Here is a 281,629-nt window from a genome sequence, read left to right as displayed (position 1 = left end):
GTAGCTTAAGGCTAACATTGCAGGGAGAAAGCTATCAGATCATTCATGAAACATTTCCATGGTGTGCGCAGTCATTTTTAAACATATCGACTCCGTTTCAACGAGGTGTTGTAGTGTTTGACACCACACATGATCCCAAAAATAAACCCACGAGTGGATTGTAGGCGTGTGTCCACCATTAGATGTTACTTTATGGATGTTTACCTCACCGTTATGAGTGAACACATATTAAATCACTGTCGGTGGGTTATAGTCCTTTGAACACGCAAGCCTCCACACTTTTAACCACATTGATTCAAAAATCATAATTCATATTAAATGTGTCTGATGTAAGTGGGGGTAAAATCTAAGCAGCCACCAGTGGCTTGTTTTTGCTTTGGCTGCCATGTGTTGGTGTTGATGAAATACAATAAAAACACAAAATGATCTCCAGCTTGTTTGACAAAAAAGAGGCAGCGCACAATTGATTAATGGCTGTCACACAGGCAGGAGTCTGTAGAACTTCTCAGTCAAAGGATTTGCCCTGATTCCTTAAGTTTGACCATTATGTCCACTTACTGTCCTGATTATGGGTTAGAACTCCTATCCAACTAATTTGGACACATCCATGTCCTTATTTGAATTTGACCAAATCTTTTTTTTATTTATCAACCTAAAATCTATTTTATTATCAGTTCTATAATTATATGTGTTGTCTCTCCAATTAAAGGTGCACACACTTGAGGTGCAGAGACCAGGATTTGTTTTTTGTTTAAAAATTACTGAATTCTGGGTCCATACTGACACAGGTATTAGAAATAACTAATCATTTGGCTGATACTAATGTTATTGTTTGTTAGTGTTGTGTGTTTGTGGCTGCAACACAAATACATTTTTCATGAGAGCTTTTCTATAAGTATTTCACTGCTTCACATCATAAAACTACCGTCCATGAGAAAACACCACATCAACAACAACAACAACAAATGATTCACTTAGTTGACAAATTGACGTTGACAACAAAAAATGTGAACAGCGATGATTCAGTGCGTCTCTGAATTTATTATGATCAGAGGTTAGATTTGACTTGAGCTGTACTCTGAGAAAAAAGTGCTCCATGTTTCACAGTTTCTTATGATTTTGTAAAGCATCTGCCAGGAAAAGTGTGATAATGCTCCAGAGCCCTGGCAGTTCTTTTGTTTGCCACACATGCAAATTTGTTAAGAAAATATTCACTGCTAATACACATCATCAGAAGAAAATGTATTTATCTTTGAAATATTTTTTTTTACGTTTTTTTTCTTTTGTGGACAGTACATAATGTATATGAATGAATACATACATTGAAAATGTATGTATTCATGCAGTCTGACAAAAGATTCAGCAAACATCTCAGGCAGGTATAAAAAAAAAAAAAACTCAGATTCCTAAATACATTTACGTGTACATCACATAATTGAAGCAGTGTTCAGTGTCTGAAGTTGCCATGTTTATTTGTCAGTATATCCTTTCCCTAATGGCTATTAAAATGAAAGTAATGATTGATTATGTATGATAAAGGATTGCACCATGCAGAGTGATGGGTGCTGTTTGTACATTTGTGGCCTAAAATGATCATGCGGAGAGTACAATGTGATTTTTGACTGACAAACTTGTGTGTCTCCAAATTTTTCCATAGAGAATACATTATCCTGACCAAAGTTTCACTCTACTTTTGTTTTATGTAATTATCTCACTGTTAACAGGTCCAGTCAAAGAAAAAGACAGTTAAGGATGCAGGAGCCCAACAATGGATTTCTCCTTCTCTTTCATGCAAGGGATCATGGGAAATACAATTCAGCAACCCCCTCAGCTCATTGACTCAGCCAATATCAGACAGGAAGGCACCTGCGACACCGGTAGTGACCCGGGCGAGGATGGTGGTCCCTCCTACGATGCTGCACTGGATGAGTTCTACCCGCCGTCAGCCTCGGAGGACATGCAGCAGGTCTCCAATGGCTTCCCGCCAGGTCTGGGCATATACGAGCCGCAGGCCAAGTTCTCCATGTACTCGCAGTTTCCCAACGGCTCAGCTAACGGCTACGGGGCAATACGCAGCTACAGTGAGCATGTTCTCATGCCGGGAGAAGGGACGGTCCTGAGAGGCCCAGGTCTGCAGGAGAGACCTTTGTCTCCTGTGTCTCCCCCGTTGCCAACACATCACCCACACCTCCACCACCTCCACCATCACCCCCATCATCATCACCACGTGCAACACTTCCACTCAAACCCACCTCACATACAAACCCACCCGCACCCACAGAGCTCCCCGCCGCCACTGGCCTCCCAGCACCACCTCTCCCAGACCCCTCACATCATGACCCACACTCTTCCCCCTCCTCCTCCTTTACACCTGCCTTCCTCCACTCCACCCCCGTCACTTGTGGACAGTACCCCCTCTTCTCAGCCCTCCCACGAATCGTCCAACACCCCAGGTGGGGTGCTGAAGAAAACCAGCTCTCCAGAGATCAAGTTAAAGATCATAAAGACGTACCAGAACGGAAAAGAGCTGTTTGAATCTGCGCTGTGTGGAGACCTACTGCAAGAGCTGCAGGTAATGTGTGTGTGTGTGTGTGTGTGCATGTGGTGATAATCCAGATTTGGTCAAAACCATGTATTCATACTGGGAAATTGTGATGGGCATTTTCTGCTAGTTTCTCATAAGGCCTGCATGTACTGGCATTTCTGCTTTCACACAAGAATAATTTTAATGATCTATCATAAATCTCTCAAGATAAATATATTGACTCAATTAAATAGATGTTTAATCTGTCTTATTAAAATGTAGATTTGTTGCACTGTATGGTTTGCACTTAAACCTCTTTCTAACTGCACTTAACTGAATATAAGAGGAAAGTCATATTTCAGCAGAGGGCTGTTGACGTTAAAGAAACAAACAAAAAAACTGATCCTCAGTATAGTATTCAATTGTAATTTTCTTATCTCAAGAAGGAATCTCAGAAAAAGGAGGCAGCTCAGATGCAGCGCAGACATGAGAGGAAGAAGGAGAAAAGGAAAAAGAGTGCAAGGCTGCTGCCGCAAGTCCAGGAAGAGAGCCTGGACAAGAGCCAAACACAAGCAGGTACAGGCGAGACAGAGGACACCCACATCCAGCCCCAGCTAAGAGAAACACCCCCAGTCAAGACAGAGAAGCCTCAGAAGACAGTTACCAAGACTGAACCAAAGACGCCAAAGGTAAGAGTACAAAATTTTTTAGTTTTACTTCTGTAGAAAACATACTGTACTTGACATTAGGTGGGTTTCTATTAGCCTGTTTTTATGCCCCTTTTTTAAATTTCAACACCTTAATGGAAATATAAAAACCTGGTCTTGAAATGTTGCATTCAAGTTTTTCCACTTTAGCGAGGAGGATGCAACAGTAGACGCGAATGAGTGTAACATGAGCGGACAAAAGAAGACATTTTGAAATCACAGAACTGAAACACCCCTCCTGCTTTCAAATTTCGCTGTTCACAGCAGGCGATTTTGGCCCTCTTTATTTACAACATCAAGTTGCACCTTGGTTTTTCCTTTACTGATCATCATGGTGAATTAATTCAGTATTTGCATTTAAACAGCTGATGGAACCACAAACATTTTATTTGACAGAATCTTTGAAAATTTGGTTAAAAAAGGGAAGCCAAGCTGTTATTAGGATTTTGGAAACAAACAAGTGATTTGTTAACGTCAAAATTTAGGTTCCGAAGGTCCATCATCAATCAGTAATCCAAGAGACGGGCTTCTGCAAGGAGTTTGTGATTGGAGATCTGGTTTGGTCCAAGGTGGGCACCTATCCCTGGTGGCCCTGCATGATCTCCTCTGACCCACAGATGAAGGTCCACACTCGCATCAACACCAGGGGTAATGCAACATCTATTACTCCTTGACCATTCTATAGGTTTGTTAGAGCTTAAACACTAAAGCTTGTTTGGCTAACTTTCTCTGTTCCTGTGCAGGTCACAGGGAGTATCATGTCCAATTTTTTGGCAGCGTCGCTGAGCGAGCATGGATCCACGAGAAGAGGATTGTTAATTACCAAGGGAGGCAACAATTTGATGATCTTCAGGCTGAAACTCTGCGCAAGGCCACAAACCCTGTAGAGAAAAGTAAAGTATGTACACGTGAACCCGAGATATCTATATCTATCTTTATCATTAAATTTAAATTATCTTTCAGTAAAACAATAAAAATGTTTAAAATGTAAGCAGAGAAATACAGAGTATAGAGAGAATAGATGCAACATTTTTTAAACTGGTATAGAAAAATATCTGATCTGTCCCTGATGCAGATCTTAAAGGTGCCATATGTAAGAATGTGGCCAAAAACGGTTACTAAAATCAAATTCAAAATACCGAGGCCTTTTAGGTTTCGTTTTCTGGCGTAACTGGCAACCCGTGGTTGCTCGGCAGCTGAGACTCTACTGACTGCAATGATTGGTAGATGGTGGTAGGTGGCACCACATGCCAAAAACATGATTTCAAAACATAAACATGATTTGCAGTCTGCAAAAGATTTTTTTTAATGCAAATATTTTGGCTGTACTGTTGTTGTTGTTGAGTTCAGTTTGTTATATGAACATTATTCCTGAGTCTCTGTGACATATTAGGAGGATTTTATGGCCCGTTGCTTTAGATTTATTACATAATGCACCTTTAAGGAATAATAACCATATTAGCTCCTTTTCCTGTACATGTATTTTTATACATAATCGTTTCAGAAATAAGATTTGACATGATATTCTGCTAACTTAAAGCATTCTATGACTTTTGGCTTGTGTCTTAATTTGTTATTTAAAACATTTTCTTATTCATAAATGTGCATCAGAGATTCAGGATACAGCATTATAAAAACATAATTTATAGTGCTGCTTCTTGGTTTTCATCTTTAGGATTACGATCCCAAAATCTTAAAATCTTGACTCTGTGGCAGTTTCTAAGCATTTTTATTTTTTATATTTCTTCAGGAACTCTTTTCAGTTTTTATTGTCATTGATGTATCTTCCAATATTTTCTTCTCAAGCTTCTGAAGCCCATCCCTCAGCGGGAGCGGACTCAGTGGGAGGTGGGTGTGGGCCACGCTGAGGATGCCTTGGCTATGACGCGACAGGAGCGAATTGACAACTACACCTTCATCTACGTCGACCCAGACCCCGTCGAAGGCCCGTCCATCAAGAAACCCAACATCAGACCTGAGAAACGAAACCGACGCTCCAGTGGCTCAGTCGGTAAGAAAGAAGATGGAGAAGTGAAGTCACCAGAGAGAGAGCAGCCACCGCGAAGACAGCTACCACGCAGGCAGTGTAGTATTTCAAACACAGATGACAACACAAACTCCAATGCCACAAATGAGGAGAAGAACTCGAGGGAGGACCAGCGTAAGACCGGCTCACCTAAACAAAACTCTGGTCATGACGCACAGCAGGACTCTCCACCACCAGTTAGGGCCTGGAAAACAGCAGCTGCCAGAAAGCTGCTGCCTCTCTCCATTACCATGAAGAGGCTGAATGTGGAGATAACAAAATGTGACTGGCCGCTCTTACAGAAAAAAGCACTTCCATCACCTAAAAAAGAAGAAGAGAAGGAGGAGAGAGTGGAGAGAGAGGCCAGACAGCCCGACCTGGGATACTGCTCTCCTGAGGTTGGTGTCACAAATGAACGTGCATGAGACACATTTTTCCAGTAAGGTGAGGTTCACATGTTAATGCTCTCAGCAGGACAACAGAGCTAAACCTGAGCCCAGTCCAGAGGAGGAGGAAGAAGAAGATGGAGATGGAGATGGAGATGGAGACGGAGACGGAGACGGAGACGGAGAAGGAGACGGCGACGGCGACGGAGACGTAGACGGAGATGGAGATGAAGGGGAGGAAGAGGGGGAAGAGAGGGAAGAGCAGAGAGGCTCACCCGCTAGCCGTAGGAGTGAGGAGGGTGGAACGCAGCAGCCGTCGTCTCCTGGGTCACCCCACAGTAGTCCACAAGGTTGGTAAAGTACAGAAATGATAACTATATGACTAGTAGAAGGACACTGCAAAATTCATGAGAAATCTCTGCATTTTCATGTGATTCAGGTTCTCAGGAGAGGAAGCTGCAGCGGCGGTCAGTCAGGAGCAGGTCTGAGTCAGAGAGAGGCAGTGATCCTGTCCCTAAGAAGAAAACCAAAAAGGAACAGGTAACGGTCCTCCAGAAGTAGCACTGCATTAAAACATACACCTAGGGCTGGGCGGTATGACCAAAAATATATATCACGGTATTTTTCAAAATTCTAACGGTTTCACAGTATATGACAGTATTTTTTTTTTTTTCATGCATAATCAGGTGTTACTGCAGTAGATTAACTTAGGATGGTCTATTTTACTGACATAAATACTGTAGAATAACTCCACACTAGTACAGGTTCACATGACCCCAGAAAATGATGCTGTTTACAAAGAAGAGCTCATGATTCTAATGAAGTGAGGAATCAGAATGCAAAGACAATTTACAGAACTTTGACTGTGCAAATCAACATCTTTTATAAAAAATCCCTGTGTTACCTGCTGATGTGAACGGTGCTGACCTTAACTTCATGCATTCTCGATATTCCAAGACATGCTTACTTGGGCTGTCAAAATTGCTCAAAAATTATATTTGAATATTCCCTATAAAAAACAGACATTAAAATATATTCTCATGGTATTTGCATCGCGCATCTGGGGTGCGTTGCATCCGCTGCATCTGGGGGCTTTCAATCAGCCAGACTGTCAGGTGATGACAGCATGACATCAATAACAGGACAAACTAATACAACGACACATAACTAACTGTAGTTGACGTTTATTTAAGTTTAAACATATTTCACAACATATTACCTACACAAAAATAAGTAAATGAACTAATGACCAAGAGCGCACTCGCTCGCTCTTTCTCTCTCTCTCCCGCCCCGTGCCAAAAATGCCTCTCTCTCTCTGCTCACACTGGTTTAAATGACAAACAAACAAATGCAGAGTGCTGATCAAACGCTTTGTGCAAGTGATTTAAGGTCCTGACTCTTGTCCCAAATATGACAGGCTTCATACAGTGATTGAAACAAATCTATAAACATTAATGAAACGTTTACACGCAGAGCGCGCTCACTCGCAAAGCAGACAGCAGCGCCCGCAGCTGTGCGGATGTTGTGTAATCAAATACACCGGTATGGCGGTATATTAAAAATTAATATCGTGACGGGAAAAAAAACGGTATTCGGTATGAACCGATATACCGCCCAGCCCTACATACACCTCTACGCCTCGAGTTAAGGTTGGTGCAGCTGCAATCTCTCCACAATCCTTCTACTCTTTTTTTTTTTTTTCATCTACCAAATGTATACCACAATATCAGAATGAGATGTGGGAACAGGTTTGTGAATGTAACTGATGTGAGAGAAGATTTACAGGATCATTAGGTCAGTGAAACAGTGAAATTGCTCTATTTGTTTATCCACTCTTTTCAAAAAAATGTGCACTTGAGCCTTGAGGTGGCTTTGTTATTTCATGAAATAATATGGCCAAAGTATGGTCAGCTAACCTGTTAACCAGAATGACCACAGCCCACTGTAACTGAAACGTCCATGTTTAATCTCCTTACAGGCAGAGTTGGCTCCTGAAACTACACCGAGGACCGGCTCACAGAAAGGTGGGTGGCCCTACCTCTCCTCTTTTCATGCCTGTAAATCTCAATGGTGGGACTCCTGTACACTTCTAAAATATACCGTCATGATTTTTGACAGTATTTGGTCATTTTCTAGGTGCCAGTGAGATCTCGGATGCCTGCAAGCCTCTGAAGAAGCGAAGCAGGGCGTCAACAGATGTGGAAATGGCTTCATCTCAATACAGAGACACTTCTGATTCTGACTCCAGAGGTCTTAATGATCCACAGGTAGAGGACATGTACAGAAACATGCATGCACTTTCATTCTTTTTATTTATATTATATTTATTTGCCTGGCTTTTATTTTGTATTTGGGTACATTATCATCAATATGCAGAAACGGTGCAACTTGATCTGAAAATGATCAGCTGGTGAAGTAAATCTACAGTTGGCTATTTGCTATTGACATCTGAAAATGTCACCATAGGTCACCGTGACCAGTGCTAATCTTTATAAATCATTAAATAATGGCAAATATCAGCCTACAGGCGTATTGGTTTACCTCTACCTACCATTGCTGACGATGTCTAATCTGGATTTCTTCACACCAACCACTAAAATGTGCTCTTTTTTGACTTCACAGGGTTTGTTCGGGAAGAGTCTCGACAGTCCTGCGGCAGCAGATGCAGATGCTTCAGATACTCAGTCTGTGGATTCTGGCTTGTCTCGTCAGGATAGCACCACTGACAAGAGAGACACCGTCTGCCAGGTCAGAGCTCAATATAAATATATTAATCTGTCTACTTGCTCCACTTGTTTTTCAAAGCTATTGTTGTTGAATTCTATTATTTTTCTATTTCTCTGTTTGTGAGTAGATCTGTGAGGTCTATGGAGAAGGTTTGGTGGTTTGTGAAGGTGATTGCAACAGACAGTTTCACCTTGAGTGTCTTGGTCTGACGTCCCAACCTGAAGGCAAATTCACATGTTTGGAATGTAGGAATGGTGAGTGAATCAAAGCAGATCGTCCACCGCTTCATCGTTAAGTATTAAATTAGCTTTAGATTGTAATGATTTTTTTCATCCTCTATTTTTGGAAAAAAAAATAAAAAAAATGTTTAAGTTTCTATTTTGACAAAAACACCAGTTTGTGTTATTTGTGTACAGTTTATTTTTGTAACTTCTGTGAGAAAAAGGCAGTTGGCCTAAACTTTTATTTATGCAAGTTATTTTTTTGTACAGTAAGTACATTTTTATTTGTTTTGAATGAATAAATAAATGTTACCTTTTTCTTAAGTTTGCCTTTGTGTGATCACATTATCACATTATCTTATACAAACTGTGTTGTTTTGATGCCATAATTTGTCTTAACACACTATCGGTTGAATCGAGAATCGATTTTGAATCGAATCGTGGCCCTAAGAATCGAAATTAAATTGTGAGCCACCCAAAGATTCACATCCCTAATATATCCCTAATATAGCTAATATATTATATTAGCTATTGAAAATTCACTGAAAATAATAAATATTAATTAATCAGTCAATCAACGTTGTCTCTGCCATTGTTTTTCTAGGCGATCATCAATGTTTTAGCTGTAAAACAGTAGGCCAGGAGGTGACACGCTGCTCTGTGTTGGGATGTGGTTGCTACTATCATGAGGATTGTGTCCAAAATCTCCCCGGCACCACCAGCAGTCCTGGCGGAGGCTTCTGCTGCCCTCAACATAGCTGTGCTACCTGCTGCTTGGAGAGAGACCTGCAACGAGCCAGTAAAGGTACAATCGTGTTTGCATTAGAAGCTGTAGGGCAGTGAGCCAGTGCTACATCAGCAGTGTGTGTAGAATCTGTTTGGAATACTCTTTTTTTTTTTAGCTATTAGGTGATGTTATTGATGAAAAGCATCGGGAAAGAGACTAAAATGATAAGTTCAGGGGCTGTAAGAATATCTAAGAAGATGTTTTTTTCGAGAGAACCAAGATTAAAGAAGACTTTGTGTAATTACAGCTGGGCCTCTTAAAGGAATTCGACCTAATTCACTTCAGTGATCCTTTTCTATGTGTGCTGCAAGGTATCACAGCTACATGAGCACTGGGAAGAAAAAAACTTTTTTTCTCTGCTTCATGTCAAGGTCGCCTGATGCGTTGCATCCGCTGTCCGTCGGCCTACCACACTGGAGACAGCTGCGTGGCGGCGGGTAGTGTCGCCCTCACCCATCACATCATGATCTGCAGCAGCCACGGCAGCACCAAGAAGAACGGCCTCCTCACCTCTCCTGTCAATGTGGGCTGGTGCTTCCTGTGTGCTAGAGGTAAGCTCTCACAACTGTGCACACTAACCTCCTTTCTCTGTGACAGCTGAGGTCCAGTTCAGCAGTGGCCCTGACCAAACGCAGCAGGCTAATGCTCAAGTGCTCAATGTCACCACATAAGGCTGTCATAATCAAGTTATTAGCAGTACTGCTAGGATTAGAGTATTTATAACATGCAGCACTCAGTAGAATAGAATGGACCCACTGAGTTTTGATCTAAAATGTAATAATGTTACATAGGTAGTCAAGGCAAGCGGCCTGTCAGTCCGATCAGGATTGAATGCAGCTCTCTTTTTATTTACAATATTACCCACGGATGACATTGTGATGACATCTGTGTGTGCCAGATGTCCCTGGCACACACAGATGTTTCGGCGCCAAATTAAAGCAGCTTACTGTCTACAGAGAGGAGTCTCCCTCATGTAGGCTTGCATCTCCAGTGCGCTGTGGCCGCTGCGGCCGCCTTTGCCAAACAAAGTCACTCGGTTTGCTCAGGTCCCTCTTGTGCACATCATATGATGTGGTAGGAAACCGAATGCCATCTGCTGGATCCTAAGGGGTGCATACAATTGGAAAAGGTCATTAGACCTCGACGTAAAATTTTACACCCCACATCCAAAACAATTAAATGAAAAGTGACAGCCTTATGACCACACTAACTGGCATCCAACTCCTGTATTATAACTAATAACACTAGGTTTTTCTTACTCAGTACATTTGATTATCACAATTTTTTCATCTTTTTTGGAGTATAACCTTTTTTGAAACCTTACCATTTGTTTCTCAAGAGTGCAGCATTCACATGCACATTTAGAAGGTTTCATGTGTGGATTTTTTTTTTTACCTTTTTAATATTACATGTTTCGTGTTTGCATTGATGTTCATGAATGGCAGTGCTGTGAAATGTAATGTTTGTTTTCAATCACAATACTAATACTGAATGATCCAGGCTGTTACACTGCACTCCACTTAAAAAGCCCTGGATGGTGATGAGTGAGAAAAACACATAATTTATCCTTTATTTTAAAGGCTTTCGGCCATTTTTGATTTGCTGTTTGTCACTTACACACTGAGTTGAGTGCACTGTTTGGCCTCTTTGTGTTGGCACAACCTTTTTACTTGTTACTTTCTTGTGTGGTAATTGTGTGTGTTTGTGTGTGTGTGTGTGTGTGTGTGAGAGAGAGAGAGGCCGTGTGTTTATTTCTCCTGTTTCACTTGTGAATTTTGGGTAATTTCGAGTTTGACTGCGGCTCACCCCCGTCTCTTCCTGTGTGTCTTGTGTAGGGCTGTTAGTGCAAGACCTTACTGACACCATATTAAGTTCATATGCCTATAAGTCCCACTACCTTCTGACTGAGTCAAATCGTGCTGAGTTGAAATTACCTATGATTCCCTCTCCTTCGTCAGCTACCAAAAAGAATGTTGGGAAAGGTAACTGAACAGTTTTTCTTTTTCTCCATTGTCCCACTGGTTTGTGTTTGTGTTGTGCCTGCTCCCGTTCTAATTCAGTTTCCCTTTTGTGCGCTTCTTTCATTTCAAAGCCTTGAGGTGCAATGTTAATTAACTTGTTAAACCTGCAGTTTAGCGTGGCGCACAGTAACCTCAGCTAAGTTCCCTAACACAATAACAAACAACAACAGTGCGCCTCATGCAAGAACATGTGTTTCCACCCCAAACCTCTCATTTTTGGGCATTTGTCAAACTGGAAAATTCTATTTTGATTATGTCACAGCAGGAAAAATCACAGGTGTCGGTAGTAACAGGGATTCATTTAAGCAGCTTCAGTTTCATGGTCCTTTTAATTGTGCATGTTGACATACTGTCACACTGCCATCGATTACATGGACCCTTGAAATGAAGGTATGGTACATTTCGACTCTCTTATTTGGTTGTTCCTTAATCCTCACTTGACCTGGATCCTCCTTTAATGGCATCCCAAAACTCAGATTTCTCTGAGCAGCCATGAGTGAGAACGCATGAGCCCTTCCTGTTTCCATCAAGCTAAACACCAGGACTCTGTTGTGCTGATAGGAATTTTCAGAAAAAAGCAATGCCTCATTTCACTAAACTTAGCTCCAAGTGTAATCTGTCTGTCTAGAGAGATGAAAACTTGAGGAAAAGACACAAGTGAAGGAAACATTGACGCAGTAAAGGGAACTGAAATGTACCTAGAGCAATTTTTTGTTATTAAAAACACCCATGCTTTTCCTACGATGACGAGCTAAAAATGTGTGATGTGGAAAAAAAAAAAAACTTGAATTTGACCTGGTCACTGCATCATTGTCGACGCAAATGTCAATCGTCGGAGTGAATTGGAAACTCGAGGATTACATCCTAAGATATTCCAGAACTGTCAGCAGCCATGGCCTTTATAGTTCAAACCATGTTCAAACAGAGAGTCTTGGACACAGACAACTTTGCTTGTATTTTATTAAATGAATCTAACTATTAAGTGAGAGGCTTTGATGTCACTGAAAACCATATTATACTGGTAACGTCCCATTTATAAAATCCCAGGCCTTGTTCTTAGTAGTAAATGAATGATGTTTTAATTAATGTATGATTATATTAACTAATCAAAGGAAAGCAAGTTCCCTTACATCATTTGTTTGTTAAATTACTTTTATGTGCCACTTTAGACAAGATCTGTTCATGTGAGTGGTTCTTGCACGAGGCCCATTGTGAGATTGTTTTGTGCTTTGCATGAACAGTCAATCTGGGTATATACGAATATCTTTCCCAAAAAAAACAAACTCTTATAAACAAGACAAAACAAGCATTCATTTAATGTTTTCATTTTAAATGAGTGAAACGTCTCTGTTGGAAAAAAAAAATTGGTCATTCAGCTTCTGATGCTCTAGCTGATGTCTGATACCCTGATGCTGATGCTGTGGATTAGTTGAGGTTCAGTCCGTGGTTTGTGGAGCTCATTGCTGCTGGAGGTGCACTGTTTCTCTGCTTCCGCACACTGAGCTAGTTCTTGATTTAAAAAGCCTTTTTTAACCCTTTTTTTAACCCTTTTTTTTTTTTTTTTTTATACGTTTACTTTCACTTAGTTTTATTTTTGATTGAAATGTTCAGCTTGAAACAAGTGTTGGCTTTCTTCATTGTTTTGAGCTTTGACCTGCCTTGGATGGAATGTAATCCCAATCAGCGTTAGATTTCCTACATTTATCACTATTCCATTTCATTTAAGGAAAAAGAAAAACCTTTTCTGAATTTCAATATCTTAAAAGTATATGATTCCATGCAAGCTGGTCTGTGTGGGATGTATGATGGGGAAATATTTGCTTTCCAGGCATGCCTGCTTTTTGCCAATATTTTTACCTGAATATAACCATGATTTGATGTTAACTTGCTGGCTCAGTTTGTTCCTGTGCTGCCGCATGTATTTCCCGTAGACTGGTCTTGGTACAGTGCTCTGAATCTGATTGCCAGACATGCTGTAGCTGCTGCAGTGAAAATTACGAGCCTGATAATAATCACGTTTCCCCAAGAATTGGATTCACGTTTTGCTCCCCATACTCCAAAGAAAAATATCTTCATATCACTCTTCATTTTGAAGAACCCTGACTTGATGCTGCATCGTACGATTCCCTCTTCAGCCTCACTTTAGTCTTTATTCGTTTCTCAGGCTTGTCTGCAAATAAGATTCAGAGTTTGTCCAGGGATTAAGGTGCATCACCTAATCATACACTCCTCCTCCTCTCTCTGCATACCCATTTCCCACAACGCATGCACACACACACATTTATATACATACACAAACACACACACACATACACACACACACACACATTCTCCACACACACATGTACATGTGTACATCTATACAAATGTAGGAGGCAAGTTGCTGTGCTGCGACTCATGCCCAGCTTCCTTCCACCCGGAGTGTTTGGAGATGGAGATGCCGGACGGCGCATGGTCCTGCAGTGATTGCAGGGCAGGAAAGAAACCTCACTACAAACAAATTGTCTGGGTCAAACTGGGCAACTACAGGTACGCCGTGTGAACCGATCACAGACAGACCGCTGAGGGTTGTGCAGCTGTGCTGTGTGCGTCATTGGTATGATTACATTTAAAGGAGTCTGACGATAGTCTTCACGCTGCCCGTTTGCAAAAAATGTCCTAGGAAAATTCCCCCTTCATTTCCCTTCATTACAATTAACTCAGGCACTGAGGAGTAAATGTCACACTATCCATCTGATGGATTAATGCTAGAAGGGACAAGGTGGGCTGTTTTATTGAATTAGCTCTTCTAAATGTTGAACCACATATTTGTGACCTATTTAAATGTCAGAAGAAACTAGAAGAAATTAGCATGCTGGGGATTAACTGGGATTAATGTGTTAGTTTTTTTTATTGACAAAATATCAAATATTTGTCTTACCCTTGAATTACAACAAATGTGCCTTTTCGTTAAAATGAACCATGATCCAAATGTTACCCCATAGATGCAGATATTCAGAAAATATCAAACGATGTTGGTGTCTGCCAACCATGCACTCCATGTACGCCGCAGTTTATAATTAACCGACATGTGGTCGTGTGGACAAAAGTGCAAACCTGCAAACATGCAGGTCTTTAAAGGTCACAGTTCGATAAGCATGAACTCTGACTTTGACCGAGCTTTGTTGCCGTAGACAAACTCTGAACTTGTTAGTCAAACATTTTGAAAAAGATAAGATAGTCATTATTTGCCGGACACTCCTGTACATTGAATCTCACTTCATCTCATCTTCCCTTTCTTTATGAACACACTCCTGGTGTCTTGCAGGTGGTGGCCAGCAGAAATCTGCAATCCCCGCTTGGTGCCATCAAACATCCAGAGCCTTCGCCATGATATCGGTGACTTCCCTGTCTTCTTCTTTGGCTCCCACGATTACTACTGGATCAACCAGGGCCGTGTCTTCCCTTACGTGGAGAATGATAAGAATTTTGTCACTGGTCAGATCAACATCAACAAAACCTTCAAGAAAGGTGACTTTCTTCAAAGTTTTCTCTTTCTTTAGATTTTACCCTCTTGAAGCAGTCGGAAGGATACATTGCTGAAATATTTATGTTGTGCTTTAGCTCTGGAAGAAGCAGCCCGGCGATTTCAGGAGCTCAAGGCACAGAGGGAAAGCAGAGAGGCTCTAGAGCAAGAACGCAACTCTCGCAAACCTCCACCGTACAAATGTATAAAGGTAACATAATTTTGATGTCTTGCCAAACACGAGCCAAACACTTCATAAGCTGAAACTGTGTGCGTCTTTTACTGACTGTGATTTCTTTTGCCAGTCCAACAAGCCAGTGGGGAAAGTGCAGGTTCACGTTGCTGACTTGTCAGAAATCCCACGATGCAACTGCAGACCAACAGATGAGCATCCTTGCAGCCTCGACTCCCAGTGTCTCAACCGTATGCTGCAGTATGAGTGTCATCCACAGGTCTGTATGCTTATTATTGTTTTTCTGTGTTATTTTTTTTTTTGAATGAAGTTGCATGTAACGACACCCTGTTTTCATGTTGTTGTTGTTGTTGTTGTCAGGTGTGTCCAGCGGGAGAAAGCTGTGAGAACCAGTGTTTCTCCAAGCGTCAGTACGCAGAGACAGAAGTGGTGAGGACAGATGGCCGCGGCTGGGGCCTCAGAACTAACCAGACTCTCAGGAAGGTGAGTTCCAACCTGAGGCGAAGTTTAAAACTTTCACCAAAATCAGTGTCAACATGTGATTGTAAAGCTGGATTTTGAGTTCACCATTAAGGGGCTGCTGTATACTTTCATGTTTGTAGTTTGTGTTGTTGCTGTGTGTGGCCTGAGGTTCAATGCCTACTAAATTACTGATTTCTCAGACTCTGTAGCAGATAGGAACACAATTCAAAAAGTTTATTTAGATACACAGTCACAAAATTTTTTTAAAAGTAAAGTGAATAACTATTTTCAATTAAAAAACAGTAAGAAAATAAAGTAATATCAAATTGTGTCAGTGCTTGATTTAGTCCTGATGGAACAGCATGTAATGACTGTAACAGTCTGCTTCACATGTGACGGTGATAGTGCTTACAACGCTGTGGCATCTGCAGGTAAATCCACTTTCACCCCTGGTGTGCGGGTGAAAACACTCCGTCGATTACGGTGGTAATTTTCCGTCTTCCGTCACTTTCAAAACATTCAAACTCATCGTCGTTATCGCCGACCTCGTCGTCTTCAAACATAATTATGTCTTAACCATAAATCCCCAATGATGTCATTGAGGCCAAGAAACTCCTCAAAATCACTGCCTTCAGAAATCTCTCTGCTATCAAAGTCCTCCATGTTTGCTCGCAGAAATTTCAAAACAATGTCACGAGGAATCCTGATACCCCCCCCCCCCCGAAAATTGACATATCCGCTTTCCCGGCGTCAATGGTAGAATTGCACAGCCGCACTCCCGGCTCTAATGGTAGAAATGCGTCAATGGGTTAACAATGCATTGGTTTTATTTTCCTTTATGTTTACGTTCAGGTTGCCAGGCTGAAGTAACTCATATCTGATTTGTTTTTACAGTTGATGTGACTCATATTTGACTTTTTCTGATTGTGTCACTTGATGTGCACTGTTTAAGGGCAGTTGAGTTCACATTGATAATAATCTGATCGGTACTGAGGTGGAATTTAATCTGATTTGAACAAAGGGGGGCATAATCTGGACACAGCCCACAAACTCTTGGCCATTTTGCTTTTTTGATGTTGTTTTTTTTTCTCTCTTAAAAGAACATGACCACACAGTGAACATGATTATTACAGAGTGCCAGACACAGCATGTTGTGTGTGCTTAGTAAAGCTTTTAGATTATCTTTATGGATGATATATCTTCTGTATTTTTCCTGATGTACTGACTATAAATTGGTGTGTGTGTGTGGTGCCTGTAACCATGTACAAACGAGGTGGTATGTTTTATGTTTTCTCCAGGGTGACTTTGTGACAGAGTATGTGGGAGAGGTGATAGACTCAGAGGAATGCCAGCAGCGAATCAAACGTGCCCATGAAAACCACGTGACCAACTTTTACATGCTCACGCTCACCAAGGTAACATCAGTGAGTCTGACCAACACTGTTTTGAGGGGAGACCTCCTCCAAGCATGTGTAAAATCCTGTTCCGTATCGCCTCGCAGGATCGTGTGATAGACGCTGGCCCAAAAGGAAACTCGTCACGGTTCATGAATCACAGCTGCAGCCCAAACTGTGAAACCCAGAAGTGGACGGTAAACGGAGATGTTCGCATTGGACTCTTTACCCTGTGTGATGTTGAGGCTGGTAAGTTCTCATCATATTGACATTTCTTTTTTTGGGCTCAAAGCAAGCTAGATGATCCATATGGACTTTGTCTGTGGTGCTCCTGCAGGCACAGAGCTGACGTTCAACTATAACCTGCACTGCGTGGGCAACAGGAGAACGTCCTGTCACTGTGGATCAGACAACTGCTCTGGATTCCTCGGGGTGCAGCCAGTGGTGAGGATTTGTTATTGCCATTACCCTGAATCCATGCCTACTTCCAACCCAAGAGCCATCCTGGCTTTTGCAAGCTCTGTATTATTAAGAACCCTTTTGGCTTTTGTATGTATTTCTGCAGAGTGCCGTCGTGCTGGAGAAAGAGGAGAAGGCCCGTAACGCCAAGCTGAAGCCAAAGAAGCGGAAGCTGAGGCTGGAGGGTAAACACACACACGAGTACTTCTGTTTTTGCTGTGGAGAAGGAGGAGAGCTGGTGATGTGCGACAGGAAGGACTGCCCGAAAGCGTACCACCTGCTGTGTCTCAACCTTACAAAGCCGCCATACGGTAGAGAAAAAAATATGAGTTTGTGTGTATGTTTGTGTGTATAGATGCAGGTCAGAATCTTGCTGATAATGTTTTTCTTGCTCTGAGTTGATGCACTTTAACCACACTGTTCCTAAATGATGAAAGGTGTGAACAGTTAATTGTGAAAAATATATATATATATATATACATGTATATATTGTGTATATATATACATATATACACATGTATGTATATGTATATATATACACATGTATATATGTATATATTTATATATGTGTATGTATATATTTATATATGTATATATTTATTTTTTGATTGATTTTCCTGTTTTTGATTGATCTATATTCTATACCAGTTAAAATGATTACATTCATACATGTCAGAAACTATTTATCTTATCTTTAAGGCCTGGACTTTTTGCATTAGAATACATTATGAAATGGTGTGTCATGTTATAAAGAAAATTTTCAGTGAATATTGAACTGAAACATAATTTAAAAAATCTGAAAAATCAGCCCTACTTATTACTGTACTGTACTTGACGTACCCTCAGCAGGGAATCACTGATTTGCTCCACCTAATGTCTCCATAATCGCCTCTCTTCCTGTCTGCAGGACGTTGGGAATGTCCGTGGCATGACTGCAGTGTATGCAGCACCCCCGCCGCGTCACTCTGTGATTTCTGCCCTCGCTCATTCTGCCAGGATCACCAGGCCGGTGCGCTCACTGCATCCTCCCTGGAGGGCCGTCCCTGTTGCTCCAGTCACAACCCCCTCAGTCCCCTGGACTCCAACTCCAGCTCGACTCAGGGACGACACTCTGCTCTGAGCCCGGTCAGGGTCAAGGAGGAGCCGGAGCTGGAAACTGGTCAGCAGGTCGCAGAGTGACTCCGCAGCTCCCTCAATACCTCATTCCCTGTAAAGTGCGCTGGTGTTGGCCTCCCTGCCTCCAGTCCACCTTTGATCAAAAGCAGTGCACTACTAAAGGGAATACAGTGCTTTTACAGTGTGATGGCTGCTAGTTGGCGCTGAGACACACCGACGAACACTGCAGAGCGACTGGAGTGTTGGCACGGGAAGTGACCGGGCATCATTATGCACCAATTTCCCTTTTCTCTTGCCACCACTAATGCTCTTTACAGCTCCACTGCGTCCATCCGAGGGCCCAGACCACCAACTCATTACACTTCTTTGTTTCACTTTTACAGCTGTCAACATTTTTTTGGTGTTTTTTTTTCACAACATCGGTTACCGGCACTTTGAAAAACTCACTGAGTGAGGTGGAGGGAGACGTAAAGGCTGACCCTCTCCTCCACCACGTTGCTCCTCTCGTTGTTTACCTGCTGTAAGCGCTGGTCGGCATCTCAACTAGCAGATGGCTTAATGGAAGCCCCTGTCTCCCTTTTTCTCTCTCTCCATCACTCCCCGATGTGGTCTGTCATTGTATTTTTCTCCTCTCCCTGCAGAAAAGGCGGAGAGGGGAGCGACTGATTTTGTGCAATTTTTTTTTTCAGGACCACACTACATTCCAAACTTCCTTAAACACGATTTTAATATACTTATGGGTATAGATGAATATAATTATATACAGTATCTATGTTTGTTAATGTTTACAGACAGATTCTCTCACTTCATCTCAGTGAGTGGTGTATTATGTTTGTTTGTTTGTTTGTTTGTTTAGGTGTTAAGCATTACGCAGACCTCTTTGTGAAAATAGTCCTATTAAGGTGAATTATAATGGTATATAGTGTAATGGTATGACATTACAGAAGTACTTGTGATTTTCATATTGCCAGTCTCACTCGCCATTGTGTACATAATTGGCTCATAATATTGTAAAGTACTTATAGATCAGAAAGGCCGCAGCCTCGCCTCTCTGGTTGTGCCTGGAAGAAGGAAATGCTTCTTTTTTTTAAAACAAAAAAAACAACACAGATCTTTTTATTTTCTTTCTTTTTCTTTTTGATAAAGGTTCTGTTCTCACGTTTCCTCCTAACACTTTTGGTTATTTGTTTTTTTTGTAGATGGAGGAGCCCAGCTTGTGATCACTGGTGCTGTCTTAAAAGTATTGTTAACTGGCCTTAAGTTTGACTCTGGCTGTAGCAGCTACTGCCCAGACGCAGTTCCATTTCGGTAAAGCTGTGTACTGCAACGGCTTTAATGCTTTCTTCTTTTTAATTCCTTCCTTTTTTTTGTTTTAGTTTGCCAAACTTTTCTGAAAAGCACTTTCACGCGGCTTGTCGCTATACAATTTAGCTAGGTCATATACAGAAATGTATATTATAAGAACATATGACAAGTGTTTAAAAATGGATACCTCTTCTTGTAGTAATGTCGGAATTTAAACTGTGTTTCAACTTTTTTTCCTCTTGATCGGAAACGTGGTGAGTGCTGGGCGTCTAATTTCTTTTACATGTAGAAATGGCTGCCAGTCTGGCTTCATACAAAAAAAAGTCCTCCGTGTCCTCAAGAGACACTTCTTTCCACCAGGAGGACGTCCTCAAGGCTGGACTTTATATAAAGACATGGTATTGCAACAGTCCAGTCCAGTATAATGTACAAAACGTATGTACAGTGTTTTTAATCACTCATCTGTCAAATTGTTTTGTATTTATTGCACCACATTTTATACAGATTTCTTTTTCCAAACACCAGTACAGTGATTTGTGTCCCTCTCGCCACCGTGTAAGTGAAACAGACTCTTTAAAAAAAACATTATATCTGCAGCAAGTCATTGCACATGTAAGTTGTTTTTTATTCTTTTTTTGGTGTAAGGATTCCACATTTGGTGACAGCTGCTGCTCATCAGCCTGTGTCATCGTTCGCTGTAAATGGTGTTTAAAAAGCAGCGTGAAGCGGCTCAATATTGGAATGTAAAGTTTTTGTTTCAGTGCAGTTTGTGTGTTGTGTTAACCTGGACTCAATGGTCATCATAGGGAGAAGCGTCCCTGTAATCACGACTCAGCATTTTTGACTCTGACACTTCCCTGATTAGTGCTTTTTTTTTCTGTTCACTTTTTTCCTTTCCTTAAAAAAAAAAGTGTGGTTTTTATTTTTTTAAGCCTTCCAGTGTTGAAGGTGTTTAAAGCCCGAGCCACAGGGTGAAACGTTGCCAAGGTTTCTGGTCTCTTTGAATCCATGAATTAGACAAACTATGCTGCCAGTTTATTAGGTACATGTCGCCAATCTTACTGCTATGATACCAGTCCTGCGATTAATCCTCCTTTATGCATGTTACAATGTTCATTTTTTCTGTTACCTTAATGATTATTTTAAAGACTGTAGTTAATGGTAGGTCATAAATGTACTGTTATTTTGACAAGTATTATTCCTGTTAATACACAAATCATGCGTTTGAAAGCAGCACCTCAACACTTCTCAACATTTTGGACAAAAACTGAACATCATTTACTTAAATCACAGTACTGTTATATTACCCTGCAGTTTAAGAGAGAATAATAATGGATAAATTAAACAAAAGTATTAGAAATATTATATTCATCGTAGAATCCAGACTAATTCAATATTCTTCAAGTCTCAACACGTCACAAATACACATTTGACCTCAAAACTGGTCATGCTGTCATAAATAAATCATGTTAAAGTAAAGTAACAATTAGCCAAACCTGGGCTTCTTAAAGGAAAATATAAGCAGAAATACATACAGGCATATAATTGGACAAAGAAGTCAGGAAAAAGTGTTAAAACCACACCATAACCTCACCCTTTTCTGTGTTTCTAATGAAATAACATGTCTGTAAATGTGCAAACAGTTAACACGTTACATTTTCTCACTTCTTTTATCATTAACCCCTCTAGGAAATGGTCAAACCTTTTTTAATCCATGAAAATACTAAGCTAAAATTTGCATACACAACATGGTCTGCGAGTTGAAACTTGAATTTTCTACATTCTTATTTATTAGTGCTTTTGTTTGTTTGTTTGTTTGTTTTCCATAGGATTCATACAGTATGTGATAATCAGGCATCTTTGACTCCTGTGTATGTGTCTTCAGAAAGAAAAAAAAATGCCTGATTGGTTGTCATGACAAACTGGTCTTAAAGCATTTTTTTTTGTGTGTGACTTGTTCAGTTAAAAAAAATGCATGATTCTAACACCACACACTGGTTTAATCTACTTTGTGTCTTCAGAATGCTTTTTTGTTTGTTTTTTTATTGTTACTATATTGCACAGAGATTTTGTAAAACCAAAAAGCCTTTTTTCTTTTCTTACACCCACTGATCACTGATCATCTTACCTTGTGCCAATTGGTCATTTCCTGTCCCTTTTCAGCTGACACAGCAGCAGTATTACAGCTCATACAAATGTCCCAGCATGCATCATTTCATTCACTGAACATACTTTTTGATGTATGTGTTTTGTTGGTAGTGCCCACATGTGTTACTTTGAGAAGACGGCATGTTTGTTCTCATTTAAGTGACCCTTAAAGACATATGAAGAGTTCGGTTTTCTGTTTTGTTTTTTCAAAGTGTCCAGGAATTACTATAATTTTTTTTTCTATAAAATATTTAGTATGTCAAAGGGTATGTTTCTGTTCATTGTGATGTCTTTTGGTTTTTGTGCAATGTTGCCTCACGTCGATAAGTTTTTAAATGACATGCTCTCAGAGGAGAAATAGTGTTGGACTAAATAAATTCACCGTCATAAGCACTCATCATCTTTTTCTTGTGGTAAAATTGCTTACAGTAACTCTAACTGGGGTCATATCTATCTCGTGGTGTTGCTTCAAGTAAAACGTGGATGAACACAAAAATACCATGTTGATTACTGTTCAACCTGTGTTACTGCATAATGCATATTGTTGAGGAATTTGTAAATAGTTTACATTGAACTTGCATAGAATCATGTTACTGTGGCGTGCTCTTTTTGCTTGTACAATTCTGCTTCTAAATGTGTGTGACTGTTGAGACGACTCTCTCTTTTTGTACATGACTGTCTTTTTATTTGAAAATATTGATTCTGTCCTTTTTCATTCAGAAGTTGAGTTTGAAGAGTTCAGACATGCCTGAAGTTTGACTTTAATAAAGCTGTACTCTGTCTCAGTGAAACATGTTTGCTCTATGTGATTTCTTTTTTTAAAAACACAAATCCAGATGGAGATTTTCCTTCTTGTTTAAGAGCCAGATTTTTTGCAAATGACACCTGAATAAAACTAAATCCAGTTTTGCTGCAGCTATTAGTCGACTGAGAAATCCAAACCTCCTCTGATGTGATGATTTTAGAATTAGTAGTTTGTGCGCACTCACCAATAAGTGATTGTGAATTTGTCCTACACACCAGTAGTGTCAGGCATAGGAGCAGTGGGCAGCACTTATCTCTGTGCTCAGGGAGCAATGGGAGAGTGGGTGCCTTGCTCAGGGGCACCGCAGCCCTTGGCAAAAATTCCCAGGGGGCCCTTCCAACCAGTGTTCATCACCATTATGTTATAAATAATCTGACCCCAACGAAAAAATGTATGAGTTCAAAATATATATTTATTTCAAAATGAATGAAATAACATGGAAAAACCTTGTAATTAAAAAGTATAAAATATAAATGTAAAGAACAATAAAATACTGTAAATAGCTTTTAAAAACCTATATAAACTTAGTAAAAAACACATTACACTGTAAAGAACGCACATTATAAAACGATACAAATATATAGAACAATAAAATACTGTAAATAACTGGAAAAAAAACATATAAACTGACTAAAAAAGATATGCATTACACTGCAAATAATCCTCTTCATTTGATAACTTCACACAGGTTTAAGTGAGGTGAGGCCTCTTTAGGGAGGTTTCCTACTGAGGTGTCATTGCAAATCGCCCATTGTTTTTTAAGGGGGACGGGGATGTGGCTATTCATTGCACATTTCAGTAAAAACAGCCCTCAGGCTCCGAGTGTCGGGGGCCCCCTATCAGTTGCCTGCCCTGCCTGTTCACAAGCTGCGCCTCTGCCTTTGGCCTGCCCCAAGATTGAACCAACAACCTAGTTACAAGCCCAATTCCTTTTCTCTTGGCCTTTGGGCTAGATGTGATTCACTTTATCCATTTATCAGTATGGAGTTGTTTTTGAGTGTGAATACTTAGACATACGAGCGTGGCTTTAACTTAGGGGAAATAGAGAGCAGCTGTGTCTACTTTAATGGACAGCAGCAAATAAAATGATAATCACTGTTGTTGTACCTGTTTACCCTTTTATTTATTTTACCAGATTAGCAGGAATCGCCTCACTTTTGCAGTTAAGATTTCCTCATGTTTAAGACAAGTCAAAGCTAACACTAATCTCTTGTTTTTAGTCCCAGTGAACATAAAAGGAGGAGGGGTGATGTTTGCTGTTGACTGAAGTCCACTTCAAGAAACAAAATGGGTTAGAGAGGCTGCTTCGTGGTTTCCTCTCAGAATGGTTTTTATTGTCAAATATTGTCCAAAAAAAAAAAGGAGAAAAAAAAGAATAATTTTCTGAAATTTCACAGATAAAACTTTGAATGAATTAACCAAGTGTTTCAGTGTGGCGAGCGGATTAATCTAATTAAACATAAATACCAAGGGGCTACTCCATAAAAACACTGATTCACAGTACCTAAGGACGTTAACGTGAGAGGTAGTTGCTTTACCTCTAGGTGGCTCCTCTTTGTAACGTGACGTGGCTTCTCTCATCTATTTGTCAAGGTTGATAAAATGTATAATGATCTGGACGATCATATCCGGTTTATAAATGACTGCAGTATTTATATGTCGATAGATAAAATGTGAGTATACAAGTAGAGGTTTAATGACATTAGTTCCTAAGATTGTTGTTTTGTAGCGCGGACTTTGAGAGCATTTCGTCTTTTTCCACTCAGAGGTTAAACTACCTCAGCTTTATTTTGAAAGTCCCACACCAGAAGTAGCTCTCGTGCCTAATCGTTAACTTGACGCGTAGCTAGGCTCTTCCGTGGCATCCTCCTCGTCACTAGTCCCTGATATGTTCCGCTTCTCTCATCTGCCGCAGGAGCTGAGGATGTACAGAGGCCTGCTTTGTGTTCGAGATTCACGTTGACATGATGAGAAAGAGATAGAAAAACCGACGGACGTTATAAGGTCAGTGACGTTTTTCTTTTGTACATGGCTAAAATGAGCCAGATGTTTGTTTGACAGATGTCGCTAACTAGCTTAGCTCAGCCCGCTAACATGTTTCAGCAAGAGATGAGACTAATTGTATTTAGCTCGTTTTCTCTTGTTTTTTTTTGTTGTTGTTTGTTTTTAAATGTATTTTTGTGGGCTGACAAAGGAGGACGGGCTGCTGCATTCAGTCTTATTATCATTATTAATTGATTAAATGTTATTATTGTGTATCAGCTGGAAGTGGAGGGTACAGGTGCAGCAGCATTTTGGCCTTTGTGTCAGGTTTCAGTCAGGACAACTGAAAGCTCCACAATATCACAGGATTACAGGAATTTACATACGTTTAGTAATGGTCTCAAAAGCAAAATCCCTAAATAGGTTTATTATAGGTTGTTGGAAATATAACTAATTTTATTTATTTCTTTTTTTAGTTTGCTTTTTATTTCTTTTTCCTGAATAATTGACGAGTCATTTCAGCTCAAGTGGTCTCTTGAGGTCTGCGGAAAGGAAGATATTAGGGGTCAAGAGGAGCTCAAAAACTACTTTGTGGTGGGCTTTTTGTCAAGAGCAGGAAAAGCAAGTTCTCCTCAGATGATTTGTGGTAATATTTGTTTATTAAATAGCAAACTTACAAGTCTAGGTCTTAAAATAGATGATTGCGTGGACAGTTTATTTTTCAAGTGGTAAGGGGGTGGACGTTATCAAAAAAGTGGGCACTTTGACATGTCATGGTGGCACAGTGACAGAGTTGACATGCATCCTGAACCTGAGGCAGCTAAATGGAACTCAGCCTTCATTTTTTTACAACAGTTAGTTCTGACCAAGACGAGAGGCATTCTAAGTGCTGATCCATCCATCTTTTTCCTCCTCATGAGGGACTTAGGGTGAAAGGCGGGGCACACCCTGTACTCCCCAATTACAGGGCCTCAAACAACCATCCGCTCTCACACCTATGGTCAATTTAGAGTGTCCCAATTTGAAAGTTTACGGACTGTGGGAGGAAACCGGAGAAAATCTGTGCATACACAGATAGAGAAAGGGCACGCACAAAGGGCCTTGTTCTGACCGGGTCACAAACCCAGATCTTCATGCTGCTGATGTTGAGTAGAATAGTACTGGGACAGTGTTGTATCACTCCACTTCACAGGTGTTATAATAACCAATGAGTACACTGACTGTCAGTCTTTTTAAATACACTATTATGCGTGCGGCGTGCAATCTTGATACTGACATTACATGACACCTACAGCAGCACTAGTGTATATAGACTGAACCTGAATACAGGAAAAAAAATTTTTAGTAAAACGCACAAATGAATGACACGCAGCAGTCCCAGTGTGTTGTAAGTAATATCAGTGAAGGGTTTCATGGCAGTGATTGAGCACTGGTACACACCACAAAACAGCTCTGGTTGCACAATTAATAAATGTGCATGAATAAAAGTAATGGACAGAACCCTATTTACCTAATTTGTGTTTTCTAGGCAACAGTCAAGTCTGTCCAGAACTACTTTTGTAGTCATTTAATGTCTTCTCAGTCTCAGTGGGAGCCGAGTTAAATTTTAACAGTCATAGCAAATGGTCTTAATACTAAAATTATTATTCACTTTATCCATTTATCAGTATGGAGTTGTTTTTGAGTGTGAATACTTAGACATACAAGCGTGGCTTTAACTTAGGGGAAATAGAGAGCAGCTGTGTCTACTTTAATGGACAGCAGCAAATAAAATGATAATCACTGTTGTCGTACCTGTTTACCCTTTTATTTATTTTACCAGATTAGCAGGAATCGCCTCACTTTTGCAGTTAAGATTTCCTCATGTTTAAGACAAGTCAAAGCTAACACTAATCTCTTGTTTTTAGTCCCAGTGAACATAAAAGGAGGAGGGGTGATGTTTGCTGTTGACTGAAGTCCACTTCAAGAAACAAAATGAAGGAGAGGCTGCTTCGTGGTTTCCTCTCGGAAGTTTCCATCCGAATGGCGTTGTTGGTGGTGTTTCTGTGAGTACATTCAAGAGATCTGTCATAATTGCATCTGCTAAATTGCTTAATGGATCCATTAACCTGAGATGCACTACTGTTCAAAAGTTTGGGGTCACTGATAATTTTTTGTGTGTTTTTTCCATTAAAACTATGGAAAACACCATTAGGAAATGTACAATGTACCATTAGAACACTGGAGAGATGGTTGCTGGAAATGGGCCTCTATACACCTATGTACATATTCCATTAAAAATCAGATGTTTGCAGCTAGAATAGTCGTCCACATTAGCAATGTATAGAGTGTATTTCTGATTCATTTAATGTTTAAAAAAAAGAGAGAAGTGCTTTTCCTTAAAAAATGAGGACATTTCTAAGTGTACCCAAACTTTTGAATGGTAGTGTACCTGAAAATCAGGGATTTTTTTTTAAATTCTCAATTAATACACATCAGCGTAACCCAATGTTTGTACGACACAGTGTGACGGAACAGCTTCCTCCTTTCTACCGTGAGATCCAGCCAGAGGAGATGTGGTTGTATAAATTCCATCGTGTGGAGAGAGACCATGTACCTACCTCTCTCATGTTTGTAAGTTATATATCGCCCATGTTTTTGAGTTAAAATTGAACATTGATATTTTTTTTTTCCCTTCAACATACAATGACAGAACCAAACAAGTTTGCATTTGCGGTTCCATGCTACTGTAGACTGAGATTTTTTAGGAATAAACTATACTGCTTTCTGCCATCTTGTTCGTCTCTGGGGGGATGGCCTGCAGTGCTGCACAACTATAAACTACAGAATAATTGAATCGCCCTGCTCTGTTTGAAATCCACTTTTTTCTTTAAAAGTGTTTCATAAAGTACCACAGAATTTTTGTCTTGAAAATAATCCTTTATTTCAAATGAAGTACTGCTCAGCAGGAACATATGATTTCTGGTTGAATATAAGCAAAGATTTACGCTACAGTAACACACATTATTTATTGGTCGGGAGTTAATTTCACTCTAAGTATACATTTTCATTTGGACTCCTTGGTGAACTGATCACATTTTGGTGGTCAAAGGCCATAGTCACTGTGACCTCACACAACATTTTTATTCAGAATATTTTGTAGAAATCCTTTCACAATTTGCACAAATACTTACTTGCTCCTCTATTTTTTGTTTTTTTTGTATTAGAGTACGGCAGTTTTCACGCCCCTGATTGTAATCCTGGCTTTTGCCTTCATGAAGAAGTCAGAGCCAGGAGATCTTAAAGAAGCCTCGCTGGGTAAGGAACCGACTGCTGCATATGAATAATAAAAATGCATCATCTAGCTTTTTGAGGTGACTTTTCTTCATGGTTCTCTTCTGTTTCCCTCTGTCATCCAGCTGTGTCTCTGACTCTGGTGCTAAATGGAGTTTTCACCAATGTCATCAAACTCGTTGTAGGCAGGTAAGTCCTGCATTCAACATGGCAGCATGGCCATAATGTGTTTTGGTGTTAAACTGGAAGAAATCCTCTGTGCTTCCTCCATCTCTTCCTCAGGCCACGACCAGATTTTTTCTACCGCTGCTTCCCAGATGGCCAGATGAACCTGGAGCTGCGCTGCACCGGTGACCCAGATACTGTTATAGAGGGCAGGAAGAGCTTTCCCAGTGGGCATTCTTCCTGTAAGAGCAGCTCTTGTTTGCCATTATGTCTTTAAAGCTGGTACATTATCATCAGTAGGTACCAACAAAAGCACACACATTTCAAGGGAGGTCACCTTGAGGCTCTTTGACCTCCAGGCTCTTATGTTATTGTAGAAGAAAGATGACATTGCACATTAACGTCAAAAGCGTCTCCATCTTTACTTCCTGCTCCATCTCTTTTGTTGTTTTCCGTTTGCTTCTGAATTAATCTTATTAAACCTTATTGTTCGCCCCTTTGTTCCTCTCTCTCTCTCTTTGATCCCAGTTGCTTTTGCAGGTCTGGGTTTCACAGCTATGTACATCGCAGGAAAGCTGCGCTGCTTCAATTCAGTGGGCCAAGGCAAAGCATGGCGGCTATGTGCCTTCCTTCTCCCTTTGCTTATCGCCGCTGTGATCGCCCTCTCCAGAACCTGCGACTACAAACACCACTGGCAAGGTATGAACTGAAGCTGATGCAGCGCGACATGCTGTCAACGTTTTGTTTATATTAGATTATCTTGTTGACCAATAGAAAATGTGAGTTGAAATGGTTGGTTTACATTTTCAAAACACATGGGCTCAGCCATCCTCACCAGTGCCATCACAGATGTGAATAACTGTGTCATCGTTTTCACTGGTCTCTGTTTCTGCCTGTTCAGACAAAATCACATCCCTGGAGTTTTAGGATTATAACGAAGCCAGCAGCATTTTCAAACGTACCTGTTTAATTGGCTCCAATACGCCAGGGTAGTGATGGTTTAAATGTAATTTTTGCCATAGTTTTTCCCAGTAAGTATAAGCCCAGACTAAAAAGTAGCTATACTTTTGGGCTTCTATCATCCCACATTATCTACTATCCAGCATCTAAGTTTTAAGTTTCATAGTTCTGCTTTTGTGACATTAGCTTGGAATATCATAAAAGTAGAATATGCTCACACAACAATATTCTATCTTTACGCATGAGCAGAATATGATGGACGCTGTGGAATGAAAAGCGCCATAACTGCAGCTCCTGTCTTCTCTCTCTCGCTCTCCTTGATCTAGATGTTTTGGTGGGTTCTCTGCTGGGCTTCGTCTTTGCCTGGTTGTGTTACAGACAACACTACCCTCCCCTGCAGGACCCTGACTGCTACAGACCGCTGCGTCACAGAAAGACTGTTCCTGCTGCACAGGAACGCAAGTTGGCCAACTCCAACTACATCCTTCCCCTGTAATAGAATTGTAACTGGGAAATACTCTTTACCTGTGTGATTTATACTGGATTACATGGTAGTCATTCTAAATCTGGTTTTAACACTCCTACGGCTGGGCACTATATCACTATTTATTGTTTATCATGGGTCATTGTAAAGGTGTAATGTAAGGTGTTCTCTGATATGAAATTACAAACTTTTGTCTCTCAGGTGGTTTCTGAAACACTTCAGTTGCAGGATGTAATAACTCCTCTGTGTGATGGACGTCACCTGACCACCTGAAAGTGTGTATTTCAAAACCCTGAAATGATGTCATTATGTTTCTGGACGTCTCCTGATTGTCCTGACATTGTTTTTTTTCCCCATTTGGCCCAGCCCCACATTCGCTGTTAATTGTGCCTGTGGTTGACATGACTTTTAATACTCGCAACAGCTGAGCAGCTCGACTGCATAACTACCGACTGCACACTAATATTTGACTGCCCATCAAGCTCAGGCTCAGCTGCTGTGACACTGTTTCTCCTCTAGGGACACTATTTTGTGGTTGTTTTGTACTTTTTAACTAAGCAGGGTTAAAGTTTATGAGAAAATGCCTGCATACAGTATTTTACTTTCTGTGAATGGAATTTCTCTTTCTTCTTTACTATATGGTGAAAAAAATATATATATATCAGGAGGAAAGATCAGAAGATTAGTAATATCAGATATTAACTTGCTGCACTTATGATCTTGGCTCAGGCACAGTAAAACAGTTCAAATTAGTTGACATTGATCAGTATATCTGAAATGTCTTAATGGGCAGAAAACAAACAATTGATAAACATAGAGGCAATTTTCGAATATGAGAAAAAACATTCAAAATGTGTTCACGCAATGCATAAACATATTGTATATATTTAACTGTTTTCTAATGCTATTGAATTTTTTTCCTCTCTTGAGTCTCCCAGCCTTATATCATTTGATCTTTAAAAAGAAACAATAAAAACGGACAGTGACAGGTCTCTGTAAACATCAGACCAGCCACATGAGTCTGCGGTTAACTATAGAAAAGCTAAGCTGAGAGATGACGGCGCGCACACGCAGATTTATTCTGCCATTACAGTTCACATCTCAGTGTTACACAACATATCAGCCAGCTATGGTTTTTGAAGAGGACAATGTGATGTGATCAAAAGCACCAGATTAACCTCATGTCATCGCCTTATGGTTAGTCGATTATTCAGAAAGGAAGTTCACATCTGTGGTTTATCATGAAAAAATTTATCTTGTCACCATATTGTCACTTCACCTGTCTGGAACGTGAATGAAAAATAGCTTTGTCAGCACTGCATCTGTAGTCTCTCTTTTTAATGCTTTAAATCTCTGTCTTCCTACAGTATATATTGATGATTTCTGTTCTCGGAACACACCACATTTTTTTTTTTGCTGACGTCTGAAAAAGCTCTCAGTACAATACCCTGCTCATCTTGCAGTATCTGTAGCGCTGCAGTACTTAAATTCACCCTTCTGTTTCTCTGTCAGCTCGTCTGAAGTAAGATCATTCTCCAGTGATGGAGAGAGAATGCGCACAAGTGTTATTATTATTTTATTTCCATCATCACGGATCATTTCAGGTGAACCTGAGTTGAGTCAGACTGTGACTTTTCCAGGTGATGGTGCTCGTCTCCCAGTGCTTTTGCTGGTTTGGATTTCTATGCCGTTTAATATGGGATGTTTTGGTGATTTATTATTTTATTTCTTTGATATTTTCCCTAAATTTTCACTTAATATATTTTGTCTCTGTTTAAATCATGTAAGAAAAATGTACTTTTTTTATGCAGTTCCATTTATAAAAGAACCAAACCTTGTGTTTTTGTTTTTGTTACAGTTTTGCCACATCAAAGCACATTTTGCTCATCGCTGTGAATCCCAGTCATTTCAGACCAAACGTGGCAGAAAGTTACATGAATTTGTGCCTTTAATTATTTGCTTTATGGCTCTTTGTTGATGAATGATGCATAAACTGCATGTAACGATGTAAGATCTCTGTCACTTTTACCTTTTATTTGGGGCTTTCGTTTTTGAATTGTTTTACAGTGTATAGGATTCACATGTAAAGTCATTGTCATTGTAAATGTGAAGAATTGTGTGTGTTTAATTTACAATTGAGGGACTAAATAGTAGGAGTCACTTTTTACTGACTAATTTACTTGGATGGTCGAACAGGCATTTATGGAATGATGTACACATGCTGGGTGTTATTTGGGGGCATGTTGGAGTTTACTGGAATTTTTGAAATGTGTTTATGGTAAATGTGATTATCATTCCATGAGAATGGTAAACATGCATGGGCACATGGGACTCCAGAGGTAATTTCAGACAAAAAACATCTTGCATGTTTCACAGCCACATATTTTCCAACGCATACGATCTGTATGCCTGTATTTCCACCTACTTCTATAATTTATTGTATATTTTTTTATCATGTGTGATCTTCAGATCTGCTGTTGTGACAAGGGATTATATGAAAATGTACCTGTTTGTGTTTTAATGACACACCAGTGATATTTTCTGGGCCCATACAGCAGCCGCTCATGCTGATCCTGATTGTACTGTACATGTGTTGCTTTAAATCGCGTGTCAAACTCAAGGCCCGGAGGCCAGATGTGACCCGCCACATCAATGATGTGGCTCGCGAGTGATTAATTGGTCTTAAAAATCTGTGTTTAAATAGGTCTATGCTGCATTAAGGCGTGTGTTGACCGTAAACTACATCTCCCACAATGCATGGCGATTGCGTGACACGCAAAGTGACGGCACTGCCACTAGATCGCAGTGTATCATTGTATATGCGTCATGTGACGAGTGAAATTGAATAAGTAATAAATACAGAAAGTTATTTAGCAATTATGTTACGGAGTAGTTCCCTTTATTTCACATTATATTTATTTACATTTAGTTACATTTATGTTACTGAAGGTAACCATTATGCTGATGTGGCCCTCAGTGATGATGAGTTAGACACCCCTGCTTTAAATGGATATTTTGGTGGCACAAAAAGGATGTTTTGTAAATAATCTTGCACCCTGTTTATGGCAGTCACCTGTTCTGAAAACACATTTTGTAGTGTAGGAGGTTACAATTAAAAGTGAGCAAAGAAAGCCATGATACAACAAGTAAAATGTTTGTATTGGTCAAATCTTGAAGTGTCTTGGTTTGCAGAAATGTAATTTGTGCAGGAAAGTTGCTTTTTCAAATGTATTTGTAATGCTGTGTATTTGAACTGTCTCTTTATTCGTGTATGATCTTGAAATTGTTTTAGTAAGGATACTAGGTCATTTTTAATAAGCGGAATGTTAAACCTTAGATCAAAAGCATCTCTATTTCCCATGCACACCTGCACCCAGTTAACCCATATTGAATCTCCTTACAATGATTAAACTGGACACGTTGAAGGAAATATTTGTGTCGTAATCAAAATGAAATCCCGAATGCAACATCAACATATGTATCCTTTTTTTTCTTTTTCTAATGTACACTTTTGTATTTAATCTATGCCTCTGCATTGTCAGGAATGCAATACTTTTGGAGAAATATAAAATCCTTTTCAGTTCAAGGTTATTAAATGCAATTATTCCAATTACCATTGATTTTTTATTATCATTCATATAATTTACATTTCACTTTCTTTACCTAAAAGCTATAGAATTACATGATGTATCTGTAAGATATAAGTGGCAAATTACATCTCAAAAAACAAATTTCCATTAACAACACCAAAAACATGTTATGTTTAAATTTAAATTTATTTATGTACATTTATCTTTGATTTAAGTATTTTCTTAATATTTCACACTGTGTATAAGCTAAGGCCAACACTTGGTTGTTGTGGAGATTTTTAAATAAAGTTATTTTAAAATTTGTTTTCAACGTGATGACGTAAGATTAGACGTGTGACGTGAGGTGCTTTCCTCCCCGGTGATTGGCTGGGTGTGACGTATAGCTTTTGGCGCCACATTTTCAGCAGCAGAAGGCGCTCCGCTCCTGACAACAAACAAAAATAAGTCCCATTTCATGTCGCTGTAGTGTTTTGTAAGCGGGTCTGTCACTTTAAACACGTTTTTAATATGTTCGTCACGGATATTAAAAAGGAGTTTTATGAAGTCGTTGCCAACCAGGTAAGTTTGCCCTACTCGTAATGTTATGTTAGCTAACTTAAACCGTCACTGTTGTTAACTCAGAACTCTGAAGAGACCGATTTTCGTTTTCTGCTCCTTTTATTTTTGTGGACTGCTTTAGTCAAAGTATCCGTGCTGTCTTGAAGACGGTAATTACTGCTTGTTATGTCACATGTAGACCAGGCCCAGATTAAAATCCAGGTCTGGGTTACATAAACCAAGATAGTGTTCGATTAATTGGGCCGATTTATAATTTGTAATAATAGTTTTTTATTAAAGGGACAGACTTAAACAACAACAGGTGTCAGTATCTCCTCTTTTTAAGTCTGTTCTCAGAAACAATCTGAAGAAGTAGTTCAGTCTCTTCTAAAGCCATCACGGTGACAGGGGTCAGGAATGACCAAGCTGTCATGGCTTGTATTATACTGTTTTCCTAACATTTTAAATTATTTATGGACTTGTCTTTAATGGTATTTTTATCTTGCTAAAAAATAATGATGCAATATTAAAAAAATAAAAAAATAGGGATGTACTATTATTATCGGGACAATATCAGTATCAGCAGATATTGGCTTTACAATGTATTAGTATGGATTGATATGATATGAAGAAGCTGCTGAAGTATGGCACTCCACATTTTATTTTCATACAGGGTTTTGATTAATCTTTGACTTTGTTTTCAGAGAGTTGCACTCCTGGTTGCATCAGACATCGACGCACTGTGTGCCTGTAAGATATTACAGGTAAGATACAGTATGTTCTGTCCACAAATATACAAATATACAAATATAATATAGCTCCTGTTTCCTTGTTTTAGTTTGGGAAATTTAGTTTTTTGGTGACTTGCAGATTTCACTAAACACATTGCAAGTGAGCATCTGAAGCCACTGTGTGGGTCATTGGTTGCACTAACAATCAGCTCACTGGTTTCAGATTCACTCTTTGTGTATTTACTTGTCAGTGAGAGTCTAATGGTCTAATGCTGAATCGTATTGTCTTTTTCCAGGCGCTCTTTCACTGTGACCAGGTCCAGTACACACTTGTTCCAGTTTCAGGCTGGCAGGACCTTGGCACTGCCTTTCTTGAACACAAAGAACAGGTATGGTCATATCACACCTCAGGTGAGGTCACAGTAGACCTGATGAGCTTTTCCATGTTGCCTTGCTGAACTAAATTGTACTGTGTTGTGTTTTAGTTCCAATACTTTGTTCTTCTCAACTGTGGGGCAAATGTCGACCTTCTTGAGATGCTGCAGCCAGATGATGACTCCGTCTTCTTCATCTGTGACACTCACCGGCCTGTAGATGTGGTCAATGTCTACAATGACACCCAGGTGATGGATAATGATCAGAACGCACAGAAATGTTGCCTTTCAAATCAATTAGGGCTGTTTCTCTGCAAGACTTTGGCAATGCAAAACATGATGTCAAAAGAATTACACAATACATACGATATTGTAGAATACAATTAGCAAGGCGATATTTCTCACCCACAGATAAAGCTACTCATCAAACAAGATGATGACCTTGGCGTGCCTACCTACGATGATATTTTCCGAGATGATGAAGACAATGAAGAAGGAGGCGACTCTGGAAATGAGAGTGATGGAGGCTCAGAGCCCTCTGGTAAAAGGAGGAGATTCGATGAGGTGCGCAGTAAACATGATTCGTAAATGCTACTAAACTAAATTAATCTGTTTAGACTTCACTGTGATGTCTGTGTCATGTTGTCATGTTGCTACAGGGGGCAGTTGAGAGGAGAATTGAAAGACAGCGAGCAAGGAGGGAGTGGGAAGCAAGAAGGTAAAGTGTTTTTAAAGTGATGTAGAAATGTTTCTGTATTGCAGTTCCTTAACTGATACTAATGTCTGGCTCATTTCTCAGGAGGGAGATTTTATTTGATTATGAGCAGTATGAATATCACGGGACTTCTGTGAGTAGAATTTATTTATTTATTATTTTTTTGGAATAGTAATCAAAATCACTATGATAATCTTCACAGAAATATCAGCATTTGAGACTATGCAGAGATGCATGTTCTCCATCTTCTATTATTCCTAAACTATAAATGTTTTTTATGTCCTTTTCAGGCTGCAATGATGTTTTTTGAGCTTGCGTGGGTTTTGACTAAAGACACCAAGGACATGCTCTGGTAAGATAATGAATACAATTTTATTTTTTCTTAATGGAACCAGCATGGTTGTGAAGCAAAGTGCACCATACAGACTTTTACATGTATTGTCTTCTTTTTGCAGGTGGGCAATCATTGGGTTGACGGACCAGTGGGTTCATGATAAAATCACACAGTAAGAACAACCTCTGTACTTTAAAATGTAACTTGAATTGGTTTCCTTAAACAGGGGAACTCTGGCCACAGTCATTCATTCATTCATTCATTATTATTATTTACAAGATAAACTCACACTTTATTTAAGTAGAGAGGATTAAGTGGAAGTAGAACCAGTTTGGGCATTCTCCTCCTCTACTCTGTGACATCAGCAAGGCATTTTCTCTCAGAGAACTGTTGCTCACTGGATGACTTCTATTTTTATACACATATTCTCTGTAAACCCTACAGATAGTTGTGTGTGGAGTAGATTAACAGTTTATAAAACACTCAGACTGTCCAACAACCATACCACATTCAAAGTCACCTTTGCTGCCATGTGATTGGCTGAATAGATAGAGTTAACAATTTCAAAGTCACTTGAACACTTGTGCCTCATTAACTGGCCAGTAAATGTTTGCATCAAGATGTTTACCTGTACTGAATTGGTCTTGTTTGCCTTTTTTTTTGTTAGTATGAAGTACATCACAGACATCGCCACAATGCAGCGTCATGTTTCCCGGCATAACCACCGAAATGAGGACGAGGAGAACTCGCTGTCCATTGACTGCATGAGGATTTCCTTTGAATATGAGTATCCTTAATTCACTTGGCATACTGTTTATTCTGGGACCCCACTTGTTTTTCCATGTTTAAGCAAAGTCACTGCAGTCATCCTGCAATAATTAGTTGATTAATTATTGAGGAATTTATTTTTTAAAAAACATTTTTATTATTTAAAAACAAATTCAGTCTCTGAAATGTGAATATTTTCTCGTTATGTCAAAGAAATTATGAAAACTCAATCATTTTGGGAAACGACAAACATCAGGCTATTCAACATCTTCTGATATTTTAACAACAATGTCAGCAACGAATCCATTCATCCAGAAAATAAACAGATTCATCAATTGTGAAAATAATCTTTCCTCTCTAGTGCAGATTTCACTCGCAGCTCGTAGCTCCGTTTTGTTTTCTTGTTATTTTTCCTCTCCGTTTTCCTTGACCTGCATCTTCAGCCTGCGTCTGAGCCTCTACCAACACTGGACTCTGTACGACAGCATTTGTAATTCATGTTACACGTCATGCAATTTCAAACTTTGGACATTGAATGGACAAAAGAAACTCCAGGAGTTCCTAGCTGACATGGGGTAAGTTCCAAGAAATCTGTGTGACCATTAAAAGTTTATCAACAGACCTACTTCTTGCTAAGACTTGCTGACGTTGCATGTGACAGGCTGCCCCTGAAACAAGTGCGACAGAAATTCAATTCCATGGACATGTCAATCAAAGAGAACCTCAAGGACGTCATTGAAGAGTCTTCTAATAAATATGGGTAGGAATTTAGAAAATTGTTGGATATGCATGCTGATATTATTCCTTTCTGGGATTCATATAAATCAACAAGTTTTGACAAACAAACCATAATTGATTTGTCTTTGCTTCCCCTCTTTTATCAGCATGAAAGATATTCGTGTCCAGACATTTGGTGTTCACTTTGGCTTCAAGAATCGTTTCCTGGCCAGTGACATGGTACATGCGTGCGCTGCTTTGCTGGAGAGCGCAGAGAAGGATGACAGCGACAACTTCATCACTGCTCTTGACTCACTTTCCAGGTTTGTAGAAGAAACTCACACTGGGAAGCAGATTTGGGCTGACGAGGACAAAAGTTTATATAATGACTCGTAATTTATTAAATTAATTTAAACCCCCTACCACCTCCGTCAAATATAATAATGTTACATCCAGTAATTACATCTTAATTTCTGTTATTATTTGATAGAAACACAAGTCGATCCATGTTTACTCTGCACGGCTGCCCTGAGTGGCAGGGAAAGCACTTGTGACTTGAGTCTCCTCGTGGTCATGTGACACTGAATCCTGCTGCTCAGTGCTCACTGTGTGGTGTTTACATGTGTGTTTCAGCAGCTTTTGCAAAGTCATTTACATACTCAATATTATAAAATGTGCACATCGTTAAATAACGATAATATCACAAATGATGTATGTCGGCCTCCTCCACTGATAACATGATATGACATGAAGCTAAATACAGCGGACAGTTAAAGTGTATGGATCAAACACTTAGACAAGCCAAAAACAGAAAAATGGAAATCAAGGAATGGAAAAAGTTTGTGTGACTGGCAGAAAAGAAACCACACACAAGGCTACACTTTTAGTGTTGATTCAACATGTCTGCTCTTGTATACACACATGCTGACTGTAATACTCCAAATTTACAAACAAAAAGATTAAATAAAGTACGTCTCTCACTGCAGGAGTAACCTCGATCGTCTACACTCTGGCATTGACCTGGCTAAGAAGAAGCTGATGGCTGTCCAGCAGACTGTGGCCAGCTGCATCTGCACCAACCTCATCCTGTCACAGGGACCCTTCCTCTACTGCTACCTCATGGAGGTATGAGTGTTTGTCTGACTCAATCTGGTCATACCTGATATTGACATAAGCCCTGATTGATCCAATCACACATGGACTGATTTAAAGGTCTTGTATGTAACATGTAAGGAGGATTTTACCTGCTGAAATGTAATATACTACACAATTATGCTTGTATAAGTGTACAATTGCATGGAAATAAAAAAAAAAATTAGTTTTTTGTAGCCTTGGAATTAGGGCTGAACAATTAATCTAAATGTTATCGAAATTGCAAAACAAGGAGGTGTAATATTTATTGTCAAAATATAATTTTAGATGAATTATTATCTTGATCTATACACATCTTATCGGACAGACTGAAGAGAAAATCTTTGTTTCTCACAGAGCTGCACAAATATCACACATTAATCCTTTTAAATATGTTTTTTGAATGAAAATGAGAATAATGATTTCCCATCATCATCATTACCTCTGATATCATGCAATTGTGATATCACATTCCAATCACATTTCCTGTCAAAGTCAAAATCAAAATTGTTCAGACCTACTTGGAATCAACCTTTTATATGGACTTTAGGCAAGGCTCTTGCTTTATCGAGGACGCCAACTTGCACCTTCATAACTACAATGCGTTTAGTGTTATGAAACTAAAGTTTATGACTATATATAATATAGCATCATCTCTTGTGTGCACAGGCCACTGTAGTTTAGTCCATTAAATGTTACTAATTCTATTGCACTTGACAGGTTTGCGCACAGGAACATTCGGGACATATTTTATCACCAGTTATGAACAGATGTAATTAGAGTTGCCCTCCTGTGATTAATTCTGTCAGGATAGATGCTAAAACCAGGTCTGAACAAGGTCATTGACACGCATGTCTGGCAGTTCATTAGCAGGACGTCCTGCTTACATTAATTATCTTCTGTTCTTTCACATGTAGGGAACTCCTGACGTGAGACTCTTTTCTAAACCCGTGGCCTTGACTCTGCTCTGCAAATACCTCCTGAAGGCTTTCGTCCAATCTGTGAGTTTCCGATGGCAATTCAAACATTCAATTATCTCATTGCAGTCTGTCCGCTCCATCACTCTTGATGTGTGTTTTGTTGTTGTTGTTGTTTCTTTAAGACAAGGAATAAACGCTGCAAACTGCTTCCGCTCATCATGGCTGCTCCCAAGGATGTGGAGAAGGGCACCGTCATTGTTGTGGGAATCCCCCCAGATTCTGAGACATCTGACAAAAAGAAGTAAGACTGTTATGTTATGAAAAATGTTTCATTACACATCTTTCATCGTTGAGTTACCTGCATGAAGCTCAGAAACATTGTTCGTGCCCTGTAGTTACATGTTTCTAGCAGGATAATTAAAATATTTTAATGTTCATCACTGCAGTCGTTCCACAGAGTATTCCACAGTACCGGTTCACTACAGTGGTTAATCAATCGTCTTTAATTTGACAAACATCAAATGTTGATCATTCAGTCGCTTGCCTTCGTTCTCCTCTTCACAACCCTGCTCGTTTTCTTCGTTAGTTTCTTCGGCCGAGCGTTCGAGAAAGCAGCAGAGAGCACCAGCTCCCGAACTCTTCATGACCACTTTGACACATCAAGTAAGTCACTTCATTTATTTCTTTGTCAGATAGACAGTGACTGCTGATCTTAGAAAGTCTACAAGGATTTAATTCAGTTCTCTTTGCAAAAGTTTTCTTTTTTTTTTCTGTATTTCCTCACTTATTAGAAGCTTTCAGTTGACTTCAGTTATTTAACCGATTTATCCTCCATATGAGGGTCAGCTGGGAGGTTGAAATGTGACATGCAGGTCGCCAGTCCATCACAGGGCCACAGAAAGACAAACGACCATCCATTCTCACACTTTAGAGTGTCAACTCACTTCATCCCCAAATCTGCATTTCAGCTGTGGGAGGAAACCGGAGAGACAACATTCAAACTAGAACCTGATAAACCCGATTTACACAGATTATTGATGTTTTGTTGAGCTGCATCACACTTGTAGCAGGCACTGCCACCGTGACCGTTTGCCACAGCTGTGGTGGCAACGAGACATTACTTTTATTTTATTTATTTATTATTTTTCATCAGTTGCTGCGTTTGTGAAACATTTAAAATAGTTTTAAAATGTCTGTTTTGAATTCATTTTATTTGTTTATTTTTTTGCAATTGAGTGAAAGTATTTCCATATGTGAAACAATGAAATGCTAAAAAAAATTTTTACTTACTAAAACGACATGCGATTGATAATGAAAAAGTCACTAATTGATTTTGAGTCGATTGATCAGCTAATAGGTTGTTGTTGAGGTAGCATTGTAGCTAAGGAGCTGATCTGTTTTTCTATCTATATAAAGAATTGTGTTTTAGTGAAGCATGAAAGTACAAACAAAGTCTATTGACATAAATGTACACTACCGTTCAAATCAAAAATTTGGGGTCACCTATACAATTTTTAAAATGAATAGAAAATAATATTCAAGACATTGACAAGATTGACATGAAGAATGATTTTTATTCGAAAATAATAATTTTGCCCTTCAAACTTAGCTTTTGTCAAAGAACCAGCTAAACTGTTTTCAGCTGTGCTAAAATAATTTCAAAAGGGTATTCACAAGTTTTCGAATCATCCAATAGTCTTCTAACTTCTATACACCTATTTATATATTCCATTAAAACCAGACGTTTGCAGCTAGAATAGTCGTTTACCACATTAACAATGTATAGAGTGTATTTCTGATTCATTTAATGTTATATTCATTTCAAAAATGTCAAATGTAAGGACATTTCTAAGTGACCCCAAACTTTTGAACGGTAATGTAAATCGACTGTATTATTGTAGTAGTTCACTGGAGTGGACACTAGGTGGCAGCCTTGTGTTTGTAATTTATTGAGGCAGTCAGGCGTGACACTGTACAGCAAGTACACAGCACATCAGTAATGCTTCATATGTGGTAAAATAAGATATGAGCATGTACACTTTTCCACCTCAAAGATTTGCCTTTTGCTCTTTGGATTTCCAGATTTGTGACATTGGTTTAGAGAAAATGTCCCCATTCAAAGCTTTTTGCTGGTCGGGAGGTTTGCTCACATTATCTTAATGTGCTTTCCTTTTGCTTGTTGTTTTTCCCGCTGCAGTAATTGAATTAAAGACGGAGGATAGAAGCAAGTTCCTGGACGCTCTCATCACCCTGCTGTCATGAGGAACTCTGAGGAACGTGAGTCGAGCGACTGAGTCCAAGTTCTGTGTCGCTGTTCTGAAATGAACTGATACGAACATGTGCAGCAATTCAAGAACCGCTCCTGTTTTTGTTTTTAATTGTTTTAATCAGTTCCTGTAAATTGTACAGTCTCTTTTTTTTATTGTGTTTTAGTGTAAATCCATGTTTTATTCATGTCTGTTCATTTAATCCACACCCAACTCGATTTTAAATATTTTAATAAATCATAATAAATTACTTAAAATTACAGATTTGTTTATTATTGGAAATACGGAGCCTGCGGATCATTTGTATTATACAGATTCATTTCACTTCAAGTTTTTAATTTGACATTCCTCATATGCACTTAAAAAGTGAGTTTATGGAAAAGTCAGTTTAAATCATAATTATTGTTAGGTGTTGCATGTTTGTTAAAATATTTCAAACGCATGAACGGTGGTTTGTTCTCACTTAGTATTTAGAAACAATGAGACTGCATTGTAATTTAATCATTATCAAATAATGGCGTGTTTTCCTACAAATTTGCTATTGCGAGTACAAGTCATGTGTTGATGTTTCTGAGAATTCTTAAATGACAATTTTGTTATGTTTAATTTCAGCAGGACTTTAAGGTTTAAGACGTTGAGTTCCTGTTATGCAACGTTTCATTTTCACATCGTTACGATTCCCTCCTTTGATTTGCTTACCGTTCATGCTAAGTGCTGCACGTACATCAAACACAAATTTCTACCGTTTACAAAGTGGGATTGAACATGCTGTGGGAAGACCGGGCTGATTCCTTCCTTCCTTCATTTGAGTTTCATATCAAAAGAAAAAATGTAATATATAAATTGAATTGTCATTTATTAGCTTTGATCTATGGGTTGAGCCACTATTGTTATGGGCTGAAAAACTACAGAGGCCTTCATTTAGTGCCAGATCTTTGTTTGAAAGATCTGGCAGTGTATTTACTGTTGGCAGCCATCGTACCCAACGGGAGCAAAGAAAGTACTCCAAACTTATTAGTCTTTTTATCTTGATCCAATCTTTTGTTTGACTCCACTCGTAAGCATCTGCCTCATAGTGATTTGCTGCTGAGGTGCGTCTATCTGCTAAAAACATTTCCATTTAATGAGACAAGCATCTCCTGAGGTCAGGCTGCTCATGTGGGACGAAGGTAAGCGCCGCGAACCTGGAACCATATTAAAAAAAAGTATGCCTGGCCTACTGGTGGTGATTTGCTCCTGGCTTAAAGACTTAAAGAGTGGATAGGTGGTGGCTGCTGAGCAGGTCTCTGAGGGCTACTTCAGATCCTTATCACTCCTGGACCAGGATGAGATCATGACCTTCAGAGTGAAGGGTGTTTTTTACAGGAAATTGGACTGGTGTGGGATTGAACGTGCCATGATCTGCGTCATTCTCTAGCTGGGATTTTTCCTTTCCTTTTTTTGCTGTTGTCAGGGAGGGAGTGCATATCACTGCCACTTATTTTCGTGTCGTTTTTTGTGAGAAAAATCTACATCCATTCAGAATATACAGCACTAACAATCCTGCAGTTTTCACAAGGGAACAAAGAGCCTATTTTGTCTGGAAACATTTATCATGTGCTCATTAACAAATCTTCAGCCTCAGTTTATTCTTTTATCATCTTCTCTTGGGGGTTTTCCTTTTCAGTGGGTTGAACATATTTAGTGTGCACTTAACCATCGGAAGCTCCTCCGAAGCATTTGATCTTCATCACCACATCCAATTTTCTTGGTGGTACAGTAGCGCAGTGGTTAGCCCTAGTGTCTTATAGCAAGAAAGATTCGATTTGACTACCTGTTAAGTGTTAAAGTGTTATGCTGTCATATATAACATGTATCCACTGGACAGACAAATCCTCTGAGGCTGGAAGTTTGTGTAGCACTCTGTGCTGCACTGTGAAGCCAAGAATGGAACTTTTCGCGGACTTCCGGTTTTCGGATACCGTTGCTCTCGCGTGTTTTACGGACAAGGTGGAGCTCTGCGAGACAACAATTCCAGGAATTTAGCGTCTTGTGACGTCCTAAGGAGAGCGCAGAAGTCAACATCGCGTGTTTTATCTCCTGTACTTAGACTGAGGAGGACCACAAAAACATGAGTGAGTCACCTTTTTTTTTCACACTTTGCTGACTGATAGGGCCTCCAGAGTCCCAAATATAAGGATTTAAATTATTAAACAGTTGATTTTGCATAATATGTCCATGTTAAGCTTACCGAGGCCATTTAGGCTGGGGGAAAAACAGTAAATGAGAGAGTCCGAAGACTGCTGATTGGCTGTAGTTAATTTTTTTTAAATGAATTGTGTGTATGACGTGTCCAAGGTTTACCCTGCATCTTGTCCAATGTCAGTTGAGATCAGCTCCCTCTCCTCCTGACTGTGAGCCTCAAAGCATGAGCAGTATTGAAAATGGCAGGTGTTCTCAATATACTGTATAACATATTGAGACTATAGCCGAACCACAACTTGAAAACTATACAAGACTCTGTTTTAGGATGAACAAATAAATCCATGAACAGGAATAACATACGGATAAAAAAAAAAAACTGACTGAATTTCCCAAATTGTTTTTGTTCTATTCATTGTACCATTAATACTTGTGAGACAACAAAAGAAAAGCCATAAATGTTGAATGTATGCAGCACAAATACAATCAGTAAATGAACTGATGAGGTTACACATGCAGTATATTAAGATATGTAAGCTACTGCTCGCACTAGAACAGATAGCAGAAGTAACCAAGGACAGTTTTTGTACTTGAGAAACTGATCTTTGAATTTGAAAATTAAATTGATTTATTTTTTTTCTCCAACAAAAGCATCATTTTTATCTGAGGAAACACAGAGAGAGCATCAGTCGCTCCGCTGCTGCTGTTCAGGACATCACTTGGCCTCTTCCCCTTGTCCATCAATCATTTTTGCTCTCCATCCCCCATCTTGCACCTCTGGTGAAATGGGGCCACTGCCCTTTCCATTGCTCTGCATCTGAGGAATGTACCATGCAAAACACACACAGAGGGAGCCATGCCCTCGGAGGCAAAGCCCGTGTGCAGAGCTGAAATTTGAAGGCCTCACACTCCAGCAGTCATGTTGTCTCAGCAGTGGCCAAATGCTCAGTGAAGTATTATGAGATGGTGGTGTTGATGTGGAGCTCAGAGAGTATGATTTTAATTTTTGTGGAAACAAGAACAAAATCCTTTCATATTTCTATTTTACATTGTTTTCATTTATGTTTTCATTTTGATTGAGATAGAATCACAATATGTTTTTTTTAACTGCTTTTATATGATGTGCAGGCTGTTTGTATGTGTTTGCTGATATACATCCACACATACCTGTGATACATTTCTATACTATATCCCTTTAAGGTACTACTCAACCATTTGGTCGACCGCACTTTAAGTCACTATATCTCACTGAAAAATGCATCAAGCTGAACTCACTAACACTAAATTAATGTGACTTGTTCTGAATGTTGTACTTTATGAATTATGCAAACCAGGTTTATTATGAACAGACATCTCAACCGTTTGGTAGAGGCCTGTATCTGTAATACTGTAGGGTCTAATAAAAATTAAAAAAAATAATATATATATATGTATACATAAAAAATTATAATAATAAAGTGAAGATGCTTAATTGGTTTTATTTACTGGTTGAAGAACTTTATTTGTCCCTCAGAGGCAATTTAAGGCACGTAGGGCAGTTGTGCACATGTACAGGAGACGAACAGAACATTTTTGTAAGAATAATAATAAAAAAAACTATAAATATAAGGACCACAAAGTGTACATAGGTGCAAGCTGCAATGGGAAGTAAATGGAGCCAATACAGCTGTGAAGTCAGTGTAATGACCAGTCAGACTGGAAATAGTTAAATAAAAATCAAATAGTGAAAAAAAAAAAGATTTATTAAATTGCCTGACATTCCCATTGTTCTCAGCGTCTTGTAGAACATGCCTCGGTTCCTCGTGGGCTTTTCTTCCTCACCGCGGACGTTTTGACCGGTCACAGCAGGGAGAGCATCAGTGTAAATAATCAAATGAATAATGGCTGAATTCCATTCACCTTGCTCAGTTAAAGCGTGTGCGTGTTTTTGCTCTCTGCCCCGACATGAACTTCACAGAGCCATTGTTAATGTTATCAGTAACACCTGCCGCCATGAGAAAGGCCAAGTTCTGTCCCTCCATGTGATCTCACGCTGACTCCTCACTCCTCTCGCCTCAGATGCTTCGAATACTCATTTATGGGCCGATGCAAACAGTTACAGTGTGTGAACAGCCAGAGATCAGCAGATAATACGTCAGCTGCAGCCTAATTATCTGAGGCTGTACTTACATTTTGTTTACTTGGTGCAGACAGCAGAGTATTTATCTTAATGTTCCTTTAGGGGCCAATTTAAGCACAAGTGGGTCTGTGCATAAACAACGTTTCCATTAAAATATGTCTAGGATGGGTAAGGTTAAAAAGTGCATTCTTTAAATGTTACGGCCTCCAGTGCTGATGGTAGCAGCTAAAACTCTTCAGAGAACATTAATGATCTTTAGGTGAAAGATATTTTTTTTAATAAAAAATGATGTTTGTGCTAAGGTTAAAATACCTCACAGTCATTTTTTTTTTCATTCATGTGTTCCACCTTACAGGAGTTTAATGACCGAGTCTTGATTTTTCACATTTTGGGGTCTGGTATGTCCTCCAGAGTCCCATATATAAGTATTAAAATGATTAAAAAGTTGATTTTGCATAATATGGGCCCTTTAACATACAGTAGTTTTTCCCCCCCAGAATAACATCTGTATTTTCTTTTCTAATATTTTTTTATCTAATCTCCACAGGGACAAGTCAAACACAATATCTTAGTATCTTGTTAGTATCTTGTCCAATGACTTTAACTGTCCTGTTCAGTTAGTAGTGTCCTCTTTTATTTTGATAAAGTAAGTCCATTTCCTGTGAAAGTTGCCTCCTTTACAGTTATCTTTTTCACCCTGTCCATCCACAGATTTTTTTTTTTATTTACAGGCCATTAGTAAGATTTTACACAAATACCATCCTTCAAAACACATAAATATAGGACCATAACGTCATTAGGAATCTTGTCTCCCAAAATATTTCCAATAGTAAGACGTACATATGTCACCCCAGAACGTTTGGAAGACCAGAAGATATGGGAATGGTCTGCACTCAAATTGTTCCTATGATTTTAATCATTTTAATATGTGGTGTAATGAAGAATCATATCAAATATTTCCAACCAAAATACTCTCCACTTAGTTAGTTAGTTAGTTACTTTATTGTCCCTGTGGGGAAATACATTTTCACAGCTGTACAGGCAGGGAGACACCATAGCACACACCCATCCATATAACACATTACAGTAATGTGTGGCAAAGTACAGATATCTATTTCAGACCCTAATCACATATTGTTCAGAGTATCGATGGCTGTGGGGATTAAACTGTTTTTAAAACGTACTCTGTTGTATCTGAGGGACCTGTATCGTCCACCAGAGGGGTAACGGGGAGAAACAATGGTGCAGTGGGTGAGTGTGGTCCTGTGTTATTGCCTGTGCGATGCGTGTAATGGCCTTAGTGTTTAACTGTGTAAAGTTGGGTGTGGGGAGACCAATGGTTTTAGCTGCGATGGAGGCTATTTTAGTGAACATGTTCCGGTTCGAACAGCTCCATTATTCAAGATATCAATAGAATATTCAAATAATCAACAATATAATCAATAAAGTAATGAGAGTATTTGAGTTACAGACCTGATTAAGACACACACTAATATCTAAAAGTCTTCCCCTGACCTAATAAGGCATGTATTTATACATATAAATTATGATTAAGTGTTGATTTGCAGTTAAGTACATCAGTATGTGTGCATGTGCAAAAGCTGGTGTAAGTGTGTGTGTGGACCAATTGTCCAGCAAACCTGTCTTTGTGAGGACATTTTAACTGGTCCACACAACTTTAACAGGCTTCTTGAGGATTGTTAAGGTTAGGGTAAGGGTTAGGCATTTAATTGTGATGGTTAAGGTTAGGGTAAGGGCCTAGGGAATGCATTATGTCTATGAGTGTCCACACAAAGACTGCAAAACCAGCGGGTGTGTGTGGGTGCATGCGCGCTTATTAGATATTCTGTTTTCTCAGCCCCTGATTGCTCCAACATCCAATCCAACATTATAGTATGGGAGTCTAAATGACCACGAGAGGCCAAAGCTAGAAGCAGCAGCACCTGTAAAAACACACGTGCAGAGCACTGATTACAAATATGGAGAATAAATGCTGCTGTGGTTTACAGCTGCAACCCTCCATGTTGGAGAAGTTGGGGTTTCTTTGTCCGTTGTTCATTCTAACCATGCCAAATCAGAAATGTCTCTTGATCCCACCAAAACATTCCTCTCACGCTGTTCGGCTTTTCCCCTTCATCTCAGCAGAAGGTTATCATCCACTGATTTGTTTGCTCCACGTATAACCTCTGTGTTCTTGTATTTATGGCTCTGTGGGGAACAAAAATGGTACACACCATACGGAGTGAGGACATTTTGGATGGTCCTCACATTTTTAAAATACTTTTCAAGGGTTAATACCTGGTTTTAGGGTTAGGCATTGAGTTGTGATGGTTAAAGTTACCCGCGACCCTCCTGTGGAGGATAAAGCAGTAGAAAATGGATGGATGGTTAAAGGTAGGATAAGGGGCTAGGGAATGCATTATGTCTATGAGGCTCTTCACTATGGTAGGTGTGGCACCCGCTGTGATCTTGTAGTCTTCTGCATAACTTGTTTTTAAGAGTGGTTTAAGAACTGTTTCTATAATTTCAACGTCTGACAACAACAAAGCACTTTTGTCCTGGATACTGCTGCTCATAGAACATTCTCTGTAAAGATAAGGATATTTTTTTGGGTGAAAATCAATGTCGATCAACTGTCTTTCTTCATCTTTCTAATGTCCAGTTTGAACCTCAGCAGGTTGTCTTGACCATGTCTACATGCTTACATGCATGTGATTGGCTTATTTACAGTAAATATTTTCCCTAACAAACTGTTGAACCTAATGTGCTCAGCGTGTACACTCTTAGAAATAAAAGTGGAACCATATAAGGTTCTTCGGCTTGTCCTCATAGGAGAACCCTTTTTGGTTCCACCTGGAACCCTTAGTGTTACCAAGAACCCTTTTAAACCCCTTTATTCAGGAAAGGGATTTTAAAAGGTTCTCTGGATCAAAGTGGTTCTTACTGGAACCATTAGTGTTAAACCCTTTCCCGAAGAAAGGTTTTTTCAGAAGCAAATGGTTCCAGGTAGAACCTCAGCCCTTGTAGAAGAACCCTTTTGGAACCCTTATTTCTAAGAGTGTATACATGCTCATGCTGCATATACAGCATGAACGCTTGATCTCGTGCTACCCTGAGAAAGCAAAGGAATTGGGCTTGTAACCTGAAGGTTCATTGGTTCGATCCAGGCACAGAAGACCAAGGGCCGGGTGCCCCTGAGCAAGGCCTGATTGCTCACAGGGCAACAGATAAGTTCTGTCCACTGCTCCTGCACCCACCTTGTGTGTGTGTGTGTGTTCACCACTGGTGTGTAAACAGGATGGCATGTGGAGGACAAATTCACTCTCACTAATTGGTGTGTGCACAAAAATAACTAAATCTACTCTGTCAGGCATGAGAAGAGTCGAGGCTCCTGCTTCAGCTTCTACTCTCTCATATTTGGAGATGGAGCCGTCACAGAGAGAGAGACTCTCTGTTCATCAATTGAATCTCTGGCAGCTCTTTCAGAATTATTTTATGTTGGATGATGTGTTTAAGGTCACAAATCACATGTTTTTGATCCTACCATCAGTATAATTGTGTTTATAATCTTGTAATAATTCATTCCCCAATGTGAATTAGTCACATTTGTGAGTGGACCGTGCACTTAAAGGTCAAGTGTGTAAGACGTAGTGACTCCACTGCTGTTAGTAACAAACAGGGGACTCAATGGCTATCACTATTAAACAAGACCATGGTATAAGATTTATCAGCATGTGTGAACTCACTTGACAATGATTTGAATGTAACGGACATTTTCCTATATTGGAAAAATCACACAGTACAGCTTTAAATCATCAATGTAATGCAGAGCGTAACGATAAATGCTCTAGGGTATAATTGACATGCTGTGTGTAGACGTATAAAATACCTAGTAGTTTTGTATATCTTAGGGAGGGATTTAACTCAATATCAAGCTCTCTCTCTCATTATCTCCTGATACGCACACACCCTCCTCCTCCACACCCTTCATGTTCCTTCCTGCTTCCTGTTCTGCTGTCTGCTGCACAGGATGCCTGGTCGTGTTACTGGGCCGTGAAAAAAGCCACGAGTCACCAAGCCCTAAATGTTGCCAACCTCCAGGAGAAAAGAAACATGTTTTTTTTCTGATCTCCATCTCTAAACACTCGAGCTCGCACATTGTTTCTCAGACAAATGGCTCATGGGGTCTTTAACTCCCCATACAAAGCCATGTTTGTCCTCCACTTTTAACCACCTGCTGACTCTTGGCTTAGCTATCTATGTGCTCGGCCCTGCTGTGGAGTCTGGGAAGTATACGCACCTGCTGACTCAGTTCTACGTCTGAGGGAAATAGTCTTCTTTGTTTCATGAATCATCAACGGTGGTGGATGAAGATTCTAGATCCTAAAGCTGTAGTGTGCGTAACTTAAATATAAACAAATGCTCGTTACACAATGACTCTGGTCTAAATATCCACATGCTAACAGAACTTTCCCAATGATATCTTTTTCTTTTTTTCATTTTAAAAACTATTTCTGTAAACACAGCAAATCCACTTACAAAACAACGCTGTAGTACATATGCCAGGCCTATAAGTGGCGCTGTATAGCTGCCAGTGAAATACACCAAAAACAGAGAAGGAGACGTTGAGCATGCATAGAGTTTTATTTGAAGAAAAGTATACATTAAAATGTAAAAAATCTCAGAAACGGAGACAAATATTTTTTTTTTTAATAAAGCGAATAAACCAGGGTTTCTCACTCCTGGTCCTGGGGAGCCATTGTCCTGCATGTTTTAGGTGTTTCCCTGCTCCAACATACCTGATAAAATATTATCAGGCTCCAGCAGAGCTTACTGACAAGCTGACCATTTGAATCAGGTGTGTTCTAAAACACATCTGAAATATGCAGGACAGTGTCTCCCCAGGACCAGGAGTGAGAAACCCTGGAATAAACCCATCTCCAAATAGAAGAATAAGAAAATGATACTGACGAAGACAGAATCAGCAAATGCAAGAGCAAGACAGAGCGGTGGGACTCATCTTTTTCTAATATCTGAGATTATCCCACCTGGGAGCCGTTTTTCCAATTCAGTTCTCCAAAAAAAAACAAAAAAACACTGGTTCTGTGTGGATAAATAGCCCAAACAATGGCATTGCTCTAGTGAAGCTAGAAGGCCTCAAACCAGCTGGAGTATGACTGGAAACACAAAGACGTGGCGACGAAAAGATTCAGATGTGAATTCTTCATCAGATGAAGGACGCGGCAAAAAAAAAAAAAAAGTTAGTTACATTGTTTCTCTGAACAAAGAGAGGCAGAACAAAAACAACAAGTCAGCAAACGTTTGAAGTTGATGTAATAATTCAATTTTGTAATGATCGTCTGATTTATGTGCACATTTTTAATCTGTAAATGACGTTTGTTGTGTAAGAAGTGGAATGTGTCCCATGGAATTAAATGGGCAGATGTTGACTAAATAAACTTTATAGGCTTTTTCAGAATGCGTATTGTTGTTAAAACGTTATTCGTCATTGTACAAGGGGAACACAACAAAGTAGGTGTGCCACTTGCAATAAGAGCAGAAGGGGGAGGTTGAGGGCTGTGACCCTGATCAAATCCAGCTGATTCTGATTCGATGAGATCATGACTGATCAGGCGAGGAAAGTGACTGAACCGAGGCCAGCGTCAGAGTTCAGAGTTCATGTGGTGAGAAACGTCACACACATCTCTCCCTGGCGGCTGCACAGACGATCAGTGCGCAGGCATCTGACATGACCTTCACCGCAAGGGCCCCGCTCCTTCAGGCTCAGGGAGGTCAAGTGTAGAGGTCAGAAAGAGTCTCCCTGTGTCGACATCACATTCTCTTGCAACTCATTTTGTTAACGTTCGTGTTTTATGTTCCCTCTGGAGTTTGTTGTTGTTGCCAGTGTGCAACATTTGCAGCATCGTGTGGCATTTGCTCTTAAAAAGAAACACAATGAGAGAAGTGTGTTTCTGCTGGCACAGCTCGTTCCGCACTGACCATTAAAGGCTTTGAGTGAATTCCCACTGTGTGTGTGTGTGTGTGTGTGTGTGTGTGTGTGTGTGTGTGTGTGTGTGTGTGTGTGTGTGTGTGTGTGTGTGTGTGTGTGTGTGTGTGTGTGTGTGTGTGTGTGTGTGTGTGTGTGTGTGTGTGTGTGTGTGTGTGTGTGTGTGTGTGTGTGTGTGTCCATGCTTGCAAGAATGTCTGCTGGACAACCCTTTTATAGGCTCATCCATACCACCACATTATAGGAACCCGTTACCAGGCAACTGCAGGTTCTGGCTGGTTACCATGGCGAGTGTCCATTGAGTGATGTCCCTGGCCCTATTTGCCGCCCTCCTTATTGGAATGGGGGTCTTTTTAAAGGGACCCCCCCCCTCTCTCTCTCTCTCTCTCTCAAACTCACCCCACTGCCCCACCCCACTCACTGTCTACACTCACACACACACACACACTTGCTCATACAACTCCCCCTTCTCTGCCACACACACACACCCCACACTTCGTCACCCTCTGTGCGGTGACTAGAGAAGTGGAATTAACAATCCAACAAAAACATCTCACTGAGGCAGACCAGACTGGACCTTCTAGGGAGTGGCTCTGTGGAGGAAAACCCACACGAAGTCCTGGTTTAGGACGTCCACTGTAAGCTACTGAACTGCAGGTGTGACTCAAAACAAAGTCAGGTTTTATCAAATAATTTGTCAACAATGTACTAAAAACCTAACAATAATTGGGCCATAAGAAGTAAAACACCTCCTCCTGTTGTGTAGGAAGTCCTAAAACGCACGAATGCGTCACACACACTGCTGCACACTGGTCATGTTCCTTCATAGGGATGAATGTGCTTTTGACAGCACTAAATGTGATCCTCCAGTGAAAGAAGTTTCAAACCAAAAATTGTTTTCAAAAATGACACTCCATTGTTGTTCCCCTTTCACAATGACTGGGTTTTAAGGCTGAGACGATCTGGAAAATACAGAAACTCCATCTCCCACAACTCTAGTTAAAGGTGCATTATGTAATAAATCTAAAGCAACTGGCCATAAAATCCTCCTAATATGTCACAGAGACTCAGGAATAATGTTCATATAATAAACTGAACAACAACAACAGTGCAGCCAAAATATTTGCATTAAAAAATATATTTTACAGACTGCATATCATGTTTGTGTTTTTAAATCATGTTTTGGCATGTGGCGCCACCTACCGCCGTCTACCAATCATTGCAGTCAGTAGAGTCTCAGCTGCCGAGCAACCACGGGTTGCCAGTTACGTCAGAAAACGAAACCTAAAAGACCTCAGTATTTTGAATTTGAATGTAGTAACCGTTTTTGGACACATTCTTACATATGGCACCTTTAACTAGTGTGAAGTTTTTGGGGCATTTTTTTTCAAATGTTAGAAAGCGTTCTTCTATAATCGTACTACCAGGGTCCTCCAAATAAAATCTAGGACTTTTTAAACTCAAGAAAATTCAACTCTTATCGTACTGTATTAACAATCTATTTTACAGGATCATTAAAAGTCTATGATGTGAATTTAAAGGGCAGGTTCGGATATTTTAGATTTCAGATAAGTTTACTGATGTGGTTAATGTTCTCTGGTGACATTGTTTGAAACAATTTATATGGGGGGCACTGTCCACATTCCTCTAACTGTATGTCATATGGCCATATTTTTGACTTATAAGAGGCCATATGACCCACTAAGATCCTTACATCTGCAGCTAAACAAGTATGGCTAAGCTTGTGTAATCCAGCCACAGTTTCAAACAAAAGGGCCGTGACTCATACACGCAAAGTTCTTGTGTAATTGGATTTTTCTACAGTTGTCACGAGTTAAACAAAGTTTAATCCACTGAGTTTGGGTGAATGTGGCCCAGGAGCAGCTCTGCATTTAAACTAATTGCTTTAGAAGGATGACGTGTCCTGATGGCGTTAGATGGGTCTGTGATGACGAATGGAGTCACAATTCCAGCTTCTCTAATTTGGACGCCTTCCATTGAGTGTGGATGAGCAGGGTGGGGGTGTTCTGAAAAGGGGTGCGGGTGGGGGCTGTGCAGTATTGTGAGTTGAACAGCAGAGCCCCACTCTCGCTGAATGGGCATTGTCATCTGGATTTCTATGGCTCACCAAAAATACTTTCTCCCGCCGTGGGGGTTTATGGATCCACGGTGGGAACGGTGAGCGTTATTACGCACAGCCGTGACGCACACTCCTGCCTCTGCAGACCAATAACTGTATGATCTAGAACACTAGCAATAACTTTGTTTCAGAACACAGTTTAACTGGACATTGTATTCGGTTTAATCTTGATAAAAATGAGAAGATGTTGCATCTTTATATGAATGAACATTACATCAAATGTCAACAAACCAGCAGAAAACGTTTATTCCTTTTTTTTCTCTTTTTTTTTTTTTACACTTTGCAGGTTCTCAATGTAGTCGGGGAAAAAAGGACTGTAACATGTCATGCTGTGGCCTATATAGATCCCAGGATTTCCGGAATAGGCCTACATGGGTCCCAAGAATAGACCCCAGAGTCAGCGACACCAGCTTCTGGACAACACAAAAGCCCCTCCGGGATTTTGTTAGGGCTTCGCCATCACGTGTATTTTTCTCTTGGACAGCACGTCGGTGTGAGAACGAAGAAGTATTCTCAGATACAACACGTTTGTGCTGACAATGCACAGAGAAGGCAAACGAATAATGTATTTACATTTAATGGCAAGAGTTCCTCTAGAAATGAACAGCAACTTTATAATTACAAGAGTAAACAGTTTGAAAAATACTAATCATTTCGAAAACTTACAAAAAAAGCAGGTACCTAACAAAGATACTCCTTTTTGTTGCGAGCTACCTCTTGTGGTTCTCATTGTCTTTCTTTAAAAAACATCTCCTGTGGATACAAATGTGGAGTTGAATGTAAAACAACAGAGGTGCTTCCATTGATTTTCAATGTTCAAATTTCAGATAATAATAATAAAAAAATACAGGTGCAAAGATAACGTCTGTTAAAAAAAAGCTGCAGGTCACTTTTACGCACCGTCTGCGCCGCAAAGCGCCGCGCCACACGGCTACACATAATTCCTCTTGTCATAGTCCCCGTTCTGAGTGCCTCTCTGAGTCGGTGCGTATTTTACCGAGTATCCCGTATTCCCGCTGGCAGGACATGAGCAGCACAGCAGCGATCCTCCGATCAGCAGCAGCGCTGTGGCTGCCCAGCCGATGTAGAGCGCAGCGCCGATCTCCCTCTTCTTGGATGGGGGCACCTGTGGGTTGTAGAAGTCGGATATGATGTTGTTGGCCATCCAGCAGAGAGGCACCAGCACGAACAGACCGCTGATGATGTAGACCGCCCCTCCGGCGTTCACCACCCGGGCTTTGACGTACTCGGTGCGGATGCAGTTGGTGCACTGCGCGCCGGCAATCACAACCATGAGCCCCAGCACTCCCATCACAGAGGAGATGATGGTGAGCGCTCTGGCCGCCTGCAGGTCGTGGCTGAGGGCGAGGATGGAGTCGTGCACCTTACACTGCATCTGACCCGTGCTCTGCACCACACACGACATCCACAAACCGTCCCAGATCGTCTGAGCCACCACGATGTTGGCCTCGATGAAAGCCGTCACCTTCCACATGGGCAGTCCACACGCAACCATGACCAGGAGCGAGCCAATTACGCACAGCGCCAGACCCATGATCTCCAGTGCGGCCGACACCATTTTCGCAGTTTGTGTTCAGTCAACTCTGAAAGTTTCCAAACTCTTCACTGGTTTCTGCTCTTCGTGAAAAGCAGGTGCACTTGTGGACTTCTTCTCTTTGCCTCTTCGTCCTCGTCTCTGCGCGCAGTGTAGCGTCACTCCTGAGATGCACGTCACTCTGCTCGGAGATGATGAGAGACAGTGTTTCTGAGTGTCTTTGTTTGTGGGGAGATGTGAAAACAACTGGAATCGCAGAAGCACCGAATCACGACTGTGTGCAGGGTGGGGGTGTGTGGACTGTAAGAGAAACTTTCCTCCAATCAGCCGTGGCCGCATCCTCAAGGGACCAATGAGAGCGCGGGGAAGTTGTGAGCCTGGATAAAGCGGTCCAGAGCGCATTGTTCGTTTGAACAGTTATAGAGGGGGAGACGGAAGACACACGGGGGGTGATTTAATGGTATGTAGCAATTGAAAAGCAGTGGTTCAGTGAGTCAGGGCGGTTGTTGGTTTTTCAAGGGGTTTAATGCCACTTGTCTGTGGTTTACGTGGCTGAAAATGGCAATTTCACACCCTTTGACACCTCACAATTCTGGCTGACACCAAATATCAAAAATAATAATAATAATAATAAAATAACATTTTAATTTCAATGCATTTAAATTGAAAAGTTTTCACCCTTTCATGTGAGACACAGTGGTCCCACATTGAGTTAACTCATTTAGAAACTGGTAACTTCAAAAAGTCATATTTAAAGTCAAATTTTTATAGTGTTTTTGCCAAACTTGTTAATTCCTCAACAGAGCCTATATGCTATCCCTTTGGCTCATTTTGAATGGTTGATAGCTGAAAAATAAAACACCTCCAGTGGATAAAAGCATATGTACAAAAATAATGAATATGAAACTGTTAAAAGGGAAAAATCTGAAAATTGATGGATCGATTATTAATCGATTACTAAATGAATCGTCAACTATTAATGTGTGTTTTTTTAATATTTAAAACACACTTTAATATTTTTCAGCTTCTTAAATGTAAACATGTTCTGGTTTCTTTGCGCCATATAATAAATTAATAATTACATGACATTTGATAACATAATCATCAATATTTTATTTCTTTTTTTTTACATTTTATGGAAGTATGAATCGAGAAAAAATATGGACGGATTAATCGATTATGAAAATAATTGTTATTTGCAGCCATAATTATTATTGAAGGTCTGGAATTATAATTTTAGAAATCTATGGCTTAAAGGTGTGTGAGAATTTGTGACATCTAATGGTATTTTTTGGCATCCTAGCATAAAACAAAGCCCTTACCTAAAGTAAAGTAAAAGCTTATGGTGCATTTCTTTTACACGTCAGAACTGGGAGTGACATCACCTCCGAGTTGACCATGTTCCAGTTGAGAAGTTAGACAAACATGGATGCAAATGTATCTGGAGTGAGTCGGTGTAATACCAGTCGATAACAACATGTGTTTTGCACATGCAAACAGCGTCCATGGATACACAAATGGAACAGTACCACATGTAGGGCTGATTTACTGTGAAACAAATGAGACCGAAGTACACATAACAGTACAAATAGCAGTTTTTGTACCGGTGGCAGCCATTTTGTTATCTTATTTTGGGGTTTGTGAGGTTGCTCTGACTTTCCGAGTTGGAAATCTGACTTGACAGGGACGCTCCATCAACTCAGAAATTCCAACTTCAAACTACAACTGGAACACACCAATACTCTCTAGGCTATTTTACATTCTATTTGATAATGATTGGACTTTTATACAGCCATCATTTTACAACTACAATGTATTCCTACCAATACACTCAATGGACTTTTAGGGATGCTATTACCAAAATGGTTGATTTAAAAAAATATATATATAATAAAAAAAAAATAAAAAATAAAAAATCTGTCAATCATCAACATAGAGTTGCACACAACTAAAGTCACTTAACACATATTAAGTATGCTTCAATAGTTGCCTCTTTGTGTAATATCATATTTGATATGTTGTTTTAAGTCAGGGGGCAGAGAGAAACCTATCGAAGAAACTGTTCCACTCAAGCAGCCATGTTGGATCTGACAAGCAATGTCTCTCTGAGGCTCAGCCGCCCCTGTCTTTGAGCCGTAATGGCGTTTGTGGCGCAGAGCGATGCTCGTTAGTTACTTGCGGGACGAGGGCGGACTCTCGGGAACGGTTTCCGGGTTTCCTTTCCTGGGCTGGGACGGCGGCGAGAGTCAAAACCCCCCTGTTGATTAATTAACGACATTTCAAAGTTACGCTGAGGTAAGGCTCTGTTCGGTGCTTTGTCGTTAACGTTTTTTTTAAAAAAAAGGCTGGCAGGTTTATTTGGAGCAGGAGGCAGAAGACTCGCCGCAGCGTCTGTTTAAACTGAGCTGGCAACAGGACACCAGCCGCGCTAACAACTGTTGCATGCCAAAGTTTGACATGTTAACTTTTAGTGCTGTGTTACAGCCAAACTACATCTATTAAATATGTTTAAATGTTGTTTAAGGAAGCTCGGTGTTTAACCAAAGCTGCTCACACACACACTGTTATGTCCTTGTCCCGGTTGTCGCTTGGTAAACTCGGTCAATGTCTGACAGACTGGGTGTGGTGGACTGGACACCCGACTGATGCAGACCCAGAGGCCTTCACACACGTTTAAAACTGAAGCATTCTCTGTTTAATATTTGCCACAGTTGACCACTTTAACTGTTTACATGCTTCAGGTATTCAAAACAACTATTTAGACAAGTGGAGAAGCCATGACTTGAGGTAGAACAAGGCTCAGCAGTGTTTTCTATGTTCTCTATACATGGGCCATGTATGTAATGATTCATGTATAGAATGTTTTACTGCTAAAGTGCATTACACTTAAAATTAGAGAAATCATCTGCCAAGGCTGATAAGTTTCTCTGAATCAATATCCATATCCAAATCACTGCCACAATCTGCTGCTTAGATGCTAACCTCTATCCTCAGACATGTTCACCCAAATCTGTGCTTTACCTTTTCAACCACAGACAGACAGACAGACAGACATACGTCGCCTAAAGCATTTCCTCATTGGTAGAGGTAAAAAGGGGTTTCCCACAGTCTTAATACACACTTCAAGGTTAACAAATGTTTAAAAAAAAAACTTAATCCAGATCTGTGCCTAGATCACCACCAAAATCTAATAATTTCTTAAAGCTTTAGCCTACATCCCCAGCAAAGTTGTCCAAATCGCTCATTTTCATTTTGAGTTATTGTGTTCAAAGACAAAGGCCAAAAACACAACCTACTTAGCGGAGGTAATAAAGCCAGGCCATATGTCAGTAGCCAGGGGCTCCCTTTACATGCTGGAAAACAGATGGTGAATATCTTGATGCAGTGAATAAATGCAGCATCATAAATATAAGGGTATATTTGGTTGTAGTATAACCTTTTCGGGTTTATGATAAATTTAGACTTTGACTTTTTATATTTTTTATTGTTATATTATTTTCTTCCAAGCCCAAAGCCCTGTAAAAACACTTTTGAATAACCATTGTCACAGTTCATAACTTCACAGTACACTCTTCGTCAGACTCTGTACTCTGCTGAGCCCACCTCCCTCTGCATCAGTGTCATATAAAATCTGCAATATATAGTTTCACAGTTTTCCTGTTAGTCCCATTGTGTAACATTCCTGACCTTTGAAATCGCTTGCTAACATCCAGTCAATTCTTGACCTTTTTGATTGTAAAGTACATTTGCGCGAAATACATTTTTTGTTTAGACAACTTAACAATAACAGCGGGAAACAATAACATTTTCATTATGTTTCTGTCTAAGACGTGGCGGCAGGCCACTATTGAAGAATTATCATCCATCTTTGCTTGTGTTTTTGCCTCAGTGAAAACATACTCATTTCACTTCCTTTCTTGCTGAGTGGTGAACAGTATGGGCAGCATGGCAGACCGAGTTTGCTGTAATCTCAGGCTGGCAGCTATCCTTTTAATTTCACAAACAACGTAGCGTTTTTCTCAGCGACGTACACGGTTAAATTAGATATTTGATGGACAACATCTCTGGACGTCCCAAGTCTCTCTCGTCCAGTACCTTCACCACCGTCTGACCTTTCCCCTTCCTGTGATCTTATATCACACGGAAGCGCTGGGGAAGTCATCTGTTACACACTTTAAACTACAAGGAGATGTTTTTTCTGATTCACATGGTGTGAATAGAGTAACAAAACTTCATTCATGTTGATAAACCCAAGTGGACCTGCTACACTATTGTGTCAAAGATTTGAATGATGATGTTACACAGCAAGAGCTTGTCATCCACTAAGAGACACACGTTAGAAATAACTTTGATGTCTTATTTATTTCAAGAGCAATTAGTGGATTCATTCAGCCATTATGTCAGTGTGATGTTGAAGTGACAGCATAGTGATAGAAAAATGACACCATCTGCATTTTATATTCATCCACTATGAGCCTTGTTGTTACTTTATTGTCAGGTAAGATGTGGTTTACACAAAGAAAGAGCATATCAGTTAATGGCACAAAAGTGATTGCATTATTAAATACCCGAAACAATGAAGAGAACAGGATTGTTAGACAAAAAAGATATTTGGCTGATCATAAAAATGGCACTACATAAGTGTATGCACATTTTCAAATTGATTGCATTGATCTGCAGTTGTCCAGCTCTCCTTTGTTCAATGATTTACTCACAATACCATTTTTTTACATTTTGCCCTTGATACCAAACAGAATTAAAAATAAAAGTGCACAAATATTTCATTATCTTCATATTTTACTCCCACCACATTTAAGCATTTTACACCTTAAGTTGTACCATGCAGCAGCTGTGTCAGAATAACAATTTGATTCTTTATGCCTAAGATGTGTGTGTGAGAAAGAGAGACGACATTGGCCACACACCACTTTTTTTATACTGAATAGCACTGTTGCTGTGTTCACTTGCCAGTAAATGACCATAACTGCTGCGATGCCCCTGAGTTCACAAAATAATCCATGGTGTGAAATCATTGCTTTAGTGTTTCCAGTAAAAACACAGTCTTTTAATCCATGGAAAGTGAGTGTGTGAACCCTTGACCCCGCCTGTCAGGAAGGTGAATGGTACGCCTGCCCTTTCATGGCTGTACTCCAGACAATAAATCAACTGTAAATGTGTTCCATGCCAACAACGTTGGCTTTACTAAGGTGACATTTTTCCCTTTTGGCTCAAATGCTTTAATCAACCCCACGTCTCGCACATTGAAAGTTGTGTGTAAGCAGCTCAGCAGCATGGCCGATTAAATGGCCATTATTAAGAGAGTATTATTCAAGTGTGCCTCCCGCCTGTCTGTCCTGTAGTGTTGTCTTTGTGATATTACTGCTTCGGTATTAGAACACTTTAATTAATTTGCTGCTGGACTAATGTTGGTTCCCACAGAGCCTGTCAAGGCACAATGATCGGGTTGTGTATGTGTGTGATACACATGGCTACACTTGTGTGGGCTGCTACATTACTTTTGATGTTCATTAACAATGAAAACACTTTGAACTAGTTATTGTGTTGTGGCTTGATAGCAGTGGAGCTTAGGTTTATCAATCCGTCCAACACTTTGATGCAGTTTGAACAGTTTGACTTCTTCTCTAATACCACATTTCTGTTTTTTTATTAAATATCTCAACAGCTGCATGTTCTCCCAGTGTGTGTGTGGGTTTTCTCCGGGTTCTCCGGCTTCCTCCCACAGTCCAAAAACATGCAGATTTGGGGATTAGGTGAATTGGTGAATTGGTCACTCTAAATTGACCGTAGGTGTGAGAGTGTAGGTGCTAATCATATATTGATTTGTCATTGTTATTTATTTTTTTAGATAACTTTAATTTGAGCACACTGTTCCACCAGACGATTGATATCATAAAGGCAGAACTTTGTTATTTCAGATCTTTCAAAATTATGAATCTCCTACTTTAAAATTAAAGGCCTGCGGGCCAGAACTGGCCCTTCAAGCAATTTACAATGACGGGCAGGATGAAAGGACTGTGTTCATGAATGTCGGCTATTTCCCCTGAAAATGAAGTCCCTTCACTGCCTCATACATCAGTTAACTACTTGCTGACATGTCAGTTGACCACACTGACCTTCTTTTAGTCATGCCAACTCACCGCAAAGGGTCTGTGATTTAAGAAATAAGATTATCACCTTGTCTGCCCTAAGAGCCAACTGAGGCAATTGTACCTGAATATTATTGGCACTGTTACTTATATTTCTGCCAATTGTGACTGTTATACCAGAATGTTGGTGGTACTGTAACTGTAACTGTAACCTTTTTGCATTGTATTGTACCTGAATGCTGGTGGTTTTATTACTTACCTTTTTTTTCACAAAACTAGCAGCCATTTCAATAAATAAGTGCTAAATAATTTGTAACAATTAGTATCTAATTGTATCCGAAAAGCTGGCCCTCTGGAAATTTTAATTGAATAGCCCTGGTGTTGTGGTTAGCACGCTTGCCTTTGAAGCAAGTAGACCTGGGTTTGAGCCCCGGTCGGAACATGGGCCTTTCTGCATGGAGTTTGCTTGTTCTCCAGGTTTGTGTAGGGGTTTTCTTCATGTTCTCTGGCTTCCTCTCACAGTCCAAAAACATGCAATATGGGGGTTAGGTAAATTGGATACTCTAATGGACCGTAGGTGTGAGTGGTGGTTGAATGGTTGTTTGTCTGTGGCCCTATATGCGATGGACTTGCAAACTGTCCAGGGTGAACCTGCCTGTTGCCCTGTGTCAGTTGAGATTGGCACAGCACCCCCGTGACCCTCTTGTGGAGGATAAAGCGGTACAAAATGGATCGATGGATCTCTACAGCTACTAGAAGGATTACAATGAAATGCGATAGTCATAAATATTGTACCCAGAGAATGATCCCAACTTTTCTCTTACACTCCAAGAAGGTCTGATTTTTTTCTAGTGAAATATCTATTAGCATAAATTCCTTGTTTCTCAGAGGATATGGCCATGGGACTTTGGTCATCATTTTCTGATTTATCATTTATTATTGTCAGGGTGGGACAAAATGTTTGATGATTTATCAAAATGTTGGAGCCAAATATCCACATTTTATTTGGATAAAAGATTTCACTTAATCAATGTCACAGTTTCATGACCCTTTGTTTTTTAAGTAGAAGAAAATTGAGTAAAATATCCATCACACTCCTCCATAGCCCAAATTATATCTTCAGTAGTCCTATTTCTTAAAACATTTATTTTTCTTAATATGAATTAAATCATAAAAGAATAAAGAAAGCAAGTATGAATATTTCAACAGCTAAAACAAATGAATCTTTGGTATTATAAGATAAAGATACGATAATCCTTTATTAGTCCCATAATGGGGAAATTTACAATAGGCATTTTCATATTTATGATTGTACAATGTAGAAACATAATTGCTAATTAGATTGTAAAATAATAGAATTTATACAGCATGTTTTTGATATTTAATTGTGTAATTGTTGCCAGGGATTGCACATGCAATACTGCACATGTGGATATGGAGTGGCATCTGAGAGCAGAGCTTGTTCTACTTGTTGGTATTTTACTACATTACTTAGTTTTATGGCTTCAGTTTTTTAGAAGCACAGACCTTGAGGCCTCAATCTGGCACTCTTCACCCCAAATGGCCCTTGGCTTTCTTGCATATGGCCAGTTCTGAATGTGATTGGGGTGAGGCACGTGTTCTCCCTCCACCCCAGCTGAGCAACTCTGTATAGGAAAAGCTCCGGGAACCAGAAGGATAAACAGCCATTGTTCCCCCGGTAGGCTTGATGAAACTACTCTGTCAGTGTGAGAGATCTCTGCCCTCTTTCATTAAGATACAGAGGGCCCCGTGACTGCCATCAAATGCACGTAACAGTGTGAAATGGGTCCCGTAGTGTCCACAAATGAGGAAGGTCACTTCAGGTTCCCATGCTGCCTTTTTTTTGCTAGCTACTATTACGTAACCAGAGTGCATCTCCCTTTGGCAGCACACTCCTGCCTGCCTCTTTCTAATGCTTATCACACTCCACCTGTCAAGGATCAGTGTTTTGGTGATAAAATGGAGCCAGTTCTTCCTGCTCAGTCATTATGTGGCTAATTTATCAAGCCGGCTTGTTGCTCTGTCGTCTGCTTACGGTCATAGATTTGGGCTTGGGCATGGGCTATGCAAAAGGGTCACAGTTAAAGTGGAGTATGGGAACCAACTTGTTGCCTGGAGCCCTTAATCTTTGCTCCTTCCATGTGATAGTGTTGGGGAACTGTGTTGTCACCAGCTTGAATAAATGTTTCAACACGTATTCAATGTCCACAGTAACAGCGTAAGCAGTCTGAGGACGCGGAGATTATGATTAATGCCCCTTATGACAAAATGCCTGATCAAATCACTTCATTGAATATTGATTAAAAAAAATAAAAAAATACTATAAATGTAACGGTATGATGAAGTCCCAATATTTGCACGTAACACTTAAATTTGTCACTTGCCACTTTTTGGCTGAGCCTAAATCTTGAATATGTTACATTTATAATACATAAATGGTCTTCAAAGGTTCTGAAAAGAGAGTTGATTTCAAGATTCTGTGTTTAAGAAAGTCTAGTCTAAGGTTTCTCAATGGACAGAACTCACATCTGCAACGTTATGGATGCTAATGTTTCTTCTTTATAAGGTGCATGTCTTTTGTTTGGGTTACACTTTTTAGATTTATATTTTATTTTATCACATACATGCTTATCTTAGCATATAAACAACCTTAAAATCAGGTTTAAATAAAGTCTTTATATATGTCAAGGATTCTTGGAAGAATTAATTTAGCTACTAGTTAACCTGAACTACAGATTTCTGTTTTCACTGACTGCTTAGATTTTTTTCCTCCAGGAGCTTGTCAGAGATCCAGTAAACGGAAGCGATGTCTCAATCTGCAGAAAAGGGGAAGGTAAGTAATGGGCAGATATTTAATCACATCACATCACATTTCTAGATAATTGAACTATGACACATTGTCTTAGTATTGAGGAGGGAATTGTAATCTAATGCACACACACTTGCACAGGCATCCAGAAAGGATATCCTGTATAAATTGGTTTCATTATGACCAGTGGGAATTAGTTAGGATGTGCTTTATTATGAAATTTACTTGCACCTTTACACTAACAAAATGCAAAATTTGATTCATGAAATGAGGGAAATGTCAGTAGAGAGGTGGTCAGTAACCTGTTATTTTATACAACATAACATTACATTATACAGTTGCATTCTACTGTAAACAGAGCAATTCCATATTTATTGACAGATCAATACTTCCCCATTAATTGCTCCTTTATTCTGAACATAGTTTTCTTGTATTCTAAAGTTCCCAGATGCAGCAGGTTATGTTGGGTTTGCCAACCTCCCAAACCAAGTGCACCGGAAATCTGTGAAAAAGGGATTTGAATTCACCCTGATGGTTGTAGGTGAGTAATCTGAGTGTTGTTTTAATAGACACATTAGGCAAATGTTTGATTTCTTTAAAGAATAAAGCTTTATTCTCAATTTTCTTTGGTTTTCAGGAGAGTCTGGTTTGGGCAAGTCAACACTTATAAACAGCCTGTTTCTCACTGATCTCTATCCTGAACGCTACATCCCTGGTGCTGCAGGTACACTCCCTAGTACATCACACACACATACACAAATAACATGCACAAATATACACACTGTAATAATAGAGAAATGTCTGCTGCAGTGTCTCCAGCAGTGCAGTACTTAAAGAGGAATGTTGGGAATGCCTTAGTCTCAATATGACCCTGCCCTTCTTATGACTTGACTTAGATTAGGACTTGTTTGCTTGAAAACAATTATCCATGCCCTTCGTGGTCAGCTTTTACATACATCTGTATGTATGTATGTATGAAAACATATAGTCCTTGAATAAGACCAAAACCACAGTTTTGTTGTTTTGTTTTTTCCATTGGTTGTGCGAGTTCAGTGGCTTGTGTGAACACAGGCAGAAACAAGAGTTCTCATGCGTCTCCTCTTTCCTTTCACTCCACAGAAAAGATTGAGAGGACGGTGCAGATTGAGGCATCAACTGTGGAAATCGAGGAGAGAGGAGTGAAGCTTCGTCTCACTGTGGTTGACACCCCGGGATATGGTGATGCCATCAACAGCCAAGACTGGTATGTTTATGTGCTGCGGAGGAGTGAGAAGTGATAACACATTAAGACATGCTTCCTGTCCTACAGTCTCACCCTTACCGCCTGACCTCTACTGTACAACTCCCTTTCTCGTTTCATCCCAAACTCCTTTTTCTGTCTCTCCTCCCTCTGCATTCTCTGTGTCTAGATTTCCATGAACTGTGTGTTTGCCTAGTCATGCCAATGGTGTCCATCAAGCATTTTAGTCCAGTATCTTGCTTGTCCTGGTTCTACTGTATTTTTACACTACTGAACTAATACACTTTTCTGTGAAGGCCTCAAAAGAGATGTGCAACGATTAAAAAGTAACTTCCTCGTTGCTTTGCAGATATATTTGTCCACTGACTCATAATTACACTGAACCAAAGTTGATAAGAAGCCTGCATGGACGGTAATTTAATGCTTATATCATTCCTCCCATTACACCATAGATATGATCATTCAGCTGACTCATTGCTGGAGTCCAAAACAATATTAAACTCTGTTTCCTTCTCAACTTACTGCTTGATTTACTTAGCATTTTTTGACAGTCATCGTTTCAACGGTAGAGCAGACTTTCTCTGTTATGTTAATTGTGTGTTTCATTAAAGAGGCTTTTGTCCATTTCTCTGATGTCAGCTTCAAGACCATCATCCAGTATATTGACAATCAGTTTGAACGATACCTCCATGATGAGAGCGGCCTGAACCGAAGGCACATAGTGGACAACAGGGTGCACTGCTGCTTCTACTTCATATCCCCATTTGGACATGGGTAAACAAACAGATAAACGCACTCTTGTGCAGACATTACATGATATATTCTTTCAGATTTCAGGTCGTCATGCCAGCATCCAAGATAACCTGAAGTAAAGAGTACATAGCACAATATACATGATTTGTACTCATTGGGAAACACTACATGCTGTAGAATGAAATTACATATGCAAATCATATATTGATTTGTCATTGTTATTATTTTTTTTTTAGATAACTTTAATTAAGAACTTTGTTATTTTCAGATCTTTCAAAATGATGAATCTCCTACTTTAAAGTTAAGCTGTTAGTGTTGCAACAAAAACAATTTTTTATTTAATTGTACAGCACCAGCATTTATTTTTTTAGCAATGCTCTTACCTCACAGTATAATTATTTCTCAATCACTGTATTGGAACACATCCAGAAAATATGTATTTTTCCTGTGTGTGACCCTTACCCTTGAACAATAGCTCCATTGTGGCTTTCTTAAAACTGAAGTGGAATCCTAATTGTTATTGGTACAATCTGTGTTTGTCCTACTGTTTCATGTTGACAAAGATCTGCTGTTAAAAAGGGTGATTACGCCAGGTTTATTCAAGACATGCTTGAGCATTACATACACATGTTGTATGAGTTCAATTCATTTACATCTTGCTAATATAAGACAATTTTTCAGTCACAACATTCCAATTCAAATCCCAATGATCAAAGAATCTTGACAGGGATAATAACAACATATAGCTGGTGATGTCCCAAGAATTTTGTACTGTAATCTGAATGACTGCTATGTTTTATTCACTTTTTCTTTCTTATCGTCTTTTCTTTCTTCTCTTTTTCCATTTTCTTCCCCAGTCTTAAACCTCTGGATGTGGAGTTTATGAAGGCCATCCACAGCAAAGTTAACATAGTCCCGGTCATTGCCAAGGCTGACACACTGACACTGAAGGAGCGGGATCGCCTGAAGAGACGGGTGAGTTTGTTGTAAACTCACACACAGATCTGCCTTGTTTTTTGTGTACATTAGATATATTCACTGACATAGATGTGGGTTTTTAGTCCATCTTCAAGTCTATGGTTCAGCTGAAGAGGGCCACTGAATAATAACAAAGACAAAATTACTTTTCCACCTTTCTTGGCAGCGTGGAGTATTAGGCATCCATGTGTTCATGTGATAAAGCGCATGCACATTCCTCTGTAATCGCAGTGATGTATTCCTTACATTCTTTTATGATACAAGTAGTTTGTTGAAAAGGGAGTAACAACATGAAAGAGGAAACAAGAGGAGGGGCACGTTGAGTAAAAGACTCTTGTGTGTATAATATGCAATCGATGCAACACATGTCATTCAGCGTCGACCCGAACTAGGTACTTCCTGTCTGCTTCCCTGCACGCTCCTCAGCTTCCTGCTGTCCAAGGAGCGAGGACAGTGCTATACAACACACACATAAACATAGACACAAACTCCTCCCGGCCACACTTTCGGCTCATAACCTCTCACATGGATGAGTTAGGATTGTCCCTCCTCTATTGCTCTTTAATACAGTGGCTGTGTTTCTTTAGATATCACAGGTTTTTGCAGAAGTTTGTGGCAGGAAGTAAAGACACTTTCTGAATTGAAACTTTAACAAACTACAGTATTATCGATTGTCATGCTTTTCCACACAGAAGGCTCTAAAAAGAATTGCAACAATTTAATCTATTTTTAATCATTTAAACTATCATTACAAAATGTATGAGTAATAGTTATGTATGAATATTAATTTGATTATAGCTTCTCAAATGTAACAATTTAGTGTTTTTCTCTTTTTAAATATTTTGTAAAATTAGTATCATTCAGTGGCAAAAGTTGATTTTCTTATTAAAATCAATCGCAAGCTCCTCCAATGAAGGTGTCGCCAACCCAAAAGGCAGATGATGATTTAATTCCATATTTAAATACAGTGAAGAGAGTACAGTAAAGAGTCTGACAACAGCCTTTAGTTACCTGAGAATCTATTCCATTTCCATTTCCAAAGAAAAAGAAATATTGTAACTAATATATACCTTCCTGAATTAATGCCCACTTAAATTGCATCCGACATACAATCGAGACCTTTTGAATGTAAATTGAATTGTTTTGGGAAATGAGTGGCTTGATCAATCCTTATCAATATGATTACTTACGTATATGTTTCTGAATATTAAAATTCGTATTACAAAGGTAATTTGGAGACGTCAAAGACAACACTAAGGGTATTTTACCACCAAAAGCACGTGTTTGGTCCCTTGGTTTGGTTCGTTTGCGTAGGTGTGAATGTAGTCTTGGTAATGTAATCTGAAACGTTATAGTTTAATGCATTATGGGTATGAGATAAGATATAGGATTACCCCCAATTTCCACCGGGAACGTCAGTGGCATGGAAGTCAGTGCCCGGTGGGGATTGGGCTTTGCGAACCAGCCATATTCAGCGAGCCAGCGATCAGCTCCAGTGACACGCCTGGTGGAATTCGGGGGTTAGTCTGGTTCCGGTGCCGATGATCTTTGCGGTCTATTTTGTTTAGTTTAGAACTATGCATGTATGAAAGCAAACTGTACCCACGTCTGTTTGCTACATTGTAACTTTTTCAGACCGGTGTGGACCAAAGCAATCGAACTTAGTTGTGAAAGTGCCCCAAGTGACTGTGCTCTTAAAATCAGAGCCATTACCTAATTCATTTAGGTAGCTGATAATATTGCCAGGTTCAGTCATCCGTTGGAAATATTTACAGTGTGTGGGGCTTAATTTGCAAGTTTTTCATCGCAGCTCACACCTCTGTGTTTTTAATTGGAAGTCATTCTGTCTCGCCACCTTTCCCTGCATGCCCAGACCTCCCACCTGTCTCCCATTCATTTCTCATTTGCTGGTAGTCTGAAAGGCTCAGGCCGGTCATCTGAGCAGAGTCCAGCTCTGGAAGTCTGTTCAGTTCAAATCCCCCCAGCAAGAATGTGCAGCATCTGAGGAAAAGAAGAGGTCACAGTTGGAGGACACACACCTTTCTTCTTGCAACAACAGGATATAACAGCTGCCACAGAATCAAAATTAGCGAACCTGATGAATGGTTCTCTATATAATCCAGGACATAAGTTTCTCCAGCATCAAAGGTGAAATTCCTTCACTGCACTGACCCACCGTTTAATTGTACTCTGTCATGTTGTTTTATATTTTGACCTTCCACAAACTTTCTGAGTGTTCTTCTGGCACTTACGATGAACAAAAAACACATTTCCTGCCTGTGCGGACCGCCTCCCCAAACTATAGAAAGTCCCCAAGCTTGTTGACCTTTTAATACAGCTGCCTGAAGTCAGCAGGTCAGCTGTTTTGATTAGATTTTTGGCAAACATTTTGTTTAATTCTGGTCATGTTTTGCTTTTCATTCAGTTAATTGTTGGACATCATATACTGTAAAAATGTAGCCAGTAGCCACTGAGTAGGAAATGCTACAACAGTATCGCTCTGATCTAACCTCGAATTGTCCACATCACTATCTGTCCAGTAGTTTGTTCACATGCTCCGCTAAGTGTAGCCTTAACAGACATTTCCCACTGTATACTAAGGACTAATTAAATGTTGACTTCAACAAAATGAATTGCACGCACACATACACAGATGCAGATTCACACACAGACACACAAGTACCTCGACAAATAGGTTTATGATTTTCCAGAAAAAAGTCAAGATTATCCAAAAATACCAAAATACATTCGTCATTTAAGTTTTAGAAGAATGGACACACAAAGACATATTCAAATTTAGATTGCCGGTAGTTAATGATAGTAAGTTCCTGGACAACCCATTAGTCAGGAAATACACAGAGTTAAGTGAGCAATCTGCTCCACATTTAGCACTATATTTCCCTAAGGAGGGCTTGTTATTCCTAGCAAATACAACTTTTATCTTCATCTCAATTTGTTTAAAAAAAGAAGGGGGACAACAAGGATTCTCCAGTTATGCCTTTGTGCCAAGTCTTTAATTCTTTCAGTTTTCTGTTTTTGACAATATCTTAAATAAAGACATGTACATTAGGAGACATTTGTTTGACAAGGACAATTTTAATTGGTAAATGTTAAAAAGTGAAATGTCGATCAGTAGATGTTTATCACAGTTGAATAAACAGAGAGAACAGACCGTCAACTCCCTCAACCAGTCACTATGCTGACTTAACTATTAAACTATGAGCTACATTTAGTACATTCAGACAATTGAAGTGGGTGTGTACATGCTCTTTCATTTCCTGACTTTCCTAATGGAATCAGTAATCAGTTTTTCGACAACACATGTAACCATAGTAGGTTTAATGTGGAGCATCATTGTATTTCCAATTCATCTTTTCAAGTATCTCTCAGTAGAACAAACACATCGGATTTGAGTGTTTGTTGGTTTGATCAGATTAATTGAAGTGGCTCTTAGGTATACGTGCCTGACTCCAGCTATACAGTCCTGTGCAGTGTACCAGGGCACAGGCCTTCCTTTGAGGTCAGCGCACCAGTTGCCAAGAACCTGCCAGAAAGCCGAGTGCTGGGGGATGATTGATGTCCTCCAGTGTTTCTCCCATAGTATTTATTACTTTCTTTCTGGTTTTTGTTGGGTACTTTCTTACTGTTTAAAAGCCATTTGTCTCTCAGTAAACTAGGACCTGCTCCCCTCGAGACTAGTGTTTTCTCTCTTTATTAAGGGGAAACATCTTGTGCGGAATAATAAAAGTTTCCTGCAATATGTCAAGAGTGTACCATTGACGAGATAGAAACTGTTGTCCTGTACAGCACAAACTTGCGTACAACGTGAACCAACTTCCCATAGTTCAGCTTTCATCTATTTTGTTCTGCTTATTCCTCTGCCAGACGTTCCTCTGCTGGCAGTGCCTTAGCCAGCTGCGTCATACTTTCTTCCTCTGCCTCTTGGTGTCCTCTTTTTTAATTTTCTTTAATGCCAATTTCCTTCACGGGGGTCTTTGTAGTCAGTAGTTCATAAGTTTCCCTGAGGAGGGTATATTGAGTGGCTGATCCTCTCAGTCTGGGACCTTACAGTCATATCCTGTGTGAGGCTTAAGTCTCAAATTGCTATAGTGGTTATTTTCTGTTTGAACACAGATGACATGCAGTATGCAGCTGGTTCAGACTGGAATCTTTGAGAGCAAGTAAAATAACAGCTTTTTGTGTGTTTTGCTTTAAAATATTCCTAAAGTTAGAACCCTAGATGTTATGTATATTTGTCTCTTGTTGTAATAAACTGGTTTTCTTTAGGTTTCAGAGTGTAGACAGGATTGCTAAGTTGGTGAAATAGCTCAAAACGGTAGTAGAAAGTTAGACGTAAGAAAATCAAACATTTAAAACCCAGTCGTTTGTTTTTGACAATTATCAGTGCTATTATAGCTGCATTTAAATCTGTATTTAACCCTTTTATGATGACAACAGTTAATCGGGAGTCATTTTTGCAACAAGCCTCCACCCTAATCTATGTCATACTTCTCCTTTGTGTGAAGACTAAAGACTCTTCTCATAAGCCACAGGTTGGCAGGAGCTAGAGAACCCAGGTCCTCCTGTGTTCCCGCACCAGGCTGCAGGCAATAGTATAGCCCCATTCGCCTTTAATTTATTTTCCTCTGTTTCTTCACCCACTTCCCTCATCTTCCTCTCCTTTCTTCTGTCAATATTCCCCATCCATCTCTGCTTGTTGTCTCCCACCCAGAACCACCCAGTTTCCCAGTGTTTGTCCCTCAGCTGCCATATTTCACTTCAGGCCATGGCACTGTTATGTTTTCCCCTCATTGTGTCACTGGTTGTTATCTCCCTCAGCTGCTCCACCATATTACCGCTATGTGAACCAGCTCTACAACCCCAATGGGACACATTGCTTGTAAAGCTTCACTGCCTATACCAGTCGCTATTGTCACCAGGTTTTCTTAAAGTGCAATTTGTGAAGCAATTTTAACACAAAGGGGTAAACTTGAGGAGACAGAACAGCTATTGAGGTTGTAAAGGAAAATATTCAGCAGGTGTACCCAAGTGATAAATGACATGTAATTATGTGAGCTTGATATTCAACTTTTTTCCCTTGTGCGTCAACCATACTGGTCCCCCAGGCAAAAAGGTTTAGTGGTGATTACTTCATTTTTCCTTCACTGCTCCTGTGTGTGTTTGTGCATAAGTGTATTAGTCCCTGGTCAGCTTGTGCTTTTCCTGCCAGTGTTTCAGACACGCGGATATATTTATTTTTTTGCCCTTCAGCTGCCATTGTGCCAGGGCATGATCCAAGTCTCCACAGATTTAAAAACAATAAATATGCATTTTTTTGCCTCCTTGAATGAGCAGCTCTATTACACACAAACATCTAAGTACAAACCTACCACACTGTAAAAACAGCAGGTTTCCTCGTTTCCAAGACCAACCTGAAAATGTGTTTTTTGAACTTCCCCACTAATGAGTCACGATTTGCAGTTGGCTCTTACTGTTTGAGACCCTTCTCATTACCATGATGTGTGGGTAAATCTTTAAAATGCACTGTCCCCTTTTAAATCCTACTCAAATACAAGATTACATGAATAGCTCAATTGTTTCTCTCCATGCTCTTTGATCAGAGGGAGTTGTGGGTGGTCTTAACTGTTCTAATACTTAGCCAGGACAATGGGAGTGTGTACGTGTTAATATGAACATGTGAGTGTGTGTGTTGATCACTGTTGCGCATATGATGCCTTCAGTCACCAAGGTTGGAAGGTTTCCACAATACTTTCCTCCTGAGTAACTGAAGCTGTTCTTGCTGGACTTGTTCTAGTCTAGATTGACCGCTCAGTCTCATACTCTAACTGAATAAGTTACTGCTGCTATGACTGATGTCAAACGTGTGATTATATTTCTGCCCTCTGTTGCAAAGCCATTCTCCAGCTCCCGGTGGTGGTGACCCACTGTGCCACCTGGAGCTATGAGACTCCACGCACGTAACACTCTGCTCCCTGCTCCTGACGCCAGATTATATCTGTTGACGTAGTGGGGCAGCAGTTCACTATGCTTATGTCTACATGAAGAAGTGTGTTTGTGTTTGAGGCTGGTAGGCGGTCTAAATCTATTCCACCCCCCTGAGATCACGTATTGTTGGGGCTCCCTCACCTTTCCGCTTAGAGCCAGTAAGTTGAAAATCATTTCCTGGAGGGAGAGAAGTATTTGTTCCCATGAGCGTCATGGTTTGAAAAAATGAATATTGAATCTAAAGAAGCACTTGCAAAGAATCACATTTTCCTTCTCAGTTTGCCAAACCTCTGTTGTTTCTCCTGCACGTTCAATGTGTTGTCTGAAATCATAACACTGCAGACTTTCTCTTTGTTTCATATTTTAGGAATGTAATCTCTACTCATGTAACGGTCTGTACTTATAACTCTAAAGGCTTTGTACCGTTCTGCAACTAGATTTATAACAAGAGATTACATTTGATTAATTACTGTATTTCTATCTTCAAAGTGGGATGAGGCCATCATTTTGTGTAGAAATTGTACAATATAGTCTGTGGTACAGATGGAATTCCTCAAACTGAAGTATGTTCCAAAATATATCACAAATGAAATTATAAATATATATATAAAATAAAAAAATAAAATACATATATAATATAATATAATATAATATAGTCAATTCCACAAACTTCTCCTTCCAGCTCTGTGGTCAAATTTCCTGATTCTGTCTGAGGAAGATCCCGTCTTTACCTGCTGTTTTGGCTCAAAGTTACTACATTAAATGACACAAAGTAATCCTTCTTATTCAGTGTATTGCAGACACACAGTTGGACCTAGGGGAATCTCATAAAGAACAGGGATTACTCAGAATAATGGACTTGGTGCCCACCATGGTCTAGATTAAACTCAGTCTTGGGGGGGAAAAGAACCCTTGTTCCTCAAGGTATTTTTTCAGAATAACACATTTGTTATTAATGTTGTGATAGCAGTGATACGTAGTTTAATTCCCATGCCCAGTTACATAGTTGGGTCACTCCGCTTCTTCATAAGGACTTATGAGTTTCAAGATGCAGTTTAGTTGTTTTGTTTCTCTCTCTCTCTCTGGATTGTAGATTTCCTTTGACTGCTCCGGTACATGTTTGTACTTCCAAGTATTGTTCCCAGGATTGTTTTTATGTTTGCTCAGCTCTGTCCTCAGCTGTCACATGAGAGAACTTGAATGTGAATTGCGAGTGTGTGTTTGTGCATTTGTCTGACAGGACGGCAGTGGTTCACCATCACCACAATCCCCTCTTTTGTCTTTTTAGCTCTTTCCTTTGGAAGTTATTTGTTTTCCCTGTTGTTTGTCAAGAATTAATCCGTCCTTGCTTAGAGGTGTTTGAGTCATTCATATTTTTGTGAGCCTGTTTGTCAGAATGAACAAATCCTGAAAATATTATTCCCTCTGCAGGTTGACCTGATGAAACAGTTGATCCGTATAATGATGGGTTTGCAGCCTGCGACATTATGATTTGAGGTTTTGGTTATATCTGCTGTGCAGCTGCAGAAAAACTGCTTATCCATGTCATGAACTCATTGTGTGTAATTATATCTATGGTATGCTATATTTGTGCAATGAATAACCACTACATTATATTAAATACTGCTATTCCTGGAACTGAATGAGCCTGACTATACTCTTGAATCACAGGCTTGGAATGATCCACCTGCTGCCCACCTCCCCCCACACATACAGTATATGCTCATGCACACACACACACACACACACCCACACACGCTCTTTCCATTACTTGCCGACATTATGGAACATTTCAACAAACAATGCTTACTACTCAACATTGTGAGCAAGAAACATAAGGCGATACATCTTTGTCTTCCGTTTCTAATTAATACTAGCACAGCATTTCAGATTGTCATTGTTTCTCAAGTGCCCGAGCAGCATTAAGTCGACCCTGCATAACAAACCATAACAGCACAGGGAGTAGTGGGGGTGTATTATAGCCTGACAGGATGATCATGAAGTAAAAATGGCTCTGGCTGCCAAAATCTTTGTGCCAATGAAAATACACAACTAAAAAGATGAGGAGAGACTGGCGTAACATTAGGTATTAAGACTTACATCGTGTACAGTAAATCAGAGGGAGACAACAGGGATTTGACACAGGCAGTGATTTTGACATTTGATGATCCCTGGGAGTTTTTGATTATAGGTGTCAGGTCGTACTAAGCACATGTTGTGGAACAGAATAATTCAGGTAAACAGCCATTTTGCAGCTTTTGGCTTAGTTGGGTCTAGAAACAGATGATGGCAGACAGACTCATGTTTGTACAATGACCAGATGATGTTTCTGGATATTAATTGAAACTTATCATTCATAATATATTGTATGTTACATTCTTGATTTCTTTGTGACCTTCCAGTGAATTTGTTGCCCCCATTTTATTGCATTTCATCTGCCTTTTTTTTCTTTTTCTTTTTTTTTTATTATTCATGTGACTCATTCGTTGTTTGCTTGATTTTTTTTCCTGTCATTGTATCACACATGTTTATTTTCCCCACTGAGTACACAACGTCCCAAAACTCTCTATGCTCTGCCCCACCAGAGTGATGTTTATCTAGCTACCATAGTGGTGTTTCAGGTAATGAAGAAAAAAGAGGCTCAGGTCTTATGTCACGCTCTCTTCTGGGTCACGCTCTCTTCTGGGTCCCGCAAAGCTTGTTTGTTTTTAGATCTGCCCCACAACAATACCTAACTCTCCTCTGTACACACACTATCTCACACACTTCACACAGAGCTCACTAAGAAAACAAGCAACAGTCATAACAAGAGCTCAAACAGGAGCTGCACTCCGTAGGAAAACCTGTGCTCACTTCCTAGGCTCCTGGCTGACTCAACACTGTCCTATTATACACTACAGTACATGAAAGTCCACCAAAAGTCACGAAAACAACACTTGACATTTTTTGGCTCCATTATATAAGACTTCATTGTGGATTTGACTGTCTGCACCGAGGAAACAAAAGAAAAATGCAGCTTTGATCCTTAGAATAATAAATATGGACATCTGTCCCTGAGGGTAGAGGTGAAGAACACTCCTTTGTTTTAATTTGTTTCTTCACCGGTCGGTCTGGGCTTCAAGGAGGTTGAGAAGGTTGTTTCTCACACAGATGCACACATACCGTTATTATTTTTCACCTCTCTACCGTTTTCTGTGTTGGCCCTCTTTTCCTTCATGGGGTGCTTTAATTAAATGTGTTGCTGCAACAACAGGTAGTCACACACACCCTGCTATTATCCTATAGGGCGGTCTCACTCTTTTACTTTCTGTTTATGGCTCAGAGTGGCAGCTGCCATTTAGTCCATATGACAGTTTTGAGTTATGTGTTGTTGTCGAGTGAATGCACCCCTTTTATAGGTTAATGTAATATTAAGATAACATACCGAAGTATCTGCTATGCTGGAATTAAAGCAGTAGTATATGTATCTAGGAAAGTGGGGGGGGAAACATGAAAAAACTTTCATATTATGAGCTTCTATTATATACAAAAATGAAGTATAAAAACACAGTTTAAATGTACAATTTAAAAAGATGTTGTTCCTTAGGATTTGTCTATGGTTTTCCTGATCATTTTTTTGCAGATTATTGGATTTATTGTCTCGATTTCCAGCAAAAAGTTAAATTGTCTCTCTGGTAATGGTGGTGTAATGACACCATTGCTGCTTTCAAGACAAAGGAACATGTCATGGAGGTCACAAGGAGGTCACCACCCTGCCTCTATATTAACCCCCTGTATGTTTGTCTTGTTTTTACCCCTCAGATCCTGGACGAGATCGCTGAGCATGGAATCCGAATTTATCAGCTGCCTGACGCCGACTCTGATGAGGACGAGGAATTCAAGGAGCAGACCAGAGTCCTGAAGGTTAGTGAGGGTCTCACTGATTATACTACCTGTTATGAAACGGTTTCAGACATTTCCCTGAGCTGGTTTAGAGACGGATGGTCTATTTCCTCATATTCATTCTTTATTCCTCTCTGTCTTAGTTTTCCATATCTATTTCTATCTAACACTGTGTCTCTTCTAGAATTCACTGACTTCAATTTTTCTGTCTTAGGCAAGCATTCCCTTTGCTGTGATTGGCTCCAACCAGCTCATTGAAGTGAAGGGGAAGAAGATTCGTGGTCGTCTTTATCCCTGGGGAGTCGTTGAAGTGGAGAACCCTGAACACAATGACTTCCTTAAACTACGTACCATGCTTGTGTGAGTTTCCCCTGGTAATAAAACTGCTGAAGTAATTGGAAAATCTTAAGGGAAGTCTTTCAAAACCTTCACATACTGTTATGCTCATTAAACAGGTTGTAAAAGTCTGCCAGTGAATCAAATATCTGCTGCCTTCTAGTGTGTAAAGATAGCATTGCATATCTGTCCGTTGCAGGACCCACATGCAAGACCTACAGGAGGTGACTCAGGATCTGCATTACGAGAACTTCCGCTCAGAGAGGCTGAAGACAGCGGGCAGGTGAGTCACAGATTCATATCAGTTAAACAGCAGATGTTCATCCTCATGTTTTAAGCAGAATTCATGCAACTGCAAATCAGTCGTATAATGATTTAAAATATTTAATGTGATTTATCCTGCAGGGCTGCGGATGAGGAGGTGATGGATAAGGACCAGATCCTGCTCCAGAAAGAAGCAGAGGTAAAAATGTTTTTTAAGTTTTCAAACGCTCACTAGTCTCTGTTTTTTAAGAATCCAGAAGGCGATCCACAAAAGCCTTTTGAACAGGGGTCACCAACGTGATGCCCGCGGGCACCTGGTAGCCCGCAGGCAGCCCATAAGGTGCCCGCGGGCTCACTTCACTTGCATGTATCCATATGATCACTCAGTAAAATATCATTGATATTGTTTATAAAAACTGATTATCGTTAGGAGTAAGCACTGGAATGAATGTGTATGCAGTTGAATGCATAATATTAATCATTTATAAATGGTAAAAAATTGCAATTTGGTAGCCCTCCATATTATTCTTTACCCTTCAGGTAGCTCTCGGTCTCAAAAAGGTTGGTGACCCCTGTCTTAGAATATGCTCCTATAGCTAATCCACATGTTTTTGTTAAAAGTGTGGATTTACACAGAAGAGATTGGTATCTATTTCAAGTCTGAACAAAATACATATATATGTATGTGTATATGTATATATTTGAAAAGGTAATATATGGCTGCATGTTTTGCAAAATAACCACTAAATATCAATGTTAAGTCAATTATGTCAATACAAGTAGAAGTTTACTTTTGTCAGTGTATTTATAAAAAAGGATGAGAAGATACAATACATGTTATTATAGGTTTTATTCTGTGGACCTGAGTCTTCAATGAAGATGGAATTGACTTAAATACTAATTTTCAGAATTGGTCACAAGCACTGGATCAGATCATAAACCTGATATAATCCATGAACCCTCAACATGACATAAATGCTTCATCAAACACAGGCCACAGGCAATATGACTTTAGGAGAGATTTCTGCTACTACTTTCATACAGTTGGAGCTTCCATCCATCAATCTTCTACCGCTTTATCCTCCACATGAGGGCCATGGGGCACTGTGTCAATCTCTTTTATGTTTTTGAATTGGCTGATTATAGTGACGTTGTAAATGTATCAGCATTAATGTCACATTATACGTATAACCTTTTGTTGTTTAAAAGAGGTTAAAGACTATATATATAGATTAATATTGATATCAGTAGAAATTCAAGGTTCTGATATTGGTATCGCGTCGCCTGTAAAAAACTGGTATTTAGCCAAAGATTTTGTTTGGCTGTACTGAAGTTAAAAAGTCGTATTTATTTCCAGTCCACTATCTTCCATTTGTCTAGTTTTCCTTGTGGACCATGGAGCCTGCACGTCATCGGGCAATAGCCAGTTTCCTGAATACTTTTGATTGCCCTGTTTGTGTTACTGCTGCAGTGCAGAACAGTGTAGTGAGAGGGTATGTTGCAGCAGAGCAGTTTGTAAAAAGTGTTCCTTGGCAGGATATGCCATCACTTCCTGCCTGGATGTCCTGGCCCAGTTTTTTATGGTGGGAATGACCTCAGGAATACAAGGAACCTGCAAAGACAGTACTTAATTTGTTTTTGTTTTGAATCGGAGGAAATACTGTTAATGTATTTGCTTCATTCATTATTTTCCAAGTACCAACCCTGAAATGATTCAGTGAAATCAAGAGTAATGAGCGTTATCGCTGAACAATCTACTAATTTTGATGTCTGTTCAATAATAAATACTTTATTCAGCATGGTCAGTGTACATTGTAAAGTTGTAAATATGGATGAAAAAAGACAACTATCAAGTAAAATTCAGTTTTTTATTTGGGTTAAGTTAAAATCTAATCTAAGATTAGACAGAATAGTGTGGTTCCGTCCCTGAGATAAATTATATTTGATATTAAATAAATTAACCATGACTTTTTATTGATTGAATTTCTGACCTATATTTATTTCCCAGACACAAGAAATGTGAAACTTATGTCCTCAGCCACTAGATGGCAGTAGACGTCAAAGAAAGCATGATGTAAACTGTGACCCATGCTTCAAACTATCACCATTTTAACTGAAACCTCATTGACTGTGTGAAGCATTTGTGAGTTATTTATGGTTCCATTGTGACTTAATTAACCTCACACCGCACATTTTATACCTCATTCATTCTGAACTACTGTACTGTACTGATATCACTTTTTAGTCGAGCAGTAATTCATTAGATGATTTATGCTGTGTTAGCTTTTGTTTCCTTAGTTTGTTTCGTCATTACAGTTCACATTAATACATGTGTTGTACATCAACATTCTCTGCACACTTAACCAATCACACAAGGATACTCAACAATGGTGATCTTTGCATGAGGTCTCCATTGTCCTGGCTGCATTACTTCTGAGTTGGTTAATTAAGTAAAGACAGACTTTTCTTACATAAGCATTTATTTACTTCCTTCTGTTTGTAATTGACCTGAAACAATTCTCTAAAGAAAGAAAGATCAGTGTCCACTTCTGCATTTTTACCACATTTAAAGTTTACTTCGCAGTTCTGGTCCAGAGTCTTTTTTCGATACTGTGCGAAGACGTGAACATGGCAACCTATTTAAATGTTTCCCTCTCTATTGTAGCTGAGACGCATGCAGGAGATGATCGCTCAGATGCAGGCGCAGATGAAGATGAAAACAGACGAGTAAAAGAGTCAAAAGGAGCAGAAAGGAAGCACACCGACGCCCCCCCCCCCAACATCCATCAATACCTGCCACCTGCCTGCAGACCCACCAGGAGTCTGGGATCACATCATCTTCATCATCCTCCCTCCAAACATCCATCCATCAGGTGTCCAGGAGCTCACAACTATTTTTTTTATTCTTCGAAAACACTTTTCATAGCACATACTGCCGTCAACACTATTCCTTTATCCAGCCACGTAAATGTATCTCCTCCAAAACGTAATGGAGTTTTCCGTTGTTCATGCTTCACCCCTCCACAAAATGTCACAGAAATCAGTTGTTTTTGAGGAATATGGCGGCGTCAAAAACATATCTTTTTGTTAGAGGTAAGAATATTTAAATGCTTGATGACAATGACATGTTTCAGTTGTTTAGCTGTTGATTTATGGTACTGTCAGTGACAACAGTACTAAAGCAGGATTTTTAGCATTAGACTTCAATGTTTACAACAATATTTGCACAAATCATGCATTTTTTTTAAGGCCGAGCTTCTGTTAAATCAATGTTGAACTTATTTTGCCTTCAAGGCTCATTTGAGCGTATTTTAACTTAACTTTAAATGTTTTTTTTAATGATTTTTTATTTGTATTGGTTATTTAGAAGCCTTTACCTCTGAACGGTGTCGGAGCTTCAGTGTCTTCACTGGCTTCAGTCTAGTGATGCAGAGTGTACGTTTGTAGTGTGAAATGTTTGGCTAAGAACTAGGTGAACAGGTACTCAGTTTTATAGAATTAAATTAGAAAACTTTTTTTTGCCTTAAATTAAAGTGTAAAGTTATATGCAAGAGGTCAGACTAACACCATTCAGGTGCATAATGAACCTGTCATTCTCTAGGATCAAGCTGTCATTATATCAATGTTCCATGCTGCAGCATGATTGTAATATTGGTGCCAAACGAAAACTTCAGACTCAAAACTAATCACTATTCTAATCAGAGTAGTAAATGTGTCTGTGTTCGGTTCACTGACATTACTTAATGTGTGTCTGTACACTTCATATGCAGCCTTTCATTATACTCTACTGTGTGTTAGCGCTCCTATTTAAAAACACAGTAATGCAATATTTAACTGTAATACGTTCTCCAGTACGTACGTACGTTCTTCTTCATCAGTGCCGTCAGACTTGTGCTGCCATTAGCACAAGTTAATTCCCCAATCTTTTGCTCTCGAATGCATATTTGTCTGTTGTTCTTATTGAGACAAACCTACTAATTATTTCTTAACAATATGTCAGTAAAGACTTGTTTTTTAATGTCTACATTTTTGTATTTCTCTCTAAAATAAAAATTGTTCCCGGGAAAATTGCTATAGCTATTGGATCTCATATGAAAGACGTCTTATTTTGCTCTGAGTGCAAGACTTTAACTTGATATTTCGAAATTAAATGTTTATTAGTTGATTTTTGGTGTTTACACAGAAAAATACATCCGTGCTTAAGTTCGAGGAGTCCTGTAAACACTTCATCTTGGCCCCACAATCTTTCCCAGCTGCAGAAGATAAATTAAGACAAAAAATGGTGCTATTAATGTGTGTTAAGACAAAATATATAGGGACAAAAGGGGTTATATACAGATATGGTACCGGTTAAACCACCAGGCTTTTACAGCCCAGTGAAGTGATGGAAAAGCACTGGCTGCTACATCTATTAACCTGGAAACTGGAATGATGACTGGCCTAAAGGAGAGGGAGACAAAGTGAAGACATCAGTATGAATGGGATGTTCACTCATCATTTCACAGTAATATAGATCTAACTGTTGTCTCTCAAAAGCATGTAACTTCAAAATGTAGTAGTGTGTAACTTATTGTTGTGTTTGGTCTTTGTGAACGGAAATGATGTAACATTATTTGTAAACTGTGGCTCTGTGAAGCAATATCAGACCTTTGTGAGGGAGTGTTTGTGTGTATACAGCAGATGTGCACAAGCAAGTGGGGGCAAGGCTCATTTATCCCAGGGTTTCTTACTCCTGGTCCTAGGGAGCCACTGTCACCTGCATGTTTGAGAAGTTTCCCTGCTCAAACACACCTGACTGACTCCCTAGGACCAGAAACTGAGAAATCCTGATTTAACCTGTCAAACAACTGGTTTAAAAAACTTTCCGTGGGCACTTCTTTTCATTTTCAGTTATACTCCAACTTGTTTGCAACCGTCTTGCTTTCATAGCACTATATTGTGTAACATTTATTTGGGGTAATTGGCAATTTAATAGTTTCCTGAATGTAGTTTTCCATATGTGTGACAGGGAGGAGTGAGCAGAGAGAGTCCAGTATGTGTTATAATCTGCAGTCTCACCATTAGATGTCACTAATTCCTACCAACTGGACCTTTAAATTGAGAATAACACTGATGTCAGTGTTGACCCTACAACCCCCTCATGGCATCACGAAGGAGCCCGGCTCGTAGAAAACTCTGTGCTGTGATTGGATGAGTGTGTGTAGAGGAGGAGGAAGAGGAGGAGGAGCCTTCATCTGTCAGCCTGTGCTGTGCTGTGCGCTCTGTGCTGGGCTGTGGACGAGAAGCGAGTGGCCGCTTTCTTTCAGCCGTCGCTTCGGTGAAATCCAGGGAGGAGAGCGGTCAACATGACGAGCAACATCAGGTACAAGAGCCGGATCCCGGTGAAAACAGGTGAGTGTGGACGACACACGTGCATGCATGTATTTCTATAACGTAGAGAGAATCAGAACATTGACCTCTTCATGTTTCTGTTTCCCTGGGCGTCGCTGCGCATCCCTGCACCTGCGCCTCATCCACTCATCCATTCATCCATCCTTTCACGGCCAACAGAGGACAGCATGGAGGTAAGACACGTTCATTGTGTTCATGTTTTATTCGTGAGTGAGTGCGTGTTATGAATGCATATTTATTTTAAGGCTTCGTCAGAGCAAAGCAAAGCGAGGCAGCGTCAGCAACGTCTCTGACAGACGGAGCTGAGGCCTGTGTTTGCGAGCGTTTTCCCTGCCTTTCAGTGTGATGGTGATGTGAAGATGCTCACAGTGCAGCAGACATGCTTTTACTCTCTCTACACACACACACACACACACATTAGCAGTCTGAGGGGGTGGAGCTGGTTAGGTTTCATTTATAGACTCATATGTGGAGCAGGCCACTGGCTCAAGAGGCAGCATCCAGTATGGCTCCACCTCTCCATCCTCTCCATATTCATCCTCTCCTCCAGCCTTTCCTCTTTCCACTACAGCCTCTCCTCCAGCCTTCTCCTACATCCTTTCCTCTATCTGTATTTATGTATTCCCTTAAGGAAATTCCGTCTCTGCATTTAATTCATCCTTGACTAAACCTTCCTAGAATGAGCATTGAGCAGCACCCAGGGAGCAATGGGGGTTGGGTACCTTGCTCAGGGGTACCCCACCCCATTGCCCATTGGCCTGGTGTGGACTTGAACTGGCAACCCTCCGGTTACAAGTTACACGTTCCACTTGACCATGAGCTTTCCTCTACATCCTCTCCATCATTCTGTCCTCTAACCCCCTACAGCCTTTCCACTATCCTCTACACCCTCTCCCAGATCTTTTCCTCTTTCTGCTACATCCTCTCCATCATCCTCCCATCCAGCCTTCTGCTACACCCTTTCCTATATCTCCTACATCCTCTCCTCCAACCTTCATCTACATCCTTTCCTCTATCCTCTAAATCCTCTCCTCCAACCTTCATCTACATCCTTTCCTCAATCCCCTACATCCTCTCCTCCAACCTTCTCCTGCATCTTTTCCTCCATCCTCTACACCCTCTCCTAGATCTTTTTCTCTTTCCGCTACATCCTCTCCATCATCCTCTCATCCAGCCTTCTCCTACACCCTTTCCTATATCTCCTACATCCTCTCCTCCAACCTTCATCTACATCATTTCCTCTATCCTCTAAATCCTCTCCTCCAACCTTCATCTACATCCTTTCCTCTATCCTCTAAATCCTCTCCTCCAACCTTCTCCTACATCCTTTCCACCCTCTCCTAGATCTTTCCCTCTTTCTGCTACATCCTCTCCATCATCCTCTCATCCAGCCTTCATCTACATCATTTCCTCTATCCCCTACATCACCTCCTACAACCTTCTCCTGCATCCTTTTCCCTATCCTCTATACCCTCTCCTTCAACCTTCTCCGACACCCTTTCCTCTCTTTTCTACACTCTCTCCTCCAACCTCCTCCTACATAATTTCCTCTATCCTCTACATCCTCTCCTACAACCTTCTTCTACATCCGTTCCTCTTTCCTATACAGCCTCTCCAACTTTCTCATCCTCTATCCTCTAAATCCTCTCCTCCAACCTTCTCCTGCATCCTTTCCCATATCTTCTACACCCTCTCCTCCATCCTCTCCACCATCTTGCTGCTTCCTCCAGATTTATTAGTGTTTTTTTTAATGAGAAATTATAGAAAAACAAACCTAATCTGTAGTGAGTTCATCCACTCGTGGTTCACTCATATTCAGTATTCAGATTACTACACACTTTCTACAGCTTGTGGGTTCGTTACTGGCTGTCGTCCACTCTTAACTCCCACATCTACTACAGCATCTGACCCTGTTCAACACTATGAAGGGAACATTTCATATTCTGGACTGACTAAGTTGCGGAGGAGGAGGGGAGAAAGAGAGAGATCTGGAAAACACAATTATCATATTTGGTGTTGAAATATAATTGATCCTGAAATGAGTCCCAAATCAATATTTCCACAACATTCCTAGTCTCACTCTTGATTCCTCTTCTTTCCTTGTCTTCCTCCTTCTCGAAAAGCCTGGTTTGCTGTGATTTTTGGGTTGCTAGGCAACAGTCTTTTTTTAAACCGTTTTCATCACCTCTTTGATATGACAGACTGTACTACACTATCGACAGTCCTGTGTGGTAATTATTCTGTGTGCGTGCGTGCGTGCGTGCGTGCGTGCGTGCGTGCGTGCGTGCGTGCGTGGGTGTGTGTGTGTGTGTGTGGGTGGGTGGGTGGGTGGGTAGATATTCAGTGAACAGAGAATAACAGTTTTTTCAGCAGTGTGTCGGGATGTGTCACCTTGATATAGTGATGCAGGAAGGATTAGATCATGTAAAATAAAAAAAGAAGGTCAGCAGCATTGTGTAAATATGCAATCTGACCACAGGTAAATGTGTCAGAATCCCTTTCAGGTATTTCCAGTATTGGTACAGTCATACCAATATCTAAACATTAACAGTAAATCAGTCCTATTTTAGTGTGTTCTTTCTATGAATCATGTGAATTCCAATTTTTACGAGCGCTTCGTGTCCACATCAGATGAAAATATGAATGAAAACTGTTCATTCTTAATCCTGGAACAGCTGAGAAGACGGTCTCACCCAAAGGTCCTATAGTAGCTGTAGTAGTAGAATAATAAAAAAAAATAACAGCAGCCTGATTATACTTATTTTTGCATGACAGGTCATCATTTAAAATAATAAAAAAAAAATATGAGATCCTGTTGGTGTTTATGCTTCACCAGCAGGATATTTGTTTCATAGCTGTTTGGTTCTGTTCTGGTGTGACGGCTAGCATTGTTGCCTCACAGCAAGAAGGTTGCTGGTTTATTCCGGTCCGACTGAGGGCCTGGTTGTGTGTGTTCTCTTTCCTTGTGTGTGTGTGTGTGTGTGTGTTCTGTCTCGGTGCTCCAGCTTCCTCCCACAGTCCAAAGACATGCAGATTGGGTTAGTTAATGAGACACTGTAAAATGACAGCACCGTCCCTGCGCATGTCGGGCTGTGGAGGCAGAGTGATTTTTTTTACTTCCTGTTTAGTGCGGTCCACTTCCTGTTGGGAGGTCACATTTTGCAGACATGTTCCGGGCAGGTCTGTGGTCTCACATATTAAGTTTTAGGTGGATACAACAATACCTGATATTGTGAGTTACAATTCAGGACCAATTTCTTATTCAAGGTCCTTGAGGTCCCAAAGAAATGACACTTTTGCCATATCTCAGAAAATAATGATGATAGAGACATAAAACTGGTACTAAATGATACGCAATGTCCATGTTTATATTCAACTTTAATTGACAATATAGGGCTAAATTATGTTATTGAAGAAAAACTGACTTTTCAGGCCACCACAGGCACTTAACTTCAGAGGCTCGGTGGACCCAGTAGACATCAATAGAATTTCATGAAATTTCTCATGGAAGTTTACTTTGGCAAGTGTAAAAAAATTATAATAGGTCCAACTTGATTTTCAATTTTTTTTCAAAAAGTTGGGCAAATGATGCACCCTAAGGGCTATGGTTCTCAACCTGTGGTATGTGTACTACCAGTGGTACATGAGCTGCCTTGGTACTGTCTATGCCAGGGTATGTGATGAGGGATTTTGCCTGGAGTGTGTAGAAAATGAAACGAATAACAAAAAAAGAATAATAATAAGAGTCACTTCCTCTCCATCTTAATCTAACTTCACTGTACCAGTGTGTGAAGTAAATGTGAGGAAGAGGAGGATGATGAGAGAGCAAATTATCTTAGTTTGAATAAATCTGCCTCTTGTGAAAAGTCTGTAGCTGACTTTGCTCGACCTATTTACTTCGAGAGCTCAATATTTCCTATTTTCCAGAACCGCTGGACTAGGGTGTGACCCTGCCTTTCACCCTATGTCAGCTGGGATTGGCTCCATGCGCATATAGGGTTCAAGTCCTATGGGATGGCAATCAGATCTTGATGTGGACACAGGAGACGCATGTTAATACTAGGTGTAAATGCATGTGGTTGAAATGCTATCTGATCAATATCTGATCACAGAAAATGCATTTTAATGGCAGGTGTAAACGGCTTTAGACACTCTCCACTTTTCTCTCACTGTCTTTTAAGACACTCGCTGCCACAGATGGGACCTTCACTGGCTCCTGGTGTGGAGCAGCTGCAGAGCAGTCGTAGGTTTATCTAGAGGGGGTTGTGTGGGTGCTCTTGCCAAGAAAAGAGAATCAAACAGGCTAATATAGCACACGTTTTTGCCTAACATCTGATTCTAAAGTAAATATTTTTTCTTTTTACAGCACAGTAACAGTGTGGTAATATTTTACAATATTATGGTATAATCATATTACAGCTCATGGGAATTCCATTTTGGTGATAACATGGTAATAGTGTGATATGGAATTGACCGTAATAGGATTTAATGAATCAAAATTGATAAATACCATATGGATGTGAAATTCATCCTCGCTATTATTTGGTGATAACTATAGAAATTAAATGGTTTTACCATAATATTTCTTCTGAAAACTATTACAAAAGTATTACTACACTATTACCATATGTTACACTGGGAAAAAAAAGTTATACTCCTTATTATTGGAATTATATTTAAATTAGTTTAATGCTGTTGCCCAAAACAACTCTTGCTTTTAGGTATAGGGTGAAAATCCTAACCCATATACACCAAATATTCTAAGTGTATTTCAAACAAAACATTTGCTCCGCAAGCTATAAAATTTAGCTTGTTTTGCTTAAACTCTGTGCAGGAAAAAGTATTATAATAATGGAATAACAAAACTAACATGCTACTACTTGTTTACAGCCTGAATAAATAAATGGCCTGCTTTTTGTTACCAGCAAAACAACTCAACTCATAAATCTCCAGTGGCAAACAATAAGCGTAGAAGAAGTCCAAAAACAGGAAAAACATGCAGTGTTGTGTTATCCCTGTGTGTGACACATTCAAACTAAATCAAACTAAATGTTAAAAGCTGAACAGACTTTTTCTGCTGATGAAGATGAAGATATGGTCAAAATGTCCAGGACAACAATAGATTTGGAAAATATATTGAACTCCAGAGGGCAGTTGTTAGGTCACCATTTATAGTCCAGACACAAAGAGAACAGCACTCTTTTACTAAGTCTGCCTTTTATCACTAATTTAAGCAATTAAGTACAGACATTTGTCGTTCAATCTAACTCACTGCAAACATTACTGTTCAAAACATATCTGAATTATTTAATTAAACAGCAGTTTTCACAAGCATGATCAAATTGGAGTCAATACATTTACTATTTACACCAGCATGGAAAGTGTAGTATTGTATGTGTAATGAACTAAAAAATAAACCACAGTGTCCATGGTTACTGTAATGTAAGAGTGTGTCATCGAGTATTGATTATTGAAGTATTTTCCTATAAACACTTTCCTCTAGATTGTGTCCTGCCTGGTAACATTCAGCTGACTGAATCCTCTCCACTAATTGTTCATGGATACCATTCAACATTATAGCCTCGCCGCCACAAGTGCCCTTTGTCACTGAATAGGCGGATGCTAAAACTGGGCCCCGATGGCCAAGTGTCCTTCAGTGAAGCAATGTTATTGTTGCCCGAGCAATTACATGCTGTCAGATTAGCATGTTTAGGAGCCAAGTGCATGCAGGCCTTTGCATCTCCAAGGAGAGAGAACAGAGGAGGGGGGAGCTCACAGTCCCACCAACCTCCTATCATCCGTTATCTCTCCCTCTCTTAGCCTCTCTCACCTCACTCACTCAGTCGATATTTGAGAGGAAGCGTTCAGGGTTAATGGTGTGAAAGTGCCAGCTGGACGACTGTGAGATGGCACTTGCACGATGGTCAGTGATGGTCGGTGGTCTTCACAGCTACAACACATGACTTTAAGTCCTGTTATTATCACAGTGTCAACACAGTTCGGCTGATTTTGATATACTTGGACACTTCTGCAGTAACAAATGAATCCTCGTTTTCTTATATTTTAGCTGTTCTTGTACTATTCCTTTGGTCTGTTGGTCATCATAGGTCTGTGATGGGACTGATAAACGTATAATTGTCATGTTTAATAATTAATTGTACATAACAGATGTCTATTTCTATTGCATTTCCACTTATACTGCCCTTATTGTGTGTGATTTTATTGCTTCAAATGTGCATTATGTAATAAATCTAAAGCAACTGGTCATAAAATCCTCCTAATATGTCACAGAGACTCAGGAATAATGTTCATATAACAAACTGAACTCACCAACAACAACAGTACAGCCAAAATATTTGCATTAAAAAAAATATTTTGCAGACTGCAAATCATGTTTATGTTTTAAAATCATGTTTTGGCATGTGGCGCCACCTACCACCGTCTACCAATCATTGCAGTCAGTACGGGTTGCCAGTTACGTCAGAAAACGAAACCTAAAAGACTTCGGTATTTTGAATGTGAATGTAATAACCGTTTTTGGCCACATTCTTACATATGGCACCTTTAACTATTTATCTATTTCTTTGATTTTTAATTTGGCATTTGTGTGGACAGTAAGAAAGAGAAATGTGTATTCTTACTGTACATGTGACAATAAACTCTTTGAATCTTTAGTAAAAAAAAACAGTAAAAGAATGGCCAAACTACATAATTTTTGAGTTTCGACGATAACCGAAGGATACGTAGTTTCCTTCAACACACTTGGAAGTGAAGGGTGAGCAACATTCAGCTGCCACATTTAACACACTGTACCTTTAGTGTTCATCACAGGATCAATGATTATATTTTCCAAACCCTTTATGTACTTTGTGGTGGCCTCGGCAGTGATGGGAATGATGCTGCGGTTCGCTGCTCCACTGGAATAACTTGGATTATATCCCGCATGTGTGTGTGTGTGTGTGTGGACTCTGGCAGTGGACTAAACTGCTGTGGCCTTTTGAGAGTCACTTCCTTTAAGGCCTCAGTTTTGTATGAATAGAGAGGAAGAAGCCGAGCGTTGCCTTGTCGATCTCTGGATCTCTGCCTCTGCACAAACATCCAACAAACAAACAAACAAGCAAACACAGTGAGTGATGGTGACTGTTAGCCTCTGAAACAATATTGTCATAGAGAAGAAGTCATTTTTAAGAGGAAAAGCTTCAAACCACAAGTAGCAAAACATATTTGGCACATTCTTCACATTTTTCTCATCTCTATTTAAAAACACAGTTCAAACACTTTCATTTATTAAGCACTTTTCAAAGTAGTACATACTAAGTGCATGCATCTTGTTTACTGTTTTGATCATTTAATCTGTCTATAAAGTAGGCAAAATGATCCAGAGCTTGATATGACACCTCTAATTTTTTGTTCGATATAACCAACACTTAGTTACAAGAGAAGCATTACATCATCACATTTGAGAAGTAAGAGTAAAGAAATGTTGACTTTTGTTGAACAAAACTGACTAAAAGTTGCAACTCGACTGGAAATATTCACATTTTGAACATTTCAGACATTCAAATACAGGGGATTAAAGGATGCATTGATCATAAAATGATTATTTGTTGAAGCAACAAAACAAAAAATATAGAAAAGTATAAACAGAAGGATGGAACATGGTCACGAGGTGAACAAACAGTATATAAAGTTATATGATCATGTGAAAGTGGCCTCACGTTGTAGCTTTTTGTCCCATTTCCTGTCATTAGTCCTGACGTATGGTTCATACTTAATGTCTCTACACACCTGCTGCTGTACTTCATTAACTCTGTCTGTCTCGCTCTTTGTGTCGCTCTCTGTTTGACCGACTGGAAACAACCACTTTCATCAAAATACAGTCATAATATGCCTGTATTTGGTAAAAGCTAATGATAGATATATAGTAGTTGGTATGCTAGCTAACAGGGATAGATGGATACTAGTAAGTAAGCAAGCTAGCATAGATAGATACTAGTTAGTAAGCTGGCTAGCATAGATAGATAGATAGATAGATAGATAGATAGATAGATAGATAGATAGATAGATAGATAGATAGATAGATAGATAGATAGATAGATAGATAGATAGATAGATAGATAGATAGATAGATAGATAGATAGAGCAACTTCATCCTAATATGGTTCCATGTTTTCCTCTAAAGGAGAGTCAGAACTACCCAAATCAAAGAGAGGATGATCCCTCAGCTCATTTACATGCAGCACACAATGGTAATGATGATATTTAATGATGCAATCATTACGGCTTGTAGGTGAATTATAGCTAAATTAATTTGTGTCCACCTAATTTCATTAATTTTAAGTGTTTTACTTGAGAGTTATAATGCGAAATGAGGCTTCAAAGATCATATATGACATAATTGTCTGGCTTCACTGAGTATTTAGAGATGTTTAATTAAACATGATTTCTAATTTGACTTGCATGTGTGTGTGTGTGCGTGTGTGTGCGTGTGTGTGTGCGTGTGTGAAAGAGACAGCTGGTCACTGAGAAAGACTGAGGGTTGGGGGTCGTACCATTACCCGCGGTGACGTACAATTGTGAGACATCTGTCCCTTTTTACCTATTCAAATGGACCCTCCCACCCCCGTCCACGTGCACTCACACACTCTTTCATGTCTTTATCATCAGCTCCTCCACGGTAACTGAGAAGACTGTTTATTTCTTTCACGAGTCCTCTGTCTCCCTCTTGTGGAGTGGAACGCAACCATCACACCTTGTACGTGGCATCACCACGGGGTGTGTCGACTTGCAGACAAGAAAAAGAGAAAAAAGTTCAGCTTCTTTTATTTCAAAGAGCATTTTTTGCAATTCTGCTGCCCACATCATGTACAAGTGGGACACACCCATGTTACACACACACACACACACACACACACACACACACACACACACACACACACACACACACACACACACACACACACACACACACACACACACACACACACACACACCACCATCACATCTGGAAGCAATCAAGTCCAACCTCTGCCATGACATATACCTCATTCACCTCGACACACACATGCACATACACACATACACACACACACACACACACACACTGGTTTCCATGACTTTAGAGGACATTGCATTGACTTACATTCACTTCCTGTAGACTTACTCTGACCTAAACCATAATTACTACTGACCTAATCCTAACCCTGACCTCAGCCTAACTTTAAAACACGTCTTACCCTTAAAATGTAGTAATTTATGTTATGGGGACTTGATTTTTATCCCTATAAGGAAGACAAGTCCCCATAATGTGACTGTGTCAACAGATCTAGGTCCCCACAACATAAGGAAAACAAGGTACAAACACAAAAAAAACCTTTGTCTTTCTTTTTAAATGAAGCATCCCTTCAGTTTAAATGACACCAATATATATCGGCCGTAAAAATGTATTTTAAATGAAAAGCTGCTTTAAATAAATGTTCCGTTTTTTTCGACACAGTTTATTTGATAAGTATATTGGGGAAATAATATTTTAGTGACGTTTATTTGTCAGTCTCTGAAGTCTATAAACGTGCGGTGTCTTCCTCGCGTCTCCGTTATACTGTGGACTCTTAAAAGAAAATTGTGAGGCACTTGCCCGATAAATGTGTGTGCGCAAACGGCAAATAAAATCTTGAATCTTTTAGATGTTCAAATAAAAAGTAGTGAAAATACTTCACGGAGAAACAAAGATTTGGGAAAAGTACAAGAATGTGTTACCACAGATTATTTTTATTTGTTCTTCTTTTCTCTCCCATTTATCATCTCACAATCGCTCAGATCTTTTCTCCTGACACTTTGGGCGATCCGTGCCCTTGATTAACAGCTTTAACTCTTTAACTTTATATATATATATATATATATATATATATAAAGCAATTAAAAAAAGACCTAGAGCTCCAGCAACTACAACAGCAACATGTTCCACATAAACTGATTAAATGTGGATGAAAGATTTTTCCATTGTTTTATTCGTTCTTTAATTGAACTATGTGAGTCTATTAGTTTTTAATGAAACCTTCGAAAAACAACAACAGATAAATTAATTCTCAATGAAAACAATATTTCACACACTCTCGATTTAATGACCTCATTATAAACCTGTATTTAAAAGGCATAAACATTTTTGATTGACAAGTTAATGTTTGTCATAATGTGATTATCTCCCTCCACACGCCTGAGCTTGCAGCTTTTACGTCTATATGTGTTGTTGTTGTTGGTGCTGAGCCGTTTAAACAAGTTTGTTTTCTTATATCTATTACAATGTCTGTCTGTCTGTCTGCTCCTTCTCTTCCTGGTGGTCACTTCTCTCTGAGCAGAGACTTTTATTTTTTAGTGGTAGGAGCTGGGGGAGGGAATACAGGCTGAATGAATGAGTTTCTTTTAGACTTTCGTTTCTTCCATCCCTGCCCTATTTCCTCCCTCAAATTGCCACTTCTCTCTTTCTCTCTCTCTCTCTCTCTCTTCTCTCTCTCTCTCTCTCTCTCTCTCTCTCTCTCTCTCTCTCTCTCTCTCTCTCTCTCTCTCTCTCTCTCTCTCTCTCTCTCTCTCTCTCTCTCTCTCTCTCTGCCTCTCTCCTCTTCCCTCCCTCACAGTGAGAATTCCTCTGTACCTGTCTGAACAAGGAGAGTCAGAGCGCCGTGGGGGCCAAGGAAGAAAAGATAGACATAAAGAAAGAGGGCAGAGGGAAAAAGGGAATCAAGAGAGTGAGAATAGGAGGAACAAAGGGCACATATTTAAAGAGCACAAACAGGAAAGAGGTGTGTTCGGGAAACAGAGCGAGGGAGAGAGTTGGAGAGAGGAGTCTGTCGGAGCAGAATTTGCAGGGCCGTGGTCTGAAACTCTCCGGGACCTGTGGCTATTTTGGTTGGTCAGTTTTGGAGCGGTTTTTAGGATGGATGCCATAATGCTGCAAGAAAAACTGGTGGAGCGGCTGCTGTGTCCACGAGTGAGAACTGCCAGACAGAAGGTAAAAGGTTTGAGGGTTTTGGGGGAGAAGTGAGTGCAGGATGGACGAGGAGAATGGAAAAATCTCAGTGAATAGTACAAATATAATAGAAGAAACACTGAGGATGAGTTATCTCTGCTTCTCTGCGCTTGTTTTTGCTCTTGTGATATTTCCACATAGTTTAGAGAGTATTTGACTCCTGTCCAAATGTTTTTTTAGTTGTTGTTCATGATTGCTCAGTGATTTATGTGCAGCTTTTCCTTCACTCTCACTCCTCTCGTGTGTTTGTCAAGCGTGTGTTCAATGCACTGATTGCATGTTGTTCAAATGCATGTGTGTTTTTAGAAATGCTGTCGGAAATGCCAGTGACAAGTCATGACAGTTGCAGAAGGATGCCGACTGTGTTCGCAGAGTTAAAGAAGAGCTTTTTTAGTGTCTGTGTGTGAGCGCTCGCCGCGGAGACTCGAGCGCGTATTTATATCCACACATGTCAACATGTCGCTCTGTGGGATGAAGATGACGTTCTGCCAGATGCAGCAGAGACGCTCGAGCGGCACTGAGAAGCTGCTGTCTGACACAGCGAGACACAGGCGGCTATTCTGTTGTTCTATTTGTATGTTTTTCAGCGAGCGAGTGGAAAGTCTGAGACACTGGCTTTTCCTCAGCTGCTCTCAGAGGAATGCTGCGCACATGTTTTTCCACGCACTTGTAGATTTTCTGTATTACAGACCCAGACTGTCTGTTGTGGTCACTTTATAGCATCAGACGCAGCCAGATCCATGTTGTGTTCTCATTAAAAATGCAGTTATTTGTCGTCTGCCTATTTTTAAGTCGCTGACTCTTAATGCTTTATTGTCAAGCTGAAATGATTAAAACGGTGTAAGAAAAATCAAATGTCTTTTGTGAAAAACAAACCATTATATTATTATACTCGTTTATTCTCAACCTACTATTCACGCTTACATTCACACCTACAATTCAATGTAGAGTCAGGAAGCTGAAGTACCTTAGAAAAAAACCCAAATACACATACATGGAAGAACATACAAGTAAAACATGTAAAAGTGCAGTTCAATCAGGATTCATAACATCTTCCTCATGTGAAGCATCAGCAGTAACTGTACCTGTAGATAGTTCATTCATTGTGTCCCTTTGATGGACTGGAGATCTGTCCAGGGTGTACACCGCTGTCAGCTGGGATTGGCACCAGCGACCCCTGTGACCTTCATGTGCAGGATAAAGCTGTAGAACCAGCCTATTCAAAAAAAAAAAAAAACCCTCTTAGTGGCTCAGCCAGAAACAATGAGGAAGAACTAGACAAACACGTTTTTCACTGTAACTGTCACAATATTCCTACATAAATTCTTACTTTAACGCTGACCATGCATGGGTAATTTTATGCACTTTGAATTTCACTCGGTGTTTAATATGATTTATATCATTATATGATATGATTTGAACTAATTTATTTTAAATTCTAAAGAGAAACAACTTTTAAATTTCAACATTTGGTTTGAAAATGTGGCCCTGTCGTAGTAGATGGATGGATGTTAAAATAATGTTTGTTCTTTTGTCTCTTTTTTCTCAAATAAATCTGTATGGAATGGTTCAAGAAGTAGAAGTGTTAGAAGTAGAAGACTTCTTAAATGTTGAAGAACCTGCCAAATGTAAAAAAAAAAATGTGTGGATTAAATCTATAGTAACTGAGATAAACTAAGACTAAAAGGCCTCTCCTTTCTCCTCTCTGTCCTTTTTCCTCTGTCCCAGGAGAAACAGTATGTGGGTTTTGCGACGCTGCCCAACCAGGTCCACAGGAAGTCAGTGAAGAAAGGCTTCGACTTCACTCTGATGGTGGCAGGTCAGTTTGTAGCCAAGTGTTTAAACGTTACCGTCTGTGATACGTTAAAATGATGGCGACAACATCAGCAACTGTAAAGTTCAACATATACAGGGTATTAGTGCAATACTTCAGTCTTTCCTCTTATATTATACAATTAAAGACTCATTTTAACTCATTCATTTAGTATATAGTGAAATCACCATACTACATTTTTTATTAGTAATTTTAACTGTGTGGACCTTACAACATGATAATGCAGCTGCTGCTGCTTTTTATTACTGTATATACTTTTTTATAGTCCATGCTTTATTTGAATTTTAAGGTTTTGGATCTAAATATCTAATAATCCAGTGATTCTGATTCTGCGACAACAAATATCATGAATCTGAAGACAGGTTTCTAATATTCAGCCTCATTGTTACACTATAAACACAGTACACAAATACAGGGTGTGTTTTTCTTGGTGTTACGTAATCTTTTTTGGGGATTTGGATTTAGTTTTTATCATGATCAATGTGTGTGTTGCAGGAGAGTCTGGTATGGGTAAATCCACTCTGGTCAACAGCCTGTTCCTAACAGACCTTTACAAAGACAGGAAGCTACTGAATGCTGAGGGTAAGTATTTATCTTGTTGATTATGTTCTTCTGCATCTGTCTTTATTGGTGTTTGTCTTTCATGCAGTTTGTGTTATTTTTCTCTTTATTTACTCATTTTAAGTTAGCATGTGGTAGGGTTCTTCTCCTTGTCCCATTGTTCCTCTTGTAAGCCGTTCCATTTGTCCACAGTTTTAAATGAATCCCTGCTTTAGTCCTTAGAGGATGAGTCAGTTTTTCCATGGAGTGTATTTCCTCCACAATGTCCTGCTACTGATCTCGGCCTGGACCTGCAAATTTCAACCAGTACCTTGTTATTGCCTTTTTGCGCGAGAGAATAAAAAAATTAAAAAGAGGATGATGTCCTTAGTTGGAAACATGGCTCTATCAGGTATCAGACCCAGGAGCACTATCCTGAGCTGTCTCAGAATGGTTGCAGTTTTGAACATAACCAAAATATATGCGAGTGATTGACATTCATGTGTCCACATTGTCCCCAACATTGCTGCTGCTTTCACCTTTAAGCAGCTTTGTACTAAATTGACTAACATCCACCAATTGTGCCACTGAAATAGAACAACATAAAAAAAATCCTGATTACGAGAGCTAATTTAATTTGCGTAACCCAGGTTTGTTCACTGTAATTCCTTCAGTTGTTTCTCCTCGTTTTCTCACTGTCTGTAACATTCCTTCTCCCTCTCTGTGCCAATGCTTTCAGAGCGAATCAACCAGACAGTGGAGATCATAAAACACACTGTAGACATCGAGGAGAAAGGAGTCAAGCTCAAGCTCACCATCGTGGACACACCGGGGTTCGGAGACGCCGTCAACAACAATGAGTGGTGAGCTGGAAGACCTGATTTACCTCGCTCGCCTCAATTCACTGCACCTGGTGGACCTGCTAATGTAGTGTGTGTGTGTGTGTGTGTTTGTGTTTTTGTGTGTGTATGTGTGTGTGTGTGTGTGACAGCTGGAAGCCGATCACGGACTATATAGACCAGCAGTTTGAGCAGTACTTCAGGGATGAGAGTGGACTGAACAGAAAGAATATTCAGGACAACAGAGTCCACTGCTGCCTCTACTTCATCCCTCCATTTGGACATGGGTAATAACACACACACACACACACACACACACACACACACACACACACACACACACACACACACACACACACACACACACACACACACACAACAGAGTCAATCAATCAGTCAATCACATTTTATTAGCATAGCCCCCTGTTTACAAAACATAGTTTGTCTCACAGGACTTCACAGGGTAGAAAACTAAGGGAGAACCACAGGTGAGGGATCCACTCCCTGGATGGACAGGCGTGCAGTAGATGGAGAAGAATAGAAAGTAAAAAGTCTTTAAAGCTCCCATAGAGTGGTCCTATCGCACATATATGTGAGTTATGGAGGTCTACTTACATACATTAACTTGTTTTTATGGTCAAAAACCTAGTTGCTGTAAATGAGCCGATAGAAATCTCTCCTCACTGAAGCTCTCCTCAGCCACGGTGTTTCAGACTGAAATCTCACCCCCAGAAGGCAGACTGTGTTGTGATTGGCCAGCCAGTGTAGAGCCTTCCCAACTGTCTTGTGATTGGCCAATACCCGGAAGTGACATAATGAGCACACCAGCACTCAGAAGCACAGCTCCCCCCTCTGGAACGGTGGATGCACTGCTACTCATTATCAAAGCATTGTTTTAACAATGTTTAAAAATAGATTTGCCACGACCCCGCCGCAGTCCCTTTTATGACTTTGACCCAGAGTCAGACCCAGAGTCAGAAGACACTGTCGCTCGTGAAACACCTCCACAACGGATGTTATTCTTCTTCTGCGGTTCAATGTACACAACCGGATGTGCCCGGACTAGTGCCCGGAGCAGGACGATCTGCTGTTCAGCAGAACTGCTGTTTACGTAACCGGACCGGGTTTTTTCAGAGATCTCGCTGAGCCCGAGATTACAATAAAACACAGCGTTCTCAGCAGTGGCTGAACTGTTTGTTTTGAACATTTCAGAGCTTTGTAAACGAGGTAATGACGCAGATACACACAAAAAACAGTGTTAATTAGAACTTCCGGTCTAGGTCCACTTTAAATGCTAGGATCCACTTGGATCACTGGGTTTGTCGCAGCATGTAGCGAAGGTTGTTGTGGTCAGCGACTTGGGGATGACGGAGTCCTCCTTCCTGTCCTGACCTCATGCCGTTCACTGATGGCAGCAGAACTGTAAGAGATTAAAATCAGTTAGTTATGCGCTACATGTAGTTTTATGGGCTACATGTCATGGGGGGACAGACCGAGTCAAAACTTTAAAGTGTTTTAGATTTGACTTAAATAACTTACCTGTCCTGGTTTCCTCTCCACAGCCTGCGTCCGGTGGATGTCGAGTTCATGAAGGCTCTGCATGAAAAAGTGAACATAATTCCACTCATTGCAAAAGCGGATTGCCTCACACCGACTGAGATAAAGAAGCTCAAAGACCGAGTGAGTCTGAAGCCTGCAGCTCCACAACCGATGCATCACATTTGCCGTCACATTTGCCGTCATTTATTCTGTGTGTCTTTTCTAGATACGAGAGGAAATAGACAAGTTTGGGATTAAAGTGTACCAGTTCCCAGAATGTGACTCTGATGAGGACGAAGAGTTCAAACAACTTGACAAAGAGCTGAAGGTAAGTCGGACACTGATGTGTTTTCAGATTATGTCAACTTTATTTGTTAAGCACAAATCACAACTTGCCTTCTCTGAAGGCTGAGACACAAACAAGATTATCAGGAGTTTCCATTCCTGTTAATGTGTGCATATTATCATTGTAATTAAATAAAGGTAGGGCAACAACTCATCAAGCAATAGGCAGTTTTACATAATTATAATACATAATTTGACTTTTTTTCTGTATTTTATGTCACTTTTTATTCAGTTTTAATCCCTTTTTACATTTTATTATATTCCTAGCTGTCTAATATAGTTTAGATTTGCCGCTCCTGTGTAGAGAAAGGAAGATAATCAGATGATATGGAAAGCTTAAGTAATTAGTATGGGTCATTAATATTATGATAATACAATTGTAATCAATATTAATACTATTAATAATACTATTTTTATTGATTAATGTTAATATTTTCTTAATTTCTTACTCACTACAATTGAAGATATTTTCAATGTTTATATTTTATAATGTTCCATTACATAGGATAATCCAGAGAGTTCACTGTTAGCCTCATTTAAAGAGAACTAGCCTTTAAAAACAGTTGTTGTGAAAAATACCATGAGGGTTAAAGCTCCAGCAGGTACATTTCTGGTCATCTTTGTTGTTGTTGTTGATGTTGTTGATGTTATTAATCTGGCTCTGTTTGGGCTTTGTGAACATATAAAATTGTGACACACTTTTTTTATGCTGTGCCCTGCATCTGAAAACAAGCTGTGTCATGCAATGTGTGCGAGATTGAATGTTTGTGTGCATACAGCTGCAATGCAGTGGTGGGTGGGTACAAGAACCATACAGTATATCTCGTCGTAATCCAACCTGTTTACACCTGTCTCACTTTACTCGTGCAATGCAAAAAGCAGGTGAAACGAGAACCAAACCCCTGAGAAACTCAGAGGGAGTAGTTGTAGAGCTGATGCAGCGCTTCATCAGCACTGTGTGAAATAATGCGGTTTGAATTAAATTGACATTTGTTTATATTTTATAATTTCTACGACGGCGTTTTGGTAATCTGGATAATCCCTCTTTCCTCACTTGCGCTGAAACACATCAGTAGCTCAGATGTGATAAACGCGGTCTGGTGAGATGAAACCACTAATCAGCTGGGAACATCTTTGAAGGAAAAGATAAACAAACATTTGTGCTGAACTCGTGTGATTATGTATCGCGTCGCAGAACACTCACTCAGCTTTCTGTGGATAGATAAGGTTTTTAAAAAATACAACCCATTTGTGTGTGTGTGTGTGTGTGTGTGTGTTTGTGTGTGTGTGCAGGAGTGCACCCCGTTCGCTGTGATTGGCAGTAACACAGTGGTAGAGGCTCGAGGCCAGAGAGTGAGAGGAAGGCTGTATCCTTGGGGGATTGTTGAAGGTATGTTCATGTTGTATCAACCACTCTGAATGCACAAATCAGATGTTGTTTGAATGTCATTTGTGGATTTTGAATCCACTTTTAATTTTTTTTTTTTTTTTTTCCCCACAGTGGAGAACCAGTCACACTGTGACTTTGTGAAACTGAGGAACATGCTGATCCGCTCACACATGCACGATCTGAAAGACGTGACCTGCGACGTCCACTATGAGAACTACAGAGCACAGTGTATACAGGAGATGACCAGGTATGTGTGAGCAAAAGAAGGTGTTTTTGTCCTATGTCAGTGCAGATCTGCCTTTGAATCTGTTTACTTCTTCTTCTTCTCCTGCCCCCTCCTCCTCCTCCTCCTCCTCTGCCTCCTCCTCAGTAAACTGGCTCAGGACAATCGTATGGAGAGTCCCATTCCCATCCTGCCGCTGTCCACTCCAGATGTGGAAACTGAGAAACTCATCAAAATGAAAGACGAGGAGGTATGTCACATTAGCGATAGTACCTGGTACACAGCACTTATTTAGTACCTGCTCTGACGAGGTTCTAAGCGCAGATACTAAATGTGACGTGGACAAACTGCTGGTCACTGATTGGTCAGAGAGTGTCGGCACACAGGAAGAGTCATGAGTTGCACAAGAATCAAACCGAACAATGCCGAACTGTAGATCAGTTAAAAAGTTAAAGTTAAAAAAATCCAGAAAACGTGTTAATCTCCACCATTTAGCAGGGAAACTAATAAAATCTCAATATTTTACAGATGAGTTTTCTGAACACACTTATATAAACATACTTATGATGTGTATTTGATTTCAGCCAGTTAATGTCCTAAATATCATACCTGGTTCTCATTTTTTGGCTGTTCATGAATGCATTACTGTTTAATCCCTTCACTGAACACAGTCCCACTCTGTGCGATGTGGTCTGCACCACACGCAGTTCTTTTTATAACCTTAACAAATTATACATTGTGTTACAAGCTTTTAGTCACTCAATGCTGTCGAAACTATGTTAAGCACTGTATGAGCTCTACGGTGCAATTACTGCCACAGAATTGAGGAAAAGGTAATTGGAGTGACTGTGAATCAGGAGGAAGACTGGCGGCTGCTAACCACAATGTCAAAGTCAAGTCGAGATTGCAGACGTGTCCTTGTGCAAGACACTAAACTGCAAACGGCTTCGGTTAGCTGTCTTTGCAGCGTGTGACTGGCAAAAGTGTCATGTTGTGCTTACATTGCTCATTGTGACTAGAAAATAAGCAATGAGGGGACATATTACACCCTATTTCTCCAAGTTAAACTAGTTCCCTGGTGTCCTAATGAACATGTCTGTGACATGCTTTGGTCAAAATACCATAAGGATGAAGCACTACAGCAGTTCAATCACCCTGCCAAAACAGCCCTGTTCAGAACTCTCTGTTTAGTAGTATTTCTTTCAGTCCACCTTAAAAAAACATAAAACAAAACAGGAAATGACATCAGCCACAGAGGCTACTGGGAGCTAACAGCAGTTAGCATTTGGAAAAGTGATCATTTGCAGACTCTAGCAGGCACTTTGCCGTCATATATAACAAATATCCACTGGACAGATAAATCCTCTGAGGTTTGTGTAGGACTCTGTGCTGCACTGTGGAGCTAAGAATAGAACTTTTCGCGGATTTCCGGTTTTCGGATACATTTGCCCCTCGCCAGCATTCTCGCGTGTTTTATGGACAAAGCGGAGCTCCGCGAGACAACAATTCCAGGATTTTAGTGCATTGTGACGTCCCAGTGAGCGCGGAAGTCAACATCACGTGTTTTATCTCCTGTACCTAGACTGAGGAGGACCACAAAAACATGAGTGAGTCATCTTTTTTCACACGGTGGTGACTGATAGGACCTCCAGAGTCACAAATATCAGGATTTAAAAGATTGAAAAGTTGATTTTGCATAATATGTCCCCTTTAATAATACAGGTCCTTTATCGTTTTTAAATAATGACAGAGGGCATGGATTATCTCCTGCCTACTTACCTAAAATAGATACATCAGCAACGTTGATACAAAGCACATGATGAAGATAAAAACATCTGCAGGGATGTGTGCTGTCCAGGGCTGGAATTCTCATGATTTACAGTGGAAAATCAAGAAAAGTATTCACTCGATGAACCTCAGCTGTTTGTACATGAATATATGAATTTATGACACATTGCGGTCTGTTAACAGAGAAGATTCTTGATACAACTCACAGTGTGAATAAGGCCTTTGAAGTGTAATAGCAGAGTCCAAGTTTAAATATATCACAGGAGAAGAAGAGATAACAGTCTGAGGTCAACAAAGGTCATGTTTGGATGAGTGCAGACTCTCAATGTGGGGCAGGATGGCACCTCCTCACTGTAAACATCACAACATTGTTCATAATTTATACACAACATCACAATATGAAAGACGTGTAGAAGCACAGCTCCTCATAGTGTCCAGGCTAAATGTTTCTTCTGTGGCTTTCACTCACACCCTCTGCTCTCCGCCCACAGCTGAAGAGGATGCAGGAGATGCTGAACAAAATGCAGCAGCAGATGCACGACAAAGAGCAGTGACACGCCTCTGAGAGCCAAGCTGCGGAGCTGTAACGCCACCTGCTGTTTCTCCCTTGAATGACAGTGAGACCTTCAGACATTGAACTATGGATATCTTGTGTCACTGGCAACTCTGGTTGTACATTTGTCTTCAGTTTGGTGCTTTTGTATAGTTTGTCTGCCTGGAGGCTTGTTTTATCAGGGGGGGTTTAATTTTTTTTCTCTGAAACTCTATGTTTGTCCACTTTGAGTCCCCCCCCCCCCCCCCCAACCTCTGTGGTTTATCGGTCTTAACATATATAATGTTAACGTGTAATTTAAATTACTAGTCAGTGTATCTAATTTATAAATGCAATGCTAGACTTTTTGAATATTCTGTCAGGGTATGAACATGTGTGCTTTAAGATGTTTTGTAAAGAAATGTAGGTTGTGAACATGGATATTGTTTTTTTATATATATTGTTTGTGAGTGTGTGTGCGTGTGTGTGTTTGGGTGCATGAGTGTGTGTATTAGATATCAGCAGGTGTCCATTCCTAAAACTCCTATTTGTTTGACAAAGGTACCACAGTGACTTTACTTTTATGAAACCATTAAGCTCTTGTTTTTCTTTGTGATGCTCATAAAAAACCTTCATGAAACCTTTTTTTTTTTTTTTTTTTTTTTACATATGGCAAGTCAACATATCTTCTTCCAGCATTTTTATATGTGCTGGCTGAGCTGAAAATGCACTTATTGCCAGTGGCCAACTGTGAATGGAGAGCCTTTGACATAATGAGAGGGTTGGTGCATGTGCAAGCATGCTACCATTACTCATATCCGCTGAATGCTGTGGACCTATTTTTACTGCTTTATAACCAATGCCCTGTGCTTGTAATATTAAATCATGACCTACAGTGTTGCTACTAAAACATGTTACAAAAACGACGGCGAGCAAATGCTGTGTTTATGCTTTTATTTCAAATTTCTCTCCTTTGAGACGAGTAACGCCAGTGCAGATGTTTGTTTGAATCAAGAATGCTGGAGTGTGAGTATGAGTGTGTGTGTGTGAGAGAGTGTGTCGACTCTGCTGATGCTGAGGAACGGTGCGTCTTTTGCCTGAAGACTGTGAGCTCAGCTTGTGCCCCACTTATAGAAACGTGTGACAAATAAACTCTTTGTTTCTCGTCAGTGTGGCTCCACGGTTTCTCTGAAGATTGCGGAGCGGTGTGTGTCGCGTCGCGTCGCTCTGCGCCTCTGTCACTATGGCAGCCTGAAGGGCACAGATCGGAAGTGGATCCGCCGCGCGAACATTATCTGCTGATTCATGTTTATCTGCCGCAGACAGTCTTCCTCTGCACTGCACAATGCACAATGCACAACTTCTCTCTGCCATTCAGAAGAGATGCAAACATTACTGGAAAGTTCATTCACTCAAGTATATCTTTGAAGTACTTGTACTTCACTTGGCACCTCCACTGCATCGAAGGTCAGAGGTCAATATTCTATTATTTCTGCCACAGTATTTGATGATTTTAGAGGGCAGTTTAAGATTACCCCACCTTTACACCTAAATAGGTATATTTAAAAAAAGGAGTATCATATTTTATTGTCCAATAATCTGTGCAAGCTTTCCTACTTTTAGAAAATACTTTACATCTCATTTTTATTGTAGCAGAATATTTCTCCACAAATTCAAAAGTAGGTGAGTAAAATTACTTGCATCTGTATTGGAAATGGGAGTATATGATAAGGCAGTTACCGTAAGTGTATTCATATTTGGCTGTGGTCTTTATCAGTGCTCAACAGCCGGCAGTAACACACACACACACGCACACGGACGCACGGACTCTCAGAGTGTCTTCAGACACACAGTCCTCTCCTGAAGACACGCAGCAGCACTGAAGGTAAACCCCTCTCCTTATTTATTACAACTTCACTGTTGACTTTAATATTTTATTTTTATTTTGAACACATGACTTAAATATTGATGTGTATACTACATGGTTCTGCCCAGGAACAAAAGGCAGAAACACTGACATATATTAATTATAGTTGTTTGTGTTCCAGGATCATTCTTTGATAATTGTGTTTTAACTTAATCATTATAAATCGCACGTCTCATGACATTTATTTTGTATAATATGAACGTTGCCATAAATAATAAATAATACTGTATAGTTGTACATCAAAATGTATAGTCTAATTCCTTCATTGCGTAATAATAGTCACAGCATAACAGGACTAAAGAGCTGAATCAACAAAATATTGTCATTTTTAAATTAAATGAAATTTGAAATGAGCTTTTAAACCCAAAGAAAAAAGAAAAAATTATTACGTCATGGGAAAAAGCTTTGCTATACCTTTAGTCATTAGTTTGGAATTTTAAGTGATGCAGAAATGGCAGTAATGATATAATAATAATAAACTAAATAGTATTCACAAAGTTAGTCTTGTCATGATTTACAATGTGAATTCGGTCACGATACTGAAGGGTTGTGGTTAAGGGTTATGTGCAATACACCTATGGGCTCTATTTATTGAACTTATTTATGTATTTATGAATGTATTTTTGGTATTTATCACTATTTTTAGGTACATAAAGTACAAAAGTATTTTCACCTTTCACACAAAGTGCCTCACAATTTAAAAAAATATATATATATAACAAGATAATAAAAAGCAACCAAAGCAAAGTACAGCCCATAATAAATCAAACATAAAAACAGACAATCATTTAATATAGTACCTGGTACATTCTCTCCTACATGCCATGCAGTGTTTCCTCATGCACTCTGGATTTGTGTTTATGTAAATGGTTATGTGAGGAGTGGTGAATCTTTGGAAACTGAATTGCTCTAAGGCAGGGGTCTCAAACTCAAATAACTTGGGTGCCAATGTGGACCTATTGTGGTTAAGAGGGGGCCGGCCTAGAGAACAACAAGTGGGAAAAAAAAAACAACTGTTCACACTATCACACGTATACTTAATAATAATAACTTTTAAATTAAATAAATAATAGTGTGGACAACTGTAATTTAAATTTGTACCAGCAACTGTTTTGGCCACTGCCATTCGTGGCTCAGGTCCTAACAAGCGTATTTATACATGTAATTGAATGTTGTATATAATACATTTAATAATTAATAATTATGACCAAATGTCTTATTATTACTGTTATATAAAACATTGCTAGCAAAAATATATTATATTCTATCACCTCGCTAGCAGCTGTGTCTCAGCTATACATTGTGTTTAAAAGACGGTGAGATTGTGGGCCAAGTTTTCATTATAATATGATATTAAGTGGGGGGCTGCATTTAATTGATTGGGGGGCCGCTAGATTGAGACCCCTGCTCTAAGGGGATGAATAAAGTGATTTGTATCTGTATTATATCTCCTCTCCTCTCTGCTCCTGCAGTGTAACCATGTTAAGGCTTCTGCTCCTGTGTCTGCTCCTCCTGTTCCGAGCTCAGTGGTCCTCAGCATGCCCTCACTTTTGCTCCTGTCACGGAAGTCGGGTGAACTGCAGCAGCAGATCTCTCACCTCCTCCTCGCTGCCCACCAGTTTCCCTGCTGGAACCACCGAGCTCTTCCTCCACAACAACTCGCTGACGAGCCTCCCGAATGGTCTACTAGATCATCTGACCTCGCTGAGCTCTGTTTCCCTCCATGCTAACCCCTGGGTGTGTGACTGTGGTGTCCTCTACCTGCGGGCCTGGCTGCTGCGTCAGCCCCCCAGTCTCACATCACACCTGGGTGTCAACTGCAGCTCCCCCCCAAACCTGAGAGGGCGGCTGGTGGTGTATTTAACTGAGGAGGAGTTGCTGGATTCCTGCCACTACTGGTACTGTGACCTGGCTTTGGCCTCACAGGTGTGTTTGGTCGTGTATGTGGTGGTGCAGGCGGCTCTGCTGGTGGCCCTCATCGTGTTTCTGAAGAGGTTCGAGAGGCTGACCAAAGAGGCGAAGAGAACCACAGAGGAGAGCTTCACACCCGGGGAGGGTCACAGGAGCAACGAGTATGCAGCTTTAATGGACAGCAGCATCTGAGCAAATTATATTTATTCTGGTTTCTGCAGTTCACACCTCCCCTATTTTTCTCTGTGTTGGAGGTGATGCCATCTGTTTGTTTTCAAAAAGTTGTCAATGATTGAAAGAATGAGTCTGTGATACTGGTCTAAATTGTTGGCGAGGATATAGATGTAGTTAATGAAAAACATAAAATCTGATACAATCACACACCTGTGATCATCACACTCACTCCTAATCCATTTCTCTTTTATCTTCGATTTATGTTCTTGTGTGTGTGTATACCACACACACACAAGAACACAGACATTTTTCTGCCTTGACCCTAACCAGTGTGGATGACATTTTGTGTAATCTGCGTTCCTTATTTTTTTTTTTTTAATATCTCTGTCGGTTAAGATTAGAGCGCACAAAAATCTCATTTTTGTGGATGTAAGGGGTTTTTGTGTGTGTGAATGTTTTTGACGTGTGATTTTCCTAATGCCATTGTACTTTTAAATGTTTATTCCAGCTTTAATTTGGCCTTTTTTGTAATTTTATTGTACAATATGTTAAACAGAAAAATGGATTGTGCAGTCTGTCTTTAGGTAGGCCTACTTCTGTTAGAGAATGTATTCGGAAAACAAATGTGACAGGTTTGATCAAATTTGACTTGGATTCTTTTTAATCAATATACAATTTTATCGAGCTTATTCAATCACAAAAGACAATAAAGACATTTAATTCAAAGTATTTGCATTTTTCTGTAATTGTTCATTGTTTAATCGTTCATGTCGAATATGATCACTTTATAGGGTAGTCTTTCACTCCACCTAAATGTCATTTGTCATTTGTCCTTTTCTTCTCCATGGGCGCTTTGGTGGCGGAACCTTTCTTCCAAGACAATGTTTCCGCATCGGACAGTTTTACGTGATGGACTGACGTGTGTTTACACGTGATATTTGTGCACACATAAGATTTCAGTCTGGACGTTTTTAAATATTACATGTAGTTGTTTTACCAACTGAAATTAAAGGTTTGTGTTTGTAATATCTATAAACATTTGTTACCATGCGTTAAGACAAAGTTAGCTCGTTAGCTCGTTGTTTGAAAGGTCTCAGCTTTTTTCGTGTCGTTTAACATTACAGGCTGCCAAGGTGATCATTTATTTGTTAATTTGTTGAAGTCAGTAGAAAATGGGGAAAACGAGGAAGAAGTACAACTGGAAGGGAAGACAACAGAGTGACCCTCAACAACCAGAGGGAGAAGAAAAGACAGACGTTGTGGTGGAACTGAAAGGTAAGACTGCCCAGAGGCTGAGTAGATATCAAACTTAACATTAATACTTTATATTTATTTTACTGAAAAGTTGACTTGCATAATATCCGTTACATTTGTAGTATAACAAAGACACAACTTTTACGTTAAATAAGATCATCTCAACCACACAAGACAAAGTACAGTTAACTGTCCTGTGAGCTTCATGTTTTATTTTAGGACTCATTGATCAATATGTGATGCGTGGTCCATGATAGCAATAATATCATGACACAAAAATTCATGATCATGTGTGATCGGTGATCATGAATATATTGCAAGACAATAATATAGCATTACATCACGATATCTGTCCAACTGGTTTTGTCTAAAAACAAAATTAGTGAAAAGTTAAAATTGCAGAATTTCTCTTTTTCAATCAGAAGCTAAGTATGGTCTTGCGTGCTTTATTTCCAGTCTTCACTAAATTCTCTATTTTCATCAGATGGAGCCAGGTTAAAAGGTGTAGATGAGAGCAATGCTTTGGTCCTCCCAGCCAACAAAGCCAAGAAGAAAAAATCCTCCCTGACACCGGTCTCCACCAGAAAACCACTCACCAAGAAGCAGAGGAAAGAGCTGCAGAAAGTGCTGGAGCGCAAGGAGAAGAAAGCTCAGGCAAGAGATGCTACTTTAGATAAATCTGTCTTGTTCGATCACTGCAGAGTTTGATTGAGGTTGGGTTTCATGCTTACTTAGTACTTTAACAATATGGAAAATACTACTTAGTACTCATCTCCAAAGTAAAATATAAAGATAATAACATCAACATTTTCAGGCTCCATACTGCTGATAAAAAAAGTGAAATGGTGTTTTGTGCGTGTGGTAAAGTTGGGACCAGCTGGTGATGAACTGCTGATGATAATACAAGCTTGAATAATTGTGTCCCCACTCATGTTTTCCCTGTAATCTACTCTACATTAAATGTTAAAACGCATAGTAACTTTTCCAACAAGAAAAGAAAAGAAAAGAAAAAACTTAATCATAACCCATTCACTCTTCACACCCATGTCCTGTACAGAGAGCAGACATCTTGACCAAACTGGCTGAGGTGCAGATTCCAGAGTCTGAGATTAAGCTGCTGTACACCACATCCAAACTGGGAACAGGAGAGAAGATTTACCAGACTAAACAGTAAGTTCAACCAACTAAGATGCACATTGAAGCAGGGGGAGGATAGTGAAAGTGGAGTCAGTGGTTTAATGTTTTCTTTTTCTTTTTTTCTGGCTACTTTTAAGTTCCTTGGATGAAACAAAAGATGGAGACTCTGGTCCAAAAATCAGCAGCGTCAGTGGAGCAAACAGAAAAAGAAAATTGAAAGAGGAAGAAGATGAAGAAGAACAAAAGGCAGAGGAAAGTAGTGACATTTCCTCTGATGATGAGGAGGAGGAGGAGATGGAAAAGGAGGCTGAAGAAGTGAATGAAAGCACAGAGATGGCTGACACTAATAAAACTACCTCTGCCTGTGAGAAAACAGAAGAAAAACAGGGAATGAAGGATGAACCACGGAAAACACTACAAGACATACAGAGTAAGAGTGTTTCAGATCAAGAGAAAGCAAAAAAGGAGGAGGATTCAAAGCCGGCAGTCTTCATTGCTGTTGACAGATCTCCAGAAATTCAGGTATGTGTTTATTGTGTGTAGATCTGAGGGTCAATACTGTGCTGTTTTGGCTGATTGCTGTCATCTGTTGCTATAGGAGGCTCGTCTGAAGCTGCCGGTGTTGGCAGAGGAGCAGGTCATCATGGAGGCAGTGAGAGAAAACCACTGCGTCATTATCTGTGGAGAGACAGGAAGTGGAAAAACAACGCAAGTGCCTCAGTTTCTGTATGAAGCTGGTTATGCCAGGTAGTTTATCCTCAAACCTTAAATATTAATATTATTAATCTTTGGGGTTTTACCCAGAAAAGGCTAGTATTTGTACGTCTACTAATCTTTGTGTATTTTTTTATGTTTATGTTTCCTGCAGTGGAAGTGGAATTATTGGCATCACAGAGCCGAGACGAGTTGCTGCTGTCAGCATGTCACATCGAGTGGCCAAAGAGATGAATCTGTCCACAGGGTAACAAAAAATGTGGAAGATTTCAAAATATTGTGAAAAGGAAAATAATCTGTAGACTTTTCTAAACCTCAATCCTGTTGGTCTGTGTCTCTGCTCAGAATTGTGTCTTACCAGATTCGATACGAGGGAAATGTGACGAATGAGACCAAAATCAAGTTCATGACAGATGGTGTTCTGTTGAAGGAGATCCAGAAGGTAAGATCTTCATTTTCTTTTGAGTTATTTAAGCAGAATTTGGTGAAGTGTGGGGAATAATTAGATCTACTGTTATTTCTGACTCCCAGCAGTAGAGATGCATTCGTGGTAGCTAATAATAGCCTGCATTTCTCTACGGAGAAAGTGTAAGGTGACAAGTGTAATATTTTTACCACTATGGTACATTTAAGTGAGAAGTTATGGCTTTGCATCAACAATTTCACAACACTATCCTCGTTACCTTAACTTGAAATAATATGTCAAAGGGTTTTAGAGGTTTCTCAAGTGTTTTTTACATCACAAATAATAATAAAAGCAATTACTGAAAGTATTCATAGCAAAAAGTCTTTGAGAGCCTCTTAAATCTTTGTACGGATTCCTTTCTTGTCTCTCAGGATTTCCTTCTCCAGAGATACAGTGTGATAATCATAGATGAAGCCCATGAAAGGAGTGTGTATACAGACATCCTCATCGGACTGTTGTCTCGCATTGTCCCACTCAGAAACAAGGTAACACGTTGTTGCGTGAGAAGTTGTAAATCAGAATATTAAATGTCTGACTACGGGGTGAGATATTTTTTCTCTTTCTCTTTCATTAATCGTCTGTTTTGACCCTTCGTCTCTCTGCAGAAAGGTTTGCCCATGAAGCTGCTGGTCATGTCAGCTACTCTGAGGGTTGAAGACTTCACAGAAAACCAGAAGCTGTTTCGGACGCCTCCACCTGTCATCAAGGTGGATGCTCGCCAGTTCCCTGTCAGTATCCACTTCAACAAACGCACCCAACTGGAGGATTACACTGGAGAGGCTTTTCAGAAGACCTGCAAGATCCACCGGATGCTGCCTTCAGGTGCAAATACTCTTTAGAGCTTTAGAAATGCTCAGCGCAAAAACTATACTGATCCTCATTCCATTAAAAAACCGATGTTTGCAGCTAGAATAGTCATTTACCACATTAACAATGTATAGAGTGTATTTCTGATTCATTTAATGTTATATTCATTGAAAAAAAAGTGACCCCAAACTTTTGAAAGGTAGTGTAACTAAACAAAACCATCATACATAAGTATAGCAAATATGAATTAGATTTACATGTGAAGATTTTATGTGAATTTAAGCAAAATAAACTGTTTTTATGAATTGAACCCCCCAACTCTATTGCCACATCTGTGTCCTTCAGGTGGCATCCTGGTGTTTCTGACCGGTCAGGCAGAGGTTAACACTTTGTGCAGAAAACTGAGAAAAGCTTTCCCATTTAGAAAGAGAAACACAACCACTGGTGAGTGTAACACACACTTGTGTCACCTAACACTGTAACCTATCTCTGGCCATTTGTATATGTACTAGTGTTTGTGTCCAGGTGAAGCCGACGAAGCAGACACATCAGAGGCGATGAGGAAGTTTAAAAAGGCCAAACAGAAGAAGACTGTTGTAAGTTGACCTTCGCTCTGTGATTTAAAATGCCATTCTTGTTTATGTGTTTTTGACACCAAATTCTTGATAAATATGTCACGAGTGCATATTTTTAGAGAGTTATCTCTGTCTCTAGTCTCTGCCCCGTATCGACTTGGACAACTACTCTGCCATGCCGATGGATGAAGGTGACGAGGACAGAGAGGCAGGGTTTGGAGATAATGAGGATGACGGCTCTGATGTGGACATTGGAGACGATCCTGACCATGCAGGCAAGTTTTTCCATTCCAAATCAATACCTGTTTTATGAATTTCACACCAGTGTCCTTACATATTCTGCTTTGTTCTGTCTCTGCAGAGGAGAAGGCTGATCCATCTATTCCCCTCTATGTCCTTCCTCTGTACTCTTTGTTGGCACCAGAGCAGCAGGCAAAGGTAACTTCAATGTCCCGGCTGAACTAAAACAGATGAAAACCATCATCCAGGCGAAAACATTGAATAATGACACAGCATAGACTGTAGAGACAAGTCCGTTTGAATTCAGTCATTCACTTAATTTATATGGCACCTTTTAAAGGTCACATAGAGTGGTCTTGTTGCACATATATGTTAGTTATGGAGGTCTACTTACATATATTAACTTTTTTTATGGTCAAAAACCTCCTAGTTGCTGTAAACGAGCCGATAGAATCCTCTTTTCTGACGCTGTTCGTCAGCCGAGATGTTTCAGAGTCAACTTTCACCCCCAGAAGACAGAGTCTTGTGATTGGCCAGTACTATTCAGCACATCCGCTCTCAGAAGCACAGCTCCCTCCTCTGGAAAGGTGGATGCTCTGCTCCTCATTATCAAAACATTGTTTTAACAATGTTTAAAAATAGCTTCGTCACGACTCCCCGCCGCAGTCCCTTTTACGCCTTTGACCCGAAGTCAGACCCAGAGTCAGAAGACACTGTCGCTCATGAAACACCTCCACAACGGACGTTATTCTTCTTCTGCGGTTCAATGTACGCAACCGGATGTGCCGGACTAGTGCCCGGAGCAGGACGATCGGCTGTTCAGGGGAACCGCTGTTTTCGTAACTATTACGGGATTTTTAGAGATCTCGCTGAGCCCCGAGATTACAATAAACACAGCGTTCTCAGCAATGGCTGAACTGTTTGTTTTGAAACTGAGGGCTTCATAAACAAGGTAATGACGCAGATACACACCAAAAAAACAGCGTTAATAGGAACTTCCGGTCTATGTCCACTTTAATATAAATAAAAAGTGTAGCCCTAAGTGCTTTACTATAAACCACTATAAAATCAAACTATTGTTATTTACTGTCAGTGATGGAGGGTTTGTGGGTTTCTGTCCCCATATTATTTTGAACAACCTTCTCTAACAAACAGATTAATCTATTCATAGTGTTGGGACTATGAATAGATTAAAAAAACAACAACATGTAACCTTAACTGTTTTCAGACATTAGAGGACATGAAAACCCGCAGTAGGATGTAACGTGTGTGTCTGTGTGTGCATGTACCTCCTTGCCTTTAGGTGTTCAGGCCGCCCCCTCCTGGTACTCGTTTGTGTATTGTAGCCACCAACGTGGCCGAGACGTCTTTGACCATCCCTGGCATTAAGTACGTAGTTGACTGTGGTCGTGTCAAGAAGCGTTTCTACGATCGAGTGACCGGCGTGTCGTCCTTTAAAGTCACGTGGACTTCACAGGCTTCCGCCAACCAGCGGGCGGGTAGAGCAGGACGAACAGAGCCGGGACACTGCTACAGGTCAGGACCTTGAAACACAAATGTTTTCTCTTACTTGAGGTTGACAAGGGTGTTCACAGATGTTTTTCCCTTTGTTTCTGCAGGTTGTACTCGTCTGCAGTGTTTGGAGATTTCAGTTTGTTCTCAGAAGCAGAGATCACACGCAGGCCTGTGGAAGACCTGGTTTTACAGATGAAGGACCTCAACATAGAGAAGGCAAGTGTAGAACTCGGATATCAACGGCAGACTTGAGTGAAGTGGTGCTCTGTAAATTAAAGTGGTCTCATATATTCTTGTTTCTGCAGGTGGTTAATTTTCCTTTTCCCACGTCTCCCTCGGCTGAGGCTCTTGTAGCAGCAGAGGAGTTATTGATTTCGTTGGGAGCTTTGAAAGAGCCTCCTCGCACTGGAAGGTAACGTTTGTGACGATATTTTGATCAACAAGTCAGGACATCAAATACAATTATTTTATTTATATAGCTCTGATTCACAAATCACAGTTTGGCTCAGTTTGCGTTACAATTTATACAGAAAGTAAAATCTTCTATGTTTAGCTCATAGGGTATGAGTATAGGGTAAGCAGTATCCCTAAACTTAACCAGTTCCTCAGTCAGAAATTAGCTTCTCATTAGGACCTAGTTTTGGTCACCATGAGGACTACTGGTCCAGTTTTTTGTTCCAACGCCACCTGTAAAGATGGCTTCCTTAATCCTTCTTATATGATTAGCTCTTAATATTTTCATTTAAAAGGATAAAGCGGTAGATAATGGATGGATGGATGTTGTGATTGGATGAATGGAGCTAATTATTGGTCACGTCTTTTTGTTGTCTTCAGGGTAAAACAGATGGCGCAGGCGAGGCTGAGCTGTCCCATCACCCCCCTTGGCAGAGCGATGGCTTCATTTCCTGTGGCACCGCGTTATGCTAAAATGTTAGCGCTCGGGAAGCAGCAAGATTGCCTGCCGTACGTTATTGCTTTGGTAGCAGCCATGACAGTCCGGGAGATCTTTGAAGACCTCAACAAGTGAGAAGACATGTTCACGCTTATGATGTGTCTCAGGGGAGCAGATGCTTCCAATGCTTTGCTCATATAAATTGATGCTTCGTACTCGACTCACTCAAACTCATGCAGCACACCTCAATTTGTTTTCTTGCTTTTAAGTCCTAACCCAATGTATTTTTTGCTCATCAGACCTGCAGGTAGTGAAGAGGAGAACTCCAAGCTTACCCAGTGTCGAGCTCGGATGACACAAATGAAGAGGTTGTGGGCTGGTCAAGGAGTCTCCCTTCTACTGGGGGACCTCATGGTCATGCTGGGTGAGCGCACTTCTATCTAGATTAGCAGAAACTGCATTAGTTCATATTTTGGCATTTAAAAATGGTTTTAGAATCCAAGCTGACTTCTCTGTTTCACCATAAATAAGGGTTCCATGTGACAATAAACACCAGGAGGCTTCTGGTTTAAATAAACCTGATTGAACAGTTGATTAGGTCACATAAATGTCGTAAAACTGCAAAAATGAATGCTTTAGCTGATGTCTGTAAAACTGTGATTGCAGGTGCTGTTGGTGCGTGTGAGTTTTCTGGCTGTACTCCCAAGTTTTGCGATCAGAACGGCATGAGGTATAAAGCCATGGTGGAGATCAGGAAGCTCAGAGGACAACTCACCAATGCAGGTACTCACATAGTACAAAAAAACACAGAAAACCTGAAACATGTCTACCACAGAAACTCAACAGACAGTTGTTTTTGTTCTTCTCTTCCAGTGAACACAGTGAGTCCAGAGGTGGGAGTATTTGTGGATCCTAAGATGATTCCGCCGACGGAGCACCAGGTGTTTTGCTTGCAGCAGATTGTTTTGGCGGGACTGGGAGACCACCTTGCACGACGTGTGCAGGCAGAAGATATCCTGGACCCAAAATGGAAGAATGGCTATAAGGTAAGTTAGACCGATGACTTATTGAAGAGAGTGTATTGGACTATCCCTCTCATTCACTCTCTCAACTTATCTGTTTTTGTTCATAGACGTGTCTCATGGACGACCCAGTGTTTATTCATCCCACATCTGCGCTGTTCAAAACGCTGCCCGATTTTATCGTGTACCAGGAGATCATGGAGACCACCAAGATGTACATGAGAGGTGAGTCCCTGGTGTCCAGTGCCCTGTCTCTTCTGACTTTAATCCAGTTTCCACCAAGTGATTCAGTTCAGTTCAGTGATGCGATTATTTGAGATTCAATTTTCAAATGTGGAGAAGGGTATCAACTACCAGAATAACCAGTCTGTGCCACTTCTCCGTTGAGGTGCACAGTTTTGAATAATTGAGTTAAGATGTTTACTGATGATCACTGTTATTCATATTCGCATGAATAATGCTAAGGTGCTGTCGTCTCTTTGTCTGTTTCACCTTCTAAAATTGTCTTCCTTCCTCCTTGTCAGGAATATCAGCAGTAGAAGCAGAGTGGGTTCCCCAGATTCTTCCTCAGTACTGTCATTTTGGCCCCCCTCTGGAGTCACCAGTGCCATGGTTCTGCTCGTCCAGCGGCACCATCAGGTGTCACTGTTCAAGCACCTTCTGTAAGTTCTTGACCACTGTCCACCAGAGCAGGGTTTGTGTCCAGAAGTGTCTATAATATGTGAGGGATTTCTGTGTCATCTCTTGCAGTCCGTGTGGGGTGGCAACTGCCAGCAGTGGAGAAGGATTATCCAGAGGGACTCGATCGCTACAAGCTGTTTGCCAGGTTTCTGTTGGAAGGACAGGTACTACAAAAAAAGCTCAAAGTTTCCTATCTATGCCAAGGGTTCACCGGAAATAACACAGTAGGATTTACTCTCGGGGTCCCCCCGCAGTTGGTAAACGCTATTGTTTTAGTTGCAAAATACATGTTGCAGTAACATGTGCATTTGCTGACCATCTATCTATCTATCTATCTATCTATCTATCTATCTATCTATCTATCTATCTATCTATCTATCTATCTATCTATCTATCTATCTATCTATCTATCTATCTATCTATCTATCTATCTATCTATCTATCTATCTATCTATCATCTTAAAAAAAACATAAACACTCCAATCCAATCTTAAGTTCAGAACTCAACCTTTGCAAATGTGACTGAACCAAGTACATAAGTCTTAAGATGTTTTGTCTCACTTGCAGGTTTCTCCCAAACTAAAGAAATACAGTGGTCACCTTCTCTCAAACCCCTCCATCATGATGAAAACATGGGCAAAGTAAGACATGCATGCGTGCGCACACACACAAAGGTTTGCACAGCTGTTTTTCTTAAGACACTGCACTGAGGACTACTGGTTCTGACAAGGTCAGAGTTAATGCCAAAGAAAGTCTTAAACAACAAATACAAGTACACACACACAGACCAACAGCGACAGACTTCAATCTTACACATGTCTATTCTGTTGTAGGCTGCAGCCCAGGACAGAGGCTGTGCTGGGACTGCTGGTGACAAAGGGTGTTGACTGCAGAGACACACTGCTATCTGTCTGGAAGACTGATGAGAAATGTGAGGATTTAATGTGTTTGGCATCAAATATTACTCAGAGTCTGATGACCCTTCTTGATGACTAATGATATTGTTTTCTTGTGTGTTTTCCCTCACCCTCAGTTCTACTGTCTGCATACTGTCAGTGGCTTCCTGAGTCCATGCACCAAGAAGTAGCCAAAACCTGGCCTCCAATATAAATGATGTGATGAAAAAAAAAAACAGAGATCACATTATGGTGTTTTTTGCTGAGACCTATGTCAACCTGCAAATAAGTTTAGCCTCATCATGTGTCTAATTTTTAGTCCTCCACCTCATTATGTGGTATTTTATACAGTCTTTGTATGATTTGTACAGTTTTGTCTGGAGGACGGTATTTTTACTACACCTCCAAAGTAAGTGTGTGTGCTGCTGTCATGTATGTGTTTCAGATTTAGTCTTCATAAGACTTATTAAAACTGACACCCTGAGTACAGCTAGTGTTTGGCTTAATCATACTGCGTGTAAACAGTAACTGCTTCTAATTGTACACTTTTGCAACCCCCGATAAGACCGATAAAAGAATTGGGTAACTGGAATGTTGCTGGTTTAATCCTGGAACAGGCCAAGGTGTGATTGGGTGCCGCTGAGCAAGGCAGCTGATCTCCCCATTGCTCCCCGGGTGCAAATAAGCCCAGGATGTGTTCACTGCTGGTGTGTAATAAGGATTAAATGTAGGGGACAAATTCATTATCTACTATTAACTATCCATCTACTGTGTGCAAAAAATATTATAATTCTAAAGTGCTAATGGAAAGCACAACTTGTCCTGAGAAATGGTTGTAAAAAGTTTTTTTGGCCTTAAAGGAGCTTTTTCAAAACATCAACCCCAATAAGTCTACAGAAATGTTATCTTGGCCCATAAATTGTATCACTGGAGGACATTTTGCACCTGGACATTTACTATTTGATGGTTGTCTAATGAAAAAAATGGCTGTGGCTGAGGTTGAAAGTTGATTGTTGCCATTAGAAATTGCAGCTGAGGTCCATCATCCATCTTTGAACTGTTGAGCTTTTGATTGTTTCTCACGGTCTTCCAATGGTGTTTACCTGGTTGTTTTCTGAGCACTTTTCACATTCATGTGTCATTGAAAGTTGTGCGAATCTGGAAATTGTTAGTGTGCTCAGACCCTAATTTTACATATTTTTATATCATTAATTTAGAACAAAGACTATGTTCTGTTTAATTTGATGATGGACGGATCTTTCTATCCTGTCAGAAAAACACGTTTGGAAACATTAATATAACCTCATTGAACATTCTCTGTACTTCAATCTTTAGCACTGTAATGGAAGTTATCCTCTCTCAGAAAACATTATTCACAAATATCAAGGAATATTTTTTAATAAAATGAATATATCATTTAAGTATGCACAAAAAAGTTTGGTTCAGCAGAGGCAATTCACCTCTCAATATCTGTGGGTTGAAACATCATACATTTATTTGAAGATCTCAATAGAACTCATTGTTATTTTACCATAATTATACAACTCAAAGCTGTGAGTTCCATCCTCACAATATACAAGTTAAAAAAAGGCTTGACATAAGTTACAGCAACACAGCATTTCCAACTCAACAACTGCCATTTTCATAAGGTTGCTGTGATTGGCTATCATCATCCGTGACATCATTTCCTCCTGTGGACTGTACACTTCCGGAAGAAGCGGAAGACAATAGTAGAAGTTGTTTCTCGGCTCATATTTATCATTTTCGAAAGAAGAAAAAGGAAAGAGTCGTTTCATTTAAGCAACTGAAGACCCGAAGAACTGTCGACATGGTAAGAAGCACATTATGTGTCCATTGATTTAGACGAATAGATTATTTTTTGTCCCAGTGAGTCGTTGTTAAAGTAGTTTAGCTGGCCATCGGCTAACAACAACAAACATGACAGCGGCAGAAGGAAATATGCTCTGTCATGGCTACATCAAACAGCCTCATCGATACACAACTATAACAATACCAAAACACATTTGTATTTTATTAATATTGTTTGGTTTGTTCTTCAGTTTTCCTTCCAGGTTTTCGACCACCCGGGCTTTCAGAACCGCTTCTCCACTCAGTACCGATGCTACTCGGTGTCCATGCTGGCAGGACCAAACGACCGCTCCGACGTGGAGAAAGGAGGCAAAAGTGAGTTTTTGTTAGTGGCAGTGTGAATATATTTTGTTACACTGAGTCAGTTTGGAACAAACTCTTCTGTCATCCACCGATGTCAGTGGATAACACGCACAAAGAAAGTACTGCCATCTATTAAGGTAGTTGCTAGGGGTTAAGATGGGTAATGAATAATAAGGTGAGTAAATAAATGTATAACAGTATTGAACAATTTTTGAATTATTTCACCGGTCACATGTGTCAAAAATAGAATACAAAATAATATGGTGTTTATTGTTGGTAAGTGTTGGAAAAGCAACTGTTACTGTAAACTGCATCCATGTGTTTTCTGGATGCGCTCCAATAAAGTGATTTAGAAATAATTTTACTGGTGATTATAGCGTTGTTGCTATAACAATACATTCATTTGAAGATTTTAGCGCAGTACTGTAGTTCTTATAGATATTTCATATTATAGAATGAAGTGCTATTTTTGTTCATTGCCTCTTTTTAATAGATTTGTTGCTCAGAATTTGAGAAGCTAATAAATATTTGTTTCTCTTTCAGTAATAATGCCACCTTCAGCTCTCGACCACCTCAGTAAGTGCAACTTAAATCAAGCATCTCTTATTTGAAGGGTCCTGTTTGTACATAAGCTAAAATGTTTTGATTCATCTCCACCTTTCACCTGTGCAGGCAGACTCAACATCACTTATCCGATGTTATTCAAGCTGACCAACAAGAACTCGGACCGAATGACTCACTGTGGTGTTCTGGAGTTTGTGGCAGATGAGGGAATCTGTTATTTGCCACATTGGGTGAGCAACAGCAACACATCTAATGTATTACTCATTACCAACATCAGCAGTCAAGCACTTGAGTATTCTTTAAAAGACGCAATTGGATAATTGTACTGCTTAATACAAATGTAGGTAATGAAAAAAAATGAGTTTAAACCCCAGAGTGACATTTTAATATCAATGAATGTCACATTCATACCATTGTCAAATTAACACACAACCAATTAGCTACACATAACTCGGTCTCATTTTTGCAGCTTTGTACAGCAGCACTACAGCTAAAACCACCAAGAAGCGTCGTGAAAGGTTTCTGAAGTGGATTCGACTAATAAAAATATACCTGGACATTTAGTAGAACTTCGCAATTATATTATAATCACAATTTTGGCTTCTTGCAAATGTAAATGTGTGGTATTGAAAATGTGGGAACCACCAAATGCAATTTAGTGCTCCCTGAACAGCTGCCCAACTACCTCACTGCATCTCCCTTCACCAAATGGCAACAATAAACCAAATTAAAAGTAAACCAAACAAACAACCAAAGTATCATAAAAACACAACAAATAAACAGACAGCCTAGTAGAGGTGTGAGGGAGAGACAAATCGTCCCACAGACTGTTTTAGTAATTATCCCCCAAAATCCACGGGGACAATAGAGGTTCGACTGAAACTGTGGAAAATTATTTGTGTGGTTTTTAGGATTGTGATTTATGCAGAGAAATTAGCTGTACCTACATATGCAAGTGTATCTGAAACTTTAAAGCTACTTTAAAAGTCAGCACTGATATTAACCATATTTTGTTTGCTGCAGATGATGCAGAATCTCCTGCTGGAGGAAGGTGGTCTGGTCCAAGTGGAAAGTGTCAACCTTATGGTGGCCACTTACTCAAAGTTCCAGCCACAAAGTCCTGATTTTCTTGATATCACGAACCCAAAGGCAGTGTAAGAAATATCAGTTCGGGAAAATAATTTCACCCTTCTTCACATACTGTATCACACTGTCTAAGTTACTAAGTTTTGACTTCATTATAGACTGGAGAATGCGCTGAGAAACTTTGCCTGCTTGACAACTGGTGACGTCATAGCTATCAACTACAATGAAAAGGTAAATCGATGAATTCAAATTGATCTTTTTTGTCAGTTTCTTTTTACGACACGCTGCTGCTAATGTTTGTTTCAGATTTATGAGCTGCGAGTAATGGAGACAAAGCCGGACAAAGCAGTATCGATCATTGAGTGCGATATGAATGTAAGAGTTTCTAATTTACCACATTCGACCATGAATTTAGTTTCTTTTAATTTATTGTATTTGATCCCATTTTATGTCTCTCTTTCTCAGGTTGATTTCGATGCTCCTCTGGGCTACAAAGAGCCTGAACGACGACCTCAGTACCATGAAGAACCTACAGTAAGGACCAAACGTCAAAGTTACCTGTTAAGTTTGTGCTTTGAATGGTTTAATAAAGCTGATTTCTTCACAGGAGGAAGAAGCAGATACCACCAATTATGCTGATTATGAGATGGACATGGGATTTAGAGTGAGTAACTTTGGTTAGCGACAAATAAACATCTGATTGACTGGAATGATTATTACAATTGGAGTGAATTAAACATCTTCATCCTCAGGCTTTCACTGGTTCTGGAAATCGTTTGGACGGCAAAACAAAAGGGATCGAGCCCAGCCCTGTCCCTCTTGACCCAAATGACATTAAAAGGTAAAAAGATGTTCAATATTTTAAACATTTAGACATGAAGTGGCAGAGCAATTAACTTGTAACATAATGTATTTACTATTAGCTAGCGAACAGAGTAACTCTGTGATATTAGAGAGATATTCTTATAGAACGATGCAGATATTATTATTACACGAGAGAGAACTCTTGCTTTAAACTCTATGCGGCTTGTTGTTTACTTGTCATTTTACTTTGGTGTTGTGTGACATTGATAGCGTTTTAGGATGTGACTGTTTAGCCAATGCAAAATGCAACCATGAACATTTCTAGAATCTGACTGCAAGGACGTGTCAAAATTGAATCATTTTACCATCAGACCATGCATTAAAATTCATGATGATGGTGAAGAGATGGTCAGCAGTGTCTTAAAATCCTTAATCGGACTTGTACAATCTTTATTTAGTTTATTAGTTTAGTTGACGGGGACCATGTACAGAACCAGGTCTATACCAGAGTTAGCTAAATAGCTAATTTGCATCAGTGGTCCCTGGGCAGGGAATTAAAAGACAATAAAACACATACTAAACATTACAACAACATTACACTTCTCATAAATGATTATTGAACGATGTAACCAGTGTTTGGTCTTGACTATAACAAACTTAAATCTTTCATCAGAGGCATTCCCAACTATGACTTCAAAATTGGTCGGATCACTTTCATCAGAAACTCAAAGCCTCTGCCCAAGAAAATCGCAGATGATGTAAGATTTTTTTCCTTTTTTCTTTTCATTTCATTTGATTGTGTATTTGTAGCATTTCAGTATGCCAGTGCAGATCCTCTGGATTTGTAGTCCTGTACAGCATCCTTTGATTGCACATCATGCTCGTAATCACTTCCCTTTACTTCAGTATCATGCTGTATTCCAATGATCCTGTCTTGTTATCCTCTTAGGATGATGCGATGAACAGATTCATCGCCTTCTCTGGACAAGGACAGTCACTTCGCAAGAAGGGCAGAAAACCTTGAAGAACCTTAGTGGAGAGGCTGGCTGATGTGCATAGACTCACTGTCACAACTGTCATCACAGCAAAGTAAAAATAAAAAGACCTCTGGATGCACTAGGGTTTGCCTCCCATTTCCCACTGAAATGGGAGTGTTGCTGTTGACCTGACTGCTAAGTATATAATTAAAGCTCTGACAGTTATGTTTTGCGCCACAAACCCTGTGCTGCTTAAAATACTGCCAGTTTAAATTTGGTATTCAGAAGATAATTGTGACTGATGTGAGCCAAGCAGAATATATTATATCATATATCAGTCCAAAGGATGACTTTTGAAATGTTGTTGCATTACTAGTTTGATTTCAGATATAATAATAATACATCAGTATGTTAGGATTTCCCCCTCTCCATAACATATTTTATTCAGTTTACTTTGAATCACACAGAGTCCAATTATTTTGACAATTGGGAGCGGTAATATCTCCTTTTATTTAAATATTTAATTTTTTCCCCTTGGTTATCAGAATTGGGTTTCCTGATTTATTTGTGAAAAAAATAAAGGATTGTTTTTTTGAAGTTAAGGCATGTATTATTTTCTGTCAAAGCTTTTCATGACTACATGAAAGTGGAATATCATATACAATAATTCTGTAACCGGCAGCTTTCTCTGGTGTAGTTAAACTAGTGTATTAAGTACGTAAATGATGACTGGATAGAAGTATTGACTCGTAATAATGACACCAGTAAATTAGAGCGGGGGTCTCAAATTGTGCACTCAATTTAATGTGGCCCACCAAGTTATTACTTATTTCTGTGTTATGTAATATTAATTTTGCATCACAAAAACATTTTATTGTGAATTATATATCAGTCCACATCAACACAGACACATTTATTTTGAAATTCTGCAAAAAAACACAATTCCTGATGTTTTGCGGTGAGATTTGTTTCGTTCTGGTTGCGCTTTTATTTTGAAACGAGAGTCAACCGGAAATGAGATACAGTAGAAGCTTCCGCTGCTAACATTAGCAATGGCACTGTCTGGAGAGAGACCATGGAGGGTAAGTTATCAACGTTGTTTTACATTCTGTTCTTTGTCAAACTTGATGATTTATTCTTCCTGGGTTATTCGTGTTAGTCCTGATGAAGTGTCACGAAAGACCGTTAGCAAGGTGATTCGCCATGGTTGCTAATTTGCTACTGAAACCGCATCTTGCTGACTTTCTAACGATGTCAGACAAAGCCGTGTTTAACAGAAACCCGTAGTTATGTGTGTTGTGACTTGGTGTATTATTTGTATTTGTAACTTAAAATTTTTTTAAAAAAATTCAAACACCAGATCAGCCATTAACTGAGAATGATACATCTCAGTGACCTCAGAGGGGCGCTGTTACACCAGGTGTTATTATTTTTCTATTTTTGTAAAGAAATTGCATGCATTCGTTTATGCAATGGGCGATTCATCATATAAATGGTAATATTTGTGTGAAAATAAATGTAACTTTCGCAAGTTTATTCATTCGTGCTTGTTTTTTGGTGCTTTTTTTTTCGTTTTCAAAATGCTGTTATCTAGTCATTGGTGCCTTAATAATAATAAATCAGCCATATTATTACCAGGCTCAATCTTTCAAGATACATTTGCATATGTTAATTGTGCAGTAGGTTGATGTTAAACCGACAAGGTCTCATTTTGTTCTAATGTCTAGAAAGGTGATGAGTCCTGCCTTTATTCATTTGCACAGACACCCCGGTCATGTGAGAGCTATTGGAGTGAGTACAAACACTGCAAAGGTTTGTGGAGTCGTTTCAACCACTACTACACGTATGGTACATTCCCATCCTGCCAGCAGTGGAAAGATGACTATGATAGCTGCAACGAGTGGGAGAAGCACAGACACATAGAAGCAAAGGTAATGTGTGTTTTTTTTTCTACCAGTGAAAACTAAACAAATTAGCCCAGCTGTTAATGTGAAGTCTGGAACTGCAGTTTTGTTTGTTTGTTTTTTCAAATATTGTATTAGTTTTAATCAATCTGTTCGTTCACAGTTATTGTACACTGTAATATAAACAGTATTGGCGACAATTAAAGTTGCCTTAAAACAACTGACTTATCATTGAGACCAACTTCAATTCATCTGTTTCTTTGACCATGTTTGTCAATAACTCCTGCCAACCCTTGAACGTTCTCATGTCTGTACAAGAGCAACTCTAATTTCTCTCCTACAATATCTATATGCTACAGGAAGCACTGCTGATGAGTGAAAGGAACAGATTGGCAGAGCAGAAAAAGTTCACACCAGTGTGGAGACTGAGGAAAGACCCACCTAGAGACTGGAACATGCCCCTGAACCAGGAGACGCCACAGGACTCCTGAACTGTCTCTTGTGTCAAAGCAATCATCTATCGTGGACTGTACTTCATGGACATAAAATATTTTTGGCCTCCATACTGAAAAGTCTGGTCATCATTTGTGCTTGGAGAGCTGCTATACAGATGTGTACAGTGTATTTAAACAACGGTGGCAGCATCTAGTGGTCAATGGTGAGAATGACAGCAGTCTTTAAACTATTGAATTACGCTGCCAGCAAATAGTAAGAATTAGAAGGTCACAAAGTTTATGTAAACATGCAGAGAGGCTGACTGCTCTCACACTGTTCAATATGGATTGGCTTTGCATTATTTTTTTATATGAGTTATATTTAAATAAAGAGTTATGCTGTGATTAGAATCTCAATTTGTTTGCATTAAGTGTAAAAGCACTGACTGAAATATCCAACATAAGTGCAGTAAAAGTTCTGTTCTTGATACTTAAATACTTAATTAGTTGTAAATGTCATCTATTGTTTCCTTCAATATTGAATCATCGTGTTACTGCTGTGTTTAATTTTTTTTTTTTTTTAAAGTACTTCAACAATTTATAGATCAAAAATATTTGGCTGATTATAGTAGTGATGCATTAATGTGGCAGATTCAAGCTGTAAAGTTCCACAGAGCTGTACAGTATTCTTCAGACATACACAATTTATTGAAAATAATTCACAACAAATTGGATAAATAAAAAAAAGCTTTATTTTCAACCTTATTGTTTCATAAGGAAATGTGGAAATGGGAAAAAATACAATGTGCTGCTTCCATGATTGATGTTATTTGATACATAAATGTGAAAACGGAGTGGACTATTATTCTCATACTGCAAAATGTTGCATATTTTGTTTAATGAAACCTGTACAAACAAGAACACATACTAATACAGACGTTTGCACCTACATGCTGTTTCTTGACCATCACTGAGTGTAAACTTTAGTGAGGTCATTGTATTTGCCTTCCGGTGCCTCATACTTGGTCTTTGGTGGTGTGTAGACAGGACCTTTATGACTGAAGGGAAACAGAAGTGGGTCTGGCTTCAGTGCTGCCAGGTACAGCTCCTCTGACTCCAACTTGAGCTCCTCCAATGCCTCTCTCTGGGCTTTCAGTGCAAGTTCCATAGCCTGCACTTCAGCCAAATGCTGCTTCTGCAAGAACAAAGACAAATGCACATTTTAAATAACGCTCACAATAGCTGCACATGATGAGAGAGCAGAGATAAGAAGCAGTATAAAAGTAAAACGTTGTGATGGAGATTGTGTGTGACCTGTTTGTATTGACTCCACTCCTTCAGCAGCATGACTCGACTCTCACTTTCTTCAAATGACAGCCTTGGTGATGAGCGCACCCTTAGTAAGATGATAAGAGACATGTCTATAAAATAAACAATGTTTTAAATCTATTTTACCAAACTATTGAGCCCATTTCCTGAGGACATTTTTGATATCCTAAATCAGAACAACCAATGTGTTACTTGTGCGTACCTTGTTTCATCCAAGCATTTGAATGGAGTGACAAAATCCTCTATTGGGATGTATTCTGGTGGAATCTTCTCCATCCTCTTCAGCTTTTTTTTCATTCGCTCTCTCACTAGCAGTTCTCTTCTGGGGTCGACTTTCTTCTTCTTTTTGGGCTCCGCTCTTAAGAAACACAAAGCATAGCTCAATGTGAGAATATTCCAGCACCATATACAGTTAGAATGTGATATGAAACAAGATAGTGTCTGATTTGGGTTGTCATAATGATGGAAGCAAACACTTGATTGGGATTACTGGGAGGCGTATAATGGGTATTTGAATTTGGTTGTTTGCTTAGTTGCTCTTTTGTTGCTTGTTATGTTATTTGATTTTTTTACAAGTATAGTCAATTTACTGGTAATGAAGTTGTGTCATGGTTACTTTATTTATGTATGATTAATGTTTATTACAAATTAAGTTTTTGCTGCCGTCATCTGCTTCAGGTTTGACATGTGCATTTGCATACTTTGGTTCACGACTATTGCCTTCTCATTTTCCTCTTTTTCTATTCAGGGAACTGACACCCACTGGACGCATTACCTTTTTCAGATCACACTGAAAAATATTGAGATGGTTGTGCATGAAAAGCCCAGTAGATAAGGAATACTCAGATGAGCCCAGGGATGCACAAACTTGTGCCAATAACCAATGTGCCGATATAGCGAATGTGCTTACGCCAATAACCGATACTGATATATATGTCTTTCCATTTGCCCAACTGCAGAGTTTATTTAGTCTCTTCTGTAGTGAAATTAACATAATATTTTTCATACTAATGTCACAGCAGATGTGGATATAAAATACATTTATTGTGCAAAATAAATAAGCACCAAAAAATGTGTGGGTAGGTAAGCTGTAGGGGGCGCTCGCAGCTTTTTCAGCCTACTGTTTTAGATTGGATTTGAGTCGCTACCATGTGATTGGCTAAATAAATATTTCTGTGCAGTTGAACAGGTGTACCTAATAAAGTGACCGGTGATCTTACCTGAGTGGAGCGGATGTCTTCAGTGTCATCACTGGAGCAAACCAAGGACTCCGGGTGACAGCTTGGTGACGTTCCCCCGACAAGACGCTGAAAACACACACACATACGTTTGTGTTTGTCAACCTCCGAGCTGAGTCTGAATAACCTTAGCCACATTAGCCCCGGGTAGCTAACACCACACTAAAATACAGACACACACTTACCTTGACGCGACTGTTTGTCGGGACAAACCCCTACATAGACAGCGTGAAAGCCCTACAATCATGTTCCCACTGTGTAAGGTTTCAATATAAACACATATAAAAGTCACACAAACGCTCGCGTGTAGAACTACAACGCTAACTTGTCTCGTCCCCTTGCTTGAGTGAAAGACTGCGCACGTTGATGACGTAGTTCTCTCACAATTGAGTACGCAGGCGCACTTTCGAGTATTTATTTTGAAAAGAAAGGTCAAATATGTGCACTTAATACATGCGATCGACAATAAGAAAAACAATTTAACAAGAATGTTTTAGCCATATTTCCCGCCGGCCTGGAAGACTTGTCTTCGTGTGTGTTTGTTTTCAGTTGGTTTCAGAGCCCTGAAAATGTCAAAATAAAAGTACCTGTTCCTGTATTACTCTATGTTTACGCCAAAACAGTCATTTTCAGAATAAGAGCGCTACGTGTGAAGGACCCTAGGAGTTCTTTTTCTCATTATTATTTTTACTAACTTACTAAATATAAATAGCTACTGTCTGATTCATTGACTTGCTGCAGATATTATCCTGTAGTTGCCTGTAAACTCAGAATCAGGAAACTTGGTGGGTTATATTTTTGTGCAGTGTAATGCTACATTTAAAGAACCCTAACCTAACTGAAACAAAACGCACCATCTTAAACATGGAATTCCATGAATTAAAAATATTTGTTGTTGCAGTACCCAGAGTGGCCACCATGACAGAATTGTCTTCAAGACAGAGGGGGCGGTGTTTTATCCCGTTATTATAATACATCCATGGTTTTGTCAAAGGTTCACCAAGGCAAACACCAGTGGATGAAGTGGAAATAATAAATACATGTGTGCGAATCACACTGGGTGTCGGAGACCTATTCAGGACATTTACAGGGACATTTTTCTTTGATAATTGCTACCTCACACTCCAGTCCAGAAGATGGCGGTAATTCACATACAAGCTGTTAATCGCCGTCAATAATCGAAAGAAGAAGAAGAAGAATGGAATCGTTAGCGTCGACGGCGGCAGCAGCATTGAGGGAAAAGGTCATAGACAGCAGTCAGGGGTAGTTTTATTTACTGTGTGTGGATTGTGTCACGGTGACACAACAGACTTATCAGCGTGAAGGTTCTATCGTGGCAGCAGTGTGTTACTGAATCACCATCATGGCACTTCTCAGAGGTAAGTATTACCTAGCAAACACGTTTCAACTCACGCTGCTGCTGGATCATTGTTTTATTTCTGCACCTTCATGTGTTAATATCATCACATACAACTGTCTTATCACAGTTGTGGGAAAGGATCATGTAAAGACGGTGATATTTAAACCAGTGAAGTGTGACCACGCGTCACTGCGATGTAGGTGAAAGGTGACAAGAAGATCACAGCTTCATGTCGAGTGAAGATTTGCACAAATAAAGTCAAAATACAAACATGATGTATGGTTTCAGTGGTATAATCTGATTTTATAATCTTGTGTTATCGGCTCTTTTGTCTTACTTGATTGTTCATTCTATTTTCCTCATTTTGTATTTTTACATTCTAACTTTGTGTCTGTTGCTTACTGTATTCATATTTATTTCTTGCCAATTGTTTACCCTTGTTGTAACAGGTGAATTTTACGAGAATTTCAAGTAATCAATCTAAAATCTGATAAAGCAAACCAAACCAATAGAAAAGCCCACTGAAGTGCAAATGCTTTGGCATGTCAAAGCATCCTCTTTAATCCCCTTCAATTGCACCCTGGGACACATTTTTAATTGAATTGAATTGAATTGACTCCTTTGCTTCTAAGGTTATTAAGTTCATTCAGAGTTATCAACACTTAATTTGCCTTTACAACACAGAAGAAGAGGTTTTAACCAGACAATTGAAACATTTTGCTTTTAAAAGTAGACTGATAAACCGCTTAGCTGTTTGCTTCTATAAATGGCTTTGGCAGATTATAACTTATTTATATAAGATGATACAGAGTTCTAAGAAATATATATATTACGAAGGGCATTAAAACTGTATTGGTTTTATTCAAAGTTTTATTTGCTTGTAATATGACAGATGCCAATACTGAGTATCGTATTTGCTCATCCGTCCATATCAGTCATTGGTTGACCTAATTATTTAAGATTGGCATTGACCATAGAAATCCTTACTTATATATGTTGACCCCTTACTTGTTTCGCTGTATTCCGTATTCCGTTTAATTTTCCTCTGCATTTCTCTGCAACATGTTTATTCCTCCTGGCTGAATCCTCAACCTGTGACCTGGCTGCTTCTTCTCTCCACAGGTGTATTTATTGTAGCTGCTAAACGCACTCCATTCGGTACCTATGGTGGTGTGCTGAGGGATCACAGTGCTACAGACCTGGCTGAGCATGCAGCCAAAGCTGCCCTTGCTGCAGGAGGAGTGGCACCAGAGCTGATAAACAGTATCATCATGGGCAACGTCATGCAGGCAATTAAAATCCAACATATCAGCAGTCATTGATAAAACAAACAAACACGGTTATCAAATTGTTGTGAACATCAAACCTAGCATCTTTTCTTTTTCCATCCATCTCCTTTCAGAGCTCAGCAGATGCACCGTACATCGCTCGGCATGTGGGTCTGAGGTGTGGTGTTCCTATCCCAGTGCCTGCACTCACTGTCAACAGACTGTGTGGATCTGGTTTCCAGGCCATCGTCAATGGTGCACAAGTAAGAACTCAGTCGAGAGCAAATTTAGATAAAAAGAATTCTGTCAGGAATACAAATACAACTTAGATTCTTAGTATTATCACCGTGGGCAGCTTTTCCTGCTTATAATGCCAAAAGTATATGTTTAAAGATGAGGCCTGTGTTGGTGTTGGTGTTGCACTGCATTACACACAGAGACTTGTATTTCTTTGCTCTGTTTTCTTTTAGATAACATGACATCAAAAAAACACTCTGGAAATACAACTGTAGGTTTATTAGTTGGATCACTTGTGTCACTGTCACAGGTTATACATGTATGTGTAAAATTCATCAGATTGTACATGTGTGCCGAATAAAATGTGTACAATCCAAATGTTTTCTATAGCACACCTAGTAGTTGACCTAAGTGCTGTACATTGCAAATACATAAAGCAGACAGAATATGAAACATGTATACAGAAAAAAAAAACTAAAACACAATATAAAACCAATAAAACACACTGCTGTAAAAGATATAAAACTTTAAAGCTGCTTGCACAATTTGGGAGTCACCACAGCAAAGGCTCTGTCTTCATGGTGTTTTAATTTTAAAGTATTCTTCTGCAGACATTAGCGATTATGACAGTGATTATGCATGTAAAAGATCACTGAGGTAAGAGGGGGCAAGACCATTGTGAGTAAAAAGCAGGATTTTAAAAGTGATGGGTGTTTTTTTGACTGGAGATCAGCAATCACCTCAATCACTTACATCAGTGATATTTATTTCACTATTATATTGATATATCATATTTTAATATAGTGTCTCATTTTAATATATCTCTCTCACGCAAGCAACAAACAACAGCACTCGGTAGGGATTTTACAGAATATACAAAACAACTTGAATATCAAATCAGCTTAACAAACGTATAGAGAAGCAATGTTTTCACCATTTTGGTCACAGTCTAACATCATTTACACAAACACAGGGTTGGTTAAGTTAACTGAGAGCTGGTGACACCCCATACTCTCTCTTCTCTAGAAGCAGAATCTGCAGTGTCACAGAAGCAGTTCAGACAGATGACAGCAGAGTCTGTTCTTCTTTCTCTCTAAAGAAAATACCAGCATAGAATCATAGATATTCAACAGTAAAAACTCTATCAGGGTTGGCACATCCCTGTATAAAAGTGCAATATTGAACATATACCAGTTGTTATTTCTCTCTCTTGTCTTTTTGCTCAAAATCAAACATTTTACATTTTGTGTTTGTAGGAGATTTGCCTGAAGGAGGCAGAGGTGGTTCTGTGTGGAGGCTCAGAGAGCATGAGCCAAGCCCCGTATGCCGTTCGCAACGTGCGATTTGGTACAAAGTTTGGATTCGATCTCAAGGTTGGCTTTTCATTGATTTTGTCCACATTTTAATCTGCGGAAACTTGACTCGGATGCACTTGAAATGCAGCTAGCGAGTAAACTGCAATAACATGGGGGGAAAAAAAACATAACCTCTCCTTTTTTGCCTGGCAGTTAGAGGACACTTTATGGGCCGGTCTGACTGACCTTCACATTAAAACTCCCATGGGCATCACAGCAGAAAACCTGGCAGAGAAATACCAGATCACTCGAGAAGACTGTGATAACTATGCATTCCACACGCAACAAAGGTGGAAGGCTGGTAAGACACAATTCTATCATTATTTGTTTGATTTAGTAAAAAAAAAAAATTTAATCAGTTGATGTGACTATTTATAATTATATTTTTTATCAATTGTTGTCCTAGCCCAACATTCTGTGAAAACTGCATTACTTTCACTAGCTCTCATGTGCCGTTTAGTATTCAAATATTTATTATTCTGTTGATGAAATGGAATAGCTTTTTTGCTTTAAAGGAGACATATTATGCAAAATCAAATTTTTAATTATTTGATTACAGATATTTGGGACTCTGGAGGCCCTATGAGTAGGCACAGTGGGGAAAAAAGATGAGTCGTGTTTTTGTGGTTGGCCTCAGTCTAAGATAAAACATGCGATGTTGACTTCCGCACTTATTGTTACGTCCCAAATATACATCCCTGGAATTGTTTTCTGGCGGAGCTCTGCTTTGTCCCTAAAAAACGTGAGAGTGCAGGCGATGGCAATAGTATCTGGAAGAGTGGAAGTCTGCGAAGTTCTACATAAACTTCCTGTCTCAGAGGATTTGTATGTCCAGTAGATACATTTTATATATGTCTCATTGGCCTTTAAAGAGACAGACACTCAAAACAGAGCTTTCTGAACAGGGCTGTTTCGGCAGGGTGATTGAGCTGCTGTGGTGCTATTTTGACCAAAGGATGTCACAGACATGTTCATTAGGACACCATGGAACCTGGTTAACTTGTAGAAATACGGTATAATATGTCTACTTTAAATGTCCATCCCTTATTGTAATGTACTGCATTTGTGAAAAAGACTGTTTTCTTCTTTCTTTTTTTTATGTCAAGACATTTATGCATAAACTACAGCGACTAAATTGTGATTTTTTTTTCTTTGTACAGCTCATGAGGCTGGGCACTTCAAAGCCGAAATTGCTCCAATTGATGTGAAAGCTAAGAAAGGCAAGGTGTCCATGGCTCAGGACGAACACCCACGGCCTCAGACCACAATGGAACAGATGGCAAGACTGCCCACTGTCTTCAAGAAGGGAGGAACCGTCACTGCGGCCAATGCTTCGGTGAGTTGAAGCCCAAAGTGCTGCCTCTGTTTTAAGAATGTGTGGAGTTAGTGTGGTTTTTAATTCAAGTGGATCGTCAAACATTTGAGTCGTATTCCCATTTTACTTAAAGATAATCTGCTGTGGATAAGAAACACTCATATGGAAGTGTCATTTAAATCCTACCCGATAAAGTCAAACAAACAAAGAAAGGCTGACTTTATAAGTCTTGGTTCACGGTAATGTTATGTAGAATTCCACAATTTAAGTCGAAGATATTCTATATTTTAATATAAACACCATGCAACTCTTCTTACTTCAACCACGAGGAATAATAATCTCATCCTTGATGTCCAGGGTGTATCTGATGGTGCTGCTGCATTGGTGATCGCAAGTGAAGACGCGGTGAATGAGCACAAACTCAAACCACTGAGCAGAATCGTGTCCTATCATGTGTCTGGCTGTGACCCCAGCATTATGGGAATTGGTGAGTGATGCTGCTCTCACGGAGAAGAAGGTTACTTAGGAGGAATGTCTAGCTAATACACAGTTATGGTATTTATGTATACCGTGTATAGTGGTTTAATCTCTGATAGTTAGAAAGTCTGTTTTCCTCCTGATCATCATAGGTCCAGTTCCAGCAGTCACAGAAGCTCTGAAAAAAGCTGGTCTGACTCTCAACGACATGGATCTGGTTGAGGTTTGTTACTTGAAAATAAAAAAGATCTGTGACATGACATGTCGCTCGGGAGAAGAAAAAGACACAGCAATTTGATCAGTCTTTTTTTAAAAAGTTGTTATTTTGTCTCTTTTATTACAGTTGTTGGTAGTATCTAATCAGAGCTCATATGTTAATTTATTTGCTGCCACTAACGCAATATTAATCACACAATAGAAGTCATCACTAATTGATGTCTTTGTCCATCCATCCATTATCTACCACTTTATCCTCCACCAGAGGGTCGCGGGGGGTGCTGTGCCTATCTCAGCTGACATTGGGCGATAGACGGGGTACAGCTCAGTTCACCAGTCCATCGTGAACTGAGCTGTGCCCCATATAGAGACAAACAACCATTCACTCACACTCTCACACCTACGGTCAATTTAGAGTGACCAATTCACCTAATCCCCATATTTTAGACTGTGGGAGGAAGCCAGATAACCCGGAGAAAACCCACACACACACACGGGGAGAACATGCAAACTCCTTGCAGAAAGGCCCTTGGTCTGAAGTTGTTCCAACCGGGGGCTCGAACCCAGGAACCCAGTGCTAACCACTACACCAACCGTGGGCCCATGTTTTTTTTCTAATGGTTCAATTTAATTTCATGTTGCATGATGATGTAACAATTGCTTTGATTTACTCTAGCACCTCTCTTTCTTTCACACGTGCACACAAACACGGAGGCACACACACAAATTCTGGCTGTGGATGCGTCTTTACTGTCAGACTTGTTAAAAACCCACAGTTTTGTTCTCACAAAAAGTGTATTTCAATAAAAGAAATAGCCCAGATCTGATCATGTGTGGTTACAGGTGACTCATGCAGGGCACATTTTAATGCCAGGTGTGATCGGATGAGGATGGATGTTAATACCAGGTCTGAACAGGGCCTTCATTTTAGTTTAGATGTCTTTGCATAATCATTGCTGTCCTTTGCACAGGTGAATGAGGCGTTTGCCGCTCAGTACCTGGCTGTTGCTAAAGCCCTTGAACTCGATCCCCTGAAAAGCAACGTTAATGGCGGCGCTATTGCCATAGGACATCCTCTCGCTGCTTCTGGAGCTCGGATCACTGCTCACCTGGCTCATGAGCTCAGGTAGCCAAGTGTTTATTAGCAGTTTTATTATACACAAAGTATCCACCATGTCAGCTGAAAAGTCACTTTGAGTAATGATGATTTTTGTTTCTGACAGTCGACAGGGAGGCAAGTACGCTGTTGGCTCTGCCTGCATCGGAGGTGGTCAGGGCATGGCCATAGTCCTGGAAAATTGCTGATTGCCAGTATCGGAGGGAAATTGTGTCAAAGAATGTTCCACACATATTTTCTTGACTTGTTTATACAAAGTGCTAACTGAATGTTTCAGTTCAGTGTTGCCTTGGAAAGCCTGTGAAAATGAAATGGTGTTTCTGATCATTGCACCAGAGTAATGTATGAGTCTGTCTTCATGTGCCTGAAGTACAAAGGTCGCTTCTTGGTAACATTAACTAATGCAGCATATTATTGCAAACTACTCTACTACCCTCTTTTTGGGCAGAGTAAGGTTTAAAGGAACTGTGAATTTTCATGTTTGCCTTAAAATGCTCTCTATCACACCTATCTATCAGGAATTAGTGCTGCACCATGTCTGATTTCTGATCGCTTCAGCAAAAACTGATTTTGTATTTCTATGTCTCACAACCTCAGTCTAAATTTGTTAAAATTGTTGAAAGAAATAAAGTTTTCAACTACAGCCTCTGTTTGTTTTCTCAATTCATCAAGAAATTAGGATTTTAACAGTACAGTGTTTAGTATTGTTTAACTGGTCATTTTGTTTCATATTTTATACATAGGATACTTACTGCAGGAGATGCTGATATATACATTGTTCTTATAGCTGATACAGGGAATTTCATTGTGGAATTTTCTGCAATTAAAGCAGATTTCACACTGATGACATAATAATTAAGTGATTCGTGTATTATTTGGTGCAGTTTAAATGTGCTTCACACTACTCCCCTGCAAATTGATAAAAGGTTACTTTGTTTTGCTGTTGCTAAATACAACAATATGCACACAAAACCCCTTTGTATGTATATATCAATTTATTTAGCTGCATGTCATTGTCTTCATTGCCTGTCAATAAGATGGCTACCTATCCACAGCCACTGTCTTATTTTATCTGTCTTGGGTTTATTACCTGCCTTTCTAGGGTCATACATTGTTCATATAAAATAGTGGAAATCATTTTCGCTGCTGTCAGGAATTTTGAATGTTCCAACGGTCTGTATTAAATAACACAATGTCACAAAAGGGCAATATTTGCTGCTCCAACTGATGAAATAATTTGCAAAATCAGCTGAATCTTAGAGAGCTGGTCTCATTGTCATCATATGAATTTGGCTGTAGATGTTTCAAATAGTTTCACACCAGTGAAGGCTGAATTTCATAGTACACATTTTGATACTTTATAATTCTGCAGTTTATTTAAAAAAAAAAAAAATTTAATACATATATATATATATATATATATATATATATATATATTTACCACATAGTCTAACGCACTGGTCATAGCTGTTTTTGTTCATTTCTCAAACGTAAGTATTTGATACATATATATATATATATCTATAGATATATATATGTATATATATCTATATCTATATAGATATAGATATATATCTATATTTATATTTATCTATTTATATATATGTTCATGTTTATATGTTTATATATAAATTCATTTTTAGCAATCGAATGTACAGTGGATCAAAGTACAGTCGACAATCGGAACTACAAGGATCACGTCGAAAACTCGACGTAATGACGTCAGTGTCGTGCTGCAGCGTCCTTATAAACGTCACATCCCCGGATGTCGGTCTTTTTTCTTAGCTAAGGTAAGATCTCCCTGCCTTCGTGTTTTAGTGGTTATGAAATCTATCATCATCTGTGTTCTAGAATAAAGCGAACAGTCTCCTAATGTCATCTAATCAATATGTGTGTTTAGATGACGCTTTAGACACCGTTATTTCAAAGATGTGTCCGCCATGTCGCTGTAATAATCAACAATTTGATGCATCGGCAGTGCTAGGCCACCGGCTAGCCTTCGTGCTATGTGTAACGATAGCTAGCAAGCTAACGTGTTGCCATTATCTACACTGGTGTTTGGTTTACACGCGTATTCCCGCTGTCGCATAATGTCACCTAGTCTTTGTTTCATACTTTAAATCCACATTTTCACACAATGGGTGGTTGACGAGCCGGTGAAGCGAATCCGCCCGGTGCTATCTGCTCGCTAACGTTACTTGTCATGCCTCCTGAATTCGCAATGGCTGCGCTTTGTAGCATGCCGCATGCTAATATTATTTTGAATAGTCTATTAATATCTTGTGTGTATAACCTGATGAATAGTAAAGTTAAGCCACATTTCTTATTTAATATCTAGATCTAATATCTATCTTTATTTTAATGTCTAGGGTTCCTACTCGAGTCTGAACTGACCTCCTGCAGTTGTTACCATTGATAATTAAACTGTACATCTATACACAGTTATTCTTATAAACACATGCACACCATAAGAATAGTCCACTAAACAGTGAATCTGTCAAATTTCATGATGAGCTGCTAAAGTCGATTTACCAAAATCTCTTGAATTCTTTGTTAGATGCCAGAGGGAGACAAGAAGCCTGCCAAGAGGAGGCATGGGAGCCGGAACCCGGTTCTGGCTCGGGGTATCCAGCGGTACTCCCGCTCTGTCATGTATGCCAGACGGGCCATGTACAAGAGGAAGACTAAAACCACTGAGACCAAGGTGAGTGTGTTGACAATTATGATTTAACTCTTGACACCTCCATAGCTTCAGCATGAATGAGTTGAGATGACGGTCATTATTCATTGTTATTGATTCATTATTGATCAAGAGAAATCTTCATCAGTCATGGTGTCTTTTTTCCACCTCAAATTTTTAAGGCATTTTGTGAAAGAAAAGTAATAAGCAGTCGCATGCGTTTTGATTTAAGTCTTACTTTTTTACTGTTTACTGTTTTAGGTGGAGAAGAAGCTTAAGGAGAAGCCCAGGGCTACTGTTGTCAAGACTGTTGGAGGAGACAAAAACGGAGGCACCCGTGTTGTCAAACTGCGCAAGATGGTGAGTGGTGTGGCTGCTAGTGTCGCATATTTCTCCTCAATGACACCTAAAACCAGAGACATTGAATAATTGCCCTATTGTGTTTCTTCTGTAGCCCCGTTACTACCCCACAGAGGATGTTCCCCGCAAACTGAAGAGCCACGGGAAGAAGCCTTTCAGTCAGCATAAGAGGAACCTGCGTGCCTCAATCACCCCAGGAACGGTCCTCATTCTGCTCACTGGTCGCCACCGTGGAAAGGTGAGAATCATGTCACCTGAATCCAATAATGATGTGATAGTTCTTTCGAAATGTCCTCCTGCAGAAGTTATTATGCAACGGTTGTCAATATGCTGTGAAGTGCTAGGCTATGTACAAAGAAACTAGTCTGCCAATAAACTGGAAGTTAATGTGTCCTAGCACATTCAATGTTTTATTTAATTTTTTAAAGCAATATTACTGAGCAAGTGTGTTAAATGTAGTGATGTGTAGGTTGACCCATGTGTTGGTTGGACTTGAAAGAATAAAGCATTAGGGTGGGTCAGTCAAGAATGACACAGAAGGCACCTTTAGAAATGTTTCACTGCTCTGTATACCCTCTCCTCTCCATGCTGACCAGAGCGGTGTTGTGTTCCAACAACCAGTGACTCAAGTGTGAAGATGCATGTCTTGCTTTTTGCAGTGCAGCCAAACACAAGGCGTAGACACAAATCCAGTTTTTTAAGCAAGGGCTGTTATGTTTAAGGTTAAAAATTGTTTGGTGAGTGTTAAAGTTGATACTCTTTTTACTAGGCTGTGTTAAAGTAGTAAAGGGCATGTCTGATTTGGGAAGTCTGTTCCTTAGTGTTTCATGATTGACAAATTATTAGGGCTCTGCATCTGAAGTGCCTGACCAAGCATGAGTAGAAATCATCCCGTCTCTGAGCCATATCACAGGAGTAGTGAACATATTAAAGGTGGAGGCATGATGTAAACCAAAGGATTCCCTCATCAAAATCTGGCCATCAGCTTTTTTCCATTATTTGAACTACATATTTGACCTCCTAACATGTTAACCTTGAATTCCAGTTGTATTGAAACAAAATAGGCGTCTTAAATCCCAGTGAGCATTTGACAACTGGATGGTTTGAGTCAGTTAATCTGTAATACTTCCTGTTATTCATTGCTCATTATATATGACCATTTCTGATTAAAGCATGGAGTGTATATACTCGCTGTAATAGTTGTCGACCCGTAAATGCTTTATAATGAGCCTGCCTTGGGTTCCTATTTTCACTTAATTCAGCAGAAGTACATATTGTGGGTTTGATATTGGCATAAATACCCCCATCCCTGATAACTTGGTTCACTAGTTGAAGGTCTATTTTGTGTGTTGGCACTAAATATATGGCGTTTGGTTCAGTAATTGGGAGCCCTGTGTATATGAGCATTATAACAATTACCTTTTTTGTTTTTGCAGCGTGTGGTGTTCCTGAAGCAGCTCTCCAGTGGTCTGCTGCTTGTCACTGGTAAGTGACTGTTAAGAAATTGAAGTAATCAACATTTACACAAACTTATTTACAGACATTGTCAGCAAAATGTCAGTTGTCCTCATTCACCCCTTCTTACATCACATGTTCTTGTTTTGCATATTTTAGGCCCTCTTGCTTTGAACAGAGTTCCCCTGCGCAGGGCTCACCAGAAGTTTGTCATCGCCACCAAGACCAAAGTTGACATCACTGGCATGAAGATCCCCAAGACGCTGAGCGACGCTTACTTCAAGAAGAAGAGGCTGAGGAGGCCCCGTCACCAGGAAGGAGAGATCTTTGACACAGAGAAAGAGGTGAGATGACTCCTTTTGTCTCAATACTATATATTTTATATATATGCAATGGGATAGGGGGCTTCCAGCTTAACAGGATCTGATGCTGGTTTTCTTAATTTGCAGAAATACCAGCTGACAGAGCAGAGGAAAGAGGACCAGAAGGCAGTTGATGCTCAGCTCTTGCCGCTCATTAAGAAAATGCCTCAGCTGAAAGGGTACCTGCGCTCTACCTTCTCCCTGTCAAATGGCGTCTACCCACACAAGCTGGTTTTCTAAATGTATTGTAATAAAGAGTACCACCATCTGATGCCATCTCTTGTCCCGTTTGTATTTGTGGTGTAGACTCACCTTAGATATTCCTGACCTATATTAGCTAAAAAAAATAGGAACTTAAGATACAGTGGTTTAATTGCAGGGTCTCCGTGGGGTCTTAAAGTATTAAAGTTGATCAATCAATTTTGGTACAATTAAGGCCCTTTACAACGTCATCCCTGTTTCATTAGGTATTAAGTTTTGTCCAGCGTCTACTGCAAAATGTACACATGGGTGTATTTGTTTTACTCCCTGCAAAAAAAACTGCAGGCATGCTCGCCCTGCAAGATTGACTCAGGGCTGCGCGCGTACATGTGACGTTATGCATCTTGCGATGGTGAACACTGCAAGTGCCTCTGTGTGGTTGTGTTCCATAGATTTTAATTGCAAACTGTATTGTAAGTGAAATGTGTTGCTGATTACAGCTTGAAGTGGACATAAGGTTGTAAAATATTTTTAAGATCTTGGAAAAAGTCTTAAAGGTTTTAAAAATTAACTTCAAGATTCCTGCATATACCCTGACTTGCCTGTTTTGGTCTTGATTTGCAGGAGAAGATAATACTCTTGATAAGGGTAATTGCATGTTCCCAGTTTTGCTGGCAAGATGATGCAGAGCCATTGCTCAGTTATTCTCTCCAACTCCAGTGCAGATGAACTAAAGACCACACTTGAGCCAGTAAGCAATCAAGATTTGTACAATAACAGGAAATGAACAGTGTGTACACCCTAAAACAAGGGTAACACTTCAGTGACATGGATAATTACTTTGTAAAATACTCTCAAAACCGGACATAAAATTAGGAAAAGGCAATAGTATTCCCAGTATTAACTGATGAACTGGAACCAATAATTTGCACATCCACTACTGTGGGATTGTTCTGGTCTGGTGGCTTCAGTTCCCCAGCAGTGTTTTTCCAGTCAGCCAACCCCTTTTGAGGTTGTGGAACCAAACTCCACAGTGCAGACCAAACAACCTTAAGGTTGTAAACAAATCCACCATGCCATGAACATGTGGTGCATTTGGGACTTTTTCTCCTCAATGTTCACTTTGGATGCTGAACTATAAGAATTGAACCTATGGAACTTCACAGCAGTGTTCTCAACTGAGCCACCTGCTCCTTCAGATCAATGACTGTTGAAGTTGAATCTTGGAACTGTAAAACATTAGGTTTGAACTCTGCCTCGGGCTTACAATTCATACAGCACAAGCTATTCTTACTACACTGCATAGTAACACTTTCTTGGTGTTCTTAAGTTGTATTCTTTGGTCTGAAGACCGAATACCCTGATTGTGTGACTGTCACTTAATTTTAAGTTAAGACCTTATAACCTCAGAGATGGTCATCTTCTGACAGAGTGAACTATTGGTCCTGATGCTCTTATGCTAATTTTTGGCATTATTGTTATATTACGTTTCTCATCTTGGTTTTGAATAAAAAAAACGAACTTAAATCCACAATCTCAGTCAGTACTTTAGAGAAACATTTTAAGACTTTTAAAATCAACTTCATCACACAACGAAGACTCACAACTCGGTGACTAAAATACAGGTGGCTGTGACTGTCCACTCATCTTTTATAATAATAATTTTAACACTTGAGTACATATTGTGTTTAATAGTTTTAAACCTTGCCAATATATTTGATCAAACACTGATGACAAACGAAGCAGACATCTGACATTTTGACATCATACTGTACCTTTATTATACCAAGGCATTGAAAATGTCACATACACCACATAGTATAGGATACATAAAGTAAATATAGTGGGACGGGCAGTACTTCTATGTATTTGATATACAAAATATTTAGTAATTTTTGTATTTTATATTAAAATATCGTGCAAGGGCCCCCACAGTGGTGCTTGCACCTTTATTTACCAATGTATTTCTTAATTCCACAGCTGTATCTGCAATTACCTTACTCCGTTTGCTGTCTCGTTTCCTCTCGAAAATTAGCTCTTGACATTATGTTGTCTGCAGTTTGACATTTTCTTGTTGTGTTATTTCTTTTCCTCCTCTCACAATCTTTCGGCTTGAATTTGTTCCATCCTTTTACTTATACTCCAGTGCACCACACCAGTCACTTAGCGATTACAGGAAATTAACTAAAACGACGTGCTTACTGGAACAAGGTTCCAACTTATGTAACATGATAATTACTTTGTAAATTCTTGCAACATAACAGTACAAAGAACATTGGGGAAAAGCAATTAAAGTGTCAGTAATACAGTATGAAGTAGTTTTCATAGCACCTTCACCTTAGAGATGATGCTGGTCTATCAAATGCACACAGACATACACTTACTCTTATGGTGATTGTCATTTAGAAATGTACTAGTTTATTTTAGTGCAAGATGAAATAAGTGAATTGACACCAGCAGACATTGGACCCAGACAGCTTAACAGCTATGCTTTAATAAAAAAATGTCATGTAACAGGACAAAAATAAATAGACGCGTTTCATCTCTTTAACATGGCCATGGGTTTTCTTTTAACCTTAAAACAGAACAAAGTAGAAAGCAGCACAAAAAAAGGCAGCAGCCCCTTGCCAAGGAATGATAAGTGCCTTTATCGAGTCAGTCAGTACTGTATGTATGGTCAAGGTGGTGTTGGAAAAAAAAAAGAAGAATCCTCTCAGCCTGATTTGAACAGCAGAATGGCCACCTGACCCAAGTAGAAGTAGATGAAATGCTTGGTCTCATGAGTCACGTAGCTGCCAAAGTTCCTCCCAACGATGCAATGCCAGGTCGGGTTGTATTTCTTGTCAAACTCCTGTGTGGAACAAAGGAAGATCACACTCAAACATCTTTGGAAATACACTTGGATGCAGGCAGAAACTTGTCTTATCAAGACATCACAGTAGAGCAAAGCATTTATTATGTCGATGATTGAAAATAAAATCAAGTGACAAAACACTAATACCCAGCATTAGAACTAGTTAGTGGTTCGAATGTCGTGGCAGACTGTTATTTATCGAGATTATATATCTTCTAAAAAATCATGTATTGGACACCTTGGATTATTTTGATTGGGCAACTAATGTTCTTACTATTGTAGAGATGACACACAATGTACTTTTTTGGCATCTTTGACACATTTTTGGAAAATAATATAGACAATTTTGCAAAAAAATTGGAGGGGATTCAATCTTGATAACCCCTTCAAAACACAAACATGCTAAGTCACTAACACTTGGGTGTTATACAGTGTGTCAAGCTGTTTCTATGACGATCTTAACTGGAGACTGTCCCTCTCCACTGTGAACAGGAACACCGTCACTGGTGATGTGGATGGTATGTGACTTGTTCCACAGGAACAGTGGAAACAATTGTAACTGCTAATCTGTAGATCTGGCGATGGGTGTGATGGTGTTACCGTTGTTGTTGTTTTTTACCTTTTTGATGTATGCAGCGATATCTTTCTCGATGTTGTACTTCTCCAGGGCCTGAGTGGCGCACTCCACCGCGTCCTGCTGCATGTCCTCCGACATGTCGGCGTTTTTTATCACTGCCTTTCTGTCAGACATGGTTGCCCTGGGAAACCAAAACACAGCGGAGGTCTCGTCATCATCTTCGCAGCAGCATCTCTCGCTCTTTCTCTCCCTCTCTCTCTCTCACTCACGCACTCAAACACACAGATTTGCGCATCTATTCTTATTGGGACTCTGCGTTGACTTCCAGTCATTTGGACGATTACAACTCACATCTATGTCCAAAAACAAGGTCCTCGTGAGGACTAAGGCCGCGTGTTACGTACCAGAATACGGATCAAAAACGAGTGTGAACACACACACACTAGTCCCTCTGTAACTGTGAAGACATTCATTGACATAGTGGATTTCCAAGCCCATTTATCCGAACGATTTATACCTTAACACCTAATGTTATTCTAAACTAAAACACATTTAGAAACCGATTCGTAACCATCTAAAGACAGTTGTGAGTGAGGGCCTGAGGACGCACAACGCTGGCTTTTTAAACATCTGTCCTCGCAGCCTAATAAAGACATGAAGACACACACACACACAGAGCCTAAGCATCCCAACAGTCCCCACCATTATCACTATCGTCGATTCATTCAAATAGTGGATGACAAATGGTAAAAATACAAAACGGCTCGGCAGCGGCGAAGTTATTATATAACACCTGTCAAATGTTACTGGAATTTGCCATTTCTCCAAGGGTTGCATAACAATTTCCATTAGCGTCGAGCTCTCACAAGATGCGCGCTCTGCGTAGTTTCTATGGATACGCAGGATATTTGAGATGATCGCCTAAAATGACCAAAACTTTGGATAAGAAACCGTTCAAACGGAGAGCCAAGTGCACAGAGCACATTGCTGCCACTGGCTAACGCTGCAAAGCAGCAAAAAATAAAAAAATAATACACCAATGACGACCTTAACGTAGAGATTAAACTGGACACCACGCCCACAATTATATACTGTTAAATAATTTAAAAAAAAGACTTAAACAGATGAGGCGCTGCTAGCAACACAAACAGGACATGCGATGTGCGATGATGAAGTCGCTCATTCATCCAGCAAACGGAAAAAAGCGCAGTCTGAGCACAAACCATTGCCGTTTCCACAACAGTGAAGAGATAATAAATTTAAGTGTTTCATAATACACATGCGAGAGTGTAAAATTCACCTGCTAGTGTTCCGGTTGCGGTTTCTCTAGTTTGGAAGGGAATAATGCTCCTCAAGTGACAACTCCCGCGAACTGGTCGACACAAAAGTACTGTGGGTGTATCGGTTGGAGGCTGCTGCCTCGACGTGCTCCTATTCGCTCATATTTACTCACTGGCTCTCGTGATTGGCTGGATGAGGGCGATCTCTCCGGTGTTTCTCTCTGCATTTTATTTCAGACCAGCATGCTTTGCGAGAGGATGGTCGCCGAGGCAACCATAGTAAACAGCTAAACTTTTTACGCCGAGTACACGCACTATATGAGTACTATTTGCATTTTATTGTGTCTTATGAAAAATACTTTTTGTTATTATTGTTCAAAATACAGGATGCTCTATTTTTCTTGATTATTTTAATTTAATTTCACAGATTTGTACAGGAGACCATTAGATTAGAGCCACATGTGAACTTTTTTTGGGGGAAAAAAATCTAGAATTCTGACTAGTTTTTTTCGAAAATAGTTTAACATGTGGCGCTAATCCTCTTCCATACATACATTAATAATGGTCAGTTGGTTTATATCTAGGTGAGAAAGCATTTTATTAACATATTTTTAATTAAAAAAAGAAGCACTGTTGTAAATAAGATAACATATAAGCTGATACTGACTAGTAAACCTCTAGCATTATATGTTCCTCATCGTGGTCACACTGGATGGAAAAACCTTAATGTAACGAATAATCTGTTTTACTTTTGCTTTCATTGTGAACTATACAGTAAGCTTTCATTTACAGGTCAAATTACTTTGTCAAATGACATGACACAAAATGTTTGTTTTTTCCAGAAGATTTTGAAACAAATGATATCAAATCAAATAAAACACTGACACTTATTTTTTATCCTCACCCATTTATTTTACTCACACAAAGATAACAATCAGACATTCACACCCTGGCTTTTTTTTTTTTTAAATATCACCAACATACAAATCAAATGTCCCACTGCACAAACTAAATGTGATTTATTTCTTGACACATAATTTTCACACAAACTCATTCCACAGATTCAAGTTTCTCAGCGTAACAGACGTTTTCACACATCAAACACTAGGGGAAAAACATTGTCTCATTGTCCAAATATGGTTGTCTTTAACTAGAAACTGAGCCAATTTTCCACTGTTGCTGTTTAAATCAGTGGATCATGTTCTTCTGAATTGGCCAAAAAATAAACAGGTCTGTATACAGACTTATGTTTCAATGGTGAATATATTTTTATAAAAATACCTATGATACAGCAGCAATACTGCTTTCATCTGCATGTGTAACAATAACCACTCATTAAAACACCTGCACACCACACAGCCAAAGTACTGAAGGCTACAACCGTCACAGTAGTTGTGATGAAAATGGTAACAGAAGCCAGTCATCCTTAAAACTGATCCTCCCAGGTTTTACAATTAACCTTTTCTGGAATATTAAAAACTAACATGCACGTGTTCTGGACAAAATAATAAATTACAGTGGAGTATAATTTAAAAACCTGCTAAAACATTTTGAGAACATACGCCTTCATACATGCTCAATGAGAATAAGACTTAAGTAAAAAACTAATTAAATTTGTTGAGTGTTTAAAAAATGTCATGATGGAGGTAACTTAAACTCAAGATACAACCCCCCCCCAAACAAATAATACAAATGCCATTCATATTTGTTTTCTTTTCAGTTACATATTTGAATAATACACGTCAGACACACTTCGGATTCTGTCTGCTGTCAAGTTGTAGCCCCTAAATACAAATACAGCCACTTCACTGGCTGCGTTCCTTTGGCTCTCTGTACTTGTAGTGGATGTAATCAAAGATGTCTTTCTCACTATCCACCAACAGAGGCTCCCCTGCAACACCTATAAAAGATGAAAAATAATATACACAATATTAAAAAACATGAAAGCAAGTGTCAGTGATTTCTTGGCAGAAGTAACTCTGTGATAGACCGCAGTTCATGCCATACTCTGAAGATCTGAGACTCACCAGTGACCCCAAGTGGTCGTAGGGTGTACTCATTAAGAGTGAAGCCCTTCTCCAGAGCATGAGTTCTCATATTTTTATTGAAGATATCACTTCCAGTGAAATAAAGGACTCCACAGTAGTACTGATCATTGGGAATTAATCTTTGGGAAAGGACAGGAAAGGACAGTTACGGACAGAGCAGGAACAAATAACTTACTAGAAGAATACATTTATAAAGGAGAGAGTTCCCTCTTTATTTTTGGGGGGTGTTATTTCCAAATTGATAAGATCGACCTGGGCCAGTTTGGTAACAAAGGTTAAGGAAATGTGCTATTCTACTGTATTTTGTCTTAATATATAATTAAAACACATATCCTTGTAATACTGAGAGCAACACAAAGCAGGGCACCTGATATCAATGCGCCTGTGGAGGTATTCTTCCTCATCTTCATCACTCTGCTGCAGTTGGCAGACTCCCTATAAAAAAGAACATTGTGACCTGAGTCATGCGCTCCATGGCATGGGTAGAGTTACTGTGCTAACTGTGTTACCAGTCACAACATCAGAAACATACAGATGAGCACATGACACTAAATAAGCAACAGCCTCACCATGAACTTAGTTTCTCCTTTAGACAGAGTGTCTGTCACAAACCCAATAGACTCCAAATGATCGACCACATCATGGAGGAGTTTAGGCTGGAAAAGCAAAAGGGAACATAAATAAGGAAAGGATTGAACATGAATCCAAGCAAAGCTTTGCATTTACTACACTGCAGTAGAGAAGAATCTTACCTGCTTCTGAGTCTCAGAGGTGTAGTCTGGGTGGGTCAGCAAAATATCAATATCACCACTCGAGGCAGCACCTGGAAATTATGAACCCAAAACTCAATATCATGATAACGAGAGTTTGGACCATCATTAACTGACCACTGGGGGACTTTTTTTTTTTACCTCTCCTGTAACTTCCACAGATTGTTCCAATGTATTCAGTGTCAATTTCCTCCAACTCTCCAAGAATCAGGGTCTGAAATAAAACCAGTAGTACACAGAAAACAACATTCAGTATAAAACTCATCTGAAAATAAGAGATTAATATAAAACGCAATCATCACCTCCATCTTTTCCATTTCAGTACGTGGGATCCTTTTCTCAAACTCCTCAAAGTACCTGAATGTAACAACATAACCCATGAGACAGTGACATTGATACTGATGAATTTCATGATAAATACCTTTGTTCCACAATGAACTGAATAAAATGATTAAAGGGCGGTAAAGAAAAAAACTTACTTGAGTCCAATCTGTTGGTGGTGGTTTAGTTTGTGCTCGATCTTTTTAAGATCTACAAACACAACAAAAACAATTGAGTGTGCAACATTGTGTGTGTGTGTGAGTCTATAATTTGGTGTAATGCAAGTCAACTGCAAAACCAACCGTCTAATGTCTTCACCCCGTCTTCAAAGAATTTCCTGGCAGCAGCAGGGCTGAAATAAATATAAATGAAAAATAAATACACATTTTTCTGCTATCATGAACACATAAAGCACTACATTGTGAGCATTCATACAAAATATTAGTTTTTAATGAGAGTTAGATGAAAATATGATTTGATTAGAAACAATAGAGACATACCCAATTCCAGTAACTCTTGTGAGGAGGTTGATTGAAGTGCTCGTGTCATCAGTTCGAATCTAGATTAAAAAAAAAAAAAAAAAAATGTAGATACCAATGTAGTGTGGTAAAATCATTAAACACATATGAAGTGTGTCATCAATTGTGTATTTCAGTGCAAAAAAAAGCTAACCTTTTCCAGTTTCCGTAGTTTACCAGTTTGCAGGAACTCATCAATCTTTTCAGCTATTTTAGCTCCAACACCATCCTGTTGAAATGTGAAAACAAACACGAGGGTGCTGAATAGTGTGTGATGTGTAGCGGTTATGTAAGATGTCCAGAGTAGCTGTTGACAAATATTTTCAGGCTGCAGCAAAGGGCACCACATAACACACAACCACAGCAACATGAAAACACTATTGTTTGGGAAAACAAACATCAGTACATGAAACGGAACAGTCGGAATGGAATAAAGATCAAGTACTTTATTCATAAATGCACGACATACATTCAGAACAATATTGATCACCCTGGGCAGCCCATGGCCAAGAGAAAAGGAATTGGGCTTTGGGCTTGTCAGTGGGTCAAGGGCCCCTTGTTGTTTGTTGATAAGTGCTGCCCACTGCTCTCTGCGCCCGGTCTGTATGTGTTCACTACTGGTGTGTGTAAAAAGGATGGGTTAAATGCAGAGGTCAAATTCACCATCTAATTCTAATTTCCAGTGTTTTCATCTTAATACTGTTGCACAGTATAACCCTATCCAGTGTTAAATGTACGCCAGGATTTTACGGTGTGTCCATTTGAACTATTACTAGAACACCGGCAGCAGTTCTTTACACATTTCCTGCATGCCACAAATCTATTATAGTGTTATTTACAAATACATTAAAAGTGTATACAGTGCATAGATACATACCAGCTTTTTGGCCTCTTCACCACTTTTGATCTTTTGAGGATACTTTGAAATGGTAGACGCTGCTTTCCTGGTTACAAAGCACAAGAGTGGGGGTTATGTAATTGGAAAAAACAAACAAACAAAAAAACAGTAATAAACATCTATGATTGGATTTCTGTTACAAGGTTTTGTCAGAATTTAGCCAATAAATTATTGTGAAGCTGACAGTGTTCAACATCAATAACCTTATTTTAAATATTATAATATTATATATTGTTAGAAGCTTTTTTTTTTATATATATCATTTTGAACAAATAATAAATTAAACAGTGGGAACTTCAAGCTGCAGTTGCTTCATTTAAGCAATAAATGGATGTAGTTCATGTCGTCTTGAACACTGATTAAACATAGAGACATTTCACAAATCTAAGTGTGTTTGAAATTGGCATAAACATAAAATCAATAAAGTTAGAACAATTAAATATCAGCCTTTGTTTTATCTTCTTCTGTACCTATTTAGACTAGCTACTGTCTGGTCAGGAAATTGTCTTTTGCTGATATTAAATACCTTATCTTACTTAAGTGTTGTACTTTTCTAATATTAAGTATTATTGACACGATGGCCCAATTGCTTGCATAATGCTGATAACTGACTTTAATAATAATAATAATAATAATAATAATATAATAATAATAATAAGACTCATGAAAGATACATGGTAGTAAAATGTTTATTATTAGTAAAAAAAGGGTTATTACGTCTCATTGACTTCGCATCCATTAATAATTAAATCAAAACAAAGCTCATTCACTGCAGAACCTTCACATCTTACCTGTATGCATTGTACTTGTGTATGGCTCTGTTGACATTTTTCTCATAATTGGCCAGTTCTGGAAACAGAAGATATTGCATTGATTATGTGTCATTGTTTATAGAAGGGCATTTAAATGGACAGAACAGTGGCTACAAATAAACACCCCGGATATTCATTCTAAGCTAACAGGATTAAGAATTTAAATAAACAAGCGGTAAACAAGGGTCACCAAGCAATGTTTGACAAATGCACGAGTGCACAAATAATATTTCACTTCTCAAACTGAGCGTAGCTTTGAAGCTAGCTACTGTTAGCCAAGAGTAACCGTACGACTGCTCTATACGTACCGACAAGAAAGTCAGTTATTCCCTCATTCGGAGATTCCTGTGGCGCTTTCCTCTTGCTCATTGTGAATTTGACAAACTCTAGAGAGTTATCTATGAATACGAACAGCCTCGTGTGTGAGGAAAGAAGTTAGGACCCCTTAAAGAGCTGAGATAGCTTTTAGCACATTAGCTCACCCCCACCGAACGAACAATGAAAGACGTGGAAGAAGAAGGGTCGAACGTAATACGTCACAAAGATCAGGAACCGAGCAGAACAAAAAAGCAGCTAAAACAGTTGATAGTTGCACGATGTTTTATGTCTTTACTTGCCTTACTATTTAGTAATCTTGCTTGTACTATCTATTTATTTATTTTTGTGTCTATTTACTCATGCTTTTCTACTTATTTTATATACATATTCTCCATTATTTAGTCACAATGTTTGGAATGTTTCAAATAAAGTGTATTATTTTATTTAGTTAGTTATTTATCTTTTAAAAAAACTTTACCATTGACAAAAAATTGCATTAAAATTGATAATTATTGAAAAATCTTTAGCAGTATGAGTGTACATGTTTTGGCCAGTATCCTTCCATCTTTCTATTGTTTGTTTTACATTATCCTTTTATCCTTTTATTTTTGTAGAATTATTAAGACTCTTTAATTGTATTATGTTAATTTGCCTGGAACAGAAGGAACAGAATTGGGCTCGTAACTGGAAGGTTGCTGGTTCAATCCTGGAATAGGCCAAGGGTTGGGGTTCCCCTGAGCAAGGCACCCAATCCCCCCATTGCTCCCTGGGCGCAGATGAGTGCTGCCCACTGCTCCTGTGCCTGGCTTCTCTCACAAGGATGAGTTCAAATTCAACAAATTCACTATCACTAATTAGTGTGTATGCAAAAAATGATTAATTCTAATTCTATGTATGAACAGCGCCACATAATGGAGACTTCTATCAATGAATATTGAGTCAGTGCACTGAATGACAAGGAACTGATGTAAACATGGTTTGATAACAATGACTGAAAATGTATTTTTTCTGTCATATGGCATTTATCATTTTCAACAGCACAAAGTAACTCGGCGTATGTCATTGAGAACAAGAGCTCACACAGGTCTCACATTTACATGTATGTAATTGTTGATCTATGAACAATTCATAGTACGTTGTCACTGCAATACAGGAAATAAAAAGCATGTCTTTTTATAGCAAAAAATAAAATTACAAAATAAATGCACCATGGTGCATCTTTTTGCACCATCTTTCAAAAGCATCATTACTGTTGAGGTGTCAAAATGTATAGTATAGTAGAAGTGTAGTATAGTAGAAAGTAAATAACGCCTGACAGATTATTACATTATGGTACAATCCTAGATAAAGCTTATGTTATGGGGTGATAACCGCTATAATACATTCTGATCAACATAAACAATTGATAATGTAGGAAACAGCAGACAATAGTAGAGACCTGTTTGCATGAATGTGCAAAAGCATTGAAAACATAATGTGCACATGTGACTGAATGATATGGAGGTTGTACAAGTAGTAATACAAATTTAAATTTTGGATCTGACAAAAACTGTAAAAAACATGGCGAGTTTTGATTAAAAATGTCATGTCAAATAATCACACTTCTGTGACTATTGTAAATTAAACTGCATGTTATTCAATAACATGTCATCTGAACAATATTCAGTAACACTTTTAAAACCATGTATTTCAAGCTTTAGTGTTATGTTTTCATAATGCATCTACAAACTACAGAAAAAACACTCAGAGAGCGCAAACCTCTGCTGAAGCCACACATCTCAATAAGTCAGTCAAGTCCATTTATGGGATCATCTCTTCCTCTTCCTTCCCTCTCCTCCTCCTCTTCATCTGTGTGTGTTATGAATCTATTTTTACATAAACTTTGTCCCTGGAGAATATTTTAATGGCCTCCTCTATTTCAGAAAGCCTACAGTCAAGGTGAGCTCTTCGCGAGCGAACACTCAGATTGTCGGCTTTGAGAGGAAGAGAGAGCAGCTCATCCACCAGGGAGCGATGGGCTGAGGGGGAAAAAGAATCAGAAAGTGGAGTTAGAATGGCCAGTATCCATGGCACGTTCACTATTTCAAGTGAATATCATCATCGTAAATGTGAGGACGGAGATGAAGAGCAACACAGCTATCCATACTCTCTTTGAGGGATTTCAGTGTCTCCTGCCTCTCGCTCTCAGGCATCGGCGTGTGACCAGCTGGGGTTCTAGGATCAGGTGTGTTCCTCCTCCTTTCCTCCTCCTCTTTTCGCCATTGTTCCTTCCTTTCCTCAAGACTGTACGTGTTTGTTGAAGACACAGATCAGACACAATGCCACAAACAAAAGGACTTAAATGTAGGACATGGCTTTAAAAGTACTCACTACTGAGGCACCTGTCCCTTGACTGCACTGGGTACAGGCGTATTTCTGAGGTTTGTCAGTGACTGGGACCGACGCAGCACAGTTTTCCCTGCAGCCTTGGCATTATGTCTGATGAAGTCGATGGTCTGACCTTCCACCTGTAACTATCCACATATAATAATGTACTGAATTCAAAACAAACCAGAAATAGTGCAAAGTGGCATTAAATTGGCCATAAAATCCTCCTAATGTCACAGACTCAGGAATAATATTCATATAACAAACTGAACTCACCAACAACAACAGTACAGCCAAAATATTTGCATTAAAAAAAATATTTTGCAGACTGCAAATCATGTTTATGTTTTGAAATAATGTTTTGGCATGTGGCGCCACCTACCGCCGTCTACCAGTCATTGCAGCCAGTAGAGTCTCAGCTGCTGAGCAACCACGGGTTGCCAGTTACGTCAGAAAACAAAACCAAAAGACCTCGGTATTTTGAATTTGAATGTAGTAACCGTTTTTGGCCACATTCTTACATATGGCGCCTTTAAAGCAAGCAAAACGCCATAGTCATGTTAGTTGTTTAAGAAACATTTTGGAGCATATCAATGTCACAATCCTCACTTGCAAATCCCGGTCACGTGTATCGATGCAGGACGCAGTGCGCCGCAGAGCTACAGAAGACGTTTTGGAGCGAGGTCTCGGTGGAGCAGAAGAGTGTGCCTTCAGATAATTTTGACACTGTGGTTTAGTGGTTGGACTAGAAATCTGTGTGGAAGAGACGGGATCAAAAATGATGCTGAGGAATGAGTCATCGCTCGCTGATATCTCGAGGCATGTTTCTTACCTGTAGCTGGACCACGACCTTTGATGGGACATTCTCGTATTTGGAGGACGTCCAGAGAGCTTTGACTGGAACGGGATGGGATTGTGCTCTCACAGCCTCCTGCTCTTTGCAGCGTCTCTGGATTTCTCGAAGACGACGCACGTTCTCCTTACAAAAATCATGCGCTCGCAACTCTAAAGGATTAAATAACAAAATGTTTTTGGACTTTTGTTATATTCGCTATCTAAATGGATAAAACATGAATGTAGTAATAATGAGGTTTATGGAAGGCAGGGGATCTGAAAAATCAACTGCACTCACTCTGTTTTGGAACAGGGGAAACTGAAACACCATCTAGTTTGAGTAGTTGCCCCATTACTCCTCTTTGTCCTCGTTCCAGAATATGAGTAGCATTAGGCCTGACTCGGGGAGGGTGTGCTGGGGAGCGGGCGCTGTAGCTGCCGGGGTACAACACAGGGTCTGGAGCAAGAGGCCCTGAGAGCAGGGCCAAAGTCTCACCATGGTGTCCTTCTAAACGACCACGAGCTGGAAGCAGACACAAAAGTTGATATTTTTGTGGACATATGTGAAATTCACCACAACTTCACCAACAACTTGTTGAGTCTTGTTGCTGTTATATCTTTAAAAAAAGAAGCTACTCTGCAGCCAGAGATATTCTTTTTACTAATCCAATTCAACAAATGCATACCCTTTGATTAAAGGGTGATTTTAGTGTAATATAGATTGTACCTGTGGCAGGACGTCGGTAATTTTGAGGAAACAGAGAGGGATCCGGAGGAATTGGACCAGATATTGATGAAGGTCCCTCACACATCTGAAGCTTTTCAACTGAGAGAAAGCCAAGCACAGTTTTAGAGTATCAGTTAGAGCAATAAAATAACTTGACCACTTAGCCCTTTAGTTATGTTCATTCAGGTATAACTGACCTATTCATGATATAGTGGTGGAAAGTTGTACAATTCATGCCAGAGCTACTCGGTAAATTGATAATTCATCGATTAATAAATTCTTTGTCGACTATTTTGACAATCAATGAATCCCTTTTTTTTTCCATTATTAAAACAAGTTTTCAGATTGTTCAGCTTCTTAAATGTCATTATTTTCTGGTTTCTTTGCTCCATATAACAAAGAAATCATGAAAACTGAATAGTGGTTTTGGTTTGTGGTTTGTAAACATCGTTATTTCCAGATTTCAACATTTTTCAACATTTTATGACATTTTATTACTAAACGATGACTCGATTATTTTGACAGATTAATCATTGTTAAAATAATTCTTATGTGCAGCCTTGGTGGTATCTAAACGTGCTGTAAACACAGGTTAAACACCACCTTCAGGAGGTAACATTACATCCATACAGACATTCATTAATGTAGTAGAAAATGTGCGTTTCTACATTGCTGTCGCCTTTGATCTGTGACTTTTTTTATCTTGCCTGCCCTTGATCTGCCCTGAAAAAATTTTAAATAAAAAAATAAAAAAATATTTTTTTCCCAATGATTTTGAGAAAGTACTGAAAGAGCCTTGAACTGGTGAGTGAGTATATGAAGCGTCGAAATAAGGAGTTGGCGACCAAATTAAAAACAAAATCATAATAATGACATTAATAACTTAATTGACACAGCAATAGTTAGCAATCCACTCACACTGTACACGCTCTGTCGACGAATTCACGCTGTAAAATGGTAACGCTAAATAAATAAAACACATGTGCACGAGCCAACATCAAACACCTGTGGCCGCCTGTGACCGAACAGAGCGATACATTAAAATGTTTTTACCTTCAATATCTGTTTATCTCCGTTTATCCGTTGAGGATTTTGTGCACGCGCAATGGTGACGCCAAGGTATCAACTCCAGTTTCAGTCGTCCTCACCATGGCAACGGTGCAGCAGCACATAGAAATAGACGTCAAAGAGAGACATGCTATAACTGGAGTTTTGTTTTTTAAATTTGTTTAAATTTGTTTTTAGAGCGGGTTTGCTAGATTGTAAATACGTAGTTTTAGTTTATGTTGTATTAGTGTTAGTTTGTGTGACATGATCATGTTTCCCTGGCCTCGTTCCTCCAGTGTCGGTACAATCTATCACACCTATTTCTGTGTGTATTTGTAGCGTCTGTGTCCCTGAGCTTTGTCTTCCAGGCTGTCTAAAGGCAGTCTGCCCTTCACTAATTCAGCCCCTAACCTCCGCACACGTCTCTAATCACATGAAACCCAGCTATTTTCTGCTAATATGCTTTTATATTCATACATGGAGGTGGTCGCTGGAAGGTGCAGCGTTTACAACCTTCCTGACAGATAAGTCGCGGAACATAAACACCATAAACACCAAAAACACTGCTGTCACCAGCAAACCGTTATTACCACCTAGCGGTGGAAGGGGCGCATTGCACCGCATTCATATTTTAGGAAACGATTTTTTTCTTGTGTTACTGTAGTCTGTTATCCAATATTCTTAAATTATGACATTTTAATTCCCTTTTAGAGGTGAATAAAATATTTAGTGTATCATTGGTTGTTGAACTTCGGTGAGTTGCACAACCGCCCCGCCCTCTGTCTTAGACCTGACTGCGCATGCTCAGTCTGTCCCTGCTTTCTCCTTCACAGTGTCCCGTTGCTGCTATCACCGCTAACGCCAAGAAAGGTGAGGAATAACTGACTATTATTTCACATTAAGTTAGTGTCTTATGTCGGTTTATGTGTGAGAGGGTGACGCTGTTGTCTTGGGTCATTTGACTGTGTCAGTGAGACACGAGTCACAGCAGCAGCAGCAGCAGCAGTAGTAGTACCCCTAGTAATAGTGATAGTAGGCGGTTAAATGTGAGGTTTTTACTTCTAGTTCAGGCCTGTTCATCCCAAAAGTTCACCAAAAACCCACCGCTGTTTATTAGCCGTCATTAATGTGTTATCATAGTGGCAAAGGAATAACATTTAGACGATATCGCATCGTCGTCACGATTATCCTGACCAAAATTATTGTGTCAATTAAAGCGTAAGCGTTGAGGAAAATAGCATTATGTGGAGAATAAAGTGAAAAGCTAACGTGACAATGATGTTACAATAGATGTTGACATGTTACAAAGACAACATCAGGATAAATGAAATGGCCAAAAACATACACAATGTTACAAAAACAAAAACAGTACGTACAAAAATACGTACGAATACTAAATTCATTGTTACAAATATGTGTTACTAACATTTTAATAAGTGACATAACCTAAAACATACTGTCTACAAAAAATAATAACAATACTTCCAATAAAATAAAACCAAGCTTGACAGTGTTTTCAAACCACTCATTTTCTCCACTTACGATTAGCCTGATCATGAGAATTCAGCACAATCAGCATAGTGTGATTGCTTTATCGCAATTCATAATAATATCATGTACTGTCTCATTCCTAATAAAGATAAGAGCTCAGTTTCCTGTTAAGTATTATTTAGCATGTAGTCTATATTTGTTAGAAATGGCGATTGCAAACAAAGGCTTCATCCAACAACAGGCCAGGGCAACTGGGTGCCATAAATCACATTATCTGCCTGTTTGTCAAGAAGCACAAGGGATGTGATTGGCTACACAGCAAAGATCATGGTCTACTGGCACCATCACCACACATTCTCCTTACTGAGGTCATCATCACACACACAGTGGTGGTGAGTGACCCACACAATGGTGTTTATGAGGTAAAATCTAGGCTCTAGTGAAAGTTATAACTCTTTAACATTGACATTGGTCTGATAGTCTGATAAAATGCCAGTCTGTTCTATGGCTGTGAAGAAAAAAAACAAAAAACATACAGGATGATGCAACACATTTCAAAATGACCTTAGTCTGTAAATGAGTGCATACACACAACAGTAGCCTATGGGAGTAGTCTATGTGTTGTCTCTTTACACATATTCTGGAACATGCTATGCAACAACACCATGTTCTTAACATTCAGGTTATAAATTGTCCCGTTGTAACGCAAGTGCACTTGAACTTATCTCACACTTACACATTCCTGTGGTCATATAGGTTTTACCACACACACTTGACTTGGTTTCATGTTATCAGACGGTTCAGACAGTGTTGTGTAACGGCCGGTTTACTGGTTTATAATCTGTGTATCTGTGTAGGACTGAACACGTAGATGAGATTCAGGATAAACATACACAACACAAATGACCTATTATATTACCCAGTTGTAAGGGAACATGCTTAACCCAGCAAATTGTACATTACCTGCGTCTTTCTTCATTTAGATTTTTGCCTCTGTGGGCTTTACAAAGCTTTACCATAAAAACTAACTTCATGTAAAGCTTTACTCCTCCTTAAATGACAGACAAATGAAATCCATTGATCAGTGCCCAATAACACCCTGCTCCTTAACTGTCAACTTGTTTGCACTTTTGTTGTTTGTAACCTGTTTAACCTGGCCACAAGGTCAATTTGTGATATTTATTAAGATCACCTCTTGGCCGAGTCACCCTTAGAAATGAGATCTCAATCTCAATGGGTCATTCACCTTGTTAAATAAAAGTTAAATAAAATTAAATACAATAAAACAAACACTGCACTTTATGTGACATACTCTGTCCTTAGACCACGTGTGTCAAACTCAAGGCCCGGGGTCCAGATATGGCCCGCCACGTCATTTTATGTGGCCCGCTAGTGATTAATTGGTCTTAAAAATCTGTGTTAAGATAGGTCTATGCTGCTTTAAGGCGTGTGCTGACCATAAACTACATTTCCTAGAATGCATGGCGATTGCGTTACCCGCAAAGTGACATGCATCCCGCCACAAGATCACAGCCCGATACTTTTAAAACTGTTAGTTTGTCAAGAAACACCATCACGGACCGGGTTACATCTATAATGCATCATATTTGTAACTTGAATAAGTAATAAATACAGAAAGTTATTTAGCGTTACGGAGTAGTTACCTTTATTTTACATTATATTTGGTTACATTTATTCTGTATGACAGTTACATCTGGCCCTTTGAGGGTAACCATTATGCTGATGTGGCCCTCAGTGATAATTAGTTTGACACCCCTGTCTTAGACCTTCATTTTTGGGAGAAGAAATTCACATATTTTCCCATAGACTTGGATTCCTTTTTCAAGAAAATATTTTTTTTATTTAAGATCTATGGTTTTACAGTGGACAACAACAACCACGAGTGTTGTTTGTGTCGTCATAGTTTGCCGAGTGTATTTGACATTTTGACCTCTGGGCTTAGCCAAAGGACTCATGTGGCTGCCACTCGTGAAGATGTTCAGATAAGTGTCAGGAGTCACACAGTGTGTGTTTCTACAGCATGGTCGAGCACAATCGACTGATATTTGTGTTGGGGTTTTTATTAGGTTGAACCTTGATAAGGCCTTGTGTTGAAATCCTAGTCACATGAGTTGTAGTGTCAGATTCACCTGGCCTAAATATAGAGCTGAGTGTTGAGACTGAGGCATGAACGTGAGGAGGTAAGTGTCAAAAATGGAGCCTGTGTTGAAGGAGAGCAGGTGAGGGACCACACAGCTCAGGAGCAGCGAGTGTCCACTTAACTCTATGTGATCAACAAACACAGATCACCTGTCTCACATTGGCTTTGTTTTTGTTTAATGAAAAGCAACAGTAAGCAGAGATGAACCGAACCCATGACACATACTGTGGCTGAGAGAAAGATCTTAAGGTCCATTATGTAATAAATCCAAAGCAACTGGCCATAAAATCCTCCTAATATGTCACAGAGACTCAGGAATAATGTTGATATAACAAACTGAACTGAACTCACCAACAACAGTACAGCCAAAATATTTGCATTAAAAAAAATATTTTGCAGACTGCAAATCATGTTTATGTTTTGAAATCATGTTTTGGCATGTGGCGCCACCTACCGCTGTCTACCAATCATTGCAGTCAGTAGAGTCTCAGCTGCCGAGCAACTACGGGTTGCCAGTTACGTCTGGAAATGAAACCTAAAAGACCTTGGCATTTTGAATTTGAATGTAGTAACCGTTTTTGGCCACATTCTTACATATGGCACCTTTTAAAGGTTGTTTAACATGAACCCGTTGGCTATTGCTGCTGTGAACAGCAATACAGCAGAGTAAGAACGGAGTAAAGTTAGATCAGGTTTGTGGATACATATTTGAGGGGATTTCAGTGTCTGTGGTTTTGTCGATGAGATTGTTATGGCTCAGAAAAGCTGAATTTGTCCGGATATCTGATGTAGTCCCTGAAGCTGGAAATGATCACTTTTTCTCAATGAGGTTATAAGGTTAGGTTATAAGGGTTTTTTCCCTGGTAGTTTTTCCTTACCCTGGGCGAAGATCTAAGGACAGATGATGTTACCGACCCTGTGAAGTCCTGTGAGACAAACTGTGTTTTATAAACTGTGAGCTATACAAATAAAATGTGATTGATTGATTGATTGAATGAAGTTTTATAATACATAGTAGCATTTCTTCTCCTATTTTGATCAAATAAAATCTACAGTTCCCGTAACTTAATTTTAAACAGAAAACATTAAACCAGAAGGATGTAGGATATATGATAATAACATGCTTCATACTTTTTGCTATAGTACTTTCAATCTTTGTTGTCTGTTGGTTTTTGCAAAACTGGACATCTTTATATCTGCACTGAGATGATATGTATGTCATATTTCCTTATAAAACATATTATAAAAAAAGAATAGCTGACTTTTTAACTGTTAAACTTAAAACAATAAAAACAGCTTTACAACTGTACTTCCTGGTCAGAAATGAGTCAACATAAAAGTGGAGTACTGAGTAACCAGAGAATCAGATACTGTATATAATAATCATCAGTTTTCAGAATCAGAATCAGAATACTTTATTAATCCCCGGGGATTGATAGACCAAAACAGAGCTAAAGAACAAAAACTGTGATTGATCGCACTTAGATTCAAACGGTGGTTTGAAACACAGCTCCCAATAGATGAAAAATAACTAGTTTGGTTGCAAAACATCATGTTATTAATTTAAATAGTGATAATTTATCAGGGTTGTAATTGTTTTATGCTGCACCCAAGTGGCCAACAATATAATTAAAGATAAGATAAATGCCCAAGGCAATGACAGCAGTTGCATACCTGCATATGTATACTTATGTAGTAGTATAGTTTACACAGTAATGAAATACTATGCCAACAATAACAAAAAGTATTAATTACAAAAAATTACAACTGAATGATGTATTTTAAATAATGCAATAAAGAAATACTCATGATACACACAGTACAACACACCTCTATGTGTGGAAAAACAAAAAAATGGAGAGTGACTGCTGTTCGCTGGACTTTGCTCGTCATGGCCATAGATGACGAGTGAACGACGAATGACAGTGATGTAAATGTACGCTCCATCATATACACGTTGTGTACTGTATGTTGTGTAAGAGCCATAGGGGCTTCATACAGTGTATATGTCACCAGCCCACCATTATGTAACCTTCAGTATTCTTTTGTCTTGAGACACATGGCGTCTATGGGAATCTCCTCAGGCCTTATCCTGTTCAAACGCTGTGAACAAAGTACAGGTGTTCCTTATCTTCTGCCCAGTAACTGACCAGGTCTCTCTGCCTATAATGAGAAATGAGACGCCTGAGGTTTGACTGCATGCTAATGAAGCAGTGTCACTGTCGGACAAGCCCACATACTGCACGCTGTTTGTGTCTAAACAGTGCAGGACCCTTTGCCCAAGGTTTTTTCATTTTCCGTCCTTGTGCTTCCGTCGTCTGAAGACACATGGCAGAGAGAGACGTTGGGGGTATGGTGCAGGACAAGTCAGGAAAAGTCAAGCAGACAGAAAACAAAAGCCTGCGTGTGACGTGTCAGCACCACACTCCTAAAGGTCATGGTGAGTGAGGGGTCGTGTGTGTGTGTGTGTGTGTGTGTGTGAGCAAATAACATGAGGGTCCTTGGATTTACACTTTTGACCACACCTGACCTCTGCACTGGGTCATGCATTGATTCATCAGCTGCAGAAAGGAGCTGCATTATGGGGGTTGAACGTTGGGGGTGGGGTTCAAGCACAAAGAAGAAAGTCGACCCTGTAGTAAAACCCAGCTTTATGTTGGAAGTGAACACACTATTATCCTTGTTAACGTTAAAGCTCCCATAGACCGGAGGTTCCAATTAACGCTGGTTTTTGGTGTGTATCTGCTCCATTACCTCGTTTATGAAGCCCTAAAGTTTCGAAACAAACAGTTCAACCACTGCTGAGAACGCTGGGTTTTTGTATTCTGGGGCTCTGCAAGCGATCTGAAAAAGCCTGGAATCATGACGTAAGGATCCCGTCTCCTGAACAGCAGATCCTCCTGGTCCGGGCACTAGTCCGGGCACTAGTCCGGGCACATCCGGTTTGCGTAAATCGAACCGCAGAAGAAGAAGAACGTCCGTTGTGGAGGTGTTACACTAGCGACAGTGTCTTCTGACTCTGGGTCCGACCTCGGGTCAAAGGCGTAAAAGGGACTGCAGTGGGGAGTTGTGACGAAGCTATTTTTAAACATTGTTAAAACAATGTTTTGATAATGAGTAGCAGTGCATCCACCCCTCCAGAGGGGGGAGCTGCGCTTCTGAGAGATGGTGTGCTAATTACGTCACTTCCAGGTATTGGCCAATCACAAGACAGTTGAGAAAGCTCTTGTTTGCTGGCCAATCACAACACAGTTCTGTCTTCTGGGGTGAGATTTCAGTCTGAAACAGTGCGGCTGAGGAGAGCTTCAGTGAGGAGAGATCGGCTCGTTTTAAGCAATTAGGAGGTTTTTTTTTTACCATAAAAACAAGTTAATGTATGTAAGTTGACCTCCATAACTTGCATATCTCATGTGATATGTGCGATAGGACCACTCTATGGGAGCCTTAATGGGAATAGGGGGAATAAGCTATCACCTATTTGTCCTGTTTTTCTCACATGGAGCATCACTTTCATCCTTCTATAGATTGAAGGCAATACGTCCCATACATTGATTGATATTATATCAAAATATATGCATTCATTTTTAAATTTCCAGTTAATGTTAGTCTTGTTTTAACGGAGCAGTAGTGTTGCTCAGAGTCTCGCGCACACTTCTTATTAAATTAGATGCATGTTAATGTTTGGTATACTCAATGGTGTAAGGTTTGTGTATATATATTTGGAGAAAGCCAGGTTGTCCTACCAATATTAGGGACAGGGCAATGTGTACATGTGAATCATGAAACTTTTTGATGATTCATTGCTGTGAACAGTGACCAGAATGTATGCATTGCTGTTTTCATTAGCCCAGAATGATCCGTTGATATTTACGTCAAGAGGCGGTCAGCTCTGTGTAGGCAGTCCATGGTGGACCGCTGTGATTTTACAGTAGCCCACAATGGACAAGCTAAGCACCTTTTGACTTTTAACGATAACTGAAGGCTCCCATGGGTTCTCCTGCATTGATTGGACTCCAACATGCAGCTACAAAACAGGATGCTGCCAAATCTCACACACTAAGCCTACATTACTGAGGACACGGGGGAAATGGGCTACTCCACAATTCATGTATGGTCGACTCTACTCTGCTACATTTGGATCGCTTGTTTTGGTTTAAGGAAAAAATTGAATGCTTGTTTGTTCAAGAAAAATCTATCCACATTTAAGAGGCTATGGTAGTAATTTGTGTGGTTGTTTCGTTAAACCATTCAGTCGGCGAGAAATCTCTCTCTCACAAACTCACTCATTCACACTCTCACACAGACCCAGGGTCCCTGATTAATGACAGCATGAACCACTTCAGTGCAGTGCTGCAGGATTCCTAGTTGCTGACTAACCAAACCTGTTACTGCTTATGTTAGTGCTGTTGCACACTGTTTTTTTTTTTTTTTAAACCAATCATACATATTACCTCAAATATCCTTCTATATTCACACATATTGTGTAACAAGCACATTATTAATAGTGAAATATTGCCGCCAAGTTTCTCTGCTTGCTTTTTTGTTGTTGTGTTCAAATCTGCTCGCTCTCATTTCACTTCTCTCCTACTGGGAGAACATGTCCCATTTAACAAGATGCACCGCTTGCTAATGGCCTGCTGCCAGGCAATCGATAGGTTTCAAATAGAAGATGAAGGGGGGGAGGGGTGAAGAGAAGCTGGATATTACTACAGACCCTCCCCAGATAGAGAGGGTTTCCCAGCTGAGGCAAATTAACTGTATAGTATACTCAAGTATACCGATTGCAATCTGCAGTGCATTTTGTGTAAAGTTCTTTGCATTTGTTAATACAATAAGTGCTGTGTTGCTCAGCTTAGGAACAGGTGCATAACTGTATGCACTGCATGTTGAGTTAAGAGAGACACTCTATGAGTATCCCTGTGACCATGTGTCAGCTTAATGTGGCCAAACGTTTACTACCATTCAAAATTTTGGGGTCACCTATACAATTTTTTTGTGTTTTCCATTAAAACTCACACTTTTATTCATCAAATGAGTTGCAAAATGAATAGAAAATATAGTCAATACATTGACATAATTGCACAAGGGTTTTCAAGGGTTTTCAAGGCTATCTATCCAATAGCCTTCTAACGCGATTAGCAAACACAATTTGCCATTAGAACACTGGAAATGGGCCTCTATACACTATGTACATATTCTATTAAAAATAGATTGCAGCTAGAATAGTCGTTTACCACATTAACAATGTATAGAGTGTATTTCTGATTCATTTAATGTTATATTCATTGAAAAAAAAAAGTGCTTTTCCTTCAAAGATGAGGACATTTCTAATTGACCCCAAACCTTTGATTGGTAGTGTATGTGTATGTTGTTGTTTAATGTTATGTTCATCTTTGTCTCCTCAGGCAAAATGGCTGTCCCTCCTGTGTACGCTGACTTGGGAAAATCTGCCAAAGACATCTTCAACAAGGGCTTTGGTAACTTGAACACCTGATTTATGTGCAGCCATGCTGAAGCGGGCCTGATGTTGTAATTTGTTTAAGTGCAGGTTGTTTATTTGCTGTAACCGTTTCAGTTTTTTTTTTTTTATTACCATATTGTCCTGCTTCCACAGGCTATGGAGTTCTGAAGCTGGACGTTAAGACCAAGTCTCAGAGTGGTGTTGTAAGTGCTATTCCTGTCTCTCTAAGCCTGATGTGTCCAACGTGTCTTATCTTTTTCGCTCAGCTCGCTGAGTCATAGACGTGCAGCAGTTCATGTTGGCATGTTCTCAGGCTAACAGAATCACTAACTACAGTCAGAGATGTATCACTGCGTTTGCCTCAAACAGTGTCTGAAGCTAACAAACGGCGTGTTTACAGTGACCTGTGTGAACACGATGTGTTGCTATATACCCATTGCCATGGTAAAACCATAATGAGCACTTGCATTTTAAGTGTGCCACATACTACAAAAAGTAGGGAATGTTAAAACTGTAGTATGTGACTTTTAAACATCACTAGATGATTCATTTTATCAGCTCCGCAAAACTCCTGTGGTATAGTGTTTAGATGTCGTCTCACTCGGCAATATTCCCATGCTGCACACAGGAAGTGATTTGTTTTCAGTCCGTCAGGCTACAGCAGATGGCTGCAAACAGGTTTTGTTGACTGAAAACACAAAGTGCCCTCAACAAGTGTAAGAAGATAATTCTACTGCTCATAAAACCCAGTTATTCAGTCTTTTTTATGGTATACATTCATTGTGATTACAGATAAAGGACAGAGCAAACAAATAATGTTACATTTCATCAACAAACATCACACACTGCAGCTTTGATCAGTTATATGAACCATGAGATATTTCATGTCCCACAAAAACTCCCAACCTAACTGAAAAAGTGTGGTAATGTCTCTCCAAACTGCTTTTCATTCTTCCAGTGATGCTGCCGCATGTGAGCTCCGTGTGATTCTTCCTAACTTTCTCTTTTTTTCTCTCTTTTCTGTTTCTTTGGATGTTCCTGTCAGATGGTAAGAGATGTGCATCATATGTAATGATTTGACACAGGCGCTCTGCAGGGCAATGCAGAACTACTGTTTATCTTTAGGCTTTGTGCCAAGTGTTTCTTACAGTCCTGGCTCCACCTTCTCCTCATCTTTCTTTGTCTTTCTCACACCTCATTAATGTTCTTTCACCCTCCCTGCCTTCATTTTAATTGCTGAAAAGTCAAAATGGTCCCCCCAAGGCTACAGTAGTGTTGGATTTTCCATTAGTTTTAGTTTTTATTTAGTTTTGACTTTTTGTTTTTAAAATTACAATCAAATACTGTATACGAGTCTACAAGAAATGAACATGAAGTGCAAAATGTGCATCATAGAGCTGAGGTCAGTTAGTGTGTCAGGTAAAAATCAAATAGCCAACAGACTAAAGACACACATGACCATAACTACATACATAATAATAATAACAATAAATAACCCTCATAAGACACATCACATTGCTTGTGAGTCAGGAGTCTCAGGAGCTCAATCTGAGGAAAAACATGAGCAAAATAAAAGAAAAAAAGAGATTTGATTTACTTAGATGAACCAACTCAATCCAATTAATGACATAACAAATGTTATGTTTAACTTGCACAGCCTTATGTTTATTGTCAACATAAACTAATTAACAAAATTATGAATGAATGAAAAGGTTGTCTCAAATACCTTTCCAATTTGCCAAATTATGCATGAAATTAATTTACAAAGATGAAAATAAGGGTTCCAAAAGGGTCCTTCTACAAGGGCTGAGGTTCTACTTGGAACCAGTTGCTTCTGAAAAACCCTTTCTTCGGGAAAGGGTTCTTGGTAACACTAACAACCTTATATGGTTCTACTTAGCACAATATTTGATAGTTTTCGTCAAGTTTAGTTTTATTTCAGTGAACAAATATGTTTTTTCAACTTTAGTTTTCGTTTTTTTCGTGAACTATTCATTAACTATAATAACCTTGTGTCTCTCTCCACACCATTGATCCATTTCCACCCCCCCCCCCCCCATCTCCCCGTCCCTCTCTGACTGCAGGAGTTTACCACCTCAGGTTCCAGCAACACAGACACGGGGAAGTCCGGTGGTCACCTGGAGACCAAGTACAAGATGAGTGAGCTTGGCCTCAGCTTCAACCAGAAATGGAACACAGACAACACTCTGACTTCAGAAGTCACCATGGAGGACCAGGTGGATTAGAAAACTCAAAACATGAATACGCATTTACATCCAGATAGAATGTTAGCTCACAGTCTGTGTTCTCTGTCTGCTCTCTTCATGCAGCTGGCTAAAGGCTTGAAGCTCTCTCTGGACACATCATTTGTGCCCAACACTGGGTAAGAGCAGTGCTGGTAATGCTAAGTGTTTTCCAGTGTATACATGAATCAGTCAATGTACTGTAAATGCATACCATAAACTATATTAAATATGCAGCAATGCTATTACAATGACCCACTTTTCCTCTTCGTGTTTTCCCGCGTAGCAAGAAGAGCGCCAAACTGAAGACTGGCTACAAGCGTGAGCACGTCAACGTCGGCTGTGACCTCGACTTCGACATGGCCGGTCCCACTGTCCACGCCGCCGCCGTGCTGGGCTACGAGGGCTGGCTCGCCGGCTACCAGTTGGCCTTTGATACGGCCAAATCTAAATTGACCCAGAACAACTTTGCCATCGGATACAAGACTGGCGACTTTCAGCTTCACACCAATGTGTGAGTCACGACACGACAGGAAATGGAAGTGATACACTGCTGGATGAGTCCAACAATGAGAGAGGAAGTGTTTCCTCAGGATGCAACATAATGTTCAGACTAATTCACTACGCATTGTTGCCGCTAATCTCTACCTTTTTTTTCTGTCCTGTATTAAAGCAACGATGGCACAGAGTTTGGCGGCTCCATTTACCAAAGGGTGGACAGCAACTTGGAGACAGCCGTGCATCTGGCCTGGACAGCCGGAAGCAACAACACACGGTTTGGGATTGGGGCAAAGTACCAGCTGGATAAGGACGCCTCACTGTCTGTAAGAGCTGACTTTAAAACATCTGACATGATACAGAAAATCACTGACAGTTGTGTAGCAGGCCTACATACATGTGTCCCAGCAGCTGTCACAGAAGCTGATATTGGACCACAGAACAAGGTGGAAGTAAAGGTTATCTCAAGATCCTGAGATTATAGTTATACTGTCTTATATCTCTAGTGTAATTGCATCAACATTCTATTTATACTAGGGCTGTGCAATTGAATGGAAGCCTGCGTTTCAATTTCGATTATGGCCCCAAACGATTCCAAAAACCAAATAATCAACAACAAACAAAGCCATTATTACAAAACGGGGACTTTTATTCTGAAAATAACGCTTTCAATCTTTCCGCTCGTCATCCGGAAAAAAAATAGAACACAGGCATTCAGTTTCCACTGAGTTAAACATGCTGCGTGAGGAAAGATGTATACAATAATTTACAGTTATTTTAATAAATCCAAAACTTTTATGTGCTATAAATTCCGTTTGTTTCAACGTTTGTTCACGTTAGGTATTCAATAATAAATCTAAAGCAGCAGCAGCAGCAGCAGCAGCAGCAGCAGCAGCAGCAGCAGCAGCAGCAGCAGCAGCAGCAGACATGTTTATATTGATCTCTTATAATCATTGTTTTGCAGACATATGTGTCCATACAAGAAAGAAAAAAGTGTTCACCTGGTTACCACCATGTTTTTTTATTATGACGCAACACCAGCTTATAAGTCAAGTACCTGTGTTCTTAGTGGTGGCTTGTTACTGCAGTGTTTTTACAGTGACCAAACAGGATCCTGAAGCCTGACCTGATGACCCCAGTAAAACTAAAACCAAGAACGTTGTTTACGGTTCATCCTACCCCATACAAGTTCACAGCAGTGGTGTCAAACTCGCAGCCCGTGGGCCACGTGACCCCCCTCCCAAATCAATATCATGCAGCCTGCCTTTTCATATCAAGTTATAATGAGTCGTTTCTGTTATTTGTTTTTCCTCAATTAAAAGACAAATTTTGCTTCATAAATATGTTCATATTGTGAACTATTTATGGTTCCATATCAAAAGAAACACTGCTATTTTTAAATCATATCAAATATGATAAGTATATTATTACTTCAGTATCTTTTTTCAAAAAAGTGGACTTTTTTTGAGTTTGAGGATAAATTAAATTAAATTAAATTAAATTAAATTAAATTAAATTAAATTAAATTAAATTAAATTAAATTAAATTAAAATTAAATTAAATTAAATTAAATTAAATTAAATTAAATTGTGTAATATCATCCACTCCATCCATCTGATTTTTTGTTTTGCAGAACCAATTGAGCAACTTTTTAAACCATCTCACCCCTCTGCAGTTGTTAACCTGAATTGGATCAGTTTATAAATATATATATAAATGATGTACTGTAACTCCATCCTAATTTCAAGTCTCATAATGTTGCATTGCTCACTTGTCCATGTTTTCCTCACAGGCCAAAGTCAACAATGCTTGCCTTGTTGGGGTTGGATACGCACAGACCCTCAGGCCAGGTTAGTTAGTTTCCTTTTCTTTCATCATTGTTTTTGCTGTCGAGCGTTGGCGTGGTTACGTGATAACACAATCCTGACCCTTGCCCCCCCCCTCCCCTGCAGGAGTCAAGCTCACTCTCTCAGCTCTGGTTGACGGGAAGAATGTGAACGGTGGCGGACACAAAGTGGGCATGGGCTTCGAGCTGGAGGCGTAAAGACGCTGCAGGAGGACAAGACAGCGAGAGAGAGAGAGAGAGAGAGAGAGAGGGTAACATGGGAAAAAGAATAAAGAGCTTGAATGTGAAAACACTCAAATGCTTCACTCAGTGGCACGTTAAGAAACACATCTTCCCAACAAAACACACAAATACACTCATTCTTTAGCCTTAAATGTAAAACTCCAAGCAGCCTCTAAGACGTCCAGTACTGTGATGATTTTTAAAGAAATCATTTTGTTTTGGTTATGTTTAAACAAACACTGTTTCCCACTGTTTTCCCTTAAGTATACATGTATACATTTATTCACGTATGACCAGTTTGTGAGGACAAGGTGATTCTTACTTTGACTGTGTGGTCTGGTCATTTTTGTTCAGGTATGTTTGGGGGCATTTTGAGAAGAAGCTTTGTTTGCTATAATGTGGTTTTGCTGCATTTTTAAAGTCTACAGGGACATGTTTTTTTCTTCTTCATTGTCACATTAACAAGTTCAGTTATAATCAAAGCTGGAGCCCATTCAGCCGAAGTCACAGAAGTGTGGCTAATCCTCGTCAGACTGAGTGGACTGACTTTGATTTTTCCGTTTGACCTCAGTAACACAGTCACTGTGTTACTTCAGTTGCCAAATTGTCATTTTGTTTGGGTTCTGTTTGGTAAAAACAGCTCAGTCACCTCTTAATGCTGAGTCATTTTGTGTCCTGTACCTCTTCAACCACGACATATCACTTTATCTGAGTTGTGCTTTGTTTCAAGAAAGTACGTCAACATTTAGAACCTCAATCTAATTTTATTGAACTAACTGGTGGAATAAAGAATGTAAAACCTCATCAAAAAAAGTAATGGGTATTTCCTTTTTATTTTTATTTTGGGTGACATGACACAGAGAAGTGAAATTCCCAGAAAAAATGGAAATGACACACAAAAACAGTAAAAAACAGACGCTCACAGATTTACCATAACATCTTGGTTGGGATTAAAGTATGCTTTGATGTGAAGATTATGATCTGAAGTCAATTAACCAGTTAGTATTACAACTGTTTTTTTTTTTTTTTTTTTACAGTTCTACGAGAATAAATTTGATAATTTTTGATTCATGGTGAAGATTATGAATCACCTATTTCTAATCACAGTCGTGGACCAAACCAAATGTTGATGCATTGACCTCATGCAACAACAAACAAACAAACAAACTGTAATGGACTGTACCATGTTACACACATTATTCTTACTGTTACTCTGTCCGCCCACAGTATAGTTTTTTTTGAGTTTCCCCTGTTGTTCAACGAATCTCACCAAAAACTAAATGTTTGGTGAGATTCAATAAGAAATAGTGATCGATTAAGAAAAATAAAATCTGGTACACGTTCACATTTCGGTTCCTAGGGATGAACATGATCAAACATGGTGAATGTACACATCCTGTCAAATCAATAAGACTCAAATATAAATATGTTATGATTCTCTTAAGACTATTTACACTCAAAAAAAAATATCTTGTGTAAATGTGAGAATACAATTTGCTATTTGTGTGTCTTAGATATTTAAAATATATCATGTAAATCTACGTCTATATTTTAAGACAGTGGGAATATTCTGATGGGGATACAGTTTTGTAGGATAACCTGACACCAACAGTGGAATGGTTGAACTATATAAATTTACTAAGAGAAAAGTAATATATATATATATATATATAATTCATAAATTTCTCTAATGTAAATCGAGAATTAGTCATCTGAATGTTGGCAGTGAACAGATTTACGAGTTCCTTAATCCCATAAGAGCAGACTATGTGCCAGCAGCTGTATTATTACTCTGTTTACCCTATTCACATTCAGAGACAGAGCAGTACGTGCACATGTAGTCGGCCATTCCAACCACATGGAGGCAGTAGAGCATCATCGCATGTAACCAAACGACAAGAGGGCCAGTTTAGGAGAGGTCACTGGAGAAACTCTGGCCTCCATGCAGCCACGTCCACTCTCCCAACATCTAAAGCCAAAACAAAGGGCAGCGATGTTATAAGTCAACCACATAAGAAGAAGTGAATCAAGTGTTTATGTGAGACAGAGCGTGTGGTGACGTGGATGTACGGTACCTCCATACTGTTTTCCGATTCCTGGATGGTATCATTCAGCAAACTCTGGAGTCGATTTTCAAATGTCCTGCTCTGCTCCACAAGAGACTCATCGCTGCAGACACACACACACACACAAGGTTTGAGTCACTCTTCCGTCCATAGTTTGTGTTTATACAGGACATGCATTTGTGTCTTTTCTCTTAGGTTCTGGATGATGACGTGACACAAAAGAAATTCTAAAATATTCCCATAGTTGCCACTATTTATGTGGCGGGGTGAATCTTCCAGTAAAGTTTAGTAAAGTTTATTTTCTGTAGCTCTTAATAACATTTGCAGATGATGAGTCTTGCACTCTGAGTGATTGATATCCTTTATACTGCATGTAAAGCAAAAAAAAACCCAAACTCATCTGACTTTGTCACTACAGAAAAATGTTACTAACCACCAAAAATCGTCTTATCTATCTCTCTGTGTGTGTGTCTGTGACAGGTTAATCTTGCTGACCATTAGTCAGATCGACCTAAGATTTTGGATATGGGTTGAGCATGGCCCGATTGTGTGCATCCGTGATTTCCAAGTTTTTGTAGTAATTTTCATTTTCGCTGATTTATGACGCTGCACTTTCGCTGATTTATCACGCTGCACCAGGCAGCGCGTCTGACAGAGCGTCAGGATTGTCAGTGTCAATACCAGCGGGTAGGTAGCGGCGCTGTCTGGAGCAGGGAGGTGGGAGTGAAGAAGCTGTCCTCACGGTAGGTGACACATTTTCACACGGTGAACATGGTGTTATGACTGAAACGACGAAGTCGGTGTCCATTCACCGATACGCGAGCAGACATTTATTTAGCGTTAGCGTGCTTCTATTTTGCGGCTAACTTGGCGAACCTGTTTCCAAATGTATGCTACAGGCTACGATTAGCATTAGCGTAGGGCTAACACAATACAAACACGGTGCAACCTCATTAGGCACAACGCAATTTTTAACAATTTTCGATTAGCATTAGCGTAGCCAGCTGTTTTGTGGCGTGGCTGACAATCACGATTTGATAGGAAGGACACCCATACAGTAGGGAAAGAAGTTGAAAGGGCATCTTATAGGACACTGTATCACGTTTCTCCACTAGAAAGTCACTCATTTAGAAATAAACAATTAAGGCCACAAATGAATGGCAGCCAGTAGAGCACTTCCTCATGTTTTTACCATTCTAGAGGGAACTTTAGTGTGTGCCTTTGACTCAAGAGGGCACTTAAATGCCCAGGGGAGGGTACACGCCACTGAGCAGCAGGTGGAGTGACTCATGAGTTTACGACTAAATGGTAACTATGGCTTGTGTCACTGAGCCATATTTTTAGACACAACTAAAAACTCCCGAGCAGAAGACTGGAGTGAAACTGTTTTCAGTCTTCTTTACTCCAAAGTTGCAAATTTCTTTCTTGGCACAACACCCCCCTGTGACCCACATGTGAAGGATATAGCAGTAGAAGATGGATAGATGGATGGATGGATGGATAGAATTCCTATTTCTAACATAATATGAAGCATGAAGAGGAGAATCTCTGCCTTTGCTTTCCATGCACAACCCCAGTGTGTAGTTCAGTGTGTGTATATATCAAGTGTGTGGAAGTGCACTCACAGCTGCTGTAAACTTTGTCTGGGGGTCAGAAGAGGTGGTACTGACGAAGGTGTTCGTAATCCATCAGGACTTCCACTCACTGGACTGCGAACTTTACTCTGCAAGTTATAAATGACTCAGTGTCAGATACAAAAAATAATGCAATACTTGTGATTTTTGTGCTAGTGCTGTAATTGTAATTTCCTATGTGATAACAGTTATTTGAAGTCAAGATTCATTCCTGTATTCATTGTGTAACAGATTTAAAATGACATTGAGTGTTACCACATGACACCGTCAAAACATCAACCACACTGTATCCTGTTGCAAGGATGAGAACATCAAGAAAAAGTTTCCAACATGTACTTTATGTGTTACATTTTTACTTTCCACAGAAGATACTTACTTCCGTTCTAGTTCTTATACCTTTATTTCTATTTCTGATTTTCAGTAGATTTCTATATTCTGATGTGCTTTGTTTTCTGATGGCTGGAGCAACTGTGGCTGAATTAAATTTCCTTCTGGGATTAATAAAATATTCTGATTCTGAAGATAGAACAATTAAAATGAGAAGAAAAAAATGCAGCCTTTGGGATTTACTAATTCCATTGATTCAAACTGCGATTTTTTTTTTTTAATTAAAAAAAACAAACATTAATTGTTCAGTCTTAGTTTACAGCACCTGTCACTCTTGTTATCATAGTATTGACTGAGCAGAACAATCATTTATAATTAATGACTGCAGTGGGTAAAAGGTGAACTTGACAACACTTGCAATACCCGCTGCCCCGTCATTATTATTGTCAGACAGTCAAATCATGCAAATCCTCTTAAAGAGCAGCGCTAGTAGAGAGAGAGATAGTGTGTATGTGTGTGTGAGCAGTTCATGTGTCCTCACACAGGCCACTTTGAGCAGGTTCCACAGCTCCCTCTGTCTCTTCTCCTGCAGACTCATCAGCACTTGTTCGCTCTCGGCCATCTCCTGGACCACGCCCTCCACCTTCGGCAGCAGCTCCATCACACGCTGTCGACACACAGCTGTCTTACTGCAGAACATTCACAAACGTACGTCAGTGGCAAAGACAATCATACCAGTGTTCCACATGAATGACTGGTGCCACTTCATTTGATGCGTATACACATCTGTGATAGCGTAATGTACAAACTTTCATTAATAAAGGTTTGTGATATTTTACACTTTATAATAAGTGTTATGAAGTTATAAATGTTGGTTTGCCCTTAATTAATTAAGTATTATGCACATGCCACCTTTTGCACTGAGGCATCACATTATAGTGACGTCACAGCACAAGTGTTTCCATTTTTCCTTTTCTCAGAACTGTGAGTGCGGACATACCAGACCATTTAATGATGTAATTATTCACACTTGTTCTTTTTCCTCTTATTCCATTTCACTGTGACGTTATTGTGACCACATGTGGATGTTCAGAGCTTTCTAATTAATGGTCTTCATTGTATTTTATAGTAGCCTCTCATGTATGACTACGCAAATAACACACCATGATCAACCATTAATTAAGTGACAAGTACCAAACTGGTAAAGCTCTTAGACAGTACTGTAGGTCTGCCTGAGAAGTGTTAGAATTCTGGCAACACCAAGCTTTATTATTACACAAATGCACATCCGGAAAAGAGAGTTAACAATCTAAATTAGATATCCAACCTACATTTCCCCAATACAAATCTTTAAACTTCATTGTTTAGTTTTCAAAGGGTGCATATGGCTTTTAGAGATTTAGCCCTGTATTGCATGAACTGGAGATTGTAGTCAAAAAGTGTTTTGTCACCTGAGGTGTGTGTAGAAGTCTCTGAGCTTTCTCTCATAGAACTGCACAGCCTGAAACACCAGGCGAACGACCTCTTGACTGTCTCCTGCACACCTCTGGTCTGAGGAGACAGAGGAAAAGGAAAGAGTGAAGAGCTTAACATGGAAAGAGGATAATGACTAAAATAAGAAGTGAACAGATGTGTGAGTGACAAATCCAAACCTCTGGGTTTCTCTCTGAGTTTGCGGAACAGCTCCATGGCTTTTCCCTCTCTGAGGATTAAAGAGGGGGATGTGATCACAGGTCACAAAGCTGTTGTTTTCCAATATTGTTTTTAATTGTTGTTTTCGTAGTTAAGTTTGGTGCAGCCTTACAGTGTGTCCAGGGTCTCTCCACTCCTCCATGGCTGCCTCTGCACATCCACTATGTCTGGCTGCAGCTGCTTCATCTCTTCCTCCAGTTCACACACGTTCGCCTGAACACCACACCCACACATGGTTTTAAGTCTTTTGAACGCAAAAGTGAATACTTCTGATGCACGCACATTATGACTTTAGACGACATTACACTAACACATTTCCTCTAACCATAACCACGTCTTGTCCAACTTTAACCTTGGTTCAATGTTTTAGCACCTCATCTTAGTCTTTTAGACTCTTTTCTCAACCAACCCCTTCCTGCCCATAAACAGGAACTCCTAACTATAATTTTACACATTTCTGACTTATATATTACATGGTTATCAATTAATTTACTTTTTGTCTGGCCTTCAGCATGCAGTCAATGTACAGGAATGACACCACCACCAATAGCACACTAAAACCAATCATGTCATCGCCTTATCATCAACCTAACAGATTCCACAACTGACACTTGCTTTTTGGTCCCATTAGGAAGTTGTGTTTCCATGATGACTGACTGTTAGTCCCCCCACAACATAAGACACACAAACACATACGACTTCACTACTACCTGACCACAGCTGACGGCAGTTTGCTCCATCTCCCTCCAAACGCAGAGCAGTTTCTCTGATGCTAAAAATGTAAAGAGACTTTCATCAGTCTGATATAAACTAAATTGTTCTGGATATTTATTGTACCCTGGGCAAAGGGTACAAACAATGGCATCAGTACGATAGAGTATTGGGGCCACGCATCAAGAAAATATATTTTTTGCCATGACAAGATCAGATATCAAGAATAAAGTTGAATATCATGTAAAGATTTAACCCTTTAAGGCCTATCATATATTAAAATAGTTTTTTTTCACTTTTATATCACTTTTAGTGTTCAATAAAACAGCATAATTCATAATTCTATCTATTTTCCATTCCAAGAACGAACACCAGATGGCTTGATTGAGTGGTGTCTCTTATTGTTGGCCTGTATCTCAGCGAGGGATGGGTCTATAGAAGGGATTAGCCAATAAGAGGATGCAGTTGTCTCAAAATTTTGATTGACAGCTTTGTTAGCCAATGAGAAGCAGCAGAACGCCAGGATGTGACGCGACTGGCTGCTGCCTTTGTAAAGGGTAATGCTTCCCCTAGGGTCGCCCGGAATGTTTTGAGTGTACACAAAGGAAGTCAGACGGACTTCCTGTGTTATGTTTAGACTGAAAAAAATACTTTTCACGGATAAACACCAAAGGTAAAATTAATAACATAACAGTTGTTGTTCAGCGAACTGATTTCTATTGTCTTTATTCTTTGGCTTTTATCTTCGTAATTCTTTGTCGTAGACTGCTTTGACGTATACCGTCAGAAACGGCAGAGTCTCAGCTTTCATTTGAACAATGGAGTGTGTTCTGGACAAAGTGTCGAAGTGTTACATCCTGAAATGCAGCGGATGAGTTGATGCAGCGGTTCTGTATGAAGTTTGATATGTAATACGGAATTTAGTTATTTGATCTGTTTGTCACATTTAAAATGGGTTTATACCGCTTTGTACTCCAGATTCTGATGTTTAATTTAATGCCCAGGGTCTATATATTTTTTCAAGTTTCACACAAACCCCCAATTGGGAGACCCCTGGGTTTTCATGTCAAGATGACATTAATTTGAAAATCCGATTAAACTAGAAATTTCAACATGTTGACTTTGATCTCAACATGTCCATCAGAGAGAGCTATCGCTCTACAGAGGCCGACGTGAGTTTTTGACCTGCAGAAAGTCTATTCTTGACTGGACGTGGTAAAATATCAATAACGTAAAGTCTCTCTCTTCAGTGATGTTACCCACTGTAGAGTTTTGTCTATTGTCTAATTATTGTTAAACCTGTCATGGCAAAAAAAAAAATTTCTTCCTAATTCTGCATCGTACATCAGTTCAAATGCAGTTTTAAAAATATAATGTAGTGTAACTTTTGCCAAAAAATACCTATCCCAGTGGATGTCTGCTCCTGGTATTTGTCCATGTCTATGTGAAGGCTGGTGGTGAAAAATTCCAGTTTGGCCATGAGTCTCTGGTGCATGGACACCATCTCATTCTTTTGTTTGGACAGTGAGGAGTTGTGTCTCAGCAGGCTCATGCTGAAAGAAAGTGGAAAAAGTGTGTTTGTTTCATCAACCGGTTCATACATGTGTATGGTGTGGGCGGAGTTTGTGGAATACATGGCTCACATGGCAACTTTCTGCCCCTGCTGCAGTCTTTGCCAATCTTCCTTCAGGGAGCGGATGGTGTGCCACGCTTGGCCACAAGTCCTCCTCAGAGGACTGTAAGCCAGAACGTGCTTAGGATCAGTTTCTGTGGGATAGCCAGAGACCAAGAGACACATAGTCAAAACAGAGATCAGAGACTTTCCTGAGTGTATTTTCAATTCCGGCAGATAATAAACTTCATATAAATATATTTCTCTCCAGCAAATCTGTAAATAATAATACTTCAACATGTGTGGTTCATATGTGGTCAAATCTATGCTGTTAATGTGTACATAACTTTTATCCATCCTATCACAAACCCAGAGCAAAATATCCACTGGAAATCTACATCAGGAACCCTGTGTGAGTGTACATCTGTGTCATGCACTACGTAGAAATATGTATATAGGTATTACATTTTGTTAATGGAGAAAACAAACTTACGAACAAAGCTGATGTTTTCTGGGAGGGCTCGAGGAACAAACTGGGGCTCATAATTGCAAGAAGAGCGATCAAACAGGAAAACCAGAGGCAAGTCTGTACGTCGGCCATCTATTTCCTACAGATAAAATACAATATTATCATCACGACTCAGTGATATGACTTGCTGAATATTCTGTAAAGGTATTGTTTGTACAGTGTTTGTGTTAGATATTACTCTGTAATCTATGGCACACTGCCTGGCCAGTCCATTGGGCTCCAAGGCTAACCCCGCCTCCAGCAGCAGCTCCTGATTGGCTGTGGGGATGTCTGTGTCTTTTTCTATTCTCAGCTGCAGGTCTGCTACGGTCTCATCGTCGGTAACAGAGTATGTCAGGATCTTGGTGGACATCATGTTAAGGACATGGACCAGCTAAAGTAAATGAGAAAGAGCAAAGACATGACGATAGAACAAGTAAATTCTGTACAATCCCATGTTTTGATCCTGGGTGAAAGTTGAAGAAACCAGTTTTTTGTGGTTTTATGCAATTACGTGTTGCTTATCAAAGTTTGCACAGTTCATATTGATAGACACTGTGGTTTTTCAAAATTGCAATATATACTGTTAAATTTTTACCCAGTTCTACTATGAGGTAATCTGTATAATACTGGGCCACAGATTAAAAATCAACATTCAGACAGGCATTAAGATACTAATTATGAATAAATTAGTCAGCTGACCTTGAGCTGCAGTATGATCTCAAGCTGGGAGAAGCAGTCACTGGGGGTAGCACCATGGAGTTTGCCTCTCTCCTGAGGAGACCACTTTAACATCAGCTGCAGCCACTTCTCCGTTTTCTTTAATAACAGACTGTCACACAACAGGAAACGCATTGGACTGAGATCAAACAAGTCTTAAATTATATTTGTTTATGTGTATGCATGTGTCCATTGCAGATAAAATCACCTGTTGAGGTCGTTGGGCTGGGGTAGATGCTTAGCAAAACGGACTTCTCCTGTTAGATCCTCGTAGACAACAATATCGTCATCCTGTTTCAGCTTCACTTTATTGTGCCTAAAATAGATACAGATGAATTATATGAGGGAGGAATCCTAAAATAAGTAGGAATTGTTTATCTTTGTCCTTATGTGAGAGTATACTATACACATTTTCTAAGGGCAATTCTGATCTGCAAACATAACAAGAAATAGCAGGAGGACATTCTTCCTCTGTGTGACCCAGACTCCCATGGCGTTTCATATCTTTATTTTTTTATGTTAGCATGGCACACAGTGCATTGAGGTTGGCAACAGCAACATATCCTGCCATTCTTTGCTTTAACTCCTTTAGCTCCCTATTATTTATATTCATTGTGTGTAAAATTCCTTCGCCATAAAACTAATAATTATTTGGGATTAAAACTGTTTTTGGAAAACATTACTTCACTTCCTCACGAGTGCTTATTGTAACTTTAATAAACGCAGTACTACCAGGGAACAGGCTGCCAAGTTGGTAAGAAAGGCCGAAATCCAGTAATACACTCAAACACCAAAGTCCCAAAACTCCAGTAGTCGACAGTAACTGTGTACTTCTGCCTCTCGATGAGCTCTGGAGCCTGGACAATGGAAGGAAAAGGCACCAGTTAAACCTTGTGCTGTCTCAAACACAGCAAGAAAAACAAATGAAAAGCATGTTCATTTATGTTTCATCACTTACCAAGTACTGCAGTGTTCCCACAAACGATGTGCAAAGGCTGCTCTGGTCCAGCTCTTTGGCATAGCCTAGATCTATGATCTTGTGGATCAACTAGAAAACAAGGCAGAGAGGAAAGTCTAGAGAAATTAGCAAAAATGTTAACTGTCAATAAAAAGACAACTTAAAGAAGCAATTTGGCATTTGGCTTCAAAAACTCAAAAGGAACCAGGAACACTTAAAAGCAAATGTCAACTTTTAATATTTTTCTTTTAAAATGTATTCAACCCCATTCTGTGTGGAAAAAAGGTTGCATGTGACAGTTTCTCTTGTGTGCAAAACAAAAACAAATGTCCATATAAAATCATAAAGCAAAAGTGCAGATAATTTGTTCTATAAACACAGCACTGTGCATTAACGTGGATATAAGGCCTCTTTAATATGTCTAGCCTCAGTTATACAACATTATTCATTTCCCTTTGTCCAGTTGCGGGCTTAAGGAAGACATAATTAGTTACATACCGTAACTAAACTAGAGGGGGCCCACAGAGGAAGGTCCAAAAAAGGCAATCTCAAAAGTTCTTTGTAACTGCAAGGACGGGTAAAATTACCTATTTTTCCACATTAAAGATTCAACTATGCTCAACTTGTGAGTGTAAACGTGGATGTGAGCGGGACTTATTCCACACAACCCACACTGAAGCTAAAAGCCTTTATATGACCTCTTTGTTGTGGTTTGGGTGTATCTGTCATAACACGACGGTTCACAGGGTCTTAAACTCACCCTCTTCTCTCCCTGCTGAAGCACAATGTTTTCTGGCTTCAAATCTCTGTGGATGATCCTCTTTTTATGGAGGTAGGTCAGAGCTGCAGCTGAGGGGGAAAAAGCAGAGAGAAACAACAACAATGAGTGGAAGAAATGTTAAATTTACTGGACAAATGACTGGCACAGGTGGATAGAAAAGATGAAGAAAAATGCATACAAAGAAAAAGAAAATAGCTTTTGTGTTAATTCACAGATTGTCAAGCATCTTGGCTGTAGTTGTTTGATGACCAAATTTAAGGGATTCTTATCAAAACTTGATACTGGTATTTAATTAATAAGGCTTAAACTGTCAGTATCAGTCAGGAGCTAAAGAGAACATCACATTACATTTGTGTCAAAGTAACAGAGTAAAATACAGAGAGATTAACTGGTGCCGGCTGTTCTAAAGGGACACAATAATTATGACTCAGAGTTTTAGCATTTAAAGACAATTCCATGTACAGTATTGCAGTTCCACTACATGTCTATGATCATGATTGGGTGAGAATTTTGTTGTGGGTATTTTAAAACGCAACCTAACCACAAAATCAATGCAGGGTGTGGTGGTTGTCGTGGTAACTGTGCAACAAAAATGTAGAGAAGCACTGATGTACTTGGTTGGATTGCAAGTGAAACCAGATGCATAATCCACAGAAGTGATATAGGTGGGGAATGTGATGAGTGGCAGTTGTTTACTTATGTTTGCTCACCAGCGACGCATGTGAATGCGTGAACAGTGACATTGCAGATCTCAGCCCAAACTGACCATGATTCAGGTTTAACATAGCAACATAACAGAGGCTGAATCTCGCATGTTTGACGACTTTAACTTCTCACATTACAACAGTGATGCTGAGAGCTTTTTTTTTCCATTTTGCGAGAGGATAAGAGTCACTTGTGTGCATTCTTAAGCCTTTAATCAACTGCACCTGAGGTTAAAGTCTAATAGGTTTTGTCTCGATGTATAACCGAAACATTAATGTCACTTGCGTCAAAGGCTGACTAGTGTGTGTGCTGGCATTGAGAGTTCAACGAAGCGTAGCTCATATAACCTTTGGGCACTTAAATGTATGTGTGAGTGTGTATGAGTGAGTGTGAGTTTGTGGGTGTGGACTCTTTTTTTCCCTTATTTGTGAAGCAATTTTAAATGGTATCACTCATTATCAGGAAATATCCACCCGTGTTTGACAGGAAAAGGAGTTTCTGTGTGTGCATGTGTGTGAATGTGTATGTATTGCTTTGTGATGAATATCCTCACAAGGATAGCTGTACAAGAAAGTGCGTGTGTGAGAAATGAGGCACATTAATCTTTCCCTACTCTTCCACTCTAAATATGTGTGATAGTTACCATATGTCCCCTCTCTCGCACCTGTATATACAGCCTGTATTACAGTACACACTGTGTTGTTGATGTGTGCATTTGTAAGATATGTTTGTGCCTGTGTGTATCCGATTGTTGACGCAAACGTGTGTGTGTGTGTGAGCAGCCTCCATGGTGACTAAGAGGTTGTTGGTTAATGGTCATTGGTGACATCATGATATTGGTCACCACGATGACCGCACTACAGGAAACTAATCACACTGCCAGCTCAATCAATCGCTCTCTCTCTCTCACACACATGCACACTTTCAACGATAGTTATAGCAGTTCCATGTAACTGGGGACTGAGCCAGATACTCACCAATGTCACGTAACAGAATCCAAACAGAGCCCTCCCTCATTCCGCAGCAGTTCTCCAGGAGGTTCAGATACTGAAGAAAGCACAAACAAAGTCACTTGATACTTCAATAATATAAATCATGTGACAAAGACCATACAAACAGGAAGGGCTCATCAATCTGTCTTTCTTATAGTTTTGGAACTTTCTGCTCTTTTATTCTTCTTCTATAAAACAGATCCAACATCAGAGGACACAAAACTGTTTTCAAGAAGACAACTGCAGTGTTTCTGTAGCAAATTGGCAAAGCATTGGTTTAACAATTAAAAAATATATATCAAAAACTCTTCTTTTTTTCCCTTTTTCTTTTTTTTTTTACAAGATTTCTCTGCTTGAAACCTGTGACAGATCTGACAAAAGCAAATGGTGCCTTTTTCAGCTCAGTGTCCTCACTAACCACTCCATCTGTCCCTAACTTGACTGCTTACTTTTTGACCATCTGTGATGCTTTGAAATTTTTATGACACTGCGGTTTGTGGTGGTTGGCATTTAACTCTCCTTTCCTTTTCTTCTTTGTGCCTCAGGCTGCACACTCGGTTGGTTTCAGGCTAAATTGGCATAAGAAGTGATCTGTTGGGCTTCTTTCTTTCCTTGCCTTACCAGGCTCAAATGCCTTGAAATATTTGATTAGGCTTGATTGGACTGTTAAGCATTTTGTACCATAGCAGTTCAATCACCCTGCTGAAACAGCCCTTTTCAGAATGGTCAGTTTAGTGCCTGTCTCTTTAAATGCAAATGAGACACAGGAAACGGCTCCGGCAGCTAACAGCAGTTAGCATTTGGAAAAGCCATAATTTACAGACTCTAGCCGGCACAATGCCGTCATATATAAAATGTATCCACTGGACACGCAAATCCTCTGAGGCTGGAAGTTTGTGTAGAACTTCGCAGACTTCCGCTCTTCCGGATACTATTGGCCAGTCTCACATTTTTAGGGACAAAGCTTCGTGAGACAACAATCCCAGGAACGTCTCATTGTGACGTAACAATGAGTGTGGAAGTCAACATTGCATGTTTTATCTCCTGTACTTAGAGTGAGGCGGACCACAAAAACATGAGTGAGTCATCTTTTTTCACACTTTGCCTACTCAAACGGCCTCTAGAGTCCCAAATATAAGTATTTAAATGGTTGAAAAGTTGATTTTGCATATGTCACCCTTAAGAAAAGTGATCTATAAACAAAATGCATATCAATTAAATATTGTAAACTCTAATGAATACACAAAATATAAGCCATAGCAGAATAGAAACATCATCATCATGATCATTCATCAGTCAATCCCAGCTGACATAGGGTCAACAGACCACAGTAGGGCACACACACAGCAGGGATTAAAATGCTGTACAATCCCAGTGTTGAAAAATTAAACAGAAAAATTTAGTCAGTCAAAATTCTCTTTCGTCCCGGGGACGTCATTAATTGTCATCGGGACGATCAATATTCTCTCTCGGGACGACCACGGGACGAAAGAGAATTTTGACTGACTAAATTTTTCTGTTTAAGTTTTCAACACTTCGGTGTGAAATACTTATGTGAAAAGGTAAATGTCTGCGCGCTCATGTTTGTGTTGTTCAGTGAGACGCAGAAACTGCTCCTCTCTCACTGTGCGCCGCTCGAGCCGCAGCGTTGCTGTCTGCTTTGCGCGCCCGCACTGTATGTAAACATTTCATTAATGTTGACATGTTTGTTTCAATCACTGAATGAAGCTCCGCCAGGCTTAGCGTTGCTTGTTTATTTATTTAAAACAGATTTTTTTATACACCTTTTTCTATACCGGGGAACAAGAGCGCATGCGCCCCCATGTAATCAGCGCAGCGCACGCATGTCCAGGTGCCGATTGAAACCCAAGTCACACTATCAAGTGCGTCATTATTACGGTTACATCGTTCTTGTCAATAAAGATGTTATATTAAGGGATGCACCGATAATTCGGCTGTCGAAACAGAGCGAGTTCACTGTGAAACACCTGTTAAACGCTGGAAAGTCTCTGCGCAAAAGCGAAACTTGGCTGCGTTTAATTTTTTTTTTTCAAAAACGCCGTGGGCCGCTGGTGGACCCAAGAGGTACAACCGGGTTTAGCAGGTTTTCTGGGGGAAACCCTGTAAATCAGTATGTTAGTTCATTTACTTATTTATGTGTAGGTAATATGTTGTGAAATATGTTTAAACTTAAATAAACTACATCTACAAGTAGTTTTTTGAGTAATTTTGACAGCCCTAAACAGCCTCAGGCAAATCTCAATGCATGGCCCTTCTCATGACGACTACAACCCACTAAATGCAGTCACTAAATGGTGGAGTAGTGGCAGAAGGTCCGGTAGACCACAGTTCTGTGACTGAGTGTGTTGGTTGTCATCTACAACACAACAAATCTAGTCTGGAAATTATTATTAATATTATTATTTATTATCAACATAATGTATTGTGTTTTTATTATATTATCAGTAAGTAACAACTCAAAATGTAAAAAAAAGATTTTCAGGACGATTCGGGACGGTTCAAAATGGTTTTCGGGACGTTTCCTGGACGGAGGTGAAAAAAGTTAGTTTTAATCCCTGACACACAGGGATGAACAACCATTCACATGCGCACCTACAGTCAATTTAGAATGTTCACTTAACCTCTATATGTTTTTGGACTGTGGGAGGAAACCCAGTACCACAGGAAAACCCACACACACACACGAAAAAAATGCAAACGCCATACAAAAAGGACCTCGGCCAAACCAGGCAACAGTGCTCATCACTACACTGTCGTATGGTCTAGAAACATACTTCCATCCATCCATTTTCTACTGCTTTATCCTTTATTTGTGACTTTTAGTTCTAATCCTTGCATTGAAGATATGTTTTTGTTGCTTTCTTGTGTGGTAATGCTACATCTTTAAATCTCAAACCAAAACCATACAACATATTTTATCCAAATCGTTCAGCCAGACTTGGAAGTTGGAACGTTTTGAAAAGCATGTATGTCTAGTATGATAGTCTAGTGTCTTCCCCAGACACTGGAGACACTGTGTAGATACATTCTCCCAGATACACAGACGTGTACCTTTCTCAGATCTCCTCCCTGACAGTACTCCATGGCCAGCAGTGGCAGGTCAATTGTGGCCACCATCTTCTGCATTCCCTCAGGAACCTCTCTGGCTGCAACAACATTAACATGATCCAACCTGGGGGAGTGGAGATGAGCAGAGATCAGTCAGTGGGACAGACAGAACACAATCACCTTGTTTCCCTCGTCTTAAATATCGTCTTAATACTTGTTGGAGACCATGACCAAATTACTACTAAAACGTATGTATTATTTTGAAGTGAAATACGATAACTGCATGCAAACCTATCAGTCCAGTAATAATATGGCCTCCTCTCAAGCACTTTGCTGTGTTGCATTACTTTCCCTGTTTCTCGTAACTTGATGGAAACTATGTGTTTTTCATTATAAAACAGCAAAATCTCTTTGAAAAAAGAAAAAGCAAAGGAGACATTTAAAGATAACAACCTCAGATTCCAGATCCACAAGGAAACTGACTCAGACCAAAAACACAACACTGTAGCACATGTAATCACTGTTGTGTAACGGCTCTCACAGCAGGGGATAGAGGCTAGGCTTCACTACTTATGTTATTAATCATCACTTTGATCAGTGAAAACTGTTTTTTTATATGTGCTTATTCACAGTATTGTGATTACAGCTATAAAAAGTCACTCTTTCACACATCATGCCATCAAAAACAGCCGGATGACTGCTTGCACCACCACAGATGGGGTGAGGTCATTTTACACAATGTTGTACACAACCTGAGTGATTCTTGCACTCTTTGATGAGTCAATTTTTAATACCACAATAGTCCTTGTATCTGACTTATTAGAAATAGCATAGCCATGTGTTGCAATAGGACCATACGGTCCTTAAGTTTGTCTCTGAAGCTTTCTGAAAACATTTTAAAAAGTGGATAGAATCAGAGTTAGACAATCAAATAATCAGCCTGTATACATTTTGGATTAAATTAAGTTACAAGCCAATTTCATACATGAACTCTGTTCAATCTCTGTAGTTTGCCATTCATATATAATGAACGCAACAGGAAAATGTCTTGGTAGGACACGGTCACAAGAGAAGGAGGTTCTGTGGTGGATACAGGTGTGGACACTGGCTCAGTTTCTCGTGCTGCGTTGTCAGATCAGCTCATTTGGACATTAACCAACCCAGAATGCAATAGGTAGTTGGAGAATACGACATCTACAGTCATGTGCATTCACAAATACAGCACCATTGGACAATCTCTGGATAATCTCTGGTGTTCATGTCTGAAAGTAGCTTAGAACATTAAGAAGAATACAATATCTATAAGCACATCACGACTCGAAATATTGCAAACGTGGTATGTTTTTGTGCATGTGTAGCACTGTGTTAGTAGCTTTAATAACATAATGGTAGGGTGCCATGTACAATGTGTCCCCTGCCCTGTGTTTTTTCCATGAGTTGAGTGTGGGTGCATGGGAAAGCTGTGGTTGTGACAGCCTGAAAACAACACACTTGTTAAAATGGGGCTCGAATAGAAATGGTTTTATACCCATGGTTGCACCAGCAAATGACAAAACATACACCAACACATCTTACAACTCAAATACTATAAAATTAAAAAAGCTGCTATCCAGCTCTAGTGATCAGTCACCAAAACTGAAGGTTTTAACAGGCAACACAGACGTTTGTGGAAACGAAACAAACCAAACCAGAGTAAAATGTGGAGGTGGTGGCACATTAACCAGCCAGAAATAACCACCAAATGACCAAAATAACCCAGACTTCCATGTTGTTCTTATTATTTAATGTCTTGAGTGAATTTTTACTGCTCAAGGATACAAATTTAGGATTTGTATTTTGAGAAAACCTATGAAACAGATGAGTTATGTACCCAGTTAAAGGTCACACTCATAAGCACCCACCATGTCACGGAATACAAAACCAAAACCTGTCAGAACAGGCTCTGACGTATCGTATGAAAGAGTTTGGGTGTTAAAAAAAAATAAACTGGGAAATAACCCCATTTGGGAAAATTTCTGAGGCAGAGTTAAAAAACTAATGTGTCACACATTAAAGTGAATCACTACAGAAAAATAAACTCCTGTGTAAGACAAGTCTGCAGATGTGTTCAAGTCTGTTTGGTACAGAAGGCACATAAGGTCATCACCTGAAAACCTCTGTAAATTTGAAACTGAATGTATGATGAGATACAGCAAATACACTGAGTCGGGACACAGAATACATTTGCTGAATATTTTTACTTTTGCCTTTTAATATTTGTTAAATAACATGTGCATAAAATGAATTTATGATTCACTTATTAAACATATATCTCTTGGCAGTTGCTGATTAATAATGAATATTATCAGTAAAAATAGTCAGAAATGTTATATTATGCCAAAATAATAATAAATCATGACACAATTATGCTTTTGTCATGATTTATATTGTGAATTGGGTCAAAAGTGTCTGATATTTTAATATTAGCATAACCATATGGTAGGTCCTTTTTCATCATCAAATTTGATGAGTCAACGGATTGGTTTGCCTCTGTTGTTGATTATGTTTGTGTTTTTTTTTTTACAGTTAAGTCAGATGTGAAAATGTCATGAGTAACAGTGAAGTGCAATTCTCAAGTTCTCTGGGTTTTGAGGGCGGAGCTTTGACGAAAGAGTCGACAGGAAGGGGTGGGATATGTTGGTTTCAGTGCGGTGTGCTATTGCAACCCTTATTCATACATGAAGTGTTTCAGTAACAAATTATAGACTCAAGCTTTAATGGTGCACAATCACATACACATTTCTCTCTCTTCATCTTCACTGTGATACATCTAATGAGGACAAACTGCCATGACACTGTTTGGCATTGTAAGATCTGAGCAAAGCTGTCGTTTAAGTCCCATACATGAGGAAGGATTGTGAGACAAAAGAGATGACATTTTTGCCCTGGGGCCCATTAGTACCTAAGTACACTTGGAAATTAAACTGACCTCTTCATGATCTGGATTTCCAGACACCATCTCTCTTTGTTCCTCTCACTCAGCTCCTGACGGCACTGCTTTATAGCAATTTGCTCTTCTGTGTCCTGAAATCACAAGAACAACATTATTTTTTAGATATTTTAAGTTAAAATATTTAAGATGGAGATTGGTGATCCTACTGTGGCAAACCCTATAAGGAGAAGCCAAAATTAGAAGTACATTGACCAATAATTTAACAAGAAGGAAGGATTAATGTTGATCTTCAGTGATTGTAACCTACAACCTTTAAATCCATAATTACAGGAAAGTAGTATAAGAAGTAAGAGCAGCAACATTAGAGTTAGAAAGGGTTACCATTCACTTCATTTTTATATATAAGAGAGCATATCCTAAGTATTTTCGTAATTGTTTAATCTGGTAATTATTTTCTTGTTTTTTATATTCATCACTTGGGCTACAAAACATCAGAAAATAGCGGTAAATGCCTGTACATATGGTGACAGACTCAATTGTCTAAGTAGTCTAGCAGAGCAAACTAACACAGTATATAAACTACATACAGGTTATGCATTTGTTGCCAAAAATGATGGACAGACACAGATACATCATGACATCATCAAGGAAAAGGGACACACCCTACTTCCCACATTGTAATCTGGAAATTAATAATAGTCCACGTTTGTTATTAATAAAGGAAATTTCCCATAGAGGAAGTTCAGTCATCACGGCAGCGGCAGTGCCCTCTTCAGTTCCGTTATTCACTTCCCGTATTTTCCCACAGCTCGGTCTGCTCTGGCACTGATGACCAGCAAAACCATTAACGATACATACATTGTTTTTGAATACTATTTCCTTGATTAGCGTAAATAACAATAGACATTTATATACCAATGTAAACCTCCCTTATCTCCTTTTACAAAGACAAAACAATTTTCAGAAATGCAGCAGTTAACTGATATTTTTTTTATGTAAACAAAGTGATTGTGTAAAACACCTACTCTATATGGAACTACTATGAGTAACACAAGTGATGCGTCTTTCTAAGGAAGGAAGAGGAAGGTCCACTAAGTGGAAGTGTGTGTAATCCCACAGTGCACTCTCATCCTGTGAGTTACAGTGAAATCATTACAATACAGTAGATGCAATTTGCAAACGGATTCACACAGAAGACGTACTTCAAAAATGGTGCAGGAGAAAACCCGTTCCTAATGATTCTATGAGCTATTTTACATCCTTTAAAATAAGGGTCCCTTAATAAACCTTAGTTAGGCAGTACATTATTAAGCATTCATTAACTGTTTAAATATATATTAAAAATCATTATAATGTATTACTTAGCGTAAGTTAACATATTAGTTAATGCATTAATAAGAAGTTAATTAATGTTTTTAAACTTAAAGTTTAATATGTAATTAGTTACCATGATGTATGCATTACTCAGCATTAACACATTACTTAATATATTGGTAAGCCGTTAATAATGTCTGTAGTAATCATTTACTGATGTGTTTATTTGGAGTGAATAAGCATTAAGTAACAGCTAACTAATGCATCTACTAATCATGCACTATATGGTGTACATGTTACCTGGATGAGCATTAATAAACAATGAATTTAGGTCTTAATTAATCATTTACCATGGCTGTGCTGTGTATGTCATCAGGTAATCCTGACCTACAAAAGCCGTAGTCCGCGCACCGGTCCTTCGTTCTTCCTCTGTGCGCCCATTCGTCACCAGTGTCACTTCCGGGTCAGAGGTCGCGTTCCGACACAGGTATGGCCCGTGGCCGCTCGCTACTTTACCTCGTGGTCGTTTCGTTTTGTCAGTATGCTCAAGGCATTTGCGTTGTAGGGTGACTGGTTGTGTGCTTGCTCCTTGCTCCCTGTGTGCGCTACTGTGGTTGTTTTGGCGGTCGTAAGTGTCGTCTCTCTCTGCGTTATGGTGGCTACTACTAGGTGGCTAATGCTAGTGTTATGACCATGTTATTTTACATGACTTTTTGAAACACTACGAAAATGAAACAAAGAATATTATACAGTGACTAGACAATGCAGGAGCACATAATATGTATAAAAAAGTGGATTTTGGGTTATATGAACCCATAAATACTACACAGTGTCCCTTTAATTCAGGGATTTTTTTTTCTTAAACGTCTTCTTTTGTTATACTGGGCAGATTTGAATTGACATATTGTTTGTTAAAGCCTGTGACCTGCCCATTCTTATAGTTTTGTTAGGCTCTGAGTTTTCTTTCTTTTCTTTTTTTGAGCGTGTGCAACTCCTAATTTGTTCTCTTCCCTTTTCAGTTTCTGTCGGTTGGTGGTGGCAGTGCTGGTGACCTGGTGGTGGCATCCTCACGTCTTGTCTTGCTGTGTCCCTGGGTGTTGGTTTTCTTCACTGAGAGTGTCTGACACGTGTGCCCAGTGATTTTGTTGTTTGATCTGTCCCTTCATCCATCCATTTGGCCTCAGCCTTGATTTTTTTAATTCCTTTTTTGTTTATATGAATGAGTTTTATTGATATTTTTAGAACCAATGAATATTTAATAAAAGGTGTATTTTAACTTGGAACCACGTCTCATGCCCTCTGAGTAACCACAAACCTGTGTGCCTTGTGTCTGAGAGTAATTCTCAGGGTGGTGTTGTCAAGTTTTTCTTTCTTCTTTTTTTTTGTTAATATTAGTTCCCTAGCTTCTCACCTCGCCACATACTCTAATAATTAACATTAGTAACCTGACCTAACCCTTAATAAATGCCTCATAAGCATTCATTAACCATTACTGAATACTTTTTGGACCCTTATTGTAAAGTGTAAACATGTATCCCTTATGAAATGCATAACAGTGGTAAATAAGCATTACTTAACCACTATTAGTTGAAATGTGGTTGAATAAATCATATATAAAGCATTTTACACATTAAATATTATATAATTAACAGTTAATTAATGCTAAATGTACTAACATGTTAATTAAGGGACCCTTATTATAAAGTGTTACCAAATGTTTAACTACAGGTATGATGACATTGATGACAGCTGCAAGTAAATGCTGGCAGGGTGACGTTAATTGTGTCCCATCTGCCCTAAAAACTAGGGTGTGTATTGGCAAAATGTGTGAAAATTGTAGTAGTGATGTTTACTTTCAATCCTAGTAAAAACACATAAACATTCAGTCGAGAGTGTGCTTTTCAATTACTTTTTTTCATAATAATTCAGTTTGCTGTCATGTACCTTATTTTGCCATCTTGTGACGTTCCCAAAACCTCCGGTGCCCAGTCGCTCCTTCAGCTCCCAGGACCCACAGCTCTGTTGCTGCTGCAGGGGAACTCGATTCATGGCCTCCACCCTCAGAAGGTCCTACAACCAAGACACAAAGATAAATGCATCAAGCATAGAGCTACATTACAATGCTTCAATGAAGCTCACACCACCAGTCCAAGCCTGGTCAGGTATGTTTGAGATCAATTATTACCACTGTTGCCTGCCAATAAATTATTATTTTAGTTTCACTAACAAAGTTTTATTTTCATGATCAATTCTTAACATTTTATGGTAAAATATATGGTCTTCTGTTTATTGTACATTCACCAGCCACTGAACTAGGTACAGCTGTTCCACTGTTTGTTGACAGACACATTATATCTAAACCAATCACGTGGCAGCAACTCACTCAGACATGTGCCCTGTGATCCACATGTGGAGGATAAAGCTGTAGAAGATGGATGAACATGGTCAAGACAGACTGCTGACGTGCAAAGCAAGCAGTGAAATGGTGTTGAAATGCAATTCCTATCTTTATCAAGTTTATCACAACTTAGTGATACAATATAAATATCAATATTAGCATTATTTGTATTCATATTCAAAACTCCACTCCAATTGTAGCTATAAATGCTGACTTAAAGTTGGTTTATGATATTTGTTCCAACAAATATAGATAATCAAACTATGGTAGATGAAGTAAGGTCCTTCCCGATTATAAATACACCATCTTTTATTAGGCCCCAGCTGAATAGGCCTGATAATAGCCTGATTGATGACAGTGAAGACATTATCTAACACTTATTATAACACTTATCTTTATTGACTTTAAGCTTTATGTTCTAAATATTTGTCTCAGCTTTCTGACGCAACAACAACTTGCATTCAAACACCGAAGAGCTTACTCACAACGAGTTAACGTGCCATGTTTTCGAACGTTTAACATAGTTAGACGCTTTTATTTCGTGGAGAGAAGCGCTTTTTAATCCTACCTTAGTCTCCGTAGGCACCGTTCACACACTTCCACACCTCAGTGTGTTCTCACACTGTGTATAGTCGGTATTTTTAACCGAGGTTAACTTTACATTTAACAGTTTTAACCATTTTGCCGACAACAACAAAAAAAACAAATCTCAATAAACTTTCTACTTCCTGATACGAGTATTTCCTGTAAACCTGCTAAGCCCCGCCCACAGGCAGCAGGCGGACTCAGCTCACTCACAGACAGAGGTTTCCATGGTTTCCATGGTTACCGCGTGCACGGGTTGTAACGTTGTAACTCCACCTTTACCTTTACTCTGTCCAAGGAGCAAGTGACTTTTTCCCAGGGCGGGCAGAGTGGGCAACTTTTTGCATAAAATTAAATAAATTGCCCATAGAACAGCTTCAGACTGACAAAATTACATTAGATCAGTCACTGTTATTTCAGCATTAAAGCTGCAGTGGATAACATACAGTATTTTTTGTTGCTGATGTTATCAAACATGAAACATGATTTATGCTGCATCCTTCATCTCAAAACAGTCTCTTTTAAGTAATAATATCAGACGTGACTTAGGAAGCAACTGTGTGTACATACAAACAGTGAGGGGTAGGTGGGGACAGGAAGCATTTATCCCATCAAGATGCTGAACTAAATGTTTTTGAGAAGTAGGAGAAGTTTTTGTGGGAATTTAATTGTGTTTTCAGTCTGTTTGCAGCTGTGTTGCTTTACTGGCAGCATATTGTTTTTGCCTCTGTAAGTACGGGCATAAATTAAAATGTCTTCCTGTGTGCAGTGTAGGAATGTGACCAGATGACACCAGGGTAAGACAAGACAGAGAATAATTTTAAGCTGAAGACCTACATCGGGATTGTGTGAACTCGTCTGATTCGGTTTGGATGTAATAGAGATTTGTTTACATTGAGAGGGTAGATATCCTACAAAAGCACATAAGTGTAAACGTTAGATGGGGTTTGGGACTCCCATTTATCTGATAGTATCAATAGATTTCTTCAGATGCATAAAACTGAATCAAAAAGGCAGAAAATGCCGCCGGTCTTGCTGTAGTCATTTTGTTTGTGATGCCACGTGTCATTTACCAAACACAATAAACACAAATTATATTCAAGAACATGTATGTATCTAACATAATTTGTTCATTCGGGCAGTGAATTTTTTTATCCCAGAAGATTTGTGATTTGTTTTCAATAGCTCATATCAGGGATGTAGATTGAGTATAACCACATATGCAGGTTTTTATTTGCTGTTCTAAATACATTAAACCATTTATAATGATATTAACTGATTAAATTGTCCATTGGAAATGTATAGCAGGCATTTTTCCATATACAGTAAAAGCCTTTTTTTTATCATGATAGCAAAGACCGGTTTCAGTTTTTAGTATTTGTTCCGTAAATGTAAAAATCACTGCTGGTTCAATATATTCATTACATTTTTAAAGAAAGGTAAAATACTAGTTATAAGTTATCTATCTATAAAGCAAGTTGTTTCTGTCTGTCTGTGACAAGCATATCTCGCTGACCGTTAGTCAGATCGCCCTAAGACTTTGGATATGGGTTGAGCATGGCCCGATGGTGTGCATCCTAGATTTTCATATTTTTTGGAGGAACTTTAATTTTCACTGATTTATCATGCTGCACCAGTCAGGCAGCGGCTCATCAGCAGCAGCTGTGCTGTCTGGAGCGGGGAAGTGGGAGTGAAGTGGCTGTCCTCAAGGTGGGTGAGACAATTTCACACGGTTCACCGCAGAACATGGTGTTATACTGAAACGACGAGTCCATTCACCGATTCGCGAGCACATATTTATTTTGGATTAGCATGCTACTACTTTGCGGCTAACTTGGCGAACGTGTTTCCAAAGGTAAGCTAGCGAGGTTACAATTAGCATTAGCATAGGGCTAATACAACACAAACACTGTGCAACCTCATTCGGAATAACACAATTGTTTTAATTTTCAATTAGCATTAGCATAGCTAGAAGCTGTGACTGTCAGCCATGCCAGTTGGTTGCACAGTGTTTGTATTATGGTAGCCTTTACGTTCCTTATCATGCATTAATGAAAAATCTTCAGCTGCCACGATAGGAATATATACTTCCTACAGGCACTGCACTAGTAAGTTATAAAAGTATCTACTGTATATGCCCATTGTGGCGTAGTGACCCGTGAAATGTGGTTCAGGGCCCCCTCATGGTCCTTCAGCCCACTTCAGCCAGTCCAATAACAAAAGAAGTGATGACAAACAGTGATCAGACTGTGGTCAGTCAGTGGTCACCAGACCTGAGGCGACAGAACAATCTTCATAACCACAACCTCCCTCAGGAGCTCCCTCACCCAGACTAATCCAAGAATGTACACTTCAAAACCCACTTACCTGTTTGTCTACGACTGTTTTGTCTCAGCGATTTTGAAACTTCTGCCATTTGTCCAAACATATTTTTGCCTCAACCATATTTATGTGGTGTCCTGCATCCGAGTCTGTTGTTACACTAATGGAAACTGTAAAAGAACATTTTAATCAGTTTTGATGCCCAACCCTACAAAGAAAAACAATGAGGTCACTGACGAATAACATTCAAAGAATTATTCCTGGGAACAGTTTGTTTTTCAATAAAGTAACATAATAGCGTAGAAAAGCACAATAAATGTATTTACTGCTATTATGAAATAGCCATTGATGTCACTATTTAAGGAAAGAACATATTATATTTAGAAAATAGGCTTGGTTTTATGACTTGGCCAGATCAAGTTCCCAAATGACAGCATAATCCACTCAATATCTCCTTTCGTGACCTGACAACTAATCTGTGGCATTTCTGCGTGCCTCTTTGTTGAATAACATCACTTCAATTAAGAGAATCTGCTTTTATTTATACAGCTAAAGTTAGTAACAGATGTGATGTTTGGAGAGGATGAACTTCAGAATTCCAAGGTACAGCACTAGTGTTTTTTTATTTCATCATTTGCTTCTCTTGAATAGGTCAAAACGGATAACTCTTACAACACAAACTTTATCTTTGCTGACGTGACCCACTTTATCAGATTTGGTTGTAGTAAAAACATTTTTCCTGTTTATACAAACAAATGACGTTTCATCCGACTCTTTTCCCTTGAAGAAGATTAAGACCGAGTGAGGGCTGCGCTGCATGGACGTGAAAAACAAGTGGAACTCGTGATGAAAGACCGTTGTTTACCTACGTAAACCTTGTCTGTTTATATGCTTTAATTACATCTTATTACACAAAAGTGTATCTCCCACTACATCTGTCACAATTTATTTTTATCCTGACACAAGCAATAGTTTTCAGTTCAGCTGTCGCTATAAGCTATGTCTCAATTCAAGGTTTGCCTCCTTCAGAGGCTGCATCTGAAGGCATCACCTGTAACTAGACTCCCATTGGACGATACCAGCTGTCAATCACACTGCTGTCGACTAAAATGTGCCATGAGCTATTTTCCCTGGGGAAAATAATTTCCAAGATTGAAATAATGTGCTATTGAAGACCTGAAACTATATCAACTGAGACCATTAACCCTTTTATGACCAGCATGATATTCAGGCCACTGATTTTATGGCTGTAGAATTGTCAAAAAATGTTAAATGAGTGAGTGCTTCTGCCCCTTTCTTACCCCTTTTTCCAAGATAACTTTCACTTTCCACATCTGGCAGTTATTCAACCGTTTGTGGCTGACGTCACAACTTGCAAATTTCAGTGCGACACGCTGGCGAATCTTGTCTGTGATTGGACGGTCGTTCCGCAGAAGTTCTGAGGACTATTGTAATGACAAGTATTAACAGCGCAATGTTCAATTTATCTGCTTTCCGGTATCATCCATCCATTTTCTGCCGCCTCATCCTCCACATGAGGGTCGCGGGGGTTGCTGTGCTGTTGCTGTCACGTCCTGGACAGATCGCCAGTCCATATTTTTTGAATTTTCTCTATATCACAAATGGTCTAGCAGTTATGGTAATGCCAAATCCTGTCAGTAACAGAAGGGTTAAAATGTTTATTGATGCCTTAAATCAAGTTAGAAGTACAGGCTTCCATTCAAATGCGGTTCTTTTTGCACCCAGTGTTATCGCCTCCTACAGGTGAATTAATATATTATTTTTTCCTGGTTGGCTTCAGGAGGAAATCGTAGAGCTCCAACCCAGTCCAATAGCTAATGTTACACATACTAAACTTGATTTGAACTTGATTTTTTTATGTGTTACATTACATGCCAAAGAAACACTCATACTCAAAGAAATATGTCTCCTGGTCGTGCTGGAGGATCCTAATTTAATGCATACCTTTCAAATTGAATCACACATAAGAGATAACATTTTTCAGAGTAAGCAGCCTGAAAACATGCGTGTGATGATGTTTGCTTCTCCACACCAGGCTGTGGGAGTGTGCTCTAATCTAACACAAATGGAACTTTGGCTCCAGGACCTACGCCAAACTAACTACCCATGAAAATGACAAGTGTTCTCTGCTATTTAATGTGAGGTTAACAAACAGTAAAAGGCATAAACACAAATCATCCAATGTAAGTAAAACCACTGTCTCGCTAACAAAAGTTGTAATAACTCTTGAGGTTAATTAAGAGGCTGATTTCCTCAGTAAAGGGATGGGCTGAGTGGAGAGGATAGTGGTTATGACGAATGATTCTGGTGCCACTCAGAGTTTGTGTCTCATTACAGGGGCTGCACATATTCAAATGTATTTAACACATAATAGAGGTGCATATTTTTACTTTAACCCTGCTGAGTTGGAATTTGGCTTCTGTGCGTTCTTACCGTTTATGGATGTTTTAAAATGAAGTTCCAGGAAACCACCTTAACTGCAACTGAGTTACATCTTGTTATACTTTCTTTAATGTATTTTATTTATAACTATAAGTCTTTGCCTATTATATAATTTGTATAATATTGTGCTGTTTTTGTAAGAAATGAACACGAATGAAATATGAAAAAAAGAAAAGATCAACATACAAACATTGACAGTTACTGTATGAGTTGAAAAAGCTTTTAAATTCAACATTTAATGTGTTATTTATTCTTGGTGTGATGAAGTATCTCAGAGAAAGGGAGACTTTTAATTTAAAAATCTGTTTTTTGTTGTTGTTTTTTTAAGGTTATTACATGATGTGCTGTCTCACTGTCCCGTGACACTTGGAATGGCCTCGTCCTATTTTCAGAACCCAGTAAGTCTGCATCATACCATCATCATCATCCACATCACCTGTGTATTTTAACACAAAACCTGTGTAAATAATCAGTCTACTATTATGTTTTGTTTTATACTTTGTGTTCTTCGGCAGGGCCGACTTGGGACCCAAAGTCAAGACCCTATACTTTGGTCCCTATTAATTCCCACCTTACATGGAAATGAATTTATTTTTCCCAAGTCGTAACCATTACAGCTAAAATGATTGCTTGGATAATTGGTCAATGCATCAACTGATCATGGTTCAGGTGTTTTAGTGCTAATCAGACATATATTATATTATATTATATATTATTATAAGGTGCATTATGTAATAAATCTAAAACAATTGGCCATAAAATCCTCCTAATATGTCACAGAGACTCAAGAATAATGTTTATATCACAAACTGAACTCACCAACAACAACAGTACCGCCAAAATATTTGCATAAAAAAAATATTTTGCAGACTGCAAATCATGTTTATGTTTTGAAATCATGTTTTGGCATGTGGCGCCACCTACCGCCGTCTACCAGTCATTGCAGCCAGTAGAGTCTCAGCTGCCGAGGGGGTTGAAGCAGAGAAAACAAAACCTAAAAGACCTTGGTATATTGAATTTGAGTGTAGTAACCGTTTTTGGCCACATTCTTACATATGGCGCCTTTAATTATATTTCATAGGAGTAAATTGGGACATACAACTTGGTCCCACATGGAGGCAAAATCAAATGTGACTTTTTAAAAAAAAAATCTCTATTATTTAATAATAATATTATTATAAGAATAGTGGTAAAGATTTTAAGGTAACACTAGGTTTCCACCATAGGTGCTTACTAACATGCATATAAGTAGCATACTAGCCGTTTATTAGTAAATATTTAGCTCACATGCTACTTATATATGTTAGTAAGCGCCTAGTTTCAGGTGTTAACAAGATCAATATCTTATTATATGAATATATTTGTTGTTGAGGTAACTTCAGATATAGCTCAGTTTGAATTGTAAGTTAAAAAAAAAAAAAAAAAAAAAAAAAAAAAAATCCTTCAGCAGGTTCTGACACCTCGGCGTCCTGGCACACTTGGGACGGCCTAATCCCGTATCGGCACCGCCCAGCGGGCTTCATCATCTTCCTTCTCATCATCATCATTATCCGGTCGGGACAGCCCCGGTTCGCTTCCCCGCGGTGACCTCACACATTAACCCCCCCCTCCCCTCCCTCTGCCTCTCCTCCTCCCTCCCTCCTCCTGGGGCGCTGTGATAAAAGCAGCGAGCAGAAACACAGGCAGCGCAGTCTGAGCGACTAATCCCAGGGAAACGGACTGAAACCGCAGCAAAAGCACCCGCTGTAGAGGATTCCGTATTCGGTGAGAGCTTTTTTTTTGTGTGTGTTACCTTTGGTGTTTCACTCTAGGATACAGAGAGACTGTTTGTGCAGCATAAAATGTGTCTCTGCATCAGAGCATCATCACTGTCACCTGAGGCTGGAGATAGAGTTAGAAACATTTATTTGTACAGTAAGACTTTAGATTTGTTGTAATATTGGCAAAGTAATTGGAGTAAATCATAATAATAGTAATTAAACCATAGTATTTGTCGTCTAAGTGACATGAAGGGGTTTCTCCTTACTTTAAATACTTTGAGAATGTGAAAAAACAAGATATTTGTAAAATAAGAAATAAAAAGAAGTACATTCATTAATTGCTGGTAGGTGCATATCTGAGTTACTTAATTAAGTGTTGTGTTACATATTTTCTTGTTGCAGTAGTGGCTATAGTGATGTTTAAAGTGTAAGAATATAGTATTAATTCTGCTGTTACCATAATTAACTCAACATTGACTGTTTCTGACATCAGCAGTGCAATACTTACAAAACAATTCTCCATATTATTTATGTAATTAAGGTTATTTATGTTATTAAGGTCAATTCAAGTCTTACATTGCAACACAGGCTCGTCCAGTGTTCTGTGGTCGTGTCTTTAAAAGTAACATGAAGGAACACGGTGATACTGTTCTCTGCTGCTGGACTCTGTGTCTGTGTGAACAGTATCGAGGAACATCCCTGTTATGATACTGTGGTTGTCAGCATGTGTGTGTGTGTGTGTGCCAGCACAGGATCACTGACACGCCGACTCTTATCAATTGAATGAGCTGCATGTGCGTATACGAGCTCCTGTTGTAGGAATTCTCCTCCCCTGCACCAGTCGGTGCTGAGATTCTCCATCACACCTTTATGATGTTGCACACTGAGATAAAACAGCTTCTCTCCATGATCTGCATTCCCTTGCCGTGTGGTCACTTGGGTTAGTGCCTCACGCTGATGTTTGTGACTCATGGGATCAGTGGTTTCGGTCTTAAAGCTGTAAGTTAAGTGGGTCAGACGAGAGGATGGTGTGGGAACAATGGCGTGACACTGAATCCCTTGAGAGTTATTCATTTTACACCACTTGTCTCCTCCTCTTCCTCCTATCTTTCTGACTGAAGGTGTTGTGTCTTCTTCTAATGGTCTGGTTCTGGTCATGAATCCCATCAATGCCCTCATCTGTGTTTCTGTGCAGTACTGGAAGCCAGGATGACTCAGAGCTACTCACCCTCTTTCTGCTGAACTCTGGGATTTGATTTTCTCTCCTCTTCCCCTCCTCATCCTTCTCTTCTTACCCTTTCTCCCTCTCGACCCGTCCATCCCCTTCACCCAGCTGCCTAATCTCCCCTGCTTCTTTTATCCCTTTTCTGATGTCGGCACCTGTTTCTTTTGGTTTCGTGACTTTGCTTTTCTTTCTGATCGGGAGTACAAAGCTCCATGTTGTGCTCTGAGAAGGTAACAATCCAGCTCTTTGTTCTGCGGGACATCACATCACAGCTGTTTCCTTGAAGCTTGACTGAAAATACATCAGTAGAGAATGTATAATACCATTTAAGTAGCTTACACATCAACATGACATCACGTATCGCACTAAATCAGCAAACATGCCGCACACACATCTTTAATGAAGGAACAACACTTTAAACCATGGCGATTGTAATAGTAAATACAGGGTTATGGATGGTTTTTATCCTAAGTTTTGAAAAAAATTAGGTGTTTGTAGTCTCTCCACCCTCTCTTCTTCTACTTCTTCTTCTTCGCGACTTTACTTATATTCAAGAAACAAAGAAAGCGCAGAGAAACATCAGAGATGCTTTTAAGAGCATGGCGAACCAGAACTTGAACTTCACGGGCAGATGCAACTATGTCTCCTGTTCGCGCTCCTATAACCGCTCTCCCTGCTGTAGACTTTGACGTTTTGGCGTTGCTGTCGGAAGTCAAAAATGTCTCACCTCAAACCTTTACAACCTCAGCACGCCATCATCGTTACACATCCTCGCTAATGGGCCACAGAACGGACAGCTCAGATGTCAAAGATTCAGCACTTGTGTTGCACACTAATAGAAAATGAATCCTTGTTGGGAAACGGTTCACTTTTAGTCCTGGACTTTGTGTTTCTTGTATCCTGGTGTAGATCTGAAAGAAATGGATCCGCTCACTTGGTGAATCTTGAAGCTGTTGTGGTGACTCACAGTCTGGCTGCTGACGCTTTCCATTTCCATTCATATTTGACCTACAAGCTGAAGGAACCACATTCTCCTCAGGCTGCATACTTTCAACTGCACATGTTTCAACTAAGTGCAGATTGGGTGTAACTGACAAAATGCTTTAACTCCATTGTTGCCAGTGGATCCCGCTCTTTAGTGTTGAGGAGAAGACAACTCTATCAACGTATCTATAGGCCTTGTCCTCATGAACAAAACAAGCCTTTGTTCTTCGTTGTGAGTGTGAACCCGACAGGCAAAAAGGTGTGAGGGGTTCACTCATGTTTTTCTTTTTAAAACTTGAATTAATTGCATTTTTTTTAGTTGTGTTGTTACCTGGCATTTTTGTTGTTATTGTAAAGTAAAACAACGCTTTAAGCAGTCGGTTCCTTTGTATATAAAACTAAAAGAGAAGCCACAATTGTTCCCTGCGCGTCCTTTAAACGTTCATATCTGTTCCTACTTAATAAAAGTTCGAGTGAACCCAGTTGCATTGTGGGATCATAAGAGGCGTGATGACACCCACAGAGGGCCTCTTTGTGTCTGATACCACAGACTTTAAAGAGGGTGGGATCCACATGTGTTCATGTCTGATGAGTACATGTTGGCATTGCTCTCTCTCTGTGTTGTTGTGTGTGTGTGTGTGTGTGTGTGTTGATATTTGCACACAGTCAATTCATGGAGGCTCATACTGGCCCGCAGGAAACACATGTTTTCAGCTGACAGGGCGGCTGGAGAGAGGGGCGACTGAGCAGCTGCACAAAGGAAACAGGAAAAAAAAAAAGGAAGCTTGTGCGCTGTTGTCACCGTGCCAGTGAGGCTCTGTTGGGGGGGATAAAAAAAAAAGAGCAAGACAACAGGGTTCCTATTTGTGTGAGGAAAGGATAGCTATCAAGAGACCAGTCTTTTTTTTTAATGGTGAGTGTATGAACGTATGAATGTGTCTGTGTTTTAAAAGTGAAATCCCGGATTGGAGGAGGTGGAATGTGTGTGTCTTTGTGCTGGTGAACAATGAATAGTAAAACTTTGTAGAGGGGTGTTGAGTAGCTTCATGCCTTGCTTGTCTTTACCTCGCTGATAAATCCAAAGCCAAGTGCTGTGTTCACTTAGCTCAGTCAACCACAGAAGGTGAGTCAGTGGAGAAGCATCCGTGTGGAGAGAAGAGCGTAAAAAAAAACGTGCCCGAGAATAGACGTGTCAGTACATACATGTATGCTGATGGTCATTGGCTGTCATGTATGTCACATATTTATTATATTTAGCTATAGCTGTCCTGTCCTGTCCTTCTTCTTCTGTTCTCCCTCTTCCTTTCGTGACTCACGTTTACTCACACTTGACCGAAGAGCAACGAGTATTTTTTTTTCTCTTCCTCCCAACAAATGTGATGCCCACGTCTTTTTTTCGTCACAAATATGAGTTTAGTTACTTTTTCTACTTCCCCCTTTGTGTTTCCTCTTCTTTTTCTCTTTCAAGTCCTGAGTCACTTTATCCTCCTCCAGCTGCTGCTTTGCTCGGCTGGTGAAGGAATTTTGCCAATAAGTTTTCTGCTGCGTGTGCTGCCTTTCGTCGTTTGATGTGGTGGTACAGTGTCTCATCTCTGGCTTACACATAATCTTCCTGTTTATTCTTAATCGGAAAAGAAACAGATGGATAGTTTTGCTGATTGATTTTATGGCTTTTATTAGGTTGAAGCTTGCTCGCAAGAGGAATACTACTATCTCCCTACTACACAGGGAAATACGTGATATAACGTTTGTCTTATAAAATAAATGTAATGTCAGTTGTGGTGTTCCTCACCCTGAAAATAAGGCGTAGTGATGCAGGAAGGAAACTGAGCAGAGGAACAGTTCACCTGGGAAAACTCTATACACTGTCTATTGTTTTCCAGCAATCGTCTCACAGTTGATGACACATTCATGACATAAGAATTCATGACACAGACACACAACAATGAAATCCCTGGATCCCTGGATTAGCTCATGTGTAGGTGTGTCGTGTCAGTATTGACAAAGAACGCTTACATAAAATGTCAGAAAATAAATATGAATTGTTGTCATTATTATGAACGTCTTGCACTTTTAATGACATTTTGGGTTCAATCCCCGACCAGTCCGCAGCTGAAGTGCTGTTGAGCAAGGCACCTAACCCCCTCACTGCTCCCCGAGCGCCGCTCACTGGCATGGCAGCTCACTGCGCTGGGTTACATGTTCTACACCTCACTGTGTGCTGTGTGTGTTCACTAACTCACTGCAGAATTGAATTTCCCCTTGCGGGACTTAAAGGGTTCTTAATCTTAATCTTAATCTTAATTTTATGTCAAGCATTTTATTAAAAATGTACTCTAATGCTCCAGTATACTTTAATAAAGGCCAGTTGTTTTTTTCAGTTATTAGTGTTCACATGTGGATTAAATGTCCATTTAAATTCTAATTCCAGACCACTTGTGTTGAAGACCACTTCAGAAGACATGACCAGATCACTGGGACTGTTATTTCTGCTCTCTGCTCTCTGCTGCTGTCTAGCGGACAATGTAAGTACTACACCATTGCCAGGTGTTGGCATTCTTCATACAACTAACCCAAAACATTGAGTCTGTCTTATCTTGGCAAAGTTAGTCTCTCAGTATTTTCACTTTTTGAGTACTAACAATTTTATTCTCAGTTTAACTAAAGCATTGGTTCTCAAAGTGCGGCCCGCGGGCCAATGGCGGCCCGCAGAAACATTTCTGGCGGCCTGCAATGAATTACAGTTGATAGCTTCAATCCAGGAGCTACTAATCTTATTAAATGTTTATTGGACATAACTGGATACAGACCAATAAGTGTAAACTGTAGAACTGCAATCTGGTCATTAAAATTATTACAAATGCGATTTCTTTCTGGGTTCCTTTTCCTTTTTTTTCCTTTGGCGGCCCTCAGTCCAAAGTTGGGTTCCTAAATTGGCCCTCAGGTATCAAAACTTTGAGAACCCCTGAACTAAAGCATATGGTTCAGATGCTCTTACAATCTTGGATGTACCAATAAGCAATGTTTGAAATAAACTTGAAATATAGACATCTCAATTTTAATGGAGAAGGATGAACCACTCTATGTATAGAAAGTTTATTTTCACAGTATCTGGGAAAGGAATCAAATGTAAGCAGTGTCTGCCTCGGCTGCAGTTCCCCTCGACTGCTGCTCTGTGTTTAATTTCGAAAACCTCTTGCGTTGCAGGTGGAGCTGCTCCGCTCTAAGCGAGGGACTCGTTTTTACAGAGGTGAGCCTGGCAGGCGGCCAGCAGGGTCAACGCTTTTGATTATTCGTGTCCAGAAGTCACCTTCCTTTGACACATCCTGTGAGCCCCCATCACACTTTTCACTTTCCCTGTTATCACCATCACCGTCTTCACCATCCTTGTGTTGTGTTATCTTCCTGTAATCATGCATGTGCATGTGTGTGTGTGTGTGTGTTCATGTTCCTTCACTTCATGTCACTGTTACAATGATTACATGTCACTTTTGCCTATATACTGATTGTATGTGTGTGTTGTTTCAGTGCGTTGTGTTGATAGTCAGACATCTACGGTGCGTAGTTTTCGGGAGACATGGCTGCGATGGAGGGGTCAGCGTGTGGAGTTCTGCCGTTGTGCTTTAGGAGGACGAGAGCGTTGTCATATTGTCCCCGTCACCAGTGAGTGTGATCTGAATACTCTGCTTGATTGCACTGAATATATTTTTCTGTTTGTCACTACTGTGCGTGTCAGTCTGCTTTTTCCCTGTCCTCACTGGCCTCTGTGTGTTTCCTTATGACTTCACTTGACCTTTAAATTGCTGTGACAAACCTCAGATGATTATTTTGTGTTGGCTTTCCTCGCTCGTGTGTCCAAATCACTGTTATTTCAGTGCATCCAAATGAAGAGCTGTCGGGTTTCTGAGTGGGTGTAGTTTAGTCTCAGACCGTCGTGCCAGAGCAGCCCTCATACGCACTTTCACCCTCATTGACGAATTCTGTGAAGCCCCGTTGCGCCTCCCTCAGACTAATTACTACCACATTTTCACTCCGCACCGACTCTGAGCTCATCCAACTGGGCAGTGAGTGTGGTGCTGTTATTCTGAACGCTAGCATTTAGGAAATGTTGAAATAATAAATGAGAAACCAGACTGGTGATGGCATGAAAACCATTTCTGCTTGAGCGAGAAACCTCTGGCTTAACATTCTCAGGATGCACCGACTTTCTTTTACAAAACAATTCTGCCTCTAATGTGACACATAAAGCCAAACCCACAACTCTATCGCTCTATGCACGTGGTCAAAGCCAGTCAGTGGGAACTCCTGAGTATTTGAATTTTCTGTGTGCTAAAGAAGTGCACGGCATATGACTAACTGGTTCTGGTCTGCCTTTTTCAGATTGCTACGTGTCTCGGTGTTATAATGGAGGAACCTGCAAGGAGGCAGTGTACTCGTCAGATTATATTTGCCAGTGTCCCGCAGGCTTCAGTGGGACTCGATGTGAGATCAGTGAGTACACTCTTTAAATATTTGTATTGACTCACCTGTCACTTTTGCTCAATTACTCTAATTATTACATTACATTAAATTACATGTCATTTAGCTGACGCTTTTATCCAAAGTGACCTACATTGATCAATTCAAACATCTGAGAAAAGCAAGTAGCATTAAGGGCCTTGCCTAAGGGCCCACACTGGGTATTAGCTGACCCTGACACATTTAAGCACATTTAAAAACAACACAGTTGCACAAAGAGCTGTACATTAACATTATAATAAATGGTAACACTTTATATTAAGGAACACATATTCACCATTAATAAGATGCATACTGAAATGCATATAAGTAGCATACTAGCCATGTATTAGTAAATATTAAGCACGTATCAACACCTTATATTGGAAAAATAAGGTAGAATAAGGTTATGTAGAATAACACGTGCTTAACAATGACTAATAAAGGGCTTGTATGCTGCTTAAATATGTTAGTATGCATCTAGTTAAGGGTGAATATGTGTTCCTTAATATAAAGTCTTACCAAATAAATAAATAAATTGATAGAAATATATTTACTTTTCTTATATTTAACTGGAAATCTGCTTTTGTTCAACGTGAGAGCACTTATTATCGGCGTCTTCCCGTGCTGCCACGTGGACACCATGCCTCATCCTGTTACGTCTAATATTCACACATGTTCCGTGTCCTTCACAATTTGTCCAACTCTGATTCTAAAGATTCTAACAGACGCCTTAGTGACTCTTGATAAGGTCACAGTCTGACTGTGTGACTCACTCAAAGCCGTACCATGCGGTTTGCAACACAAGGATTAAAAAAAACACAATGGAAAGACATTCTGGGGACATGAATGTGTGCGTTTTCCCGACCTGCGGTCTTTCTTGAGGCTTGACGGACACCCCACCCTCGCCTTGGGATATTAACGTGAACCTCAGTGGTCAAAACCAAGGGACTTTAGTCCAAGTGTAATGAGTTTAACGATGGCCAGGCTAAATAAATCCAACTACATTTACATAATAGTTTGGTCATTGTTTGGAAAACACTGATAAAACTGCCATCAGAATAAAATATGTGAATTGAATGTCCAGTATAAGAAATAATAATGTTTTCATAAATATTTTTACAGATCCAATTAATGTACTTTATTGGATCAAAATACAAATAAAAGTCAACAGGGACATTTTAAGACACTTTGGGACTGAACCAAAGCAAGCTACAGCCACTGAGTCTAGTTTGTGACACATTTATTGTCAGTAGTGAATTGCTTGATGCAGTCTTCCTTTGTGTTGGTTATTAGACTATTTATTTAATCACATATGATTTAAAGGTGCATTATGTAATAAATCTAAAGCAACTGGCTGTAAAATCCTCCTAATATGTCACAGAGACTCAGGAATAATGTTCATATAACAAACTGAACTCACCAACAACAACAGAACAGCCAAAATATTTGCATTAAAAAAAATCTTTTGCAGACTGCAAATCATGTTTATGTTTTGAAATCATGTTTTGGCATGTGGCGCCACCTACTGCCGTCTAGCAGTCATTGCAGTCAGTAGAGTCTCAGTTGCCGAGCAATCACGGGTTGCCAGTTACGTCTGAGCTACAATGGAACACGAAACCTAAAAGACCTCGGTATTTTGAATTTGAGTGTAGTAACCATTTTTGGCCACATTCTTACATATGGCGCCTTTAAGTTACACTATATTGAGTCTAACCTCGCCTTCTCCTCCAACAGACACCAACGAGAAGTGCGTTGCGGGACGGGGTGAGGGGTATCGTGGGACGTGGAGTATCAGCCACACAGGAGCGGCGTGCATCAACTGGAACGCGACATCGATCCGAGGAAGGAAGTTCACGGCTGTAAAAGTGGACGCCAATAGTCTCGGTCTGGGCAACCACAACTTCTGCAGGTGAATAACCGTTTTCATCCTGTATAGGAATAAGAACTATAATCCATCTGTACTGTACTGGTATAAATCTGTCTTTATCCTCTCAGGAACCCTGACAATGACAGCACTCCTTGGTGTTATGTCTATAAAAACAATCAGGTCGCGTGGGATTTCTGCTCTTTGCCCAAATGCCCAGAAGGTACGGAAAACAAGTACAAACAGTTCATTACTTTATGGTTTGTATTGTTGCATCCTGGTTAAAAAACGTGTTCTCTCTGTGGAGCAGATAAGTACCAAGAGTGTGTCCTGGCTTCTGGTCAGTCATACAGAGGCACAACATCTGTCACTAAGAGTGGCTCCCACTGTCTCCCGTGGGACTCTCCTATTCTCAACCGAAAGCTACACAATGCCTGGAAACCCGACGCACTGGAGAAGGGTCTGGGCAGCCACAGCTTCTGCAGGTAGAGATCTCAGTGCACGCAGTGTCACGAGACCAAAACGCTGAATGATCAGAATAACTCAGGATCGGATTGCATCTCTTTTTAATCGAACAGGAATCCAGATGGTGACAGTGGTCCGTGGTGTTACACCTACAAGCACATGCAGCTGACCTGGGAGCTGTGTGATATACCTCAATGCTGTGAGTCACCCCCCCCCTCCCAATTCTGTGGCTAAAATGTACAGATGTGTAATGTAAAGTAGCTTCAGACTGATAACATATGTCATGGTCTTCTTTTTTTAGTTAAACGACCCTCTGTCATGAGCACTCTCGGCCCACGTGCCCCCACGACGAACAATAACAACAGAGGTAGGACTCACTCACATCCAGTGAAAGTCTGTATTCACCAGTGTGTAGTAATGTTGTTCTTATTTATCAATCGTCCTCTCTCTCTCTCTCTCTCTCTCTCTGCAGCAACATGTGGCCAGCGGTTAGATAACTCCCTGAATCGCCCGTCGTTCCGCATATTTGGGGGCAGACAGAGTGACATCACGGACCAGCCGTGGCAGGCGGCCATCAATGTTTACCAGGCCCGAAGCAGACAACACTTCCACCGATGTGGAGGAGTCCTCATCAACTCCTGTTGGGTTCTGTCTGCCGCGCACTGCTTCGAGGAAAGGTAGGAAAAGACTCCCAGTCTTCGTTCATACACACACACACATACGGTTCCATGTTTTTCACAAACATACTATCTGTGTGGTTTTTTTTTTATAGTGATAAAGCAGAAAAATTGGAAGTGATTTTGGGAAGAACGTTCCGTAAACAGAATTCCAGCAGTGAGCAGATTTTCAAGGTGTCAAAGTACTGGAGCCACGAGAACTTTGACAGTGAATCATTTGACAATGACATCGGTGAGTTTTGACATCTTTTGCGTTTACCGAGAACTGCTCTGAACTAGATCGCTGAACGATTATTTTCATAATCGATTAATCTGACGATTATTTTCATAATCGATTAATCTGACAAGTATTTTCTCAATTAATTGATTAATGGTTTGGTCCATAAAATGTCAGAAAATGTAATAAAAAAAAAAGTTGATCAGTGTTTGTCAAACCTTCTTCAATGTCCTCAGTTTTAAAGATCTCTTTGTTGTGTGGAGCAAAGAAACAAAGAACATATTCACATTTAAGAAGCTAAAACGATCAGAAATCTTGTTTTAATCATGAAAAAAGCTTCAAACCGATCAATCGATTATCAAAATAGTTGACAATTAATTTAGTTATTGACTTATAATCGATTCTATTCTACTCTTCCATGCTCTGTTGACCCCCCATGTTTTGAATTTTGCTTTATATTATTACTCTTAAAGGTGAAGCTTTTTAAAATATGTTTTCACATTGTATAACAACAGTAAAGGCCTTTGATTCTATTATTACTTTAGATGGCACATTTTAACACACTACAGAAAACCAAACAAAAAAACTGCATTTAGCTTCATCTATTTTTCTATTTCTGAGGAAGATTGAATGAGGACATTTTTAGTTGTCATGTTTTCCCCCCAGCAGTGATGATGTGGAGCCCTAAGTGGGCAGCGGTTGTTAAAACGTCAAAACCACCCCTTAAGTCATCCTCCCACATTTCCCCAGTGCATTACGCTGACTTTCCTGTGGTCACTGTCCACTTGCAGCTCTGCTGAAGCTGGAGACAGACATTGGCATCTGTGCTGTAAACTCTCCCGAGGTTTTTCCGGTGTGTCTGCCTGAACCTGATCTGGTGCTGCCCAGCTGGACCGAGTGTGAGATCTCAGGCTATGGAAGAGACAGAGAATGTAAGCAAACGTCCCCATCTGTAATTTTATTGCTTTCTCTAAGTTTTGATGTTTTTTTTTTTTTTTGTCACAAGCACACGTTGGTGACACATAGTTTACCGGCCAGCAGAGGGCAGTGTGATCAAGCTCTTCCACAGTGTCACATTTAGGAGGCTTTATTGGAATATGTAGTATGTTTGTGTTAGTGTGTTACTACTTTAAAATAAAAGTGTTTTTTATTGCCTTAGAATAAGCCTTTTATATGCATTTTAGGCATGTTTTATGAGGATGACATTTTGTACTGCCGTGTTTCATGCAAATGAAGCATGGCACTGCTCACATAAACCGATGAAGAGGAAGGAGGAAACAGCAGATTAGAGTGGGATGGGGGATTAGTGGATAGAGTAATAAACATGCATACCTTTCTGATATGCAAATGCCAACTTCATTTCCTGATCGCCTTAGGCAAGGGAGGGGTGTTGCACTTTGCAGTCTCACCCACTGGTGTCACTAATTCTTACACACTGGACCTTTTTAACTGATTCATCCTTAGATATCCACCAATCCTTAATATTTACTTGAGTAAGTATTCATTTAAACGCTCTCCACAGTTGCTGCAGAATACTCCGAGCGCGTGAAGAGAGGTTACGTTCGCCTGTGGCCCAACGAGCGATGCGTCCCGGACGTGCTCTCTGGACGCTTAGTTACTGGGAACATGCTTTGCGCTGGTGACACCCGAGGCCTTGACGATGCGTGCAAGGTGAGAACGAACTGCTTTTCACACACATTAAATCAGCGCTGACATCTTTACTCAATCTCTACTCTTTACTCTTTTTGAACCCCACTCACAGGGAGACTCCGGTGGCCCACTCGTCTGCCGACACAAGGACATTATGACTCTGATGGGTGTGATCAGCTGGGGCGACGGGTGTGGGCAGAGGGACAAGCCCGGGGTGTACACCCGTGTCACCAATTACATTAAGTGGATCCAGGAAAAAATGAAGGCTAACCCAGTCTAAAGCGAGGCAGATTGCGACGAGGATGTTGTTGGATGATCTACCCGAAATGCAATGGGTTGAGCAGCAAAAGCCGATATGTTGATGACAGATGGACAGTGAGGTCCACCAGACTCTCAGGTTTGTCTGATGGAGGTTTTAAAAACAGCAGGGTCACTCCTGTACAGAGATGCACAAAAAAGACCTCAGCCTTGAGTTTTTACGCTCACTGTACTTCTATGTTTTCCAATCACGACTGTGTCCAATGTGACAGTGCAAATGGAAAAAGCAAATGTTTCTTCTTTCTGGGCCATCTTTATGGCAAAAATATCCCTCTTTTTTTTTTTTTTTAAATCTGTTTTCTGTTGTTTTCACAGTGCCTCCTCCACCAAACTGTGAGGTTGAGGTAGTGAACCTAAGAGGAAAAAAATGGGATCATATCTCTGGCTGGCTCTGTGCTAGATTAAACGAAGAAGTTGTCGTTTAGACTTCAGATCAGTAGCACTTTTAATCCAAGAAAACACAGGCATTTACTTTGCACAGGACAGTAATTCATAAAAGAAAAGAAAAAAACAAAGATTACAATGCAAATATTCTGTTTCTGACTTTTCTTCTACAGATAACTTTATTCGTTTCAATGCATTTGCTCATTTTGGAGCTGGATAGGCTCCGGACCATCAGCCAAACACATCTGCTGGTTCAGATTCAGTGTGCTTGTGCCTCTCTGCTGTCTTTATAGATGGGAACAGATGTTGACAGGTGGAGGCAGGAAACTCTGAAGTCCATTCAATAAACCGACGTCTCCTTGTTTCTCGAAGAGCAAAATCATTCTCGTTCCCGCTGTTTGTTGTGCCAGATTTCCAGAGCACGTCTCCACCGGACCTGTGGGCTGAGCCCAGTGTATTTGTACTGTATATAAACATAACGTGTACTATATTGTCTGATTATTGATTTTATATTGAAAATGAATAGGGTCTGTTTTATTGTTACACATTTAATTGCTTTCTGACTGCAAAGCCTAACACTTCTGTGATAGAATCTCAAGGGAATTTGTGATAAGTTAATATTTATATTCTTTTTTTTTTTCTATTGCTTCATAGAAACTTTGGTATGGTATTTACTGTGTGTACTGTAGCTTCATAATTTATTGTCACTGCTTTTATAACCACATTTTTCAATATACAATAAATAACATTTGGAATAAACCTCGGTTTTCTTTTGACATATTATTAACTGCAGTCAACAGAAGGTGCTGGTGAGCGCAAGGAGGATTACAATGATTCAGAGGAAACTTAGATTACTAGCCTGTGGATGATATTCCAGATGAATCGTGGAAATGCTGACCTGGAAATGGAGACATCAAAGTTTCTGGGTTCAATCAGGATTTCATCATTACCTTCACAGCCAATTTAAATTCACTTTAATGCGATCTCACTGAACTTTGCCAGTGCCATTTACTTAACTTCCATTTACTTTCATCATTTAAAGGTGCCATATGTAAGAATGTGGCCAAAAGAAATTACTACATTCAAATTCAAAATACAGAGGTCTTTTAGGTTTCGTTTTCTGACGTAAGTGGCAACTCTGCTGAGACTCTACTGACTGCAATGATTGGTAGACGGCGGTAGGTGGCGCCACATGCCAAAACATGATTTCAAAACATAAACATGATTTGCAGTCTGCAAAATATGTTTTTTAATGCAAATATTTTGTCTGTGCAGTTGTTGTTGGTGAGTTCAGTTTGTTATATGAACATTATTCCTGAGTCTCTGTGACATATTAGGAGGATTTATGGCAAGTTGCTTTAGATTTATTACATAATGCACCTTTAAACTTACAAGATCGTAAATAAATATTGGAGGTTCCACTAAACATGAAATATAATAATATAATAAAAAACACATTGAACACATTATGCACATCTTTACCCATTTCTCACTCCCAACTTAATGAAAACCTTTTTAATAATGTTAAATTACACTACGTAGGCAGGAGAAATATAAATGTTATCTACAGTTGCAGCAAACGACAGTAAACTCTGTCGGTGATGTGATCGTTCAGAGTCGAAAACATTTGGAGCATTGTTTGAGCTGCTGCCCATTTAAAGGCAGAGCTCGGCAGCAGGTGAGGCAAAGCAGTGTCTCTCTGACACAGGTAGGAAATGCAAACGAGATCAGTTAGAGCTGCTCTTCACATTCTCTCCGGGCCTCTCTCCGCCAGTCTGTGAAACTGAGACTTTATTTGCATCCATGAACCAAAACAAATCTTCATGTTTTGAGCTGTGAGACCTTCAAACCCCATGACAATGGTACAGTACTTTTTCTGCTCTTGTCATAATTTTGTTTGTCAGTCTGGTAACTTTGAGTTGGAGTGAGAAGGAAGTGAGCAGGTGGTGTCCAGAGTTGTAGTGTTGTTGAGGAAGCTTTTAGATGTGTTTTTACTGAATCTGGGTGAACTTATGTCGGCATCTAGACTTCACAAAGTGACTGTGTGTGACTCTAACAAAGATCTAGTGTTCTATTTTCCTGGGAGTAAACAGCCAGCAGTTATGTTTAAGTTCTCTGAAAGGTCAAAGCGTTTTGTTAAACTTCCTTTTATCTGGACATGGAAATGTGTTTGTTTATTAAGTTGCACATTTTACAGTTGAAGATATTCATTTTTTTTACTTTGTTTAAGCTGCAAATGTAGCTACTCGTGATACTCAACGCATCATATATTTCAGCAAACGTGACCATTGGTTTGTGCTACAATGACTTCACACCAAAAAAAAAGCAAAGGAAAAATGATTTCCTTGCATTTTTTATAATTTTATTTTATTTACTTATGATAACAATAACGAAAATTAATATATATTTTTTTAAATTAGACCCTACAATATTTCAGATACAGGCCTCTACCAAACGGTTGAGACGTCTGTTCATAATAAACCTTGTTTGCATAATTCATAAAGTACAACATTCGGGACAAGTCACATTAAGTGTTAGTGAGTTCAGCCTGATGCATTTTTCACTGCGATATAGTGACTTAAAGTGTGGTCGACCGAATGGTTGAGTAGTGCCTTAAAGGGTTAAAACAACAATATTAGATATATTAAAAAAAAAAAGCTTCTTCGGGTTAAAGTGTCAAGTATTTACTGTGAAATACCCGTAGCATAATAGCTCTTTTAAAGGTGGAGTGGAACTCTAATTAATGTTACTGGTAAAACCTGTGTTTGTCTGTTTCATGTGCTGTGAATAAGGGTCTATTATACCAGGTTTATTCATACACATGTTGTATGGGTTAAACTAAGTCACTGATTGATGGATTGATGAATATTTGAGACCAACTTTCAGTCGCAATCCAAATGTCCAAAAATCACAGAATAATGCCAGACATACAGTAAACACAGCAAAGCTGCTGGTGCCCTGAAAGTTTTGCACAATACTGTAAGTATTCTTTTTAAAAATCCATTTGTAGGGGACATGCAATCGCCTTTATTCTGTTACTTATATGTGTGCGGCCACTGTAGCACGAAAAATGTCCCTGTAGGAACAGTAAAGTATACTTTTAAGTGATTTAAGCCGACACCACGAAAACACATTGTGTATAAGTGATATATTATAATATATAATTACATTACGTATTCTTAGATGGGATTTGGTGAGACTAAAATTTGATGAACAGCTTAGTCACTGCGCTTTAAGATAAGATAAGATTAGGTCTTTATTCATCACACACTGAGGAAATGTGTCCTGTTCTGAGTAGAAGTTCAGACAGAGTGAATACAATCTGGTCTGATCTTGTATTATCATCAATACTTTTATTGCACTTAAATAACTTGGGCCTGTTCCATTTTGTACAGATATGATGAAACTGTTAATAACACAGTCTTCCTACTACCCATCGGTGACAACTTGCAGCAGTTGAACACTGGGTGACACTCTGCTGAATGCTGCTTATTGAAACTTGACCTGACTTTGAAGTGCATTTATTTTTGGACTTACAGGATGAGAAGTCATACATAGCGGAACAACAGTGTCATTCTCCTCTATCACCTCTCACCTGCTCCTCATTCATCAAAGGAAAATTTGGTATCGACTCGGTGTTGTTCTTTTCTCTCTCTCTCTCTCTCTCTCTCTCTCTCTCTCTCTCTCTCTCTCTCTCTCTCTCTCTCTCTCTCTCTCTCTCTCTCTCTCATTTCAATCATTTACGTTACATCAACACTTCCTCCATGGCTGCCTGCCACTGTGGGAAAAATGACCAACCGTGGCTCCACTTCCTGATTTCAGCTTGACGCGCTTGAAATAACCGTCAAACTATCGACCAGATAAAGAACATTGAATCTCATCTGCCATCTCCTCATTTTACTGCGTTGAAAGTACAAAAACAGCATCATTAAAAGGAAAGTGTAAAAGTCGTCCTTATTTTATTTTCTCATAATGATTGATTAACAGTAAACAAGGATTTATACCCGTTAACCTTTAACAGCACCTCATGTGTTTACCTAATAATAATAATAATAATAATAATAATAATAATAATAAAGTAACTAGTAAAAACTAGAGTGCAGTGAGTAGAAGTATTGGTAATTTAGGTTATAAAGGTGTATTGTTATTGTGTGACCTTCCAAAAAAAAAAAAAAAAGCAGCCACTGACTCATGCGTGGTGATGGTGAAGGTGATAAATCCCTAGAAGTAAATGATTACTGTGGCCAAACAAGAATGTTTTTAAATCACTCAAACTGAATTTTCTGTATTTTTTTTCCAGAGCTTCTTTGAAAAACTGAAAAACCGGTAAGTACAGTGTCTACTATTTAAAAAAAAATGTTTTTTGCAGTTAATGGGTTAAATGCTCCCACATCATCACTCCTCTTTCCCTCAGACATAGTGGACCTCAGCTTCCACACAGAAGAGAAGGTGATATATAATATACCAACAAAATGGAAGTGGAAAAATATTGTGTGTTGTGTTTCTTCTCTGGGTTATAGAATTTGTCTTATTGTCTTTCTGTTTTAGACAACAATGCAGGGTTTGACGCGTTTGTGAGTAAAACGTTCCTCAAATTGTGTTTTCACATGGGAAGGATATCATTTTTTTGCTTATTGGCTTAATTTCTTTGAATTCTGCTCCCCCCCCCCCGGATGATTTCTTTGTATGACTTTATTTGAATATGTATTTATCTATTATTACTGAGATGTATTTGTTTGTTATATTTATCTGTAAAGGTTTCCTCATTCTGGCCTTTATGTCTTAGTTGAAGTCACACATGTATTACAATGGTACAAAACATGCAAAATGACTACAACAAGAAACCTTTCTTTTGTACATTTTATATATTATCTTACTTAATTTTTCCTCTGCCTTTTCACTCATTAACAGTCGTTAAAGGTCAGATATTTTGATTATAAATAGGAGTCCGTGCCATGTTTTGCATTGCTGTGACTGCATATTTCTGTACATTATTTGAGCTGTATGGTCTCATTCTTTGAAACCTCGTCTTTAACCTTCTGATGGCAGGATGATGAGGAGGGTGACATGTATGAAGCGCCGCCTTGTGAGCGTCCGGCTGTGAAAGTCCCTCAGAGACAAGAGGAGGAGGAGGAAGATGTTTATCTGGGTAACAGCACCAACAACCTCAAAGCTCTTTTTCGGCACAGACACATGACACAATTTGAACGTTACCTGCTTCATTTGCAGACACGACATCCAGTCCTGCTGTTCCACTGAGGAACGCTGCTCCTTCACCAAGGCCGGGGAAACACACGGTGACTTATCTTTGTGTCTCAACATCTGTCAAGACAGTTTTAAGATGTTGCATTGTTTTTAATTAAATGATCTCACTTCACTCACCCAGAATCCTCTCCAACGTGCTGAGGTTTTCAGCTACGAATCCAACACCAAGAATCGTGAGTCAATCGACAGAATTTCAAGGATTTTGTTCATTTCCATTCATAAACAAACCACGCCCCCTCTCAACTCTTTAGCCTTTGCCTTCAATGTGATACAACTTTCACATGAATTTATCCCTCACAGCACCTGCCATTGACAGAAAAGAGAAGCCTGGTAGGAACAAGATGATGCCTCCTCCACCACCACCTGCATTAAACACTGAGGAAGGTGCAGTATTCATTTCTGTCAACGCATAAGTGGTGACCGAGTGACTAAATATCTTGATTTATTTTACGAGTCGTGCGTATAATAGTATTATTTTACCTGTTATCTGTACTGCTACTGAGATGCACACAAGCAGCTTCGAGTGGAGGTTGTAAAGTCCAAAACAATAGAAAGTTACTCACAACCACTGGTGCTGTCTTGTTGAGAAGAGACCATTACACTCAGCTAATGACTTTATCCTGTTATTGTCTAACTCATCCTTTGGTTAAATGTGTTTGGATGATGATGGGGATGATGATGATGATGATGATGATGATGATGATGATCACATTGTCTTAGCATTTTAAATAGGAGGCCTTTCCCTGCTACTAGAGTCCACGATGACTGCAGGTATGTTCTCTCTGTGTTTCAGATGTGTATCTGGATCCAAACGAAGAACAAGTGAGTTAAACTGAGAAGCTTTATCCCTTCCTTTTTTTGCAGGACAAGTCAGGGATATAATAACTCTGTGGAGACGTGTCTAATATCAAAGATATAAAGTTGTTCCAAACGGGGCTCGAACCCAGGAACCCGGGTCTTCTTGCTGCAAAAGCTAACCACTACACCTCAAAGGCAAAATCTACTCTCTCTATAACCAGACAAAATGTATTTTATAAAGTATTTCATTTGTAATTTTGTATTTTAATGTTTTAATTAACTACTTTCCAAATGGAGCTGTGAAAAATGGGAGATGGGACCCCCGATTATTAATGGCCATTTTGCACTCTGATACAGACTATTACCTGACTATTATAACAAAACTGACCATTATAACATATATAATTAGTTTACCAGAGGTTAAATAGTTAATATGGTTAGACTGAAAATGCCTTTGTACACCAGTCAATCTTATGGATTCTTTCTCAATATGGAACTTTAAGGAGCTTTAAACACCATCTTCTGCTCATCTTATAATGTGTCCATTTCTGTCTGTGGTTCTTGGGTGATTGTAATTTTAGTGTCTTTCTTTTTTTTCTTTTTGCAAACTAAGGTGCTGTGATGCAAGACACATTTCATTTTCTTCATGCTTCATTTCTGACCATGAAGTATTAATGTCTTATAAAAGGGAAAACTATTCGCTCCACACATGAACATTAAATCTTCAAGAAATGTTAAATAATAACAATAATTGGCTCATTTAATTGAAAAAAACAAACAAAAATCAATGCTCCTGTGCATGATTGTGATATGACAGTAATTCCCCGTAATTTTGTTTTTCAGCAAGATGATGATGATTTGTATTTAGAACCAGAAGCAGGTAGGTTGTTGAGTCAAGCTGCACAGGAACATTCTCTGAGATGGTAAAGACGCTGAACGAACCGTTGTTCTTTCTTCTCGCTCCTCAGCTTGTGCTCCTGCTCCACGCGGGCCGATGAGGATGCCGCCTTCTCCCAAGTCAACATTTGTGCCGTCGCCCTTACCCATGTACGTGCACTCCACCCCGAGTCAAAGCAGCTTACATCCTGTTATGAAGTAAATATGAAATAACCTCAGTCTGCAGTACTAAAAACTGCACATTATTTCCATCTGCAGGATGAAGCCTCCTGTTCCCAGAGCGAAGTCTGTGAGTGTCTGTGAAACAAAAGCTGAATTAAGAATCTTGTCAGTCACAGCAGTAAACCTCATTTCCTCCCTTCAGAATTCATTCTTGCCTTCCTCTAATGAGGGTAAAACAGGTAAACACTGCTGTTATTTTATCTTTAAAAACAACAACAACATTTTACTAAAAAAAACCACACTTGAAATTGTTTTTTTTGTGTGTTTTTTTGTGTAATGATGAGGATGAGTGAGCATGTTTTGCCTTTGCAGCTCCATCAGTTGAAGCGAGACGAACCACGTTTCCAACCAAACTCCCTCCACCAACTCCTAGTGTTAAACTCCCTCTTCCGGTGAACCTGAAGGAGGCCAAACCCAGGTAAGAGGCGGAGAAGATGGAGTTAGTTCTTAGTCTGAGGGACTAATAGTTAAAGGTGCCATATGTAAGAATGTGGCCAAAATCGGTTACTACATTCAAATTCAAAATACAGAGGTCTTTTAGGTTTCGTTTTCTGACGTAAGTGGCAACCCGTGGTTGCTCGGCAGCTGAGACTACTGACTGCAATGATTGGTAGACGGCGGTAGGTGGCGCCACATGCCAAAACATGATTTCAAAACATAAACATGATTTGCAGTCTGCAAAATACATTTTTTAATGCAAATATTTTGGCTGTACTGTTGTTGTTGGTGAGTTCAGTTTGTTATATGAACATTATTCCTGAGTCTCTGTGACATATTAGGATGATTTTATGGTCAGTTGCTTTAGATTTATTACATAATGCACCTTTAAATCATATCTGATTAAAGAAATAGTCTAATAACCGACACAAAGGAAGACTGCATCAAGCAATTAACTACAATTAACTTACATAATGCACCTTTAAAAATGGTAACTGCTCAATAGCTGATTCAGTTCCATGTAATAAAATGAGAGTTGCTGCTTCCCTTCTAGCCTTCTTGTGACAACAACCAAGCCTGGGGGTAAGCTCAGATTTCTTTCTTTAATCTGGAGGAATGTGCTCATTTAGAGACTGCTTTAGAATCACCTCATTTAATTGTCTTTTTTCAGTCTGTTGCCAAAAATCAATTTGCAGACACTGCACTTGATAAATGATGGTGTTTTCTTCTCGTTTCAAGCCCCATTTTATGGAAAGAGAGCAACCAAACAATCTGAGAACGAGGTATGGTGACAGTCACACTCTTGCTAACGTATTAACAACATGAAGTTAATTGAATTTTATTCGCATACTAAATGGAGAAAAGACCTTATTCTAATAAATTACTTTTGTAAATGTGTTTGTTTTCCTCCATTGTAAATGGTGGTAAATTTAACTTTGTAATTCTCCAGGACAAAGAATGGTTTGCTGGAGACTGCACTAGAAAGACGGCTGAGGAGCACTTACTGAGCGTCAACAAGGTAGAAAACACTGCAGTCAATGATGGGAGAGTTGTTTTATTAGTTTTTATTTCCAAGCCTACGTGAGAGCTTAAGGGGAGGGTGTTGCACAGAAAATTAAGAAACATGCTCTGTGTTGCATGCTTTCATTGAAATGCAAGTAAAAGACAAACCTGTGCCAAACACCTTGAGGGCTGATTGAGTTTCTTTCCAATTCCTTTCTTGTAGTCTGGTTGATATGTGCGTCTGTATGCTACTCTTTTTTCTGGCTCCCAGTCTCCCATCAACGTGTGCCAAACATTTTCCCCTATTCATTTTGAAGCAATTCCTCCCATGTCAGTTTTGTTGAGATTAAATTCATTTCCTGTCTTTTTTTCTTAATGTAGGATGGTGCGTTCCTAATCCGGCACAGCTCGGCCCAGAACACCCGCCAAGCATTCACCCTTGCTGTGCTCTACCAGCAGAAGGTGTACAACATTCCCATCCGCTTCCTGGAGGAGGCGCGAGGATACGCCCTCGGAAAAGAGGGCAAAAAGAACGAAGAGGTGAGGTTTAGGGGTGGGAAGCTGTGCTGTGGAGAGACGGACCGTGAAGAAGACAACAAAGGAACAGCACTTTGGAAAGACTGCAGTTTATTATGAATTTTATGCTTTTGCTATGTTTACCTTCAACTTTCTCATGCTCTCTCTTTCTCCCTCAGACATTCACCACTCTGGAAGCGATGATTTCTCACCACAGAAATAACCAACTGCTTCTGATTGACAGCAAGAGTCAGGCCAAGCACACAGCATATTTAACCCACCCTACCTGCCCTTAAACTACTACAGCCTGCCTCACTGCACTGTTTCACAGAGTAAATAAATACTCAATAAGTATAAAATACACTATAGCGATGCACAATATTATCGGCACGATATCTAACAGTATATCATATTATCAGATATCAGCAAATACGCAAGATCTGCTGACGTACTAAAATTGTAGGCTGAAAAAGCTGCTACCTCCTTGACTTCTATGATAGCACCCGCGACAGCTATTCTTTTTTTTTGTTTGGTGCTTATTTATTTTGCACAATAAAGATATTTTATAACCACATCTGCTGCAACGTATGAAAAAATATCATGGTAAATGCACTACAGAAGAGACTAAATTACCTGTTTTTGAGTCTGCGTCTAGAAAAAATGTGACATCCCAACTCTGTTTTGGTTGATAACTGCACTACAATAATGTTGTCGTGCATATATTATATGCAGATATGCTGTGAGTCCCATCCCTCCCCAACAGTCACCCTTACGACATCATCATGTGACACGAGTTCTGCAGTTAGAGTTTTCCCCGAGGTTGCACCATGACTCCTCTTTTTAACGGTTGCACAAGGTTAGCAGTTTCGCAGTAAGACAGAAAATGTGCCACAGTTTAACGGTAACAATCCGTCCGTCTGGGGGCACGCCCACCTTTGGATGGAGATCGTGCTGTCCCTGTATTTTGCTGACTTTTAAAGACACACACACATGCACACACGTATATAACAAACCACATCATGCTCCCCAATTCTTCACTTTATTACAAGCACTATTAATATATATCTGTATACATCAGTCATTGTATTTCAAATGTTGTGTACTTTAGCTTTTACTGTATTTTTCTGACTTTGATTGTGAATAGTTGTGAGTGTGTGTGACCTGCCTGCCAGAGGCCACATACCAGATGCTGGTGGTTTCACCTGCTTCCTGTCAGGCTGAAAGCCCTTCTCTGAGTCACAACCCTAAATCTAAGGATGTGCCAGAATTCCAGAGTGCCAGAGTCTATGTCTAATGAACTAATTCTGACCTTTAAAGTAAGTCACAATAAAAAGAGCACCAAGCAGTCTGACCTAAGCCCTTCATCTGTGAAACTTTTTTAATGCATCATCATCAGTCTGATCATATCATGATGTACATTTCCAACAGCTGCTGCAGGATGAAAACAAAGAGTCTTGTACGAATCGTGATATTTGCATAGTAGTGTAAATGAGCACTAAATAACTTCCTGGAGCCAATGTAATGTGGCATGTGGGTGTGTGGGGCATCTTGTATCTCTGTTCCAGGATTACTGCTGGGATAATAAACTGATGTGTCCTCAGGGTCCTCATCCCAAAAACACAGTGCAGCAGCTTAACATGCATACCATGTAGGGTCACTTTAAAGTTGTGATGCCCTTTTAATTTGCTCACTTTCAGTACTAGATATGACAGGAGGAATAGTGGTGGCAAAGGTGAATTTAGCAAATGCAAACCTTGTGCAAATGTTCTCCAAAAAAATGAATGAAGCTGGTTGAAATACAAACATAAAAATACTTTGGACAATGTTCCCAGAATGTTCTCTTTTAATTGTAAAAAAAAATACAACAAAAATACAACCGACCACTGACCACTATTGCCTTTGCAGCAAGAAGACCCGGGTTCGAGCCCCGGTTGGAACAAGGGCCTTTCTGCATGCAGTTTGCATGTTCTCCCCGTGTGTGAGTGGGTTTTCTCCGGCTTCCTCCCACAGTCCAAAAACATGCAGATTTGGGGCTTAGGTCAATTGGTCACTCTAATTTGACCGTAGGTGTGAGAGTGTGAGTGAATGGTTGTTTGTCTCTATATGTGGCCCTGTGACTGGCGAACTGTCCAGGGTGTACCCCTCCTATCGCCCTATGTCAGCTGAGATAGGCACAGCACCCCCCGTGACGTGTATACGTGTGATATCATGATGCAATATTGTAAACAGTCGTTTTTTTCCCCCACTTTTTGTTCTCTAGGCCGGCCCCCTCTTGACCACAATAGATGCACATTGGCCCCCAGGTCATTTTGAGTTTGAGACCCCTGGTGCAAAGCATGGAGCAACCACAGTAGAACGTTTCAAATGTTGGTTCCTGCCTAACCTTGACAGAATGTTCTCTAAATGTTAGTTTTTGGTTTGGTTGTGACTAACCATAGGAGAACCATGGGCTAACGTTCTTTGAACGCTGTGTGTTAGTAGGGTCAGCCTAAATCCAAAGGCCTCCCAGATACCCAATATATGTATATTCAAAACTATCACTATATCCCTGCTCATTTTATATTTAAGTTATCTGGAATATATCATTTGCTTCAATTATTGTTTTAACATTTGCATTCTACTGTAAACTTTGATTAACAGCAACATTGACTTTTATTTGTAATCAGTGTTCCTTAATAAACGTTTAGGCTCAATTCTTTGGAACAGTGACGATGTGATTTCCAAAGACATCTGTGTGGCCGACATATATATATATATATATGTATATATATAATGTGTATGTCACTGGCACTGACATTGCTTCAATGTAAAAATGCTAATATGTGAATATTTTAATTAATTAATTAATTAATTAATTATTTTTTCTTGTTGCGTTTGATTTATTGAATGATTGAACTTTTTTTTTGCAATAAATGAAAGGAAGAAAAACTAACCACATTCATAATCAATGAACATAATATAGGCAGATGCACACACATTTTGATGCAGACTCCATACCACATGGTGGCGGTAATGCACCAAATGGTTGTTTGCAGCGCATGTTCATCTTCACGCAGGTGTTATTCAATCACCTGATGGCCGCTGATTGGTTCCTCCTCCTATTTAACTTCCTCCATCAACAAGCTCCGAGATGGCGTGTTCTGACCTGGTCCAGCCTTGTGACACGTTCAGAATGGTGAGTAACTTTCGTTAAGTTAACTTCATTATATGAAAATTATATGCTCAAACATTTATCCATTCACCGTCGGCTCGATTCTGCCTTAATCTTAGCCATTTGCTCCATTTCAGCTTTGGTTCATGCTAGGTGTCATTGTAAGTTAAATGTTTGACATATTGTTAGCTTAATTATTTAGCATTAGCTCAATGTTGGCCAAGCAGTATGGCTCTGCGATATGGCCTAAAAATAAAATCCCCGATATTTCTTTATATAGCAATATATACCAAATCCGATTTTCGATTTTAATCCATATTAAAACAATTACAAATCACGTTTTACACACGCACACACATACACTAATGAGTGACTGGTGACTTGTAGTTCTAGTTTATTTTATTTTTTTAGTATAGTTAATTAAAAGTATTTGTTTAGTACGTCCTCCATGACCGCAGCACAGTCTCTGAACTGAAATACAGCGGCAGTGTGATGCCACTCGCGAACCAGACTCTTCTGTTAAATATCGATATTTTAGACATTTCCCTGGTATTCGGCGGAGATTACGCCACATTTTTGGGATAGTTGGGTCTTTTTAACTGATCTACAATTCGGCAGTGTTCGGTTTGATCATTCTGTCGATCCTTTCAGTCTGATACGGTCACATACAGCGGCGTGGTGCGATGTTAATTCACTGTTGCGTTCATGGTTCGTAATTACTATTACGTTTTTTATTTTTATTTTTTTAATTATGTTAAATGTTTAAAGGCAGATTCGGGGTTACACGTTTTTTATATATATATATATATATATAATTCTAAACTTTTAATGTAAAAAACATTTTTTTTTTTTTTTTTTTATAGGAACATAATTCTGCTTCATGCTCACGGAGACCTGGTCGGACCGCCATCTATGAAAGCCGCCATCAAAGAAAGTGAGTGACGCCTTTTTAGAACCCATTCCCTACCCCAATTAAAACGTTATGTCTAAACATATTGTATTTAGCTGATGGCAATATATCATATTCATTTAATCACACATGTATAATGTATAAAGCTTTTGTTATTTAAAAACAAGTGCACCTGTATGAGGTACTGACATTCTTACATTTGAACTTGGAAGGCATTCCTTAAACCTTAATCATCTTTATTATACAATCAATTCCGACTATGTATGTACTCTATATTGAACATATTCGTGGTTGGCTACTGGACTAAAACGTTTTTTTTTTTTTTTCCCCAGATTGATCTTCATGAAGATCTTCAATTTGTAGGTGTCATGATTTAATTCTGGATGGCTGCCGTGCCCCCACTCTCTCTTGGCCACTTGGCCTATATCTATCTGCATTGTCCAACATGGCCACGATCTTTCTCTTCTCCTGCTTTCCACCTGTCAAATAGCTTAAATGGAGCATTTGCCACAGGTTGGCTTTACATGTTCCTGGTTAATCTGGTCCTCCTTGGTTAAATTTGTCGAACTGCTGAGCGAGTGGTTTGAACGAATGAGGTGCGTGACTGATGCTGTGTATGAAGTTCTCTCTTGTCTGAAAGATGCTGAGTGTTGAATGGGTTGTGTGTGTGTGTGAGAAAGACTTTGACTGACGTTAACCTGACCTTTGGACCAAGACAAGACGACCAAGTTGAGATTCTTTGACGATAAGATTCTGTTCAGCAGTTCACATTAAAGTAGATATGTTGTGAAGATAGGTTGTTAACACTAACATTTCCTTTTTAGGTCCGTCAACAAGGGGTGAGTCCATATATTTTTTTCATTGGGGAGCTACCTTGTTGGCCTCCATGTGTGGTAGGGTTTGCAGAGTAGGGAAATGTAAATTTTGTTGTGTTCTAACCTTGTGGCCAAACCACTTCTTTCCAACTTTCGGACTTTCCATCAAAGTAAGTGACACCAGGCCCACGGGCTCATCGCTTTTCTGGCCGCCGTGCCGATCTGTCTTGGCCCTCATGCTCATTTTAATGAAAATGTCTCTAAAATTAAAAAAAAAAATATATAGTTTTTGAGGGATAGTGATGGGGGACCAGATCTTAAATTAGGTTTAAATAGATGGTTTAATATAAAATGTAATGTTTTACCTTGTACGCTATGTCACAAGGTTTAGGCTTCTTGGCCGCTGTGCCTATTTTTATTTTCCATCGTGGCCATCAATCAACTGTTAGCCCTAGTACGCCAAAATAAATCCTTGTGATCTACACACACACATAGTACCTGGCATCGGCGTCCCGTAATACAAGTCGACAATGACGGCCGTCTACCTTCACGGCCGATTTGTATCATTGGAGGTCTGGCCTTGCGCGCTTAGGGATTTTACATAGGACTACATGGATGCCAAGCGCATCCATGTACGGTAAGTGACTAACCCTAACCATTCTTTCCGGTTTAGCACATCTAGAAGAGGAGCACCAGACATCCGTGAATGTCCAACTTAATTAGATTGCGTTTTAGTTTAGTTAAAACTTCAAATGGTAAGAGCAGTTTGTCTTTTATGCTTGGCCGCTGTGCCAATACTATAACTCCTCTGATCTTTTTCACAGCTGTCTCTTGATTCTTCATGGCCATGAAAACTGTACTGTCATGACTGTATTTGCCAGTCTAGAATTTCTCATCTGTATTTTTTTTCCTACTACGTTTTCCTGGTTACTGGATGGTGTGTGTGTGAGTGATGACTGACGTTAATCTGACCTTTGGACCAAGACGAACACTCTTAATTGACTTTACTCGGCTGACTTTGTCAGTTTCTCTCGTCTGTCTGTGTCTCTCTGTCGGTCTGTCTTTTGTGTATCTGGTCTCGTTTCTGTCCGGCTCGTGTGCATGTCCTCCATCTGATTGTCTCGTTTCTGTCTATCCTCTGTGTATCTGGTCTCGTGCCTGTCTGTTTCTGTCTGTGTATCTGGTCGTCTGTTTCTGTCTGTCCTCTGTGTATCTGGTCTTCTGTCTGTTTGTCTGTCTCTTGTGTCTGTTTGTCCTGTGTTGGATTTAGTCAGGGTCTCCACTTAAATGGATGCTTTTAAAGTTGATTTAAGAGTTTATTATGAAGCTAAGCTTTGATTTATATGCAAGTGTAGTTGTGTTAGATTTTTAGGTGTTATCAGCCCAAGGATAATGTTATGACATACTTTAAATCTGGCTTGTTGGCACACTTTTGATATCGGCACTGCCTTCAGCCTTTGTAGTCACTAATTAATGACTAATAATTAATTTTATTTACAAAGCACTTTACATTTCTTTTAAAAGAATCTCAAAGTGCAACTAAACTACAATTCAATATTGATGCTGACTTGTCTCACTGTCGAGTTTATGTCCCTCTAAAGACTGGGGTTGAACCTTTCTGTGTTCATAGTCTTTTTGCGCGTTATGTTGGGAGGCCTCCCAGCAGGGGACGTCTATGTTCCCCTGCAAAACCATCCGTTACTCGTCTTAGGGATGCAGGCCTATCCTGGATAGTTTATTTCCTAAATGGGATTGTAGGGTTGCAGGTTTAGAGCGCGTGTCATTTCTTTAGAAGGACACAAACCTGGCAGTGAGACAACTTGGATTTTTTAACTGAAGGCTACGCCAAATGTTTACTATTATTATTGCTAACTATTATCCTTTGATATGACAAATTGAAATAAAACAGTTTATGTGGGCTGAATTCCAGGAGTCATGATGTTTAGGGAATCAGACAGAACTCCTGCTACCCTCTTGTAGCAGGAGTGAGCAGCTGCAGCTTCTAAAATGTATTTTTCATAATTTGATTTGTTTCTAGGATTGGCTTGGTGTCTGGAGCTTTGTGCTTAACCCCGATCATGTAAACACAGGTGGTCTTTTACCTCTTATTTGCACAGCTGGTGATAGCACTTTAAGGCTTGCCTAACATGGGGGTTTTGATGGAGCATAGGGTTAACTACTAGCTTGTAGAGTCATTAGGATGATGCTTAGTGCTCAGGTCTTGGTTGGTTGCATGAGAAACTGAATCTCCACCGTCAGTGTAGAACAGGAAAGGCAGGTATAGTTTAGGGAGGGCATCCATAGGTGGACCCTGACTGGATGCGAGGACCTGTCACACTTGGCAAGGTGAGCTACCTGAGAATTTTGTCATCCGTTTTTGTTTTTTGTGACTTATCAAATTCTGCTTTGTTTTGTAGAGACGATGAGGGCTGGATCAGAGGACCCCATGGTGGACACCACGACCTGTAGAAGACCCGACATTTCTACGATGAGGACTTTGCCCCAGATGATCCAACCCCTCTACGATGAGGCCTCTTCAGGTACGTTCTTTCAGATGGTACTCAATTTGTTTAATCCTTGATTTTTCTTGTGACTTATCAAATTCTGCCTTGTGTTGTAGAGACGATGACGGCTGCAGATTTTTCGATCAGAGGACTCCATGGTGTACACCACGACCTGGAGAAGTCCTCTCCTGGATGACAGCCCCAGATGATCCGACCCTTCTGCGATGAGGACTTAGCCACAAGATGAACCGACACCCCCCCCCCCCCCCCCCCCACGATGAGGCCTCTTTTCCACAGGATATCTTCAGGTATGTTTTTCTCAGATGGTACTTTTGTACTTTGTTTAACGCATATTTACTTAATACTAAAGTGTGCCGACTCCCTTTTATTTATTTTTAGATATTGGACCTTGCCAAACTGAACACATGACTCAATGGCTGCTACATCACTCTGCCCATCAGGACATGGACACTGAGATTTTTATTTATTTTTTTTTCAATTGGACTTTACCACCTAAAGCCAGAACCCCTATGCAATTTAAGTCTTAAACTTTATGCACTGCCATCAGCCTTTGAAGTTGCCAACTAAACTGTAATTCAATGTTAATGCTGACTTGTCTCACTGTTGAGTTTATTTCCTTCTAAATACAGGGGTTGAACCTTTCTGTGTTCATAGTCTTTTTGCGCGTCATGTTGGGAGGCCTCCCAGCAGGGGGACGTCTATGTTCCCCTGCAAAACCATCCGTTACTCGTCTTAGGGATGCAGGCCTATCCTGCATAGTTTATTACTAAAATGGGATTGTAGGTTGCAGGACTAGAGCGCGTTTAGTTTCTTTAGGAGGACAACAAACCTGACAGAGAGACAAATCAGATTATTTAACTGAATGTTATGCCAAATGTTACAAATGTTATCCTTTGACATGACAAATTGAAATAAAACCCGTTTAAAAAAATCATACAGAATTTGTTAGTGTTGAGACTTTTGTGCAAGTAATCTCTTGTAGCAGGAGTGAGCAGCTGCAAACTGAAAACGAATAAAAAATTAATGAAAATGATTTGGTTTGAATGGTTTGTGTTTATAAGAAATTTAAAAAATATATCACAAGAAGCTGAAAAATCTGAGAATATGAAACGAATTACTAAAGATTATCTAAATAGTTGTTGATTCAGTTTGGTAACTGTTGCAGCCCTGATCAGGACATAACTGACGCATGACAAAGTTATGTTAAAAATAAATGGGAAACAAATCAGTGTATCGTTCATTCTTCAAAATAAAACCAGGAAAAAATGACTTGTTTTCTCAATTTGTTTTCAAAATGAAAGGAAAGATAACGACTCGTGTCACTACCATAATGCCTCTCGGCTATGTCCGTTTTTTCGACTTGCTGAAAAGTACAAAGACGCAGTTAAAGATTAAAACGATCAATAAAAATGGTTTATTTAATTGACCGTGGCTATTAGTTTATCTGTGTTACAGGAATCATGGTGTTTTTGTCTGATTTCCTTTATATAATTGCATAATTATTATTAGGAAGTGTTAAAGTAGTTTTATAACTCCCGATTCTGTCACTCAACCTGTTTATATTCAACTCTAATTCGCGTGTTCATCACATTTAACAGTAACTTTATGAACCGATAATGACGATAAGACGCTTTCCTCCCCGGGAATCAGTGGTGAAGTGACCGCAGGTCTCGATGCATCAAACGGCCACAGCCCCGCAGTCCACACTGTCATCAGTGTCACGATGTCCGGGACTGAACACAGTGATAAAGTGCAGCATGTCAGTCTCCTCTCCTCAGTGAATCCACACAGTGCGACAGTCTTCAAGGCAGAGGGGGCGGTGCTCTATCCACTTCATATCATACATGGGCTGTTCTCGGTCAAGGAGCTACTGAAGATGACCGTCACATACGCAGGCCGAGATCTAAAATTCCTGTCATCAAAATGGATGGGGTTTTGGCTGAAATCGGTTTCCAGCGTCACCTTCCTCCACCTCTCCCCAGAGATAGGTGCACGACCATAAACTGATTTCACCACGGTTGTTGTCGCATATGTATGAGGAAGCGTGTAGCTTAAACCTCTTATCCATTTTGGTGGCAGGAGTTTTAGATGTCAGCCTGCATATGTGAAGGACATCGGTTCCCATCACCTTCAGTGGCTCCTTGACCGAAAAAAGCCCCATATTCAACAGTGACCCTGAACCAGAAGTACCACAACATCATGTTACGTACGAATGTAAATAACATTCACCAAGCATACACCTATGGATGTTAAAAACACGGACTGAGCGTCCGTGCAATGAGCGACGACCCTGGTCGATCGCAGGAAACTACAGTTTTCGTTAAAAGCTCACATAGTCGTCCTATCACACATATGTTAGTTATGGAGGTCTACTTACATACATTAACATACATTACATACATTTTATGGTCAAAAACCTCCTAGTTGCTGTGAATGAGCCGATAGAAATCTCTCCTCACTGACGCTGTCCTCAGCTGTGGTGTTTGAGACATAAATCTCACACCCAGAAGACCGACTAAGTTGTGATTGGCCAGCCAGCGTAGAGCCTTCCCAACTGTCTTGTGATTGGCCAATACCCGGAAGTGACATAATTAGCACAGCCGCTCTCAGAAGCGCAGCTCCCCCCTCTGGAACGGTGGATGCACTGCTACTCATTATCAAAACATTGTTTTAAGAATGTTTAAAAATAGTTTCGTCACAACTCCCCGCAGCAGTCCCTTTTATGACTTTGAGTCAGACCCAGAGTCAGAAGACACAGTCGCTCGTGAAACACCTCCACAACGGACGTTATTCTTCTTCTGCGGTTCAATGTACGCAACCTGATGTACCCGGACTAGTGCCCGGAGCAGGAGGATCCGCTGTTCAGGAGAACTGCTGTTTACGTAACTGGAACAAGTTTTTTCAGAGATCTCGCTGAGCCCGAGATTACAATAAAACACAGCGTTCTCAGCAGTGGCTGAACTGTTTGCTCAACTCTACGGCAGCTCTACTAAGTGAGCTAAAATTAGTTAATGTTTTAATGCTTTTGTGTTTGTGTTGTGTGATTTCTTTCCATTTTGAGTAAATGTTTTTACACCTCAGGGCCACCGTAGTAATCAGTGTTCCTTAATAAACGTTTAGGTTTCCACCCCTGAACTTCCTCTTGTGGTCAAAAATGTCAATCGAGCACTTAATTTATTTCCTCACAACATTTTGCCAACTTAGAATATGGGAAGTTCTTTGTATGAGCTCAATCCTTTGGAACAGTGACGATGTGATTTCCAAAGACGTCTGTGTGGCCGACATCCTGTGAGTCACACGAGGAGTGTAGAGGCCTTTGTGAACCGACTATAACTTTTGACTAGAACAGAAAGTCAACGTGTCTTCTTTTTTTCTGTTTGTTTTAATATGAATTTCCATGTGTACATTTTTTTTTAAGTTAGTTGTAAGTCGAAAATGACAGATTCATAGATTCATAAATGTAAACCCTTAAATATTAAGTGTAATATTCTGCTCAAATGATGTTCTATGTGAGTGAGTGAGTGAGCGTGCGCGTGTAGAAAGGTGGGGCGCGTGTCACGAGCCGTGATTTTGAAGTTAGTGCAAAGGAAGGGGGAGGGGGCTGCGGCGGAGGGCTACACTCTTGCACACTCGACCTCTCTGACAGGTCTGAGGGGGGAAACGAACCCAGAACACTGGCTGCTTTAGTGAAGTCACAGCTAGCTCTTAGTCAGCAGTGATTTTTTTTCTCCCCCCCCCCCCTTTTTTTTGAAGAGCAGACGCATATTTATACGAGGCCCGCCTCGAACAGGGACTAGATGTAGCACAGAGCTATAGTAACTACTTGAAGTGGACTAGTTTTCTTAGCGGAGGTGCGGAGCTTTTTTTTTTTTGATTCAGGACTGGCGTAGGGGGCACCGGTGAATGGGAACAGTCAGTGGATCCGTGTGGCAGAAACGGAGGCTGCACAAGCTAATCACCGCTGCCCATCACGTTTGAGTTTTGGGTACATTTAGGGACACTAACGGACACGACCCACCACCACTCCTCCACCTCGTCCTCCTCCTGCTGCCCGCTACCGCTGCTGTCCCCTTCCCCTCTCCTTCCTCACCGACTCCACTCCAGACTGACCAACCCTCCAGAAATGGCTCAGATACTGCCGATACGATTTCAGGAACACCTGCAGGTAAGCGCTAAATAACCCCCCCCCCCCCAACGATATTAGCTTATGTGTGTTTGTCCACGAGGCCCCGTAAACACACGGCACATGTCGCATTTAAACGGAACCTGAAACAAGACTGGAGGCTGGTGCTCAATATAGACACACAGTGAACAGGCCCGGTTTTCTCCTGCCGGGCTGATGATGACTTGTAAAAATTGAGATGGTACACAGCTCCACTGCGGACCTGTGTGTGTGTGTGTGTGTGTGTTTATATGCCGCAGCAGATTTCCACGCACAATGTCGAAAAACGCCGCTGTCATCCTCAATTCGCGCCGGTGTTAACTGCGGTACTATTTTGTTTCTGAGCTCAGCTGTTCGTGTGTGAGCCGAGAACGACACTTAGCAGCTTCACATGTTGTTGTCATGTTCTGCAGCAATATGATCAACAACAACACTGGTGAATGAGTGTGTCTTCACAGGTCATTTAGTCTGTACTGATCTGGGCCTATAATAATGATAATAATGATAGTAATATATAGTCAGGGTTAGTTGCACTGACATTACTTAAGTTCATAAAGTCATCACTTGTCTGGAAGCAGACGGACTCATGCTCAGCAGAATCTTGGATTTTGCAGAAACCAAATCATTTCCTACTCCCACTTTCAGTAACGCTCTCCACTTTTTAGGTACACGTTTTGGAAACATTCCTCAGACTAGGGCTGAACAATTCACCGAAATCGCAATACGGCCTGCTGCAGTTTTCAAAGCGCATTATTCAAATTTTTCATGAAAAATGTGAATTATGATTTAAAAATGACCAATCCCTCTGATGTCACAAATCATATCACACTCCTTTTTAAAGTAATCCCAATTCGATGGTATTCAATTTCGTTCAGCCCTAGTATTGCCATTATAGCAACACATTTGTTGGCTGCATATCCATGATGTGACACTCCCCTTCCACCACATCCCAAAAAAAAGCCTAATTGGATTGAGATCTGGTGACTGCAGAGGCCATTTGAGTCCAGTAACCTCAGTGTCATGTTCAAGAAACCAGTAGATGGATACACTGTGGTCTTAAAGGGATGAACGTGGTCAGCAACTATAGTCCAACATCACTCTGGAACATTGTTGACGGCAGGATGGATCCGTACTTCCATAGAGTCATCTGGTATGTATACATTAATAGGATAGAGATGCATTGTGCCCTTTGGTCTGATTGTTGATGTTTCCATACCAGAAGTATATAAATGCAGCTTCAAAATGATAATCATCAATATGAGTAGCAAATGCCTTGTTGCTGTTGGCAGCTTCCCGGTGTATGAAGGAAAACAGACATGTTGCAAACAGATTAAAAAACAAGCAGCCAGTTGTTTGGTCGTCTGCAGATGAACTATTTCTACTACGGCCCCTTTTTTCCCTCTTGTTTGCACTTTGACAATCGTTCCATAGCAGCCCCAGAACTTGGTGCCTTGCAGCCAAAGGAGAAACTTTGTTGCGCACCCCCACGCTTCCCCTAGTCTGTAGCCTGTTGTTATGGTAACGCAGGCAGTGAAATGGCCTTTCACTTGAAAAAAAAAAAAAGCTAAGAGCCCCCACCCCCTCTCTTTGCACCCTTCCTCTGGCCAGTAACCCTACTTTTTGTCAGCCAAAGAGCATTTATTCATTCATGCTGACCAAGAGACCTTGCAGACAACCAGGCTCTGCTCCTCTGTGACACTGTCTAGTTTATTGAGTTATATTGCTTACAACAGTGCATACCTATCATACAGCACTGTGCAAAAGTGTTTTGTTGTTTTAACTATAATGCTTTCCCAACCATACAGTATAATTATTCTCAATTACTTTATTGGAACTCATCCAGAAAATATGGGAAATGCATGTATGCAGCTTTAAAATAATGCCTTTTTCAGAAAAAGCAGCATCTACAGGTTAGTGTCAAGTATTTATTGTGACCCAACCCCCATTTTTTGTGGAACCCCAAATAATGTTATCAGTATTGTAATTGTCCTACAATTTAATTGGGCAAATATCTGCTGTGGATAAAGGTCTATAACTCTAGACATGCTAGGGCATTACACTTTCATTGTTTGCTAATATACAGTAAAAGATCAACTTTCAATCCCATCATTCCATTCCAAATGCCAAATGATGAAAAGCTGGTGGTGCCCTGGGACTGTAGCACAACACTGTACATCTCCTAAGAGAATCTCCCGGCTTGAGACACCGATAAGCAGCAGTCTGCTGCTTTATATCCCACATCTACCGTGAAATCTCAGCTCTGCACCAGTCGTATCCCCCTGTGGATCTAGGTGGCTCCAGTTAGGTAAAAAATGCTTGGAATTTGCAAACCCAGGACTTTGGGCCTCAAGTTGTTAAGTTTTTTTCTTCTTCTCGGTCTGGTATTTACAGCTGAATGTCTGTAGTCCCAGCCTGGGTTCAGCAGTGATGTACATAGCATCATGATGAGCTACCAGCCTGTGGAACAATTTGTTTCTTCACCATTACTGTGATGTTCAGAGGATGATGCATGCATCTTAGAGCTGTTGTCGTAGCAGTGAATAATTCAACAGTATTATTTTTCTCACGCCGCTGATTGTCTTCCACGTACTGTCATTAATCTTGTGGCAAAGCCTCTTTCCGTCATTTCTCTTCGGCTTCCTTGTTTGTCTCGTATGATTGATCATCTGACGTCCAGACATGTCATGTCATGGTGTGCTTTATTGACCAAATGGCTCAGTGCCCCAGTTGGATGTTTGGAGCCAAGTGGCTAGTGTTTGGTTAATGGAATGATGAAGGAGGATATACTGTTGAGAATGGCTTGTTTGACTTACGAACTATGCTCAAGTGAGAGTCATTTTCAGCCGGTCATGCGTCTCCTCTACTGTCAGTCAGTGCAGCAATGAGCGGCCTACAGTATACGTACTGTAGTGATTTGTGTTGGTGCCCAAATGTCCCGCAGTTCAGAAGTGCCTGAATATCTTCCTGTTGGCTTGTGTTAGGAAATCCCATTCTGCTCTGTGGCTGTTCACAGCATCCTGTTGTGCTGCTGTGTCTGTGCTGATGAACTGATGCTGCCACATCAAAACCAGTGGCTGTGATAAACAGATGAGGTAAGCAGGCTCCATTTATGTCCAGCAAATCCTATCAGTATAGGAAGCAGGTTGTCAGAAGACTCTATCTTAGTCTAGTTAGTAGGATGCGTCTGTGACAACAGCGGTGGCTGATGGAGACGAACATGCGTGTCTGTGCTCCATCAACAAAATTGTAGCTTGAATTCATGAACTGTTCCACCTCAAAATAAATGTAGGCCTAAAAATACAGATATCTTGAGAGACAATCAAAAACTAGGCATGGAAATCAGTATCAGTCTGATACTGGTCGAAATCACTGGATTGGATAATGGACAGATAAAAATATAAAATCTGATACAATCCAAAAATCCTCGAGATATATACAGTAAAAATGCAAACAAAAATCAGCAAAAGCATTTTAGCTGAGTCATGTTTGGGCTGTTGAACAGTTGGAGAATTACGTCTTTGAGTTTTTTGACTGATATCGATATCAGAACAGAAGACACCCAAATTTGTGATATCGGTATCAGACACAAAAAAGTATTATCGTCCCATCTCTATCTGAAAGTCAGGGGGAAATCATTTTATCAGAAGCATCAAATCTTTTTATCTGACAACTGGAAGCAATTGAATGGTAAATAGGGGGAAATGAACACTCTGATAATATAGTTTAGGGGCAGTGGAAACAATCAATCAAATGTAAATACAGCACTGACCTAAGCATGTGAAATGGCAAACGTATCAATACCCCAATACTGTAGCTCAACATTTTCATAAATAGCAATATAACAAAAGTAATAAGTAATAAGACTGCCCACAAAGAACTTTCAAAGCAAAATTATTTGACTGATTTGGACATTTTTATCAGTTTGTTTTTATTGGTTTCAGACATAAATCCAGGCCCTTCTGTTTTCTACTTGGAACATATTTGGACTGAGGTCTGCTGCCAACAAAAAAGGCAAAAAAAAATACTCTGAAAGAAGCTAAAGCTGGTCATGTACATATTTAATGGATTTGTTGTACTGTACTACACAAATTGAATTGAACATTAAGGCGTTTGTGATCACCTATAATTTCTTACAGTCTGAAGACGACATTTTCATCAAAGAAAGTGCAAAGCATCATCATTTCCACTATTCCCTTTTGCCGTGTTCTGCTTTTAAATTCCTCGTAAACCTCAAACCCGCAGCTGCTGATGCGACATGTCAGTCCACTGAGTCAATGACTCACCAAATACCGTCAATGCTGTATCATCAGTGAAGTTCAACTGCTTGTTGTTATTGCGATATTAGTGCCGCTGTAATGATCCTCTCAGCTGTTGTGGGCAGTCTGTGTGAAGATGCATTACTAGATGCAGTTTATGGATCACTGGAGACAGTAGGTTGTAGTCAAAGTGTGATTTTGGTCTGGAATGTTCGACTAAGAAGAAGCGGGGGGGGGAGTTAGTCAGTTGCTCCACCCTGAACTGTCAGTTGCTCCACCCTGAACTGTAAATTGCCAAAGTGCCTGTGTTACTGGAACTGCACTGTGCAGGCGTCACTCGCTATCATCCTTCAATCTTTATTTCTTTTAAAAGATACATTTATCACCCTTGCTTAAAGTAGTCTCGCTGGTTCTCTCCTAACAACTGTGCTCTCTTTATTTTCTTAGCAGGGGGCTGGTTTGTGTCTTGAGCTCTTCCTTTCACTCCCATTCTTATTTCCCTCCCCAGTTTTGTTTACTTCAGTTTGCCTCCCCTTCCCTCCCAGACATAGTTCTGCCAGTCTGGAGGAGATGCAACATATGGCTCCAGTCCTCCCACAGGTTTTCTCTTTGGCCAGTTCAATAGTCCTTTATGTTGCATTGCCTGCAGAACTAAAAGAACAGACACTAAAACAGAGGCAGTAATTCTTCATATTTGAGCTGCTCTTTATTTTGCTGACATTAGTATGCTTGCTGAAAGGCAGCACAATATTGTCATTCTTAAGTTTTCTTTTAGGCTTTGCTCCTATACCCTTTGAGATATCTCCACCGGTTCAACTCTGGAACGTCCGGCCTGAACCGGTGTAGTGTGGAAATTGAACATAGTGTTACTGACCCTTGTCGTTTATTCCGCCATATTGGATTGAATAGAAAGCGAAATTAAACTTTCACCTGTCACAAATTGTGTCCGATCTTCACGAAACTTGCCGTACATGATCCTTGCCGTACAGACCAAGCCTCACAAAAGTTACCAGAAGGATTTTGGATTTTCGGAAGCATTTGCCCGTCACAGCCAGACGAGATCGGCACCCGAGCAAGCACACTCTGCAGTTCCCCCAGAAATGCATTCTACTTTTTCTTTGATGATTACGGTTTTAAATTAATGTTCAAAGAAAACAATGATTTCTTCCAGCTCAACATGTACATACTAATAATGAACAAATATACTATAATGCATGGATGTATAATATGAACTGGATAGAGCACCGCCCCCTCTGCCTTGAAGACAGTATTTACATGGTGGCCACTGTGGGTACTGCAACAGAAAACCCCATGGAGCCCAAAAGCAATTTTCCCATTGACCGCAATAGTAAAAGAGACGCCTGTAGAAGTGTCGACGGGACACCTTGAGACATGGACACAGGCTTTTATAGATCTTTATATGGTAGTGACACTACTGCGCATGCTCTATGGGCCCCATAACCTGGAAATAAACGCGGATGTCAAAAACTTTTTTGGCATATGCGCTGGGTGAGCAGCTTCATAGAAATGAACGGAAGCAAGGGGCAGTGCTCTATCCAGTTCATATAATACATCCATGATATAATGTAATTGTCTGTAATCCAACTATTGTGGCATGTTTCAGTTTAAAAATGAGGAATGACAATATTAACCTTACATTACATGCTGCTGAAAATAGGTTTGGAAGTGTTGTACAATCAAAGTAATGAGCTAAAAGAGGCTAAAAACTCAGCAAACTTGCAGGGTGTTGTGGAAAAATGGGTATTAAGATGTCTGACAAAGATATAAAAGCTTGAGTATCAAATGGTTTGTTGAGGCGCTGTTTATTCCTTTGCAAAGAGAGAGTCAAGATGAGCGATGCCTCAGGTCACAGGTCAAAATGGCTCCGAGGCACAGAGAAAGTTACATAGTTTTTATAGCCAGTTGTCGCGTCATTAGCTTATCTGTGCAGCATACAAAGAGAAGCCTGTCGAAGGAGAAATGTAGCCTTGGGCCTTGAAGCAACAGGAAGATTCTCAAACGGGGAGTAAATCAGTTTTGCGTGGGAATTGATCCGTTTGTGTGATAGTCTAACCTAAGCTTAGCAAGCATATATGGTGAAACTAGCAATACTTTGACATACATGCAATATGAAAAATAATGATTACCAGAGTTTTATGTTCATTTGCTCATCCTATTATCTTACAGAATGATACATCTTCAGCACACCTGGCATCAGTCACTGGTATTCATCCTTCCAAACTTCTTATATTTTGAGTGTTGGTGGGTAAATTGTGGCCAGGCAGATTATTTAATAGTAAAAATAATAAGGAATGGGTATCGCTGCTGATGTCCTGAGATTATTCAATTGAGGTTCACAGGGTCCTGATTGGATTTCATTTTCAGTAAATGGAAAATGGTGTTGTATTTATATAGCATTTTCAGTATGGATTAATTCAGAGATCTCCATACTAATTTTGCTTGGTTATGAAAGAGACTTTCACAGAACTAATGCTGCAAATTGGATAAAATGTGGGTCTGTAATGTTTATGTAAAAATTGAACTATTTACATTAATTGAATTTACGGTGCAATTCTATAGGAGTTGTCCAGCAGAGGGTGCTGTGAGTGTGTCTTAGCCTACATGCATGTCCACTTTGCTCATCAGAAGAAGACAACGCCCACAAACTTACAAAAACAAACTAAACCGTTCTTCTGAGCGAACAGTCACGACATGAAAGCATCTGAAAAGTGGTGTGTTGAAGTATTTCTGGTTCTACACACCATAGATCGCAAAGTAGAAAAACAAATCGGCAGAATCAGATGTTAGCTTAGCTGTTAGCTTCACCGGAGCTAACAGCTTGTGGTCAGGCGAGACTATTTCGAGTCTCACGTGTCAAGTCTCGTGTGATTTGATGCAAATATGAATTTGAAAATATGTTTTTTGAACGCACATTTCAATAAGTTCACACACTTGCACATGACATTTCTCATGCTGACTGAAAACTAACCACATATCAATTAGTAATCTATGAATGGATGATGTGAAGACAGATTGCTCTGCTTACAGCTGCCTTGAATTAGCAACCTAACAGATAATGAGAAAATTGTATTTCTTGTTGCCGGGTAAAGTCTACACAAAAGTTTTTCTAAGTCCTATTGCTAGATGGACTGTGACTTTTTTTAAGTATAAAATGTACTAGTGTTATGTAATTGGGATTTAAAAGATTTTGAATATTCACACTACTACTTGCATATATTTATATATTTTTATTACACCACAGATAACCAGATAATCCAAACTTCAAAGCCATGGTCTTAGTCGTAATAATTTTTTCTGTGACCTCTTTCTCTCTGATATAATCAAAGACCTTTGTTTGCTAGAGAATGTCCTCCAGCTGACTGTTATTCCTTCCTGTTTTGTGGATGACATTATTTAAATGTCTCTCGGCAGTCACGATTCTTGCATGTCCATGCAGCCAACTGAGACATAGTGCCATCCTTGTGATGAACTGAAGGATTCCTTTCTGCTTGCCTCAGACTGCGTAATGCAGTCTGTTCAGTCATCAGAGGGAGAGTGCATGTTTTGGTCTGCCCTCACAGTTCAGTGAGTTTGAATTTGTGCACAAGAAATCCTGTTTGGCTGCTGCTAACCTAGGTGGAGTGTTCACGTTTGTTTGTTCTGCGAGAGTTGACATCATTTTGATATTTGTGTTTTTTTTTTTATGTCTTCTCACATGAGAAGTAAATATTATTCAGAATGACTACAATTAACAGTTGCAATCTGGATTTGATAGCTAGTAATAAGTAGTACTTGTAATAAATATGTTTTCCAGTATAATTACCGATAAGTGACGCAGATCTGGAAATGTTACAGTAAATTCAGGAGATTAATAGTGGCTATATTTAGAGTGTAAAACAAAGCTCTGTTGTTATTAACATCCTGTTGTCTACTGTGTGCCCACACTTGTTCACTGGCTCCCTGTTACCACCACCAGACTGCCTGTCTGGAGCCCAACTTTTAAGAATATTTCTGGAAACTGGAGCAGACCTTCTGATATTTTGATCAAAACACTTGGTTTGCAGATTGCTCCTTTTTCCCACGCAAGGCAAAGATCAGCTGTTACCAAACACTGCATGGGATTTTAATGAAAACAACTGAAATGTTCCTTTCAATCTTTATTCCAGTTTTAACTTTATTCTGTTGGCACATTACAGTGTGCCTATTGTCTTTGCCCACTGTAATGCACATGCTGTCTATGAACTATGAGACTAACGAATATTGATCCATAGCTATTTTTTTTGTTTTTCCAAGGAATACTAAAATAATAATAGTAATACGCTCACCTTTTTATTTCAGTATTTATCACCTAATGAATGCTTGATAATTTAATGTAGCCCAGTTATAATGATGCGTATGTCAGAATTCTGAGAATACAAATTATATAATTGTAATAAAAACATCTGCTGAAGGTTGTAATATGTGGCTAAAAGCTCTGAAAGTGGTTGAATTAAGTGCTTGTATTTGCTCAGTAAGCAATGACACTAAACTGAATGATGAAAAAGAACGTTTAAAACCTCTCTAACAAATAGTTTATTACATGTAACTGGATAATCTTCTACACTTGATCTTTGTGATGGGCCTTATTTAAAGCCAAACTAATCACCTGCTCACTGTCACTTTGTATTTACTGTTCAGACGTGGGCATGATGTTCAGCTTTATATTAATAGTTTATATAGTTTAGTTATTAGTTATATTATTATTAGTTATTTTAGTTGTGTTATGCCTCTGTTATTTCTGTAACTATATACATAGGCTAATAATAAAAGTTTCTCATTGTTGCTTTTTTTCTGTACTCTTAATCTTAACAGTTGCAGAACCTGGGCTTAAACCCAGCCAACATAGGGTTCAGCTATCTGACCATGGAGTCGGACAAGTTCATCTGCATCAGAGAGAAAGTGGGTGAGCAGAACCAGGTGGTGATGATAGACATGTCAGACCCCACCAACCCAATCAGGAGACCCATCTCTGCCGACAGTGCCATCATGAACCCCGCCAGCAAGGTCATCGCTCTGAAAGGTGAGAACATGAATTATGAGACGTGTAGCAAACATGCACTGTATATTAAAAATGGACGTAGTATTTCGATTTGAAAAGTGAAGTCTGCAAGGTAGGATGGAAGTAGCAGTCAAAGGAACTCATTTTTTTCCTATGGAATCAATGGTTTCTGTGCCCTTTCTCAATAGAAAATGATGCACATTTTGTAAAGAATGTCACAATTTTTCGGGGGAAATGGACAACAAAACACAGCACATATGATTGGACACCAGTGTGACTGATAACTGGTATCTTATAGGTGCCAGGGTGCAGGTGTAAATGTCAGATTCAAAAACGTCAATCTTGAGGCTTCATAATGGAAGTTTGTTCTGCAACTGGAAAACTGCGTCCATTTTTTTTTTTGATACAGTCTGTGGGGGCAAAACATTCAGCTGGCCGCACGAGTGGTTATTACAGGAGACATGCTGCATTACTGAGAAAAGCACATTTGTTTGCTGATATTGCAAGTGGCTTTATTCCAAGTACTAAGGGGTATTATTGTTGTTTCTGTTCCAGGATAAAGTCAGTGCACTATTTTTTCCCTTTCATTTGAACAAATTTAGCCATATACTAGCACTGCCATGGGAAAGCTACAGTTATGTAATAACTCTGTCAGTGCCGTAAATATGCAGAGTACACTCGGTCCTATTGCCTGAACGTAATGAATTGGTTGTGTAAATTGATTTTCCGCCACTGAACATAGCCCTTTGAACACACTGAAGTGCTGATCAGGATGGTTTACCTCTGATACTTCTTTCACTCCCTCCTCCTCCTCCTCCCTCTCCCAGAGGACTGCTCTTTCCCCTCTGGTCTATTGTTTTCTCACCTGATTGACACTTTGCTTTTTCTCCCTTGCTTTCTGTCATTTCTCAGACGGTGAGTTTTGCCTTCTGTCTGTCTAACAGTCTGGCGCTCTGTTGTGATGATGCAGTAATCATGTCTCTCTCATAAAAGCCTCCCACATACTGCTGTCAAGTGCACAGGCCTAGTTTGACCTCTGATCAATAAAAAGACAGACAACCGTTTAGAAAATAAAAATGACTTCTACACACCCATCACACCCCTACTCTGACCTAACTCTCAGCCACATACACTAGTTTCTTTCTTTTATGAGAAATATATGTGTTGGCATGACTTGTGTGTTGGTGGAGTGTATGTGTCAGACATTACACAGTGGATTTTGGCACTATGCGTGTGTCTGAATGACTGAGTCAATGTGTGGCAGCTTTAATGGTAAAGGAGGTTCGCCATGTGTACAATAGTCTAGAGCAGGGGTGTCAAACTCATTTTCACTGAGGGCCACATTAATAATGGTTACCCTCAAAGGGCCAGATTCAACTGTCATACAGAATAAATGTAACTAAATGTAGCCAAATATAATGTAGTCTCTGCAGATCTGCTCACACACCTTCAGCATGCACTGCTTCAAAAACACACCCTTAGAAAAAGACTTTGAAGCACGGGTGATTTCTTCAGCCACAATAAAGCGAGCTTACACTGCCGTTTTTTTGGTTGGGGCTTTTGTGAACACATTCTGCTACGATCAAGGTCTCAATTTCACTCGTCGTATGATGCATATACAATGATACACTGCAATCTAGTGGCAGGATGTCGTCACTTTTCGGGGAAAGCTATCACCATGCATTGTGGGAAATGTAGTTTATGGTCAATGAATGCCTTAAAGCAGGATAGAACTATTTTAACACAGATTTTTTAGACCAATTAATCACTCGCGGGCCACATAAAATGACGTGGCGGGCCACGAGTTTGACACATGTGATCTAGAGCATATAGAGCAAAATTCTTCTTCTTCTTGAGGAAATATAATATACAGATTGATATGTATTTGTCTGGTTTGAGCACTTGGTGCGTACATCCTTGGTCACTTTGCTATCTCCTGCTAATTTAAATAAACTTTTAATGTGCTGTCAGCATAAATTAAATTACCCCATAAAGTTAATAAACCCCATAAAGTTCTTCCATTAAAAACGGAAGATGTATTGCCATGTAATATGGTGGCACGAGAACATTTTAGGTGCAGGTAAGCCAAATATGGGCACACATCACAAGATATATAGTACAGTGGGTGGATAAAGTACAGTTTTAATTAGTACGGGTATTAGAACTATATGGACTGTGTGATGAAACATCCGTCTCTCATTTCCAACACCATCATCTTAAATCCATGTATACTACCGTTCAAAAGTTTGGGGTCACCTATCCAATTTTTTCGTGTCACACTTTTCTTCATCAAAATTAATAGAAAATATAGTCAAGACATTGACAAGATTAGAAATAATGATTTTTATAATTTTACCCTTCAAACACCAAAGAACTAGGGTTTTCAAGGGTTTTCTAATCATCCAATAGCCTTCTACCGCGATTAGTAAACACAATGTACCATTAGAACACTGGAAATGGGCCTCTATACACCTATGTACATATTCCATTAAAAAACAGACGTTTGCAGCTAGAATAGTCGTTTACCACATTAACAATGTATAAGTGTATTTCTGATTCATTTAATGTTATATTCATTGAAAAAAAAGAGCTTTTCCTTCAAAAATAAGGACATTTCTAAGTGACCCCGCACTTTTGTGTATACGTCTGTTTTTTGTTGATTGAAAGTTTGTGTTTGTTATTGTTAAGCTCTTTGTACCTGCTGTACTCTCTGTGCTCACTTCTCTGTGTTTCTTTACCTCACCTCAGCTGCCAAGACGCTGCAGATCTTCAACATCGAGATGAAGAGCAAGGTGAAGGCGCACACCATGACGGAGGATGTCATGTTCTGGAAGTGGATATCGGTGAACACTGTTGCCTTGGTGACGGATGCGGCCGTCTTTCACTGGAGCATGGAGGGGGATTCCCAGCCAATCAAAGTATTCGATCGGCATGCCAGTCTGGCCGGATGTCAGATCATAAACTACAGAACTGACGAACAACAGAAGTGGCTCTTGCTGATAGGGATCTCTGCGCAGGTATGAGCTCACATGTGAACGTGTTTACTCACGCCACATAAACATTGCATATCTGAACATATCTGAAAGCAGTTGGCTTGGTTTACAGCTCCTTTGTCTGATCCCTTATTTACATGTTGATAAGACATCCACTTTGTGACTGAGAACACATCAGACATTTTTTTTTCTCTCTTTCCTCCTCTGTTTTTTTTACACTAACCTTACTTTGCAGAGGATACATGCAGAAATTCCAGCCTTATAGCCGAACAAATCATTTTGGAAAAGGACAGATCAGACCTGTTCATACATGACTATGATAATGACAAATCATCATTGGAGCAACACCTCTGTGCCGCAGTGCAGCAATTATTGAAACATTATTTTTGCTTGAGTTGTTTGACAGCAGGAACTGAATAATTATGTGAGTTGGCCTTTTTCAAAATGTTACACGAGTGGTGCAGAAAAGGGAGCACAGAACAATTGGAGCTAAACTCAATAACTTACTGCTGTCTGTGGTCGTCTTTTGCCTAAAGTTAAGTTCATTGCAGCCTTTAACATTTCCTATTCTCTCCCCTGTGCCATTTCATGAACATGTTTGGTAAGGAGAGGCATTTAACTACCGTAATTTAATCTTACGAGCAGAGATGGTAAATAGAAAATTCTAGAGTGCCTTTCTAGTCTTGGTTGACCATTCAAAGCTGCTTTACACTACGGTTCATGTGCAGCACTTTTTATATCACACATCTATCATAACCATTCACACGCTTCTGGCAAAACCATCAGGAGTAACTTGAGGTTAAGTGATGCCCATGGCCACATGGGCATCACTTAGACAAGTGGAACAAGGGATCGAGCCCACAGCTTTGTGGTCGAAAGATGACCTACTTCTTTCGACTACGAAGTCGCTGAACCATGGCCCAAACCCCTCTGTCAGCTCCAGACTCAATAATGTGTTGTTGGAGGCTTTGTTTAGGTTTATAATTCAACTCCATGAGACTGGGAGACCAAACACTGCAGAATGTAGAGCTATTTAACACATACACCTTTGATCTTCAAGATGTTAAATGTGTGTTACTGACTTAACAGACCATTTATGTATTTTACTCTTGTTTTGCAGCAAAACCGTGTAGTTGGAGCAATGCAACTTTACTCTGTTGACAGGAAAGTGTCCCAACCCATTGAAGGCCATGCTGCTGCCTTCGGGGAGTTTAAAGTGGAGGGAAATGCCAACCCCTCCACCCTCTTCTGCTTTGCTGTGCGTTCACAGGCTGGGGGAAAGGTGAGGCCAACTGGGTTGTAAGCAAGGATTTCATCCATGATGCTATCAAAATGTATTTAGTCTAGCCTCTTTTGTATTCAATTCATGCCCCTGAATTGTACAAAAATACAAAGTAAAGTAGAAACTAAACACTTTGTTAATACATCATGCTTTTTGGTCATCAAACTGTAAATGAGTTTATTAGTTTTCTTGCTTTTCTGTCTTTTCTTGTACTTGCTTTGCTGTGGTTGTTTGCTTACTCTGATCATTTCTTCATGTGGAATTTCCTCCTCCAGCTGCACATCATTGAGGTTGGTCAGCCAGCTGCAGGAAACCAGCCATTTGCTAAGAAAGCAGTGGACGTGTTCTTCCCTCCAGAGGCCCAGACAGACTTTCCTGTAGCTATGCAGGTGAGGAAAGACCACGGCCGCTCATCAATTGCGGGCAAAATGATGACTACAGAGCAAATAAATTGTCTCTCTGATCTTTCTTCTCAGATTGGCAGTAAGCATGGTGTCATATATTTAATCACCAAGTATGGGTACATTCACCTGTACGACTTGGAGTCTGGAGTGTGCATCTACATGAACCGAATCAGTGCAGAGACCATCTTCGTAACTGCCCCATATGAAGCCACTTCAGGAATTATTGGGGTCAACAAGAAGGGACAGGTGAGAAAGCTGAAAGTCGTATGTAATTGTCCTCATTTGCTATTTCCACTGTAGAGGGCTTAGGGCGTATCTTTTTAATGCAGTATACAACCAAATGTACAGTAAATAATAGGGGTGTGACGATACACTCAGCTCACGAGACGAGACGAGACACGATATTGGGTTCACGAGAACGAGACGAGACGAGATTTTGAGACAATTACAATGACAATATATATGACTGGACCAACAGATTTATTTAAACAAGTTGCAAATGCATTTTGAAATGTATAACTCTTTACATGCATGATGTAAGCACGGTTTCCCCCAGAAAACTGGCTAAGCCCGGTGGTAACTCTCGGGACCACTGGCGGCCGACGGCGTTCTTTTGTAAAAAAAATTAAATTAAAAGTTCACTGGAAATTATGACTATTATGTGTTATTGTAAGACATTTATTAACACTACTTAAACACCAACTATAGTCTTGCAAAAAGACACTCTTGAAATTAAAATAAATAATATACATTTTTTTCACATAAGTTAAATATTAATTAAGTAATCGGCCAGTGAATCTTAAAACAAGCCATGCAATGGTTACATTTAAAAGTAAAATAAAGCAACATAAACATAAAAGTGGTAGTGCCCCCTCATCTGCCTCATCTGGTGCAGACCAACGGCCCTGCACCGTTATTTCTGCGCACCGCCCCTGCGCCGTTCCTCGCTCTGCGCTCCTGCGTCTCCAAGCGGTCTCTTCCAAAGCAGACTGGATAATTTCTCTACGTGTTTTATCCCCACATAAGAATAATGATCTTTATGATGAGGATGAGTACAGTCACGATAAAGTGCAGGTGATCTGAGTGAAACGTGGTGACAGACTTTGAAGAGCAGAGCGCACTTTTCATCGTTTTCACTCCGTGGTCTTAATCTTTTTGAAAGAAGACTCTTTAACGCTGCAATTAAGGGAATAACAGATGCATCAGATGAGCTGATGTCTTTAATTAACTGCTCAAAGAGAGAGAATGTTCTCTGCTGTGAAGTGAATGTTGCGGGGAGTTCATAATCTGTGCCGCACGCAGCCAAATTTCGCTTTTGCGCAGAGACTTTCCAGCGTTTAACAGGTGCTGTTCCACCGTGTTGTAGCTGTGTTTCGACCGCCGAATTATCGGTTCATCGCTAAATATAACATCTTTATTGACAAGAATGACCGTAATAATGACGGACTTGATAGTGTGACTTGGGTTTCAATCGGCACCAGGACAAGCGTTCGCTGCGCGGATTATTTGGGGAGCATGCGCTCTTGTTCCCCGGTATAGAAAAAGCCGAGGTGTATAAAAGAAATCTATAAGTAAAGCCTGGCAGCCCGCCATATACACTGTAGGAAACACTGCAATGTAAGGATGAGCTTTTAATAAACTTCTTCTTCCACAAATTGAAACAAAAATTCTTCTTTTCCCTCTCCTTCTTTAGGTCACAAATCTCGCGGGACAGTTTTTTACCGCGACGAGAAATCTCGTCAAGTTTAATCACACCCCTAGTAAATAACCACATTATGTATCCACCCTGGGTGCAGTAGGATTGTTTTTTTAACACGCCTGCCTACAGATAGCATTTTCTATTGCCATATACACAGTTACTCGTTTGTTTTGCTATTTTACCAACGTCGTATTAACTGTTTTTTTTTGTTTCAAGGTTTTGTCTGTGTGTGTTGAAGAGGAAAATATTGTCAACTATGCCACCAACGTCCTTCAAAACCCTGACCTGGCCTTGAGGATGGCTGTGAGGTCAAACCTCGCTGGGGCTGAGGAACTTTTTGGCAGAAAGTTCAATACGCTGTTTGCCCAGGGAACTTATTCAGAAGCCGCAAAGGTCGCTGCATCAGCACCAAAGGTATGCTTGTGTTTGCTGCTGCACTGTACAGTGTAAACGCATGAATGTGAACCAGGGTCATTTGAAAAATGTAAAAACTATTTTGGCAAAAGATACTTGCAGGATGTAAAATATTTAATTGAGTGACACTGTGCTTTCTGACCACATTTTTATTTATTTTTACTGATAATTCCTCCATTCTTCACCGTCTTTCCTCCCTCAGGGGATCCTGCGTACGGCAGAGACGATCCATAAGTTCCAGAGTGTCCCGGCTCAGCCCGGTCAGGCCTCGCCGCTGTTGCAGTACTTTGGTATTCTTCTGGACCAGGGACAACTGAACAAGTTTGAATCTCTTGAGCTGTGCAGGCCCGTTCTGCAGCAGGGCAGAAAACAACTACTGGAGAAATGGCTTAAGGAGGATAAGGTATACCTGGAGAGTCAGTGCTGCAGAGCAGGTTTTGAAAGCCAGTGCAAATACATTGATGCACATAAAAAAACCCTCCAAAGTCATTTTCAGTGATGGCATACTCTGTAAATGTATAAATTGTGCTTCTCTCATCTCAATAATGATCATACTCAAACATATGTTCTGTAGCTGGAGTGCTCAGAGGAGCTGGGAGACCTGGTGAAGGCCTCTGACCCCACACTGGCTCTTAGTGTGTACCTCAGAGCTAACGTCCCCAACAAGGTCATCCAGTGCTTTGCAGAGACTGGCCAGTTCCAGAAGATTGTGCTGTATGCTAAAAAGGTAATCGCTTTATATGCTACACCACTGGTTTCGAAAAAGAACATTCTATAGGAAACATACATATCATGTCACGCTGGAAGCATCAGTGAAATAAGGTGATGTAGGTTTACATATCGAGTACAAAGGATAATTATTCAACTGTGCTTTTGAAGGTGGGCTACACGCCAGACTGGGTGTTCTTGCTGAGAAATGTGATGCGTGTCAACCCAGACCAGGGACTGCAGTTTGCCCAGATGCTGGTGCAGGATGAGGAGCCGCTGGCCAACATTAACCAGGTAAAGCATACACCGGCATTACCACTCACTCGCTGGAGATTGCTTTTACTCTTTTACATCACACATGCACGCTAACACACAAAGAGCCCAGTGTGGGAGCCTCGTCAGTGTTATTCCAGATGTGCCAGCAATGCCAGGAATTTACTGAGTCATTGACCCCCCCCCCCCCCCCCCCCTAAAGTCACATCATCACTCTGCTCAGCTCAAGTCTCACATGCAGCACTTGATGACTTGCTGCTTTTCCAAGTTAGGAGCCCCACCCCATTTTTAGTTGTGGCCTCTAGAGATGTTGTTAATGCCGGAAAAGCAGAAACATCTGGCCTGTGATGCCTGATAGTGTGCGACTCTAATCATACTTTGCATGAATATGAAAATCAAACATTGATCACACTGCCTTCTTTCTCTCCATATTCATGTTTTCCCTTCACTTGCTTTTTGCTAGATTGTAGATGTTTTCATGGAGGGCAACTTGATCCAGCAGTGCACCTCCTTCCTATTGGATGCTTTAAAGAACAACCGCCCAGCTGAAGGTCACTTACAGACACGTCTGCTTGAGATGAACCTCATCCATGCCCCCCAGGTGAACATTCAGGCCCAATCTGAAAAATAACAAACAAGAACCTCCCCTTTGGTAATCATAAAAAAAAATTATTTGTGTTTTCTTGTGTGTTGTGAACTTTTTTTTAGGTAGCAGATGCGATCCTGGGGAACCAGATGTTCACACACTATGACCGTGCCCACGTTGCTCAGTTATGTGAAAAAGCAGGTCTGCTGCAGAGAGCTCTTGAACACTACACTGACCTGTATGATATCAAACGAGCTGTGGTGCACACACATCTGCTCAACCCTGAGGTATGCCTGGAGAAGTTCAATCATGCTTATTAATACCCCTCTTTGGGGAGCAGCCACTTTTTTTTTAATTTGACTTTTTTAATGTTGTGTGAAAAGACCTCAACACACTCCTTTTTTCCTTCTTCCTGCTCAGCCTGCTCTCTCACTTTCTCCCCATCTTTTTTCTGTCTCTGATTCTGCCTTTTAGTGGCTGGTAAACTTCTTCGGCTCTTTATCAGTAGAAGACTCGTTGGAGTGTTTAAGGGCCATGCTATCAGCTAACATCAGACAGAACCTGCAGCTGTGTGTCCAGGTAGCATCTAAGTATCATGAGCAGCTGGGAACTGAAGCGTTAGTGGAGCTCTTTGAATCCTTCAAGAGTTACGAGGGTAGGTGTGTCGTACGTGGGCAGACCGTGGTCATGCTGGAAAACAAAAAAAGTGAGAATAAGTGTTCAATAAGTGAATGAAGCTGATTGTCATGCTGTTTCTCCATCTGTCTTCTCTTTTCAAGGATTGTTTTACTTCCTTGGGTCAATTGTGAATTTCAGCCAGGAGCCTGACGTCCACTTTAAATACATCCAGGCTGCTTGTAAGACGGGTCAAATCAAGGAAGTGGAGAGAATATGCAGAGAGAGCAACTGCTATGATCCAGAAAGGGTTAAAAACTTCCTCAAGGTAAAATAAGACCCTTTGATCAATAGTTTGAGTTCATACAATTTGTGAATATATATGTATATATGTATGTGTGTGTGTGTGTGTGTATATATATATATATATATTTATATATATATAAATATATGTGTGTGTGTGTATATATATATATATATATATATATATATATATATATATATATATATAAACTTGAAGTTTCTTGTTTTTGCAGGAGGCCAAACTAACAGACCAGCTTCCTCTCATCATTGTGTGTGATCGCTTTGACTTTGTCCATGATTTGGTTCTTTACCTCTACCGTAACAGTCTACAGAAATACATTGAAATCTACGTGCAGAAGGTAAGAGGAGGACTACTGCTTCCTAACTATACAAAATCACTTCCTGGTGTAAATCTCATTGTTTACACTGCTCATTCCCCTTTTTAAATCAGTTTATGCACTTGTTTTCAGGTGAACCCTAGCCGTTTGCCAGTGGTGATCGGTGGGCTGTTGGATGTAGACTGTGCGGAGGACGTCATAAAGAACCTGATCATGGTGGTCAGAGGCCAGTTTTCCACTGATGAGCTGGTGGAGGAGGTAGAGAAGAGGAACAGGTAAAACAATATAATGAAAGCTTCTTGTCATCTTGCACAGTGGCTGCTCTTTGTTCCATTAAACAGAGCATCTGATTTATCCTTGTACATAAAAGTAATATGCAGTATTATATTGCATATAAATCCCTTGTGCCTTTTAAGGCTGATCACAGTTGAACAATGAAGCTCATAACTTTGAGAGTTTTTTGCCTTTATTAAATAGCACTCAGTGTACAGACAAACAGAAAGTAAAGAGGGAGAGAAGAGGGATGGAATAATGTCCTAAGCCAGATTGTAACTAGGGATATTGCAGTTATGTGCCTTGGGTTGCAACCATTTGAATACTATGTAACTGATTTATGGAAGACTTAGCATGCCATTTACTCCCAGTGGTGATTTTCTCTACTCTGGGTTTTTCTTGGATACTTTGCTTTAGTAAAAGACCAATTAGCCGTATCTAATAGAGCTATTTCTTGTTCAAAGTCAAAGAAAAACAAAGTGAATCAATGTGAGAAAGTGTTGACATGAATAATTTAAAGTACAGCATGGAAAAAAATGCACCGTGTGCATCTATTCACACTGCACAATGCTGCCATCTAGTGTTTTTAAATGTCAACATTGAAATAATGATTCAGGTCCAATCCAAAACATCTTCTGTGATCTTCTCAGGTTAAAGTTACTTTTGCCGTGGCTGGAGTCCCGTATCCAAGAAGGCTGCGAGGAGCCAGCCACACACAACGCCCTCGCCAAGATCTACATCGACAGCAACAACACGCCCGAGCGTTTCCTGAAGGAGAATCCGTTCTATGACAGCGCTGTAGTCGGACGATACTGCGAGAAGAGAGACCCTCACCTGGCCTTTGTGGCTTATGAGAGAGGGCAGTGCGACTTGGACCTCATTAAAGTGTGTAGATCACATTGAGTAGCATGGAAATGTTCATTCATGCAATTTTCATCAACACTTCACGTCTTTTCTTCTCAGGTGTGCAATGAGAACTCATTGTTTAAGAGTGAGGCTCGGTACCTGGTGCGACGGAAAGATACAGAGCTTTGGGTGAACGTGCTCGAAGAAGACAATCCCTACAGAAGACCACTCATTGACCAGGTTGGGTTTTCCCCAGCTCCCCATCTGAGGTGACACAGGCTCTGAACAAGTGGTAATTTGCTATGTTTCTGTTTCAGGTGGTGCAGACAGCACTGTCAGAGACTCAGGACCCAGAGGAGGTGTCCGTCACCGTCAAGGCCTTCATGACAGCAGACCTGCCCAATGAGCTGATCGAACTGCTGGAGAAGATTGTACTTGATAACTCTGTCTTCAGTGAACACAGGTACAGGCTCGTACCATGTCCAGCATCATTATCCTTGAACCCCAACTAGGGCTGCAATGAATCGATTAACCATCAAATTATTATCATCATCAAATGTTTTCTGGTTCACTTTGAGTACGTCATCATTTCGACCAAATAACTACTTGTTTAATTGAGAAAACAATTGAAAGATCTTGGTTGTTGTTTTGAGAATTCCACTGTGTTTCACCAGAAACCTCCAGAACCTGCTGATTTTGACAGCCATCAAAGCGGACCGCACTCGTGTGATGGAGTACATCAACAGGCTCGACAACTACGACGCTCCAGACATTGCTAATATCGCCATTAGCAATGAGCTCTTCGAAGAGGCATTTGCTATTTTCAAGAAGTTTGATGTCAACACCTCAGCCATACAGGTGAGTTACATGTGTAACCTGAATAATGTATAGCTGCTCAAACTAATACTAATATGTAAGTTCAGCCTAATACAGTTGCATTTTTTTGATTACTTATACTTATAAAGCGACTTCTTAGTTCTTATGAGCCACTGATGTTGTAGCTTGTTTCTGTCAATTATTATTGAGCGAATAAATTCAACTCTCTTAATCATGGTTTACCCATTTTGTTTTATCTTATTTGAACCACCAATAATTTAGATGTATGTGATGTATAATTTCTTTTGCTTCTTTGTGCAGGTATTGATAGAGCAGATAGGGAACTTGGATCGTGCCTACGAGTTTGCTGAGCGCTGTAATGAGCCTGCAGTTTGGAGCCAGTTAGCCAGAGCTCAGCTACAGAGGGACCTGGTCAAGGAGGCTATTGACTCGTATATTAAAGCTGTGGACCCGTCGGCATACATGGAGGTGGTCAACGCAGCCAGCAAGAACAGTTAGTCTTCGTTTTATGTCGTCACATTTCTACACACTTATCGCTGATTGATAAACTGATCGTTGAGGTGATGTTTGTGTTTTGCAGATAACTGGGAAGACCTGGTTAAATTCCTTCAGATGGCTCGGAAGAAGGCAAGAGAGTCGTACGTGGAGACGGAGCTGATCTTTGCTTTAGCGAAGACCAACCGTCTGGCGGAGCTGGAGGAATTTGTCAGTGGGCCCAACAATGCCCACATACAGCAGGTGAGGAAGACATCACAGCTGGTGTGACCTTTGGCAGGAGGTTGGACTACATATGAAACTTTGTCGTCTTTTCCTCCAGGTGGGCGACAGATGTTTCGAGGAGGAGATGTATGAAGCAGCAAAGCTCTTGTACAACAACGTGTCCAACTTTGCTCGTCTCGCTTCGACACTCGTCCATCTCGGAGAGTACCAGGCGGCGGTGGACAGCGCCAGGAAAGCTAACAGCACACGGACATGGAAGGAGGTAAGGGTTTCGGGCTCCCTAGCTTGCTCGCTAGCTAAATCGACCCTGTATGGATAAATATGCAATTCTAAAATAGTTTTTCAATGACATGGATGCTCTCAGATGTAATGAAAGTGTAGAGAAAAGTTTTGTATTCAAGTTTTTAAACAATTTTGTATTCGAGGGGACATATTATGCAAATAATCATTTAAATCCTTATATTTGGGACTCTGGAGGTCCTATCAGTCAGCAAAGTGTGAAAAAAGATGAAGATGAAAAGTTCCATTCTTGGCTCCACAGTGCAGCACAGAGTTCTACACAAACTTCCACCCTCAGATGATTTATCTGTCCAGTGGATACATGTTATATATGACGGCAATGTGCCTGCTAGAGCCTGCAAATGATCACTTTTCCAAATGCTAATTGCTGTTAGCTCCCAGTAGCCTCTGTGGCTGATGTCATTTCCTGTTCCTTAAGTTTCATATTACTTTTTTTAAGGTGGACCTAAAGCGATACTACTTAACAGAGCGTGACAGACATGTTCATTAGGACACCAGGGAACGTTTAACTTAGAGAAATATGATATAATATGACCCCTTTAAGAACATATCCCCTCTCACCGTCAGGTGTGTTTCGCTTGCGTGGACGGCGAGGAGTTTCGTTTGGCGCAGATCTGTGGCCTTCACATCGTGATCCATGCTGACGAGCTGGAGGACCTCATCAGCTACTATCAGGACCGTGGGTATTTTGAGGAGCTCATTGCTCTGCTGGAGGCCGCGTTGGGTCTGGAGCGGGCTCACATGGGCATGTTCACCGAGCTCGCCATCCTCTACTCCAAGTTCAAACCTCAGAAGATGAGGGAGCATTTGGAGCTTTTCTGGTCCAGAGTCAACATCCCAAAGGTACAATAGCTCTGATTTCAAATCGATTCTTTCTCTTGTAATACAAAGAGTTCATCACAAACAAGGGAACAGTGTGTCATCCATGAATACCTTTTGATTTATTACCTTGCAAAGGTTTCTGCTTCTCATCAGCAACCTAGAAGGAAAGAAATGTGCAGACATTTCTTTTCTTTTTTGTTTCTTTGGTGGTTGATGCTGCAATAAAATCTTTTGGTTATCTATGTCACAGCTTCAATATTATATTCACTTTAACCAAACGATCACATTGTCCTTTTCCGATTTGCCCAACAGTAAACTCGAGGGTATTTTGTAATCAAGATAAAAAGACTGTTGGCTGTTTGTTTAGGTCTTGGGAATTCCTTAAAAGCTTAGCCAAGAAGTCAAATTACTTTGTTTTGGTCAGGTTTACAATTGTAATTTATTCTTTTGAACAAATGACACTTTGAATTCTAAAAAACCCCAAATACTCATTAGTGCTGTGCAATGGGTTAACCCGTGTTGATGCACGTTAATGTGCGTACTTGCCGTGACATCGGAGTCCAGGCACCGTTTACCAGCTAGCTCCGTTAGCTGCATTAGCTCCTTTTAGTGCCCTTAGTGTGCCTACAGTCGAACTGGAGCGGTCTGTTTATTAACGTTGCCATATGTAAGAATGTGGCCAAAAACGGTTACTACATTCAAATTCAAAATACCGAGGTCTTTTAAGTTTCGTTTTCTGACGTAACTGGCAACTCGTGGTTGCTCAGCAGCTGAGACTCTACTGATTGGTAGACGGCGGTAGGTGGCGCCACATGCCAAAACATGATTTCAAAACATAAACATGATTTGCAGTCAGCAAAATATTTTTTTAATGCTAATATTTTGGCTGTACTGTTGTTGTTGGTGAGTTCAGTTTGTTATATGAACATTATTCCAGTGTACCTGTGTATTGGGTATGTGTGCCTCTGTTTTTAATGTTTAGCGTTACTTTAGAGACTCATTTTAACAATACGGAGTCACGTAAATATGACGTCACACACGTCTTCTTCCGTCAGTTATCATGGAAACGCGTTGTGTGTTAACGTTGACTCCGTTAGACGCTGTTTGACAGCACTAATGCTCATTTGTAAATGCCCTTGACAATGAAGCCTCTATCATGTATCAAATATTAAAATATCAGCCATTTAACTGCAGTAAATAAGATTTATTTTAGAACTTTGAGTGTACATGTATTCATTATTTGAGTGTTTTCCTCACTAGGTTCTCCGTGCAGCAGAGCAGTCTCACTTGTGGGGAGAGCTGGTTTTCCTTTACGACAAATACGAGGAGTTCGACAACGCCGTCCTCACAATGATGTCTCATCCGACAGATGCCTGGAAAGAAGGGCTGTTCAAGGACATCATTGCTAAGGTAGTGTAGCAAAAGTGTCCCTGACTGGACGCTTTTATTCCCTTGCAGACTTTAAATTATCTTCATTTGTTTGTTTGTTTTCTGTCCTCAGGTTGCTAATGTGGAGTTGTACTACAAATCTCTTTCCTTCTACCTGGACTACAAACCCCTCCTACTGAACGACCTGCTGACTATTCTGTCTCCACGGTTGGATCACAGCCGAGCTGTCGCCTTCTTCAGCAAGGTAACCAGCTGTCGGGGTTACTTTGATGAATTGCGTCTTTTGTTTTCACTTGCAGATTAAACACAGTGCCCCCACCGTGTCCGATGTGTCATGACTGATCGGTTGTTTTTGCTTGAACCAGGTGAATCAGCTGAAGTTGGTGAAGCCTTACCTGAGATCTGTGCAGAACCACAACAACAAGTCTGTTAACGAAGCTCTCAACAACCTACTGACTGAGGAGGAAGACTATCAGGTAGTCGGCCAAAAGATAATAGTAATAATGATAAAATAACTTTAACCTGCCAGCTTGCCGTCTCTGGTTCAGTTTATCTGCTCTGTATTCATAACGAGTTTGCTGGTTCTTTATCCACTTCGGAAATACTTCTCAACAAGCTCAGATATTATATTCTCTTTCGTGACACTCACATGGAACACATTTGAAAAAGGAAATTAATAGTGAAGTGAATGTAACGTGACTGAATGTCTTGAATAAACCTGGCATAATAGACTTGTTTAGCAGCAGATATGGTTTTGAATGAAATAATAGGACAAACACAGCTTTTGTTAATAACATTAATTCGGGTTTCACTCCAGGGTTAACATTATAAGGGTAGGTCACACTAAATACTTGACACTTTATACTTTTTTTATACACTTTTTTTTATACTTTTACACTAAATACACTTTAACCCATGGGTGTCAAGCTCAAATGACCTGGGGGTTTGGCCAGGAGGGGGCAGGTCTGGAGGAAAAAAATGATGTGATATTTCACAGAATTTCAAAGTAAAAGTACTTTTTTTTATATGGAACAATGTATACTTCACAATAATAAAACATTTAATAAATCAATTAATATCAAAAACAGATAAATACATCTAAAGGTAAGTAATAATGTGGACAAGGTTATATATTTGTAATTTTATGTTGAACGTAATACATTTTATAACGTGATAACTACAGCCAAATATCTTCTTATTACCATTATAGACGTATTGCTAACAAACATATACAGTATTAGTCACCTTGCTGGCAGCTGTGCCTCAGACACACGTGCTGTGTTTATAACATGATTTAGCGGTGGGCCACATTTTTATGCATATATGTTTCCTGTGTTTTCTAGATGAATGAATTATACTGAATGGTCTTTATATCATTGCTAAAATAGCAAATCTCATTGTGGCCTTAGGATTGTATTACCCTGTACTGTATTTTGTCTGTCATGTAACATTTGACACCGTTTGTGTGTTCTACACAGGGCCTGCGAGCATCTATCGACGCTTATGACACCTTTGATACCATTGGCTTGGCTCAGAGGTTAGAGAAACATGAACTCATTGAGTTCAGACGTATCGCTGCCTACCTGTACAAAGGCAACAACCGCTGGAGACAGAGCGTAGAGCTCTGCAAAAAGGACAAACTCTATAAGGTAATAAAAATGACCTCTTTGCTCCCATAGATGGCGCTGTTTTATTTCTAGACAAATATGACCCATCTAGCATCAAGATCAAAAAAATCAATAAAGACAAAGTTAGTTGCCTGTCCTCACAGAAATGTCAGTTTGGACAACTTAAAGTCAAATATGCTGTGCTTTTGCCTTTTACCCAGGATGCCATGTTGTACGCTGCAGAGTCTAAGGATGCTGAGCTGGCAGAGACACTGCTGCAGTGGTTCCTGGAAGAGGGCAAGAAGGAGTGCTTCGCTGCCTGCCTGTTCGCCTCCTACGACCTCCTTCACCCTGACGTGGTGCTCGAGTTGGCCTGGAGGCACAACATCATGGACTTTGCCATGCCGTACTTCATCCAGGTCATGAGAGAGTACCTCACTAAGGTTAGTGCTTTACTGACGAGCAAGACAAAGAGTTTATCGTTATTCATTTTAATATTTAACATAAATATAGGTTTAGTTCTTGTATTTTCATTTATGCAGTTTCACTGTCCTGTAGAAACCTTTGAGTATGTCAAGGTATGCAAAAGCAAAATGAATACCAACTATTTTATTCAACACATTTTGATTAGACAAGAATTTAGAGATAAATACAGTAAACCATATTAAATAGTGATCTTCCTTTGGTCATTACTTTGACCTGAACACATGTGAGGTCTCTTGAGGTCTTGTCTTTGGGTTCTTTTCCAGGTTGATGGGTTTGCAGCGAAGGTGATGGTCTCTGACCCTTTTTTTAAATTTCTCCTTTGTGTCCTGTCTGTCTGTTTTTGTTGTAACTTATCTCTAGGGTTTCTGATGTACAGTAGGAGCCTATTATGGGCTGTAGACTGAGTATGGTCTCACTTGCTCTGGTCCTGGAGAACTGTAGTAGTGTGCACCGGCTTTTGTACAACTTCAACGCACAATACATTTTTAATAAATTCAATTATAAGTTCTCCTATTTCCAATTAAAGCTTTTTGGAGTCAATCAGAAACAAAGTGAAAGTATGACAAAGGTGTGACATGGGCAGGCAACCACTGAAAACACAAGACACACCTAACAGGCTAAATATAGACTGGTTATGTGTACAAAATGAAACCACTGTATGTAGTGGATAGATCTGCAAGCACCACTGGGAATGGAATTAGATTCTGGGTGAACATACCAGTCCAATTTGAATGTTATTGTATCATCTTTATTTGAACACAGTTTTATTTGCCCTGTCTTCAGGAGGTAAAGTGTGAATGCTTAATGCTGTGTTGGTGGTTGAAGCCAAAAAGCCTGTGCACCATCTTGTTCTTAGGGACCAGAAAAAAAAGCCTGTCCTGGTCTATGATGGATAACGCTCACCTTCTCACTCGTCTCTACTGGGGCTGCATCAAGTGTTCAGCGGCATTTAAAAAATAATAATTGAAAGGTTCAGTCGTTTGATAGTTTTATCAGTCACAGCATTCAAACCAGCTACTGCTTCCTGTAATATTTAAAATCAGTGATATTTCTTTTTTTTCCCGTCAACTTTTTTATAGAACATACTGAATAACATAATAAAACAGTGTAATGTACAGTACAAGTAATAAGAATACATTATGACCATAAATCGTCACATCTGAATGTCAAATCCCCTTGAGATGTGGATGAAATTAACAGTTTAAGTAATAAATAAATGAATTAATAAAATAAATTAATTCATTAATAAAAAATGGTGGTTGGCACATACACTTATCAGTGTTCCAGCTCAGAGGATAAATCGAGGGAATGTACTGTATATAGTCCAGGAAAGGATCCCAAGTAACATGCAATGATTTCACCGAGCCTTTTAGAGTGAACCCATCTCACGAACCCAACAAAAATGTGCAGGGGGACTGGAGAGTTTCCAGTTAAGGAGAATCAGCCGACAGTCCAAGGTCAAATCAGTGATATTTCTATGTTGTTAATGGTGTTGATTGACCAGAGATATATTTTTAAAAAAATTGTAGGAAAAACTCATTTTGAGATGTTTAAAATGCTCCTTCAGGCTGTCTCTGGGAAAATATTTAATTTAATATTTTAGCGAAGTTTATTCCATATATTATTGTAATATTGTGTGTATATATATATATACATTGACAACAGTCAGGTCACCCTCATGTCTATGTGAAGCACTCAATATGGTAATATATTTCACTTTGTATTCACATTCTATATATTGTCACTCTTTGACCAAACATTTTTCCTCGATCTGTCAAAATGACCACTAGATCGTAACAAAGCATTATTTTACTCTCCAGTGCCTGAGCTGAATCATTTGTTTTAATTGACCTCACTGACATCAGAAACCTCTTCTCGTTCATCCGTCTCCACAGCTGAAGCACAATGCCCGATTATGTCTTTGCACTTAACGAAACTAAAACTTGCTGCCACAGTCGACTCACAGTGCAAGAATGATTAACATGTGAGCTTCTAATCTGTAGCTTGATTTGAGTCCAGCGCAATCGAACTACACACGAGGGAGCGGCTAATGAATGGGATGCATGTGGAACCTGTGTCGTTTACTGTTATTGATAGTAGCTTTTCCATCATCTCGTGCAGTAGTTTAACCTTGGATGCCAAAATAATTCTACTTACAATTAGTCGGTTCAAATAAATACTAAAATTGACACTTTTCCAACTGTGATATGTGACTGTGAAGATGCTTTGGTTGAAAATCTCACTGCTTTGTCCTCACCAGGGTTCAATAACCATTTCAGTGCTGATACTCGAAACCTAAAATAAGCAAGAAAAGAAACTCAGACCTTGTTGCTGACTACTTTTCTACTAAATGGATATAAATTATTTTAAAAATTGGCGTCAATGAGGATCTGTAAATTATTTGATGATGTACAATCTTGTAGTTTTTGAGTTTTTAATGTAATGTTTTTTCAATATTTTTTGGGAGCATGGAAGAAACTACATGGTTAGAAATCACTAAGTGTATTTTGGGTGAAATACCCTTTAAATTATTGCCTTAACGTGTACCTGGATCTGTATCAGAAATGATACAGGGTAATAATACATTAGCTAGAAGTTAAAGAGTTGTATCATTATTTTTTCGTTTATTATAGATTCCACTGTTGACACATTCGATTTTAGGTCATACATCAAATAATAAATTGTCTTTTGAATAAAACTGCAGTGCAGATTATTTTCATACTTATACTTCATATTGTTATGTCCATGTTACCACAGCAGTTCTAATCCTCTGCCTGCAGCCAAGACTCATACAGTGTGTACCAGCCCTCTAGTGTCTTTGCCTCATTTGCGGTGCACATGAGTGTGTGCTGCATGCGTGGCCTCACTGACCACTCAAAATCTACTTCATGCCCATTAACAGCGTAGAGTTAGAAGACTTCTGCAGGATACCTACAATGTATAAAAATCAAACTCTGCGTTACTCTGTGCAGCGTGTGAGCACCGTTCTTTGTTGCCCTCAGGTGGACAAGCTGGATGAGGTAGAAAGCCAAAGGAAAAACGAGGATGAGGTGACGGAGCCACAGCCGATAGTGTTTGGTAGGTATTAGGAGAGGTTTGTCTTCTGCAGTGTAACCAGCAGGACACAAAGAATCCTGCTCACGATGTGCTGCTTGTTTAGAAACTGTATAATGTTAAATGTTTAGTTAGTCTCTTCAAAGTTTGGTTAAACATAGTTAAAATACTCTGGGGCTGTCTTTAACGTTACCATTTATTTGTTTTGAATAAACAGAATGGTAGGGGATGTTTACATGAGCAGTAAACAAACACCAACCCTGAACAAAGTACAGCTTGATGTTATCGTATGTGATCTGTTACACACTGTAGTAAACCGCCTATCGCAAATGATAGAATTATGAATGTATAATTCAATATGTGTTAAGAGTTTGAGGTGATTGTTTCATTTAAAGTGAATTAATCCCAGGAATTTAATCCCAGTTGATCAGTTTTATAACTCTGGCTTTTATGCGATTTTATATGAATATCAAATTGCGATTATTTTGACTGTATTTTGAATTTTATATGAATATCAAATTGCGATTATTTTGACTGAAATTGAAAGGGGGGTAATTTTTACAGACTTATATTAGTTAAAATTATTATTTGCGCAGATCTGTGAGGAACAGATGGTGTTTTCTTCTGTAGAATATGATGTGTACAGGCCAGGACAGTATTTAATCTAAAATGCTTGTTTGATAAATGGCAAATTGCAGGAGTCCATATTGCAGTTTAGAAAGTGCTGTACAAGAAAAACGATAACAAACAAAAGCAAAGAGCCTGTTTGTAAAAGGTTTATTTTTATCTGTCAGAATCAGAATAGCTTTTATTGTCCTTGTGTGTTCATACAACAAATTAAATTTGCCACACTGTACCATGGAAGTTAGAGTCATTCTAAAATAACTACTGATAATAAAAAAGCATCTATATTAGTATATAAATAGAATGTATTTTTGTTCAAGTGCAGATGCATAGCAGCAAGAGAAGGCTCCTCGATGGATTTCCTTGTTTAATCTGCAGATGTGTTATATAACCCTGTGTTTGTTTGCTTGATCAGGCCAGCAGCTGATGTTGACTGCGTCCCCCGCTCCTGTGGCGCCCCAGCCGCCATACCCAGGCTATGGTTACCCTGCCAACGCAGCGGGTTTCCCTGCTCAGGCTCCCAACGCTGCTGGCTACCCTACACCGCCTGCTTATGGCTTCAACATGTAGAGGCTTGATCCTGCCTCTTCCAACCCTCTCCTATCTCCTCTCTCTCTCCCCCATCACCCTCTTTCTTACACCGTAGAACCTGAACCACACTGAACTGTGCTGCTCTGGATCTCAACTGGCCACCTGAGTGTGTGTGGAGACCCCCCCGCCCCCCGCTCACCACCACCCCCAAAACTGAACTGGGTCTTCATCTCCACGCATTGAGACTCTTCCCCGGTTCAATGAGACTGCAATAGAAACCCGCCCCCTGTTATTTTCTCCACACACATTTAAAGAGGTGTCCGTCAAGTTTCACTGACCCCTCCCCCCCCCCCCTCCTTCTACTCTCCACTAGGACTTTTAACTGCATCACTGATCTACACAGCATGACGTCACCTCTGAGCTCCTAGAGGAGGGAAATACTGAAGATAATATAGTGACATCAAACCACTGTCGTGTTTCTGTTCCACATAGACTTGTTTTATTTTTCTCTCATAGATTCAGCACTGATGAGGAAGAGACTTTGTTATTGAGGAGTGGAGGGGCTTATGTGTGTGTGTGAGTGTGTGTGTGTCTGTCCCACTCCCTCCCGAAGCACTGCTATGGCCTTATATACTCTTAAGAAGGTGACGAGGGGGAAAAAAACAGCCTCATTTGTTCATTTTTAATCTCATGACTGTCTCATGCTCCAGTTAGAAAGACAGTTACTGTGCAATAGTTTGTCCTTTCACAACTGGTACAAAGTGTTTGCTGTATACAGACTAAGAACTCTTCTTGTTCATGAGGTGACGACACTGTGTGTGTGTGTGTGTGTATGTGTGAGTGTAGCCTCTAACGCCATTGAGGGATACATCGCCAAACCAAGACGTGCTCAAAGAAATCTCTTCTCCTTTGCGGTAGCAAACCGATTGTTGGGTTGGAGCCGATGATCATGTGGGTCGTTGTTTTGTTTTGTTTTTGGACTCACAAACAACAGTTTCGGGATGAATGTGGCAAAAAGACAAAAAGAATGAACGGAAATAAGGATGCAGGTGATATAATGAAACCAATGCTATATGCTACATAGTCTGTGCATGTGCTGCCAAACTATAATGCTGCAACCAGGAGCACAATATTCATGTTACACTAAAGTTTATCAAGTATTACTAATGTCGTGTCCAAAACTTAAGTGATGTACAGTTGAGAGTGTCTTATCGAACAGGGAACAGTGATGAAATGCTGATGACTTTAGGTGAAAACACAGGGAAATATTAGCTTATGTCCTGGTGCCAGTTGTTTGAGGAAAAAAAAGAAAAAAAAAATTCTAAATTGCATTAAAAGCAGTGTATGAATGAGATATACCTACCTACCTAATCAAAGAAGTCAAAATATTATATCATATGTATTGTGTGTTGTTGTCGTCGTCTTAAAAAGCATAATGATTTTTGTAAGAAAAGAACAAAATGCAAAAACAGCAGGTTAATAAACAGCAGAGATCCTGAGGTAAAGGCTGCTCAAAGTGAAGGCTGGTTCGTTGGTTGTTTACACTCCTGATCATGTGACCACGTGTCCTACACTGATGTCTCCACACGGTGTCAACTCTGGGTTTATCAAAGCAGAAAGTAAAACACACTCCTTTTATCTGCACATGTCCTGCAAACTAAAGAGGAATGAATGCTCACACACTGTTTGTACAGTTTCCTACACATGGTTCCATTGTCTGTTGTCACTTTTATTTCCACTCTTGCAGGACTCATACTGATAGTGAAGCTGCTGAGGCCTGATGGATAGTTTCTGTCTCTGTGGGAGCTGCTTATGCACACTCTTTGTTTTCTGAGGGTGTGGTGTTTTTGTTCTGTTTACAGCCTGCTGCTGGAGTAATGCTTAAATCTACTAGCAGTACAGTAATTACTATCATAAAGGAGGAGTGGGGATCCAGTTTTTTTATTCGTCCTCGCTGTGATGCATTTATATGTAAATACAGACAGACGAGCCCCGCCCTTCCTCTGGTGCCAAAGTGGCCAGTCCCTTCTCATAAAAGCAGCCAGTGAGACGCACACAGACCTCTCTCTGCTTCACATCAGCCTCTTTCGCTCCACTCGCTTTACGGAGAGAGATTGACTCACAAACTTCCACGTAGCAGCAGCAGCGGCAGCAGTAGAAGGAAGAGGAGGAGGATACAGGGACAACTCCGCCACGCCTTGTTTCCGGGATCGCCCTTTTTTCCTCTTACGCACTTCTATCGCGATACATTGTTACCATAGTTACAACTAACAGCGACTGGATAACCGAGGAGCCAAACTTGTTTGACAGCTCCGGCATCCGCCCACTGTCGACACACAGACCCGCCTGCAGGACGCACCTCCGATCACCTGCATCCGTTCACAGGCTCCATCATTCATCCATGTGTTGCGCGCTCCACTGAAAACACAGAAGCTGCTCGTTCAAATACAAGCCACGCCGTTTGTTTTCTCGGGGTTTTTCCTGTCTTTTTTTTTTTGTTTTGTTTGTTTTTAAAATTTCCTCCAATTATGCAGGGTGATCATTCTAAACGCACGGTTATCAGCCACTTTCCCAGACCGCGGTGCCTGGCTGCAGCGGCTCCCGCGGGGAAAGCGAAGCTAACTCACCCGGGGAAGGCGATCCTGGCAGGTAAGAGTCCGTCATTACCGTCGCTCTCACGGAAGAAAAGTTGGGGCGAAATGTCGACGCTAGAACGAAGCTAAAGTTGGAGCTAATACTGTTTGTGTCTGTTCAGTAATCTGAAAGAGTTATTGCCACACGTTACAGTCTTTGCATGAGAACTCACACGAACGGTCACATGTTATTTGCATAGATTGCATACGTTATATAAGTTTTACCATCCTCCATCATAAATGTTGTTGAAATGTTACAGGTAATATATTGTTTTAAGACTATAAATTGTGCAAAACTTTTTTTTTTTGCACAATTTTGGCACTAGAAGATTGAAGTTAATAGAAATATAATTTTAACAAAGTTAAACCTTCCCTGCCCCTGGTGACCCTGGTGACCTTAGAGGCTGCATCACTTTAATCTAAAGATCACCTTTACATAATGCTATTAAAGCAGAGTGTAGCCTGCTGTGGTGGAGCAGATGCTTACTCACTCCTCAAACAACAACCATTTCTGCAGGCTTTCAGCTGTGTGTGTGTGTGTGTGTGTACTTGCATTTTTTTTTTTTTTTAAATCCTATGCAGGACTTTTTCCTTACATAAACTCTCACCCAAAACCAAAACCTGGTCCCAACAAGGCAGAACTGGTTAAGTTCAGGGCTAATATTTGACTTGTCGTTTAGTTAAGATTAGGGTGAAACATTAACTGGTTAAGATTGAGGGATAAGGCTTTTGTTTGGTTGCACTGTTGAAATGAGTTAAAGTCAATACATTTGTCTAAAGTGAAATAGCTGTGTAAAAACCTGCGTGTGTCAGCATCACAGCAGCAACAGAGACAATACAATACTATCTTTCCCCTATATTTTTAATTTCTTTGCTGGTCACTGCAATGATTTTCTTTCCAAAACTCACCCATTCTGGCTGTAACTATACGTCATGAGTGGATATGACAAAAAAAAACTCCTACATATGGAGCAAATGCTTCACTAAATGCAGACAACATGCTTTAAATAGACATGTCGTGTGACAAAGACATGAACGAGTGCGCATGTCATGCCACAAAATTGGATTACGTTTATGAAATGGCTGGCTGTGGCTACGACACAAAGGTCATATATGCTGCTACGTGGATTGAAAAAGGTGAACGACCAAATCAGAGTCCCTGTAGGTTTTTTTCCCCTGTTGCTCAGCTGTTGCTGAAACTCATCGACCTCCTCATGTGATGATGATGACGATGCAGCGTCTTCACTCTCTCTGCCGTGCTTCTGTATTATCGCGACATGCTGCTTTTTGGCAGCACATGCTTGTGCTCTCGTAATTGTGAATCATTTATCTTTCTCAATGAATTCCCTTTGAGTCGCATATGAAAACAAAAAAAACTGGGGGCTCAAATCTTCATGTATCAGGAACTACTGGAAATGACTTTTGTATACAAATTCATGTTGCATGTGAAATTCCAATGTAATTATTTTAGCGTCATATATGACAAACAACACATTGTATATTTACAGTGTGATACATTATACTAGGAAAATATTACTTGAGGCCAATGTAAATAACAAAAGATTTACTACTGCATTTTAAGGTGCATTATGTAATACATCTAAAGCAACTGGCCATAAAATCCTCCTAATATGTCACAGAGACTCAGGAATAATGTTCATATAACAAATTGAACTCACCAACAACAACAGTACAGACAAAATATTTGCATAAAAAAAATCTTTTGCAGACTGCAAATCATGTTTATGTTTTGAAATCATGTTTTGGCATGTGGCGCCACCTACCACCATATACCAATCATTGCAGTCAGTAGAGTCTCAGCTGCCGAGCAACCACGGGTTGCCAGTTACGTCAGAAAACGAAACCTAAAAGACATCGGTATTTTGAATTTGAATGTAATAACTGTTTTTGGCCACATTCTTACATATGGCACCTTTAACTCACATTCGGAATTAATCATCTTATAACATCATGACAACATGACAACACTGCAAAAACAGTAGTAACACTAATAAAACAGTAGATCTGCATAATAGGGTTAATTATTGTGGTTATAATTTCAAAAATCGTAAAGATTTGACATGTTTGGAGTCGATAAACAAGCCAAACATGCATTCTCATCTGAAGAGCAAGGTTTGTGTGCCGATGAGTTTCATCATAATGCTATTTTGACATATATATATTTTTTTAAATCAAATAATTGCAGTGGTTATTCAATTTTAGTCTTATACGATTCATTCATTAATACTATACTACTGCTAGTGCTAAGATATTCCCATCAGATTTCACAACCCTGTGTGTAGTTTTCATAACATTTGTCAGTTTGAATAGAAAGAAGTTAACCCTCGTGTCAGAGTTTTTGTGGGAGGAGTGTCATGAGCAAAGAAGCAGAAGAAAAACCCTCCTCCCCTGACTCGTGTCGCTCTGTCAGCTGCATACAACTGGAAGTGTGGCCGTGGTAAGGCCTTTCCCTTCCCCCCCCCCCCCCCTCAGTCCTGTGTAGCCTGATTGACTGGTCGAGGCCCGGTGCTGCTCCCTATGGCATTTTAGCTTGTCTCGAGCCTGTCTGTCCTGCTTTGCAGCAGCAGCAGCAGCACAATTTGATTCTCCCTGACTGGAATGTGTGCAGCCGTTTTCGTCCTCACAGCAAAGACCTGCAACGGTTTGGAAATGAAAGGGTGTCGGACACGCTGACACGCGGTGTTGACTCTGCGATAGATAAGCTGCCTTTTGACCTGCCACGCCATCCGTTATGAAACAGCTGATCGTTTTACTTTGCACAAACCCCGACTAGTGATTCTTCTTTTCCCGTTTATGGCCGTTCATAAATAAAGTTGACACGTCTACTTCAGATTCGTCGGCTACGTGTCTGTCTGAGAGAGCGAGGCACTTGCACAGGCCTGAAGGCTGCAAGTAGACAAAGCAAGAAGTAGAAGGTCAGAGCCTAATGGAATAGAGACCTCTCATACAGCACACAGAAGAAGGCTGGGGAGGAAGCATTTTCAAAGCTTTTAGAGGCCGTTGAGCTCATTCTGCTGCTCTTGGTTAGTTCAAGTCTTCTTTGAATGAACAGCCACTGCTGATGAGTGAGGGTGAGACACAGAAAGAGGCCTGAGGGTGAGGTAGCACTAAATGGCTCTGTGGCTGTCGTACAGCACATACATTCATTCATTTATAACTAGTCTGCTCAGCAGTGAGAAGAGCAGCAGATAGACCGAAAGAGAGATTTCTTTTTTCCCCCCATCTTGATTTCATGATAGGATTTCTTTTTAAACAGTGACAGCCTTGTTTTCTGTCACTTGTCCTGCTCTTTTATTTTTCTATTCCCCTCTCTCTCTCTCTCTCCAGCCTTGGGGCAGGAGGTGAGTTTTTTTTGTGAGTGGCTGTCTCCTCCACAGGCTCAGAGGTCTCGTCAAAATGCAGCCTGTTTCCTTAAGTCATAGTCGACGACGCACACAGTTCACTTTAATATTCTCTATAACATATGTTGTTAGGTATTCAGGCCAAATCATTTTAGTCTTGATAACCAACATCGGTCTTTTACAGACCTCGAAAAACCTATTTTATCAATCAGCTGCTTACTCTTTTGTGATGGGGTTGTATTGTTATAAAATATCTGACCCTTTGGCTGTGAAATATAGAGATGGGAATCAGTAACAGCAAATAGCATTTTTGCTGAGTCATGTCTGGGCTGTTATTTCTTCTCTTTTGAGAGAACAATATGTGTACACAGTTGTAGAATTGTGTCTTTCACTTGAAGGTGTTGCCTTCGAGTGAAATTTAAAGTTTCTGTAAGTTTTTAAATCACACAGTCCTTTTATTTCTTTTTATTATAAAATCAGTTTGTTTATTCTTTGTTCTGCTGGCGTGACACAATGACAGCCCTGCAGCAGACTCAGTTTGTGACTGCAGATCACTGGTATGTCTCCTATAACCTGATTCTTAATTCTCAGTTAACTGAGTTTCCCTGAATGCACCAAAGAAAGAACCTATTTAAGAAGTTACTACTCTGTCGTAACTTAAATGAGTTGGGGGGGGAAAACCTATTGCGACTAATGATTATTTCCATAATAATTTATATGTTGATTATTTTCTTGATTAATCGACTAAACGTTTGGTTCATAAAATGCCATAAAATGTTGAAAAATGTTGTTTCCCCAAACCTTGACACGATGACGTTCTCAAATGGAGCAATGAAACCAGAAAATATTCACATTTAAGAAGCTGACAAATCATTCAAACCGATGAATTGAATAATCGTTGCAGCCCTAATATACTCTCCATACTGTCAAAACAACCTGTATGTAGTTGTTATTTATGTGTACACTCTGTATGTTGTATGCTGCAGGGTTAGAACTACTTAAAACAGTTCCCATGTAAAATTAATCAATCCCCCCTGTAATTAAACAGCATTAACATAAGTCTTGTTCAGTAGAGGAAGCCTAAAAGGCCAGATGTTAGATGAATTATTCTTTTCATGTTTTTGCGTAAGGAAAACAGAAATATAATGACCCTGTTAATGGGTCACCTCATGTTTGAAGTACCACAGTCCTCTGGCTATGTTCTCCACATGGACACGACAACGCATTTTCCCCTCAGACTCCAGAGAATTTTAAGGAACATTTGCATAAATAATTGATTGAGTCTATCGCCAAACTGCTTAATTTGCAGGCACGTGCATATAGGAAAGGAAATTGTCATTATATAACCAAAACTGCACAACCAAATTTCGAGGTCAGATCATCGCTGAAATGCAATATCAGTGGTTAAAGAAAAAAATACTATTCTACTTGTTAATAAGTTTTATATTAAAAGAGAGAGAGACTTTGTTACACTTGCATTTGCAGCAAGAAGACCCGGGTTCGCGACCCGATCGGAACAAGGGCCTTTCTGCATGGAGTTTGCATGTTCTCCCTCTGTGTGTTTGTTGGTTTTTACCGGGTTCTCCGGTTTCCTCCCACAGTCCAAAGACATGCAGATTTGGGGATTAGGCAAATTGGACACTCTAAATTGCCCATAGATGTGAGTGTGAGTGTGAGAGTGGATGATTGTTTGTCTCCTGTGATGGACCTGTCCAGGGCCCCCGCCTTTTGCCCTATTTCACCTGGCACCAGAAAATGGATGAATGGATGCATATAAATAAGCTCAGACACAGCAGTGACTCTTTCATTCTTTAGTCCACTGAAATGCAATCTCTCTTACTGCAACAGTGCGTTAGAACACTTTAAATGACTATCCTGCGTTGACTACTAATAAGATAGTGTGTTACTCTTGCCTTTGCAGCAACAAGACATGGGTTTGCGACCCGGTCAGAACAAGGGCCTTTGTGCATGGAGTTTGCATGTTCTCCTCCTGTGTGCGCGGGTTTTCTTTTGGTTCTCCGGTTTTCTCCCACAGTTCTTCTGAAACATGCAGATTAGGGGATTAGGCAAAGGTGGTGGATGGTTGTTTGTCTCTGTGTGTCCCTGTGGTGGACTGGCAACCTGACCTGGGTGTCCCCCCGCCTTTTGCCCTATGTCAGCTAGGATTGGCACCAGCGATCCCTCATGTGGAAGATAAAGCGACAGAAGATAAAATGAACGAATGAGTGTGTGTGTGTGTGTGTGTGTTCCTATGTTCCTGAGCAGACCAGATGTGCTTGTTGATCATTAGAGTCACTGAAGCAGGATTTCTGGAAGTCTCCCTCCCCTCAGCTGGCTGTCTGCCTGCTCACCTGTCTTCCCATGTGCCGTTTGGTGTTTTGCAGAAAACTGTGGCTTTCATTTTGTTTGTGTGCGTCTGGCATCTTTGCACTGAAACGCTGACGTTTTTAGATATAAAACCTGCGATACACATGTCCACATATTGGAGTAATTACATGATGTCCACACACATTTTGTCCTGAAAACACTGTATTTGCTGAACCCCAGCTGGGGATGTGTTGATTGCATTATGAATTCACCTCATGTGGCCAGAGACCGTTACCGCTAACGGTACATAAATCTGTATGTGTGTGTATGGGTCTGATTTATTTAACTGCTGCTTCAAATATGAAGGATTCAAGTCTGTAGAAACAGGCAATATATACTCTCTGGATTCTAATGTGACTCCAATGTCCTTTCCATTTCTTTCCGTGCTATATTAACTGTCAGAGACCAACACGGATGGATTGATTTTATGACACGGCACAGAAACGAGTAGTTGTCGGGTCAGGAGAGAGGAAGGAAGGTGCTCTGAGAGGAAAACTAAAAACAGGAGAGGAGAGTCAACCTGAGAGATGAGGATTAATGACAGTTTTGGTTCATGTAGCACAAGTTCGTTTACGGTGTCAGCTGTGAGTGTGTGTATTGAATTTAGTTTGAAAAATGGACGAGAAGTCACTGAAGCTGCTGCTACTCTGTAGACGCTGTGTGTGTGTGTGATGAGGATTGATCACATGTTCTGTCTTGGCTGAAAACAGAGGAATGAGGCTAATTTTTTCTTCGACCCACTGATCCTGGATTAGGGTGAATGGAACATGTGACTCCTTACAATTAACAATTATTCGGATAAGAAGTGTTTCAGCGTGTGTGTGTGTGTGTGTGTGTGTGTGCGTGTGTGTTTGTATATTTCACTCAAAATCATGGATTTTACAGTTAAGCTAAGTGGTGCTCAGTTTTCGCTGTCCATTGTGAAAAATAAAGAAATATACATTTAAGGAACAGCAGTAGTACAAAAGCTGCCTTAAAGTTGATCATGTGATCTGTGAATTGACCAATCCATGTATGTGTTACATCAGTTCCCTCTTGATTATGTTCTCTCCCCTTAACCATAACTATAGACAAGTCCCCATTTCTGCTGTTAGTTTGAACCATTTTTTTATTTCTTTTTTTAGACAAAACCGTCTTCCGTGTTTCAATATTTCAACAAAACCTGTTGTTGTTGCCATAGGAACAAGGGATGGGAATCGGTATCGGTCCGATACTGGTCAAAAATCACTGCATCAGATATCCGATACCTCCAAAAATCCTATAAATCACATGCTTCACTATGCACAGACTGCTACACATGTAAATACAATCAGCAAAAGCATTTTTTGCTAAGTCATGTTCGGGCTGTTTATTTCTTCTTTTTGGAAAAACAATATTTGTTACACAGTTGGAAAATTGTGTCTTTAAAATGACTCAGCACAAATGGGTTGTTAATAGCTTCACAGTTCATAAATGGTCTAAAATTACTTTATAGGACTGATATCTGGACAAAAAACACCAAATCACAAAGAGAAAATGTGTTCAACATAAAAAAAAAAAAACAAATAAAATAAAATAGTAAAAGTAATACAGTTTTGCTCAGATTTGAAAAATGTAATACATGTAGTGCATGGACCAAGAACCAGTGCAAGCTGGAAAAATGTAGAGGTTTATCTTCAGTGTGTGTTACGTCTGGTGTGTCCCAGAAAAACACTGTTTCCCAATGCACAGTGTGTGTGTGTGTGTGTGTGTGTCATTGAGCTAATGGAGGGGTCTTGGCCTGGGTAATGGAGCCCCTCCCAGCAGGTTGTGAGTAGATAATTTCATTAATGCCATCCCTCCTCCTTCCCTCATGACTCGTATGTGTTTTGCATCCACTTAGCTTTTTTCTTTTCTTTTTTTTTTATTCTTGTCCTCATCTCTTTAGCGAGTTGAGGCGTCTATTTGACCTGGACCCTCCAGCAGTCACTCACACTTCACTGGCTTTGTCTCTGACTTTCTCAGCACACACTTTAAGGGCTGTATTTACGGGTGCAGAAATGAGTCCGGAAAATAAAAATTCCAGCTCACGGTTACTTTTGTTGTGTTGCTTTTCCACACGGCACATTCACGAGCTGTGGCAGGAACAGCTCACATTACTCTTCCTCCCGCAGCAGCAGCAGCAGCAGCAGTGCTTTATGTTTATGGAGGGAAAGCCATTTGTGGAGTCACTGTAATGATCCATGAAGTTATCATGCCTCCTTGTAATTCATAAAGAGGGCAGGGCTTTGGGCTTAGTAAGGCTGTATCCAGGCAGAGTGGTTGGCTCTTTTATATACAATATTTTTTAAATCGGTTTGTTTGTGTTGTTTTGTTTTGCAGGTGGGATTGCAGGTGGTATAGAGATCTGCATCACATTCCCAACAGAGTATGTCAAGACACAGTTACAGCTGGATGAGAAGGCAAATCCACCTAAATACAGAGGAATAGGTGAGTCTCCGTCTTCCTGTCTGTCTAATTGTTTTCTTCTGCCTCTCTCTCAGGAGCTTGTTATCTCATTACCCATCATCCCCAGGTACATTAGGGATTCTAGCAGGCTGTCACTGTTCTCATTTATATGACGCAGATCAGACAAATACACACATGCTTCATTCAGCGTCCATGCATATTGACGCACAGACACACACACATAAGGATTGGAGACCATCGTAATGAGCGCTCGAGACAGCTGTTACTTATCCTGCTCAGGTTTTGCCGTCGAGCGCAGCATCCACGTAATTTGAAGAATAACATAAAGTTTTGGGGGTTTAAAATCAGTTTAAAGGTGCATTATGTAATAAATCTAAAGCAACTGGCCATCCTCCTAATATGTCACAGAGACTCAGGAATAATGTTCATATAACAAACTGAACTCACCAACAACAACAGTACAGCCAAAATATTTGCATTAAAAAAAATCTTTTGCAGACTGCAAATCATGTTTTGGCATGTGGCGCCACCTACCGCCGTCTACCAATCATTGCAGTCAGTAGAGTCTCAGCTGCTGAGCAACCACGGGTTGCAAGTTACGTCAGAAAACAAAACCTAAAAGACCTCTGTATTTTGAATTTGAATGTAGTAACTTTTTTGTTTGGCCACATTCTTACGTGTGACACCTTTAACCATGACATAAAGACATATTACAGTAAAATAAAATACTGTTCTGTTTTTTGTTGTGTGTGTGTGTGTGTGTGTGTGTGTGTGTTCATTCAGGTGACTGTGTGAAGCAAACAGTGCAGGGTCACGGTGTTAAAGGACTGTACAGAGGACTCAGCTCGCTGGTCTACGGCTCCATACCCAAGTCTGCAGTCAGGCAAGTAGATGTACAAAATGAATACACACTCAATTAGCATGATTTATGTATGTATTAGTATACATAACTAATTAGTATAATGAAAAATGACTGAATAAATAACACAAAGTAAATAATTCTGAATAATCTGGGTGATGTAATGTGCGCACACCCAGCATTCTGTTCATCACTTCATCAGTGTGTTATTCAGTCGCCACATATAAACAAATGCATGAACAGAACCCGCACTTGACATATCAGAGTGTTCAGCCTCGATGGATCTATGGTCTGGACTCGATGTTAATTGATTTACCGCTTCATTTCTTATACGTTTGCACCCTCAGTTCATATTGTAGTAATTATGACAAACACTGTTATATATGACGGTGTCTGTGCGCACGGAATAAAAAACAAACACTTTTTTTTACCTCAGCCATTGTGGAACCATTTTGCTCACGCACTGTAATTATTCTAGTCCATTACCCACAATGCAAGGAATAAATGCCACACCAGCCTTCAGTGTAATTATGTTATTTTTTCACAGCAGTGACATTTACTTCCAGACAAGTGCGCACACACAGTGAGAAAAAAACAAGGTAGACGCCTTTGTTGTGAGCATTTTTTTTGTTATTTCTCCACGTCCCCTCCCTCTCTGTGTGTACGTACAGTATGAGTTATGCTGGAGGATAGAGTCTGTCTATAAATCTAGAGAGAGGCTCAGCCAGGCGGAGCAAAGAAACGCCACTCAAACTCAGACAGGGTCTCGACAGAGGAACAAAAAGGGAGGCTGGTGTTGTATTGGTGTGTGTGTGTAATGACTCTGATGTTTTTAATTTTTGTTCTGTGGTTTCTAATTGTTGGCTCGTGTCTCTGAGGAAATGTGACATGAAGTTTTAAGCCATGTCATCTTGATATATTGCAAATGTGTTAGATATTTTAGTGGTGGAGTAAAATAAATGTTCCGTAAAAACCAAGACTGCTGACTTATGGAATAAGGCAGAAAAAGAATCACTTAGCGAGAGATGAAATGTGTTTTTACATCAAAGCAGTTTAGATTCATTGGGGAAGCGTGGCACGTTTCCATTGACCGTTGACCATCTGAGTCCGATCTGTTCAATTCTTACTTCCCCTGTCTTCCTTCCTTCCCCTCCCCCCTTCTCTATTGCTGTGTTGCCTCCCCTCTCCCCATCCTCTCCTGTCCCATTAGCTGATTGCCTGTGCACCATCGTGCCCCATAAAATCTGCTGGAGGGTTGTTAGGGACGTATGAGAGGCACAGACTCTGACCTTTTTCTCCCCTTTACCCTTCAACCACGTCTACATCCGTCCATCCTGTCAAAAACCTCGACCTCCATTATTTCTTACTATTCCTTATTCAACCCACCTTTCTCATCAGGGGAACTGACCTTGTAGAAAGAGCCACTAATGAAGATTGGGCAAAGTGCTCCGCTGTCCAGATCATGACTCATCTCTGACAGTGGACGGTCGGCCAAAACATGACGTTTCACGTTCTAACTGTGGCATTTTGTTCGGTCATTAAGTGGGTAGGGATAATATGGAGGATAGTATGTGTCTCAGCATGTGATGTAAGGAAGTAGTTTTTATTTTTCTATAAAAACATCTCTGTAGTCGGCGAGATATGTGAGTAAAGATGAGGACAGATTTGATTTATTTTTACGCCTTAAAGGGATACTTTAAGAATAGCACAATGCTACTAGAATAGCAGTAGTATTTTTTAGAAAATATGCTTCCTCCCTCAGTTTTTCACTGAGTTGTAAAAAAAATCTGTTTTCCATTTTCAAAATGTGCCCTACTGTGATGCAAAACGTGTCATTTGACTCACAGTAGTGCACATTTGGATAAGGGAAAACAGATTTTTTTTACAAGTCAGGGAAAAACTGAGGGAGGGAAGCACATTTTCTAAAAAATACTACTGCTATTCTAGCAAGACAAAGCCACATTCAAATCGGTGAAGTATCCCTTTAAGTGGTAGCCAGTTAATTTTGTGGCGGCCATCTTTCAAAACAAACTAAATCTGCGTGAGAGGGGATGTGGAGGAGCAGATGTGGACACTTAGTGAAGAGAGAAGACGTTTCAAAGACGAGTCAGATAGGCGTAAACCGACATGAGCCGAATATACGAGATGAATTCTGTCCGTACCTGAGACGATGGCAGGTAAACTGTTGTTGTTGTTGTTGTTGTTGTTGGAGCAGACTGAGCATTAATCAAGAGCAAGTGTCTGTCCTCGCTCGCCTGTTTTCCTGAAGGTACAGGGCAGCACAGTGCCTTCCCCACAATTCAATTTCTTCTATAAATAACCTTCTCGTAAAGGACTGGCTGGCTCAACATTTTCTGATAACAGAGATACCACACCTCTCTCTCTCTCTCTCTCTCTCTCTCTCTCTCTCTCTGGACTTTCCTCTGTGACAGCAGGTGCTGGTCATTCATTGTTGGAGCATCTTTAATGTGATAGAAGGCACATTATATAAAGGAAAGCACTTTTTTTTTGCACATCTGAAATTTAAAAGAATATTTCTGACTCTGTGGATCTGCTTTATTTGGTTTACTTTGGCATTTCGTATTTAACACACACAGTAAAGTGAGTCTTTAGAATTAAAAACAGTGATTTAATAGCTCAGTCTTAAATAAATAATGGGGTGATTGCGGCTCAGTTGGTTGTCTTTCAACTTGAAGGCTGCTAGTCTACACGCCGACGTGTTTCCTTTAACCTCATATAGCTCCAGACGGCATATGAATGAATGGGTGTGAATGGGTGATTTGCAAAACTGTGGTGTAGAGCAGCGTGAAGTGGTCATCAAGGCGAGAAAAAACACGATACAACTACAGACCATTCACCATTAAATCCTCAACAAACAAAGGACGAACATGTAAATACAAACAAAATGGTTCTTTTCCCCAATTGTTCCTTTCCTGACACTGTTCTCACTTTTCAGGTTCGGGGTGTTTGAGTTCCTTAGTAACCGGGTAAAGGATGAGTCCGGGCGACTGGACAGCACCAGAGGCCTGCTGTGTGGGCTTGGTGCTGGCGTGATGGAGGCTGTTTTCGTTGTCTGTCCCATGGAAACTATTAAGGTATGTTTCTCACTGATCTGTGGTCAAATGTGTTTGATATTTAATGCGCAGTCAGCATTAGTGCACATGACACAGCCCCTCATTGTGATTGTAGAGTGCCACTGAGTGTATGACTGCCAGTCACATTACTACTTTTGTGATTTTTCGATATTAGTTGACAAATCCAGAGGACCTTGCATGTTCTCTGAACTCTCTTTCCTTGAAGCCAGACTACACATTGGCGTTGTTTTCAACAGCTTTCTCTGTAAAAGTATCGCACTCTGTGATGGACGATGGTCAACTTGTTCCTGTTTTATCTCTCAAGGTTAAATTCATTCACGACCAGACCTCGGCAAACCCCAAATACAGGGGTTTCTACCACGGAGTCAGAGAAATCATCAGAGCTCAAGGTAAAGCGCAGGCTCCACTGCATGTCATTCATCTGCCATCTTGTGGTCACACAGGGTGGTGCAGCCTACAAACGGTGCACAGTGTAATAACTTCCCTCCCTCCCTCCTGAATAGGATTAAGAGGAACATACCAGGGTCTCACTGCTACGGTGCTCAAACAAGGCTCTAACCAGGCTATTCGGTTCTATGTGATGACATCGCTCAAGAACTGGTACAAAGGTCAGTCAGTGTGTGTAGGAAGATTGTTTATTGTGTGCATTTGTTTGTTATTACAGAAAGATTACTTTAATCACATGAGAAAAAAACTGCCAGACGATTGAGAAAGTTACTTTTGGTGGAGTACCAACTGGTCGTGATACCACCCATAAAAATATAAACTCCTCCTTTGAAGCCTCCAGATTTGCAATTTGAATGTTCACAAGGCTTTGAACTAGGTTTGTGTTTAACCATAGCAGCTGTCAATCACACTGGTTTTCACCCATGTGCTTATACTCTGTGATCTATTTTCCTTTAAATGGGAACATACTTTATTAAACTGATATCTTATTCTATTGAAGATAAGCTGAAACTAGGGATTGTGACCATGAACTCCTCAGGAAAATGTTAAAATGTTCAACCATAAAATGTTTTTATTAAAAAAAAGAAAAAGAAAAAAGTTTTTATTTTTTTTAAAACTAATTTCTAGGGACAAATGTTTTATTTTATCATCAGGCAGTGGATCTGAGATACAGAGGAAGTTGGGATTGAAAATAAATAAATAAATGTCAAAGTGACTGCCATCAAAGAAAATAAAAGGCCTACACTGCTCTTCACTGTGTTTCTGTCAATTATAACAAATGTTATCAGTTAAAAAAAATGTCCTTATTGAAATTAACCCTTGGACTATGTCCATTTATCTTTATCCTTTTATTTATTTATTTGTTTTTTTATGTTATACATGTTGTGTCCATTAATCCCACTTAGAACAGAGTGTCTCCAAAAGACAAATGAGATATAAAGAAGCTGAATAAGGATGAAGATTATACATAGATGCAATAAATAATAATGTCAAAGACAATAAAAGGTCACTCTTCTGCCACTTTTTCAAAACGACGGTTGCGTTTACATTTCCTGACCCTTACTGTCCTTTCCTTTCACCAGGTGATAACCCCGACAAATCTATCAATCCCCTGTTGACTGGACTCTTTGGAGCCACAGCAGGAGCAGCCAGTGTCTTTGGAAACACCCCATTAGATGTTATCAAGACGCGGATGCAGGTACATCACTGACAAACTGGCTAAAAAAAAAGAATACACGTTGAACTCAAGTTGTTGCCAAATGCTGACAGCGTCCATCCTTTTTTTTCCTGAAGGGTCTGGAGGCGCATAAATATAAAAGCACGCTTGACTGTGCTGTGAAGATCCTGAAATATGAGGGCTTGGCAGCGTGAGTACGCCTCCACTTTGTTTAGTCTGCTGTCACAGCGGGCTTCCTCCCTTTATTTTTTAAATCACAACAAGGCGCCTTTGCTTTCTCAGCTTAGAAGTGATGCTTTAATCACTGCATGTGAAGCAGTTAGCGGCCTTAGATCGACCTTCTTATCAAACATAGAGTGCGTCATAAAAGTGTTTTGTTTTTACGGAACATTGACGTCTCATCTCTCTCTCTCTCTGTGTCCATCTGTAGTTTCTATAAAGGGACAGTTCCTCGCCTTGGTCGTGTGTGTCTGGATGTGGCTATAGTTTTCATCATCTATGAGGAGGTGGTGAAGGTTCTGAATACGGTCTGGAAGACCGACTGAGCTGCTCGACTTCCATAAAGGTCGTCGGCTTCCTGCTGCCCAGGCATTCGATACAGATCCAAGTTTAGCAAACCTCTCCCGTATCATAAAAGTAGCTACTGAGTGCGTGAGACTAAACTTAGATCAGTGTCTCCTGGAAGCTAAAAGGCTCTCAGGAGCAGTGGAGAAGAAAAGACAGCCTGAGTGAGGCTCAGCGTGTTAACATCTGGACAGATGCAGAGCTTTGATGCTGAGCATCAAGGACAGCTGATCAGACGGAGGGTCAACGTCACAGAGTGGGGTTACAAAATCGATCAAATAACATTGAAAAACGTGTTTCCTAATATCTAAATGTGAAACAAAACCTGAATAACATGAATTATTATCCCTTATGACACTGCTTTTTTCCATTACTATGTTAAAATACACAGTATCTACACAGGTTATAAGAATATATATAATGTGCAATACAGAGCGTCTTATATCCTTTTTTTCAGCACAAACTAGGTCATCTGATGAAAAATTTCTTTAATTTTCACCAACTATATAAACACACCTGAAGTGCTCAAAATGTTTAAAATCGGTTTTAATTTGTGAAATTTCACTTGGCTCATTTTTATGACTTTATATCACTGTTAAAGGTGCATTATGTAATAAATCTAAAGCAACTGACCATAAAATCTTCCTAATATGTCACAGAGACTCAGGAATAATGTTCATATAACAAACTGAACTCACCAACAACAACAGTACAGCCAAAATATTTTCATTTAAAAAAATATTTTTGCAGACTGCAAATCATGTTTTTTTTGCATGTGGCACCACTTACCGCCGTCTACCAATCATTGCAGTCAGTAGAGTCTCAGCTGCTGAGCAACCACGGGTTGCCAGTTACGTCAGAAAACGAAACCTAAAAGACCTCGGTATTTTTGAATTCGAATGTAGTAACTGTTTTTGACCACATTCTTACATATGGCACCTTTAATTTACCATGGGTGCACCTGTAGCACGCTAAGGGTTAACACGGTTCTTTCGTGGCTACACATTTTACAGATATTTCAGCAGCTTTTTTCCCCCAAATGATCTGGTTCACTTGTCTTTGTAAACCTGCTCTGTGAAACACCCTCCGTCAGTGAAAAGCATTATTTCCCATCATCCCACAGCTGTTTTACTGCGGTTTACTGCAAGTATACAGGTGTCATATCGCTGTATTTCTTGAGTTTTGCGTTGCGTTTCCGTCTCCTCTTGTGCTTAAACGATGTTTCCAAAGCGAGAGGACGCGGACCGCGCAGCTGTTTGCAGTTTACAGTCACATAAACTGCAGTCACTTCCATAACTAAGCCTTTAATAGAATGGATTTACAGTTATAATGTACCAGTTATTTTTATACGGTGTATAGTGTTATCTAGTTTATTACCAACATGATAGTTTTATTGTAGAGAATAATATATTTAATTCGGGTGCCAAACGCTGAACCTGGTATACTGTGAAAGTGTGTTCAGAGAAAAAACATGCTGACAAAGTTTTAACTGTTAGAGAGCAAATTATTATCATGATTCATATTGTGCATTATAAACGTGTTTATTAGAATGTGAATGGTTATTATATCCACGTGGCTCAAAGTGGGGTTGCAACTGATTATCGATTTATATTATGTCCATGATGTTCTTCGATGATCGATACGTTGTTTGTTCCATTAACTTTTTGTCCACAAACCAAAGTATTCAGTTTACTCTTACGAAGGAACAAAGAAAATTACAATAAAGCTGATTAATTGAAGTTGAAGGTCCAGGTATATATGTTGATGTATATGT

At 39.8% G+C, this 281,629-nt stretch overlaps 22 protein-coding genes across 24 annotated transcripts; 16 read left to right on the top strand and 6 right to left on the bottom strand.

Moving 5' to 3' along the window:
• Positions 1-1,768: 1,768 nt before the first annotated feature.
• nsd3 (nuclear receptor binding SET domain protein 3) lies at positions 1,769-18,591 on the top strand (the record flags this gene model as incomplete). Its single annotated transcript, XM_083904591.1, has 25 exons — positions 1,769-2,572; positions 2,968-3,213; positions 3,717-3,879; positions 3,975-4,129; positions 5,038-5,655; positions 5,732-5,776; positions 5,819-5,993; positions 6,083-6,183; positions 7,622-7,667; positions 7,780-7,910; positions 8,266-8,391; positions 8,498-8,624; positions 9,196-9,396; positions 9,750-9,929; positions 11,214-11,360; positions 13,772-13,928; positions 14,707-14,909; positions 15,003-15,115; positions 15,210-15,356; positions 15,458-15,580; positions 16,858-16,974; positions 17,061-17,202; positions 17,291-17,397; positions 17,519-17,723; positions 18,320-18,591. The coding sequence occupies 25 exons, from the start codon at positions 1,769-1,771 to the stop codon at positions 18,589-18,591; spliced, it is 4,851 nt and encodes a 1,616-aa protein (XP_083760717.1).
• Positions 18,592-26,710: 8,119 nt separating this feature from the next.
• On the top strand, positions 26,711-29,902 carry plpp5 (phospholipid phosphatase 5). Its single transcript, XM_083904406.1, has 7 exons — positions 26,711-26,814; positions 27,274-27,382; positions 27,976-28,066; positions 28,168-28,231; positions 28,325-28,449; positions 28,736-28,906; positions 29,494-29,902. Exons 1-7 carry the CDS (start codon positions 26,744-26,746, stop codon positions 29,661-29,663), a joined length of 801 nt encoding a protein of 266 aa, XP_083760532.1. The 5' UTR covers positions 26,711-26,743; the 3' UTR covers positions 29,664-29,902.
• A 3,846-nt stretch (positions 29,903-33,748) lies between these two features.
• cdc45 (CDC45 cell division cycle 45 homolog) lies at positions 33,749-41,730 on the top strand (the record flags this gene model as incomplete). The annotated part of the gene is made up of 18 exons (XM_083905284.1): positions 33,749-33,799; positions 34,483-34,542; positions 34,806-34,898; positions 34,995-35,132; positions 35,295-35,447; positions 35,543-35,601; positions 35,683-35,731; positions 35,889-35,950; positions 36,054-36,104; positions 36,600-36,719; positions 37,144-37,275; positions 37,362-37,460; positions 37,585-37,740; positions 38,404-38,542; positions 39,466-39,549; positions 39,651-39,769; positions 40,055-40,131; positions 41,666-41,730. The coding sequence occupies 18 exons, from the start codon at positions 33,749-33,751 to the stop codon at positions 41,728-41,730; spliced, it is 1,707 nt and encodes a 568-aa protein (XP_083761410.1).
• A 13,339-nt stretch (positions 41,731-55,069) lies between these two features.
• On the bottom strand, positions 55,070-55,761 carry cldn5a (claudin 5a; the record flags this gene model as incomplete). Its single annotated transcript, XM_083905220.1, has 1 exon — positions 55,070-55,761. The coding sequence occupies one exon, from the start codon at positions 55,759-55,761 to the stop codon at positions 55,114-55,116; it is 648 nt and encodes a 215-aa protein (XP_083761346.1). The 3' UTR covers positions 55,070-55,113.
• A 2,188-nt stretch (positions 55,762-57,949) lies between these two features.
• On the top strand, positions 57,950-82,189 carry LOC310940327 (septin-2). The gene is made up of 12 exons (XM_083905269.1): positions 57,950-58,032; positions 64,641-64,698; positions 65,116-65,215; positions 65,312-65,398; positions 65,794-65,917; positions 66,554-66,688; positions 67,525-67,642; positions 77,453-77,554; positions 77,748-77,893; positions 78,069-78,152; positions 78,275-78,332; positions 80,799-82,189. The coding sequence occupies exons 2-12, from the start codon at positions 64,672-64,674 to the stop codon at positions 80,862-80,864; spliced, it is 1,047 nt and encodes a 348-aa protein (XP_083761395.1). The 5' UTR covers positions 57,950-58,032; positions 64,641-64,671; the 3' UTR covers positions 80,865-82,189.
• Positions 82,190-94,400: 12,211 nt separating this feature from the next.
• On the top strand, positions 94,401-104,693 carry septin5a (septin 5a). Its single transcript, XM_083905305.1, has 11 exons — positions 94,401-94,529; positions 96,276-96,366; positions 96,877-96,963; positions 97,661-97,784; positions 97,913-98,047; positions 99,323-99,440; positions 99,526-99,627; positions 100,938-101,034; positions 101,146-101,281; positions 101,405-101,507; positions 103,537-104,693. The coding sequence occupies exons 1-11, from the start codon at positions 94,455-94,457 to the stop codon at positions 103,597-103,599; spliced, it is 1,131 nt and encodes a 376-aa protein (XP_083761431.1). The 5' UTR covers positions 94,401-94,454; the 3' UTR covers positions 103,600-104,693.
• A 2,290-nt stretch (positions 104,694-106,983) lies between these two features.
• On the top strand, positions 106,984-107,607 carry gp1bb (glycoprotein Ib platelet subunit beta; the record flags this gene model as incomplete). The annotated part of the gene is made up of 1 exon (XM_083905037.1): positions 106,984-107,607. One exon carries the CDS (start codon positions 106,984-106,986, stop codon positions 107,605-107,607), a length of 624 nt encoding a protein of 207 aa, XP_083761163.1.
• Positions 107,608-108,745: 1,138 nt separating this feature from the next.
• Positions 108,746-118,160, top strand: dhx37 (DEAH (Asp-Glu-Ala-His) box polypeptide 37). Its single transcript, XM_083905046.1, has 26 exons — positions 108,746-108,864; positions 109,328-109,497; positions 109,901-110,013; positions 110,118-110,502; positions 110,579-110,727; positions 110,849-110,941; positions 111,040-111,136; positions 111,532-111,645; positions 111,766-111,982; positions 112,313-112,411; positions 112,493-112,563; positions 112,682-112,817; positions 112,904-112,980; positions 114,086-114,318; positions 114,402-114,513; positions 114,603-114,709; positions 115,132-115,320; positions 115,489-115,613; positions 115,856-115,972; positions 116,063-116,235; positions 116,322-116,436; positions 116,736-116,873; positions 116,962-117,056; positions 117,460-117,533; positions 117,726-117,823; positions 117,926-118,160. Exons 1-26 carry the CDS (start codon positions 108,762-108,764, stop codon positions 118,000-118,002), a joined length of 3,477 nt encoding a protein of 1,158 aa, XP_083761172.1. The 5' UTR covers positions 108,746-108,761; the 3' UTR covers positions 118,003-118,160.
• A 1,333-nt stretch (positions 118,161-119,493) lies between these two features.
• ufd1l (ubiquitin recognition factor in ER associated degradation 1) lies at positions 119,494-123,985 on the top strand. Its single transcript, XM_083904929.1, has 12 exons — positions 119,494-119,619; positions 119,849-119,972; positions 120,504-120,536; positions 120,633-120,754; positions 121,548-121,678; positions 121,769-121,841; positions 121,917-121,985; positions 122,076-122,144; positions 122,218-122,274; positions 122,363-122,451; positions 123,088-123,172; positions 123,364-123,985. Exons 1-12 carry the CDS (start codon positions 119,617-119,619, stop codon positions 123,436-123,438), a joined length of 930 nt encoding a protein of 309 aa, XP_083761055.1. The 5' UTR covers positions 119,494-119,616; the 3' UTR covers positions 123,439-123,985.
• A 436-nt stretch (positions 123,986-124,421) lies between these two features.
• On the top strand, positions 124,422-125,909 carry cUnh22orf39 (chromosome Un C22orf39 homolog). Its single transcript, XM_083905341.1, has 3 exons — positions 124,422-124,473; positions 125,155-125,322; positions 125,655-125,909. Exons 1-3 carry the CDS (start codon positions 124,444-124,446, stop codon positions 125,784-125,786), a joined length of 330 nt encoding a protein of 109 aa, XP_083761467.1. The 5' UTR covers positions 124,422-124,443; the 3' UTR covers positions 125,787-125,909.
• A 462-nt stretch (positions 125,910-126,371) lies between these two features.
• On the bottom strand, positions 126,372-128,637 carry mrpl40 (mitochondrial ribosomal protein L40). Its single transcript, XM_083905340.1, has 5 exons — positions 128,482-128,637; positions 128,279-128,365; positions 127,261-127,416; positions 127,044-127,125; positions 126,372-126,924 (listed from the first exon to the last, which is right to left on the bottom strand). Exons 1-5 carry the CDS (start codon positions 128,541-128,543, stop codon positions 126,697-126,699), a joined length of 615 nt encoding a protein of 204 aa, XP_083761466.1. The 5' UTR covers positions 128,544-128,637; the 3' UTR covers positions 126,372-126,696.
• An 854-nt stretch (positions 128,638-129,491) lies between these two features.
• acaa2 (acetyl-CoA acyltransferase 2) lies at positions 129,492-136,256 on the top strand. The gene is made up of 10 exons (XM_083905056.1): positions 129,492-129,675; positions 130,779-130,945; positions 131,059-131,187; positions 132,418-132,534; positions 132,670-132,817; positions 133,677-133,852; positions 134,189-134,318; positions 134,461-134,531; positions 135,496-135,650; positions 135,748-136,256. Exons 1-10 carry the CDS (start codon positions 129,660-129,662, stop codon positions 135,827-135,829), a joined length of 1,191 nt encoding a protein of 396 aa, XP_083761182.1. The 5' UTR covers positions 129,492-129,659; the 3' UTR covers positions 135,830-136,256.
• Positions 136,257-138,198: 1,942 nt separating this feature from the next.
• rpl6 (ribosomal protein L6) lies at positions 138,199-140,769 on the top strand (the record flags this gene model as incomplete). Its single annotated transcript, XM_083905345.1, has 6 exons — positions 138,199-138,345; positions 138,583-138,681; positions 138,776-138,919; positions 140,118-140,166; positions 140,296-140,480; positions 140,586-140,769. The coding sequence occupies 6 exons, from the start codon at positions 138,199-138,201 to the stop codon at positions 140,736-140,738; spliced, it is 777 nt and encodes a 258-aa protein (XP_083761471.1). The 3' UTR covers positions 140,739-140,769.
• A 2,398-nt stretch (positions 140,770-143,167) lies between these two features.
• On the bottom strand, positions 143,168-145,542 carry dynll1 (dynein, light chain, LC8-type 1). Its single transcript, XM_083904415.1, has 3 exons — positions 145,431-145,542; positions 144,173-144,311; positions 143,168-143,550 (listed from the first exon to the last, which is right to left on the bottom strand). The coding sequence occupies exons 2-3, from the start codon at positions 144,302-144,304 to the stop codon at positions 143,413-143,415; spliced, it is 270 nt and encodes an 89-aa protein (XP_083760541.1). The 5' UTR covers positions 144,305-144,311; positions 145,431-145,542; the 3' UTR covers positions 143,168-143,412.
• Positions 145,543-146,319: 777 nt separating this feature from the next.
• On the bottom strand, positions 146,320-151,258 carry polb (polymerase (DNA directed), beta). The gene is made up of 14 exons (XM_083905402.1): positions 151,086-151,258; positions 150,757-150,814; positions 149,945-150,011; positions 149,222-149,296; positions 149,050-149,108; positions 148,852-148,901; positions 148,708-148,759; positions 148,531-148,585; positions 148,370-148,442; positions 148,211-148,281; positions 148,028-148,114; positions 147,826-147,893; positions 147,438-147,577; positions 146,320-147,310 (listed from the first exon to the last, which is right to left on the bottom strand). The coding sequence occupies exons 1-14, from the start codon at positions 151,144-151,146 to the stop codon at positions 147,216-147,218; spliced, it is 1,011 nt and encodes a 336-aa protein (XP_083761528.1). The 5' UTR covers positions 151,147-151,258; the 3' UTR covers positions 146,320-147,215.
• Positions 151,259-152,360: 1,102 nt separating this feature from the next.
• On the bottom strand, positions 152,361-156,160 carry enkd1 (enkurin domain containing 1). Its single transcript, XM_083904461.1, has 8 exons — positions 156,077-156,160; positions 155,024-155,122; positions 154,595-154,819; positions 154,295-154,467; positions 154,072-154,215; positions 153,466-153,608; positions 153,242-153,378; positions 152,361-153,113 (listed from the first exon to the last, which is right to left on the bottom strand). Exons 2-8 carry the CDS (start codon positions 155,106-155,108, stop codon positions 152,953-152,955), a joined length of 1,068 nt encoding a protein of 355 aa, XP_083760587.1. The 5' UTR covers positions 155,109-155,122; positions 156,077-156,160; the 3' UTR covers positions 152,361-152,952.
• Positions 156,161-156,884: 724 nt separating this feature from the next.
• vdac3 (voltage-dependent anion channel 3) lies at positions 156,885-170,805 on the top strand. 3 transcript variants are annotated; one of them, XM_083904738.1, is made up of 10 exons: positions 156,886-156,940; positions 162,047-162,162; positions 165,128-165,199; positions 165,337-165,386; positions 167,268-167,420; positions 167,514-167,566; positions 167,713-167,940; positions 168,100-168,250; positions 169,717-169,774; positions 169,877-170,805. In XM_083904738.1, exons 2-10 carry the CDS (start codon positions 162,051-162,053, stop codon positions 169,966-169,968), a joined length of 969 nt encoding a protein of 322 aa, XP_083760864.1. In that variant the 5' UTR covers positions 156,886-156,940; positions 162,047-162,050; the 3' UTR covers positions 169,969-170,805. The 3 variants fall into 3 exon arrangements, with proteins under 3 accessions (XP_083760866.1, XP_083760864.1, XP_083760865.1); XM_083904739.1 differs by having other exon boundaries at positions 156,907-156,940; positions 161,987-162,162; XM_083904740.1 differs by lacking the exon at positions 162,047-162,162 and having other exon boundaries at positions 156,885-156,940.
• Positions 170,806-170,973: 168 nt separating this feature from the next.
• ikbkb (inhibitor of nuclear factor kappa B kinase subunit beta) lies at positions 170,974-193,072 on the bottom strand. Its single transcript, XM_083905013.1, has 22 exons — positions 192,980-193,072; positions 191,958-192,083; positions 188,736-188,830; positions 185,771-185,891; positions 182,684-182,753; positions 180,981-181,069; positions 180,221-180,310; positions 179,995-180,119; positions 179,471-179,578; positions 179,245-179,374; positions 178,742-178,936; positions 178,528-178,642; positions 178,066-178,189; positions 177,824-177,975; positions 176,422-176,483; positions 175,824-175,924; positions 175,672-175,721; positions 175,471-175,570; positions 174,561-174,708; positions 173,684-173,781; positions 172,068-172,161; positions 170,974-171,961 (listed from the first exon to the last, which is right to left on the bottom strand). Exons 2-22 carry the CDS (start codon positions 192,060-192,062, stop codon positions 171,902-171,904), a joined length of 2,232 nt encoding a protein of 743 aa, XP_083761139.1. The 5' UTR covers positions 192,063-192,083; positions 192,980-193,072; the 3' UTR covers positions 170,974-171,901.
• Positions 193,073-199,496: 6,424 nt separating this feature from the next.
• On the top strand, positions 199,497-211,575 carry plat (plasminogen activator, tissue). Its single transcript, XM_083904978.1, has 15 exons — positions 199,497-199,545; positions 204,182-204,275; positions 204,958-205,078; positions 205,279-205,413; positions 206,131-206,241; positions 207,985-208,159; positions 208,246-208,337; positions 208,425-208,599; positions 208,693-208,778; positions 208,881-208,946; positions 209,052-209,256; positions 209,352-209,488; positions 210,265-210,405; positions 210,996-211,144; positions 211,236-211,575. Exons 2-15 carry the CDS (start codon positions 204,213-204,215, stop codon positions 211,401-211,403), a joined length of 1,824 nt encoding a protein of 607 aa, XP_083761104.1. The 5' UTR covers positions 199,497-199,545; positions 204,182-204,212; the 3' UTR covers positions 211,404-211,575.
• Positions 211,492-221,259, top strand: LOC310939752 (uncharacterized protein; the record flags this gene model as incomplete). The annotated part of the gene is made up of 16 exons (XM_083904590.1): positions 211,492-211,520; positions 212,198-212,279; positions 216,875-216,974; positions 217,055-217,122; positions 217,212-217,263; positions 217,391-217,474; positions 217,884-217,912; positions 218,732-218,768; positions 218,857-218,983; positions 219,044-219,186; positions 219,320-219,425; positions 219,999-220,027; positions 220,184-220,227; positions 220,395-220,463; positions 220,829-220,987; positions 221,143-221,259. 16 exons carry the CDS (start codon positions 211,492-211,494, stop codon positions 221,257-221,259), a joined length of 1,275 nt encoding a protein of 424 aa, XP_083760716.1.
• An 11,002-nt stretch (positions 221,260-232,261) lies between these two features.
• cltcl1 (clathrin, heavy chain-like 1) lies at positions 232,262-263,154 on the top strand. The gene is made up of 32 exons (XM_083905257.1): positions 232,262-232,529; positions 241,634-241,841; positions 244,569-244,837; positions 245,934-246,095; positions 246,371-246,484; positions 246,572-246,745; positions 248,415-248,612; positions 248,815-249,015; positions 249,187-249,339; positions 249,492-249,614; positions 250,057-250,194; positions 250,302-250,466; positions 250,654-250,834; positions 250,959-251,122; positions 251,331-251,456; positions 251,568-251,710; positions 252,359-252,593; positions 252,672-252,794; positions 252,872-253,017; positions 253,229-253,412; positions 253,692-253,884; positions 253,972-254,129; positions 254,209-254,373; positions 254,979-255,254; positions 256,494-256,643; positions 256,735-256,866; positions 256,988-257,098; positions 258,101-258,271; positions 258,451-258,672; positions 258,979-259,005; positions 261,718-261,793; positions 262,809-263,154. Exons 1-32 carry the CDS (start codon positions 232,488-232,490, stop codon positions 262,961-262,963), a joined length of 5,085 nt encoding a protein of 1,694 aa, XP_083761383.1. The 5' UTR covers positions 232,262-232,487; the 3' UTR covers positions 262,964-263,154.
• Positions 263,155-265,452: 2,298 nt separating this feature from the next.
• Positions 265,453-279,836, top strand: LOC310939627 (tricarboxylate transport protein B, mitochondrial; the record flags this gene model as incomplete). The annotated part of the gene is made up of 9 exons (XM_083904432.1): positions 265,453-265,573; positions 273,627-273,734; positions 274,497-274,596; positions 277,529-277,667; positions 277,972-278,056; positions 278,171-278,275; positions 279,197-279,312; positions 279,408-279,481; positions 279,722-279,836. 9 exons carry the CDS (start codon positions 265,453-265,455, stop codon positions 279,834-279,836), a joined length of 963 nt encoding a protein of 320 aa, XP_083760558.1.
• Between the last annotated feature and the right edge of the window lie 1,793 nt (positions 279,837-281,629).

The sequence above is a fragment of the Microchirus variegatus genome (genome assembly GCF_963457635.1).
Source record: "Microchirus variegatus genome assembly, chromosome: 18".
In the NCBI taxonomy this organism is placed as follows: domain Eukaryota; kingdom Metazoa; phylum Chordata; class Actinopteri; order Pleuronectiformes; family Soleidae; genus Microchirus; species Microchirus variegatus.
The sequence above is the reverse complement of the archived record's forward strand: the minus strand, read 5'-3'. Positions and strand labels throughout refer to the sequence as shown.

Excerpts from the sequence above, each read along its gene's own strand:
- plpp5 (XM_083904406.1), top strand. The coding sequence starts at position 26,744 with ATGAAGGAGAGGCTGCTTCGTGGTTTCCTCTCGGAAGTTTCCATCCGA. Across the intron at positions 27,383-27,975 it reads TACCTACCTCTCTCATGTTT|AGTACGGCAGTTTTCACGCC; the intron begins GTAAGTTATATA and ends TTTTTGTATTAG. Across the intron at positions 28,907-29,493 it reads CTACAAACACCACTGGCAAG|ATGTTTTGGTGGGTTCTCTG; the intron begins GTATGAACTGAA and ends TCCTTGATCTAG.
- LOC310940327 (XM_083905269.1), top strand. The coding sequence starts at position 64,672 with ATGTCTCAATCTGCAGAAAAGGGGAAG. Across the intron at positions 67,643-77,452 it reads GGGATCGCCTGAAGAGACGG|ATCCTGGACGAGATCGCTGA; the intron begins GTGAGTTTGTTG and ends TTTACCCCTCAG. Across the intron at positions 77,555-77,747 it reads AGCAGACCAGAGTCCTGAAG|GCAAGCATTCCCTTTGCTGT; the intron begins GTTAGTGAGGGT and ends TTTCTGTCTTAG.
- septin5a (XM_083905305.1), top strand. The coding sequence starts at position 94,455 with ATGGATGCCATAATGCTGCAAGAAAAACTGGTGGAGCGGCTGCTGTGT. Across the intron at positions 96,964-97,660 it reads GAAGCTACTGAATGCTGAGG|AGCGAATCAACCAGACAGTG; the intron begins GTAAGTATTTAT and ends CAATGCTTTCAG. Across the intron at positions 101,035-101,145 it reads TCCTTGGGGGATTGTTGAAG|TGGAGAACCAGTCACACTGT; the intron begins GTATGTTCATGT and ends TTTTCCCCACAG.
- dhx37 (XM_083905046.1), top strand. The coding sequence starts at position 108,762 with ATGGGGAAAACGAGGAAGAAGTACAACTGGAAGGGAAGACAACAGAGT. Across the intron at positions 110,728-110,848 it reads TATGAAGCTGGTTATGCCAG|TGGAAGTGGAATTATTGGCA; the intron begins GTAGTTTATCCT and ends TGTTTCCTGCAG. Across the intron at positions 112,564-112,681 it reads CCAAACAGAAGAAGACTGTT|TCTCTGCCCCGTATCGACTT; the intron begins GTAAGTTGACCT and ends CTCTGTCTCTAG.
- ufd1l (XM_083904929.1), top strand. Across the intron at positions 121,842-121,916 it reads CTATCAACTACAATGAAAAG|ATTTATGAGCTGCGAGTAAT; the intron begins GTAAATCGATGA and ends TGTTTGTTTCAG. Across the intron at positions 122,145-122,217 it reads AGTACCATGAAGAACCTACA|GAGGAAGAAGCAGATACCAC; the intron begins GTAAGGACCAAA and ends ATTTCTTCACAG.
- cUnh22orf39 (XM_083905341.1), top strand. The coding sequence starts at position 124,444 with ATGGCACTGTCTGGAGAGAGACCATGGAGG. Across the intron at positions 124,474-125,154 it reads CTGGAGAGAGACCATGGAGG|ACACCCCGGTCATGTGAGAG; the intron begins GTAAGTTATCAA and ends TCATTTGCACAG. Across the intron at positions 125,323-125,654 it reads ACAGACACATAGAAGCAAAG|GAAGCACTGCTGATGAGTGA; the intron begins GTAATGTGTGTT and ends TATATGCTACAG.
- mrpl40 (XM_083905340.1), bottom strand. The coding sequence starts at position 128,543 with ATGATTGTAGGGCTTTCACGCTGTCTATGTAGGGGTTTGTCCCGACAA. Across the intron at positions 128,366-128,481 it reads CGACAAACAGTCGCGTCAAG|CGTCTTGTCGGGGGAACGTC; the intron begins GTAAGTGTGTGT and ends GTGTGTTTTCAG. Across the intron at positions 127,417-128,278 it reads AAGACATCCGCTCCACTCAG|AGCGGAGCCCAAAAAGAAGA; the intron begins GTAAGATCACCG and ends GTGTTTCTTAAG.
- acaa2 (XM_083905056.1), top strand. Across the intron at positions 130,946-131,058 it reads TCATGGGCAACGTCATGCAG|AGCTCAGCAGATGCACCGTA; the intron begins GCAATTAAAATC and ends ATCTCCTTTCAG. Across the intron at positions 132,535-132,669 it reads AGTTTGGATTCGATCTCAAG|TTAGAGGACACTTTATGGGC; the intron begins GTTGGCTTTTCA and ends TTTGCCTGGCAG.
- dynll1 (XM_083904415.1), bottom strand. The coding sequence starts at position 144,304 with ATGTCTGACAGAAAGGCAGTGATAAAAAACGCCGACATGTCGGAGGAC. Across the intron at positions 143,551-144,172 it reads TCGCTGCATACATCAAAAAG|GAGTTTGACAAGAAATACAA; the intron begins GTAAAAAACAAC and ends TGTTCCACACAG.
- polb (XM_083905402.1), bottom strand. The coding sequence starts at position 151,146 with ATGAGCAAGAGGAAAGCGCCACAGGAATCTCCGAATGAGGGAATAACT. Across the intron at positions 150,815-151,085 it reads AATAACTGACTTTCTTGTCG|AACTGGCCAATTATGAGAAA; the intron begins GTACGTATAGAG and ends TTCTGTTTCCAG. Across the intron at positions 149,109-149,221 it reads AACTACGGAAACTGGAAAAG|ATTCGAACTGATGACACGAG; the intron begins GTTAGCTTTTTT and ends TTTTTAATCTAG.
- enkd1 (XM_083904461.1), bottom strand. The coding sequence starts at position 155,108 with ATGTGTGAGGGACCTTCATCAATATCTGGTCCAATTCCTCCGGATCCC. Across the intron at positions 154,820-155,023 it reads TTACCGACGTCCTGCCACAG|CTCGTGGTCGTTTAGAAGGA; the intron begins GTACAATCTATA and ends GTCTGCTTCCAG. Across the intron at positions 154,216-154,294 it reads AGGTCGTGGTCCAGCTACAG|ATTTCTAGTCCAACCACTAA; the intron begins GTAAGAAACATG and ends TCTTCCACACAG.
- vdac3 (XM_083904738.1), top strand. The coding sequence starts at position 162,051 with ATGGCAGAGAGAGACGTTGGGGGTATGGTGCAGGACAAGTCAGGAAAA. Across the intron at positions 165,200-165,336 it reads CATCTTCAACAAGGGCTTTG|GCTATGGAGTTCTGAAGCTG; the intron begins GTAACTTGAACA and ends CTGCTTCCACAG. Across the intron at positions 167,567-167,712 it reads TCATTTGTGCCCAACACTGG|CAAGAAGAGCGCCAAACTGA; the intron begins GTAAGAGCAGTG and ends TTTCCCGCGTAG.
- ikbkb (XM_083905013.1), bottom strand. The coding sequence starts at position 192,062 with ATGAATCGAGTTCCCCTGCAGCAGCAACAGAGCTGTGGGTCCTGGGAG. Across the intron at positions 175,571-175,671 it reads ACTCAGAGAGAAACCCAGAG|ACCAGAGGTGTGCAGGAGAC; the intron begins GTTTGGATTTGT and ends CTGTCTCCTCAG. Across the intron at positions 173,782-174,560 it reads ACCTGCTCAAAGTGGCCTGT|AGTAAAGTTCGCAGTCCAGT; the intron begins GTGAGGACACAT and ends TATAACTTGCAG.
- plat (XM_083904978.1), top strand. The coding sequence starts at position 204,213 with ATGACCAGATCACTGGGACTGTTATTTCTGCTCTCTGCTCTCTGCTGC. Across the intron at positions 204,276-204,957 it reads GCTGCTGTCTAGCGGACAAT|GTGGAGCTGCTCCGCTCTAA; the intron begins GTAAGTACTACA and ends CTTGCGTTGCAG. Across the intron at positions 206,242-207,984 it reads TGGGACTCGATGTGAGATCA|ACACCAACGAGAAGTGCGTT; the intron begins GTGAGTACACTC and ends CTCCTCCAACAG.
- cltcl1 (XM_083905257.1), top strand. The coding sequence starts at position 232,488 with ATGGCTCAGATACTGCCGATACGATTTCAGGAACACCTGCAG. Across the intron at positions 258,673-258,978 it reads TGAGAGAGTACCTCACTAAG|GTTGATGGGTTTGCAGCGAA; the intron begins GTTAGTGCTTTA and ends GTTCTTTTCCAG. Across the intron at positions 259,006-261,717 it reads GGTTTGCAGCGAAGGTGATG|GTGGACAAGCTGGATGAGGT; the intron begins GTCTCTGACCCT and ends TGTTGCCCTCAG.